This window comes from Phycodurus eques, chromosome 4 (genome assembly GCF_024500275.1).
Source record: "Phycodurus eques isolate BA_2022a chromosome 4, UOR_Pequ_1.1, whole genome shotgun sequence".
Lineage (NCBI taxonomy): Eukaryota > Metazoa > Chordata > Actinopteri > Syngnathiformes > Syngnathidae > Phycodurus > Phycodurus eques.
In genome coordinates, this window is record NC_084528.1 from 23,852,538 (window position 1) to 24,139,136 (window position 286,599).

Genomic DNA, 286,599 nt, shown 5'->3' on the forward strand with positions numbered 1-286,599 from the left:
AATAATAATAATGACTCACTGACTATGAAGTATATCAATTAGCAACGCAAAAAACAATCATTCCTTCATTCATTCTACTGTATGCTGATGATATGGTCTGTCATCAATTTGGATAAAAGATATACAAACATTTTAGAGTTAACTAGACAAAATGTGAGAAAATGAATAGAAATTCGGTGATATTAATTGCATTGTTACAACGGAAAATGTGAAACTTGAAGCTGGAAGGCTTTGATGGGTTAAGAAATGTGAAATGAGTCGGTAATTATGAAAAATGTGTCTTCGTTTGGGAATTTTACTGCGAAATGTAAGAATTTTGGGAATGGGATTAGTTCCTAAAAGAAATGAGTTTAAAGTTGGAATGGTTTTGATTACTCAAGAAATATGGAAGGAAGTAATGCAAAATACCTTTTCATTTTTGAATTTGACAGGGAAAAGGTGGGCATTTTTGGAATGGCAATAGTATTTAAGATGTCCCTGAATAAACTGAACTGTTTGAAGTGGAATTGTAATAAATGCATCTTTGAAGAAGAAAAAAAAAATCACTTTATAAGCTGCTGCAACCAATTGTTAACCACAGTCTTCCCATTTTGTATTGGAAAGTCTTTTTGCTATGTGACAACTTCGCTATAAATGTATTTGTTTAAGTAAAGAGTTATTTGTAAATGGCCAAGGGGAGCCACATTGCGTTCCATTTATGAAGGCCTTACTGACATTTTCGTGGTTATATGCTCACATTAAAACATCTGATAGCGCTAAAACATTTTTTAATAACACTCCCCCTTGCCAAATTGTGAGATGTCCTGTCAAAGTTCTCATTCTTGTTTTATTTGATCATTACCATGTCAAAATATACCAAACTAATTTACGTGTTGAGATTGGTTTGTTATTTATCAGTCGTAATGTGCAGCCCTTTTCTGTTCCCTTTATGATGGCTTTACTGACATTTTTATGGCCACATGTTGACATTGAAAATATTTGGTTGCGCTTTATAATGAAGCTAGTTATCCTGAGTGGTTATAAATGGATAGATCTGCGCTGGTCTACGAAATTACCGACACCGGTCTAACCTGCCTCAGGCGCACAGTTGTGGCGCCTGCTGCTCCGGATTTACGCCATTCACGAAAAATTGGCCCCCGCATGTTGACGTTAAAATATCTGGTAGTTCTTTACGACGAAACTAAAGTTATTGAGGGTTTAAAAAGGGTTTGTGTCATTTACTCATGAGTTACTACAGACTCCTCTTTAACAAGCTGCTGCAATCCATTCGTTAACGACATTACACTTGCCAAATAGTGAGCTGTGCTGCTAAACAGTCTTCACAGGTTCCAATTTCACCTTATTTGATTTTTTTTGCACATGTGGAAGAGTACCAAACTACAATTCATGTATTTAGAGCAGGTAGTTATTTATAAATGTTAAAGGGAAAGCATTTTGTTGAATTATTAAAGGCTTTGCTGCTTTTTATGATGGGCAAAAAAGGAGTCGATCCAAATTTCTCTCAGGCCTTCCTCTTCCAAGATGTAAGTGCATGTGTGTGTGTGTGCGTGTGTCACCCATACTGTATGTGTGCGTGTGTGTGTGTGTGTGCATGTGTTTGTAGCATGGGCACTAATGAACTTGGGTGGTGGTGCTGGTCCGTCTCGGGTTCCCATGCAGCATGAAGAGGGAGGACGAGAGAGCGATGGTTGTGGGATAATGGGGGGGTGAGGATGGGGGTGGGGGCTACTGGATGTACCCCCATTGTACCCCCCCTGCCCCCGCCCCCTCCACCCCCTCTATCCCATTAAGCACCTCGGAGCGGTGGTCCTTCCCAAGAGGCGCTCGGGGCCTGCCGCCTGCCTAACCCGCCGGACGCGGTAACCTGGCATCGGCGAGGGCGCGCACACACACAGAGGCGCCATTTAGAGGCCGCGCCGCTTTCAGGAAAGCATTTGAGGAAAAGAGAAGGGGACAGACAGAGAGAGACCCCCGACAACAAAGTCGTGTGTGTGTGTGTGGGGGGGTGGCGGGGCTGACAAAGTTGTCTCTTTGGCAGTCGAGCCTCCTATTGAAGCGGTAATTTATTCAAAGGAGATTTTTATCCCCGCCATGTGATTCTTATGATAATGGGGTGGTGCATGCCTCCTTTTTGGACCCTTGTCTGCGGCTCCGGGCTCGGCGGTGACACTAAAAGCTGATTTGCACGCTCCCCTCGTCCGTCACCCCCCCCCCAAAAAAAATCCCACCACCTCCTTATCCTCCGCCACATTCCTGGACTCCCGTGTGCATCCCACGCTCACACCGAGCGCCACGCACGTGCAAGCTCCAGCCGGGAGACTCTGGGCCTGTATGGTGTCAAATAGAGATGAGCTTCTTCACCGCTAAACCGTGCTAAGATTTCTGCATGAGGAGTCGTTGTCATTTTCAGTTTCTCCCATCCAACAGCAATCAAAGAGGGAAGAATACGCTAACCGAAAAGACAGATTACAGTATGAAGATGACCACAACAAAGAAGGCAATAGTGACGACAATTAAGAAAAAGACAATGGGCCTCATTCACAAACAGTGCGTACGCACAAACTTGTGCTTAAATCCTGCGTACGGGCATTTTACGCCAAAATCTGTGATTCATCAATATGTTCTTACAAATTTACAAACTCAGGTCATGCTTACCCACAAATAACGAAGGATCAGCTTTCGAAAAAATGCTAAACATCTTTTTACCAAGGATGCGTAACGCATTAAAACCACATGAATTTATAAAAAGCGTAATAATAGTAACAGAAACCGGGAATAGGGCACTTCTCCGCCGTTCATACACTTGCAATCTTGAATCTTCAATTTAACACTTCATGTACAATACAAAATCGGAGCGTGCAAGTGAAATAAAACACTTGTCTTCGCTCATTGCAAGATATTAAGAATTCCAAATAGGAACAATCCATTTGAATTAATCGAATGAGTTCTAATTCAACATACTCAAGGTGGTGAGAGGAAAATCGGCTCTCCTTTTGCATATACACCGAAGTTTTGCGGGGAGTAAGAACATTGCTACGCATTTATGAGTCAATGAGGTCTAATGTTACGGTGTGAATACACCAAATATATACAGCAAACACCAAAACGACAACAAAAGTGTTATGAAAGGTAAATAACCGATAGAAACAAAAGAAAGTAGATGGATGAAGATACAACAGAAGATGGGACTCGTGCACCGAAAGGAAGAGAATCTTTACTGCACCAGTTAAGAAAACAAAATAACGAGGAAACAGCAAAGAAACAGAATCCAAACTAATCAAGTTTAGAAGGAAATAGAAAGTAAGATAAACGGCAAAATACTTACATATGCAAGCAAGCGCAAAATGAGGAACAAAAGAAGTGGGAACACAAACGAGACTAGATCCAAAACGATCAAAAACTGGACTCGAGCGAATAGCAGCAAGTAAGCAAAAGTCTTCTCGTGCGCTTAAGAACCTGGCTGATTGTTTATGGAGGTCAGGTGTGCGCAGGAGGTTTCCGCCTTTCCACGCTACCCAGGCGACTGAAAAACAAAACAAAACAAAAAAACAACACAACGAACAGACATACGGAATCATGACAGACAACAAAGAAAAGGAAGTAGACAACAACGACGGAGACTGAACAAGACAACGGAAAAGAAGACAACCAGGAAGAGTACGAAGAAGAAAACAAAGAAGGCGTAGGAAACAATGAGCACAATGTGAAAATCAAGAAGACACCAAGAAGACAAAGAAATAGACAGAAGATAATGAAGAACCGAGATGACGGCAAAGACAGAGAAGAAGAAAAATAATGAACAGAGAGCAGAAAACAAGAGTACGAAGAAGAAAACAAAGACGACGTAGAAGAACGAAGACAATGAAGACATCATAGAAGACGAGGTCGAAGTAGAAGAAAAGACAACATAGAAAACAATGAAATAGAGGAAGCCAATGAAAAAGAAGACGACACCAATGAACAAGACCACACGGTCGACAACTAAGGAGACAGTGAATAAAACAACGATAACAAAACAGATAACAAACACAACAAAGACAAAAGGACGACAACAAAGACGGCAATGAAGAAGACAACCAAAAGAAAGACATGAAAGAAGACAATGAAGAAGTGGATGAACAAGACAATGAAAAAGAAAGACTGACGAAGAGAATGAAGACAACAAAGACTCGGAAGACACTGAAGAAGACAACGAAGAAGAGTATGAAGAAAGCGACATGGACACAACAAACCGGACAACAACGAAAAAGGATGAAGAGAACAAAAACATTGAAGAAGACAACCAAGAAGACGTCAGACGCTGATGTCACGGTGCAGCAAAGCATGGAGGAAAGCGAAAATGGGACTGACAAAGTACACAACCAAGGAGACTCAACTCAATTTTCAACTCGACTCAATTCCATTTATAAAGCAAAAACGTCCCGCAGCTGAAGCAAAGCGATGTACATTGCAAAGCCAACATCAAGCACACGACAATAAAACATGACATCATTTGAAAACAATCAAGGTACAAAAAATACATTTAAAAAAAAAAATGCGAACCGAAAAAATGCAAACCGCGAACAATCGTCACCAAAATAGCTAGTCTCATGGTGTGTTGAGGGCCTGTCTCCCTGGCCTGGAGTCTCCAGGCGACTTGAGTTTCCGCTGGTCCTGGAGACTAGCCAGCGACTAGCTATTTTGGTGACGATTGTTCGCGGTTGAGTGACATTAAGCTACATTAAGGTTTTTCTCTATTGTGATGATTTAGAAGAGTCTAAGACCAAAAGGTCTAATGTTCGATTTCGCCGCGACTGCCTGGCGACCCAGCTAGTCTCCAGGAGACTCCAGGAGACATCTCCGCAACCAGCGGAGACTCGAATTGCCATCGGGTCACCATCTAGTCTCCAAGCCAGTGAAATAAGCCCTTAATACCCCCGTCTCACGGTTCCGCAGACTAGTTGACGACCTGATGGGGACTCGAGTCTCCGCTGGTTGCCGAGATGTCATTTTTCATGTCCCCTAAAGGTTTCGGGGCCGTCACAGAGACTAATTCTGTTCGCAACTGGGGAGGCGTCTCCGGGAGGTCTAAAAATGGGTTTTAAGGATGGACAGTGAGATCCAATGTGAACCATGAGTTCATCGCATGGTATCAGTGACAGAAAAAGACCGATCCCGTCTGAGCTTCCGCTTTGACTTCGGTACCTCCGCGAGATCAGCGAGTCAGCTGACTTGGGGCATCGGACAGGAGTGTTGGGATGGAGCAACTCCGAGATGTAAGGCGGGGTGAGACCATCTCGAGATTTGAAACTTAGCCACAGCTGCACTGGAGCAGTCTAACGGAAGCGTGGCTGCCGTTCTGCGCCTACGGCTCCTCCCGCCACCGCCAAACATCCAACCACGTGTAACCTGCCTTCCGCATGGCCCAAATTCTCTGCACCACGCACCTACAAAAAAATTTAACTACGCCGAAAAACATGGCAGACAAGCAAGAGTTCCTACCGGCAGCCGAAACAACAGAATTTCTACTTCTATTATGGTAACGTGTTGTTCGTATGCCGTAGACGCTCTACACTGCCCCCTATAGTCTGGGAGAATATCAGCTAGCAGCAGAGGCAAAGTATAAACGCTGCAATAGTTGAGTCGGTCTGATTCCGCACGGAACGTCCACACATCAAGCAAGCTTAATGAGGACGAACGCGCTAGAAAATGGATGGATTGAGGTTTTATTCTGCTTCACATTCTGCTGAGCATCCAAGAGCTGCGTCACGTTGGGAGGGAAGGCCTACCCGGAAGTGACCTGCGTGACGTCACGCACCGGGCGTGTCCTTGCTCGAGCATATATATGTATATGTGTTCTTGGAGCAGCCATGTCCAAGTTCACAGTGCGTGTGATGCGCGCGATGGATGGAGAGCGCGTGGGAGCCGCCAGGGGGAGTCGGAGGGGGGGGTGGGGGGCAGGAGGAGGACGAAGGTGGGGTGTTGATGGTTTCTTTTGGGGGTGGGGGGCAGAGCCAACTTGGCAGGAAATAACGGGTCTGCTGCTGCCATTGGAGGACGAGGCAGCGGCGGGCGTCTGAGTGGAGGGACGCGTCACGCACGCACACGCACGCACGTACGTCACGGCCTGGCGCGGCCGTCAAGAGCGCGCGCGTCAGCCTCCGCCGGCTCACTCGCCGCTCACTCGCCGTCGGGACGCACGCACGGCCTCGCGCGCTCGGATGATTCCGGTTCCGTTCCCAGATACGGCGTGAGTATCAAACACCACCACTATAATCATTAGTCTTAGCTTTATTATTAATAATAATATTTGTGTGCTTTAATTTTTTGGAGGAAAACGCTTGCATGTCTTCATGATTGTGCGCCATTCCATCCACTAAAGAAGCCAAACATGAATAAATAACATGAAATATGATTTATTGCAATAATATTATGCACTTATGACAGTGCTAGACGACGTGGTGCTGCTGCTGCTCCGTGATACTAAACAACGCGCACGTGCGCGTGATTTGACGTGATTTCCAGCATCATCGTTAACGACGTTATTTTCCCGACATGCACGCGCGCGCATGAAAGCGGCAGGCAGACCCCCGTCCAACACTGACTGAAACGAAGCCACACTGTTTTTATTTTTTTTAATTATTATTATTATTTATTTTGTCTTGCACGTTGAAGCCGTGCGCGGCCACGTGAGTCACATCGAGAGGATGATGATGAGGATTATGCCGGCAGCAGTCGCGGTGCACGCGCATTAATAATAAGACAAAAAAGTGCACTCCGGAGGCGTTACACAAGGAAGGAAGGAAGGAAAAATGGCGTGCATATCGTATGTACAATACAATATATGCATACACACACACTTGCACACGCAATTGCACACACAAACACACGCACGCACACACACAGACGTGCGCGCGCGTTTGGATCAGAACATTTGGGGAAAAAACAGGGATTATGCAAGCGTCTACATGATGGCCGTGAGAATATTATCGCGTGCGCGCGGATTGGGAGAAAACACACACACGCGCACCCACGCACGCATACTATGGCCTAAAAGTTTCTGATTGAACTTATAGCAAATGCAATTGAATGAATTGATTGTTGTATTTTGTTATAGTTGGTGTTCAATTTCAAAATAGAAACGCATGACATGACGTCGAGTGCGTGCGTGTAAACAGTGCACAAACTGTGTGTTGTACTTGTGTGAAATTATATCCTACGAGTGTGATATTATGAACAATAATTCATTGAACACCTGTATTCATATTTTCAAAAACACGTGCGCATATACGTGTTTAGTCTTTGTTTCATTTCCGGAATTCAAATATTTTTCTCTTTTCTGTCTTTGCAGGCGTCCACTAACGCATGCACACGCACACACAAGCAAAGGCCTGACGATACGTGCACGCGCTTTGTAGGTAAACCCCCCCCCCCCCTCACACACACACACGCAACTGATTTGTAAAATACGATTTTATATATTTTTTGACGCTGATAATAATAATTCGCTAGTAAAATATGTAACTATCAGTTCAATGCGAAAATGTCACGAGTTTAAAACGTGTTTAACACAGGTAAAGTCCCTCCCATTTGGACGCCAGTATTTCTTTGCAATACAAATATATAAAAGTAGATAATAAGTATGAAATAATAAACGCTGATCCCCCTTCTTCCATCTTCCTTCTTCCATCTCACTGAAAACGTCTTTTGCATCAATTATTTTCCAGTGAGAAGCTCCGTCTGTGCTGACGTCACACGACGCCAATCAAGAGGCAGAAAATGAATAGGAGAGACCAAATAAGCGTTTAAAAATAAGATATATTTTAAATAAATGGTACCTTCACGTTTTGAATGCAAAAAAAGAATGTCGTGAATCAATAGTACAACATTTACGACTAATTTAGTCGTAAATGTACATTTACGAAATGTACATTTACGACTAATTTAGTCGTAAATGTAACAATGCATGTTGATCATTAAGGAAAACACGAAGAAAAGCATAGACAGAAGCGAATGACTATTAGTGATGTTAAATTTTAAAGATGATTAATATTCTCACCTTTGGAAACCAAAAAATGCGATCTGAATGTGTGTGTGTGTGTGGGGGGGGGGGCAGAAGGACAGAATTTAATGTGCAAGTATGACAATTTATACATAAAAAATATATTAATTATGAAATAAAAAATAAAAAAATCTATTCATTATGAAATTAAAAAGAAAGAGTACTGCTTTTTATGGGACGTTTGGGTAATGTAACAATATGGGAAAAAAAAATGTTGGAATATTTGAAAAATGCTTCATTAATTAGTTCAACTCTAACATATACATCAAATGCTATGAATAATAAATGAAATGTAAATGTAATGTTTGTGTGGGTGTGCGTGTGTTTTGCATTGCGTGTACGTGTGTTGCATTTTGAATGTGTGTGTTTGTGTGCACATTTATATAACATGCTTTTCACCCCCCCCCCCCCCCCCCCCCCCCCCCCACCTTGTGAGTGTGTCTTTGTCACACGTGCTGGTTGTTTTCATCTCCACGCATTAGCATGTAGCACCTGTGCTAACACCTCGTAGCATCTGTGCTAACGGCGCGTCGTCGTCGTTGGCTGAAAAAAAAAAAATAAATATTCCGCAGCGTGCAAATATATCGCTTCATCTCCCTTTCCAGGAGGGGGAGTGAGGGTGTGAAGGGGGGCATGGGCACGCAGAGCGGCTTTAATTAGATGCACCCCTGTGCCATGTGCCCTGCTGTGTGTGTTACATTGTCTACATCTGCTTGTGTATTTTTTGTGTGTGTGTAAAAAGGAAATGTGTTTATTCGTTCATTTTCCCATTTATGCCCCCTCCACCACACCCTCCCCTCCCCACGCCTCCCGTGGCTTTTGGCGCCAACCTGAGCGTTGGCATCAGATAATGTAAATGAAGACGAGTGCCTTTCTTTTGTAGTCCAGCAGCCTGGATCCTGGTTTTATTTAAAAAGGCATTTGGGTGCAGGCAGGGGTCGGCGTTAGAAGACGTCACCCACCCGCAGAGCTCGCCCGGTGGGTGACGTGGGCGCGCCACGGGGGGGCAGGCACCAGGCACCAGGCCAGTTTTGGCCAGCTACCACGCCACCCACCCCTGCTTTTCTTAAGGCCTCTTTTACACAAAAATGGTTGCGATCAGCGCATTTATTTGTCTGGTAGTTTCACCCAGAACACAGCAAAGCAGGACTTTCATACAGAGATATTCCAGAGAGACATTACTCAACTGCGTGTCAGGTGTTAAGCATTGCATCTCTGTCCAGACTTTACGTTATCTGTTTTCACACATACTTCTGATGCTACCTTCAAAATTGCGTGTACACTCCCAAAACGTTTTGACTGTCAGTGTGAAAGGGGCTACGGGAACTAGTTCCGAACAGATACATTTGCGTATTGACTTCGATCCCTATTCTGCATCTCTACCTTTTGCACGAAACAATAGCAGAGGAAACCCTGAAATTGGCTACAGAACCTATTTTTGAAATGGAAAATTTGCGGGTGGACAACCCCCCCCCCCCCCCAATTCCATGTTGGTACCTTTCACACAGAACAATGATATGGGAGAAAGCCAGGTTTGACCTGCAGTGTGAAAAGGGCTACAAACGCTACTTCCAAACTGGGAAATTTGCAAGTTGACTTTGACACCCCATTCTTCACACCAAATATAAATTGCAAAAGGTGGAAAATTGCAGCTTTAATAGGCAGTTTGAAAGCAGCTTTAGCAGCAATACTTTGGCGAATCAAACCTTTTAATGCTTTCCGATTGGCCGAGGCCGTTGTTGACATCATCATCATTGGCTGTTTGGATGTTTTGGGGTTACTGTTGTTCGAGTGAGCGTTCAAAACTAGCTGAGATACCATCTAAGGTGGCCTTCACAAAAGATGTTAGATGTTTTTACGGATGCTTCATCGGCCGCAGACGTGTGTACTGAACGGGCTTGTGTCTACTCGCAGGACGGCGACCACTCGGTCCATGCTAGTCGCCGCGGGAGGATGGGTGGAGCCTTCGGGGTTGATTGTTATCTTTGGTTATCTAGCTGTATGAGTGATGTACATTCTTCATAAAGCTAGATAACCGAAAGTAACAAGAATCCCATTACACTCCTGGAAAGGCACCAAGACCCCTGAATGGACCTCACCACACGAGAACAAAAAACAACAACAACAAAAAGACTGTCGGAAAGACTCGGGAGAAAGCAGCAAGAGGTAGAGTACCGGGTTTTTATTTTGTCTTAAAGACTGGGAAAACCGTGCGGCCTCAAATGATCCTAATAATGGACCAGAACAAGGCTGTACTGGAGTTTCTTGGCGCCAAATTTGAATCCAAAACGACATTTAGGGGTTGACGATGGCCTCAAAATTATATCGCTGTAGTTTGATCAAGCTTGGCAATTTTGCGTCGCCCGGCTACCTGCTTCTGATTGAGGTCCTTTTGGGCAAACTCCCAAGTAGGAGTTCCGAAAAAAGTACGAGCCCTAAAATGTACCTGTAATGGTTGCTTTAAACTAAAATGGCTGACTTCCTGTTCAATGTCATGCATGGTTGCTTCAGAGTTTTTCGTGCGCCCTGTTGTGTCGTGTATACGTGTCGACCAAATTTCATGTGGTTATGATTGGGGCTCTTTTGTAGGAGTTCATGAGTACGAGCCGTGGAATTGGGCAGAAATGGCTGGTTCCAACCCAAATGACTGACTTCCTGTTCAATTTCTGGCATTGGTACTTGAGACGTTTTCATGTGTCCTGTTACGGTTGACATGTCCGCCGAGTTTCATGTTGATTGGTGAAACTGCTGCCGGGTGCTATTTTTTTTCTAATTTTAAAGGGGCTTGCCTGAAGTAAGTTTTTCTTTTTTTTGGGTGGGGGTGGGGGGTTCGGGACCCTTAAAATACATAAGTTCCCCCGAAAAATGTTATTCCTTGAGACATTTTCATGTTTCGTGCTCTGATTTCTAATGTGTGCCCATCCAATTTCTTGTCGATTGGCGAAATGGAACATTGTTTTTTGTTTTTTTTTAGAAACTTTCCAAGTGGCACAACTGAGTGAGTTTTCACCCCAAATTTGGAGTCTTTGAGACTTTTTTTGTGTGTCCTGTTATGACGGACAAATTCACCAATTTCCGAGTTGAACAGCTGACACTGGTGTTGGGAGCTTATTTTTTTATCTAGCTTTCCAGGGGGCTGGCAGTTTTTGGGGGGTGTTTTGTGTTTGGAAACCCTAAAAGTTTCACCCAAAACTTGGGATCCTTGACATTTTTTTGTGCGTCGTATTATACATGTCCGCCCAATTTCGTGTTAGGCTGCACCCTGCATGGGGCTCGACAAAGTGAGTTTCCGGGGGTCATGTAGCTTATGTCAGGGGGGCCCTTTCCCCCTTTGTTTTGTGCAGTCTGTTATGATTGACACCCAATTTCATGTGAATGGGTGTGTATTTTTTTTCTAGCTTTCAGGGTGTGTAGCTAAGTGAGGTTTGGGGGGTTCTATTGAGAACCCCTGAAATGCATGGATTTCACCCCAAAATGGGGGTCTTTCAGTTATTTTTGTGCATCCTATTAGACATGTCCACCCAGTTGATGAAACTGGTGTCGGGGCCCTTGTCAGATTGCACCACTCAGTGAGTTGTCTTCGGGTATTTTCACCCAAAACTGGACCCCCATTTTGAGACATTCGTGCATCCTGTGAGACATCGCCACCTAATTTTGTGTCAGGGGCCCACTTTGGCACGTCAAAGTGAGTTTGGGGGTTCGTGTTCTGTTCGTGCTCCGAATACTGCTAAAAACGATCCATTCTGTTCATTTCTGGGCTTCTGAGCATAGCATTGAGAAAGGGGATCACCTGTAATCTATTAAGCCGCGCCCCATGATAGCTTGTGCGCGGGGCGGCGTGCTGGAGCTTAGCCTGGGGCCCGTCACATGGGCGGCGTTTCAAAAACAAAAAAAAACAAAAAAACAATTCACCCCCCGAATCCCGTTAAGACTTTTACAAGTTGGTTAGCACGTCGCTAATGTCTCATCAGGTTGCTATCTGCCCCGGCCCTTCACCATTCATGGGACTCTGGGTCCATAAGAGCAATGCATGATGGGAAGAAGGCTGCTCTTTGTATTGCATACTATGAATTATACATAGCTTGTTCCAGTTAAGAATTCTCCCCGCGGTTAATCTGACGCCCTGCCAACATCTGAGCCCCGATATGCGAGTTTTGTTAAGTTTGTCATCTTCATCCCTCCTTGCTTCCCCCATTTCCTACCGTTGTACCTTATCTGCATAAAAAGATGCGTTATTTGGTGGTTGCCGAGCTGTTGTTTGATTTGAGATAACCGTTGCCTAATAGCAACATGGGAAAAACCATGAAAAATATGTTTTTTGGGGGTCGACACCAAAAAGGATGTCGACCCCCTTCAAATAGGGCAGCAACATGCGTAAAAATGGGAAAAAGCTAGTAGTTATGGTGACAAAGAAACCTTTTTCACACTGCCTATGATTTCCCCCAGTTTGAGTTGAGTTCTGTGGTGCGTGAAAGGTACTGAAATGGAATGGAGTGTCAAAGTCGACTTACACATTTTCCAGCTTCTGTGGTTCTCAAGGATATGACATTAAGACTTTCCGCTAATACCTTTCACACAGCCCCTGTCGTGACTCTGTTGGAAGCTGGCAAATTTTTATTTGACGTGTCGGTCGCCGTACCGGTGAAACGCTTACCTTGCATGAGGGAAATGCCTGATGGGATCTCGTTGAATGACTAAAAGGGGGGGGGGGGGGGGTGAGTAAGGTAGTGGGGGTCCGACGGGTAATCAAGGAGACAGTACCCCCAGTGAACAATCTGAGCCTTTAGCTTCTGTGGCCAGTGGTAATGGTTCAATCAAATCTTTAAGGCGAATGCCCACGATGCCTGATTGAAGGTGTGATTTCTTTTCTGTCTCTGCAAGATGAAGGATGCCCGACCGAACCCCCCGCACCCCCCCCCCCCCATCCCCCTCCACCTCCCACCCCGCTGGTGGCAGCAAAGGGTCCGAGCCTGCCGCTTGTTCCGCGGTTCCAATGGCCTGCGGACATGTTTGCTGTCCCATCAAGCAGCAGCAATTCGTCCCGCTCAAATCACATTTGGGGAGTGTGTGCAGAACTAAAATTTTCAAGTGCTCCCGAGAGCCCCTTTCATACAAAGATACAGAAAAATTGGCACATCAAGAGACATAGAAGGCCATTACAGCAACAATGTGTACTTTTACACAGTGGCAATTTGAAGCATGGCAGGAGAATTGAGTGTCTGGTGCTAAACCTGATACCCCTGTCCCGGCTTTCCGCTACCCCCTTTCACACTGGTGCGGTCACGCCTCTGATATTACCTCTGAAGATGGAAAATTCACAGGTTGACTTTAAAATCTCATTTTGTGCTCGTCAACTCCCCCACAAGCCATCTTTGACGGGTAATGTGGAAGAGGCTACCGACACTACTTCCCAACCAAAACGTTTGGTACATTGTGTGGTGATATCTTCCAAACAGAACACTGACCACCGTGAAGAAGCTGACGTGGACAGGTACTTAACTGAGAAATTTACGAGTTGACTTTGGCCTATCATTTAATTTCTGTACATTTCACACAGAACAGAGAGATGGGGAAAATTGGGATTTTGAAGGGTAGCATGAAAGCGGCTACAAATACTTCTTCCTAACCGAGAAATTCCCGTGTTGACTGACCATTTTACATTCTGTCGGTGCTGTTCACATGGACATGGAAAAAAGTGGGAACTTCTGTTTTAATATTCAGTGGCATGGGAGGAAAGTCATGAAAAACATTTGATGGACTACTGTGAAAGGGACTGCAAATATGGCATCAACCCATTAAGTCATTCTACAACGACCTGGGAAGAAATCAGAACAGTGACCCAGCAAAAAGTTATCCAACTTTAATAGGCTGTGTGAAAGGGGTTACTATGTCAATTTGTCGAACATTTTTTACATTTAACACCCCGTTCCGTTTCGGTAGCTTTCACACAGGACAGCAACAAAGGTAAATGTGTGGTGAAAGCTGGGTGCTAGTTTATTTTAGCTCTACTGCGCATTTATCTTGCAAGTGTCAAGTAGAAAACCAGCCATTGTGGCACCCCGACGCAAATCCCCCACCCCCTCCCCCCCAACACCCCACCCACCCCCAGCGGTAGACTTTACAGTCAATAGAGCAAGTCCACTTGTCACCCCGGGACAAAGCGGCCCTTTGCCTCCTTTTCAGTACCGCCGGGTCCGTGCATCCACACAGTTTTCTCAATAAGACCTTCTGATTCTCAAACAGCCCCCCCCTTTTTTTTTCTTCTTCTTCAGACACCAACAGGGTTTAGAAAATGGCTTCAGTGTTGTCCAAAGGAACAGCAGCCCTTCTTGTCACACAGCCCTGAATGTATGACCACTGTGCAAGTCTCTAGGCCTCCACACACAAAGAGATTAGTAAAAGGTGTACTTTTCGTAACTGCGTGGCTCCAAATATGTTAACTGTATTTGTTTTACGCCAAAGACCCCCACACCGCTGTGTACCCCCTCTTGTCACACGGGGCCTGAATGTATGACCACAGCGCAAGTTGCTGGGCACACCTGCTGCCCTGGTGTGTGGAAAGCGATTGTCACTGTCAGACAACTACATTGACGCTGTGAGATTAATTTGTTCCGTGACTTTGGTTGTAACTATACGGGGGTAAGTTAGTGGGGGTAGTCATACTCAAATCATCTTTCCCCGTTGAAATGAATCGAAGTGCTATTAATCCGGCCTCCCCCCCAAAAACATTTTTATTGTATTTTTTAAAAAGGAAAACACCAGTCTATAATATTTTATTGGAGTAAAAAAACAGAGTAATATCACAACTAAATGGAATGTAAAGAATTCATCATTTTTTGCATCATGATTTAATGCTTCAATTCAATTTATTGTGCTGCTCGTTTTGGTGTGCCCGCCTTGGCCACCGGTGTGCAGTATAATACAGTCATACAGACACAAACAAAGACGCGTCAACACAATTCTCAGTGACTCAGTAAGGTGCAATGATATTGGTCGTTTTTCCTCAGAGGATAAAGAATATATACCTGTGAGTACTGTTATATTGTCTGTCTACATGTTATATCCAAATATATTTTACTTAAAGTGTTTTAACACTGCGACTATCGATGCTAATCATAATGGCATGTTCCATTACGTGTTAGCAATAAGCTTGCTGGCGCATTCCTGAGGCAAAGCTGGTTTGGAGAAATTTATGAATCAGAGCCATAGGATTTAGTCACCTTTCCCCTTTCACGCAGAACTTAGCGAGGCGTAATATTACTGCGTCTGCGCACTTTCACACCGCCAAAACGGAATCCCGCAAAGAACATTGCATCCATTTACCAGCTTTCTCTGTAATTCTCCTTCACACAGTTGCTCTTCTGTCTCAGACACTACCTCCCAAACCAGTAAATTTTACAAAATTCACAAAAAGTGGAGGTGTCTCCTTTTGCGTTTGAATTCTTTAACTTAACACCCTGTCCCATATGTTTCCGCTAATACCTTTCATGGAGACGTCATCTCTGAAAATGCCTCCCAAGCCAGGCTACCTGCCCTTGTTCCACCCTCACTCACTTCACTCATTCCCTGTCTATACCTTTCACCCGGAACAAGCTCCCAAGAAAAAGCCAAGAAGGACTCTCCCAATCACAACAAAACAAGTCTTGAAGTTTTAAATGTAGGTGGGAAAAAAATTCCAGTGAAAAGATTATTCAGAACGACCGACGTTCACACCTCCGGCCCGGGGGTGCGCCTACCTACCATTGTGACGCTCAACACTATACCGACATATTTGCATAAGGCACTTTTCTGCGTAAGTATTGCGGCAAAGCGCTTGGAAAGGGGCTCCACTCCGGGAAAAAAATGTCAAGTGCCAATTAGGAGAGGTTTGCCGCCCATTCATGTTGTGACCACTCCTCCCTAACACCCCATCCCCCGTCCCCCCCCCCCCCCCCGCCTGTCGCCCACCATGCTTTACACCCCAACTCTCTCACACTCCCAAGTCACCCCTTTTTTCTCCGCCTTTCTACCAAATCTTCCCCCGGGTGACACGGCAGACAAAAGAGGCAGACGAGAGCGCCCCCTTGGCTCTTCAGACACGTCTCTTTGTTAGCGTGTGTTAGCATCGTGGCTAAAACCTCACACGTTAGCCTTAAAAGTTGTGAGAAGAAACCTTCTTTTGTGACATGCTAAATTGTGCTACTTTAGCCACCTTATGGAAAGTTGTTTGAGGAATTCATTGGCCAAATAGCATAATTGCCCAATTCATTTTTAACTTATTGTGACCAAATCAATGAAAAGTACTAGTGTACCGGTACTTGCCAAAAAAAAAAAAAATAATTCTTGTTTGATGAAAACGTTCAAGTATGGCTTTGGCAAGTACACTATTAGGCTAACGATTTATTCAAAAAACAGCCATTGATATCCATCTTAAGGCCCATGTAACAGTCTTTGTCCTCCCTAGTAAGACTATCCAGCCCACTAATAAAATGACTGTATCTTAGTTGAAAATATTGGGGGGGGATTTTTTTTTTCCGACTGTCTTCCACTATTGTATGAGATTTATGTACGCTAATACGTCAACTTTGCTATACGAGAAAGGACAGCTAGTATGCGAAAGATGTCCGACAAGTAGGGATAAGTATACAGTATACAGAACAGAGACAAGTATACAGTAGTCAAAGGCAGTAGTGGAAAATGTTTTTCTAGTAAGACAGTTAGTTGTTCTACTAGTGCGCTGAAATTGTATCCAAGTTAAATTGGGTTTGGGCTAATTGTGCTTATTTAAAAAAAATCTTGGATGGCTAAATCACGATCATTTAGCCACGTTAGCTTACCTTTGGGCTATTGGTGTGTATTCATGATTTATCCATGTTTGCTATTAAAAGTGCCTATTCTTTTATGAATGCACAAATCATCCGTTTATTGATTAAGCTAAGTCTGTTTAACTTTGGGCAAACAGTACTTATTTGTGGATGCATGAATCACATTTTCTGATTAATCCAAGTCAGTTTAGCTGTGAGATAAGTGTGTTCCTGGTTTACCCAAGTTAGCTGTTAAAAGTGCTTACTGCATACATTTGTGGATGCACAAATCACTTCACTGACTTAGCCATGACCCTAGTGAGGATAAGCGGTACGAAAAATGGATGGATGGATAAAAATATAATATCTCACACAACAGCAAACTAGACAAAACTGAGAGACAACTTCTTCTTCTTGACAAAAACAACAAAAAGCAGCCGCATGATGTACCAAGTTAGCGTAACTTAGCGTAGCTTTGAGTGCACGCGTGAATTACATTTGCAGATTTAGCCGTTAGCTAGCTTTGGGCTAACGACTGACAATTTGTGCTCGTTTCTTGACAAGCACAACAAAAAGTAGCCACATGATGCACCTTGATTTATCCACGTTAGCTTAGCTTCGCGCTAGTAAGTAGTCATTTGTGGATACTTGAATCACATTTACTGAATTAGGTGTTAGCTTAGCTTTAGGCGAAACAACCAAAACTGTACTCAAGTAATTACTGAAAGTTTTTGACAAAAACACATTTTAAAAAGTCACTTTTAAGCGGCGTGTGAGCAAATTCCGCCATATCCCGCCACTCTGACTTGTCCTCTTGTCCCGTCTTCTCCCACGTTTTATGCTTCTTTTTTTCCCAACTCTTTCATTCATTCATTCATCCAGTCAGTCAGTCGGCGGCATGGCTCCCGCCCTCTCTCCTCTGCTCTCTCTTCGGCTCTCACACGCTTGGATGTGATTTGCATGCATTTGCATAATGAAAGTCATTTGCATGCCGGGGGGCATACTGTACCATGAGAACACACGTGAAAAGATGTGTGCGTGTGTGTGTGTGTGTGTGTGTGTGTGTGTGTTGATGGGAAAATGGCCTCTGAGCTTTGCTTCTTCTGTGCAGGCTAACGTCGACCAAGCTGAAAATGATGAAGAAGGAGGAGGAAGAATCTCATCCTCCTCCTCGGCTCCCCTTTCCTCCTCCTCCTCTTCCTCTTCCTTCCTCCATCCTCCTTCGCTCCACCCTGGCCACGCTGCCCCTCTTCTTCCAGCTCGCCACCATCTTGACGACCCGCCGCCAAGTGCAGGTATCAAAGCAGCCGCCATTTTTAATCACTGCTTTGTTGTTGTTTTTAATTGCCACGATGACGGCTGAGGGTGGGCGTGGAGGAGGGCGGGGGGCCTTTTTGTGCCTTGGTATTAAATCACGGGGCGCTTCAATGCTTGTCTCTCGCGAGGCTTTCAGCGGGCCTCTGTGTTCCACGGCACCATCTTTGTTTCTTTGGGTGCCATCCTTGGAGGAGGCAACGCACATGTGGCACACACACGTGCGCACTGTGCACACGTATACACACACGCACACACATACAGACACACGCGCACGATAATAACAGGCAACATTGTGGAGCATCAGTTGACACTCAGTGTGAGCCTTTTATAAAGCACAGAACTTTATTTGGTCACCTTTACATTTTTAGAACAAGTCCAAATTGTTTTTGTTTTTTTATGTTACGACTGTACTTTAAAAAAGAAAAAAAATGGATATTTAATATACATTTAAAATTAAAATTGTTCAGTTATTCAAATTATAATAAATAAGATGTGTTTAATATTTAATTTTATGTATGTAGTTTAATATACAGGTGGAACGGTGGACAACTGGTTAGAGCGTCTGCCTCACAGTTCTGAGGACTGGGGTTCAATCCCGGCCCCGCCTGTGTGGAGTTTGCATGTTCTCCCTGTGCCTGCGTGGGTTTTCTCCGAGCACTCCGGTTCCCTCCCACATCCCAAAAATATGCATGGTAGGTTAATTGACAACTCTAAATTGCCCGTAGGTGTGAATGTGAGTGTGAATGGTTGTTTGTTTGTATGTGTCCTGCAATTGGATGGCAACCAGTTCAGGGTGTACCCCTCCTCCTGCCCGATTATAGCTGGGATAGGCTCCAGCACGCCCGCGACCCTATTGAGGAGAAGCAGCTAAGAAAATGGATGGATGGATAGTTTAATATACATATAAAAAAATTTCATTAGAAAGTGATTGGTTTTTTTTGTTGGATTGAGAGTTTATATTATTTTTTTTATTCTAGTAGAGTTCAAAACATTTTTTTTAAGTCAGGGAGAATTTTCAAAAGTTAAAGAGTTAAAATATACTATTTTAAATAAATAAATGAAATTATGTTTTTAATTCAAATAATTAAATAGTTTTATTTTTCAAATAGAATACAATATTTGTTTTAATCTTTCAATTAAAGGAGAGTTAAATTAAATATATTTATATTTAATTTAATTAAAGCAAAATTCTGTTTCCTTTTTTTAAAGAAGAGTTAGCATATGATTTTAGGGAAATTCAATGACATTTAAATAATTTTTTTTAGAGTTAATAAAATGTAATATAGAAAGTTAAGTCATATATATTTTTTATTTATTTTAGTATTATATATATACATATATACAAGGAGAGTTCAATTACAGTAAATACTATTTTTATTCAAGGAGGGTTTCATGTCCTTTCTGTTTTAATAGAATTTTGACTTTGCAGTAAATGTTAAAAATTCTTAATTTTTCTGTTTATATGGTGTAAATTATAATTTTAGAAAAAAATCAAGTAAGATTAAATTTTTTTTTATAAACAATAGCTATTTAACTTTTTTTTCTTTCTGTAAAAATAACCAAACAAAAATAATCAAGTGAATGTAACAAGAGTAGTTTTAAGTTAGTGATTCTTTTTTTTAATTTATAGCCGTCCTTCTAATGTGCAAGGTGATACAAGTCCAGCATTGTTCCTCCCTGTGTGTGTACATGCTGTAACTTTTTAAACCTGCTTAAATCCCACTAATTAGCAGACGCTGAAACAATACGCCATATTGTCCTTGTCACACCACCGACGCCATTTTGCTACCACACGGGGTATTTTGATTCACGGTGAAAAATATTTGACGTTTTCGTCCTCCATGTTAGTGGCTCGCGATTGGTGAAAATCTGCAATATAGAGAGACTTTGTTTTACCCCTCCCATATGTTTTAAACACATTTAAATTATTAACACACACTGCTACCATCTAGCTGTGGGGGTCTGAAGTGCAGTCTTATGTCAAATTTTCACTCGTATCGCAAGACAACAAGCGATGGCTTGATTCTAGAAAAACTCATAAGTCAAGGCACTCCGATCTCAAGGTACCACTTTAGCACCTGGCACAATGTGGTACTACACTGAAGATGCACAACTCTAAATTTGGACTAGCCTGTATACTTTAAAAACCCATAAAAACGATTGCTTAAAGATTTGCAATATAGCTGGGGTTCACAGTATAGCTGACTTAGCGGCGTGCTAACCACGCTTCCTTTTAACAGGTGGTATATTGAGCTGAGGGGTCTTGTGTGTGTGTGTGGGGGGGGGGGGGGGGGGGGGGTTTGCAGGGAGTTCTCAGCCCTCGTTAATTTATTGTGAAAATTATGCAGAGCTGAAAACAAAGCATCCATAGCAGACAGTAGGGTGGCGGCGTGGGCTAATGAGATGATGAGGAGCCTGGGAGCTGGTTGAGGGTTTTTTGGGGTGCGGGGGGCACGTCCAGCAGCTTGCGTCTGGATTTTTGTGTGTAACAAGGGGGGTCTGGAGGATGACTGGCAAAGAGGGGCACACACCGTCCCTCCTCACCAGACTGCAGCTGCCTTGGGAACCACTATGGCAGGGGTCTCCCCCAAGATCCCGCCCCCCCTCTTCAGCGCTGGCACGTAGGGGCCCCCCAAAAGTCTGGCTGCGGGCCTGGGGGGCCTGGGAAGCACTTGAAGTTCACGGCCAGACCTCCTATTGAGCTGACAGTCTGACTGTTTGCTCAATCGGGGCCGCCTATTCAGGGCAGTAGGGGGGTCACGAGGAGGTGGTGGGGGTTCGGGTGGGGGTCTTGTGGATGTGGGGGGGGGGGGGGGTGCCCACGATGAGACACGGTAACGATCCACGGAGGAAGAGTGACGGCATAAATACGACCGGAGTGAATCCAGCCTGGAACTTTGTATTGAGACGTTGGTTTACATTGTTAATTAACACCGTGCCTTCCTCACACACACACAGACGCACGCACGCGCACACGCACACACAACCACACATGAATGACATCATCACCCTCAACTCGGCCACATGCTGCAGCAGTAAATTGTCCATTAAGCAGCGAAGTCGCTGTTGGTCCTTTAACAAACTAACTATTGGGATGCCATTTTGCAGCCACGCCCCCTCCTCGCCAGAATCAATAAGCATCCACCATTCGTCCGCTAATGTCATGCAACCACACTGGCTCAATTTATCCTTTTGGTTGACTTTTGAGAAAAGGCAAGAATGATGCAAAAAAAAGAGAAAAGAAATGGGTTTGAGGGAAGGAATGAAGGGGGTCTGAAGGAAGCAAGGTAGGAGGAAATGAAAAAAGTCAGGAAGGAATAAGAATAAAGAAGTTCTGAGGTGGAAGGAACAAGGGAGGCAGAAAAGTAGTTTTAAGTGCAGGAAGGATGCAAAATAAAAAGCAGGTCTGAGGAAAGGGGGAGGAAGGCAGAAAAGTAATTTTGAAGGAAGGAAGGAAAAGAAAGTCAGGTGGAAAGGAGGAGGGCAAAACGGAAGCTGCGAAGGTAGTTTGAAGCAAAAAAAAAGAAGGATGCAAAGAAAAGAAGCAGGTTTGAGGGAAGGGCCTTCCTTCCTTCATTCCCCTATCTTTCAGGGGAATGAAGGAAGGAAGACAGAAAAGAAGGTACGAGGGAAGGAAGGAGGCCAGGAAGGAAAGGAGAAACGATGGTCTGAGATGCAGGTAAGCAAGGCAGAAAAAGTAGGTTTGGGTGACGTTAGCAAGAACAGTATGTAAGGATGCATGAATAAAAAGCTGTTGAGAGGGAAGGAAGACAGGAAGGAAAGAAGGATTGAAGAATACAAAGAGGAAATGAAGGAAGAAGGGAGGTCAGGAAAAAAAGATGAGTGCACACTGCAAAGCAGTAGAGTGCTACGTTAGCTTTGTTTGTCACTTGGCATACTGTATGCCTGCCGGTGTACCTAATGTAGTGTCCGTAGCGGAGGGTGTTAGCGAGATGAAAGTGGTCGTTAGGGCGACTGGTACGCGGCAAGGCTCTAATGCTAAGCGCAAGCATGTGACGCCGCCTTTAGCGACGGCTCAGACCAAAACGAGCCAAGTCTTAATAGTAAGAGCGCGGGTCAATGAGTGCACAGCCGCGGCCCGATGGCATGCTAGGACTTAGCCGTGGCTAGTGTGTACATGGGCGCTACTTTCAAGTTTTCAGTCCCTGAAAGTTGGCGGCCATGTAGACTGCTACGTTAGCTTCTGGTGCTAGCCAGTAGCTAGGTAACTGCGGAAGAGTGGTTGATGGAGATGATATGATGCTTCTGTTAAGTTACCCCTTTTATTTATGAGCTCACTAACTCCTGACTAGTGCGACAAGCTAAAGTACCAGTCTGAGGGTGCGTTCGGAAATGCACTCCAAGCATGCTCTGCTATGTTTTTGACCGTTCAGTGCGTTGTTAGAATGTGCTGTTCGGTTATTCAGAGCGCCACACTTTGGGAGTGCACTCTGGCCACTCTGACTGGAGAGACAGAGCGTCAGCAGAGGCAGAGCCATACATTTTTCAGTAGGGTGGCCATAGCTTCTTGCACTAGCGGCTAGCTACTTGGATAGCTAGCTGTCAGCTGGAAGTGTGGTTGGGCTATACGGGATAGCCAAATCATTAGGAACATCTCTCAGTGCAGCTCCTTCTATGCAATTTGCAGTGACGCATATGCACTGAGAGCTCTTCCTAATATTTAGGTTTTTTTGCGTTTAGGCCATCTGCACTTGCAGTTGGCAAGCAATTAGCTAGATAGCGGCTAACACGCGAAACTGACGTAGCAATCTACATTTTTACTCTGTTTTCGTTATTCCGTTTGCATGTTTTAACCGATTCATGTCATCTTTATGTTGTCAGGTCCACGAATCCTTGAGCGGAGAGGATTCTGGTCACACGGACACCGTTCGACCAATCAAAGCAAGGCAGGAAGTTCATTGCGGAACGATCGATGATAATAATAATAATAATGAATTAATCTAATCATTAACGAGTGTCGGTGTAGTTGTTGCTTGGACCGGGTGAATGTGAGACCCATGGCAGCAGTGAATCGTACTGCACTGTGATTGGACAGCTCGTGTGTCAGCCGACGCACCGGCCAATGAGAGCTGTCGCCTTTAAACTCTATGCAAACGCCCCTTTTTTTCTTCCGTCTTCTCATGTCTTTCGTTGACAATTTCCTCTCATCCTGCGGAACAAACACACCTTCATTTCCTGTTCTTGACACACACACACACACACACACACATATACACACACACATATACACACACACATATACACACACACACACACGTACAGTCATATTAAGCACTATCACTGTCTAATTGGCTCTATATTAATTTTCAACAAGTGGCAATCCCCCCCCCTCCCCCCCCCCCCCCCCCCCCCCACACACACACACATTATTAGGATTGATAATCTATGCAAATCTTTTAAAATGTGAATTTAAATGGTCTTAATTCAAGGGGGGAGGGGCTATTGGGGACAATCTTGTGATCCCCAACCATCATGTCGAATGCACAGATTTTTTTTAATTTTCAGATTTTTAAAAAGAAATTCTTATAATATACTTTGCTGAAAGTTTTTTGTGTGATGCAACAATGGCTGTGTGTGTTAACCAATGTGCCTTGTATGAAGACTGTGTTGCAATAGTATTAAATGTTTACACTGAAAACAATGCAAATGTGAGGTTTTTTTCTGTGCATTTTGTGTGGGCTTTTTCATGTGGTGATTAATAACATATGTCAAAATATATTTTACTAATATGCATGTTCGTCCGCCACCAACATAATAATTTTTTGTATACCGGTAATTGGGAAAAAAAAGGCCTTTATTCTTTTTTTAACTAAACTGCAAACGTGTAAAACGGGTAAAAAATTTAATATTATTGTAGTGCATCACAAGAGATTTTTTCAGATTTTAACTTTGTTATATTCAAGTTTAAGTTTTTGTACTTTGTTTTATATATATATATATATATATATATATATATATATATATATATATACATACATATATATATATATATATATATATATACATATATATATATATATATATACATACATATATATATATATATATATATATATATATATATATATATATATATATATATACATACATATATATATATATATATACATACATATATATACATACATATATATATATATATATACATATATATATATATATATACACATGAGTCAATTTGGCGGCACGGTGGCCGACTGGTTAGAGCGTCAGCCTCACAGTTCTGAGGACTCGGGTTCAATCCCTGGCCCTGCCTGTGTGTTTTCTCCGGGCACTCCAGTTTCCTCCCACATCCCAAAGACATGCATTAATTGGAGACTCTAAATTGCCCATAGGCATGACTGTGAGTGCGAATGGTTGTTTGTTTCTATGTGCCCTGCGATTGGCTGGCAACCAGTTCAGGGTGTACCCCGCCTCCTGCCCCATGATAGTTGGGATAGGCTCCAGCACGCCTGCGACCCTAGTGAGGAGAAGCGGCTCAGAAAATAGTTGGATGGGATGAATCAATTTGACCCGCTGCAGATTCAGTTGTTTAATTTGAGAGTAGGGCAAGCCTGTTTTGATTTTTTTAAATGTCTAAAAAAAAAAAAAAAAAAAATTCTAACTTATTTCTTAAAAATTAGTAAATCTAACCCTTAATATAACAGAAGCAGGTTACATCGACCAGTGAAACAAACGTAGCACGTTATATAGATGCTGCAGGGCCACTCAAAACAGATTCCGGCTCAGATCCATAGAAGCAACATTTCAAAGAATTTCCATTTTTATTTCATTTTATTTAGCATTTTGTCCTTTTAATGCTGCAACTGTGTTTAATGCTAAGATAACATATACATATGCAAACACACACACACGCAGAGCCCAGCAGCATGTGCTTATGGACATGTGAATTCATTACCATTGTCATGCAAAGGAGGGCATGGCGCAGTATAACACAAATGAAATGTGCGTCTTTGCAGTACAGCTGCGCCGCTCCTTGTCTTTTATGAAGTGTGGCCTAATTCAGTGAGGAACCTTCTTAACGTGCACCCCCCACACCCCCATCCCTCCTTGGGGGGTGCGCTTTACGAGCCGCCCCTGCTCGTGTTTACAGCGCCTCCGCTTGTTGAACATAAACATCAGCCTGCCGCAAATATTCCAGTGGCTTTATAAAATCGAGGCCAGGCCACAATGACATCACAGTACGTCCTGTTAAGGCATAACGGAAATAAGCACCTGCTTACAGCCACTAGGGGAGGGGGGGACAATTAACAAAAAAAATATGTATTTATTTATAAGCGTAATTTAATAAAGAACTGACAAGGGATTAGGATTAAAAACAAAATTGTCAACCTGATTTTCTGCAGTGACGTTTGCAAATTGTTAGCCGAATAGCATAATTGCCTTAACACTTTATTTATTTATTGTTACAATATCAAGAAAACAATGCCAATATGCTTGCTAAAAAATATTTATTTATCTCTGTGTAGATTCTCAGTCATCCAGTGTATGGTAATCAGTTGAATCTAGGCAACTTTGTTGTTTTCTGAAAACATGACTTAGGCAAATATGCTATTAGGCTAACGAAATTTTGCTCAGGGTCCCATGGAGGCTCTGCCTCCTATCGACATCCAGTGGTGAGGGAAGCCAAGATGGAGACAGCGTGGACCATGAGTGGGACAAAATGGTGGCCCTCCTTGATTTTGATGGGTCACGGTGGGTATTGGGTCTGATCCAAATGTGAGGTTTTGGTTGGCGTCCAAGCATCTCGTTGGCTCTTTTGAATCAGATCCTCACAATGGCCATTGCTATGCAGGAATGTCTTCATGGGGTCTTTTCTCTGTTTTTGGAGGGAAACCAATGAAGGGATGTGAGAGTGCTCAGTGCCAGATGGACATCCAGACAACGTGTCCTTGCTTCCTCGCCGCCTTGCTGCCTCAGCACCTTGCCTCCTTGCCACCAGACTCCTCACCTTCTAACATCCTTGTCTCCTTACTGACTTATTCCTTCAAGACCTCAATAATGTATCTCTCTGCCACCTCGCCAACAAATTTCCGTGCCATCTCACGATGTTGCCTCCTTGCCTCCTCACTACCATGCCAGTTTTCCACCTTTGCCACCTCACCTCCTTACGTCCTTGCCAACTCATCTCCTCACCTCCTTGCCACCTTGCCTCTCCATCTCCTCTTTGCCAACTCATCTGTTGTTCAAATGTGATGTGAGCAGATTCTATACAGTGCCTTGAATGTATCCCACAATGCAGCTTGTTACAGAAAAAGCAACACATCACAACATAGATGGACATGAAGTCTTTTTTTTTGTTTTTATTTTTTACTTTCTAAAATACGTACACTAATAACATCATTATATCAAGTGTAAAGCATTAAACAGTTTTTGCCTCTTGATTATTCAGTGGCCATTGTGCTGCTCCTTCTGGTGTGTGTGTCTTGGCCACAAGGGGGTGGTATATTACATGCTACAAAACACATATGACTTTGAGTTGATGATGATACACAGAAAACCATTGCAACTAAGCTGCAATAGTATTAGTTGCTTTTTTTGCGGAGGATAAAGAATATATGCCTGTGATCACTGACGCATGCTCTATCTGCATGTGTTGCTCTCGCTTGTGTTCAAATACAAGTTGTTTGAAGGTTCATAGTTACCGCAAAATCCATGCCAGTTTTGTTTGCCTGTCTATGGCATTTCTCATTGTGCATTAGCATTCAGCTAGCAGACTTTTGAAGACAAAGTTAATGTGTTTTTGTTAAATACAAGTGTCGTTCTTTTTGTTTTATATTTAAATTTATATTTGTACAGTAAGGCATACAGTCACCATCTGTCACGTTATAGTACCATGAGTCTGAGCAGCGGTGAAGGAGATGTTTGTAGGTAGCGAACACTGCTTAGTGATTGCTGAGCAGCTCAAGTGTGTGACCTTCATGTGACCTTCATGTTTCAGGCTGCTGGCACTGAGCTTGAGCAGGGAGCAAAAGTTCAAATGGCTTCAATTAACTCAAACACATGCACGCATACACGCACACACAGACAGTGATTTAGTTTCCATTGAAGCTGAACACGTTTTTGCTTTCCCCCCTGTGACCTTCAGGCCAGAGTTCATCCTGCCCAATAAAACAGCTCTTAACCTCTCAACATGGACGCCGCCCTCGTTGATCAACTCAAAGGCTAAAGGGTAGGAAGCGTGTCCGGACGACAGGGCCGCAAGATGATCTTTCACCCCTCGGCCTGCTGCTGTCACACAAACCACGAGAGGTCACGTGCGGACTCCTCCAGTTGGAATTTGTTTTTGATTTTCTTGCAGGTGACTTGTAAATTGTCAATTTCCTGCCGCCTCGAAACGACGGATTTTAGGACCAGGAGGTCACCAGATAATTGTCTTGCCTTGGCAGGGCCTGCGTTGCTTTGTTAATTGTCACTAGCAACTCTTCATGTGAGGATTTCTCTTTCTCACCTCCACACTTCCTCACCTCATCTCCTTCTCTTCTCCTCACCTGCACATCTCCCCTACTTCTCACCTCCTCTCCTTGCCTCCCTGTCTACTCACCTTCTCACCACTTCACCTTTCACCTCCTTACCTCCTCACCTCTTCGTCTCCTTCCCCACTCATCTCCTCAACATTTCCGCTCCTCGCTTCCTCACCTCCTCTTGTCCTCCTCTCCTAACTTCCGCCTCCTGCTATACTCATCACCTCACCTCTTGGCCTCTTCAACTCCTCCCCTCCTTTCCACCTCACCTCCTCGCCACATTGTATCATGACCTCATTATCTCCCGACCACCTCACCACATCGCCTCCTTCAACTCCTTCTCACCTCCTCTATGTGTCACCTTCCCACCTCACCACTTCACCTTCCCACCTCCTTGCCACCTCACCTCCTTGCCTCCTACATTCCTCTCCTCCTCACCGCCTCAGCTCCTCAGTTCATCATCTCCTTGCCACCTCCTCATCTCCTCGCCACCCTCCAACCTTACTTACTCAGCTCTTCACTTCCTCCCCTTGCCACCTTGTCCTCTGACCTTCTCATCACCTCACCACATCACCTGCTTGTCTCCTCACCACCTCAAGTCCTCATTTCCTCACCTCCTCAACACCTCTGCACACAGCTCCCTGGTTCCCGTGGTAACAAGATATCTGCATCTATGTGTGTGTATCTCCATTAGCAACTCATTTCATTATTAGACACACACACACACAGAGAGAAATTATGTTGTACCAAAAGGGAAAACTGATGGTTGCTGTAGCAATGCAGTGGTGGGCGGGGCGGAGAGGGGAGGGCGCTTTAAAATTGGGGCCGTCTTAATGTTGGGAGCCATCTGCGCTCGTGTGTGCTTGCATGTATGCGATCCCCTCAGGTTAGTTGTAGTCTAATCCACATGACCCCACCTCCTCCATTCAGCAGCTCTGATTGGATTACAACACAGAACTGTGTGTGTCTGTGTGTGTGTGTGTGTGTGTGTGTGTATCAGCTGTTTCTATTTTGACACATTCAGTAAGTTTATTCACCCACAAGTTCCTTCCCTTAAGTCACCTTGCTAATGTCAGCGTCTTGATCCTACCACTGTTATCGTTATTATTGACAGGTGAGAGAGAGCAAAAATACTGCTGATTACTGCCACCTGCTGGTCAGGAGAGTCATGTACTTTCACTTGTGCACAGGAGGTTCATGTTGGCAGGGCGTCGCTGGATTGTTTTCATTCTTCTCTTCTCCACCTCTGCCACCTAAACCTTCAGCCTGATCACCTCCTCATTGACTCATATTCTCTCACCCTCACCTTCTCACTTTCTCGCCACCTCGCATCCTTGTCACCTCACCTCTTTACCTCCTCACCACCTTGTTGACCTTCTCACCACTGCTAACATTTTGAACTGAGTAACAAACAGGTGCAATTCTAGGACCTGACTTTTGGCGGGCCTGAGCCCACAGGAAGCCACATGGGTGGTGATCAAAATGTTTTGTAAGGAAGTAGTTACCTGTATAAACCTTCAAAGTAATACATAAGGCAAACAAGCCTAGCGGCCCAATTTCTAAGGTAAATACAGCAAATGTAGTCCTACACTACAACCTGTCCATGTGCATAGGGACAAAGCAGTTTTTAAAGATTGAGTAGATACATATTGGCGAAGTTGAGACGAATGTTGTGTAAGACCCAAGTGCAGAACATAGTTAGTTGGAACTGACTTTAATAATGCATTTAAGACCAACTGTGACAGGTCAATTCAGAGCCAGGATACACAGCAGTTCACTTTACAGTCAAGAGGGTTAGGCATCAAAGATTGGGAATTTGTCTTGGCCAAAGTCATGTAACACTCAGTAATCCACAGATAGCAGGTCAGGAATGCTCAAATTTAATTGCTGTCTTAATCCATAATTCACTGCGAGTAGAACGGGGAAATTTACACTTGACTCTGTAGCAGAATCCCCATCAGCCACGGAGACAGGAACAGACAAACGTGATGAGCCAGAACTCTCACGGGGTCGTGTTGTAGCGTCATGTGAAGCTAGTGGTTTTCGGGCTGGCACAAGACGTAACACATTCGCCAGAAATTCCTGTAGCCGACGACCTCAAACAATTTCTCAAATAAGGCAGTGAATTGGAAATACTGTACCTTGTGTCTCCAAATCATAGTTAATGCTCCCTGGTTCACGTTTGTACATGTCACTGCTGGCCCTGTTACTTTCCACCTTATAAGTCTTCAAGCGCTTCTTCAGTCGAGATCTCTACCATACTTTATCGCTTTCTAAGTATTTACGTTTTTTTTTTCAACGTTGTGTCCTTCATAGGGGAAGTTTGAAAAACGTTACAAGCCTATTTTGACAAAGTAAGGGGTAGAAAGTATAGATATCCATCCATCGATTCTCTGAACTGCTCTGTTTTTAAATGAAGGGGTACATTTTTAAAACTAGTCAGAAGAATAAATAATCAAGTAATGTACAGATACCTGAAAAATATTGTGATGAAGTATTTGTAATGCGTTACTTCCAATCATTAGAGCGTCTGCCTCACAGTTCTAAGGACCGGGGTTCCGGCCCCGCCTGTGTGGAGTTTGCATGTTCACCCCGTGCCTGTGTGGGTTTTCTCCGGGCACTCCGGTTTCCTCCCATATCCCAATAACATGCACGGTAGGTTAATTGACAACTCTAAATTGCCCGTAGGTGTGAATGTGAGTCCGAATGGTTGTTTGTTTGTATGTGCCTAGCGATTGGCTGGCAACCAGTTCAGGGTGTACCCGGCCTCCTGCCCGATGATAGCTGGGATAGGCTCCGGCATGCCCGCGACCCTGGTGAGGAGAAGCGGCTCAGAAAATGGATGGATGGATGGATACTCCCAATCACTGACTCCTTTCCTTCAAATAATTAATACAGAATAGGTGAAGTAACATTTAAACGCAGTAGCCATGACAACCATGTTAGCGCCTGATCCGCACCCCCCACCCACCCCCAAGACCACCACCTCGGGTCAAGGTTGAAGTCTCCGAATGGAATGTCACTTGACCTCCACACGGATCTTGATGGCCTCCTGCAGTTTGTCACAATGAGCAATCACCAACAACAAGACTTGATGATTACTCTCTCAGACCCCAAGAACCACACCGAGCCTCTCGGACGTCATCCACCATCCGTTGTCCTCATCGGGAGCATACCCGGACATTGTCAGAAGAGCTTACATTATTAAGTGACTGATTTATGACCTCATTAACAAGTGATATTTACACTTCCCGGTTGCAGCTGAATGGACGGTGGCTCCGTGATGTCAAAAATGCTTCAACATATTGGCTTGCTGGACACAGCTTTTAAAGTAAAATGCATTCCTGAAATGCTAGGGCCTTAAATCAAGAATCAGAGTGATTGATTAATGACCCTACTAACAGTATCAATTACACTTCCTGGTTGCACCTGATTGGACAGAGGCTCTCTGATGTCAAACGTAAAATGTTCGGCTTGCTGGATGCATTATTTTTTTCATTTAAAGTCTTCCTAAAAACAATTTTGCAAAGACAAATCAGGAATATCTGATTTAAGACCTCATTAATGTGTACACAATTCATTGGTGTTATTCTCACTTCCTAGTTGTACCTGATTGGATGGTGGCTCCTTGATGTCAAACAGCCCTCCAAAATGGCATTTTATTGGAAAACCTTCAAAGTAAAATGTCTTCGGGAAATGCTGGAGACTTAAAATGAGTGGTTGTTTATGACCTCATGTTTACTTTAAAACCGAAACATGAAACAAAAGAAAATTAAACATTGTATATTCAATGTTCAAGCAAAGAATGTAAATTCATCTAACGGAAGTCTGCTAGCTTAATGCTAACATACAGCGGCGGCTCATCAATAGAGGGGCCACCACACAGCCGACTCACCTTGAAGAAGATATTTTGAAATACGTGTCCTGTATATCTATTCTTAATGATATGTAAAGTTGTTTCGTTCTTCTCTTTTGTCTGATTTCATGACATACTTCCGTTTTGGGAGCGCACAAGCCTCTACCCATTGCATTCCAGCGCCCTGAGCTTCATGACTTGTAAATCAGCAACAGTTGGATGTGACGTCAGCTTCATGGTGGGAGGTCGTCGTAGTTAAACAGCTCTGAGTTCCGAATGAATGATCATAATTACGCGGCGTCTCTTCCTTGCCCGTAATGTGGCACAACGTAGTACAAGGCGCGTAACTCTAAACTCAGACTCTAATCTTTACATCATATGTTGCCACTAGTTGCAAACATCAGCCTCGCACATTGTTGTAATCCCGAAAAGAGACATTAGCATACTTGCATACGAGGATACGAAAACATTCCCAGGCTTTGATGTTACAAACAGAGCACGTCATCGATGACGCGTCCGTAACGCGCTGCATATGTTTCCCATCCCGTCGCAACTCTGTGGGATTAAGCCTCCCCGATCCAGACATGCAAGGTCCCCCCCATAATAATGGTCCTTCATGGGTGCCCCTCTCTTCATTAAAACGCACACTAGAGAGGTGTCTAGAGGATTGGGGGGGGGGGGTCCTCCAGCTTGTCTGCTTGGGAGTGTGGGAGCATGTGTGATGTTTTTGGACTGGGGGGTGTATGGGAATTGACTTTGCTATTAAATGACTTGACTGAGGGGAAGGCCGCCACGACAATTTGCTGTCTGGCCGGCACAAAGGGGGAGTTCAGAGTTCAAATAACTGCGTCGGGTCGCTGGTGCTTTCTCATGTTAATGCCGCCGCAAACAGGTCGCCGTCTGCAGCATTATGACGCAGTAAAGTTTGGACGAATTGGAAAAACAGCCGCAATCACTGTACTTAGAATAGTATTTGTGTTGGATGTGTGTTTTTAGGATGTGGCCTAGTGAGTGACAACAGGAGCTGGAGTCGAGTTGGCCGGTAAGGCCTGGTGGACACATACAGAAAATCCAGCTGTTTTTGTCACGATTTTGGCCCTTCCTGACCAAGGACGACAAACGCCAGATGACCTTATGTCTTTTGAGATTATCATTAGATCTGAGGTATGTTAAGAGTGAATATGTCCAGATAATTGGGTCCGAAACGGGTTGGGGCAGAACATATTAAATATTAAAAGTTTTCAATTTTTACGACCAAAAATGTGTGGGGAAAGTCGACTGCTCCCAAGTCATATGACTCCATGAATTGTGATGTGGACGGAATGTAGTCAAGCAGGAAGCGACGTGACTGAGAAACAAATACAAAAGGAAGCGGCCACAGATAAAACAAAAGCTTATCTACCTGATGTTGTATTCTGTAAAAGTGTTTGTATATGTGCGCCATTAATCCGTTCCAGCAGCAGCAAGAAAATAACAAAAATGCTTGAAATGTGTTATTAATAAGAAAAATAGCAATCTATAATATTGTACTTCATATATTTAAAAAAAATCAAATTGAATGTGAAGAAATTTAACAGTTTTTGCCACATTTTTTTGCTCCAATTCAGTGAACATTGTGCTGCTCCTGGTCTGCGCACCTTGGCCACACGCTGGGCAGTATAACACAGACATATGGATATGCTGTACTGTACATGGATATAGTCTCAGTTTCTCAGTGAGCCGCAGTAATAGTAGTCAGTCTGCATATATGCCTATTGTTATATTGTCTGTTTACATGTGTTGCTCCATCGTTTGGGGCACACTGTAGTTCTGGTTTCCCTCAGAGTGTCGTGATAAATGTGGAACATTATTATTGTACAATTGCTTCATTGTATCATTACATATACAGCTGAACCTCGGGTTTTGTATGCCTTTGTTTTCATATGCCCGATTTATGACATTTTTTTCACCAGATTTTTGTCCCAGTTTTCGTACATCCGCCTGGTTTTCCTACAGTTGAAAATGGTCCAAACGCCAAATGCAACCGCCTGCCCGCGTCACTCCTTACTTTCTTGTTTTAAAATGCTCGCCATTTCTCAACGTTATTAAAAGAGAAGACAATTTTGAATTTTGGTCCAGAAGAACATGAAGTAGATGCACATGATTTAATTACACAGGCCACATGTAATGATGATATGGCAGGCTGGATCTGGCCCCTGGGCCTGTAGTTTGACACCTGTGGTATAGACAAACAAGCATTCACAGTTACATTCACCCCCATGGACAATTTAGAATCTTCATTGCAGCTAACATGCATGTTTTTGGAAGGTGGAAGAAAGCTAGTTCCTTAGAAAGAAAGGAAAAAGAAAGAAAGAAATGATACTCTTTGTCATTCAACTTTTCCTCTAGATGTCAGCTTCCATTGGGAGGATGGTGTAGCGGGACAGCAAAGGTGGAGGACCTTAATGAGGAGGAGAAGACGAAAGTGTACGAGGCCTGAAGGAAGAGGCCCTTTTGGAGGAGGCCTCACAGGAAGAGGAGGAGGAGGAGGCCAAGGGGCGTCTGCTCGGGATCTCTTAATGGGAGCAGACAAGCGGCTAACGGAGTGACTATGCTTAATTGGCGGCAGTCGTGGGAACGCGTAAACAAACAGCTGCCACCTCGGACCCTCGCGCTCATGAATAAAATGCAAGCTGGCAGCTGCGGCATCTAAACAGCCGAGAAGAAGAAGAAGTAGAAGAAGAAGAAGAAGAAGAAGAAGAAGAAGAAGAAGAGGAGGAGATTAGCCTCTTTTTAATCCTGCTGCAGTGGCGCAGCACGCACACACACACACACACACACACACACACGTATGTGAACAAAATGTGTGAACATACACGCACTTAATCCTCTCCCTTCTAAACATCTGCCCCCGCACACACTACATTATCAGCACAGAAGATAAAACAGTCACACGTTTCTGCTTTTCTCACACTTCTAATGGAAATTATTCATTCCCATCCCATTCCCATATACATGATCAAAACAATAAATATGTATTTTATTTCACAGACCTTTTCATCTTATCCCACAATAGAACTGGAGCAACACTGAATTCATATTCAGATAAATATTTTGTTTAGCATCCAAAACATGTTTTTCTTGCACAAACATGAATCATCATAGGAATGTAACTGAATTTTTAAAGAAAAAACATTAAATACATTTGTAAAAACAAATGTAGGAAGATAAGAAAAATGCATACAATAGGTTTAACATTAATAAAACGTATATATGACGTACTGTATATGTAGATATTTGTAGATTAAAATAATAAAACATTAAATATAAATAGTTATTCATAAATATACACATGTATTAATATGTAAATATTTCTGACTATTATTATACATAATATAATGTATATAAAATAAGTCTTAATAAAAAGAAAAATAAATACATTAGCACGTTATTTTTAATAATAAATAACAAAATATATAACAAATATGTAATATAAATATTTTTTTCTAAAGAAACACAATGAAACAATATCAAATATTAAACATTATAAGCAACAATCAACACTTATAAATATATGTAGTAATTTTTTATAGATCATATTTTATGTATATTATATGTTTAGTGATACCTTAATAGGCCACTCAAAAAATAGAAATAAATAAGAACCCAAAGCCCATCCAACACTTTCCCTGAAGACTTTCCTTTGATTTCTTTGAGGCGCGGCGTCTAATAATAGACGTGTGCATCAACAGGGTTAATTGCTACGGTGCGAAGGCTTCTGGTCATTAGATCAGTCCCACCTGCTTGACACCCCCTAAAAGGCAGACCCTCCCTCGTCTTTTCACAAGATGGCCAACACGCCTCCTCTATGACACGTATGGGATGTTGTTACGGCTAACGAGCTAGCTAACAAATATGTCTTTGGGCATCACTTTGAATGCTAGTCAGCTAATGTTAATGTTATTTATTCTGGCAAGCTGATGGTGACCAGCCAATGGAACCATTTTATGATATCAAGGTAATGTGTGTATCCACCGCTCATCTTTAATTGGCTTTAAAAGATCTGTCTGATAATGCTGGTCTCGTGTAAAAAGGTAACTCAAATGTAACCAGCTCATGGTAGCATGTTTTACTTGTCATGCTATTGTGCTAATTCTAGCTAGCTAATATAACCAGCCCATGATATCCAGCTAATGTTAGCCCACTCATGCTAATACAAGCCAGCTCATGCTTACAGGATCCACGTTTGTATGTGAGGAGAAAGGGAAAGGGAAGGGGAAGTGTAATGTTTTTGTTCACAATGACCCCCACAAACACGCACGCACGCCTCCCTCTAAATGCACTGGCACATCTCCCGTGATGTCCCTTCTGCCAGCTTCCTGCCTCTGTGTGCCATCACGGGAAGCCCCCCCGACCCCCTTGTCCCCTCGCCTCCCCCCCTGCGGGCGTTAATGGAGGCCATTGAGGGGCAAAGAAAGCCCCCTTTGTGGGCACCCGTTTGCTCACACACAGTTTCAGAAGCCAGTGCCAAGATCGGAGATCCAAAGACGGGCGTGCCAAAGTGGCATGGAGGGGAGTCGAGGAACGGGTACAGGCGAAGACGGCATGAGGGGGCATCATGGGGGCGGGGGGCAGTTGGCACACGGGCCCGCGTAAAAGGCCCAAAAAGAAGAGATGAGACTAAACCAGGGCAGTGTTAAATTGAACATTACAAGATGTAACAGTTTTTATTTTTGAATTGTGTTGTTTTAAATGTAAAAAAAAATGATAAACCCCCCAAAAATTCTCACACAATTTTAAATTCAAAATTGTAAAAATAATTTAATATTGCAAGATATCACAATATTTTTTTTTCTTTTTTTGTTCCAATTTGAATGTTCAAATTTCCAATAGTAAAACAAGTTAATGTGACAAGTTATCACACTCTTATTTTGAAAATATTTCAAGCTGAATGTAAAGCTATCACAGTTGTTTTTAAATGTAAAATGTTGAGTGTTACAAGATATCACACTTTGGATTTTAAATTAAAAAAATTAATATAACAAAATAGTTTAATGAAGATTTTTCACACATTTAAAAAAAATACTTAACGTTACAAGATATCACACTTCATTTTAGATGTATTTTATATGTAAAAAAAAAAGGGTAAATGAAAAATTTTCACATTAAGTTTTTAAATGTGTCATTCATCATATTTAATCGTTTTGAGCATATTATATAAACAAAAGGTGAGGTTGCCCCCGTCCCCCCTCCTTCCATTTTTCAGTATGTGACCCTCAGTGGAAAGTTTGGACATCCCTGGATTAAGCAAAGTAGGCAATCAGCGTGCCGAGCAAGATAGGCGGTGAAGGAAATGGGCGACCAACTGAGAAAAAAGACGTTGACTGGGGAAAAGACAAAGAAGCGGACGTGGCGCACTTTGGGCTGATTTATAACACCCGGCTTGTTTGTCCCTGGGTCCAACAGATGCACTTCGAACACGCAGGCGCTAAATCTGAGCTAACGGTTTTTGTTGTCAGGGTGATGCCAGCCGGGCACTCAATGGCGTTCCGGGTGTTTTGTTGCTTTTGTCATCATTGAAGTTAAAAAAAAAAAAAAAAAAGGTTTCCTGCTGCCATGCTGCCATGCTGCCAATGTACCTCTTGGTTACTTTTGTTTCTGTGGAATTCTGGCGCTCAGGTGCAAACTGAGCGCAGCGGCCGAGTGCGACTGAACTGAACAATCACGCTCAAATTACAATCGACCACTCACTCCACACAGCTGGCAATTGACCCTCGCACACATAGCTATTCGCTGCAGATAGATGTTAATATCGGGGAAAAAACATTTTGCCGCTCCACATATACTGTACTGTATGATTTTTTTTATTTTTTTTTAATAGCGCCACAAGCAACATGACGTGATTGCCAAGGAAGAAGCCAATTTCCCTGGCCAATATAGCCATATTATAATAATACAAAGAGAGAATTCCGATAAGAAATACATGAGAAAATATTGATATTCGAGAGGGTGTGGGCAATGATCAGCCCCTTCATTTTATGGCATTCTTGTATTTCAGTGACAGACTCTGCATGCTTTTTTTAGAGACTAGTACATATTACATTATAAATACAGTGGTGTGTTGAGGTACGAGTTTTGTTCAGCGCTCATAGCTCAAAACACTCAAATCGCAAATCATCCTTCCCTAACTAAATTAATGGAAATGCCATTAAACCGTTCCAGCCTCCCACAAAAACAACAAAACATTTTGTCATGTTTTTAATAAGAAAAATAGCCCTCTATATTATTGTACTTCATTAAAAAATACATAATTAGAATGTAAAGAAATTAAACATTTTTTGCCACATTTTTTGCTTCAATTCAATGTACATTGTGCTGCTCCTTCTGATGTGTGCAACTTGGCTACTGAGGGCAGTATAATACAGACGTTGAGACACACATGAAGAAGGGTTTCACAACTGACTCGGCAAGCAACAGTGTTATTAGTCATTTTGTGTTGCTGATGAAGACTATATGCCTGTGGGAATTGTTATATTGTTACTAGAAACGTGCTGCTCCACTGTTTGTGTTCAAATATCCAATCCTGCAAAGTGTTCTAACACTGGCACGCTATTAGTTAGCATCTCTATGGCGTTTTGCATTACGCGTTAGCATTAACTAAGATGACTTAAAGGCATAGTTATGTGGTTGTTTTAAATACATATTTTTTTGTTTAGTTTTAGGTTTTTTCCCCCCCAATATTTATTCACGATACTAAACTGCAGATTTTTTTTTTTGGGCTGAGTTTAGTTCACTGCAATCATACAGCACTCTTATCTCAAATTTATGCGTGCTAGTCAAAGCAAAAAAAAATTAAAAAATACGACTTGTATCTCGAAAATCTCATAAGTCGGGTCACTCGTATCTCATGGCAATACTGTACTCACCAGATATTATGATTATTACACGTATTAATGTGTGCAAATTGCTACAAATAGGTTTTGTTTTTCAAAGGTGGTTGTAACAAATTTTGCTCGGACTAACCAATCAGTGGGCGGAAAATTTTTGAAAACTCCAGATTTTCACATATTGCAGGTGTGTCTGGAACCCAAACTCATTCATAATTCATATTATTGGTGGATGAGATGAACATGTTAGAAATGTGTCCTCAACAAAGTAAGTTTCAAGAAACACCCTTCCTCCCAGCTCACTTTCATTTACCCACAATTCTCAACAGTGACTCAAGATGGCCCCCTACAGGTGGTCTCGTCTCCATCCTCCATCCCTGCTGGGTGGCACACCGCCTCCCTTCTTTGTCCCCACGCCAGTCTCCCGCAGCTAATGGCCGACCGCCACGGCCCGGAAACACTCGTATCCCTGCGCCACCGTGGGAGAAAGAAAGTAGCGCCGTATTTGTCATCTGCTCGGCACGCCTGATTGGCTTTCACTACGTGGCCTCCTAATTAATATACGGGGGCCCGCCTCCTCCCGCCGCGCTCTAAGACAAAAGCGTTTTTTTTCCCCCTTTTTTTTTGTGCGAGCGCCTCCTCTTTTAATTAAGCGCAAAAGGGAGTCTCGTCATCAGTGTGTGTGTGTACACAAACGTACAGTGTGTGCGTGTGTGTCCGTCGCCCCGTCCCACACACACAAGAAAGCGTGCTCGTTTGTCGCCTCCATGCAAATTGGCGGCCGATGGAGGTTTTCCTGGCGGAGGCCACAATGGAGGGTTTGTACTGGGAATGCAATGGGAGAGGTTAGGAGGGGTTGTGGGGAGACGACCGCGACCAAATTCCCATCGCGACGTCACGTTACTTTCTTCCCTCCTCATCCACCGCTCGTTTATTAATTTAGGCCAGATTAGTCGCCTGTTAATCAACCCCCTCCAACCTTTGGCTTGCTTTTATCAGTAGCGAATGAGGTAAAGTACCCACCAAACACCCCCTCGCCCAAAAAAAAATATTTTCATACTGTACATAGCGAGTGCTTAAAGACTCAATGAGACACTATGAACCGATGAATTAGTTCATAATTTCACGGCATCAACGTCAAGATTCTGTAAAAGAGGACAAACAGAGAGAACAACAAAATGACGAAAAATAACTGCTTGAATCTGGCTAAAAGAGGGAAAGGGAGATTAAAAAATTAGAACAAAGGACAACCAGACCTGTTGAAACCTGGGCATAAACAAGGAGACAGGAGTGTGCAAAAAGAGCAAATGACAGCAACAAAACCTGCTTGGGCTAAACAAGAAGAAAATAAAGCGCAAAAAGCAATCACAAAAAAACAAACAATTCATGTTATAACCAGGTAAACTGGACGGTAGTTAGACAAGGAGAAAAGAACAACAACAAAATATTTGCGTAGGCCCAATGCTAACCAGCTAGCCTCGCAAGTAAGTCAGTTTTATTCCTATAGCACTTTTCACAGAGTGTGCTTAACATAGTTATTGTCATTTACTGTATCATCAAATACGGAAACGAAAAATGTACAATTAATATAAGAAGAAGCCCAAATCAAACAAATCAAATGAACATTAATAATAAAAAGCATCCAATAAATGTTAACAAAAAACAATCATACAAATTATACATACAATGATACATATAATAAAAAATAAATAAATAAAATATGAATCATAAAAGGGCGGCACGGTGGACGACTGGTTAGAGCGTCAGCCTCACAGTTCTGAGGACCGGGGTTCAATCCCCGGCCTGCCTGTGTGGAGTTTGCATGTTCTCCCCGTGCCTGTGTGGGTTTTCTCCGGGCACTCCGGTTTCCTCCCACATCCCAAAAACATGCATGGTAGGTGAATTGACAACTCTAAATTGCCCGTAGGTGCGAATGGTTGTCTGTTTGTATGTGCCCTGCGATTGGCTGGCAACCAGTTCAGGGTGTACCCCGCCTCCTGCCCGATGACAGCTGGGATAGGCTCCAGCATGCCCGTGACCCTAGTGAGGAGAAGCGGCTCGGAAAATGGATGGATGGATGAATCATAAAAGAAGAAATAATAATGAGAAATAATAATAATAAAACAATTTTTAAACCCCTCATTAGCCTCACTAGCCTAGCGTGATTCACTAGCATTTCCGCTCCATCCACGTTGGACCACTTGTCCCCTCATCTCAATTAAGAAGCCATGAAGCCCCTCTGCCGGCCACCTATTCAGACCTCCAGACCCCACCCCTCCCTCCCTCCCTCCCTCCCTCCCTCCCTCCCTCCCTCCACACACACAAACACACACACACACACACACACACAGTAGTCACGCACGCCCACAATGGCAGCCTGTCGCAGGCATGCATGCACTGGAACTCGGGGCTCAATTATGGTGGCTTGTGGAGGTTAGTGGAGTTGAGGGCGTGAATGGATGCTTGATGGTGTTGGGGTTGGGGGCTTCGAGAGGTGGGTCAGTCCTCTTTTGTTGCGGTGGTGTCCAGCATGCCCCTCTTCACCCCTGGGGTCTTTCTTAAGGAGTGTGTAATGGCGGCCTTTGTTGGTTTTTCCTGGTCTAATGGCTCCATTGGGAGTCCTTGTTAGCGTCCGGGTGTGACGCCAGGGGACCTCGCAGGATCTCTGGGATTAGAGGCCGCTCTAAACGCGATCTGACCCCCTCATAGTCATAATGGTCATTCACACGTTGTGTCAACGTCCTTTCCTCAGATCTTATAATTGCCGAAGATTTCGTTTGTTCTTTGTGAAGGTCTCAAATTTGGGGTTTTTGGTGTCATTCACGCCTCCATGATATAATCTCCTCAAAGATATAATGACATAGAGACCAGTCTTTAAATCAAACAAAAGTGTCAATCACAGACAGCTAAATTGGCTCGTTGCAGCTTTATCCAACCTTCCAGGACCTGCTTAGAACTGCTTTTCTGCCTCAATGGGCTGCTGTAGAAACAGATGCTTTGGTGCTACTATTTTGAACTAAAAAAAGACAATGTCCTAAACAAACGACACTCAAAAGCAACTAGCAGTGGGAAAGGATAATACACACCTAACTAGTTTGCCAGTTGCTGTCTAAAAGGTTTGCTGTACAAATAGAAATAAACAGGAAGAGGTTGGTACTACTATTTTGAACTTGAAATCATGTCCCAAACCACTAACAATAAAAGGAAAATGGTAGATGACACAGGTAATTCAGGCCAAACGCGCTCGCTGCCGAAATGGGCTGCTGTAGAAACAGCAAATGAACAGAAATGCTTTGCTATTTTGAGGTGAAAACAAGATCATGACTTGAACAAGCAACGCTTAAAGGCAACTGTTAGTTGACGCAAGTACAGTAATAAAGGCCCATCTAGTTTTCTTCCATAACGGGCTGCTGGAGAAAGAGAAATAAACAGAAAGAGTTAGGTGCTACTATTTTCAACAACAACAAAAAAGATCATGTCCCGAACAAAAAAAACACTTAAAAGAAAAGATCAGAGAGCAAAGGTAATTACTTACTTACTTAATTAGTTTGCTGCCTAAATGGGCTGCTGTAGGAATAGAAATAAAAAAGAAATATTTGGTGCTACCATTTTAAAACAGTAAACATATACAGTGGACTGCCTGAACCGGTAGAAAATAATCAGGAAGCGTACGAGCGAGACAACTTGTACAATTCTAAAATGCAAAGTGCAATTGCATTGTGGGAGGTCCGGTTGTCAGTCAAATACGGCGCCGGTGAACATTTTGGGCCGTGAATGAGGTGTCGCTGCTTTTATTTGCCTTTCACACGACTCGTCATTTTTCCACGCGGTGAAGCACTTTGGAGTGCTCTGGCACACTGGAGGCAATTTGCCTTCAGTCAAGTGGCTTAAAACCTCTCCAGCTGAACAACTTCCTGCGTTTAGTCCAGACACCCCCCACCACCACCCGCCCGGCCCCTCCAAATGGTGTAGCAGGCGTCAATGGCAACCTCCCAGTGGGCTGCCGCTCTGCTGACGAGCTGCCTTTGTTCTGGGAATAATCCGCAAAGGGGCTGGAAAATGCAACGTGGAAAAGAGCAAATGGGTTCGACTGTGAGAAATAAAACGTTTGTGCGGAATTTGTATGTATGTTTTGTACAGTACACATGTATGTATCAGGATCGTTAAGTTATCCTATGTACCCTAACCTAGTGTAACCTACCTTACGTAGCCTAACCTAACATAGCGCAACACAGCCTAACCTAACCTATCATCTTCTAACATCACCTAAAGTAATGCATAATGCAATGTATTTTACTGGACATAATTTAACATAAACTAACCTAGCATAATGTACCCTAACATAATGTAATGTAAAGTAACGTAATGTAACTTATCTTAACCTAATGTAGCACACAACCTACCATAACGTAATGTAACATAAACTAATGTAACATAATCTAATCGAATTTGTCGTAACCTAACATAATGTAACATAATATAATGTAATGTAAACTAACCAAACGTAATGTAACCTGATGAAATATAACCCAATACAATGGAACATCAAGTAATGTAATGTAACTTCACCTCATGAAACATAACCTAACCTAATGTAATTTAGCATAATGTAACGTGACCTAATATTCAGTAACATAAAAATTCTTAACCTTTATTAACCTAGCATACAGTAATAACCTAACGGAATATAATTTAGTGTAACGTGACGACATCTCGTAACGTCAAACATAACGAAATATAAGTTCACACGACATAATTCAGCACAAGAAAGAAGAAGAATGCCGTGACATGTTGGTCCAGGAGTATGATGTTCTCTTTGGGTGTGATAGGTTTCTTGGTTCAAGTCCTTACATATGCAAGGAAATAACTTTTATCTGACCATGGGGATGAAAAATTGAAACGCCGAAGGCTCCTTATACACTCAAAACAAAAAAGGCACAGATTGGATATATCCTCTCAATATGAGCCAGCACCTCCCCCGGGCTCCCTGCAGGATGTCCCGAGGGCTACCATTGAGCCTTTATTATCACCTACAGCCCTGATTCAAAAGACAGTGGCCATCTTGTTTGGGAAAGGCCGCACACAGAGCTGACACCTGACGTCCTATTCAAGGAACGTGGGAAATAATCATACCGTCATCATCATCAGGAGACACAGCTCCTGCTTTGTGTTTACTTGTTGAAATAGACGACCTTGGCCGAAAAACACTTGAAAATATTGTCATTTAAATCTGGTCACTTCAAAGTAGGGTTTTAAAATAGGGTTTCAAGTTAGTGCTGGTTTTTAAAAATAGGGTTGAGGTTTCAAATTAGCGTTTCAATGCTGTGCGGGTTTGTGTGTGTGATGACCTGATGGAGTCCCTAAAAGAAGAGGTGAGCCCCTTCCTTCCTACACTTCCTTTTTTAATTAAAAAAAATGTACAACTACTTTTGGCCTACACTGAATAACCAAAATGATTTATATTATTAACAAAACTATCTGACGAGCGAGCTGATATATACACACGGTAATTTCTCGTGTATAATGCGCAGATTCAAAGTTGACCTCAGAATTCTGGAAAACCCTTCGACCTATGCATGATGCATTTCTCCAATGCATGATTTTGCGTCTACCCATATGATCAAAACCTGAAGTATTATCTGTATTTTGTTAGTTTTTTTCAAGTAATTATTCTGAAGTTAAGCACTTTATTTCAACATGTTATACTTTCTTTTCATTTACTTGCTCTTACTTTGAAATTCACAGCCCTACTTTCATTTAGTAAATGAGAAAACACACAGTTGTGCTCCTATGTTGATGACCCAGGCAGAATTTGTAAGATGGGTACAATTCTTGAAAGAAAACATGAAGGGCGAGGCAAATTAAACTTTTGCAAATTAAACTCAAGCATTGTTCTCAAGCAAAAAACTCAAGCAAATTAAACTCAAGCATTTCAGAAAAGAATTATCCTCAAAAAAAAAACCTAACCATAAAAGAAATAAATGATGGTTGTTCTTCAGTCATCAGTCATATTTAAAAAACAAAATTAAAAAATGAAAGTGTACAGCTTTTTCATAACCTCTAGATGGCGGCATACATTTGTAAAATGGGAAAGTTTTTTTTTCTCATTTCCCCCAATACCTATGTATAATGCGCACCATTGACTTTTGACATTTTGGGGACGGGGGGTGCGTATTACACACGAGAAATTACGGTATATATGTATATATAGCGAATACTGTTTCTACATATTTCATTTCCTGTCGGTGTGCCAAAATATTTACCTTGTGTTACATGTTTGGTGGGGATGAACTTGACATGAACCAATAACATTCCTTTTAATACATAATGTGCAGTCTTGAAAAGTTTGACATCAACATGCAAGTTGACCCCGACGTGATTTGAACACGCAACCTTCTGATCTGGAGTCAGATGCGCTACCGTTGCGCCACGAGGTCCACATTCACCACCGTTTTCACTTTCCAATATGCTTTTACGTACAAATATATATTTAATACGTACATTTAGTGTTGGTATACAGTTCACTTCCTGTCGACGTGCCAAAGATTTATCTTGTGTTTCACTTTCGATGGGGAAGAATTTGACATGAACCAATAATATTACTTTTAATGCAGTCCTGAAAAGGTTGACGTCACAGTGCAAGTTGACCCTGACGTGACTCGAACACGCAACCTTCTGATCTGGAGTCAGATGCGCTACCATTGCGCCACAAGGTCCACAATTGCCAGTTGCACATTTACATTGCAGCGGGAGGCCCAATGGACATTCGAGCCGCTTTTCAGTCAATATCTGACCACCTGCCTGTCCTCTGTGTCCTCCTGTCCTGGGAAAAGAATGTAGAGCCCGTTCACACTCACGCGCCATCGCAGACCCACCCTGCGGGGACCCCTGCGGCCGACAAGGGGCCCTCCTCGTATCAGCGCCACCCCCTGCGAAGGATTTATACATCCTAATTTAAATATCGCTAAGTCACTTGTCATGTGATGTTGGTGTGTTTATTGTAGAAAATGTGGAGTTTGGACAAAAGTATTGGGACAGCTACAGTACATGAAAATGTGGAATTTGGACAAAAATGTGGGGTTGAGACAAAACTACTGAGACACCAACATGACATGAAAAGTGAAGTTTGGACAAAAGTATTAGGACAGTGAAAAATATGTAGACAATATATCTGGACAATAATGAATGAAAAGTGAAAAGAACATTGGAGTTTGGACAAAAGCATTGGGACACATACAAATCTTAAAAATTGGACAAGAAATGAAAATAATTTGTGGCACTTGGACAAAAGTATTGGCATGGCTACAGAAGTTGAAAGGTGAGGTTTGGACAAAACTACTGCGACACTTCCTGGAAGTAGACAGTGAAGAATATGTGGACAAAAGAATTGGGACAGTCAATGAAAAATGAAGAAATTGTGGCATTCGGACAAAAGTATTAGGACAAAGGTTTAGAGACACTATGGGGAAGAAAAACAAGTGAAGTTTGGACAACTGCAGCACGGCAGTTGTGGACAAGAATATTGAGACAGCAACAGAAGGTGGTAAATGTGGACCTCGTGGCGCAATGGTAGCGCATCTGACTCCAGATCAGAAGGTTGCGTGTTCAAATCACGTCGGGGTCAAAACCCACTGCAATGTTAACTTTTCAGGACTGTACATTATGTGTGAGACAGAATGCTATTGGGTCATGTCAAGTTCTTCCCCACCAAACATGCGTAACACAAGAAGAAAGTTTTGGCAGTGAAATGTTTAGCAAATGAGGAGTTTGAACGAAAGGAAGTAAAATAGCGTTAATTTGTACTTTGGACAAAAGTGTTGTCACACTAACAGAAAGTAAAAAGTGAAGAAAACAGTTGTTTTGACAAGGGTTTTGGGAGACCTGCAGGAAGTGAAAAGCCAAGTGTGAGTTTTGGACAAACGTTTTGGGACACCGGTAGGTGGTGAAAAGTGAAGTTGCACCAAATTATTGGGACACCTGCACGTACATGTATTGGAAAACTGTTGGAGAAAATATGGTGTCTGGACAAAAATGTTGGGACGCCTACAGGAAGTCAAACAAACAAACATAAAAGAATGTGGAGTTTGGATAAAAGTGTTGGGACACTGACAGGAACTGAAAAAGTTATGAAAACGTGGACAAAAGTATCCCGACACCCATTTGGAGATCATTTGTTAAAAGTATTGGGATGCCGTCGGGACCAGAAAAGTGAACAAAAAAACAGAGGTCAAAATACATTTTCATGTGTACGATAAATGTTTCGAAGAAATAACACCTAACAGATATTATCCTTAAAAAATATTTTTGGGGGCGGTGTTGATAATTATGATCATGAAACCCCCTTCTCAGCTCCTCCATCCCCTCCCCCCTTGCGGCACTAATCATCCCCTCACACTCGGACCCCGAGGACGGCGTTATATATCTGTAACGAGGACACCCGCTTTCTCGGGCTCGTTTGATCCCCCCCCCCCCCAAAAAATGAAAGTGTGTTAATTAAGCGGCGAGAGACAAAGCCCATCTGGAACATTCGCATTAACCCCTTCCACACTCATTAAGTCTTTAAGACTGAAAGGCTTAATGGCGACCAACACTTGATTGCATTGCCTTCCTCCTTAACTACACTATATCATAATTTACATATACACAACATATACTCGCCAATATATGTTCACAGTGATATCGGATAGGTTTAAGATTTGGAAGCGATTATTTTTATTGATTTTACTGTATACACAGAAGGTCCCCAACTATAAGCTCCATTAATAGTCGTTCCCACATCACAGAGAGAATATATGCCTGTGAGAATTGTTGTATGCTCTGTTTGTATGTGTTGCTGCTCCTTGTGTGTTAAAGGAGCAGTTGTTTGAAACCGTAACATCTTCATATGCTAATGTCTGCTAGCCCGTCTATAGCATTTCGCATTAAGTTAGCAATAAGTTAGCAGACTTTCATTAGACGAAATGCTATGGTTTGGTGGAGCATTTTAGTGTTTAGACATACAATATTTAATTCTCTTATTATTGCTGCTCTGTGTGTGTTAAAATAGCATTTATTTGAAGGTTTATAATTACTGTAACAGCTATACTCATTTCTGTTAGCCCATCTATTGAGTTTTGCTTGATATGTTAGCATTAAGCTAGCAGGTAGAATGATATGATGTGGTTGAACATTTTAATGTTCAGCTATCATTTATCTAATAGCATAATTGCAAGTATTTTTTTTTTTACATTTTTGGAAAACAAGAAAAAAAACTAATTCAAAAAACAAGAAAAGTCTGTTTGCCTTGATTCAACGTTTCCAGATGATCAAAACCTGGATGGCTGTGAATCTAGGCAGATATAAACGGGGAAAAAAAGAACACAAATACAAAGTACATTTTTTATTTATATTATGACAGTTAAGTTAAAAATGACTTGGGCCATTATGCTGTTAAGTGTACAATATACAATGTTTGTTCTTGTGTTTTATGTGTTACTTTTACAATAAACTTCAACTGGGAGTGATAAATGAAACGTATCCCCCCCACAATAAACAGGCCTTCACTGTCTTGGCATAGCAAAATGTGTGCAATTTAATACGACACCACCATTACACATTCAAAAGGTTTATTTGGACAAAAATAATACCTTGCCTTAAAAAACACACACTAGAATACAAATGGGAATATTCAGAGGTTAAGAAAACACTAAGGACCAATAAAAAAAAAAAAAGGTTGTACTAGTTTAGTAGGAAAAATATCAAATAAAACCCCCGACCTTTGGAATAATAAAAATATTTGAGTGAAGGAAATTGGCTGCTCTTTGGTGTGGCGATTCAACAGTGAGCATTGATGTGCTGTGGCCCACTTTGTGGATTGACTGGCACCCGTTATCAAAGCGTCTCACTTCCCAAGCAGGCCTGAAGCATAGCGCCACCTAAAGGTGGAAGCCTGCTGCTTTTGTTCTTCATGTCCTTTTGGAGAGGAAATGTCCCTTTGACAAGTGGAGCACCGCAGGCATTATTATGCACACTAATTTCTGTGTGTGTGTGCGTGTGTCTGTGTGTGGGTGTGGGTGTGTGTGTCTGTGTGTGTGTGTGTGTGTGTGTGTGTGTGTGTGTGTGTGTGTGCGCGCGCGTGTGTGCCTGTGCATGTTTAGCCGTTGAGTTTCTCAGTCTCTGCAGATATGACAGTGGTCAGCTGGTCCTCGTGGCCCTCCTCGGCTCCAGGAACCTGAAAAAAAACGCACACAAATATTAAAAAAATCACAACGTATGAATCACACTTTAAAAAACAAATGTATCTATCTATCTATCTATCTATCTATACTTACATACATCCATAAATACATACATATGTATGAATGTAAACCTTTTTGCCTTTTATTAACAGAACAAGCCTAACAGTAGGAAATAAAAATAGGAATAAATATACAATAAAATGCAAAATAATAATATTAAATAAACAATACAATGCAAAGTAATACATAAAATCATTTAAATATATTGTGATTATATATATATAGTACAACAACATTACATTTAATTAAAAATAGTCATTACAAGTAAATCATTAAACATTTGCATTAATTGTAGTAATATTTTAAAATATACTTAACTAATATAAAGTACATTTAGAAATATTACTACATATACATAAAAAATAATAATTAAAGAAATATTTAAATCACCAAAATGAATTTAACCATAATAATAAATGAGTGCAGCATGGTGGTTGTATAATACACAACGCTCGAGACGTCACACACTGCATTGCTGCGTGACTAACATGACGTCACATCATGTTCCAGGAAGTGACTCGAATCCACCTGCGTGCTCCCAACACGCTGTGGTTCAGCGGCGACACCTGCTGGCCACTTGGTGACATTGCTGACAAGCACCTGTATGACGCATTGCTGCTTCCTTGTGGCCATAAATATTATCTTGCCCTCACTAGTAAGACAATTCGACGCACTAGTAGAACGACTAGATATACTGTGTCTCACTCGCAACGTTGTCTCCACTACTAGTGCCACTTTTGACCTACTAATACGCAAGTAAACCTTAATTGTAAACTACTATGCTGCACTAGTAACACTTCTAGGCCCAAATGTGAGGCATGTGTCACACACTAGTAGCCTCCTGGACCGCACTAGTTGCACCAAAATGCCCACTAGTAGTTCTGTCTCACCAGTAACGTATGCCAAAGTTGTCCAGGAAAGTCATACAGTAGTGGAAGAAACATTACTAGTAGACACAGTCCTACTAGTGCACTTGTCTAACTGGACCAAAAGGAGTACTTAGTGCCCACTCACCTCCCAGTAGATGCTGTCCTCGTAGCAGAGGGTGTCAGGAGGTGCACCAAACACTGGCAACTTCATGATGAAGCCTGGCACGACAAGGTGCTATTATTATTATTATTATTATTATTATTATTATTATTATTATTACACACATACAACAACATAGAGCAATAGAATTGATTGATTCTTATTTTTGGAGTGCGTCATAAGTTTGATTTATTGGGTTGGTCATTTGTCGCTGGGCAGATGTCGTAACTGGCCCAATCATATGCAGTATGTCAGGCCACCTGTATTGTATGTGGATTATGAGACAAGAGGAGTCCTTTGTATTTGTGCATTAGTTGCATATGATTCAAACCTGTTGAACTAACATATAATAATTTTCAAGGAAAAGATGGGAAAAAATGTCAGTTTACCACTTTATAATCATGTGTAACTGATTTTTTTTCCCTGTGCCATTTGAAGCCCTAACATTGTTTTGGCACCCTAATTTTGAACCCTAACTGCATAAAAGTAAAAGTACTGTACTGAATAGTGTAATGTGAACGCACCGACGATGAGCCCCCCCAGCAGGGCCATGCCCAGGGTCACCGCCAAGGAGATGGCCTGCCGGACGCCCTGGAAGGACGCGTCCACGTCGCCACTCGCCACGTCCGGGAACACGTCGGCCATGCTGGCAGAAGCACACGCACGCACACGAACACGCACAGCGTCAAGTGACCGCCTCAGCACGTCAACTTGCCGCTTTCCATCGAGAAAGCGTTGGTCGGTTACCCGTCTCCGTAGGCGTCCGAGGAGGCCACGGCGGCGGTGACGGCGCCCACGATGGCGCCCAGGATGCCGGGCATGCCGTGGAGGTTGTGAACGCCGCACGTGTCCTGGATCTTCAGCTTCTCCTCCAGGATGGGCTGAAAAAAAAACAAAAGCACCTCATTGACATCTACAGTAAGGGTAGTTGACTTAATGACTGACTGGATGCATTAGCATCATCGAGTGGTCAGAAAACACAGTTTGTAATTGAGCGCCAAATAGAAAACTGCATATAGTTTGTTGTGACTTGATTTCTTGATTTATATTAAACCTTAACTTGCGACCCTACTTTGAAATCCTAATTCAAACCAGGCTTGAAATGATGATTTAAAACCCTAACCTGTATTTGAAACCCTAACACTGGCTTGAAACCCTAATTTGAAATTGTAACCTTTTTCTGAAACCCTAACTGTGTCAAAAGACCCTGAAGTGAAACCCTAAAACTTGTTTGAAACCCTGAGCTGGCTTGAAAGCCTGATCTTTAAACCCCAATCTGAAAGCATAACCCTTGCTTAAAACCCTAATCGAGGCCTGAAACCCCAATTTAAAATCCTAACTTGAAAACCTAACCTTGGCTTGAAACTCTAACTGTTCCTTTGAAACCATCATTTGAACCCCTAACCCTGACTAGAAACCCTAATTTGAAACCCTAACTGAACTGATTTTTATTGACGTGTTAAGTCTTAAAATGACTTAACCTCCTGAAACTAAAAACAACAGAGCACTCAGCGGCCACTTCATTAGGTACACAATCTGATGAGATGCAATACAAGAGCTGCATCAAGGATTGCGTCTTCGTAAATGCATTGCATCTTAGTGGCAGCCGTTTTCTAATATATTGAACACTAAATAGCGACACGTGTGAGGCAAAATATTCGGAACAGCTTTCTGGGTGACGCACTACAAAGTACAAGCACAATAACGAACTTTTAGATGTCATTAGACTGCAAGTGTGCCATTATTGTGTCCAGTGAGCGTATAACTATGATTTTTTTTTTTTCTTTCTTTTTTTTTTTTGTATTGATGGAAGTTGACGTGCTTCTTACAGAGAGGAACTTGAATCCCAGCACGGAGATAATTCCGGCCAGGAAGCCGACGATCATGGATCCGAAGGGCGTGAGCATCATTTCGCCCGCGGTGCCCGCAGCCACGCCGCCGGCCAGAGCCGCGTTTTGAATGTGGACCTACGAGACGAGAAAAAAAAACATCAACACCTATATTCATGTGTTCGAAGCTACAACCCTAACCTCAAATCCCTAACCCTGGTTTGAAATCCTAATTTGAAACCCCGACCCTTGTTTGAAACCTTAACTCTGGCATGAAACACAAATCTAGAACCCAAATACTTGGTTGAAACATTAATTTTAAACCAACCTTTTACTTGAAACCCCAACCTGAAACCCTAACTGGAATCCATAACGCTGACTTAAAACCTCACTCGGAAACCCTAACCCTGTCCCAAAATCCCAATTTAAAACTCTAACTCTGGTTTGAGACCATTATTTGAAACCCTAAACCCGTCTTGCAGCTCAAATTAGAAACCCTAAACCAGGTTTGAAAAGCTAATTTGAAACCCTAACTCGAGTCCTTAACCTTAGCTTCAAACCCTAACCAAGGAGACTGCAATACATTTCTGCCTTTCGGGTGAGGAAACAAACACATTGATTGATGTCAAAATCAGATTAGCTCCTCTTACGTATCACCAGTCTCGTATGTCACCTCGTTTATCACAGCAGATCGCTGAACTTTGATTGCTATCAGCGGCGGCGCGGCGCCCCCACGGCTATCGGCTTTCATCTGGACCGGCACGCTGCCAAGCTCCCGTGCAACGTTTGCCGTGTGTTTTCTCACCATGTCCAGCTTTCCGTCGTGCGCGGTGAGGGCAGACATGCCGTAAGTGGACAGCGTGCACGCGGCCAGCGAGTAGTACGTGTTCAAGGCCGTGCGGTGCTGGTCGTCGCCGTGGGCCGTGACGGCTGAGTTGAAGCTGGGCCAGAACATCCACAGGTATATTGTACCTGATGGGACACCGATCACAAAATGTCACAAATTGCGCCACATGCACGTATCTGCTACAATAATTGACAATTGACATTCGGTGTGCTGCCTCCGCAAGGGAAAATACAATCAAATATTTATGGTTGCTCACTGTATAGGATATGACTAAATTAGCCAGTGTTGGTTTCACACAAGCGTCATTCATTTGCAGTCTGGACATGGAGGCGTGAACATCTCAGAATCTCCATAAGGGGCTAAAAACACCAATAAAAGTCACTAGATTTGTTGCTAGTTGCTTTTTGGGTGGAAAAGAGTCGCTATAGGGCTGCTAAATGTCAACCAAAAGTGACTTAAATCTTAAACGCTGAGTAGCCCCCGCTTCGTCGAAGCTCTCTCGCTCCGCCCACAGTCCTGCCCCCAGACGCCCTAGTAACAAAAGGCGTACCGTGCCCTCCGAAACCGAGTGATTTCAAGCAGAGTGTGACAAGGGGATATTAAGTGCACTGTAATTCTTCTGTAAAATAATGCTATGTTGCTAATACACTACTAACGTGTAGCTCAGTAAGGGAGATTAGCCAAATGAGCTAACAAGTCTAGCTCTGTGCTCCACTTGTCTTTTTAATGAATCGAGAGCTAACAGTGATGCTATTCTTTCACGTCATTGTCCTCTGTAGCCATGTATGCTACGTCAGCTTCGCATCTCGATTTGTTTTGAATGACTTTTCCCTGCATCGCTTTGACATGTTGGAGTAGTGAATTATCATCAAGAAGTGTGAGAAAAAAACATTGCTTTAAAGAAGGTCTTCCACATTTTCGAGATTTTACCGATCATGGCGAAGAGGTCCGAGTGGTACACCGAGCTGTTTCGGTGTTTGCTCTTGTCCAGGTTGGGTCGGTACAGGACTCGAGCCACTATCAGTCCAAAGTAGGCCCCGAAGGTGTGGATGGTCATCGAGCCGCCTGCATCCTTGGCCTGGGAAAGCGTGGCCGGTTATACACAGCTTGTACACTTACACGTAGAACGGACCCCCAAAGAACTCACCCCCAGGGCGGAGAGCAGGATGAACTCATTCACCGCAAACAGCGTGACCTCAAACAGCGCCATCACCAGGAGCTGGATGGGACTGGTTTTGCCCAGAACCGCCCCGAAGGAGATCAACACGGAGCCCGTACAGAAGTCGGCATTGATCATGCTGGAAAAGACAGTGGGGAAAACTCCAGGGGTGGGAAGTAACCTTTTACAAATACGTTGTTACTGTACTTAAGTCGATTGTTCATGTATCTGAACTGATTATTTATTTTTTTATGACAAGCAGATGCAGCGTGCTGCATGCGGTCTCTTTGACGACGGCCGCCCCCGGTCTCCAACCCCGGACTGTACGACGGGACTTGTAAGTTACCGCTGTGACACCAAAGGCGATTTACAGTGTTTCGCACATGGTTTTGTCTTAAGCATCTTGTCAAAATCTCAGGCAGAGGGGAATGGATGTTCTGCTCGAACTTTGATAGACAATGTCTTTTAATTAACCAATTGCTAGATCAACGGAACGCAATCGCACCAACGGTCCTTTGGGCCCGTGAGTGAAACAATTGTTTTTTTCGTTGGGCCAAGTTATCAAAAGAGGTACAGTGAAGCAGGGTTTGGTCTTTCACAGCAGTGGAAGAGAAATTGATGCCCACTAAATATGATTTGTAATTGCCTAGAGATGTCAAAGGATGGCGGCAAAGCACTTTTTCTATTAGACAAACCTATGACCTGACTAAATGAAGCGCCAAGCCTCAATTCTACATAGGTACTTGGCACCAAGATGCCGTCAGATGGCGATAAACTATATTTGTATATGACAAACGACCACAAACAACTGAGAATTTGTTCCACGCCCAAAAATCTGGGAATAGTGAGAAACTGTCACTGTATGCTATATATGGCATATATCTGACAGTACACATTTATTATTTGAGAGTCTGTACTTTTTGGTATTTAAGTAAAGGAGTTGAATCAGTATTTCTACATCTGCTTAAGTACAGAGTGTGACTACTTTTTCCACCTATAAAAATCCCATAGTGGCGCTAATGATGGCTGACGTTGTTTCGCCGGACGCTAACCTCTCTACTCCGATGTGTATTTTTCCGGCGTGCATGCCGTGGAAGAATCCCTGCATGAGCGTGGCCCACTGCAGAGCGAAGGCGGCTATCAGGAAGTTGAAGCCCACGCTGCTGAAGCCGTAGCGCTGCAGGAAGGTCATCAGGAAGCCGAAGCCGATGAAGATCATCACGTGAACGTCCTGGAAGCCTGAAGAGATGCATTAAGTCTGAACTGATCCCTGCTGCCATTCCACAGGGCCCACTTCTTTGCCCACTAACGTTTCACTTTCACCTCTATGCAGATTACATTGTTTCTAATGATTAGTGCCTTGTATCTTTAACATCACTTTGAGGATCTAGGTCAACAATGCTGACATAAATCTACACCAAATTGTCTACTAGAACAAATATTGACTGTCGGGATAAAGGTACAGTATGCTGTGGACTTTGGATGTGGACCAACAAGAGGTGAGGGGGAAAAAAACATCGCAAAACTTAATTTTATGTGTTTAAAGTGCAAAGCCTGTTTTAAACCCCAATTTAGTAACCTAATTTAAATGAGCTAAACCTTCTTTGAAACTCTAGCCCTGTCTTGAAACCCTACTTTGAAACTGTTACACTGTCTTGAAACACACATTTTAAACCCTAACTTCCAAATCTAACTTTTGTTTGGATTCCTTCTTTGACACCATAACACTATCTTACAACCCTAATTTTAACCCCTAACCTGAATCCCTAAAACTGGCCTGAGGCCCTACTTTGAGACCCTAACATTTGCTTGAAACCCCAATTTGAAACCTTGACTCTGTCTTGAAACCCTAGTCTGAAACCCTTATCCTTTTTTTAAAACCTTAACTCAAGCCTGAAACCTTCATTCTAACTTAAAACCTTAACTCTTGCTTGAAACCATAACCCTTACTTAAAACCTTAACAATAGCCCAAAATAATACTTTGAAACTTCAATTTAAAACCCGAGTCTTTGCTTGAAACCTTAATTTGAAACCTTGACCCTATCTTTAAACCCTAATCTGAAGCCCTAACCCTTGTTTGAAACCCTAACCCTATTTTATGTTACCTTGGTAACAGTTAATTTGCACAGACATACTGGTTAGTAGCTGGTTGGCCTTGTGGCCCAAATACTTACAATATCCATGACTAGACAACACTTAACACTCAACTAAAACACTCGGAAAAGCCCACAAGAATAACTATCGGCCACACGCTGCTTCACCAAAGCTCAGGCCATTATGTGACTTTTAAGTGACAGTTGACCTGTTAACACATTGACCTGTTCATTTCACAAATACACACACATACACGACAGCAACAAATGCTGAATCATGAAGATGCCTTTCAGTTCGCGTGACGACGAGGGCGTCGTTTTATCTGCCGTGATGCAATCACGGCAGATCATGTGACCCAAGCGGGCGAAATGACTGCTCGTTAAATGTAAAAGAGCAGCAAGGCGCCGCCTCAACTTTATCGTATCTGCTGTGCCAACATTCGATCTTATCTGCTGTGAGAGGTCAGTTGCTTCCAAAAGACATAAATTACACACTACATGTCAAAATAGTATTAAATTCCAACCTGAAAAAGAAGATTAAGTTGACGTAACAAAGCATGACAGCATGAAAGTCTAAAAAAGAAGCAGAGAAAAGTCATATATTTTGACAGCAGTGTATTGTACAAAAGCCTGAAAAGGAAGCACAGAGTAAGTGAAGCAACAAAACGTGATATAAATTTGCTATAGGAAAGCCTGAAAAAGAAACGCATCGCTGAGGAAAGGCACAAAGTGTGACAGTAAGGTGCTATACAAAGCCTTAAAATAAAAGCACATACTGAAACGGTGACAGTAGTGTGGTGCATGAATGCCTGAAAAAAGAAGCACATAGTAGGAGAAGTGACAAAGCAGGACAGCAGCGCACTATGCAAAAAAAAGAAGCACAGGGTAGAAGTGTCAAGCTATGTCTCATCTTTCTATGTGCTATGAAAAAGCCTGAAAAGGAACTGCAGTATGAAAGAAGTGCCAATGCGTTGCAACAGTGTGCACTACAAAAGCCTCAAAAAGCACAGAGAGATGGGACATAGCTTGAGACTATTCTCACTCTGTGCTTCTTTTTCAGGGGTTTGCGTTAACACACTGATGTCACCGTTTGTCACTTTTCTGACTCTGTGTTTCTTTTTCCGACTTTTGCAGCACACACTTGTCACGCATTGGCACTCCCTTCATCCTGTGCTTCTTTTTCAGGCTTTTTCATAGCACACTGCTGACATGCTTTCTCTCTTCTCTCACACATTTCTTTTTGTTTTGTGCGGAACACTCGTGTCACGCTTGGTTGCGTCTCACACAGTGCTTCTTTTTCAGAACTGTTTGAGCAGCTTGAGCAGAATACTACCTTGATAATATTATTGTTTGAGTAAAGCGGTTGAAGTTTGAGTAACTGGAGTTTGCACGCCACAGATGAAGACTGCGATAAGATGAAAGCGTTTGTCTCTCGGCATTCCTGCCCGCAGCAAAGTAAGATAAGTGACTGGCACTCACTCGTCACTTCGAAGGACACGTTTTGAGTGTTTTATGGCAGTGGACACATGGGAGTGGGGGCGGAGCGTGGCATTCACTTCCTGTTTTCACACCACATGACTCCAAAGGCCACGCCCCTTGAGAAGACAACAGGCCGGATCCGTCTGCACTTTTGACCCACCCTTAACACAACAGGACTCAAGATCATTCAATCACATGTCGTCTGCGTGTTTTACATACAGCCTTGTAATATTTTTGAAAACTGATTACTGTATATCTTTGTTTCGGGCAACGCAGTGTGTTAGTGTTTAGCACATCTGCCTCACGGTCAAGAGATCCAGGTTCGAATCTCCATTGGGGTTTGTATGGTACTGCGGTGTCCTCGCGCATTCCAAAACCATGCATGCTAGCTTCACCGAAGACGCTAAATTGTCCGTACGTGTGAATGTGAGTGTGAATGCTTTTTTGTCAATGCAGTTTGTGTCCTGCGATTGTCTGGTGACCAGTCCAGGTTGAACCGCCCTTCTGTGGCCAAAGAGTTAACTGCTCTGCAACTGTATTCTAAATGTGATTTCGACAGGAATGGTTTCAAATGTGGGTCAAGTTCAAGCATTTCAATATATTTTGTGAAACTTAAAACTTGAACAATGCAGAGGATTAAAGGCAACAACGGAGCTTCTTCCTTCCATCCATCCGTCCATTGTCTGAGCCGCTTCTCCTCACAAGGGTCACGGGCGTGCCGGAGCCTATCCCGGCTATCATCGGGCAGGAGGCGGGGGTACACCCTGAACCGGTTGCCACCCAATCGCAGAGCAGTGCGTTGACTCATCAAAGCCTTTTTCTTCAACATTTTTTTTTTCAAATCTTTGCTTACAAGTCCAAGCAAAAATGTAAACAAATAATAACAATCATAATAATCTGCAGAACAACGGCTCGTGACTCAAAAAAGCCATGTCACTCGTATCTCAAGGCATAACTGTGTATTTAATCATCAAAATGTTGAACCAACCAGCTATATAATTTTCCCATAACAGCTCTGCTAGCTTAATGCTAACAGATAATGTGAAACTCCATAGATGGTCTTTGAAGAAAAATGAGCATAGATATTATGGTAATATAAACCTTGTAACAACTTTAAGACAAATAGAGCATAAAACAATACTTAACGGGCATATATTCTCTCTTCTATTATTCATGCTGGATCTCTTCCAGTCGAGTTTAGTGCTGCCCGACATGTTGTGGCACAAATTGGTACTACACCAAAGGCGCGCAACTTTAAATTTGGATTTGCCTGTAAAATGTAAAAATCCCCCCCCCACACACACACACACAAAACAACAAAAAACAATCCCTTAAAAATCCACGCTCTAGGCACTAACGATGAACAGCAATTATAATGGGGGATCATTGGATGACTTTTTTTTAGGGCGCCATCTAAAGGATTTTTGGTGTACACTCATCTTAAAGAAGAAGAAAAGTGGTAGTGACTCACTGGGGTAGCGGTAGTAGAAGTCGTTATCGTAGTCTGAGTGGTTGCCCTTGTGCCATTTCTTGGCGTCCACCTCATCGTCGTACTGGACCAGCACCCCGAAGAGGATGATGAGGATGATCTGCAGGATGAAGCAGACGATGGGCAGCTTCAGTCGCATGTTGGTGGATGCGTCCGTCATTGTTGCTGCTTTGCCCCCTGGATTAAAGGACCCGCTGGAGAAATGTGGACCCGTTAACGCCAAGTGTCTGTGCAGCCAGCACAGACAGACTGAAATGTGTGTGCGCGTGTGTGTGTGTGTGTGTATGTGTGTCTGTGTGTGTGTGTGTCTGGAAGGACATAGATGAGTGATCTTCTCTTTCATGTGAGTTTTTAACGCGACACGCCTCCTCAGGCAAGCGGGCCGGCTCACCTTTAGCCCCGCCTCCAAGAAGCTTCCAGGTAAAGTTGATCACAATGGGAACATACATGGAAGCTCCTTCAGGGGAAGCGATCAATTACTTTCATCACCAACATTACATAACACGTTTAATGTTTATTTTGTGGATTTTATGTGAAATATCTGCGTCAAATTTGATTGAGGTGGTCTTAGAAAGAGCGTTAAAGGGTCTCAAATTTGATATTCAGCTTCTGAAGGTGTTAAAAAAGCTTACGTTTCATTCAAAAGTCTTAAATTTGACGTGTCAGCAAGTATTGGATTTTATGTAAATTATTAGTCTTATTTTTTTGTCGAGGTTGTCTTTAAAAAGAGTCAAATTTGATAGTTATCTTAAAAAAGGTCTTAAGTTTTACATTTTATTTAAATTCTTAAATCTGATATAAATGTCATTAAAAGGCCTTAAACAGTCTCAAATGTAAGCAAAGTGACCTCAAAAAGGTCATAAAAATCTCACATTTGATTTAAAAAAGTAAATAAATAAAAGTAGCCTTAATTGAAAATGCTGTCTTTAAAACGGTTTTAAAAGCTTTAAAATTGATGCAAGTGTCATCAAAAAGGTATTTCAAAAAGTATTTACCCCTTTGAAGCCTTAAGTTTGATGAAGGTGTTGACATTTTCAAATTGATGAAAGTGTCTTCAAAAATGTATTTAAAAGCCTTACATTTTACAAAAAGGTCATGAAAAGTCTTGTATGTTACATATTTTTTTTCTCAAATGTTATTTCTTCCAAAGGTCTTGCTAAAAACATTTAAAGTTGGACAGCAAAATCTTAAAATTTGATTCAAGTTTTTGTCTTACGTTGTACAAAAAGTAAAGAATAAGTATTTTATTCTACTAACTTTCGTCGTCTTCCGTCAACCGCATCAAATAAAAAGGGTAAACTACAACTAACAAGCTAAGACAATTCCTGAGGAATTTGAGTAGATAAGCACACAATGTCGTTAAGCACACAGTACATACATGTTCCTCTTTTTTTTTCTTTTTTTTTTTTTTTTAAACCAAACAGCAGCAATTTGATAAGAGATGTCAGTCACGTTGATATCGGCTTCCTCATCTCCCCCCACAGGTTAAAGGAGGAATGTTGTTGTGATTTGTAGGAATGTCAACTATTACCCAGAGAGAGAAAGCGAGAGAGCAAATCACAGACTCCTGAGGTACACCTAAAGCGTTTCAGCCAATCAATGAAAGAAATGAGTGGAAAAGACAATAGTTCCTAGAGGGAAGGAGTATCAAAATCACCAGATTGGGAGGTTTTTTTTTGTTTGATTTAAAATCCATAAGCTAAGTTTTACGTTTCATCAGAATTATTTGTCTTAAATGTGGTCTCAAAAGAGTGTTCAGTCTTTAGTGTGGCAAAATGTGTTATGGTCCGAAGGTACCAGGATGGAACTGTTTGGCCATGACTCCAAAATGTATGTTTGGCACAAAGACAACACCACTCATCACCAAAATATCATAATATCATCAATAATATATCAAATATCATCACCATATCTACACTGAGGCGTGGTGCTGGCACCATCATGAATGCAAAACATGAAAACAAAAAACAAAAATGTCAGGAAAAGCCAACTAGAACATCTGAACTTTATTTGGAGTTCATCAAAAGCACTTTAAATGGTGGCAGGTGTGTGCTGACTCCCATTTAACATGAATTTAAATATGATTGGTTCATTCCCAACATACATCGCAGTTAGGAGGGCGTGTACACTTGTGCAACAACATCATTTCAGTTGGTATTTTTCCTACTCCTTTTGAAAGTGTTTTTAAAAGATTAAAATGAGTTGAACTGGTGATCGGTCAAAATAATGGTGAAAAAAAAGTTTTGAAATTGTTCTCGGGGTTATTTCAGAAAAACTTGACATTTGAACGGAGGTGTTTAGACTTTTTACACCCAAGTCTTTTCAAAAAAGGTCTTTAAAAGTCTTACATTTGAACAAGTTGGCTTTAAAAATGTCTGCAAAAGGCTTACGTTTAATTGTACTGGCCTCAAAAATGTCTTGAAAATTCTTAAATTTGTCTTTGTAAATCTCTATAAAAGTTCAATTTAATCAAAGTTGCCTTAAAATGTCTTAAGTCTTAAATCTGATTGGCGTGTCCTCTAAAAGGTCTTAAAAAGTCTTACATTTGCAACAAGTGGCTTTGAAAAGGTCTTTAAAAGTCCAAAAACTCATCAAACATTGTTCAATTTTATCCAAGTGTATTTTAAAACGTCTTTAAAACTGCCTCCACCCGTGACCTGTTTCAGCCAATCAGAAACCGGAAGAAAGTCATATGAGGAAGAGATACTCTTCTTTGAATAGTGTACAGTAAAACCAGCTGTGGTTTTTTTTGTTTTTTTTTAAATCAACGACGCTAAGCTACCTGCTGACAAATCTGGTGAATAGTAAATAAACTTGTCGCAAATAGCTGACGCCTTGTGTTGGTCTTGTGATGACACACACACAGACTCGCACACACGCGCAAACACACACACACACGCACACACACACACGCACATACACACAATGCATTCTTCACACATTCTGCCCCACATGACCGATCATACCTGCAGATAACTTCGAGTATTTGCCTTAATAGTCGTCCATACAGTCATTGTTAACAGCTGCTCTACGTTATCTTTCATAGTTTTAAAATGGTTGTAGATAGTAGATCCTTGTTCGTTCTCTGGATAAAGTTGACAAAATAATATTTCATTAAAGTTTCTACTAAAAGTTCTTCATTTGAACAGACGTTAATTCCAGCTTTTAAATCAATTATAAATTAAGAGATGATTGTCATTTGTGTATGTATTATCTGTAACCTGAGGAGAAAAAAAATATACATACAGTGGTGCCATGAAATACTAGTAACCGGAATCACAAATGTTTCGACATACTGGCCGTCGTTAAGATTATTATTTTTTTTTTTTTTGCTTTGACTTGCGGCAAATTTTTTTAGATACGAGCACTGTATGGTGGCAATGAACTTTGCTCAGCTCACTTTACAACCATCTTATTATATATATTATATTATATTATATAAATAATATTGAATATATTGAATGAAAACAAAACAAAGACAATAAAATGAGCAGACGAAAGCAACCGCTTTGCTTTGCCTCATGGCTGCTTAGTTTGAAGCTAGGAAACAATGGAAAACGCCATAGATGGGCTAACAAATAGCATTGGTGCCGCAAGAAGCGCATATTTGAACGCAAAGTGTGGAGCAACACGTAGGAATATCTTCTTTATCGTATGCAAAAAAAAAAAAAAAACGACTAATATTACTGTAGCATATGGAAGAATTGTGACTGGCTCCATGTATATCCGTATGTCTGTATTATACTGCCCCCATGTGGCCAAGGCACACACACCAGAATGAGCCACACCACCACACCGAATTAGTCATGATGCCCAAAGTGGTTCATTCTTTACTGTCTATTTAATTATGTTATTACTATATGTTTTTATAAATTACAATATTATAGCGTGCTATTTTCCTTATTGGAAAACACATGACAAATTTGTTTTGTTTTGTTTTGTTTTGTTTGCTAGGAGCAGCAACGGATTATAGCCTTTCCATTCGTTTCAATGGGCAAATGTGATTTGAGATGCGAGTGTTACTAGCCTGTTCACAGAACGAACTAAACTCCTATCTCAAGGCACCACTGTATATGTTTTCCATACAGACTAACATTCAAGCTCTTATTCCGATGCTATTGGGCATCATGTTATTAACTATTTATTAATTAATGTTTATGTTGAATCCATAGAGAGAGTATGTTTCTATGTTGTATGCAGTGTGTATTTAGTGTGTCGACAATGTAACATCCTCTAGTTGAAGTGTGTCTGCCGCTAGTGTAGTTTAGGTGGTAATCAGCGCATCAGTAGCGGGGGGCCGGCTGCGGGGCCCTCGAACTGATAAGACAATCGGTCCATCTGAGGCAACAATGGCTCCAGATGATGAAAAAAAAATGTTTAAGATAAATGCAAGTCCAAACCTGCCGGTTACGTTCCTGTGAAACAACACAAGGCTTTAATGGAACTTCACACACACACGCACACACACGCACACACACACACACACACACACACACACACACACACACTGGCATAACTGTGTGTGTGCCTTGCATGGATTGTGAGAATGTGTGTAAAAACTTGAGGAGTACAGACCAAAGAAAAATAAAAAAAAAATAAAATAAAAAAAAAAATTTTTTGAGAAAAAAAAAATACATTTAATTATTATTTTACTGTAGTAGTCTGTACTTTTTCCTAAATATTTTTGTTATGGTTTTCATACTTTCTGTTGCTATAATATTTATTACTACGATACTATTATTGTTATTAGGGGTTAATGCTTATTAACCCTATTATATATTAATATATTATGATAAAAAATGTATATATATATTGTTTCCAATTTGAATTTAATTATTCAGATTTAATTATTTCCAAAAGAATACATCTTTGTAATAGTATCAAATTTCATATAGAAATGTTCTTTTGTTATTTATGTAGTTATTTGAATCAACTCTGCTTCTTCTTCTTTCTTTGAAAACTTTTTCAAGTTTAAATTATATTATAGTTATTTAATTTAAAATATATATTTTATGTTATTATTCTTATCAAATGTATTGATGTGTTTCCATTTATTTAAATGATATAAAATGTAAACAAACAAATGCACAGTGAGTATTTATTTTACAAAGTAGCTTGTTCCAAAAGGTTTATTATTTTTGTATATTATTGTAATTATTTACAATTAAATTAATTCAATGATACCCACATTTTTAAAAAAAATGGCATGGGATTTTTGATGAAGTGGTTATTATTATTATTATTATTTTCATTATTGATGTATATTTTGTTTTTAATTTAAAATTTAAATCTATTTTTTAAAACAATGCATTATTTTAATTATTATCAAATAGATTAGGTACTTTACATGTGATTCAACAATATACAAATTTTAAATAATAATAATAATAAGTGCACATTGCATCCCCTTGTCAACACGTTTTTTTAAATGCGTGAAATATCTTCATGTGCTCCACTGATTTTAGTAAAGAGAAATTATAAGGAAGTGAGGGGGGGGGGGGGGGGGGAGCAAATGCTTAGGTTGAATGGTTGAAACGTTGATTGAGGGTCCATTGAGCAAGCCGATCGCATGTGTGCATGCATATATGTCAGGTATGAGAGGTTCTGCATGTTGCTGCAAGAAAGTGGACACAGTGTAAAGCACTCAGACAGGTGAGCGCCTTCAAGCTGTCACCAGCACTTTGTCAGGAAAATCTCCATGAAAAGAATCTTTGACTTGTTGGCCGTCATACTTCCACATATTTCATACTTTAAGCGCCGACGTGACCCCGACGCTCGTCACGCCTTTCAAAGGCCGAGTCACGCACTGCTTGGCCGCGCCATCCGGCTGGACGGGACCGGGCGCTCCCCTATCGGCCCCCCCGAGCGACCGCCTGTCACCAGCGCCACTGTGGCCTCTTGTTGAACTGAAGCACTCGAAGGCACTGTTCTCCAACTTGTTTTGAGCCAAGTTACACACACTACAGCAGTCCGTCGTTAACGCCAAGTCGCGACCGTATTATTTATATATTTTAAAGCTTTATGACCCCCTTCATACTGTTATTAACCTTTCCCATGCTCTTATAAACACTTCCTATTTGGGCTGGGGCTATCAAATATTTTTAGAATCAATTATTCGACCGATCATCCCATTGATCATTCAAGTAATCACATAAAAATGTATTTTGCAAAATACCAATACACAATATGCATATGAGGTGCAGATATTATCTTTGTCCACTTGGGGTTGCCATCCTCACGTTCTACACTGTAGCATCTGTGACTTTTTTTTTAAATCATATTTAAATTTAAAAAGGACTTTGGCAATCATGCTATGAGGCTAACAATATGGAAAAAAATGAGGAGCTCGTCTCAGTTTATTTAGATCGAAATCTTACAAAGCTATTATTCTGTTGTATAAGTGGTAGCAGTAACATGTTTCTGCCATCTAGTGGCACTTCATTCATTGTTCAGCTTGTCACTTTATGTTGCTGGCAAAGATAGATGAGCAACTAGTAAATACATATTTTAATGGATGGATAGATAGATAGATAGATAGATAGATAGATAGATAGATAGATAGATAGATAGATAGATAGATAGATAGATAGATAGATAGATAGATAGATAGAGTGCAGAAGGATGTTTTGGGGTGAATACTAATTGGAGGCCAATAAAGAGGTTCATTGATAAAGAGGACAATGGCGAGGCTACACAAAAAAAAAAGACTCCTATTATTTCCTCTTGTGTCCACCTCAGATATGTGTTTGTGTGTTTGTGTGTGTGTGTGTGTACACGATGAAAGTGTCACAATGCGGTCCTTGTGTCTCCGAGCCAACACAGCTTCCTCTCACCAAGCGCGGCCATAAAAGATGCGTGAATGCCAGCATCAGTGTTGGCTGCCAAAGGCTGGGACACACACGTACACGTACACACCAACACACACATATATACACACACACACACACACACACACACAAGAAGACTTGTTGTCCACACTTGTTATCCACCTGTGTCAATAAACCGCAACCACAGCCTGCTATGGCATGTACTGTTACGTCACCATTGTATGTGGTAGAAAACAAAAGTGACTCCAGCTAGTAATTCAATCATGGTCAAATTTGGATGTATTTCACTTCAAATCTTACCAGATCGATCTCAAGTCACGTCTCAAACAAAAACATGAGTTTCCCATAAAACGTCAACCAAGTCACTTCTGCAATTCTTAAACAAGTCCTGAGTCACTTGGGTCCAGTCTGTAATGAGCAAAGCAGCCCCATGCAGAACATATGAAAGGCTTCTATACATTATGTGTAGTGTTTTTTTGTTTTTGTTTTTGTTTGTTTTTGTACACACGAGTTGACACAGGCAAAATTTCTGGTACGTTTACGTTAGCCACAATGGTCACTGAAATAATTGATGAGACTGGAATTTGTCAGAAGAATACCAATAGTTTTGGAAAAAGATCAACACAACAAAATTTCGCCCAAAAATCATACTGTGAATTTATGAATTATACATAATCACAAAACAATCAAAGCAAGTTTCAAGTTCTTCTACTGGAAATCTTGAGTTGGGTGCTTCAGATCGTGGTTAGATTGGCACGTAAAACACAACGGAAGAGCCACGGAGGTCCCACCCTGGTCGTCATTAACATCTGGAGCGCAGCGGAGGACAACAATGGCGCTCGCCTGACCACATGACCAGCGTGAGGAGAGAGAGTGAGCGAGCAAGACACAGGGCGAGTCACTGGACTGACATGCTGGATGACAGCTGAATGTTCACGAGGGATGACAAGGTGTATGTTGATGTAGGATTGCTTGTAGTCATATATCCCCGCTGTCCCTTGCTCCCAGACAAATTTCTCCTGGAAGACAAAGAGAAACCCCAAACCTTGAGCCGACATGGACGAAACAACAACAACTGTAACGACTGGACCAAGAGTCACCTTCCGACGTCGTCACCATGTAAGGCCTCTTCTTGTAGTTTATCTCTAATTCCAATATTTGTATTTCCTAAAATGTCATTATTGTGCACTAAGGTGATTTGAAGGAGCTCCACGCGGTTTTTCCATCAGCATGAGTGTCTCTCTGCTTCTTCTCGTGGGTTGCCTGGCCTGCTCTACAGTTCTCCTCTCAGGTACCTTTCATAAGATGAATGAGCTTTTTGCAGGAATTTGTCTTATTCGCTGCTACTGTGGATGCCTCAAGCCATCACGTTGAACTTTTGACCCAACTTAAGCTGTCAAGGAAGCCCAGGAATTTGAACTTTTCGGTCTGACATTAGCGTTTACCTCTCAGGGCTTGCCTCATTATACTATTACGTATACACAACAAACTGAAGGATAACTAGTTTTTCAAATCAGAAGTCATGTCAAAGTTTGTTCAACTACTGTTAGAGACACTGTAAAAGGGGGTTTGGTAACAAAAAATGCTCTCAAATATTGTCACATTATTAGTTATTACATTATTATGATAAGTAGCAATTTTGGAACATTTTGAGCAAGAATCACAGAAGTTGACATGATTTGCCTTCGCGGGCCACATAAAATCATATGGCGGGCCAGATCGGGCCCCCGGGCCTTGAGTTTGACACCTGTGTCGTGTATCTCGGGACTGACATCAATGTATACGGTCATATATGGATGCTACAAATGTGTTGAAAATATTTTAGCAAAAATGAGACCCATAGCACGTCTATCCTCCAATACAAAAAAAACCCCCAAGTCAAACAGAAACAGTGAAAAAGAGAATGCGTAATTTTTCGCAGCCTGTCCCATCTTACAACATGATGCTAGGGAACACAAGATGAGTCCGACCAGTTTGTTGAAGAGAAACTTGCGCAGGACGTAAATGCAACAACGACATTAAGCCTAATGGTGAATTGTATTTTCACTACTGAATAAGTCTCTTTTAATTCCCCCTTAATAGCCACCAAGGGTCCGTCTCCTACCACCTCACCCTCCAAGCTGAAGTACCTCCTGGAGCCGCCTGTGTACGCGGAGGTGGTCGGTCGCCGGGGCGAGAATGCCACCTTGCCGTGCATCCTGAAAAGCAAGCCCGACCACTACACGGTCAAGTGGACCAAGCTGGAGCCGGGACGCGTGGGTCCTGAGAACATCGTCATCATTTCCAACGCGCACGCCTTCAAGCGCCACGGGCGGCTCGGCCCGCGGGCGTCCCTGCGGCGGGCCCACAACATGGACGCCTCCCTGCAGCTCGCCGCACTGCAACTGCGAGATGGCGCCACGTACCGATGCGAGCTCATCGACGACATCGAGGACGAGAGTGTGGTGGTCACGCTGAGGATCGAAGGTAACCGATGGGAGTTCTGCTGAGCTTTCTGTAACGGCGGCTTACTGACGCGGGCAGGGGTGGCTTTATGTCTTCAGGTGTAGTTTTCCCGTATCAGAGTCAAAAGGGCCGCTACAGGATGACTTTCCACGAGGCTGAGGCGGCGTGCGAGGAGCAGGACGGCACGCTCGCAACCTACGAACAGCTCTACAGAGGTACAATTTATTACCTATAATACATTTTCATCAACAGTGAACCCCTTTTATACATTCAAGAAAATATGTGAAAATGCGCAATACGGTCCAACACTACTCACAGGCATATATTCGTTATCCGCTGCGAAAAACAACTAATACTGCTGCAGCTTGGTTGTGAAGTATGTCTGTATGAATTATTCTGCCCCCTGGTGGGTTAAGGCCACAATGAGCAGCCCGATTCCCATCGAATTATAATGACGCACAAAGTGTTTAATTTTATATTCTAGTTAATTAGGTTATGACTGTATGTTTTTTTAACAGTACGATACTGTAGAGCGCAATTTTTGTTATTGAAAAACAAGTTACAAAAATTTTTGTTTGTGTTTTTTTTTAGGGGGGGTTGAACAGATTAATGGCATTTTTATTCATTTCAATGGGGAAAGACGATTTGAGATAAGAGTGTTATGAATTACGAGCGTGGTCAAGGAAAAAAATAAACTCCTAAGTCGAGGCACCAAAAAAACACATTTCAACTAATTAAAGCACATTTTTTAAAGTATTCCTTGCGCGTGTTCTCACTCTTTCACTGTCAAGAAAGGAGACTACCATATAGCATCACTTAGAGGAAAGGAAAACAAGACGCTCTTACTCTTACAGTTCTCCAAATAAGAGGAAGCAATTATTCTAAAACGGACACAGAAAAACAAAAGGAGAATTAAACATTATATATTTAAATATCGAAATGTTTAAGCAAACCACGTAATTACAGTATATCTAACCAAAGTTCGCTAACTTAATGCTAACATATAAAAAGACAGGCTAGCAGAAATTAGCATCTATATTTTTCATTTATCATAAACCTTCAAACAACTGCTATTTTAACACACATGGGGCAGCAACACATACAAACGGAGCATATGATAACACCCACAGGCCTGCTATTCCTTTGTGGGTCTGTTGGTACCTTTTGCACTGGAACAGTGATCTGGGAAAAAGACCTCGCTTGGCAGTGTGGAGCGAAAATCTGGTCCAAATGAGCAGCATGTTGTGTCGTGCAGCCTGGACGGAGGGTCTGGATTGGTGCAAAGCGGGCTGGCTGCGGGACGGAAGCGTGCGCTACCCCATCATCAGCCCTCGGCCCGCCTGCGGTGCACAAACGCGTCCCGGCATTCGCAGCTACTCCCCTAAAGACAAGAACAGAGACCGCTTCGACGCCTTCTGCTTCACCTCTTTGACCGCAGGTGAGTTTTCACATCGGTGGCGTTCCAGGCAACGTCTTACGTCCTCTCGTAGTAAATAGAAAGGAGCATCTACATTTTGGTGACAATCTACTGTACGTTTGCTCAGCGTGACACCGGAAAATTGGGTCAAAGGACCCCTGCATTTATTTTTTGCACATTCAGCCCCTTAAAGAAAAGAAAAAAAATCTCAGAAAAATGTTTTCTTTTTCTTTTTTTCATACAAACATCCATCCATCCATCCATTTTCTGAGCCGCTTATCCTCACAAGGGAGTGCTGGAGCCTATCCCAGCTATCATCGGGCAGGAGGCGGGGTACACCTTGAACTGGTTGCCAGCCAATCGCAGGGCACACATAAACAAACAACCATACGCACTGACATTCACACCTAGGGGCAATGTAGAGTCTTCAATTAACCTATTAACCATACACGTTTTTGGGATGTGGGAGGAAACCGCAGTGCCCGGAGAAAAACCACGCAGGCATGGGGAGAACATGCAAACTCCACACAGGTGAGGCCTGGGATTGAACCCTGGTCCTCAGAACTGTAAGGCTAAAAGTTTAGGCGCAGTGTTTAAATTATTTTGCCATGGTGTAGATGCGAAGGAGAAATGGAGTCGGAGTTATTTTAAAGGAAGAGTTGGCTCAGAATGGTGAAGAGAGTATTAGATCGAGTGATGAGGCTGAAACTTGAAATTGAGGGTGTTACGTATAATGTGATTAGTGGCTATGCCCCGCAGGTAGGATGTGACCTAGAGGTGAAAGAGAAATTCTGGAAGGAGCTTGACGAAGTCGCTCTGAGCATCCCAGACCGAGAGAGAGTCGTGATTGGTGCAGATTGTAATGGACATGTTGGTGAAGGAAATAGGGGTGATGAAGAAGTGATGGGTAAGAACGGCATCCAGGAAAGGAACTTGGAGGGACAGATGGTGGTAGAGACTTTGCAAAAAGGATGCAAATGGCTGTAGTGACCACTTTTTTCCAGAAGAGGCAGGAACATAGGGTGACCTACAAGAGCGGAGGTAGAAGCACGCAGGTGGATTACATCTTGTGCAGACGATGTCATCTGTTAGGTAGTGGTAGGGGAGAGTGTGGCTAGACAGCATAGGATGGTGGTGCGTAAGATGACTCTGGTGGCGAGGAGACAAAGATTAGAAAGACAAAGGCAGAGCAGAGAACCATGTGGTGGAAGCTGAGACAGGACGGGTGTTGTGCAGCTTTTCGGGAAGAGGTGAGACAGGCTCTCGGTGGACAGGAGAAGTTTCCAGAAGACTGGACCACTGCAGCCAAGGTGATCAGAGAGGCAGGCAGGAGAGAAGGAGACTTGGTGGTGGAACCTCACAGTACAGGAAATCATACAAGGGAAAAGGTTAGCTAAGAAGAAGTGGGACACTGAGAGCACCGAGGAGAGGCGAAAGGAATACATTGAGATGCGACATAGGGCAAAGGTAGAGGTGGTGATGACATGTATGCCAGGTTGGACACTAAAGAAGGAGAAAAATATCTATACAGGTTGACCAGACAGAGGGATAGAGATGGGAAGGATGTGCAACAGGTTAGGCTGATTAAGGATAGAGATAGAAATATGTTGACAGGTGCCAGTAGTCTGCTAGATAGATGGAAAGAATACTTGTTCAATAGAATTCTAGCACATTCTCTGAAAATCTCCGACAAAAAAATCTTGCTTTTTTTTTTAATATGCAACTTTCTCCTCGAAAGAAATACAGATTTTTTTTTCTCGGCAAAAAAAGGACTTTTACCCCATTAAATAATCCCAATTCCCTCGTGTCCTGTCCCAGGTTCCGTTTTCTACATCCCAGGCGCGTTCTCCCTGGAGGAGGCCGGGCGGACATGCGGACGTCGGGCCGCCGAGCTGGCGCTGGTGGGCCATCTGTACGCCGCTTGGCGTTTCCGAGGCTACGACCGATGCGACGGCGGATGGCTGAGGGACGGCAGCGTGCGCTTCCCCATCGGCACCCCCAGGGCGCGCTGTGGCGGGATCCCCGAACCGGGGGTGCGCTCCTTCGGGTTTGCCAATAAGACGTCGCATCTCTACGGAGCTTATTGCTATAGGTAGTCACCAAAAAATATATAATAAAAAATAATCACATAGGGACCAATCCATTCTTTCTTCCGACCCACCCGGCATTTACTACAAGATCAAAAATCATGTAATATTTGTTGCATTCATTTAGATGTTTTTGTGTGCTTAATATAGGTTCATGCAAATGTATGTATTAATTTCTCTCATTAAAAAATGGTTAATTGATTTGTTTTAAATAATAAAGCCACCAAGAATTTTCATTATCAAGAGTCCTGAAATAGGTTTCCCACCCCCTGAATTGTTTCATTAACATATATCTATTTATTTCATTTATTTTATTCATTTATCACATTAGATACTCAGTTCACTGATTGTTAATAACAACATAATACATTGAATTTTTTAATTAAAATGTATTTTGTAAATTGGTTAATAAGTTAAAAAGTATGAAAATAACGTTGATTTATTCCAATATTTGTATAAATTACATATGTATTTCAACTTTTATTTAACCTCATACCCTGTAAAATCCTTTGGATTTATTTAGCTATTTTCTCTAAAATTGTTTCATTAAAATGTACCAATAAACTCATTTATATCCATTTATCCCATTCAATAATTGGTTCATTTCATATATACAAATATAAATGCGTACAATTACACACACACATATATATATATATATATATATATATATATATATATATATATATATATATATATATATATATATATATATATATATATATATATATACGTGTGTGTGTGTGTGTGTGTAAGTATAAAGTTTGTCCCATTCCTGTCAATGGCTTTGATGCTGTGTATAAAATAAAAACGCACAGAACACTAAGAATATTGAGCTAACAATAAAAAGCAGGCACGGTGAACGACTGGTTAGAGCGTCAGCCTCACAGTTCTGAGGACCCGGGTTCAATCCCCGGCCCCTGACTGTGTGGAGTTTGCATGTTCTCCCCGTGCCTGCGTGGGTTTTCTCCGGGCACTCCGGTTTCCTCCCACATCCCAAAAAACATGCAGAAATTGGAGACTCTAAATTGCCCGTAGGTGTGCATGTGAGTGCGAATGGTTGTCTGTCTGTTTGTATGTGCCCTGCGATTGGCTGGCAACCAGTGCAGGGTGTACCCCGCCTCCTGCCCGATGACAGCTGGGATAGGCTCCAGCATGCCCGCGACCCTAGTGAGGAGAAGCGGCTCAGAAAATGGATGGATGGACAATAAAAAGCAAAGCACAAGTGCCCCACCATGTTTGCTTTAATAAAATAGAACCCTTTTTGTGACAAAAAAAAACAAAACAAAAACAAACATCATTCATATGTGACAGCGATGCTAAAATTGCTTGTTGACATGACTTAGGTGCTTTTGAATGACAGCGTTTTTTTATTTGGAAAAACTAAGGTTAGTTTCAGTGTGGAAAATGGTGGATGGATAGTCAACTTGGACTCAATGTGCAGGGAGCGAAGAGCTGCTTTGTGTGTGAACCACCGTGACCGCTTCCGCCTCCTCGTCGTGATGTAAGTCAGCGGTTGAACTGAGCTGCTCAGCCTCATAAGAACCAGCTGAACAGGACACCAAATACAACATAAAAAAAACAATTATTTGAAGTGGTTTTACATAGTAACAAACTCATTACATTTTGCAGGTGTGTTCATCATGGTTGAAATAAGAAATTAGGTAGAGGTGAAAGCTATGACACCCAAAAATTGGCTCTGAAACATTTTAAAGAGAAAATAAAAAATATTTATTTCAAAAAAGACCCCAAAATGCTTGAACTTGAAAAACTTTAAAAAAAAAAAAATAATGTAAAAAGGCTTTTTTTCCCCTTCGGGTAAAAATCTCTCTCGCGAAGATTACGATTTTTTTTTTCTTCAAATAATAAATTTTTCTCTGAAAAACATGACTTCTGAAACAAATGTGATTTTTTTTTTTTTCCTCCAGAATAATTATCTCAAAAAATATGTTTCGGGGGTGCGAATCCCAAAACACTTTAGTTAAAACAAGATAACTTTTGGGGCGGAAATGCAGAAAATACGGATTGTTTTGAAATAAAATCTCAAGTATAATTTAAGTTTTTCCTAAAAAAAAAAAAAAAATACAACAGCAAAAGAAATAGATTATTTTTTTCTCAGATTTCTTTCTGAAAAATATGACCTTTTCTTCCTGATTTTTTTTCTTTGAATGGATTTCTTTCACAAAATGCAATTTACAAAACAAGTAACTTGGCAATTTGGCCCAAGAAAATTCGTCTTGATCTCAAAAGTTAAAATTTTCTTCCTTCGAAATAATACAGTTTGAAAAAAATAAGGCTTTTTCCTAAAAATAAATAAATAAATACTTTCTTGCAAATATACTATATCTAAAAAAAATTGTTGAAACTTTTTACTTTTTAGTGGGAAAGAAATATACTTTTCTTGCTCATAAAATACAACTTAAAAAAATATAACCTTTTTTTCTTGAAAAAAATCAGAAATATGATATTTCTGAGAAAAAAAATTCCTCGAAAAAAAAAGAATGTCCAAAAAAAAACACCCAAAATATCTTTTCCTCCAAAAAAAAAAAATACTCGTCATAAAACTGGAAACTCTAACAGTGTAAGTCTCGTGTATGATTTGTTGAAGCACCAGAGAATTAGCATTAGCACAGTTTAACTGTTTACCTGGCAGGCACATGATGACGGGCTCCTCCCAGCGGCCGCCCGGCAGGCAGCTGACGATCGGGTTCAGTTTCTGCACGAAGCCCGCGTCGCAACGGTAGCGCACCTTGGCGAGGGTCCCGTAGTGTGCCCGCGTTTTACCGAACGGCTTGGCGTTGGGAACCGCCGGAGGCTTCCCGCAGGACGCTAGTGGATGGCAACATATTCGGGCAGTTAATATATACACAGTGTTGGGGAGTAACTAATTACATGTGACGGGATTACGTAATTTAATTTAAAAAAAATAGAAGTAATTGTAATCCATTACATTTTTTGGGAGAAAATGTGCACTTTAACACAGTTGCTTTTGAAAATTTCCATGATATCAATTTTAGTCACATTTGAAAAAACTTGCTGCAAAAGCTATTAGTTGTAAATAAAATATTTAAAAAACTTGGTAAAATAAAAAAATACATACACATTTAAAAAAATATATTTTGTATTCATTTATGTAAATAAATTATTGATTATAAATATTTTCTGTTTTTTAATGGACTTTCTCTCATTAAATTATTGGTTCATAGACTTATGGTAAATATTTTTTTATTTGAACTATTAGTAAAAGTACAAAAAATATATACATTCAGTATGTATTTCCGATTCATTGTTTAATTAATTTATTTTAAATTAGAAAAATAAACCAAATATCTGTAAAATAAACAATTTTACATTACATTACATTCATACATTGAATATTAATTTATTTTTCATTCATTTATCTCATTGAATAATTGCTACATTTATTCAGTGTGAAAAAATATATTAGTAAAATAAACTACTTTTTATATACTGTACATTTACCTTAACGTATGAATGAATTATAAATACATTCATTATTTAAAAAATACTATGAACAAATGAAAATTAATCATTATTTTATGGTTAATTAATTCAATTTTTTTGCATACACATTTCACCTATTTGGTCCATCTCTTTGCGTTAAAATAATCAAATGCTGTCCCTCAGAGCACAAAATATAGAAACAATACAATGTATAACGTATAAAAATAACAGAACAAAATATAGATACACTAGATACAAGTCAAGAGCACTATAACAAGTCAGCACACTCACAGAGGCCCTTCTTGCAGGTGAAGGACAGATGGTAGTTGCAGGGCACATCGCTCCAGCGCCCGCCGTCGTGCCAAACCATTGCAGCGCAATCCTCGCCGGACAGGAAGTAGCTGTCGGGTTGCCCTCGGTGCCAGTTCTCGTAGATCTGAGGCAGAAAAGATCAGCATTGCAGGAAGATCTTACTGTAGATTTTCATAGGAAACGTCAAAGAAAATGTCACCACCAGAAGGTTTCCGTCGGACCAGCGGAAGTCTCCCTCGATGGTTTTGTCGTTCAGTCCAATCCACTGATATTCTCGGTATTTTTCTAATATCAACAGAGGAAATAATGCATGGTGGAGAATTAGTTTGTTTCAAAGAATATAAACATGGTGGTTGTACTTTGCAAGTTTTTTTTTTTCTGGACATATGCACCATCTGGAATGTTAAAAACCTGCTAATTCTCAAGCCTCAATGGGCAGGTGCTGAAGCCAACACAGATAGGTGTAATGCTAACATGCTGACAGTTAGTATGCTAACATAAAGCACGACACAGCAACCTGAGTACAGAAAGCATTTCAATGAAAAATTTTATCGATCTGGATATAAGTGTATACTGTATGTATACAGTAATCCCTCATTTATCGCGACGGTTAAATTCCACACTGGCCAAAATCCGCAAAGTAGCGACCAAGTATTCTATTCTATTCTATTCTATTCTATTATATTATATTATATTATATTATATTATATTATATTATATTATATTATATTATATTATATTATATTATATTATATTATATTATATTATATTATATTATATTGCACAAAAACATCGAGCAATGATTTGACATCATGCTATGTAAGACTGGATCAAATACTAACATATGACCAGTTTCCATGCTTAAATGTTCTTAAAAAGGTGAATTTCCTGACTAATCACTAAGAACTCGATGGCGGCGGCCCACAGTTGACCAGCAGAAGAACGTCAGATACCATCTGAGCTTCCTGGGGTGCAGACCAAACACCGACTGCATTCTCATTACATTAAAGGCTGATGTTGTGTCTCTTCAACAACGCTTCCAAAACAAAGTCGTCACTTTGGAAGACGCGAAGCGTGACAGAGAAATGTGTAAGCAGAAGATGTGTCACATTGATATCCAGATGGACCTTTTCTCTTCAGAAAGACAAATTTAGCCTTCTAGTGTCCATTAACACATTCACTGCCATTGACGGCTTTAGAAGTCAAATCTCCATGTTAACTGGGAAGGCTGGCAGTGAATGGGTTAAACACTGGAGCAGATCTACTAGCTCAAAATCTATGGTCTGGGCCCAGGATGTGGGGGGCATGTTTCATGTTTCAGTGTCAATTACATTACAGAGATTTTTTTTAAATTCAGCACCTGAAGCCAGTTTCATGTAGCAGCATGATTCATTCATTCCCAGGATCCTTGATAGAGGAACTTGTTGGCTAAGTAACGCCCACTGGATTATTTGATTTTATTTTATTATTCAGCCCCCAAAGCCAGTTGCTCTGCAATATGAAATTTGGCAGACATGTCTATCACGAGTAGACCCACAATAAGGTCTCAAGACGCCTGAAAACACACAAGATTTTGGTTTGAATTGGCCATTTTAAACGACTTCCTAACTAAATGGTTCATCCTCTACCGTTGATGTGGTCTTGCTCCTCAGGGGTCATGATGGACATGAGATGTCCGCCGATCGTCCGGCAGTGTTGTTCTGCTCCCTCCCAACTCTGCCGCGTGGTCACCTGATGGTAACAGAAGCTTTGGAACTTCTCCCAGCCAGCTTCGCACACCTCAACATCTGCAGGGAAAAAGGCAACGTGGTCGAGGCCTTCACACCGAGGCGCTGAAGTCCTTCCTTACCTGACTGGCAGAAGGCGCCGCCGTACCCGGGGAGGCAGAGACACTTGGGCATCTCACCATCCACGCATGTGCCGCCATTCAAACACGGTTCAACCCCGCACAGGTCTGCAGAGAAAAGTGCAAATACATCATTGGTTAGTATGACCTAGTTATGTGGTGTGATTTCTGTTAATACAAGAAGGCCCATAGCTCGACTATTAACCATATTGTTTTAATTAACTGCAAAAATTCTGATGGGTAATGGTGGTAACTATTCAGATCAGACTCATGATGGAGATGTCATTTCACCGGATTTTAACACACAAAGCATTTTTTTTCTTATTGTCTTAGGTAAATTTAAAAAAGGTCAACAACAAAATTTATGAGCGTCTCAGATTCAAACGAAATGGACAATAGGAACTTTTACCACCAGACAGCATTGTTACTTCATAAATAGGATGGTCCGCATCAACTTTAAATGGGCTACAAAGTTCAGTACAGTACCAATTGAAAATGTTTTGCTAGCTTAATATAGTATAATTTTACTTTATTGTGTTGTATTTTAAGTTTAGATTTATTTTATTAAAATTGTTATTTTCATTTTTGTATTATTTTTTTTGCAATATATTTTTAATGTTCATTTCATTTTTGTTTTATATTTTAATTTAATTTTGTTAAGTTACCTAGGATGACTTCCTGTCTAGCAGCCATGGCTGTGGGTTCTTCCAGTTCCACAGTTGGGTGGGTTACGCTCTTCATGGTTTGGTCTTCAAAGTGACACCTGGAACATCTTTGAACTGAGACCACATCAGTGTTGGTCTCGTTGTGTCCTCCTTCTGGTCCACTTGTGGTGCTGGTGGCTTCATCCCACTCAACAGGAAGTGGAGTGCTGGACTCCATGTGGAATCCAGCCACCTGCTGTGTGGAGGAAGTAGTCCCCGATGGAGGAGGTGTTCCAGAATTGGTATGGTGGTCCAGTGAGTCGGTCTGGTTTGATACCGTTTCTGGATTTACTTCTAGACTTTCTCCAGACATTTTGGCAGTATTGGCAGTATTGGCGGTATTGGGTACTGCTTCCAGATGTCCCGCCATTTCCATTCTTTCTGGGATTAGGGTAATCACCTCTGGGGAGGAACTGGACGGGATCCCAGAAGGCGTCCCAGGGAAGGACGTTCGGTCTACGTCAACCGTCAGGATCTCGGGTGTCGCCGGCGTGATGGACACCACACCAGAGGGCTCCTCACCTGTCCAGGTAACCACGTTAAACTGCAGTTGCTTTCCGATGAATCACTCAACTAATACTTAGTTGTATAACTACTGTTTCGAAGAACAGCTTCGCATCGGTGCTGCATGGAGTCCACCAAGTTATTGCACCTGTGAACAGCTATTCCATCCCAGGACAACTGGATATGGTGTTAGACAAACTGACAAACACAGTTTCTAATAACTGCTTCACATCTGTGTTGCATGGAGTGACCTGAACTGATATGCCAGTAAATTACCCTTGGACTGTATGGTATATGCTTATTATAGCCTTAAAATAACTGAAATGATATTTAGTTGTATATGCACTCTTTCTAACAACTTCACCTCTGTGTTCGATGGAGTCACCTGTCACCTGCTATTCCAGCCCTGGACCGTTGGACTGTATATGGTCATTATAGCAATCAAATCAGAGAACAAATATTTCGTAGTATGAGCTGCTTCAGATGTGAACTGCTTCACATCTGTGTTTCATGGAGTCCGCAGACTTCTGACCCCAGTCAACTTCTACTCCAAGCCCAAGACCATTGGACTTTAAATGGTCATTGTTCCAAACAAAACAGCAAGAGTCCAATTACAGTATACCAATTGTTGATCACTGAACTAATATTTAGTTGGAGCTACGGCAAAAGCTCTATTTCAGAGAAGTGCTTGACATATGTATTGCATGCAGTCCACCCACTTGAAATGATAATACAACTCAGGACTATTAGACTGCTGAGGAAAAACAGAAATGCAGGAATTGTTAAATGTGTTCAAATTGTCCTGGGCTGGAATAGCATTACACAGGTTTACACATGCAACACAAATGTGAAACACTTCTCAAAAACAGTGTTCATGCTGTACAACAAAATATTGCTTCAGTAATTCACAGGAATGTAAAAGGGAACTGAGGAATGTAGTGCAATCAATGGTCCTGGGCAGGAATAGCAATTCCTGGGTTCCAGAAGATGGAGGACTCCATGCAACATGGGTGTGAAGCACTTCTAACAACTTACTTGAATCCAGAGATGGTTCTGATGAGGTGATTGCATTGGTTTCTGTAGTAACCAAGGAGTCAGTTGTTACGATCTCCTCTCCAGACTCTGGATGGTCTTCAAGTGTGTTGTTGCTGTTCAAAGCGGGCGACACGGTGGTGGAGGAACCTGCTTCTTCCGTGGGAGATGACATCAAATCCACATTTCCAGTACCAGCATCAGTTCCAGAAGTGTTCCAGTGTTCCTCATAGGGGCTGGTGAGCTCCACTGGTCTAGATGTTGTCTCTGTGGAGATCTCCAGGCTGACAGGAGATGCTGGATGACTCTCAGACTCAGGATGAGGCTCATATGAAGTCCGGGACTCAGTCTTCAGAGGGTTTTGTGTGACAGGATGGACTGTCTGAACCACCTCACTACTAGTGGCTGTTTCCTCCTTGGAGAGAAGATGGCTGAGGTGCTCCGACTCCGTGGTGAGACGAAATGGCGGCGTGGGGGTGGAGAATTCACCTGGGGAGAATACAATAAAGGAAATAGCTCCATTCTAAACCAGCCTTGAACACAATTATGGAGGGGGTGTGCTTATTTATATTGTGTAAGGCGGCAGTCATCGTGAATAAGCGTCATATGACGTGAACATTGCACATTTCTACTCTGTGGATTATTTACAGTGGTCGTGTTTATTTCTATTGTGCATAGTGGTGGTCATCATAAATAACGAGCAAAGAACAATTGCGTTACAGTGATTGAAAAGTGAATAAAAGCGTCTCTCTTTTACCTCTAAAGCAGAAGACGTCATGGCGGCTACTAGCCTCGGGGAAGTCCGTCTGGTTGCCTCGCACCTCCCCGCAGCGCCCCTGGGGGAAGGCCATGGGGCGGCGCACGCTGCCGTCCTTCAGCCACCCTGACCCGCAATGGTGGTTCTGGAGTGCGTACAGCTGGCCGGGGCTGGCTAGCTCCGCACCCTCACTCAGGCAGTACGCCTTGGCCTCCTCGAGGGTAAAACCCTGGGGGGCCGAATCCGAGCCATGGAACACCTCACCTGGTAGATTTGCGTTTGTGGAAATGTTTGTAACAGAAACATATTTTTAGAATGTGAAAGTAGAAAATCTAAGAAACACCTGCAATGTGGCCCACATAGCAGTAGACATCAACGAAGTACTGAGGCTCCAGTGTTCCAAAGTTCCTGACTCCTGGATGTCCTTCCATGAGGCCCAAGCAGTCCTCTCTCGGCTTCTGAACTACATATCTGAAGAAAGGGATTGGTTTCAAATGGGTTTCAAATGGGTTTCTAATTGATTTCTAATTGGTTTACATGGAATTCCAACTGGTTTTAAAGTGATTTCAAACTGACTTCAAATGCTTCACACAGAATAAAAAATGATTTCAAACCAATTTCCAATTGTTTTTTACAATGACTTAAAGTTGATTTTTAACTGGTTTCAAAATGGTTTTACACGTATTTCAAATTCGTTTCAAATTGATTTTACGTGTATTCAAATTTGATCTGAAATGGGTTTTAAATGGATTTCAAATGTTTTAGCTGGATTTCACACTGATTTCAAATTAGTGTGGAATAGATTTCAAACTATTTTTACAGAGATTTCAAATTGATTTTAAATTGCTTTTGCACAGATACAAAATGATTTCATATTGCTTTTACACAGATATTAAATTGATTTCAAATAGTTTTTACGGGGGTTTAAAGCTGTTCTCCAAATGTTTTTTACACAGATTTCGAACTAGATTTACATTGCTTTTAAAAGTGATTTCAAATTTGGTTTTACATGGACTTCAAATTCATTTTAATTTGTTTCTCACACATTTCAAGCAGCGAGCAAATACTTTTACACTGATTTAAAATTGGTGTTACATGGACTTTGTGCTGCTTTCAAAGTGATTTCACACAGATTTGAAATTGGTTTCGCACTAATTTCAAACTGGTTTCAAACTGGTTCCTGCTGGATTTGTCGCGTCCTCACCTGACCGAGCGGTCCGAGAGCCAGCCTGCATGGCAGTGCTCGTACCCACTGTGATAGGCCGCCACCAGCTGCTCCGGCGTGGCCATTTGGGCCCCGTTCTTGATACAGGCCTCGTAGGCCCGCTCAAAGGTGAAGTCGTGGGGACTTCTCGACGATTCACCGAGATGGAAGACCAAACCTGCGCATACATTGACTGTGAATAATTCCTTTTCACTCTGTTTATTTCTATTGTGTGGCTATTTTAGCCTGTATTTTACCATTGACTTGGACTTGAATGACATCATAGTCGTAGTCAGGTCCTTGCTGCACGTGGCACCGGTACTTGCCGGCGTCACTGTAACTCAGCCCCTCCAGTCGGAGAGTCAGGTCTGCGGGGGAAACGGCATAATGCGGCAGCGAGGCTCGGCCCCGGTAGGCCTCGCTCACCTGCACGGTGTCGCCGCGGGCCACCAGGATCTGCGTTTCCTCCTTGTCTATCAGGCTCCACCTGATGCGGGGAAGAGAGAGGGCGGCATGCCGGCTGTTGGTGGTGGGGGATGGCAGCGGACGGGCCAGGGACACCAGGCATTGCAACGTCAGCGAATCGCCCAGCTCGCCTGAAGTGCTCAGACCGGACGTGATGGTCACATGTAGGAGGTTTGCATCATCTGGAAGGAAAAATATGTTAGTTTTTTCACTCGGTGGATTATTTCAAGTCAATCGGTTTATTTCTATTGTGCGGGGTGGTGGCTATCATGAATAACTTGAGTTTAACAAGATCACTTAACATTTTAACAATATCTTAACAACTTAACACATATAATTTCTCTTGTGCAGTAATTTACCAAAGTGTGACTGAACGTGCCATGGGCTTCTTTGACCGAGGATTCTTCCCACCCCAGTCATTCTGTTTATTTTTATTGTGTGTGCCGTGGACTTCTTTTTTTTTTTTTTCTATGTGGATTATTTGTAGTCATGTTTATTTCTAGTGTGCGTAGTGGCAGTGTTTAGGAACAGCAACCGAGCGTGCTGTGGAGTTTTTTGACTATGTGGAATAATTCCTTCCGGTTTATGTCATTCTACTGTACCTGGCTGGTGCTGGGCGGTCAAGGATGACGGGGGAACGAGCAACGCAATGGTGACCAACATGGCGGGGAGAAGCACTTCCTGCCTGAAAACAGCACAACAATAACAAGATTACAAACATTTGGAATGTATTTTTTGTTATTATTCATCACATAGGTTTGCATATTTCTTACATTGTTTTCCATGTTAAACACATAAGCAGTATAGAAAATGGATGGATGGCTACACTAGCTATCCATTAGAACAAAGCTTTCTTAAAAAGGTTGTGTGTATCTGTAAACTTGTAGCATAGTGCAACAGCTTGAGTGTGTGCGATGAATTCTAATTGGTTATAAAAATTCCCAGGAGGTGTGAACCGAAGGGTTGACTGACTGACTAAACTAGATTTATCGTCCTTTAGCTCATTTGTTTTAGGATTATCCCGGAAAACTTCCTGTTGTCTGTTAAGGAACGTTTTCCCAGAAGTGTCCCCATGTGGTCTTAGTTTATTCTCCTGTCCTGAAAGAAGCTCAACTTGTTTCTTTGTGCTTTTGTGCGCAGTAGCACATTCATTAGTGCTTTTAAAAAAAAACTTCACCAATGCATTGACTTACTGTCTTAGAATCCTGTTCCCAGCTGTGTAATCCTCTTTATACTAACTTGCTGAATTATCTTTTGCTGATTAACATAATTTGAACTCTTTCTACTAAATTTTCCAATTGCACTAATTCAGCTACTGAGGAACAAAAACGGTGAAGGAACACATGTAGAAAGAAAATACAACAATACTCACAGGCATCTATTGCTTATCATCTGCAAAAAAAAAATACTATTATTATAGCAGATTAGTGAGTCAGTTGTGAAACCTTTTGTCTCTGGCTGTTTGTGTCTGTTTTCATTATACTGCCCCCTGGTGGCCATGGTTCACACCAGAAGGAGGACAAAGGCCGGAACAGATTAATGGCATTTCCATTAATTTTAATGGAAAAGACGATTTGAGATACAATTGCTTTGATGTAGGAGCGTGGTCACAGAACGGATTAAACCCCTAAGTCAAGGCACCATTGTGCTTGAGTAATGATTCAATTAAAATGTATTGCACGTAAAGGTTAAATTGAAATTTTACCAAAATAAATGTTTAAAAAGAAACAGTTCGTGAAGATTAAATGCAAATTTATTGAACTTAAAAGTTAAATTAAACTGAACTTTACTTGGGCAGTGATTCTTCCACATACCATTAGAGGGAGCCAGTGTACCAAACTGAATCACTTGCCTACACCATCGAATCAGAGCAAGTCGTCAAATTTTAAATTATTATTTTGAGCATTCACCATGAAAAAGGGGTTGCGAAGGCGTGTGCATGAAAAAAAAAAATGCCCCTGACACCCGTTTCAACACTTGACGTGAAATTTGAAGGACATGTCTATCGTAATAGGATACACGAAAAAGTCTCAAGGACCCATGATGTCATACAAACAGGAAGTCGTCCATTTTGGTTTGAAGTCGCCATTTTCGGCTAAATAATAAGTAACAATCGTTTTTGTTCGTAACGTGGTAATGCAAGGCATTACTATAAAGAAATCACCAGTGTTAAAGTTAAATGTCATACTTTACACATCCGTAGTTGTGTTCATTTAAAAAAAAAAAAAAAAAAAAGGAATTTATAATACATTGCTTTTGGAAGTAACGCTATAGTAAATACCTACATGCTTCTATTGAAGCATCCAGGTGTGCTTTGTAGCAACTCCAGACCACATGGTGACAGTAGTTCATTTATCTTATAGTTGGGATACGGCCAATTAAAAGACAAATTTACATTCATTCATCCATTGATTCATCTTCCGTTCCACTTATCCTCACAAGGGTCGCGAGCGTGCTGGAGCCTATCCCTGCTATATTCGGGCGAGAGGCGGGCTCCACCCTGAACTGGTCGCCAGCCAATCGGAGGGCACATATAAACAAACAACCATTCACACTGACATTCACACCTACGAGCAATTTAGAGTCTTCAATTAACCTACCCTGCATATTTTTGGGATGTTAATATAGCTAAATATCATATTTGTATACATAACTTTAAAAAACATAAAATGTCTGTTTTCCTTTTTGAAGCAACAAAGGGTGCAAAATAAGGCAGAGTGGTGACAGCGGTCGCATCCAGGCAACATGGAGGTACACACAAACATCACAACAGGCTCAAAAGCCTTTTTTTTGTCTTTTTTTTGCTGAGAGAAAGGGGAAACAAGAGAGCAATCACACTTTGCCAGGAAATGTCATGTGAGGACAGAAGGGGCAGAAAAAAGAAGCAGATATACGACTTAAATTGTTCAGTTAAGAATTACTACCTTTGTGTCGTAATAGGATTGTGTGACAGTTCTGTCGCTGACTTGTAGCCAACTAGCTATAATGATTAGCATGTGGGAAAGTCACCCTGGCTCTTTGAATTTTTATTGACCAGCCAACAATTTGTTGATATGGTGCTAAAAACCAACAACAATAACAACACTAATAAATAAGCGGGCTAATAAACTTTACCATTTAGTTTTCTCATAATTTGTTGCCCTCTGACAGCCTGGAGTGAGAAATGTGAAGCAACCAATAAAAAGGCACTCCTAAATATTTTCATCTTTGATCATCTTCTCGATATAGACTCCATATACAGTATGAATCATATGTAAATGTATATTATATACATCCATCCATCCATTTTCTGAGCCGCTTCTTTTATATGTATACTACATAGGATGGAGTAGTGCATATTTTACTGTAAACCAAAATGCCCAAAAACAAAAATCTGTAAGATAATTGTTTTCTAACATACCGTATAGAAAATATATTATGAATACTTTCAGCATTCACATAGTGTTATTGGAATTGTAAATGTGTACTTTTTCGGACATTAAGACTCATTTGATTGGAACTTGGTATCTCCAGAGAGAATATATTTAAATTTGTGCAATAGCTTTAAAAGGGGCACATTAAATAGTGTAAAATCTTCTTTTTAACTTAGTTTTGATGAATACATTTAATGGACATTTTTTCTCATGAGAGCGATTCATATTAGGAAAATGCGTTGTCAGTTTATCACACTTGAAAGCATCACATTGAACTCTGCTGTTTTGTTGCGGGTCAGATTGACCTGCTGTTATGTTTAGAATCAATTAGAATATTTTAAAAAATAAATATATAGGAAAATATCCCCTCACCTGATTTCCCACCAATTAAACAACTTGTGTTTTATCTTGAATAAGTATTTCAATGCATGTTATTATGTTGACTATATTTCTGGGATTATCCAATATTCATAATGACCGACAAACGCTTTTCACCATCAATTTTGGTGGCTAACATACTGCATACAATACATACATACAGTAATTAGTTTTCACGTATCTCCTACATGCTATACAGACATAATTGTTTTTCTGGTACACCAACAATGTTTACGTGTCAACTTGACAATTAACTTTTTTTAAGTACTATATTTCATATGACTTTTTATCCATTTGTTTAACTTACATACTAATTTGGATATGAAACATTGTTTGTGTGTGTTAGGCTTTGAAACGATAAGGTAAAAGTATGTGTGTGAAATGAAACATAATGGGAAAGTGTATATATTCACGAAAAACAAATTCCATTAATATACATTACATTTCAGCCAATTTTGTCACAGCCAACATATTTTTATTTTATTTTTGGGACATTTAATATATATATATATGATAAACTTGATCTTCAATGACATCATTACGGAAGGACATCATTACGGAAGGACTTAGTGATGACGCTCATCTACTATTCTAATACAACTTCTAAATCTATTACTATATATATATATATATATATATATATAAAGAACTAAAATAATAATATATTCACATAAACAAGTACTCACTTCATCGTGGTCAGGTGCAGCACCAATGGGGGGAGGCTTGTTGTGTCCGCCCAGAAGACCCAGGCGAGAGGCAATAAAGGAGAGGGCGGGGGGGCAGGGGGCCGCCCACCCCACCTCCAACTTTACATTATCCCTGTCTGCCTGCCTGGAAAAGGAATTACACAGCAGCCTTATGGGAACACACAGGGTGCGCTACTAAGTTTGCAGTGTTTCAAGATATAAAAAGGTATTGGGACAAGTGAAGAAAATGTGGAGCTTGGACAAAAGTAATTGGATAGATACAGGAAGTGAAAAGTGGAGAAAATGTAGACTCTGGACAAAAGGAATGAGACACCTACAGGAAGTTAAATGTGAAATTTGGACAAAAAAGTAATGGGACGCCTAAATGACAGTTAAAAAAATTAAGAAAATATGCAGTTTAGACAGAACACGTACAGAAAGTTCAAATGTGGTGTATGGACAAAGGTATTGGGACACATGCAGCCAATAAAACTGGAGAAAACATGGCATTTTGGGACACCCACGCAGTGAAATTAAACTCTGGCTTTTGGGACACCTACATAAAGTGAAAAGAAGCCATGTACTGTGAACTAACGTATTGGGACGTATGCGGGAAGTGAAAAGTTTGGACAGACGAACAAAATAAAAAGAATAAACTCGTGAGTCCAGACAAAAGAACTTGGACAGCCACACAAAGTGAAAATGAGAAAATGTTCATTTTGGATAAACATATTGAGAGTGAGACACCTTTTCAGGAAGTGAAAAGTGACTTTTAATCAGTCTGCGTTGGGTTTCAACAACCAAATCAAAGGCCCGCAATGTGAAAAACTTTGAAATGATTCCATTAATGGCACTTTGAAGGAGATAAAAACAAGTGAGCCAGCATTATGACGACGCATTTTGTCCCAAAGGCTCCCTGCTGTGAACAAGCTAACAATGTGCAACATGAGCAAATTCCTGTGCGAGGCAAATAAAAAGTGAATTAGCTGCTAATGCTTGGCTACGCACTGCATGTGGGAATTATAATTTCTCTCAATAAGTTGACCCAGCAGGAATCCATATTGTATTGCATTTGCATGGCACCCATTTAAATCAAGTATTCCAGTGAACACAGCAGGCAAATGCTTAATCTGCTGTACTTTCAAACGTGGTGGAAATCATTCAAGACAGAACAATTTGTAAAAAGGTTCAACAAAGTCACAAAAAGAGGAAAACAGTGTTACAATTTGCTCTTCAGACATTTTCGTAAAATATATTGTTGTCCATGTGTACAGTCAAGTCCAGTGAGAACGTTTTAGTTTAACTCAAGTGAATTATCACCTTTTTGAGCATAACATCACATGTGCGGCAACAATAGAAAGAGTTCAAGGGTTGGAATGTCCCGGCCACAGCGCAGACCTAAACGCAACTGAAAAGATTTGTAACATGTTCAAGCGATGCCCTTGCAATATGACAAATTTGTATATACTGTATGTCGCTTGTGTAAGGAGGACTCCTCAAATGTTGCCAAGCTGTGCCATGTTCAGACTCCCATACTAAAAGAATGAGTAATTTTACTTTTATTTAGTCTTATCATACAGTGGTTCACTTCATTTACATGAATTCCTATGGAGGAAAATGGGTTCCGCTGTATTAGTTTTTGGCTTAAATGTACATTTTTGTTTTTAAAACAAATGTATTTTTCTATATATAGTTTTATTTTGTTGTATTTTACAGTGGTTAGCTTCTCTTTTTACTTGTACAAGTAAGAATTTTAAAATGACTAAAAAGCACCCTGTGCAAATAGTAAAAAAAAATCACTTTGCATGACTTTCAATAGGAAAATTTTGTTCTGCTGTATTAGTTTTAGTCTTAAATGTCAATTTTTTGTTTTTCCCCCCCCCCCTATCATATCAGTTTATTTTTATATTTAATTATATTCAGGATAATTCACATTATTTTGAAATGACTTATCAGTTTTTTTTTTTACAGGACAAAAACCTGGTACTTTAAACAGTTTTCCGTTCTATATCAAATGTACATTAATGAGAGAATCGAGAACCATTAAAACATAAGTTAAAAGAACATAAAAACATGGATACAAACAGATTTTAGGGGGATATAAAAATAAAATAGAGGTCATAAGCAGTCTGAAAAATGCATCTGTAGGTGCTCAGTCACACATTTGTTCTCATTAATTAAAAAATAAAATAAGGATTTTTTTTTTTTTTTCCTGCGTGTTTGTTTGTTTTTCCAAAAATGCTGCCGGAAGCAAGGCACCAGTGCCCTCCTAGTGAATTCACACAAAGATACACTTATTGATCACGTTCGGTCGAACTGGCGGCAGTGGTTAATGCAGGAAGTGAGTGGGTGGAGCCTGTGGAATGAGCCAATACGCTGCTACTACTACTGCCGACTGGCTTTCCTGACGCCAACTTCTTCTCCCACTCATCCTCCACCAGCTTGTAGAGCTCCATGGTAGCACGGGCATCTTCCACCGACGAGTGGCCGCCGCGCCCCGTCTGAGGGCACACGGACCAATCGTTGCGATCAGTCAATCAGTTTTTTTTAAATTGCTTGATCGATTAATTGAGATTCTGACCTGGATGTCCTGATTGAAGATTGCCTTTGTGAGCCTCTTGAGCGAGGCGCATCCCTTCTCCTCAAAGCCGGCCCGCCGGTTGAGCAGCGGGATGCGCGACGTGTCCCGGGTCAGGGCGGCCGGGTGGGAGTACTGCAGCACCTGGAAGTCGTTGTGGACGGCGTGACCGATCACCACCTTACCGGCCAGGAGCTTCAGGATCTGTCAGGTGGATCGTGAACATTCAAAATATGGCAATAATAGTCCATACTGTTATTTTTTTTTCTTTGAGTCAATTCTATCGTACGGTGGTTTGCTTCTTTTTACACTTGAAAAAAATAAATGTTTGGGCGAGGGTATTGGGACAGCTACACAAAGTGAAAAGAGGAAAATGTGGAGTTTGGACATAAATATTCATTCGGACAGATACAGGAAGTTAATAGCAAATGAAATGTGGAGTTTGGACAAAGGTATTGAGACACACGCAGGAAGTAAAAATAAGAAATTATAGAGTTTGGACTCAAGTATAAAGACATACGGGAAGTTTAATAGTGAAGAAAATTTTGAATTGGGACAAAAGTATTGGGACAGGAAGTAAAAAGTGAAGAAAATGTGGAGTTTTGGACAGCAAGCAGTATTGCAACACCGACAAAAAGTATTGGGACACGCACAGGAAGGTAAATGAGATGAAACATTGAAAATGTATTTGGACACCCACACAAAGTGAAAACATGGATTTTGAACAAAAGTATTGGGGCATTTAAAATAAGTTAAAAAGTGAAGAAAATGTGTAGTTTTTTGTCAAAAAAATGTGTAATCTGCCCATTGAGGATTTAATGTTTCCTTTACCTCCTTCCTGGCCTGGCAGTAGGGCGTGGCCTTCCTGAGGTCGCAGGCGCGGATGCCGCTCCAACGCGTGCGGTAGTTGGTAACGGGGACTGAGGGGTGAATGAACTTGTCGTACACCACGTCGCCCTCGTACGACACAATGCTGCAGCGACCCAGCTGGCTGACGCTTCCCTTGGGGCCCGTGCCCACCATCTCACAATCCATGGCGAGGTACTTGCTGGGGACGCCCAACGACTGGCACCTGGCGATCGGGATTGGTTTAGAGTTTTGTTTTGATGCTTTGGTGTCGGCATGCGATGCGGTCAAAGAAGGCTGCTGGTGTGAGGAAGATGAAGGCGTCTTGGCGCTCCCTGCGTGAGGTAAGACTTGGTTTGCTGTGGAAACGTGAAAAGATGGGTGCTGCGTGGACGTGACGCTTTGCTCTGACGTCTGCGTGAACTTCTTCCTTTTGCGTTTGCGTTTTTTGAATTGATGCGCCACATTATGTTGTTGCGTATTGTTCAGAAGCATCCTGTTTGGCGTCTTTGCTCCCAATGAGGAAGAGTCTCCAGACAGACACACATTGACATCTGACATCTTGACAGCTACTTGGTCAGATCACTTCCACTCAAGCTGAAAACAGTTTCGAGGAAACAAGTTGTGACAAAAACAAGTGTCCAAAAATGCATTAAACATTAAATTTCTCTCATAGAAATACAGTGAACACCCATGTAGTTACGATTCCGAATTTGAGAATTACCTGTCTCCACAAATTTGGGGGAAACCCTGTCTTCCATTATTCACTCTTTTGGAGCTTTTGAGCTTAGGGCAAAGCCATAAAAGTATTACTTTGTCATCTTGGTGCCAAGGAACTATGTTGAAGAGGAGTGAGGAGCTTAATTTTGACAAAAGTACTTCTTTGCTACTGTCTTGTGGCATCTTGATGCCAAAGAACTATGTTGAAATGAGTTGTGGAGCGTCATTTAAACCTAAATATTTTGCCACCATCTTGTAGGACCTTTTGCACCAAGGAACCATGTTGAAGTGAGTTGAGGAGTTCCATTTAGACAAACGTAGTATTTTGCACTATCTCGCTGCATCCTGGTGCCAAGGAACTATTTTGAAGTGAATTGTGGAGCTTAATTTGAAATAAAGTATTGCTTTGTGACCATCTTGTGCCATCTTGGTGCCAAGGAACTATGTTGAAATGAGTTTTCATGAGTTGAGCAGCTGCATTTAGACAAAAGTATTGCTCTGCTGCAATCTTGTGGCATTTATAGGCCAAGTTAATTGTTTTTATAGGGGCAGCAATTACAAGAGAGCTAATCACTGGCCCAACAGTATCTCCGGCAGGATGAGGGCTGGCTTACTGTATGCCCATAAAACAAGCCAATTGCACCATGGCAAAAAATATGCTGTAAAACTATTTCTGTAGTTCTTGCTAATTGTTGAAAAAATGGACAATATGTGTGAGGATCATACTTGCTGAAGTCTCGTCTCATACTCTTACTTTTTTATCTTTAACTTTGGAAAATCCCCATATGATCTTCCTTTAAAAGTATTGATAAGAAGGCCTGCCTGCATTTGACAACAGCTTGATGTTTTGACGTCAACTAGCAGCATGGCAATGCTTGCTAATGCTAACGGACGTACTACTACGCTCATTTACGGGATATCACTTGTTGCATACGACACAAGCACAATATCGGACAACATCTTAACATTTTTGGGACATAAATAGAGGGTCAACATCGACTGCGTTTCTATTATTTACTTTTACGAAAAGGAGACAAAACAGACCTTTAGCATACTATGTAGCCCGGTCTTTCCGACATAAACATACACTTCCGGGTTGTGCTGCCTTCAAGGTAAAACAATATGGGTATAGCTGTAATAATTTAGTTATGACTACTATGAGGCACATACCAACTATTTCATTTCAATATATTGCACGAAACAATAAGTAATGGTCATTTATTTTCTTTTTATGCTCTGTCCCCAGTTTTATGTGACGTGAATTACGATACATTTATCAGATTTACGGGAAGAACAGGAACGCACCAGTGATCATTTGGAAAATTTGCATGCGCGCTAAAGACACACCAACCTAGCTTTATTATCGTTGCTGTAACCGATTAAACTATGCTAGGGTGTTTCCGAGATGTACCCGAATAGTATACGAGATGCGTGGGTTAACGTATTAAACATTTTAACCCACTTTTAGCTCAAAGCGCGGCTCCTTTGTAGTTAGCTTTTAGCTAGCTTAGGACATCTCGCATGCTGAAGCAACAACAACAAGACCAAATGTGGGACAGTTCGCACTTAAGTCTTTCTACGGAGGAACAGAAAGAGCTGGCCAAAAGAATCACTGAGTTTCTATCACAGTACAGATACTTGTCGGAGTCGTACATTATTGTGAGTAATATTTGACTGACTGATTAAAAACTCTTCAAAATTCACTTTTTTTGTCCTTTATTAAACAGGAGTTCTTCACTGAGGATTTATGGCACGAGTTGCCTGTCAGCTGGCAGTCTGTTCTGCAGCATCTGTCCTACCCGCAAATAGCAGACCTTCTGCTGGATGCTGATCATGGACACAGGAGGTACACACACACGGTATATGTCATACAAAAAGTAACATCCAAACCTGTTAAAACTCATTTACTGCCAGCCTTCCCAGTTAACATGGATATTTGACTTCTAAAGATGTCAATGGCAGTGAATGTGTTTTAAAGGGACATCATTTTGATAAAATTATTTAAAAAATTACATTTTAAAAAAATGATGGAAGGGGACATTTAAGATTAAGTACACAGTAGACCTGGACTGTGAAACTGCGAATGGCTCATTAAACCAAAGGTTACTTTGATTGCCCCATCGTTTAGTTTTTTTGGCCTATCTTATTTATTTATTTACAGTGTTATATATTTTGGGTATTTTATATAGAGTTAGTACGAAACACTTTTGCAGATTGAAGGCAACAGCATCTGTTTACACAAACTAGCTAAATCCATCCATCCATCCATTTTCTGAGCCGCTTCTCCTCACTAGGGTCCGGACGTGCTGGAGCCTATCCCAGCTGTCATCGGGCAGGAGGCGGGGTACACCCTGAACTGGTTGCCAGCCAATCGCAGGGCACATAGAAACAAACAACCATTCGCACTCACAATCATGCCTACGGGCAATTTAGAGTCTCCAATTAATGCATGTTTTTGGGATGTGGGAGGAAACCGGAGTGCCCGGAGAAAACCCACGCAGGCACGGGGAGAACATGCAAACTCCACACAGGCGGGGCCAGTGATTGAACCCGGGTCCTCAGAACTGTGAGGCTAGACGCTCTAACCAGTCGGCCGCACTAGCTAAATCGACTAACAAATTTAAACTTTGACTTTATTTTTCTTGTCATCTGGTTTGACACAATTGAACAACAAAGTACCATTTTTAAGACAGTTAAGCAGAGAATTAAATGATTTAGTGTCATTTTTAGGGATTGTTATGACCGTGGGAGTGGCTCTGCAAACAAACAAGACCAAGCCGATTCCAGCATAAAAACCTAAATAAATGTTTGGAAAAAAAAAATAAAGTTCTAAACAATTGCAGACATATTGTACCTAAACGTTAAATACAACTGAAATATTCTGAACAAATGTACAATACAAGATCCAAACAGATTGAAGCCACTGCCATTTATGCAAAGTTTGTAAAATTAATACAGTTATTCTTTCGCGTACCACACGAGGGAGCCCACGTACTACACTTTGAGGGTCACTGAACTAATAAATACAACTTCTACAGGTATCCATGCGTTTGGCCGCTGTCCCTCTTGGCTTTCCGGACCACTGCTCACTCCCTCGCCTTTCCCAGAAGTTCCCGGCGATCACGGGCCAAGGTCCGTGGTCAGGCCAAGCCCAAAGAGTTCCAGGAGAACCGGAATCAGAGCTCACTGCTCTCACACGCCTTCCGCAAGCACGTCAAGCCCAAGAAGCAGCACGAGATCCGCGAGCTGAGCACGGTACTGAAGAACTGTTGTTGATGGTTCGCAGGATTTTCAATGTGTTAAGAAGAAGGATTTTATTGTTATTGTTTTACTACATCTCAGCTGGTGAAGCAACTTTGTGAGTGGACTGGGTGCAACCGAGTCGTGGATGTTGGCTCTGGACAGGTAGTGTAACTGTCACTTGAAACAAAAAATTATTATTAAAAAAAATAAATAAATAGAACTATCAATCCGGCAACTAAATCAACATTCTCCCTCTCACTGCGCCAATAGGGACACCTGACTCGTTTCCTGTCGTTCGGGCTCGGCTTGTCGGTGACGGCAATTGAGGCCGACCCTGCCCTGGTTGCCATGGCGACCAAGTTTGATGGACAGCTGCTGTGCGCCTTGGAGAAGGAGAGGCAGAAAAAACAGGTAATTTATTTGTAAATAAAAATGAAACAAATACTGATCATACTGAATAATGCAAATTTTAACTGAAGTTAAATTTAAATATATAATCATGTCATTAAAAAGTGCTATGTCATGCGCTGCTAGACGTGTTTTTATACTTTTTAATAAAGTTTTAATAGAAAATGTAATTTAAAAATGTAACAATATTGATCATATTATACAGTAATAACTTTAAATTAGATCCAAAACAAAATAAATAAAAAATATATATACTCACAATATTGTACACTACTAATTTGAATTACATTTTTAAAATATTATATTTAAAATAATGTATAGTGCTAGTTTTAATTTCATTTAAATGTCACATTTTAATGAAACACAAATCATACTATGCACTATTAATTCAATAGAAAATTGTATTGAAGAAGAAATTGTAAAATAAATACGAACAATAGATATACACTACTATTTGAATTAATTTAATTTGAATGAATCCTGAACATACAGTATTATGCCTTGCTAATTTAACTTAAATACAAAACTAAATTAAATTTTTAAAAAAATCCTACAAGTTTTGATTCAATTGAAAATAAATATAAAATTATGACTTCACTTAAAAAATATATATACTGACTATAGTATGTACTTCTAATTTCAATAAAATAAAACAAATACCATATTATATACAACTAGTATTAATTTAATTTAAATAGAAAATTTAATAAAAAATGTAATATATAATGATCATATACAGTAGTATTTTGAGTTTGAATAGAAGATTTCTTTAAAAATAAATTATAAAATAATAAATACTGACGATATTATACACGACTGATTTAAATTACATTAGAATTTTTGTAAATACTGAACATATTATGCCCTACTAATTTAAATAGAATCAGGAATTTAATAATAAAGTGCAATATTATACACTTCTAATTTTAATTTAAGTAGAAAATATATCAAAATTTAAGTCGATAAAAATAACATATACACTTTTAGTTTTAATTTAATTTAGATAATTTATTTAAATAAATAAATACTGATGAAATTAAACACTAATTTAAATAGAATTAAAATTGTGTAAAATTAAATAAATACTGAACATACTATTCACTTCTAATTTAAATTAAATAAATAAAAATACCATATTATACACCAATTGCTTTAATTTAAATAGAAAATGTGATTTACAAAATAAATAATAAATACTGACAATATCATACACTACATATTAAATCAAATGTAAAATGAAACTATAATATGTACTGTAGCGCTACGAAGTACAATTCAGACTTTTCATCAATTAACCTGAAATCTTAAATGCCATCTCCACCTTTATTCTAATCAGAAGTGTTCCTCTGAGCCACCATCATCAGAGACATGTCCTCGCCATGTGACGGCTTGGGTGGACCCCAAGGCATCGTGGGAGGTCTTCATCCAGCAGCTGGGCGCAAACCACGGTGATGGCGAAGGAACATTTACGTCTTGCAAAAAGAGACTCCGGTGTCCTGAGAAAACCTCCAAGGAGGCAGGGCCCTTCGAGGCAGGCATCTGGCAAGATTTGGTCCTGACTGGTCTACACGCCTGCGGGGACCTCAGCCCCACCCTCCTCCGCCATTTTGTCAAATGTCCTCACATACGCGCCATCACCTCCGTGGCGTGCTGCTACATGAAGCTCACCACCAAAGAGCAGCCCGCTCCTCCAGGCGTGCTCGGACCTCACGATCCGCCGCGATCAGACCCCGAATCCCTCGTCTGGGAGTTTGGCTACCCGATGAGCGCGTACGTGCGGGGGCTGCCGGGACACCAGCTGTCCTACAAAGCGCGGGAGGCGGCGTGTCACGCCATGGAGGACTACGTGGAGAGGCTGCGTGAGGAGAGCGCGCTGCTGAGGACGCACTGCTGCCGCGCCGCACTAGAGGTCTTCATCACGGGCAGCAGGCCGGATCTGCGCAGGGCAGGAATACAGACGGTGAAGAAAGCCCACTTGTTGACCTTCACCGAGTGAGTCGACCAAACAATCACATACATTCGGTACACTTGCGACATACAGTGGATATAAAAGTCTACACGGCTCTGTTCAAATGCTAGTTTTTTGTGATACAAAACAAATGAGACCAAGATAAATCATTTAAAAACTGAAGGCGAAATCCATCCATCCATTCATTTTCTGAGCCGCTTCTCCTCAGTAGGGTCGCGAGCGTGCTGGAGCCTATCCCAGCTATCATCGGGCAGGAGGCGGGGTACACCCTGAACTGGTTGTCAGCCAATCGCAGGGCACATACAAACAAACAACCATTCGCACTCACATTCACAGTTAGGGGAAATTTAGAGTCGTCAATCAACCTACCACGCATGTTTTTGGGATGTGGGAGGAAACCGGACTGCTCGGAGAAAACCCACGCAGGCACGGGGAGAACATCCAAACTCCACACAGGCGGGGCCGGGGATTGAACCCCGGTCCCCGGAACTGTGAGGCAAATGCTCTAACCAGTCGTCCACTGTGCCGCCAAGGTGAAATCTAAATAAAAAAATATTCCAGCATGGCAAGATTTATACAAAAGTGTTACAGTCCTGATGTTTTGCTCCATGTTGCGTCTTAGGTACGCCCGCTTGGGTCTGGCTCGGGTGGGCCTGCCGCCATCCCTGCATCTGGACACGGGGCGCCTGGAGGCCATGTTGGCGCAGCGGGGCCAGGTGGTGGTCTTCTTCAGCCTGGCGCTGCTGTTGGCCCCCGTGGTAGAGACTCTGGTGCTTCTGGACCGCATCATCTACCTGCAGGAGAACGGTGAGGCGCGGCTGCCTAAATCGGTCTGTATACACTCCAAGTTCCGACTCATTGTGATGTTTTCGCAGGGGTGCACAGTCATCTGATTCCTCTTTTCGACCCAAACTTTTCTCCGAGGAATTTTGTGCTGGTGGCTCGGAAGACTCCAGGATAAAAGTCTTCAAAGGATTTTACAGTATGTAGACTTCAAGCTAAGGGAATTTCACCCTCACTTTTTAGAGGTTTTATGAAAACAAAATACTGCATGATGTGTGTGTGTGTGTGTGTGTGTTTTTTAAAACTTGCAATATGATAAATCATGCAATAAATCACATACACCATAAACTTGTCTATGTGATTTATTATAAAACAACCTTACTGGCCTAAAACAATGTAGATAAACAGATTTGTTTTGCATGATTAAGCTGTAACTCGTAAGTCAGGTCATCCGTATCTAAAGGCAGCACTGTACCACGAATTGTTTGTACAAACAAATGCCTTCCGCCAATAGAAGTTGCAGTTGAGTAGTCACCGAGCATGATTTGTGGAAATACGGTCATTTGGGAATATTATGATTGTGTATCTTGCATGTGACAATGTGTTGTTTTGCTTTTATTGGAGACCACCAGACCTCGACCCCTTTAGGCCGTCCAATACAAACACGCACACACACGATGCCAAACAGATGTCGCAAGCAGGTTGAAGTCCACCAACCGAGCAGCTATGTTCTGGTGTTAAACAACATTTGAGTAGACTATATTCCCAAGCAGGCCTTCAGAGACGATCATGTTGCGTTTGTTCCTGTCAGCGTTGGTTTTTCTGCCGTCCCCCCACGGGACGCTCGGCACCAGAGACGAGCGCCCCAGCTGCCGGCCGCTGACCGCCTCCTTCTGCCGGAACGTGGGCTACGGCACCAGCCGGCACCCGGCCGGAGTCCCGGGCTTCAACGTGCAGCAGCTGAGTCAGATCGTGGCGACGTCCTGCTCTCCGAGCGCCGCCGCGCTCTTGTGCCGTGTGGCCTTCCCAGAATGCTCGGAGGACGACGCCCGCGTGAAGCCGTGCAGGGCCATGTGCCGCAAGGTGAAGAGCGAGTGCGACGCCGCCATCAAAGCCAAGGGCCTACCCTGGCCCAGCAAGCTGCAGTGTGACACCTTGCCTGAATCCAACTGTGTGCAGGTCAGTCGCCAACATCGTCAACTACTTTATTCACAGTTGTCACACTTGTCTACCAAGTTCATGTCAAGCAGTGAAACTGGTCATGGGGGGGCTATTTTTTTTTTTTACTTTCCAGGAGGTATAACGCAATGCAAAAAGGCCACTTCAAACCAAAATGGCCAGCTTCCTGTTCAATTTAGGGCATAGGTTCTTGAGACTTACGTATGTCCTGTTATGTTAAACATTTACACCCAAGTTCACATCGATTGGTGAAACTGGTGACGGGGGATAATTTTTTTTTACTTTCCAAAATGGAGCGACTGAATGCAGAATGACTACTTCAAACCAAAATGGCCAACTTCCTGTTCAACTTGGGGCATAGTTCCTTGAGAAATTTTTGTGCGTCCTGTTGAGCTAGAAATGCCCACCCCCCATTTCACATCAATCGGTGAAACTAGTGCCAGGAGCTAATTGTTTTCTAACCCTTTCCCTAGGAACGCTACTGACTTGAGTTTTGGGTGGTCAGGTATCTAACTGATGTTTGTGTTCTTACAGACTCAACAACAGCAACCACCCTCACTCTCCTCTCCTGCTGCTGATCAAGTATGTCAGACTATTACGGTTCCTCTATGCAAAGACCTCCCGTACAGCCAGACCATCATGCCCAACACTTTAGGCCACGTCTCGCAGGACGAGGCGGGCCTCGAAGTGCACCAGTTCTACCCGCTGGTCAAGGTCCAGTGTTCGACTCAGCTCAAGCCATTCCTGTGCTCCGTCTACGTACCTAATTGCAGGGCGGGAACGATTGGGCGTCCGTGCAGAACTCAGTGCGAGCAGGCCCGCGCCGGATGCGAGTCTCTGATGATCAAGTTTGGCTTCAACTGGCCGGAAAGTCTAAATTGTGAAAAATTTTCGACATATTCATGTGAGCAGGTAAGGAGAAGTATACTTGTCACAAGACCCTTTCATGCAGAGATGCCACATACTGGTTGGGTAACAGAAGAACAGGGAAGTCCAAATTTAGAGTTGCATAAGTGTGTAAACGTTGCTAATGTAACAGCATTCTAGACATAATTTATAAGTTTACTCATTTGACCATTGCTTTTATTAATACGATTGTTATCATTTATCAGATGTGTGGGTTCACTTATCAATCTTCATATGGTTATTCTTTCACTCTTAGAAAATAACACACAAGCCCCGATATATATTTCCTTTTTCATTGTGGTTCTTTGTGTTTATATTTTTGTTTAAAAAATTAACCTTATCCCCTACTTGATACATTTATTTTAGATTCGTGACAGGGGTCGGGTTTTGGTTTATTCAACTAAACATTTTAATTTATGTCAAAATTGAAATGACGTTTTGTTTTAGTTTGTATTGTTGTTTTAAATGAACTAGACATTTTGTTTAGAATATTAAGAGTATTGTCACACGTGGCCTGACAGACCCCGATAAATGTACGTTTGACTAATTGAAAAATGTATTTGCGGCCCTTTAGGATTTGTATTTGAGTATCCCTGGAATACAGTGAATCCCCGTTTGTCCTTGGGAATGTGTTTCAGACTCACCCGTATTCATACGATAATTTGTTAAAATATATTTTTACCCCTTCCACACGCTCTAAACACATTTAAACTTATTAAAACACACTTTTTAAAGTACTCCATGGTGCCTGTTTTCGCATTTTAGCTGTCAAGAATTGGGCGAATATACTGGGGGGGCATTGCCCATGGCTTGGCTCCCCCCCATATTGACCCCCCCCCCCCCCCCCCCCTCCCCATTGACAAAATGAAATTTATTTAAAATATCTCCATGCAGGATACTGACAGCAATTCTGACACAACGGCATCAGGAACTTGTGAAAGTATTACAGAGCCTCTCTGCAAAGATCTCCCGTACACCCAGACCGTCATGCCCAACGTCCTGGGACACAAGACGCAGGAGGAGGTCGGCATGCAAGTCAACACTTACTACACGCTGGTCAACATGGCGTGCTCGCCCCACCTCAAGACCTTCCTGTGCTCCGTCCTCACCCCCGAATGCAAGGCGGGAAAAGCCAGTCGGCCTTGCAGGAGCTTGTGCGAGCTGGTCCGCTCCAGTTGCGAGCCGCTGCTCAGAGACTTTGGTTTCGCTTGGCCCGAGTCGCTCAAGTGCGACGCTTTCACCACCGCTTCGTGCCAGCACGTACGTACAGAAATCCAGTCCCTTGAATGTTGGGCTACACTTTTTCTTTTAATAAAAAAATGAACACCATAAAAACCAGTATGTTGCTGATCAACTGAAAACATGAAAAAATATACATAAAGCTGTAACTAATGATTATTTTAATAATCGATTTAATGTTGTTTTTCGATAAATCGATTACGCTGATTTTAAAAAAATCAAGCCTTTTATTAAAAACAGAACGTTATTTAAAGTTAAAAGTGCAAAAACATGCACAAATTGATTATGATTCAGGTACTGGTTTGGTCCGTAACGTGTCAGAAAATCTACAAAAATGTTGATTATTGTTTTCCAGAGGAAAATATGTTTGCAAATGTCTTATTTTGATGAAACAAAGATAATCAGTAGAGAATATTTAGTGTCGAGAGGCTGAAATTCCGAGGATTTGGACAATATGAACAATGGCTCAAAACGTTTATTCGATCATCAAAAATCATTATTGATTGTGATAATTGATTAGTTGTCGATTAAAAACATGAAATACAAATAAATATGACCTATTTATGTAGTATATATTTTTCAACATAAAAATGTTTATTAGTTATTTTATATATTTGAATAAATATTAGTGTTTCACCCAAATACAAATTTTAAAATGTTTTGACTATGCAGTACAGTATATGTTTATATGCTGCATGTATATCCATACACAGTATATATGTATATACGGTATATATACACAGTATGTCTGTGTGTAAATATGCATGTACAGTATGTGTATTACTGCATGTATACACAGTATATTTAGCCACATATACATTATATATGTATATATAGTATTTTAATATATACTATATAAAGATACTGTATAAAATGTAAAATAAAAATATATTGTATTATCTGTCTATATTCAAATTATTTTTTGTTCTAAAAAATTTACATCTACATAATGAAAAATCAAACCAATAAAATCATATTCTTCAAGCAGTTATGAAATATTTTGAACATTGGTAAATATTTGCATATGTATAGTTGTACGATTTTAAAAAATTATGTAAATTTGGAAAAAGTGTAGAATCCATTGTATATTTAGTAAATTAATGGTACCTACAGGCCATGAATTTTGTACGTGCTTTGCAGTTTGGCATGGGTGAAGGCGGCGGCATATGTGAGACCCTCACCATCCCCATGTGCCAAGGCCTGTCCTATAACCAGACCCTGATGCCCAACCTAATGGGCCACGCCAGCCAGCGCGACGCCGCCGTCAAGATGTCTTTCTTCCACTCCATCGCGCAGACCGCCTGCTCTGCCGACATCCGGCCCTTCCTGTGCGCCGCCTATGCCCCGCAGTGCTCATACGGCCAGGTGCGCCGCCCCTGCCGGAGCTTTTGCCAGAAGGCCCGCAGCAGCTGCGAGGCGCTCTTGGGGCGCTACGGTGTTTCCTGGCCCCAAGAACTCCACTGCGACGCGTTCCCGCACAACGCCTGTGTCACCGTACGTACAGTATATTCCTACGGTGGTACGTTGACTTACAAGTGCTACAACTTATGAGTTTTTCGAGTTATGAGTCATCGCTTGGTCGATTTTATTTTTAAATTTTTTTTTGCTTTGTCTTGCGAGCAAAAATTTGACATATGAGTGATCTTCCTGCACTCCACTGCTAGGTGGTGACAGGGAACTGCCCAACAAAGTGTGAAAGTACAGGTAACTGCTGTGTTTTGTGCTCATATTTTCTTTTTTTTGTGCAGGTATCAGGTAGCGAACAGTTCTTCAAAAAAAAAAAAACACCAAGCGTGGTTTCTTCAAGCGGATTTTTGCCATAACATATACAGTAAAAATAATAAACATAAAGGCAATTGTCTAGTCAACCAAACCACATAACCTTGTTTTGCTAAAAGTCCGCTATCTTAATGCTAACACATAACGTCATAGGCAGGCTAACGAAGCTAGCCTCGATAATGCGATAGTTATAAACCTTCATACAATAGATATTCGAACATAAATGGCGCAGCAACACAAACAGACTATAGGTTGACATATTTTGGAGATTCCCACCAAGTCCCGTGGGATTCCCGTGGGATTCCCGTGGGATCGGAGTGAATTTCACTTTTAATCTCTGGATTGGGCAGGAGCGGGAGCAAACTTTCAAGGTATTAACAAAAAAGGAGCAACCTGCCCGGGGTCCGAAGCAACATTTTAGTTCTTTGTTTCTGCCAATTATATTGATTATCAAGCACTCATTGTTAAATATCCCCTTAAGGGATTTTGACTTCTGTATAATAAATTTTGAAAAATTACACTATAAGTAGCAGACTGGGGTTCACTTATACAACATTCCAAGAGATGCAGCAAGAGAAGTTCATGATGTGATTCTTAATCATAAGCATCTTCTTCTCTTTCGCAGGATGACAACAGATCAGAGGTAAACACCAACACGTCAAAATACACTCACAGGCCAAAACATTAGGTACACACACACATAAAAATACTTACATAAAATAAATGGGATACATACAGGAAGTGACTCTATGGTGTTTGGACACAAGTACGGTCTTTGGACACTTACGAAAAGTTAAGAATTCCCGATATACGTTTCATCATACATTGTGTTAGAAACATCTCACATTTAGTGTAACCTTTTCAATTGTATGGCCACTGTGGTTACACTACCATGATAGAGGTTGATCACGGTCCTCATCAATGCTTGTGTGTGTGATCACAATAGATGATGAATGCTGAAGACGTGGCAGCCAGGCTGCAGGCCGGAGGCCACTCGGTTGGCGGAAAACGTCAGTCAGTTTACACTTTGGACTTGAAGCTTTTGTATTTTTGCACTCACAATGGTGTTTATCTCCCCAAACATAGCGCTGACTGTCAGGACTGCACGCTTGTTGCTGACACTTGCAGATGTATCCTTTACTGTGTGTTTGCTTGTTATAGTGTATGCGTCTTTAAATGTGAACGTGTATTAGTGTCTATTGCATGTATGTGATAGTGTGCATGTTTGTGGTAGGGTGTGTTAATGCGTGTATTAGTGTCTATTCTAAAGTACAGGCAAGCGTGTGTTTGTGCTAGTGTGCGTTAAGTGAGTTAGTGTGTGTGCTTAGTGTATTAATATGTATATATTGTATATATGTGTTTGCTAGCGTGTGTGTTGAGTTTCCTGAGGCGATCCTAGGCAGACAAATCTGGAGAGCTGGACATGGTGGAGTTCTTCAGACTGGACCACTACGTGGCGGCCGCCAGGCGAGAATATGTGGACAGCTACGAGAGGAAGCATCCGCCTTCTTTCACTCAAGCACACATGGAGGAGGCCCTGACTGTGCGGGGTAATGCTTTTTCTTTAGATGTGCAGAAACCAAGAACTACAATAAACTTTCACTTTCATCACTGTGCAGCATTTTTGAAAACAAAAATTAAAAACATTGTTAGAAATACATCTAAATTTGAAATGTTTGCACTGAAATTTAAATATTCTACTTTTAATTTACATTAATTTGGAAATGAATTTCTTGGAAATGTTTAATTTTAAATCGAAGAAATAAAATTTACATTTGTATTTCATAAATTCTGTTTTTAATAAATCAAGTCATATGCAGATATTCATTTTGAAAGAAATCTGAATTATAACAAGTTTTTTTAAATACAAAATGATTTGTCATATTAAAGTGTATAGTTCCAAAATACATTTACCAATATATAAATGATTGTTAAATTCTAAATTAAAAAAAGCTATTTATATGTATTTTAATTTAGACATGCATTCAAATAAAATGTTTGCTTTGAAAGATACCAATTTAATAAAATGAATTTGAATGACCAATACTACTATACATTTTTTGCTTTGAAAGTACCAGCATTTTGTGCCTGTTAGTTTGAAAGAACAGAGGCTCAAGTAGTAACCCATGCGGGACACCAAGTTAAATGATTCAGTATGTGGTGTGTCTTTCTCACAGGTTTTGAGCTGGATAAGGACAGCTTAAAGACGCTGTGGTTGGAGTACAGCAGGCAAGGGAAGCTCGAGTACGATGACTTCATCGCTCTGTTGACCCGAATGCAGATCCTTAAAGGTAACAAAATTACCTTACATACACATCGACGACATAATTCAACATTGAGTGACTCAAGTTCGATTTTTAACATTTTATTTGTATTTTTATTTTATTGCAGCAAGATGCATACATACGAAATATCTATTTCGCAATTGATTATGTTTAATTGTGGTTTGCTTAGCTTTACAACTCTTTATAACAGTTATAAAGGTTATTTATTTATGTGTTTAATATTCCAAAAGATCGATTCCAAGCTCACCTCCTCAGTTTGCCATGTGACTGCCAAGTGGCCACCTTCTCTTTCAAGCAGGTATGTTTAGTGTTGCAAGACACTTTATTAGGTACACAAGTCAATGTGATCCAATACTGTTTTTACTCCAATATTTACTTCCCACATTAGATTCCAAAGTTAGCCTCCATTATTGGGTTCAAGGTCACCTTTATTATTAGCTTCTAATGTTAGATTCTGAAGTTAGCATCAATGCCATGTTCCCATGTTGCCTCCAATTATTTTCCAATGTCAGCTTTACCATTACCTTTAACAATTGCTTCAAATATTAGCTTCAATGTTAGTTTCCAGCATTAGCTTTCAACATTGCCTCCATTGTTAGCTTCTGACATTAGATCGCTTTAATGCTTCCGTGACTACTTTCGTTACCTCTAACTAAAGTGACCAACGTTAGCTTCCAATCCTACCTCAAATGTTAACGCTAAGACGACCAACTTTAGCACCAACGTTAACTTACCAGTACCACCCTACTTTCTGTAGTCTTTACAATTACCACCCTTAAAAACATTTATTGTTGGTTTATCCCTGCTCATTCAAGAGTTTTTGGGGTTTTTTTTTTTTCCCCCAATGCAACAATAATTGGCGAGTTTCGCTTTTCGCGTTCCGCTGCGAATAACGGGGGTCCAATGTATTCCTGAAACAATAGGCCGAGCTTTATGTTGCAGGGATTGAGTCCAATTTTAATACAGCACACAACATGGATTACAGATTGTGTACCTGCTCTATTTTAGCCTAACTTAAACTAGCTATTATGTGTCAATCAAAGCAAAACGACAAATCCCCTTTTCATGCACCACTTACTTCTAATGTTCCTTACCGTTTTTGTATTTTTATATATCGCTACATCTTTTCTCCTTCCAGTTCATGAGGTCTGCTGTCGTCTGAGAACCAACTTTGACCAACAAGTTTAGTAGCACCTTTTCTTCTATTTGGACATCTTATTTTAAAAGGTAACAGAGTGTATACATAGATAATAGACATCATGTGTAAATACATTGATAGCGCACAGCATATCCAGGCGTTGATGTTAATGGAGAGTGAAAAATAGTGGTAACTTACACATATATTCATTGCACAGCAGAACCTCTAAAGACAAATCTGTTTCGTTCCGTGTCAAAACTTGAACTGTACAGCCAAAGTTTTAAGTCTCATATAAATTTTTAAAAAAAGTTTTTTTAGGGAGCACGGTGAATGACGAGTTAGCACATTTGCCTCACAGTTCTGAGGACCCGGGTACAAATCTGGCCCCGCCAGCATGCAGAGACCCTAGTGAGGATAAGTGGTATGGGAAATGAATGAATGAATGATGTACTAACACAAGGAGGGAGTCTGTGGTAAACGTTAAGACTGGTTTAAAAAAAGTGTATTGTTTGCTTATAGCAACTCCTGCTGATGTTTATAGTTCTTGCTTGGAATGTAATGAAGTCGTCACTATACAGGGGAGTAAACGAATGGCGGTAGACCGCGTGTGTTTTTTTTGGGCGAGAAGTTTCTGCAATATGTTCGCAATAGTGTTAGCATCTGCTTGGTAAAATTAATTTGTCTCCACATGCATCGATAGTGAACTGTAGAGCAGCCTGGACGAGGACTTTTGACAAGTGATATTTTTGTTGTTGGTGGAATTCGAAAGCATTGTTGGACTTTGAAGGTTCTGTTGCATAAACAAAATACATTTGAATAAAGATGAGTCTACGCATAAAAAAATAAAAAGGTGTCCCTCCCTCGCATCCTTCCTCACATGCTCATGGTCACCTGGATGAACTGGATGGAGAGAAAGGTTGTTGTCATTGTTGAACAAATGTCTTATTGGCTGGATTTGAACTGCGAGTCCGAGGGCCCAATTTCGATTCGATTTTTTTTCAGTATAACATTCAATGTTGTATAGACAACTAATGTAGCATATTACCTCATAATTCATGTTCTATACCCCATTGAACCATATTTACATTATAATGAATGTTTTATACACCTAATGTAACTTATTGTTCTAACCACCTCTGATGGACTATATTTACATCATATTTAATGATGACTTTGTTTTGGGTGTGGTTTAGATTTGCAGCAGGTGTTTTTTATGCAACGCTTGAAGCACGCAGTATAAATCCAGGCCAAGTTTAAACTGAAAAATGGCGCACTTACATCATCATACTGGAAGGCGGCGGTGCCATTTTGAGATGTGTCACGGCGTCGGAAATGATCTGAAAACACACACATGGGCAGCGTTAATAAGGCCTATTCTGTATCCATATGGGCCACACGAAAGAATCTAACTTCAATCCGAGATTTTATGCATCCTCACCAGTCAAGCCGCGCAGTCGAACGCAACAGCTCACAAATTCGTCAAAGGGGATTCTTCCATTGACACTGTAGCGCTTCATTATCATGTTCATTGCGTTAGGGCTCAGATTGAAACCTGTAAACGCACACATTGTCAATAGTAACAGCAAGGGACCACAGTGAATGATGTTACATAGAAGCTTGAGACTATTTGAGTCCTGGGATGCACATGTCATGGAAACAACGAATCCCAGTCCTGCAGCAATGAGTCCCTCCAATTTATCACAAAATATAGATACAGTAATCCTCCGGTACGTTGCGGTTCTTGCTTCTCGGTTCCGCTTTATTGGAGATTTTTATTACCGTTGTTACTCTGTAATCTTTAATCTTTTATAAAGTTTGTACAATATTTGTGTGTTATCCATTGCTCTTGCTCTCTCTCAATATATTCTGTTTAGGCCTGCCACGATAGCAAATGTTTTTAGAACAATTAATTTCACAGAAACTTTCAAGATAAACGATAGTATTAATGTTTTTTTTTGGTTTTTTTTGTCACTAGTATAATGATATTAGAGCATACATTACAAATTCTGCCATGGTAATCAAACACGAGCACAACTGTTTAATGGGCTCTCATTTACTCAATTAAAGTAGGGCTGCATTTCACAATAAGAGCAAGTAAATAAAAAGAGAAAGTTATGTGTGTTCAAATAAAGTGCTGAACTTAAGAAAAATAAAGTTTGAGTTTCCCCTTTTCTGTTTGGCATCTTGACACAGCAGTGAAGTCTCAAACAATCTCACAATTTGAATTTAACAAATCTTAACTGAACCGTTTTAGAGGTTATGTTTGTTCAAAACCTTTTTATTTTTTTTTGGTTCATAATGATGTTTCACATATTAATTGCACTTTTAATAAGAGCTTCCAGTGGGAACTTCCCATTTAACAGCCTTTGTGCATCTGTATTTAAACAGCTAGCATTTTGGCATTTTGTGACATATTAATAGATTAGTTTCCTGGCTGTGCATTTAAGATCTTAGACCGGCTGACTTGGAATAAGACAATTATTCTTTGTACTACTACAAGTTTTGGAAGTCTTCAATTTTGTTCAAACTAAAATGAAGAAACCTAGAGAGAAAAATATTTCCTTCATCTCCCTTCACCTCTCTGAGTACATGATGATGAGCCATTTTACTCTTATTCCTCTCTGGCCACATTTGCCACGTTTTTCACCTGCTTGACTCAAGGTTTTGCAACTTACAGATCATCAGATTGGCCATACTGTGACCATACTGTGACTACACTTGAGCAAAAAGCACACTGTATATACAGAAATACAGTCCTTGTGTTTTCTGACGCCCAAAATGCAAGCTTTGACACATAAACTGCGATGCGAGACCGCTTAATTTGAGCCTTGCACACATACTGTACGCAGGTAAACAATGTTGTGCATCAGAGGACGCACATTCACAAAGCTTTTGGCGTCCCTCATCATTTTTGTGCGTCTAGGACGTGGAACGCACATCAAACGAGATCTCTGTATTATATACTGTACAACACTATGACCGTTTAGTAAATCTAGTGAGATCATTTACAGTATCACAAAGGAGTAGTTTTACTTTTGTTTTATTTTATTGCATTTTTACACCTTTTGCTTACCCTATTTAGCTACATGAGAAGGTTAGAAAAGCTCTCGGTATGTTGCAGTATACAGTTAGCATTCCTCCCATTCCACATTTTATGTTACAGCCATATTAGAAAATGAATTAAGTTGTATTTTCCCCTAAAATTCTATGCAAAATGTGCTGTAATGACAAAGTGGAATACAATTTTTGTAAATTTGTGAATATACACACACATACACACATGCGTATTTGTCGGTTTTGTTGTTTTTAAATTTTACCCAAAAAAATAAAAATCCACAAACATTTAAAATATGTCATTATGGGGCATTTTGTACAGAATTTTAAGGTAGGTGGAAAATGTATTTGTTAATTTTGGAATACAGGGAAATGTGGCCTTTAGACAAAACTACTAGGACACTAACAGCCTACAGGAATTGAAAGTTAAGAAAATGCAGGAATTTAAAATTATTGGGACACCTACCGGTGGTAATAAGATAAATGGTCAGCATACAAAAGTATTGGGACACTAACAGGAAGTAAAAGGAGAAGAAAATGATAAGTTTGGACAAAAGTATCAGTACACTGTCAAAATGAAAAGAAAATGGGGAGTTTGGATTCAAAATATTGGGACACCTGCAGAAAGTGGGGGAAAAAAATAAAGTATTTGTAATGACAAAATATAGTCTATATTCTTTTATTATATTATCCCATAGTTTCTGTGTGATTGATTATTATTCCTCCAATAGCTCTTTGTTGCGGCACGGTGGACGACTGGTTAGAGCATCAGCCTCACAGTTCTGAGGACCCGGGTTCAATCCCCGGCCCCGCCTGTGTGGAGTTTGCATGTTCTCCCCGTGCCTGCGTGGGTTTCCTCCCACATCCCAAAAACATGCATTAATTGGAGACTCTAAATTGCCCGTAGGTGTGACTGTGAGTGCAAATGGCTGTTTGTTCGTATGTGCCCTACGATTGGCTGGCAACCAGTTCAGGGTGTACCCCGCCTCCTACCCGATGACAGCTGGGATAGGCTCCAGCACGCCCGCGACCATAGTGAGGAGAAGCGGCTCAGAAAATGGATGGATGGATAGTTCTTTGTTCTTGTGTGACTTTCAAATGTACAGTACCTAGTAGCGTAATTGTTTTTTTCCTCCCTTCTCAGTGGCTCTACCAGCCTACCTTTTCTCTCAATGACGAGATAACTGTGTGAAAATCCCTTTCTTCCTTGACTCCCTCCAAAGATTACTTTAAAATGACAAAAACTGTTTCCTGATTTAATTCCAAAACATATTTCTGACAAAAGTATTGTGACACCTACTGTACAGGATGTGTCAAGGGAACTACATGAAATTTCAACAAAGGTTTTGGGACACAGACAAAAAGTGACACAAAAATATAGACCACTCAAAAATATCGGGACACCTACATGATTTTGAAAGGGAATTAAATTTGGCGTTTGGACAGAAAGTGAAAAGTGAATAAAATTAGAAGTTTGAACCTAAGCATTCAGACACCTACATTTTATCAATTTTTTTTTAAGTAGCGTTTTGGGTATTTCCACCCAGCTCGTGTTGTCTTTTCTCATTTGTTTGCAATACGCTGTGGGGCCAGCCACTTCCAATCTATAGCATTGTAATGTTATCAATGTACCGCGTACCAAGGGATCTGAGGGCCTGTTGCATCTCCTGAGCTTCCACCGTGCCACTGCGGTCGCGGTCAAAGGACATGAAAATGTTCTTCCAGGCGTTGAGAGCCTGCCACAGGTCTTTGAACTCGGTGAAGCCCATGGTGCCCGACATGTCTCGCTAACATCCGCCTGTTAAGGACTCCGCCGTTACTCTTGGTAGCTCATGACAATTTCTTTATCCTCAAAAAGGATACATCCAGCATGTTGATCATCAGTCTGCAGGTGTCCATGTTGAAGGCTGGTTTAAAAAAACAACAACAACATCAGTTAAAAAAACAAAAAGAAAAAAATTATACAGCCATCCGTTTTCTGTAGGGCTGTCCTCATTAGGGTTGCAGTCGGGTGATCCCGAGCCGAACGTGCAAACTCCACATAGGAAGGCCGGAGCCCAGATTCAAACTCCAGAACTGGGAAGCAGAAGTGCTAATCACGAGTCCACTGTACCTGACAAAAAAAATGCACATTCATACAATTTCTTACGTTGATAAGTGCCGGAGATGCCGGACTGAGTGAGGCATCGTTGCAGCTCATCTGCGGAGATCTGTCCATCCTGTCAAACCACAAGAAAAAATAAGAGTTAGGACCTATTTGATTGATATCATCTCGTGTTTAATTTCAATTTACACTCACTTGCCCTGCGACCGCTGCAAAGTATCCATAGAGAGGATCCTGCTGCTGCTGAATTGCAAAACATTTTGGGAAAATCATTTAATGGTTGTTAATTACAAAAAATTTAAAACTAAGTGTGAAAAAAACACATTTTAAAGGGTTCTTTTTTTTTTTTTTTACTTAAAGGGAGTGTAAAAAAACGACAATGTTCGTTAAACTGAAAAATAAAATAGAAGTGGGAAAAAATTTATTAAAAAACAAACAAAACAAAAACCTGCAAATCACATTCATAAGTAGTAAGTACACACCTTTACCTAATGTGACCTTGTCCAAAGGGTGTGTCGAACAAAACCAAAGCTCAAATGTCATTGATTAAACTGACGCGTCGCTGCAAGTAAATCTATAATCAAAACCAGGCCACTGATTATATTCGATTCCTGTAGCACATTTATATGCGTATCCTACATCGTACAACTTGTGATACAAAGCTGCTGATAAAATCGTATTAGGTATTGCCTGGCCACTTATGGATTGGAATGTATACATTTGGTGAATACATTTCAGATATGGGTTCATTGAATCGTTCAATAACGTCACGGTTTGTGCCAGTATTTTTGTTTGTTTGTTTGTTATCGAATCTCGCTCCACTTCCACTTCCCCCCTCGCACAGGCCGGAGACCGAGCACTTTTCTCGGCGACACTTTTCGAATCGTCACTCTTCTTACCATTCCTCCCGGAGCTGCACCGTATCCCGCGTAGGCCATTATCAACCTCGTCGAAAACGATTTCAAATGTGAACGATGATCCGAAGTGGAGCGGCGGCGTACAAGCGGTTATATTCGCTACTCCTCCCACAAAGTTATTGCATGATTGCTTCTCTTTACTATTTTCCGGGTTTGTTAGCGCACAAAAAAGCACCCGCCAATCACAAAATAGCTTAATTTAATGTTCTTCGAGGGCGTGTCAGCAGACGAACAAAAACGTCGGTGAAACAATTAAACATCGCGATTAAAAAAAAAAACATCAAAATAGTTAAACTGGTAAAAATGAAACTCAGTAGGAAAGAAGTCGCCTTGAAGTGCAGAAAAAAAATAACTTCATTTGTTAGCAGCAGACAGCTACAATTGAGCCCATACACCATCTGGCATTCTGATTGGCCGGAACTGACCACCTGACCTGTAGTCGAGCAATTTTCCTGTCGATGGCGTGCTGAATATACAAGTATGTTAATAAAATACTCGAAGAAGACACACTCTGACGTAATCGCGAAGTTGTATGAGGAATCCCACGTAGTTTCTAGGCTGAACACGCCCTGCTCCAATATTACTGGCTCCAGGACACGGGCTACTGCACTGTGATTGGCTGTTGTATCCCTGTAAAACACGCCCTACTGTTTCCAGACGTGAAAATGATGACTAACCCTAAAACACCATAATTCTAACCTTAGCCCATCATAAACCGTAGCCCCAACCCCAGCCCTAAATCTAATCATAACTAACGTTTTTGTTTTTATTTCGAATAAATGTGACACGTTTGGGATGGGCATCTCGTGACGTCTCCATGCCTGCAATGGGGCGTGTCCTGCCTAGAAACTAAGTGGGAATTCTAGTGTAACGCCGACGCGAAACATGGCGACATTTGAGTTAACAAAACTCAAACAGCGGTGATTTAAATTGAGTTTCTCTCTCTGCTTGGACCGATACCCACTAAAATGTCGGACTCTCTGGAAAACACAAACCTCCGGGAGCGAATGGAGCGCCTGCAGAAATTGGTGGAGTTTAGCGAACACTGTCAGAAGCAGATACAAGACATGTACGACGCACTGGGATGGTCGCCGGACTACGACCCGGATAAGGTAATTATAACAGCAACAGCCAGCTGCGAAAGCAACGAAAATATTCATAAACAGGCTTGAAAATCAAAGCAAGTTTTTTTATACAGGCCTTAATAACAAGAGTCTCCAAGGGCTTCACAAGCCCACAGTTCACAAAATTCAATGACATCCATTGGTCCAAACTCCTCATCTGGGCAAGGAAAAACTCTAGAAAGAAATAATCATTGTGACGGGATCACAGATGGAGAGATGTCAGTTACAGGATGACCAGGCTGCAATGGATGCCGAGTGAGAACATGAATCACATGATGAGATGCTATACAATGTTAGTATAAAGAGCATCCGAGTCATTTGAATGAAACTAGGTGCCGTAGGTAGACACCGCCAGGGAGGTGGTTCCTCCTTAGCTCACTTGTTGTGGAATCCTCCACATGCACATCCTCACTTAGCTCATCGCCACCTAGCCTTCTGGAAGCGGGAGGTGGGGAGGAGAAAAGAGAAGCGGCAGGAAAACAGGCCAAAATCCAGATGTTGGGATGATTATATCATGCTAAATACAGTTGCTGTGAAACATATTGGATTAATTAAATATGGAACATGTGGTTTCAAATGTGAACAAAGTGGTAAATCTCCAGGTTTTCCCCCTAAAACCAAACAACCTGCTATTGTAAATGTGCTTATTATTCCTTGTCTTTGAAACATTTATTTTGTCAGGTTGTAATAGTATTGGAGGACTAGCCAGAGAGCAACTTATTTTATTTCCATCTTAATGAGATGCTCTTTTGTCATGTCATGTGATGTGATTCATTGTTTTTTAATCCAGGAACCAATGGAGCTGTGCCCCTACGATCCCAGCCATCGTGTCCCTGTGCGGAGCATGGAGAAGCACAAAGCTTCGTGTTACCTCAGAAAGACGGGCTACTCTTCTGAGGAGCAGGTGGCACATTTTACTTTCTTGTCTTCCACTCGTGGGTTCGTGTGGGGAAAAATAAAATTGGCTGTCTTGCAGGCTGAGATGTGTGACCCTTCTGCGTCTTACATCAACACCAGCGTCCGCAGCTTTACGATGGGTGCGTGAAGATGTCCCCGAACAGAACATGTTAATGGTGTTTGTAATGTAATGTGACGCAATGAGCTGCTGTTTTCCTTCCCGCAGACAAAAACCTTCAGAACCAGGTAATTCTACAGGCAAGATCTGCTGCTCCGCTCATGAAGATGGAAGGTGTCTTCTGGCAAGGTACTCTTCTAAACGACATCTTTTGGTTAGTCAAAGCACAATTCAGCGCTCATTCCAACAAGCAGAGCAGATGGATTCAGTTGGAAGGCTAGATGGGAACATACTAAGTATGCTGTAGCTGCCTCCACACTCTGCAAACAAACACAGTGTGCCTCAGCCTCTGGCTAGTGGTCGTCGTGGCGATCGATATGCTTTTGGCATTATGTCAGACTTGTTAATCCATCCATCCATTTTCTGAGCCGCTTATCCTCAGTAGGGTCGCGGGCGCGCTGGAGCCTATCCCAGCTGTCATCGGGCAGGAGGCGGGGTACACCCTGAACTGGTTGCCAGCCAATCGCAGGGCACATACAAACAGACAACCACTCGCACTCACAGTCACGCCTACGGGCAATTTTAGAGTCTCCAATTAATGCATGTTTTTGGGATGTGGGAGGAAACCGGAGTGCCCGGAGAAAACCCACGCAGACACAGGGAGAACATGCAAACTCCACACAGTCGGGGCCGGGGATTGAACCCGGGTCCTCAGAACTGTGAGGCTGACGCTCTGACCAGTCGGCCACCGTGCCGCCAGACTTGTTAATGCATTTGAAAAAGAACGCATCACGCAGACGTGAATATAAGTAACTGTTCAAACTGTTACTTTTCCAGCCATCTGGATCCTTTATTACCTAAAAAAAGACAAACTTCTGATGTTGCACTTTCGCAAAAGAAAATACTGTATGTAAGCTGTTATAGTATATACATTGTCAAGCCCATTGGTGTTTTTGTAGCATAATAATTCACACTGTTCAAACTGTTACTGTTGGACTGGTGTGCCTCCTTAATTTCCTAAAAAGAAGACAAACGATGTTGCAGTTTCCTAAAAATAGGAAATTTTATATTATATTAAATATTTAGTCTTATTTTATTATACAGGGTGCCGTCACATTCTCACGATTAACTATTCACAAATGTACATATTTGCATATTTTCATGTTTTTTTTTTTTTACCTAGCCTCCATTATTTGCTGTTTTGTACTCAGGCCAAAGCCCTGTCTAATAAACGTATTGCTTTGGTGCCAAGGAACTATGTTGAAGTGAAGGGAGGAGCTTCATATAGTCAGACCATAGCCCTGTCTAGAATAAAAGTAGAGATTTGCCACGATCTTGTGGCATGTATAGGCAATAATTAATTGTGGATTGTGGTGGTTTTTGCTTGTCATGTAATAGCGAAATAGTTGGGAAAACACTGTTTACATGATTTTGTTTATTTGAGAATTTACAACTAGGAGTTGGAAGGTTTTGCATATCTCATTGTAAAACTTCATTAAATGTGTTACTGTTCACACCAAAGAAAAGAAACATTTATGCGCCCAATTTGAACCGAACAGTCACCTAGATAGATACCTACACACCTACCTACATACCAAACTTTGACTTTTGCTCTACTTTACCGTTAAATCCCTAAAAATGACCTTCAGAGAACTGTGTCGGTGTCCACAATTGACCAGTCGAGGGCAGCATAGCACTTGCCTACTCAAATCTACCTGTATTTTCTTGTACTACATGTTGAGTATCATACAAATAAAAAGTTATACTTAAATACACTTTACAGGCTTTTTTATGTCTGTGCGTCATCCGCCTTATGTTCTGCTTGCGTTTCGAAAAAGTTCTGCCACTTGTGTGTGAAAGATCTTTTTTGCATCATATCCTCTCTGACCACAGATGAGCATGTACACTTTTCATGTTGTTTTCATTAGTGGACCCAATTTATGACTTAAAGGAGACATATGAAAAATATGTCTCCTCACGGATCTTGGGCCAGTCTAACCTCCAAGTCATGACCGAAGAACTTGTGTTGGGGGTGGTATTATGTAAATTAGCCAAATTGTGACAAAATTTAGAACCAGTCTGTTCACAGACACACTTTTTTTTTGTAGTTTCACACTTGATGGTAGACAGACATTCCAGACACACGATTTTTATCAAAGCTATTAAAATGTCAATTGTACATGTTTTCTTTTCAAACTGATTTAAACTGTGAGGCCTTATTGTAACTCTATCTCTTTGTCGGACTGATCTCTGGGTGGTCCGTTAGGTCAGTATTCCTACCATCCCGTTGACGTGCCACAGAACCACAAGCGAGCCGTGTGCGACCTCACCGTGGCCGACCGGTTGGCGCTGTACGACCACGTGATCGCTGTCCTCAACCAGGAGAAGGCCAACGCTGCTACATCGGGCAACGACGAACTATACATAGACCTGGTGTCCCAGCTGAAGAAGGGTAAGACTGGACATAAGCAGAAGTGCAAATACTTTGTTACTGTACTTAAGTAGATGATTTAGGTATCTGAACATGACTTGATTGTTGATATTTCTAATGACTTTTATGCGCTACATTTATAAACAGATATCTGCACTTTCTACTCCTCACTTTGTTAAAATAGGGTCGTTACTTTTTATAACCTCTACTGATGACAAAAAAAAGATGTAAATTCAACCTCAGTTGAGATATTTTGGTCATAAAAGACAAACTGGAAATGAGTTTGGGATCTTCATTTATACAAAATTAGTGCTTTGCCGCCATCTTGTGGCATCTTGGTGCCAAGGAACAAAGCTGAGGGGCTTCATTTAAGCAGCTCTTTGCTTGCATATTGGGGCAAATGAACTATATTGAAGTGAGTGGAGGAGCTTTGGTTAGGCAAAAGTAGTGATTTGCTGTCATGTTTTGGCATCTTGGTGCCAAGAATCGTTGTTGAAGTGGGTTGAGGAGCTTCAGTTAGATGAAAGTAGTACTTTGTCGCCATCTTGTGTTATCTTGGTACCAGGGAACCTTTTTTTTTTCTTTGTGCCAAATTACCAAAACGTGTACTGTCTATAATTGACAGTAAAAACAAAATTACTTTTGTTCTTGAGTACATTTTAGATTTGGTACATTTGAAGTTTTACCAAAATAAAAATTTTGAATGAGTGTTTCTAATTTTACCAGAGTTATTTTTTTGACACAAATATCTGTACATTTTAGTCTCAGTAGTTTTGTCACCTCTGGACATAAGTCATTCCATATTTTTAGTTGAATTTTTGGCAAAATGTTGGGCTTTTGTGTCAGCTGAACAACAGAATGAGCCAAAGACCCATTTGGAGCTGATGGCGGAGATGCGGGACTACAAGAGGCGGCGACAGTCGTACCGCGCTAAGAACGTCCACATCACCAAGAAGTCCTACACGGAGGTACGAACCCTGCGGTGTAAAGTCAGAAGCCATTTTTGTGAGACAGTAACAATTGCATTGCCTAACAGGTTATCAGAGAAGTCATCCAGGTCCACTCGGAAGAGCTCGGCAGACAGTGGAAGGAGGAGCACGAAGAGGACATCAATGAGGAGGAGGCCAGAGAAGGAACATCCCAAAGGTTCTTTGAGCTTCTTTTTACCGGAAAAGTGAAAGTCCACATGTTCATTTCTTGACGATTTGTGTCCAGAAGTCGCAAGGTCGAATGAGCGTCGGTCCTTATCCTCGGAGTCCCGCCGATTGCGTAGCAGACGCCGCCGCAGCCGCGAGAAGAGCCGCGACAAAGAAAGCAAGAAGAACAAAAGGAAGAGGTGAAGTAGTGTTTTCCATTGATGAATGCTATGCTATAATTCTGCATGCTCTTGTCTTAATCTCACGTCTGACTTCGCAGAGATTCCCGCTCCCCGGAGGGAAGACACCGAGACAGCAAGAAGAAAAAGAAAAGGAAAGTGGAGCGAGGGAGGAGTGACAGTTCCTGAAAGAGAAATCTTGGCAATAAAGTTTTACAAAAGCAAAATGGCCCCTTTTCAACTGGAATTTTAAAATTGTTTCTTTTTTTTTTTTATGTTGGACATTTGAAATGTTTAAGGACATGTATAAATGTCAAATAAATGTGTGTAAATCATTTCTTTAATCTACAGTTGATGAATAATATAAACATCTTTTTTTATAATGCCCATTAAATAAGTAAACGTCCGTGCCATTTTTTATGTCGTCCAATCAGAAAAGAGACTTTTTGTCAGGTAGACCTTAACTTGGTATGCAAATAAACGAATGATTATCTCCCTGATTTAAACCCAAAATGGAGGTGCAACTTGTTGAGCCGAGTGCTTATTTAGTGTGTCCTCCAAGACTTTTACCAAGGTATAAACGACAAAGGAGAAAATTGGCAAGAAACTGGCATCGTAATAGAGTTAGCAGATAAAGTAATAGCTAGCTTAGCTTGTTGACTTTTGCAGGTCAGGTTACATTAATATCAGTAAATGTTTTATTTATTCTGGAGCTGATATAAGGATGTTATTATATTGTAATCGCTATAGAAATGAGCATTAGATACGACAACGTGCCATAGCCGCCCGGCTAACCATCGTGCCTCCGTGGCGGCCATGTTGGGGAGGTCGATGTTCCCTTAGAAGGCAATGCATGGACACTGACATTAAATCGTAAATAGCTCATTTCTCACCCGATTATCATTATGTTTACTGTTTTGTCAACGCCAAAGCGTATTCTATCAATACACGGGTTTGCCATATATACCAATACATATCTGTGGTATCGCCCTTCACAAAAAACTATACTTCCGCGTCGTTGTGGATGTCGTCCCAATTATCTGGTGCAAGGCGGAGCTTAGCAAAATTGACAAGCTAAAACCTGGAAATGGAGGCACAACTAAATAATTGTAAAAAGTGTCTTTTTTTTTAGCACAATCGAAACAACAAAGCGAAGGATTGACAATAAACTGCCACTGCAATGGTGTGACCAGGTACGCTAAGAGCTGGGCCTAGCTTCCATCCATTTTCAACACCGCTTATCCTGGTTAGGGTTGTGGGACGCTGGAGCCTATCCCAGCTGACTTCGGGCGAAAGGCGGACTACACCCTGAACTGGTCGCCAGTCAGTCACAGGGCACATATAGACACAGACAACCATTCACACTCACATTCACACCGTCACTGAGTGGGAACTGAACCCACGCTGCCCGCACCAAAGTCAGGCGAGTGTACCACTACACCATCAGTGACTTGGGCCTAGCTTGTTTTTTATTCTTCTACGCCACTCCATTGCCTTCTCTCCTTCTTTCCATTTTTCGCCATCCTAAATGCCCTGTGGTGCTTTGCTGCCTCTCAGATAGGTGTCAGGTTTGTTTAATTACTTTATATGTGTATACCGGGCTTATAAGAGAGGGGGAAATGAAAACTATACCTGATTCTTTGACTGTTATACTGTGTGAACACGTTCTACCCTCCTCGCCTCCTGATTGGCTGTCAGTTTTTCGGCTAAAGCCACGGAATGTTGGACAAGAGTGTCACACCAAGCGAAGTTCAAAGGTCGCCCTGCTCTTTTATTTCACTAACTTGAGTCGTTTAATTATGTTCACGTATAAAGCAAACTATATTCTGCATCTTGTAGCGAAAATAAATACAATTATTTGGTGCAGTCTGTAGTATAAATGCAGTGCAAGTATATGAGACCCAGCATGTTATTGAATTTAGCTCTTTTTTTGGGTCATTTTCAGTAGTATTTGGTTGAAAATGTGCAATTTCTCAGTGCAATTCCAAGGAAATTAAATTATTAAACATTCCCAATGATGTATGTACTCGCTATGCTGCAAAAATCTGCCTGACCTCTGCAGGCTCTCCGTCTCGTGTGTCTTCTCCTTCTACTCAGCCTCAGGTATTTCTCACCCTGTTGAGAAGAAGACGTATTGGACGAGAGATGCCAGGAAGGGTCCCACCAGCCTCCTGGGAACCTGAGGGCTCCTGCAGAGAGCCAGAAACACCAGCCTCCAGGAGGGCAACCGTCCCTGGGAAATCATGCAGTGAGGACCAGCTGAGCCACCATCGTAACTGCATTGTTTTGGTATTTTGTTCCTGAACGCAGCGCCGAGTGTTTTGTGAGGACTTTGGCCTTGCAGCACCATGGGAGCCTCCAGTGACAAGGTGAGCGTGACAGTCTGGCCTGGGGGCAGCCCAGCAGACCGGATTGAGTAGATAAGAACATGGCAAGTGTCAATTGAGGTTATAAAGAAAACAAACAAACAAACAAACAAACAAAACAAAGAATAGTTTGTGTTGTGTTTAAAACAAATATGATGCCTCTTGAGGTTTTGTTGCATGTAAAAGTCATCAATAGAATAAAATATGCCTCTATTATTCCCATAATAAGGAGACATTGCAGTTTTACAGAACGTGGACATTTCATCATCACCCACTTTTATTTATAACAAACCAGAAAAATTAAGAGACCCCTGCAAAATGATCAGTTTCTTTGATTTCGCTATTTATAGGTATATACTGAGGATAAGCGGTTCAGAAAATGGATGTATACTTGAGTAAAATTAACTTAAATGTGTTTTATTCTGTAAACTACTGACAGCATAACTGCTAAATAAAGTAGTTAAGAGCATTTTCCTTTTCTTTTTTTTTCATTGCAGAAAATTTAAAATGGTCAAAAGACCAAAATAGGTCCAGTGGTTGTTTTTATTTATTTTTTTTTTAATTTTTTTTCCCAGCATTGTGTATATTTAAAAAAATAGTCTTTAGTGAAACACATTCATATCAGCCTACACACACCATTTCAGAGCATATTATTGTAGAAGTGAGATGGAACATGACCATGTGAAAGTTGGTACATCCAAGTCAAATTCAGAATGAAAATTCCACAAAATCATATAGTTCGCTTATTTCTCAGCCCGTCAAAATCTAGATATTTGTACATTAAATATTATATTTAACTGTCCACAGTCCAATTTTGGGTCCTGACCCACCGGTTGAGAATCGTAGTTATAGTATAAGATGTGGTCACAAGAACATTTGCATGTTTCCAAATTTAAACCCCAAGTACAATGCACACATTTCATTGCAATAATAATACCTTTATAATTCTAGTTTTAAAATTAAGTATGGACAAAATAAGGGAAGAATGCTTGACGCTGCCACCTCTCTAGCCTTGAGGTCCAGTGGGGTCGTCCTGTGTCGGTTCCATGTCACACGTCTAAAAAGGTTTATGTGCCTCCATTTCAGATGTTTTTTAATTCATGAAAATAGACTGTAAAGGAATATTCTTTTTGATTACACTTAAGCTTCCCCATTATCAGTAATTCAATATTCAAGTAAGATTGAACATAAAACAGTATTAAACAGAATTTTGAAAAATCCCCTGGAGGGCTCATAATATAATGTTTAAAATTTTTTATTTTTTTTTTAAATCAAGCATTCATATTTTCAACAGATAAAAGAATTGACAATACAACAACACCAAGAAAGATGCACCTGGAAACTAGTGCAGTCATTGTATTGCAGCAATATGTTTTTCCATTACTCTTGTAATCTGTTTTAATATGTCTTGTGTTTTATTTAATCAATAACAACTTGTTGCAGTACACAGCACCCCCACCCGCATTAAAAAGTCACTTTTACTCTGAATCTATTGGAATTGTTACATTTTTACTAACTCATCAAATTAATTGCTATTAATATATGTTATACATTAGTCATCTTTTCACATCTGCTTTTTGGCTAATTGTTCTGTGCTATTTTGGAGTCATAGACAAACTAGCCGTGCCCCATGTGTGATCTGATTGGTTAAAAGTTGAACAGCCAGCCCTTCAATCATGCAGTTTGTAGGATAGCCTATAAAAAAAGTGTAAAATGAGCTCCTAATCCAATGTGCATCAAGTAACTAAAACTCAGCAGTGACTTTATATTAATATTATTACGATTTTTCATATAATTTAAAGATAGGCTCACATTTACAACAGAGAATCTCAATACAGCGATTCTGCGATAATCAATATGTTATACTGCAGGACTAAAATGTTGAGATTATGAATGAGTTGTTTTCCATGAGCTTCTGCAATTCCAGTTTCGCTTTATTTCACCTGAGAAGTGCCACCTTATGGATTTGAAGTAAAAATGGAATCATTAAAAAAAAAAAAAAATCACATATTTCATAAAAAATATCAATTTGAATTGAAAATGTATCACAATAAATAGTGAAACTATACTGTAAGTGCTGTCTGGATGTTTATCCCCACCCCGTCACTGGACAATGTGGCCTTAAAATAAGTTCTTTTGTTTTGTTTTTTTTGCTACAAAAATCCTATTTACAATTTTAATCGATTTTTTTCCTCTCTATCCTTAAAGAAAACACAAATGACAATGCAATTATTTAAAACAAGTTTTGCCTTTTTTCCCTTCTGGGATTTGCTCCAGATACCAAACGAACTTTGAAACTGTTTTTTTTAAGCACTATTTTTTTTATTAGCATCAACTTCCACAAAAATATTTGAAATATAAAACACATTCTTTCCCGATAATGTGAAAATAACTGCTTTCTCTTGGGGGAAAAATATCTCTTTTTTTTTCAAAACAGAAATGTAAACAGTACACGAGCCTGCAGTTCTCATTTAAAGTTGTACAGGTGAGGCCAGGCGACCACGGCAAAATACTTGCGGCATGGTCGCACATAGCTGGGGTCGAACATTTCCTGGAAAAATTTCCTGCTGCTTTTGCAACATATAAATGGGCATGGGTTTTGCAATGTTTAGTGAAATTGACTCAATGTTTGCCTGGGCTCCTTTCTTGTCATTGCCAAACAATGTAATTGATTCCACTTGTGTTGTCCGTTTCTTAGTGGGAATTAAAGTTGCATGTTACTTTTTTGAAAAATGGTCGCGAATGCGTCTGTGTGCTTTAGTAAACTAGCTCCTCTCTGTTTGCAGCCAGGTTTTTAGTCGAAGCAGTGCATGCCGGCAGAGACACGTTTTGAACTACCGAAGCCACACACAGAAATTTGAAATGGGAAAAAAATGGTCTGGAAAAATAAACTCGACATTATCAATTTTAATGATGAATTAAACTTGGAAGTAAATGTACTGCATTCCTCGCATGCTTTGTAAAATGTCTCCTCTGTCTTGCAATGAATTAACTGGAAAGGCAACTCTTGGTGTTTCCCAGTGTTTCTCACATTAGTAAACCACATATTTTCCACAACATTAATTGTAAGGGGTAACAATATGAGATAAATAGACATTTTAACAAATTTCCTGCATTTGTTTCCAGGTATCTTCTCCTTGGACACTGCTCGTCCTGCTGCTTTGCGTCGTCTGCGCTCTCTGCCAGGAAGAATATTCCGGAAACCACTCGGGTCCGAGCCGATACACTCAACGGATATCTTGTTCGGATGCATTGGATTAATTTATTCCTCAACAATGTGTGGCTTAAATGTGCAGGTGAGGATCAAACCTTTGAGGGCTCGATCCTGGACCGCTATGACCACTTGAGGCCCTACCAGCCAGGTCGGTCACATGACTTTTAATGTGTACAAAAGTAATTCATGCTTTGGAGATGAAGAATGTGAATTTATACGAAAAAAATGATAAAAATGAGTTTTTTCCTAGCCGCCTAACTAAAAACGTTTGTACACTCATATTGTCTAATGTGCTTTAAATAACAACTTTCTCTTCCAAAAGCAGTGTTATAGTGTAATAATATAGGAACTAAATTATGAAAATGTATTAATCTAATTTCTCTTATCCATCTGAAAGTATATTAACAGAATTCCTCTCATTGTTTTTCCTTCTTACGCCTGTTGCTAGGCGAAATTCAAAGACCTCACCAGTTACTGATCCATTGGCGAAAAATAAAATGGCATAGTGACAGAAAGTCAGAGAGATGCTGAACAAATTACTCTAAAACCACACATTAATTTTTAAACTGAACCACTCCTCTGTTTTAATTACAAAATATTACAACAACAACAAACACTTCCATCGAACCCCTTTCTCACTGCCTGAAAAAGCCAGAATTGAAGTAAAACTTTTATGTCAGCCATCGTATTTTGTCTGATGGATTTTCCTGATTGGTTCTTCTCACCACTTGTTGCTAGGCAGAATCCAGAGCCCTCCATTCTAACTGCCCCATTGGCCAATGAAAAAAATGGCAAAAGTCATACAGGCACACACGCACGAAACACATTACTCCAAAAATGGACCTAAATTTGTCATTTGAATGAATGCTCTGTATTCATTATAAAGTACAGTGGTGCCTTGAGATACAACTTTTAATTTTTTCCGTGACCATGCTATTATCTCAAAATACTCTTATCTCAAAACAACTTTCTCTATTGAAATGAATGGAAATGCAATTAATCTGTTCCAGCCCCCCCAAAAACACCAACATTTATATTTTGTTTTTTTTTAATGAGGAAAAAAATGGCACTTAGCGGTGTTGTACTGAATACAAAACACAGGAATAACATAAAATAGAATGTAAACAATGTAACATCTTTAAATGAAAAGACTTAAACAGGTCTTCTCATGACAAAATTGCACTCAACAGTATTGTACTGTAAAGAAAAACACAGCAATAACATAGAATGTAAACAATATAACATCTTAAATGTAAAGATTTAGTTTTTCACTTAGAACCATTGCCATCAACAGTAGTTAGTATACTGTATGAAAAACAGCAATAACATAATAAAATAGAATGTAAACAATAAAACATCTTTAAATGTAAATAGTTCATTTTTCACTTAGAAATATTTTCTTAGGGCACATGGTTTGAAAAAAGTTATTTTGCCCAAAAAACATGGGAAATGTGAGTACACAAGACCACTGTATGAAATCAATGTGAATCGGTGGTTGCCGGACATTGCGTGGTCTGCTGTCGCCACCTGTCGGTGGGAGGTTGGAAGCCCACTCATTACTTGAAATCTAGGTTGTAACGTAAAACAAAAAATGTACCAACTACCTGCTCTTACTTAAAAAAAAACTCGTAGGTCGGTTCACTCGTATCTCAAGGCACCACTGTATTAGAAAAAAGTCCACACAGCGCCATCAATTGGGAAAATGCAGTGGAGTTTCTGTGTGAAATGCAACAGCAGATAAATGTAGGAGCTTACGTTACAGCTCTGATGCGGAAATTTTGAGGGATACCTTTAGCCCCTTTTACGCTGACATTCAAAGCTGGATTTTTCCATGTTGGATCAGCAAATCTGTGCTGTAACAAAGTCCAGCATCTTTTACCGTAGGCAACTAGTGAAGGTGAAGCCCATTCCACAAAAACACTTAGAAACAGTAATCCATGTCTTTATTTAATCTCTGATGGATTCCTCTAATGCACTTTATTTTGGAGCCAACCAATCCTCCCTTAAACGTATCCAGTTGTCTTAAAATACTGCTCCTCGCCTCTTAACTGGAGCACGTAATAGGGAGCACATGACTCCGATTATGGGCTCCCACCACTGCCTGCCTGAGAATTCATTATGGAATAGAATTCATTTTAAATATATTTTATTTGTTTTTAAATATGTAAATGGTCTCGTCCCGCCTTACCTATCTGATCTGCTCCATCGCTACGATCTTGCCCAGTGCCTCAGGTCAGCTGACTAGCTGCTTCTGGAGGTACCAAAGTCTAGGCAGAAGCTCAGAGTGGGTAGAGCTTTTTCTGTTGCTGGTAACACGCTGTGGAATGACCTCCTTTACATTAGCGAACCCACCTCCTTGTCCGTTTTTAAAATCTGTCTTAAACCCCTTTTTTATTCTTTGGCTTTCAACTCTGCATAAGACTTTGTCCCTGGTTTAGTGTTTCATTGTTTTTAACTTGTTTTAGTGTTCTATGTTTGAATCGTTTTATAGCTTACGTTTGATTTTTATCTGTGTACAGTACGTTGTTCCAGCTGTGGTTGTTCATAAAAGTGCTTTATAAGTAAAGTTCAGTTGCTGTTCTGTGTGAAAGGTGTGGTGGTAGCATCCAAGTTGGAAAAGTGGGATGCAGATGTGAGACTTGCACATTTGTGTTCAAAGTAATTGTTGCTATTTTAGACATCAAATTATCTGATTCCAGGATGCCGTGTTGCTGTGTGAACATTTGCTGGGTATTTTATGTGTGTACTATGTAAAAGGAAAAGGTCACTGTCGTGTGTGAAAGGTACCGAATTTTCATCCGTAACAGAGGCAGTATTACTGAACAGATGGAACACAAGACTGACGTTTGATACTGGACATTCATTTGTCCCGCCCCTTTGTTTTGAAAGTAACTGTCGCTGTCTTACCACTATTTTACATCTGTGACGTTTGAAAGTGCCCATGGTTGCAATGTTTCGCCGGGTCTTATATAAAAGGCAAAGGCGGATGCCGGGTCTTCTGGTACGGCTATTTTGGAGGACCTCTGTGTGAAAGGAGTTCCAGGGTGGCCACTGGTGAGTGAACCTCAAAGTAACAGACATCGTCATCTCCACCAGAGTCTTCTCACGGCTACGATGAGGACCAGAATCCTGAGGAGGACGACTACGACCCCTACGGGCCCGCCCCCACCCAGGTCACTATGATCACAGAGGATGCGTTCCCCTACGTCACCACCACCGAGTCACACTACGCTAAGGAGGACAAACTGGGTCGGAGGAAGGTGGGTGCTAAACGAGGCAGTGGTGTAGCTTGTGAACGGTAAAGGGGGCGGTTGACCCGGATGCAGAATTTGGGGGTGCACCTACCCATTTAAGAGTCATTTGCAGCGAGGGATGAGAGATACCACATATTTGCCTACCGATGCGACACCAACTAAACCAGAGGTCGGTATAGCTGATACCGGTATGCTCACAGATATATATTTTTTAAAATGTTGAGTCGTAAAATAGATACCGATATTTCAGTAAAAAGCAAAAACCTGTTGAGTCGTAAAGTAGAGGCTAGTCTCGTCAATAGCGATATCAATATATATTTTTTAAAACTGTTGGTACAGAAAATGGATGGATGAATGGATGGTTGCGCAGTTTAAAAACAAACAAACAGAAAGACAGGTAGTAAAGTAAAGGCTATAGATATAGATATCAGTACAAACAATAATAAAAAAAAAGAAAAGTAAATTGGACGGTAGTATGGTGATACCAATATTGATACGGATTTTTTTTCAAGTTGAGAGTAAAAATAGAGGCTGGTGTAGTTGATGTCGATATTTAAAAAAATAAACATTGAAAAGTAAAATAGACCATGGTATTACCCATAATGATGAGATCTAAAAAAGATCTTAAAACGTAAACTAGAGGGTGATCCCAATATCAATTTAAATACTTAAGAAGAAACATGTTGGGTTGTAAAATAGAGGCTAGTACCACTGATATCGATACCGATATTAAAAAAAAAAAAAGAAATGTTGTAAAATATAGCACATTTACATACATAATAGACAGTAGAGAGAGTGAGTGGACATGGTCAGTAACATAGTCAGTAGTACACATGGTAAGTAGGTTCATAGACATGGTCAGTAGCCATAGTCAATAGACAAGAGCAAGAGTTGGTAGATCTAGTCTTTGGTAATCGTGTTGTATAACTTCAGACACAAACAAGCACTTGTGGGGAAAATAATGTCACCGTTTCAGGTCCCGTTCAAGCACCAGGGACCCGACACTGGGTCCTCGGAGGAGTCGGGTGGTGACGCAGCCCTCGGTGAGGAGGGTCCCACCGAGTGCGACTGTGAACCCGGAGAGCCGGGATTCGCCGGCTTTGCTGGGCCCAAGGTACCCACGAGTCAAAACGCTCCTGATGGAGGCTTCTAGAAACGCTTATCAGAAGAGATTTAATCTGGTGTCCTCACTTCCTGTCAGGGCTTGCGAGGCCTGCAGGGTAAAACAGGAGCACCGGGACTTCAAGGCAGAGAGGTGACGCTCCAACATCATCAACATACCGTCGCTGTCCAATGAAAAACTTCAAATAACGATGATAAGGCAGCAAAAGGAATTGAAATAAACTACTGAGTTGTGTTTTTAGGGTTATAAAGGAACCAAAGGAGTGGAGGGACGAAGAGGAGATGCCGGCCCAGTGGTGAGTCACTCAAAATGACTGATGGAGACAGTGACACAAGATTGTGTTGCTATGGCAACCACCCCCACAAAGTCATAGTAGACACTGAGGCATACAGAAAATGGTGTCATGATACTTATAGTAAATGGATGGGAAAGTGGTGTCATCACTGAAATTACTGTACATTGTAAATATGAACTCAATCCAAAACAAAACATTTTTTTTGTGGTTTTTGAATACTTAAACATAAACTCGCCTTCCACTGAATGAATAATAATGTTATAGAAAGTGAATAACTTGAGACAAATATGTCGTTTTTTTTGTGTGTATCTGCGGTTGTCCTTTGATCTCAGGGTGATCCCGGACCCGAAGGTGAAGACGGAGGTTCGGGTTTCTTCGGTGCCATGGTGAGTAAAGAGCCCCCCAAAAATCTTTAAAAAAAAAAAAGATGACCAAATCAATCACCAAAACATTTTTTTTTATATTGACAAATTATATATTTTTTTCACTAGGGAGAACCAGGACTTATAGGAGACCGGGGTGTGGTTGGAGGGCTGGGCCTGAAGGTAAAATACTCCGCGTCAAGTTACCCAAAATGCCCACAGAACAATTCAGCCTGCAGGACAAATACGGCAAATCTACTGGCACAAATTTATTGTGAAATTCTATTAGTAATGGCTTACAGATGATGATGTATGCTAGCATGTACATTGTAAAAACACCAATTACTACTTTTATATTTGCCATTTTATGACATTTTCAATACATAGATACTCATTTTGTTAAATACATACTGTATATCTCAAATGACTCTTTTTACAAACCTGGTTTCTTCAGCATCAATCCAACAATGAGCCTCGTCTACCTACCCGACCTCTGCTGGAATGTTCTGTCATGTTGTTGTTCGCTGTCTAGCCCTTGGCCAACGCTAGCTACTCCTCCGCTAACATGGTGCCTTAGAAGTAGCAGGGTGTTTTAGCGGCAACTTAGGGCATTACAAAAATAGCACAAAAATATGCAAACGGGTGCAAATAGGTTAGTGGAAAAAAATACATGAAAAGGTGAAATAATTAATGGTGAATGGCAAATGGGCGTGTTCGCTGTATAAATATTTTGTGAGATGGTGGCCGATGCACGCATTTGCATAATGACTTGTAGGCAGATTTGGTTCCATCTGCGTTTTGGGTAACCACATCATAAACAGGCTTCCTGATGATAGCCAATCAGAAGAAAGTACAGTGAATCCCGCTATTTGCATCAGATAGGGAGCGAGCTTTTCCGCAAGTGACAAAAATCTGCAAATAAGTTAGGGCCGCTCCCGAACAGGGATTTTAATTGCATATAAATGCTATAAGATGGCAACAAAGCACTTAAATCAATGCAAACAAACCACCTTCACATGAGGATCATCAGTTGTATTAGCTAGCAGACTAGTCAAAATAACATGCGAGCACAAACTGACGTGACATCATACATGGGCTAACAAATATGCGCACACACTAATAAATGTTAGAGAAAGCAGGCAAATTGTAACGGCAAAGTAGACTACTCGGGCTATTAATAGTTTCACTACGAGACAAGCAGAAACATAAACTCTTGACAATGCATAGGGCCAACAAAACAGGACATCTCCACTGCAAATTTGCAGGGGTTCACTGTACACCTTTTTGGTGGGGTCCTCTCTTCAAGAGACAGAGACTAAAATGACCTGAGGGGTTTCTTAAAGGGCCTGAACGCAATAACTAAAGGACAGCGTCACTGTTTTGACCGGATCACATGGTCACATGGTTACATGACACTTCCTGTTTGCAGGGTGACAAAGGCATAGAGGGACCGCGAGGAGGGGTCGGAGGGTCTGGTAACACTGTAAGAAAACCCAATCAATCCATCAGTCAGTTTGACATTGAGACAAAAGTCGCAAGTTAAAAGTTGTTGTTGTTGTTGTTGTTGTTGTTGTTTTAGGGTTCTCGCGGCGATGCTGGCACCCCTGGATCGAGAGGAGGTAAAGGTCCAAAGGTAAATTCAAGACAGATATATTTTCAGTCAACACTGATATATTTTGTTGTGGTTCATGTTTTATTTTTTTTATTGCATTTTGTTTTACATATACTTATGTTAGATATCCTGTCTGTTTTTTCTATCCAGGGGTCTGTGGGCAAAGAGGGCAAAGAGGGAGTTCAAGGACCAGATGGACGCAAGGTAATTAAAAAGAAAAAGGAAGATTTATAGCTTATGTCCGAAGTTGCTTATTTGATTTAAATGCTGTTGGCCAGTAGATGTTGCCATTGAGATCTCACTGTCTTGTCTTGTTCTGCAGGGTCAGACTGGAGCGCCCGGATTCCCAGGAGACATCGGCGACAGAGGCTACACTGTAGGACACTTTGCACATCCTCTGTTTTTACCTGGAATGTGTCACATGTTTTATACAACTTCATTTGAACCACGTGTGTGGAAGCGGAGCCAAAATTATGAACATCTTTATATACTAATTTTTTGTAATAAAAAAAAAAAAGTTACCTTACTTTTTATGTATTTCCCCTCTGCTCATTAGCAATCATTTGAACAAATAGTTCATTTATTTTAAAATAGATGAGACTAAAGACAACAGTATGAAAGCACAGCAGCACACAAGAATTAGTTGTAAAAACATACAAAATACTACATTTTTCTGAATATCTTGTTTGATCATTATTAATCATTTGAACAAATCCTTTATTTTTGAATAAACTAGACATTCAGGTCCCCTTACATCAGACTACATTTTTTTCTACTGTTTTATGCATAACATAGGTCAGTGATAGGCAACTGGAGGCCCGCGGGTAACATGCCCTCTACCGTAACAAGTTGTAATAACACCATTCACCACAAGAGAGCAGACATAACTTACTTGCGCCGCCATGATGACAAGCAGCAGAAAGAGAGCACAATCATACATATGAACAGTAGCTACGCCAGTGCTAACCGTGTCTACATGGCGGCCATGTTGAGGAGGTCGATGTTCCCATAGAAGGCAATCCATGGACACTGAAATTAAGTCGTAATTTACTAATTTCTTAACTAATTTTCATGAATTGTACTGTTTTGTCAATGCACAAAATTATGTTTTCAATACACAACATTTGAATAAAAGCAACAAACATTGTTTCTTTTTTTTTTTTTTTTTTTTTTTTTTTTTACATTCGAAAGGGATTCCCAGTTCCCTTTTTGTAATTGTATGCCGTTTTATGCAACCGTATGCAGTACAATGTACCGGCATCCTTGGTCTTTTGACTTTATTGCCATCCACACCCATAGAATCTACTAATAGCAGAAAAAGGTTAGCTGCAACTGTATTGTACTCTAAATTAAACACAACTGATTTTCATTCAACAAATATCTGTACAGGATTTTAAGGAAGTTTAAGCGACTGTTATTATGCACAGTATTCAGTGCTTCGCGTACTACTAGAGGGAGCGTGCGTATCACTAGTGGTACACGTACAACACTTTGAGAATCACTAATTTAATACATGGAAATGTATTGTATTCATTAGATGTATGCCTTTTTATTTACATTTCTGTCTGAATATTTCCCTCTTGCCCTCAGGGTTATCCTGGCCAGACCGGAGGCCACGGGGCGGTTGGACCGAAGGTAAACGCTAAGCTAATTCCCGACCCTTTTCATTTATTGTACACTATATTGCCCAAAGTATGAGCTCACCTGCCTTGACTCACATATGAATTTATGTGACATCCCATTCCTAATCCCTAAGGGTTCAGTGTGATGTCGGTTCACCCTTTGCAGCTATAGCAGCTTCAACTCTGAAGGCTGGCCACAAGATTTAGGAGTGTGTTTATGGGAATTGTTGACCATTCTTCCAGAAGCACATTTGTGAGGTCACACACTGACGTTGAACAAGACGGCCTGACTCTCAGTCTCTGCTCTAATTCATTCCAAAATGTGTTCTATTGGACTGAGGTTAGGACTTTGTGCAGGCTAGTCAAGTTCATCCACACCAAACTCTCTCATCCATGTCTTTATGGACCTTGCTTTGTGCAATGATGCACAGTCATGTTAGAAATGGAAGAACTGTTCCCTTCCTGATTCAACATGACTGTGCACCCAAACGATATTGATTAAGAAGGGGATGTCACTTCAGGTCATCAAGGCAGTCGAGGCATCTTCAAATGAGTCCATTGTTCACTTGTTAGCCCATCATAGGTTTCGAACTGTGTGAGTTAAACGAAATGGTTTCAGCGGGGATTTCACTCTCCTTATGAGTTTGGTAGAAGTGAAGAGTTTCACTCGCCTTATGAGAATGCTCGAAAACACGACAGGTACAAGCATACTAAAATTGTGAGGATGTGTTTGTGTCAACTAAATAAATAAATAAATGACTTAATAAATACATTTAAACTGACATAAGTTAGTTGACACTTTTAATAGCTTAGTACAAACCCAAAACAAGTATTGTGCGTGTGTATTTTTAGCTGCTGTCAGTCACAGGGAAGTGACACCACGCAGTGGGAAGATAAAATGTATGGCAGGTTTTGCATACACAAATGAGTTTCGGGTGCTGGTTTCAGTTCAGATTAAGAAAAAGACCTAATCATACTGGAGCTTTTTTTGTAAATTAGTTTCTACGTCTGTTTATGGGAAATGACAGCAAACATTTGTATTTCTATGATATCGATTATATTATTACTCTCGTACATTTTATTGACTTTTTAATGTAACGACAATATAAGACCAAAAGTGTACATTGCACACACCTTAAATGTGTAGCTCTTACTGTCACTGAGATGATGACCTTCAAATGTTCTTGACATTTACATTTATCTTTTTGGTGTTGGAAAAAGCTTAAACACACAGAATCCCATAATTAGCTCTATGGGAACATGACTGTAGATTGTGCATTGAGGGACTCCTACTGTACCGGTATTACATTTTAAAACAAACACATGGTTCATTATCTCTCTGTCAGGGCACCAAAGGTCACGATGGCATTGCAGGCAGCGATGGCGACCGTGGAGAAGATGTGAGTTCTTTATGCCTGGGGTGGGCAAAGTAATGCCCGCTCTGTTCTATAATCTGGCCCAAATGAGCATTTACATTACCAAGAGTCCTGTAATATATTTGCTGCATTTATTTAGAAGCTTATTAAAGCATTCATTAATTTATTTTTGTATTAGTTTGTCGAATTGAATAACTGGTTAGTTGATTACATGTATAAGATGAAACACAACAATGTATTGGTAAAATAAACACTTTCACATACTACGGTACATACTATTACATTTCCACAATCAACTTCCTCCGATTTGCGGTTTGTCTCTTCAGGGTCCGATAGGTGTCCCGGGATTGATGGGAGATCCAGGCTACTTCGGTGCTCAGGTGAAAGACCCGCTTTATGCACTCATATGAATAAATTTAAGCCACTTGAGTTGAGCGTGGAGCCGATGAGGTTGTACTGACTGTTGCAGGGCAGCAAAGGCGACCGTGGCGTGAGAGGACCTCGAGGCAGAGTGGGCTCTGTGGTGAGTCTTTAAACTTTGTGTGTGCGTCCAAATAGTTGTTTTTTTCCCCAAATTCTATGTTTTGTTTTCACCTTGTGCAGGTTTCCCAATGTTTTTGTCTAAACTACACATTTTGTTTTCGCCCTCTATTGGTGTCCCATTTGTTTTGTTCAAATTCCACATTTTCTACTTTACACAACCTCTAGATGTCCCAATACGTTTGTCAAAACTTAACGTTTTTCTGCTGTTCACATCCTGTAGGCATCCCAATACTTTTATACAAATATTCTACTTCTCGCATCCAATATCTCATCTGCTACATGCAGAACATCACTCGACCAACACGGATTACGTGACTTCCTGTGTATGCTTTGCTAACGAACATAACTAGGATTGATGACATGGTTTTTTTTAAACCCGAGCTTGCTAAAATTTACGTTTTCTTTATAGCTCTTGTCTTCAGACAAAGTTAAATACATGTATATCATTTATCTATACAAATATGATATCATGCATGTAAACATGAACAAAGCCCAAGCACAGTGTATTGTCGTGTTGTATTTTGGTGACCCTGTGGTGACATCTTGTGTTTAAAAAAATAAATTGTAGACATTTAAAGTGCCTACTGGGCATTATTAGTAACTTGCCCTTCCCCCGACGCAGGAGCCAATCATGGTGCAGCGGGGTGCGTCCTGCCTGGAAACTATGTGGCAATCCTAATAACGCCCCTACAGGTGGCTTGAAACGGTCACCTTCCTCATTCTCCCCAACGAGGCGGAAGTGCTTTGACCTGATTTGCCGAATGCGGAAGTCGTTTGCGCATATACGGGACACTTTTGTCCAAATGCCATTGTTTTGTTCAACTTCCTATCGGTGTCCCAATACTTTTTCAAAATTGCACATTTTCTACTTTGCACATCCTGTAGGTGTCCAAACACTGCATTTTCTTCTTTTCACTTGGGTGTCACAATATTTATGTCCAAACACCCATCATTTCTTTGAACTTCATGTCGGGGTCCCCATACATTTGTCCAAACTCCATATTTTCTTCTCATTGCGTCCTTTAGGTGTCCCAATACTTTTGTCTTCACATTTCCTTCTTTTCACTTTGTGTGGGTTTACTGCGTACTACTTTTGTCCAACTTCATAGTCTTTGTTCATATCCATATTCTAATTTTGTACACGTGTCCCATTATTTACATGTTAATTTTTTTAAAATCCGTGTCCTTCTATCAGGGTCCTAGTGGAGAGCAAGGAGACGCTGGGATACCGGGAAAACCGGGACCAAACGGCCTACAGGGACCCATTGTGAGTACTTGCTTCACAACACAACACTGACAATTACACAATCTCAACCCAACTTATCATGATATGAGTGTGCGTTGTGCTCTGCAGGGGCCCAAAGGCGAGACCGGACCCGATGGCGACACGGTGAGACCAGTCCAATCATGTGTTATTTGCCTTTATTGACTGACTTCCACCCAGAAGCGTTTCTAGCCCATTTTGAGGGGCTAAATTGAATTCCAGCGCCCCTAAAATTTGAGGGCTGATAAATTTGTTTCATTTTTTTTAAGTCTCCCTTTTTTAACAAGCTAGCTAGTGCATAACAATACAGTATTTGGTTAAAATACAATATTTTAACAACAAATAAACATTTCTTTCTTTACTTCTACCACTCAGTACCAAAACACTATCATCTTTACCATTCCTCATTTTTGCTGCATTTAATCGTAGCTTACTGTTTATATTTTTAGGTAGGAATTAGCTGAAGTTTTCTTCGAGCTAGGAAATGTTTAAGGTGGCCAGCGAGAGCACCAGTGTCCTCTGTTTGAATTACATTGAGAGAAGCTAGCTGTTGTCTCATGTGCATGTGCTAATATTAAAGCCAAGGTGCGACTGACAAGCTAACTGAATGGATGCCATGCAACATTATACGTAGCTCCTATTAGGACACAGAAAGATTCAAAATATTCAGTAAGTCTATTTCAGTTTGTGTGTTTTACATGTTTTGATTTGCATTTCGGCGGCACGGTGGTTGACCGGTTAGAGCGTCTGCCTCACAGTTCTGAGGACTGGGGTTCACTCCCCGGCCCCGCCTGTGTGGACTTTGCGTGTTCTCCCCGTGCTTGTGTGGGTTTTCTCCAGGCACTCCGGTTTCCTCCCACATCCCAAAAACATGCATGGTAGGTTAATTGACAACTCTAAATTGCCCGTAGGTGTGACTGTGAGTGCGAATGGTTGTTTGTTTGTATGTGCCCTGCGATTGGCTGGCAACCAGTTCAGGGTGTACCCCGCCTCCTGCCCGATGACAGCTGGGATAGGCTCCAGTACTCCCGCGACCCTTGTGAGGAGAAGCGGCTCAGAAAATGGATGGATGGGTTTATGTACGTGCTATAAAAATCCATCTATCCGTCCAGTTTCTGTACCGCTTATCATCAATAGGGTCGCGGGCGTGCTGGTCTACCTTATAATTATCATTATCAGTATAAATGTCAACTTCCTCCTGAGAGGTCTGCTTGGTTCATTCCCTCTTAATGACTTCCTCAATTACTGTATTTTCTTTTACTTTCAAATGCAGGGTGCAAAGGGAAGGAATGGTGTAAAGGGTCAAAAAGGACAGAAGGTACAGTGTTTTTCATTTCCCGGGACACATTTACACATCACATTTTCTCCAGTAATTGGTTTCTGCTTTCAGGGGGTGATTGGCGATCGTGGAGACAAAGGACAGGTTTGTTTCCTTTCCTCACCCTGACGTCATGGAAACCCAAATGCTCACTAGTAACATGTAGTTGTTCTACAAGTATGCCAACGTTTTCCTACTAGTGTGCGTATATGTCATACATTGGTAGAAAGAAACGTTATTTTTAAGACAGTTGGTCTCCTAGTGTGGTGAATTGCCTTACTAAGGAGGACAAAGAACGTACTAGTAAATGGATCTTAAGCTGGATGTCAGGGACATCATATGAATGTTCAAATGTCTTTCCATGCATACTTCCATACGATTTCTCCTCTTCCTGCAAGAATAAAAGGACAGTTGTTTGTCAACACACAATATTTTTTTTCCCTCCTTTGTCTTCCCAGCGTGGCCCAAAAGGCACGGTCGGCCGGCCAGGCGATTCCGGCCCCGAGGGTCCTCCCGGCGTTCCGGGGACCCGAGGAGCTCGCGGCGCCCTCGGAGACCCCGGCGTCAAAGGCCAAGCTGGACTAAGAGGAGTGCAAGGGTCCATCGTGAGTCCCGTTGGAAATTAACCATTTCAGAATGTTTGTAAACAATAGACACCAGGATACTTAAGGGTGGAAGAAAAGTGATTGACTACCACTGACATCAACTGAAACAATGACAAAAGTGTGCTGTCTTAGGGGTCGCATTGCCAGATATACCCCAAAAGGTTTATGAATTAAATTGTTTTATTTTTTTTTATTACCTTAAAAAAAATCGAAATTATTTCAGCGGAACCTGGGGGTGAGGAGGATAAATAGCGAGCATGTCGTAAATAATGGTAGCGAGAAGATCTCAAGAAGTATCCACTTAAGGGACAGACTGGAAACCAAACCTCCATCATCAGGTTTGTGGAAGACATTTTCTCGCCAGTACAATGGTTTTAATTCATTCTGTAACCGTGCTCGTAACTCAAATCAAATGCCATTAATCCGTTCCAGCCACACACCCCCCAAAAAATGTTATTTCTTATATTTTTTAACAATAAAAATAGCACTCTATAAGTTGTACTTCATAAAAACAGACACTCATGACATAATTGAACAGATTTATATACACTCTTAGCTTCAATTCAATAGATATTGTGTTACTCCTTCTGGCGTGTGTGCCGTGGCCACCTGGGGAAAGTATTATACAGACATGACTGATATTCAGTACCTGTCGATGTCACAACTAAGCTTAGTAAGCCACAGTAATATCAGTAGTTCTTTGGAGAGGATAAAGAATGCAGTGGTACCTTGAGATATGAGCGACCTGACTTAGAAGTTTTTAGAGATACGAGCCGTTATGTTATTCAGCCGATTTTTGTTGCTTTGACTTGCAAGCTTAAACTTGAGATACGTGCGCTGTATGGTGGCAGCGAATGCAATTTACTTAACAATAGAAGCACTTGGGCAAATAGTGAACAATTTACTGCCGAACTAAACATAAGACATAGAGAATTACACCTTGTGTATTTAAAACAACCATAACTTCACCTTTCAGTTTGCTAGCTTAATGCTAACAGTAATTAGCATATACGTTTTGGTGCTATAACCCTTTAAGCAATGGATTAAAAACAAACGGTGTAGCAACAACACGTACACTGACAATATACCAGTACTCACCTTCCCATATTATTTAGCCTTCACGTAGAGCACCGAAAGCACCGTACTGATGAGCTGAGGGAGAAGTTCAGGCATTCTTATGAATCCCACTTGAATTCTAGGCAGGACATGCCCCACCGCAATGTAATTGGGTGCTTCATCTAAGCAGGACTGCATGCAGCAGCCAATCATATGCAGCAGGACGTCTCCTGCCTACAATTGTGATTCAGAATAAGGCTCACTTAACACTTTTAGATGTAGAGAAGAAGGCTAGACTCATCATTCAAGCCATTTCGGCCATTTTCTCAATGGCTCTGCCTTGGTCAAATGACACAGAAGGCATTGTTTGCTAGGGGTGCCACCGTACATCGGCTTTTGCCACCTGGAAGTACGTGTGATATCATGGTCTATAATGTTCACGTGAGCCAATGTTGGCTTCAGGGTCCCGGCCTGTCGGATGAGCAGGTGCTGCAGTTGTGCCGCAGTGTGGTCACGGCTCAGATCTCGCAGTACGCCGCCTCCATCCAGTCCAAGTGCTCGCAGGGCTGCCCCATCAACAACCGCACGCTCATCGGACCCCCCGGAGCCAAAGGACCCCCTGGACCAGCTGGCAAAACCGTAAGACTCTAGCTTTGTGTTGATAACTACAGGGTTATGAATGAATGGATGCATTTAGCATGAGGTTTTATCTCAAATTTTATATTATGAGCACCAAAATTTGCTTAACAGCTTTTCCAGCAGAAACTCTTCAGAGATAAGTTGACAGAACTTTGTATTCGCCCTTCAATTCCTTCCAAAGTCTTTGGTTTGGTACACTAGACTTAATTCTTTAACCAACACCAAAGAAAGTGAAGTTGGCATTCAGCTGTTCATGAACAACAATAGCAAAATGTTGAGTGGCCCCATCTTGCATGGAAATCAACTCTTCACCATTCTCCCAAGCCCTGATAACTGGCCAGATTTCATCTTCCTTTCATGTTATCACAAAGACAAAACCGTCTGAAGTAAAACAATCGAAAATCGCAATAAACAAATAATAAGTACTATTTAAAAATGGGGAGTTAAACAATCCAACCATCCATACATTCTCTGAGCGGCTTATCCTCACAAGGGTCGCGGGAGTGCTGGAGCCCATCCCAGCTATCATCGGGCAGGAAGCTTACCAGCCAATCGCAGGGCACATAGAAACAAACAACCATTCGCACTCACATCCACACCTACGGGCCCTTTAGAGTCTTCAATTAACCTACCATGCATGGTTTTGGGATGTGGGAGGAAACCGGAGTGCCCGGAGAAAACCCACCCAGGCACAGGGAGAACATGCAAACTCCACACAAGCGGGGCCGGGATTTAGATCCCAGTCCTCAGAACTGTGAGGCAGATGTGTTAACCAGTCGACCGCCACGTAGACAAACAAATGTTCGTAAAATAACACTGTTAGAAAAAATAAAATGATGTAATGCTTGTTTTATAGGGCAAAGCAGCCAAAGCTGGATCCAAGGGAGCCCGTGGAGTTCAGGGAGACCGAGGTCTGGAAGGAGAGAAAGGAGCGCAGGGTGAACAAGGTTCGTTTTCAGGATTTTCTTTTTTTTTTTTTTTTCATTTTAAAAATATTTTTTTATTTATGTGTGGAAGCTGATCAGTGCCTTTTTGAGCAGGCAGAAAGGGTCCTAAAGGAGTTGCAGGCGATCCAGGAAAAGGCTTCCCGGGACTTGATGGACCACAAGGGGGTCCCGGTGAGACCATTTCTTGATTGATTGATTGAAATTTAAATCGGCGGTAAAGGACTGCTTGCGGGCAGCGCCGTGTAAAGGGAGGGGGCAAAGGGGGCAGTAGGCATCCAAACAGGCTTTGGTGTTCATCAATTGAATGAATGTGAGCCTCTGTAAGGCCCTTCGGGCACGTGATGGTGTACTGTAGATTAAGTGCTATATAAATGCACTCCATTTACCATTTATAGACCACTCAAGTTACGTGTTTAGTTTTGTTTTCTTCTCTGCTCTCCAATTAATTACTTTTAAGTGTAAAACAAACAGTTAATGTATTTTAATATTTTTTTTAAACAAATTAATTATGGAACAGTGGACCAGCTCTACACCCTCGGCAGGGTCCTCGAGGGTGCATGGGAGTTCGCCCAACCAGTCTACATGTGTTTTGTGGACTTGGAGAAGGCGTTCGACCGTTTCCCTCGGGAGGTTCTGTAGTGGGTGCTTCGGGAGTATAAGCGGTAGAAAATGGATGGATGAATGAAATTAATTATTGAAAACTATGTATGAAAAATGAGATCATCCTTAGATGCTTCCTGGCTGATTCACCAGTCGCTGAAATTGGGGATGTGACGTCAACAACGGGAGATGCTCATAACATGCTGTTACTTTAATTAGGCCGTGTTCAATTTTACTACCCTTTCAGCAAAACATTTTTAAACCAACATCAGTTCTTGTCACTGGCATCAAATATTCATTCATGGTTATCATTGTCATTCATTTGCTCCGGTAGACTGCAGTAAGCCATTAATCGTCTCTTTCGGAAGCTAAGAATGTTACATACTATTGCTCCCTTTTGCAAAAGTTGATAAATGATGTAATCTGATAGAAAACATAATGAATAATACCTTTTTACACAAATTGTACGATTCACTCAAGTGAAAATAATGGGAGCAAGGGGCACACATATGGCCAGCATATAGCCCAGATGGTCGATAAGACTACTTTTTAGGAGAAGCTGAAGACTACTTTTTATTGTTTTCCCAGGTTTTCCAGGCGAGCCGGGTGTCGCCAAAAACGGCATGGAGGGTCCACGCGGCCCCCGCGGCTTCCCAGGTCCCATGGGCATCACCGGAATGCTGGGAATATCCGGTGTTCCGGGTTTCTGTGAGGCTCGGGACTGCAGTATCCATGCGCCGGTGATGCGCAAAGAGCAGGGTCTGGTTAAGGGACCCCGCAGCTCCTAAACTTGAAAATTAACAGAGTGGAAGAGTCACTTCGTCATCATCATATTGCATTATTTAAACTTCAAGCTGATGAAAAGTCAGTGGTCCTACTACAGTCCCGAGGGGGCACTCCGCTCCAGGAACAATCTGCTTTGCATCCGTTTTGTTGGTTGGGTAAAAAGTATTTTTATCTTTCATTCGGTCCCATTTTGTTATTTCTGATGTGTAAAAAACAAGTGAGCATAAAGTGTATCTGGTAAGTATTCACAGAGCTTCACCTTTTCCACATTGTTGTCGTAGAATTCTGATGAAACAAATTAATTTTGTTTCATCAGAATTCTACGCACATCATCACATACAACATTAATACTCAATACTTATTGATGCACCTTTGGTAGCAATTACAGTCTAAAGTTCTTTTTTGGATGTCACAAACTTGACACACCAATCTTTGGCTAATTTGGTCTCTCAAGCTCCATCAGGTTGGGGCTTTACATAATAAAATGTAAAAAATAAATAAATAAATGGAAGCGTTGTGAATACTTTCCTGATACATGGTGAGTAAATAAAGGATGGCGTGTAAATATGATGTAAAGTATCTCAAATACATGTACTGTGCTCTGAAGTGTTTCAGATAAACTGCCTGGTGTTGTTTTGTTTTGTATCCGTGTCCTCCTCGGTTCGTTGCCACACAATCTTACGACATTTGCCGACATCTCATATGATGATACTTTGAAGTTAGACATTTTGGAGGTATCTTTGCAGTTTACTCAAAATTGGACCACTTTTGGGCGATTGGAGGTTCCAGTGTAACCATTTTTGCGACGACAGAAGAAATTGGCAGCATATTTTTTTCAACAGAAACTAAATGTCCATGCTGATTTTGTGTTTTTTAAAGGGAGTTCCTGACGAGTCTCCATACAGTGTAATGTAAAAGCAGAAGTTGAAAACATTGTGATATTAAAAGTATAAATCCCCCTTGTACTTTTTCCACACTTTCATGTTTTATGTCGCTGGTTAAAATAAATGTAGTGGGAGTCATTTTGCCTTATAAATAGAATTATGTGAAATTTAAGGATAATTTTGCAAAGATAGAGAGGAATCATCCTATCATCCATTAATTTTCCTTAAATCTTTTCCCGACTTGGGTCACAGGTTTACACCCTGAACGGGTCACCAGCCAATCGCAGGGCACATAGAAACAATCAACCATTCACACTCACATTCACTCATACGGGCGATTTAGAGTCTTCCATCCACTTACCATGGATGGTTTTTGGGATGTGGGAGGAAACCGGATTGGAACCCCGGTCCTCGGAGCTCTGAGGCAGATGTGCTAACCAGTCGCCCACCGTGTCGCTAAAGTTTCTATATTTAAACAAAAATAGTCAAGGAATGACAAAAAAAAAAACTGCTCGTAACAACAACATTTGCTTGGAATGATGTCAGTAAATTTGTCGTCATGCTGCTTTCCAAAGACTTTTTTCAAATAGGAAAATGTTGTTTTTCTAAAACACGTTTAAAAGGATATATTTTTCATGATTAATTTGTCAATAATAAAGGCAAACTTATATTCACAAATGCAAATATGCCAAGTAGTAGTAGAAATAAAGGAAAATAGTCAAAATTGCCAAATTCTATATCGTTTCTTAATGTAAACAGGTAGTAGAACACGAGGAAAATTATTATGCGGATATACAGATATTTAGTTCATCCATCCATCCATCCATCTTCTACCGCTTATCCAAGGTTGGGTCGCGGGGGCAGTAGCTTTAGCAGGGACGCCCAGACTGCCCTTTCCCCAGCCACTTCATCCAGCTCTTCCACGGGGATCCCGAGGCGTTCCCAGGCCAGCCGAAGGATGTAGTCTCTCCAGCGTGTCCTGGGCTCGTCCCCGGGGTCTCATCACCAGGGAGGCGTCCGGGAGGCATCAGAATCAGATGCCCCAGCCACCTCATCTGGCTCCTCTCGATGTGGAGGAGCAGCGACTCTACTCTGAGATCCTCCCCGATGACCGAGCTTCTCACCCTATCTCTAAGGTAGAGCCCGGACACCCTGCGGAGGAAACTCATTTCGGCCGCTTGTATCCGGGATCTTGTTCTTGTTCGACCCACAGCTCGTGACCAGAGGTGAGGGTAGGAACGTAGATCGACCGGTAAATCCAGAGCTTCGCCTTTCGGCTTAGCTCCTTCTTTACCACAACGGATCGATACAAAGTCCGCATCACTGCAGATGCTGCACCGATCCGCCTGTCGATCTCCCGTTCCAATCTTCCCTCACTCGTGAACAAGAGCCCAAGATACTTGAACTCCTCCACTTGGGGCAGGATCTCATCCCCGACCTGGCGAGGGCACGCCACCCTTTTCCGACTGAGGACCACGGTCTCAGATTTGGAGGTGCTGATTCTCATCCCAGCCGCTTCACACTCGGCTGCGAACTGCTCCAATGAGAGTTGGAGGTCACGGCTTGATGAAGCCAACAGAACCACATCATCTGCAAAAAGCAGAGATGCAATACTGAGGCCACCAAACCGGACCCCCTCTACGCCTCGGCTGCGCCTAGAAATTCTGTCCATAAAAGTTATGAACAGAATCGGTGACAAAGGGCAGCCCTGGCGGAGTCCAACCCTCACCGGAAACGAGTCCGACTGACTGCCGGATATGCGGATCAAACTCTGACTCCGGTCGTACGGGAACCGAACAGCCCGTATCAGGGGGTTCGGTACCCCATACTCCCGAAGCACCTCCCACAGGACCACCCGAGGGACACGGTCGAACGCCTTCTCCAAGTCCACAAAACACATGTAGACTGGTTGGGCGAACTCCCATGCACCCTCGAGGACCCTGCCAAGGGTGTAGAGCTGGTCCGCTGTTCCACGGCCAGGACGAAAACCACACTGGTCCTCCTGAATCTGGGATTCAACTTCCCGACGGACCCTCCTCTCCAGCACCCCTGAATAGACCTTACCAGGGAGGCTGAGGAGTGTGATCCCCCTGTAGTTGGAACACACCCTCCGGTCCCCCTTCTTAAAAAGGGGGACCATCACCCCCGATGTCCACGCGATGTTGCAGAAGCGTGTCAACCAGGACAGCCCTACAACATCCAGAGGTCGGACTCGATGTCCCCCGCCTCCCCCGGAACATGAGCAAAGTTCTGTCGGAGGTGGGAGTTGAAACTCCTTCTGACAGGGGATTCCGCCAGTCGTTCCCAGCAGACCCTCACAATACGTTTGGGCCTGCCACGTCGGACCGGCATCTTCCCCCACCATCGGAGTGTCCAAGACATGCGGACGCAAGTCCGATGACACGACCACAAAGTCGATCATCGAACTGCGACCTCGGGTGTCCTGATACCAAGTGCACGTGTGGACACCCTTAAGCTTGAACACGGTGGTCGTTATGGACAATCCGTGACAAGCACAGAAGTCCAATAACAGAACACCGCTCGGGTTCTGATCGGGGGGGCCGTTCCTCCCCATCACGTCCTTCCAGGTCTCACTGTCATTGCCCACGTGAGCATTGAAGTCCCCCAGCAGAACGATGGAGTCCCCAGCGGGAGATATTTAGTTGTTTTTTTTTTAATTCTTTGTGTGTGTGTGTGTGAGTGTGTGGTGTCTGTGTAATTTATCAATTTATTTTGGAGAAATAGGTTAGAATTCATAACTGATGTACACTCCATGTCAGTAGGTGGAGGTAATGCGCCTATACATTTCTTTGCCAAACGCCATAAAATAGTGAAGAGAAGAAGAAGATAGAGAACTCTTCCTTTATTGTTTTGTTTTTGTGACTTTGAAAGAAACGAAAGTACTTTTCAGTGCCGTTGAGTCTGCAACTTGTCATTTCCTGCCTCACCATGTACACGATTCATGTGCTCTTCGTCCTTCTGTCAGTCTGTGAGTATTTTCAACGACAGTATGGATTAATGTCACATTATACTGAACTTCTGTAACATTTGTGCGCACATATATATATATATATATTTTTTTTTTTAATAATTCCTGCAAGGTGGCGTCCGGGCAAAAAGTAACCGAGTGTATGTCATTCAAGCCGTTTTGGGTGCAGATCTTTCATTGCCGTGCAGAGCCCAAGCCAAAGCAGGAGTACAGTACATGTATGTGAGCTGGTCCAAGGTAAAGTAGTATTATTGTGTTATTTAGCATTTAGCATTTTTTTTTACACATTCACTTTCGCTTTCCCTTTCGAATAACGTTAGGTGACTTGCAGTAATATTAAATATACTTTTTCATTTTTGGTGAAAGCTTGGGCCTTTTACACTTCAGCACTTTAATGTTGGTCATAATGTTGGTACTTGGAGAGCTAAGTATTTTTTTTGGGTGGTACTGTACTTGGTCATTCATAGTATTTTATTACATTTTTTCCCCATAGCATCCATAAAGTTAGAGCTTCCTTTTTAAAAATTAATAAATCAAAATTAATTTAAAAATGTTACATCATGTAAAAGAAAACAGCAGATCACATAAATGTTCAATTTTCTACTAATATTTCTATTTGATTTATGCTGTATTAATTAACCAATTACTTAACTAAATATTTTACAAAATGTTGCATTTACCTGTAAAATATAGACTTGACGAACGTTTTGTTAATTTACAATAAATTAATTGACACATTTTTAAAAAATGTCTGTAAAAATTGTTTATTTTAGTAATATCTTTGATTTCCAACTAATGAAATACTTTGCAAGGAAATTGGAAAATATTACAGTACTCTTGATGATGTACATTTTCTGTGAGCTGAACTTTGCCTACACTGAGTGTAGCCTTTGTGTATATATAAAGCTAAAGGAAAAAAGCCAACCGCTCCTGCTTCTTTCGCCGCTCACTGAACCGCGTCGATATTACAGATGCAGCTGCACGGTGATCCGCCGACACCGCGGCGCCGAGGTCTGGTGTTACGCGACCTGCCCGAAGGGGTGGCGGAGCACTATGTGGGCCTGACGCGGGAGGTGGTGCTGGACAACGACACTAGCGACATCCTGCTGCCCAACGTGACGTGCGGCGACGCCGGCGAGTACGTCTGCTCGTTGCAGGCGCCCGTCGGAGAGTGGATCCAAAGGGGGATGGTGGTCCTCGAGCTGTCTGGTACGAATTGCCGGAAACGATCCTCATACAGTTGTACCTTGAGTCCCCCAACTTAGGAGCTTTTAACTTTTTAACCAACATTGTGGTTACGAGTGAATCTCAGATACACTACCGTGCGAGTGAAGTGGAAAAAAAAATAGAGCAATTAAGGTACTGTAATTTATCAGCATTATTACTGGTTCAATAAATGGTAGGTATACGTGAATATTACTTGAAGCACTTTGTTGCTTTGTTATTGTCTTGATCTTAATTCTTTGCACTTTATTGCATGAATTGGATGCCGGTTGTACGACCAAATATTTTGAATGGTACTTACTTGGTCCCTGTGTTTTATTTTATTTATTTGTGATTGGGTTTTCTATATAAAATATGTTTTAGTAAATATGAATATGGCACCCATCTCATGTAAAAAAAAAAAAAAAAGGAAAAATACTGTATCGGGATATGTATTGTTATTGGGATATTCAATTACCTAATCATATATCCTGGTGATTTTCTCCATATTGCACAGCACAAGTTTGGCCTTCACAATTTCGCTGATTTCAGGCCAAAATAAAAAAAGTTGTGAGGGATAGTGTTTTTTTCTTCCAGTTTTGAGATGTCTTGTTTTGTTGATGGGCCTTGAATGTACAAAGTGAAAGTGCAAGTACAACCCCAATTCCAATGAATTAACTTTGAATTTTATGGCTGCAACACGTTCCAAAAAAGATGGGCCAGGGTCATGTTTACCACTGTGCTCCATCACCTTTTCTTTTAAAAACATTCAATAAACATTTGGGAACTGAGGAATCTAATTGTTGAAGCTTTGGAGGTGGAATTCTTTCCCATTCTTGCCTGATGTACAGCTTCAGCTGTTCAACAATCCGGGGTCTCCGTTGTTGTATTTTAAGCTTCATAATGTGCCACACATTTTCAATGGGAGACCGGTCTAGACTGCAGGCAGGCCAATCTAGTACCCGCACTCTCTTACTACGAAGCCACGCGCGCTGTTGTAACATGGGCAGAATATGGTTTGGCATTGTCTTGCTGAAATAAGCAGGGGCGTCCATGAAAAAGATGTTGCTTGGATGGCAGCATATGTTTCCCCAAAACCTGTATGTACATTTCAGCATTAATGGTGCCTTCACAGATGTGTAGGTTACCCATGCCATTGGCACTAACCTAGATGATGAATTCCCTAAATTCTTTGCAATTGTACGTTGAGGAACATTGTCCTTAAACTGTTCGACTATTTTCTCACACACTTGTTCACAAAGAGGTGAACCTCGCCCCATCTTTGCTTCTGAATGACTGCGCAATTCAGGGAAGCTCCTTTTGTACCCAATCATGGGACCCACCTGTTCCCAATTAGCCTGTTCACCTGTGGGATCTTCCAAACAGGTGTTTGATGAGCATTCCTCAACTTTTTTTGCCACGTCTCAACTTCATTGGAATTGGGGTTGTAAAAGTTATGTTTCTGCTTCTCTCCCGACGCGGTTTCAAATAGCTGGTGCAGTCTGCCTGTATTCGTTTACATTCACTGTTGTATTTAAATGACAAAAGGTGAGTTTAGTGACTTAAGGGCTTGTGCATATATTTGTTTGCCCATGTGTGATGTCACGTCAGTTTGTGCTGATTTGTTATTTAGGTTAGAAAGCTAGTTAAAAGGGCTATTATTGATGAGCCTCATGTGAAGTTGGTTTGCTTGTGTGGTATAATTACTGACTACAGTTATTAATATAACATGGGTTCATGATTGTGTACAGTACGTCTAGATGTATGGTGTTGATCCTTTACGATATTCTCAGGTTTAAGTCCTTTGCTGCCATCTCGTGGCACCAATATGCAGTTACAAACCCCTTTTCGGGGTGTGTCAATTCGAAATAGGATTTTTCCCTATTTTGCAATATGATATGGTGATTTCTGTATCTCCATTTTTTCCCCCCTCCTTATCAAAACACAATAATTTCGCTTTAACAAAACCGTTGTAATATTGAACATCTACTTATCTTTTATGACCAATTCCAGATTGCAACTGACACTCCCGTCGGAAACGTAGACAATCCGGTTGGAAACGTTGACATTCCCGTTGGAAACCTAAGAATGAATGTTGAAATTAACATTTTGATTTCCGCCGGGCTGACGCTTGTGCTGGTCTTCCTGGTGGTTTCTGTAAGTAACACACACACACACACACACACACACACACAGAATGTAAATTAGATTGATAGACTGTGGTGCGGTCGGTTTCACGGAAACGAGACGATACTTAGATGAAAATGCATTTCCGAGCACAAAGCCGATGACAAAATGTACTGGCATTTTTGTCAACGAATAAAAACGCAAAGGAAATGTTTGCCAGAAAACAGATCCAAACAGAATTAATATTGTTTGAAGAGGTGGGAGGAGTTGGCAAGGGAACCAATCACAAAAAGGTGGTAAGAAAATAGCGTAGCCAGTCTGAGATTGAATTCAGGAGCGGGTAATGCCTGGGAATGCGTGTTCAGGAACACAGCTAATTGGAGGAGACATTTACGGTCCAGTCAGTCCTGAAATCCATGCACAGATGAGCAAGTTAAGTAATTAAAAATACATCTTTAAATGATCATTTAATATATAGAAATCTGAGTCCGCTGAATTGGCTGCTGTTTTGCTAAACGTCCTTCCCTGTTTGCATTTGTTTTCAACGAAGGCTCTGTAAAATCACTTTGTGTATCGGTTGATTATGAAACACTGATCTAGGTGAACATAATTAACTATCAGAAAGTGGTGGTAAAGTTTACAAATGACACTTTATACACATTTTTACTTTTGTCTACTGAATCTACAACAACTTTGTAGCCTATAACCTCATGGAATTTTGTCAAGTAAAACTAGACTAAAACTAAGCCAGTATTGGTCAACAACAGATATGCAAATAGTGCAGCGTCGCGAGACTACTACAGTCAGTGCACGAGTAATGTATAATTGGCCCGACAGAAATGTGACAAAAAACTCAAGACAAAAAATTGGCAGTATGTTGCAATGGAATTGAAAGTCAGCTGTTTAAGAAGTTGATGGCATGAGAGAAGAAGCTGTTGGAATGTCTGCTAGTTTTAGTTTGCATTGTTCGGTAGCGCCTACCTGAGGGAAGGAGCTGGAAGAGCTGGTGACCAGGATGTGGAGGGTCCAAGAGGATTTTGCACGCTCTTGTCTTAGTTCTGGCAGCGTGCAAGTGTCGGGGTTCGCGACACCTAAAACATCATCGAGGCAGAGGTAGTTCAGTTTTCAGACTTGCAAGGAGAAAACGGCCAAGAGTGTACTTAGTTACAGTCTCCAAACCTTTTTCTGAGTTCACTCTGCCGGATTCTCTCTCTTTTATTACTTTAGGGCAGTTCCCTTGTTACATATGAGTGACAACGTCAAAAAGGTGGGGGCATACGTGCTTGTTGATCAGCACATAACACTCTTTGTTGTGGTTGAGACAGTAGAAGAATTATATACTTCTTATCAAGACACAGAAAGACTCCTCTCAAATTTGTCCTTGCACCTGCGAGCACATGACTCATCCTGTGGGAGAAATCTTTGCACGCAGTGATAAAACATTTCTCTAACTAGAAGTAAGCAGAAAAGCACAACACATGATAACTTATTTACATTTTTCCATCAGCAAGTCCTCAAGGGTGGGTAGGGTGGTACCAACAAGCTTTTCAGCAGTTTCGATTGTCCGTTGCAGTCGGAGTTTGTCCTTTTTTGTAGCAGCACCAAACCAGACTGTGATGGAAGAACACAGGACTGATTCGATGACCGCTGTGTAGAACTGTCCTCAACAGCTCCTGTGGCAGGCCGTGCTTCCTCAGAAGCCGCAGGAAGTACATCCTCTGCTGGGCCTTTTTGAGGCCGGAGTTGATGTTGATCGCCCACTTCAGGTCCTGAGAGACTGTAATTCCCAGGAACTTGAAGGTCTCGACGGTTGACACAAGGCAGTTGGAGAGCGTGAGGGGCAGCTGTGGCGAAGCAGGCCTCCTGAAGTCCACAATCATCTCTACAGTCTTGAGCATGTTCAGCTCCAGGTTGTGTCGGCCGCACCACAGCTCCCGAATGGTAATTCAGACCCGAGTAATCATTCAGACCCGAGATTGCAGGTTTCTTGGGGACTGGGATGATGGATGGATGTCACACTACAAGTGTTTTGTCGTTCCCAACAAAATATGTCCGGTGATATCTGGAAAGTCATTTGCAATCGAGCCAATAACGGGGCTAAAATCTTGTAGTCTGATCCAGGCAGTAGTTTAGTTCGAAAGTATCCGCCGCCACACTGTATTTGATGTATCATAGCTTCTCATTGTTTTTCAAATCTGATTTAAGCTCTTTAGTGTATCACATTTAATACAGTGATTTTATGTGTATTACTAAACATAACAAAAAATCTTCCCCTGCAGTGTTGTTTGAGAAAGCTCCAGCATGACCAAAAGAAAGCGTGGCAAGCAGACGTCGCATCACTTCATGCTACGCTCAAGTCTCAGGATGTGATTCCATTTTCGGGGTCCTAGTTCTCCGAAGACAACCACCATAAAGCAAGCACACGGGTGTTCAAAGTCACACCGCTCCTATTTGAAATTGCTAACCACTATATGAAAATACAATAGGAAAGTCGCTCGTAAAATATAATGCAAGGAGGATGCTGGGTAAAACCATACAGCTCCATTTGAATATATTTCAATACGGTGGTGTAGTATAATTCTTTTTTTTTTTTTTTTTAAAGGGAGTTCCTGATGAGTCACCATACGGTATGACATAAAAGCAGAAGTTGAAAACATTGTGTCACCTGTCCTGTACCATCTGTCTATTTTCTTAAATGCTTATCTTCAACTAGGGTCATAATTATAATTATATTATAAATATAATTATAATTATATTTAAGTATTCAAGATGTCACCTGCCCTGTATTTTCCGATACTATGATGTACTTGTGTCAGTGCTGAAGTCATGTGTTGTCGTGGCCGAGTGGTTAAGGCGATGGACTAGAAATCCATTGGGGTCTCCCCGCGCAGGTTCGAATCCTGCCGACAACGATTACATGAATTTTTTTTCGAGATATTACATTTTAACGCTTTCTTAACTGACGTATTCGCATTCCATACTTATTTTTATTTTAATTTTAGTTGTCCCGATGAAAATCTAAATGATAGTGGCGTTATTTGGATTGAAGGAACGTCTGCACATTTCCGCCTCACGCTCACATGGTGGGCAGCGTCAAGCCTTCTTAACTGCAATCGTACTTTCCTTTTTACTTTGAAAATAAATTCCAACGTAAATTTACTGTCTCAATGAATTCATAGCTGCTGCTTCTTTACGTTATTTTTGATTGTTTGTTTTGAATTGTCCGAGATAAACCAATTAAATAGAGACATAATTTACTTCGAAGGCTTGGCTATGTAGTTCCGCCTCATGCTGCCGTTCCTTAGCAACGTCAAATGTGTCGTAATAGCGACCTAGCCAGCTAGCTTCTGAAACTAGCCGGCAGACCGCCCCAATGGACGATGACTTGGACGAGCTGTTGGACGAAGTGGAAAAGAAGTTCTGCCACAACATTTCCGTCGCGTCTGACAGCCCGTCGAGCTCTAAAAAGGAGAGAGAGTGCGGGAAAGACGAGCTTCTGAATGTCGGGTAAACCGAGCTAAATTGGCTAAGCTAATGGAAAAGACGACGTTCTGCCGACGTTTGTACGATAAAAGGCAACGTCAATGTCAAATTGCGTGTGTAGTCCACCTAGTACCGCTCAATACCACCACACCATTATCATTATCATTTACCATTTCCTTTTTACTGCATTTAATCGTAGCTAGGATTTTATGTTGTGAGGGAGGAGTTAGTTTTTGTGTTTGTTTGTTTTAAAGCTAGAAAACGTTTCAGGTGGTCAGAGCACCCCTGTCTAGCTGTTGCGTCATTTGCATGAATATGCTTCTGACAAACTAACTGACTGACTGCTCATTAAAAATTGAACTCCATTAGGACACAAAGAAAGGGAGAAGCAAAGAGAGGATTTGAAAGTATTTGTGCTGCATTACATTGCATTGCATGTAGAAGTTCCAAAAATATGTCCATGGTTATTTTTGGGGTATTTTTAGTACTCACGCTAGGGGGCTAGGGTAGAAATAATGCATACTGATATGTTTATGTAGCGATGCTACCGAATGAAAATGAGTTGTCTTCCCCCAGAAGTTAGTAGGCTAAGAAATTACAATATGTTCGTTTTATAATCCATCCATCCATTCTTTGTACCGCTTATCCTCACAAGGGTCTCGGATGTGCTGTAGCGTATCCCAGCTGACTTTGGGTGTGAGGCAGGAACTGGTCATCAGCAAGTCGCAGGGCTCATATAGACAAACAAACATTCCAACTCAAATTTACACCTGCGGACAATCAGGAGTCTTCAATTAAACTACCATACATGGTTTTGGAATGCGGGACGAGAGCGGAATACCCGAAGAAATCCCACGTCGGCAAGGGGAGAATGCAAAATCCACACAGGAAGGCCAGACCCTGGATTTGGGCCCACGACCTCTCACCTTTGAGGCGGGTGTGCCAACCATTCTTCCACCGTGGCGCCTTCGTTTTTATTAATCCAATCAATTTCTCGTTTGCTGTGGCTCAACATTTAAATAACCTTTTATCAGATTTGATTTTTTTGGCACGGACTTTCCCGAAAAGTGTTATGCTTTTCTTTCAGAAATGTCAGAATGAAATTGCGTTAAAATGTTCAAAGTAGTGACATTTATCTTGCCTGGCCGGGAGCTCAGCGCCCCCTCAACCGCTGATCCTCGAATCGCGCCTGTGACTTTCTTTCCAATGTAGCTAAATTTATTTATTTAAAATAATTGCCAGGCTTTTGTAGGTGTTTATGAGTATCTCTTATCCAACCAGACGTGGACAGAAGATAAGCAGCAGCATCACTGAGGACATTGACACTCTATTGAAGGAATTCCAGGAGGAAGACCACAGTGATGCACTTCAGACTAAGGTGAAGGCTTTTGCGTTTGTTTATGCCCGTTTGTTTATGCAATCAAAATCTAAACTTTGTTTTAATACTCTTTTTCTTTTTTTTTTTTTTTTTTTTTTGTCTCATAGAATTGCAACTTTAATTCCAGAACTATTACAAAATTATTAATCTAAAGTTAAGACTATTTTAATCAATGTGCAAACTTATTCTCATAATATTACATTTGTATTCTCCTACAATTATAGCTATTCTCATTGCAACTTGATTATTTTAAAATTACAACTTTGGTCTCGTAAAGTTACGTTTGTTTCATAAAATGTCTACTTTTTTTCCCCAGAAATATTGCTACTTTAGTCTCCTAAATTAAGACTGTTCAAGACATTGTGCACGTTTATTCTTGTAATAATAAGTTTTTTTTTTCTCTCCTAAGATCATGACTTTATTCTCATAAAAATTGTGGCTTTTTTAATACTACAACTTTTGTCTCATAAAATTTCCACATTTTTTTTTGCTTTGACTAACAAGCAGAAATTTGAGATACAAGTGCTAGATGGTGACAGCAAACTCACATCACAGCAAGCAGCAGTTTTGCGGATCATAAACAATTCTTCGAAAATAAACTTCAAGCTGTTTATTGCCACTCCCAGTTTAATGTCAAACTAAACTTAAAACAAAGAGAATGACACGCCCTGTATTTAAAACAGTCACGTCACTTTGAATATCTGCTAGCTTAATGCTAACTCAGAATGCAAAATGCCATGTACGGGCTATTGATTAGCATCTAGGTGGTGGTGTTATAATGCTCCAATGGTGGAACATGTAGACAGATAATATAACAAAACAGGCATATATTCTTTATCCTCTGCGAAAAAAAATTATGACTAGTACTGCAGCTTACTGAGTCACTTAGTTGTGAAACTCTTCTTTTATGTATAACTATTATACTGCCCTTCGGTGGCTAAAGCGTGCACAAGAACTGGAATGGCATTTCCGTTTATTTCAATGGAGAAAGATCATTTGAGAAGTTTTTTTGAGTTACGTGTGTGGTCACGGAACAATTAAGTCATAAGTCAAGGCCCCACTGTACACTGTAAAATATGTCAATAATTGTTGATCCCAGGGTTATTTTGACAAAATCATGCCACAGATTGCTTATTAAGACACCCGGGAACTGTTTTAAGTTGTGAATTTTTAAAAAAATATCTCATTTAGGATTCTTAATGTTCATTTGCATGGTTTTAATCGATTTGTGCGTGTTTCATTTCAGACTGCACCGCTTTCCAAAGGACACCGGGACGACCAGATTCATTGTCAATCTGGAGGGAGAAAGTGAGCTAAATGAGCCAGCCCAACTATTAGAAACTGCTCTCGCTTTAAATTTTTGCATCCATCCATCCAGATGCTGTCCCGTTTACCTTGGAGGGAGTGCCGTAGCTAAAGGAGTGGGAACGGCCACTTCCAAAAGGTGCCCGAACGCAATTTATCCTCCACTATCTTATGCAGTTAAAATGCATTCTTCTCACCCACAATGACCAATCGGCTTGTGCGGGCAGATCATGCGACCAGCTGAGATGCACTTCCTGCGACTTCCGGGTGCTGACGTTTGACGACTGCGAGTGGGACTCGTCATGCGATTACCTCTTCCTCAGGTGAGCCTATACCACACTTTTCAAGCGCAGTGGAACCTTGACTTTAGAGTTAATGTTCCATGACCATGATCATAACTCAAAACACTCGCATTTCAAATGATCTCTTTCCAATGAAATGGATGGAAATGCCATTAATACGTTCCAGCACCACCCCCCGCCCCCCCAAAAAAAGAAAAACTATTTTGCAATGTGTTTTTTAATAAGAAATATAGCACTTCACATTGTTGTACTTTGTGGTATAGTTGGTGCAGCATTATACTTCAATGGGCATTGTGCTGCACCTTCTGGTGTGTGTGCCTTACTGCCTTGGCCACCAGAGGTCAATATAATACAGATACAATAAATACATGAAGACGGTCACAACAGTGTTGTAAACTGCAGTAACGTTAGTCATTTTTCGCTGAGGATAGATAGAGATTATATGCCTCTTGAGTATTTTTATATTGTTTGTCTACGTGTTGCTGCACTGTTTGTGGTCTATCTGTTGCTTAAAGCTACCGCATTGTTGATGCTAGTTTTTTCTAGCGCTTACAGTGTTTGAATTTATGAGAATCCTCTTCAGTCTTCACCATGAATCTGTGTGGTAGTGTCACCAAAAAAAGCCCAAAGTAAGAGCAAAATGCACTTGTGGATTAAATCCTCGAGAAGTTGACAGAAAGGGTTTAAGTCCCAAGCCAAAGTCCCAAGTTTTGGTGACCTTTTTGGTTGGACTCCATTTTCGTAGTAAGTAATATACCTGTGTTCAATTGTCTGAGCCAGCGATGTATATTGACAGACAAAACAATTAATACCCTTCCACTCGGGCGGTGATTTCAAAGTGTGGTACGCAGGTTCCCTCTAGTGACACACAAAAGAATCACTGCCTAAGTATTTAAAACTATAATCGACGACTTGTGTCGCCCCCTACGCTGGAATTCAGTATTACAACGAAGGTGTCCATCGCTTCAATATGACGTAGGCTGTGACTGCGTCCCCGTCTCCCAAGCCCTTGTGGGTGAATATATACCAACGTGTAAAACTGCTGTTAAAAACCGTGAGGTAAACAAACGGGTGGCAAGAAACTGTCAATAGTTCAGTATCCAGGGTACATATACGTTCTCTAATCACTGGAGCGTTACAGTACCGTTTGTTAACACATAGATTTTTGGGTTTAAAGCGAGTGTAACACAGAAAGGCCCTTTCTGTGCATGTTTTTGGAATGTGGGAGGAAACCGGAGTGCCCGGAGAAAACCCACGCAGGCACGGGGAGAACATGCAAACTCCACACAGGCGGGGCCAGGGATTGGACCCAGTTCCTCAGAACTGTGAGGCAGACACTCTAACCAGTCGTACACCGTGCCGCCCTGTATTGTGTTTTACAACATTATTTAGAATGTCCCTGAGGATTTAAAAAAAAAACGAAGCTTGTGTCCAAAATGCACATGGTTATACATGTACCTCACTGGCCTTTGAAATAAGCGAGCGTCTTTTAAAATATTGTATTACACTTCCATGTCCTGTTTCTGGAGCAACCCACTTTTATTGTTTAATAAGTGTGATAAAGTACAATATACTGTATATGTGCAGCATGAAACGCTTATATATGCTTGCTATTCACAACGTCCATATATCCAATCGCTTAATGTGTGTGGGGGGTGGATGATCCCGAGGTGCAGCTGTCATTTTGACACTTGACGGCAGCATAGTGGAGGAGGCTCACGATGGTTGTCCAGCCTGTTTCAGGATCCGACGCAGCCCCCTCGTCTACTTCCTCTTTTCTGATCTCGATTTCTGCTTTTCGTGTCACGTCTCCGGAGCTCAGCTGGAATGTCGCCGGTGATCGATGTCCCTCGGTAGATAAGGAAGTCACAGCTGAGAGAATTCTTCCCAGTCTGCGTTCCTCCACGTCATGACAGGTGATAAGTGGCAGCAGTGTTACAACGCTCAGTTATAATCAAGTGGATAAAAGTTCTTGCAAATGAAATCGCTCGGTCACGAACAAGTACACGTCCACACGTTAAAACAAATGATCAATAAAAGCTGTTAGAGGAGCTGATAGGCTTAATCAGCAATGACTTTTTTTGGCGGGTTTAACTTTTTTTTAATTGTCCAGTATATTGAAGCACAGTGTTAATGTTCAAACTGTGCATAATGTTAGCGTTTCTTACAATAATATTAATTAATTATACTTTTTATGCGTGTGTGTGTGTGTGCGTGTGCAGGAACAACATGCCCAACCAAGGGAAGCTGGGAGCCAAGCTGCGGAAGAGGAGAGGCGTCCGGGCGTACGCTTGCCAGTGCAGCTGGTTCACCGCGTCGGACGCCACGGACGTGTCGCTGCACCAGCAGCTCAGATGGGCATGTGCGAGACACCCGGACTAAACCATCATCATACAGTTCCCTCAGAGAACGTTACAGTGTATCGTCATGGCAACACAGCCTGTACACAACAGTGGACTGGACTTTTATGTGATGCTCTTTAACAAATATTATATTATGACATATAATATGAATTATTTTTAAACACTTGGACCAGTCTACCAAGTAGACATACCCAATTATGCTGCTTTTCCAAACTAACCATGTCAATCGAAGCGGAGATTGTGACTGCTGCATTTCATGAAATAATTCAATATCTCCAGCTTTTTGACTCTGGACATTTTTATTGATTTCACAAGAATCTTGCTGAAGGATTTACTTGTTCGGATGATTCAAATAATGTTTACATATTTTTTTCTTTTTAGTCATTTAATCTCAGTTTAGCGTTTTATAATAAGTAAAAAACGTGTCAAATTAAAATTTTATTTTCCACTGTTTCTCAACATTTATTGCGGCGAGGCAGATATTTTACATTAGAAAATCGTGGCACATCACCAAACAAAATTGCCATTAAAAGCATATATACTGAAATGATAACATAAACACATGTTAATTGTACCTTCTGCCATCTGGTGGAATCTGCCAGTCACTTTTCGTCATTGGCATAAATCGATGAAAAAATATACATTCGTAGTAAATAATTTTAGAACCGGTTAGTGAGATTGGATCAGCAATAAAATTGAAATGTATGAATTTGTTCTAATGGCCATTAATGGTCAGTGATGCTTCAGTTTAGATTCCCCAGTCATCGGAGGTTAATGCACTTGTACGTCCGCCAGTCCACGTGGTGTCGCTGCAACCGATGCGGCTAACCGGAAAGAAAAGCCACAACAAAGGAACACGAGAGACCATGATGGACGAGTCCGAATATGACGACATTTTAGACGACTGGTTTATTGAATCGTTGAAAACGTAAGTCACAGAGTAAATTTGAGATTTGTTTCAGGGAAACGTTTATTTTTTTTTTAGGTTGAGAAGCGACCCCCTGCGAGCACATACGAACGAATTGGCGTGCTAAGTAAGGATAGCGTGGGCGTCTCACGTCTGCGGCTTTGCAGTTTGAGTTCCGCACATAATCGTTGAAGTTGATCATGTCGGTTTCTTTTATCACACCACTTTCAAAATGCGTTTCGCGTTTTAACTACACTTAACACCTATCTCGGCCGAATACTGCCCGTGATTTCTCGGCTTGGTTGAGTTATTTGTACTCCTGCGGCTTTGCAGTCAAAACTCCCCTGGGAATGATGCCGCTTTTGGGAAGCATCTCTTTACCACGGCGGTTTCAATTATTACACAACTTTGAAAGGCATCCCATGCACTCACTCCACCCAATTCTTATTTCGGCTTCCTTCTGTCGTTGATATTTGGCGTCATTTAGTTAGTTATGCAAATTTTAACCTGGGCGACGTCTGCGGATTTGTAGCTTGAGCTCTGATCATTTCAAGTTCTGCAAAGTATCTCCTTATCACGACGAGTTATTGGATTCAACACATTTTAAAAGCAACCCACGTTGTAACTACACCATTGTCTTATTTCGGCTCAATTTTTCTGTTCATATTTAGACTTAATTTAGTTTATTTGCGCCGGTGTTGGAATTATATCATCTTTTTGTAATTTTATATTTGCATTACGTTTAAATTCATTATACTTTTCAACTGCAAGTGTTTGGGGTTTTTTCCGCCTTGCTTCTGCTGTTCATATTGAAGGTCGGCGGCTTTGCAGCTTGAACCCCTTTCGGAATTACTCTAAATGCGTGAAACCTCTATTTATCGTGATTGTTTCCTAAATTACATCACTTATAAACCCATCCCATGCTTTACGCCGAATTCATATTTCGACTTGTTTCTGCCTTTGGAATTGAGCTTCAAGAGGCAATTTGCTTTATTTTATGGCTTCAGTGTCCCCTCAAAGCTAACGTCGTTGAATAAGAATGAGTTTTTTTGTGTACTGCAATTTGGAAATAGTTGACTTTTTGAGATAGTACTTCTTGTGGAAGGACAAAAGTCAAGATTCATGATCCTGTATTGTCTATGGTGTGTAGTTACAGAGACCTTCATGTGTATCAGCTGGAGTTTCCCACCCGAGTCATTGAATGGACGTCAGGGAAAAGTGAGTAAATCCATTTGCTAAACACTTTGCTCCTTGTTAAAAAAAAAAATGGACTGGACATACGGCTCTGGTGCGCCCGGTAATCACCCAAATCCCGGCAACTACGCCACCGGTGGAAGCATGCTGAGCAGCTACGGGTACGAAATATCCCCCAATTATCCTCCTCCTGGATTCCCCTGTGCTTCCACACCACCACAACCTCCTCCTATGGGCTACTTCCCCAACATACCGCCTCCGACTTACCCACAAATGGTCCAGAATTTGAACTGGGACCCACCAAAAACTGATTTGCGGGGACCCAGTGAGTTTCTTTCTGAATCTCCTGTGGATGAAAATGCTCTCCAGAGGAAGCAGGATGAACAATGGATAAGTTGTTTCTTACAGAGAAGATCCAGGGAGACCAAAGAAGATTCTCGGACACCACAGTTGAAATCTCCCCCTGATTTTGGAGGCGTCTTACGTGACACCGCTTATCTTGTGTCTCGACTGTCAGAGTCCTGTCGAAACCTTACGGGGAACCTAGGCGACGACAGCGTTGCCTGGGCTGCCGCTTACGGGAACGCCTTACGCCTAAAACAAAACCTCCAGAATAAACTGTCAAGTCTGGCGGCTGCTTTTGAAGCTAAAAAGCACCACGTTGCGAAGGTGCGAGAGCGGTGGCTGAAAAGCAGGCGAAAAGCCGAGCTGTTCCGAGCCGAGCGGGAGGCGCGTCGAGCCGAGAAGGAGAGCGCTGTCGATAAATGGCGGCTGCAACAAATCCACCGGGTGGAGGAGGAGAAGAAGGAGCGTGAGCTGAAGCTGGCGGCCGACTCTGTTCTGTGTGAGGTGCGCAAGAAGCAGAGCGACATCAAGCGCATGCAGGACGTCCTGCGCTCGCTGGAGAAGCTGCGGCGCCTCCGCAAGGACGCCGCCGCCCGTCGGGGCATCGGCACCGGGGAGGGCGAGGACGCGGTGTTCCAGCGCCAGCTGGAAGGGCTGCGGCGCGTCACCAAGGCTAGGACGCTCATCTACACGGCGGAGGAGAAAGCACTGACGGTGATGCTGGACAGCGTGCAGGAGGAAGAGCGCCGCGCCCTCAGGAAGGACAGGGAGAGGCGGCACAAGCACAAAATGGACGCCATGCTGTTCGGCGAGGAGGCGCCCGCCAACGCCGCCCTGAAGCCGTTCACTGAGTACTACGCCCAAGCGGAATCCTCGCTGCACGCTTTGCTTCACGTACGACGCCAGTGGGACGTCTTCCTGGTGCCGGATGAGCATTGTAACGGGACGACAATCCCGCCTGGATGGATCGTGCCCGAGCCGCCGTCGCACCCGGCGTGGGCAGCCGCTCTGGTGGAATGATAGTGAACCAAAATATGTTTTTTGTTGTTGTTGTTTGTAGTTGTTTTGTTTTAATCATAGAAAGTTACCACTAACGATGAAGTAAGAAATGTGTGAACCACAGAAATATGAAATGGAACATTCTGCGACATCGGAACGGCAACGACACTGGCAGTATTTGTTCTTTCCCTCTGACCTTCATTGATGGGAGTGTGAAAACCATAAAAAAGGATAATCACCTCATCATATGTGTGATAATTGACCCTGAAATTTGATGATTATATAAAGTGGTGCATTTATGAGCGGCCAGTGTTGTTTTTAAAAAAAAAAAAAAAATTTTTATTTTTTTTTTAATTTTTTTTAAAGGAGCTGTCGTTCTACAGATTTTAAAAAATAAATACATGAAGATTTGTTTGCTATGACTTGCGAGCAAAGATTGGATACGAGTGCTATACAGTGGCCTTTACCTCACCTCACTGTACAAAAAGTGGCAGATTGGCAGATAGTTCTTCAAATTCTTCAAAAAAGAAGTTTTCTGGCTGTTGATTGCCACTTCCAATAGACGTTTACTGTCAAACTAAACATAAAGCAAAGAGAATAAGATGTGTATTTAAAACTACTACATATCATTGCCCAGGCAAAGTCTACTTAGCTTCATGCTAACAAATAAAACAATGCAAAAAGCCATAGGCGGTCCAGCATCGATGTTGTATGAGATCCTTTCAAGCAATGGACATTTGAACACAAATGGAGCATCACATGTAGGCAGACAATATAAACAATACTACGAGGAATAGTTTCTGTGTCCCCTGTGAAAAGCAACTCATAGGACTGCACCTTACTGAGACGTTGTGGCCATCTTCATGTATATCGCTCTGTGTCTGTAATCTACTGCCCCGTGGTGCCATTGGCCCACGCACCAGAATGAACACACATCAATCCACTGGTCATGATTCAAACAAACTGTTAAATTATTTACATTCTCTGTGTGTATATATAAATTGTGATAATCTAGGGTTCTAATTTCATGATTAGAAAAGTGTTTATTTTTAATTTTTTTGGGGGCGCTGGAACAGATTCATTGCATTTCCATTAATTTCAGTGGGGAAAGATGTTTTGAGTAGTTATGCCCGTGTGACAGCAATATGTGAAATTTGACTTCAAATATTATCTGTGCAGTTATTAAAAAGGTTTTCATGACTGTGGAATAGATTACTTCCATTTTCATGATTCAATAATAATTGTGGGATGATTGGAGAAAACGGCTGGCTTACCTTTTAAAATCCGAATTTGAAAACAGACAAAGCACTATTTTTTATTTTGTAGGTATTTAAAAAAAAAATGCAAGTTGACACAATCCATTTGTGATATTTTATTATTCCGTTTTTTTAAAATAATTACACATTCTAGAAGATTTTCTAAATTGTGTTTTTTGACTACTTTCTGTAAGAGTCTTCAAATTTCTGTGTTTTTTATTTTTTATTAAACCAAATATTTTTGGGGACGGTTCCATATCACGCACCACCCTAATGAGGAAATCTTTATGAATTGTTATAAATTTGTTACATTTATTACATAGTTTTTATAAACTTTACATTAATTTCATTACATTTATATATTTTTTTATAAACTATAAATCTATCAGGAAATCCAGCACAATATAAAATGGATAGACTTACTGTAAATGTGTTATCAGTTGGACAGCAACGTGTTCTTGTGGCCACGCGGGGGTGCTGTGCGCCTTCAGACAAGTGCTTTTGTTTCGCTCTAGGGGTATCACGTGGTAGATTTAGCCAAACTCCACCCAACAATGTGCTTATTTTTACTTTTTTTTTTTTTTTTTTTACTTTCCCTACAGCCATCTGTGTGGCAAGTTACAACAAGTCCACCAAAAATGAAATTTTGGAGCTCAGTTTGCCTCGAAAACTCTTTGCTGAAGAAAAGAAGGTGAATAAGATAATAGTAATAATAATACGGCATGTGTGGTGTGATTGTAGTTTTTAATGAAAAAAATGTGTGTGTGTGTGTTTAGTATGTTTGTTTTGTATGTTCATGTGTTGTGTTCGTTTGTGAGAGTGGTTGCGTGTGCATGTGCTTTGGTCACACGTGTTTATTCGTGTTTGTGGGTATGTGTGCGTTTGTTGATTTGCATGTTATCCTTCGTGTTTGTGCATTTGTGTGTGTGTGTGTTTGAATTTGTTGGTTTCTGTCCATTTGTGTGTGTGTGTGTCTGATGCATGTGTGTGCATGTACAGGTGCTGGTCATATAATTAGAATATCATGAAAAAGTTTCTTTATTTCAGTAATTCCATTCAAAAAGTGAAGCTTGTATATTATATTCATTCATTGCACACAGACTGGTATATTTCAAAATGTTTATTTCTTTTAATTTTGATGATTATAATTGTCAACTAATGACAATCCCAAATTCAGTATTTCAGAAAATTAGAATATTACTTAAGACTGTTGCAAAAAAATAAATAAATAAAATCTCTAGGAATGTTGGCCAGCTGAAAAGTATGACCATGTACATCACTCGATACTTAGTTGGGGCTCCTTTTGTCTGAATGACTGCAGCAATGCGGCGTGGCATGGACTCGATGTTATGAGAGCCCAGGTTGCTCTGATAGTGGCCTTCAGCTATTCTGCATTGTTGTCTCTGGTGTATTGCATAGATTTTCTATGGGGTCGAGGTCAGGTGAATTTGCTGGCCAATCAAGAGCAGGGATAGCACGGTCCTTAAAGCAGGTACTGGTAGCTTAGGCACTCTGTGCAGGTGCCAAATCCTGTTGTAAAATGAAATCTGCATCTCCATAAAGTTGGCCAGAAGCAGGAAGCACGAACTGCTCTAAAATTTGCTGGTAGACTGCTGCGTTGACCTTGGACCGAAGGAAGCACAGTGGAGCGACACCAGCACGTCATGGCACCCCAAACCATCACTGACTGTGGAAACTTTACACTCGACTTCAAGCAATGTGGATTCTGTGCCTCTCCTCTCTTCCTCCAGACTCTGGGACCTCGATCTCCAAAGTACATGCAACATTTGCTTTCATCAGAGAACCTAACTCTGGAGCACTCAGTAGCAGTCCAGTCCGTTTTGTCTTCGGCCCGGGCGAGACGCTTCTGACGCTGTCTCTTGTTGAAGAGTGGCTCGACCCAAGGAATGCGACGGGTGAAGCCCATGTCTAGCATCCGTCTGTGCGTGCCGTTTCTTGAAGCACTGACTCCAGCTGCAGTCCACTCTTTGTGAATCTCCCCCACATTTTCAAATGGGTTTTGTTTCACAATCCTCTCCAGGGTGCAGTTGTCCCTATTGTACGTGTTTTTTCTACCACATCTTTTCCTTCCCTTCACCTCTAACGTGCTTAGTTTGGACACAGCTCTGTGAACAGCCAGCTTCTGGCGCAATGACCTTTTGTGTCTCGCCCTCCTTGTGCCAATGGTCGTCTTTTTGGACAACTGTGAGGTCAGCGGTCGTCCCCATGATTGTGTGGCCTACAGAACTGGACTGATAGACCATTTAAAGGCCTTTGCAGATATTTTGAGTTAAGTCGCTGATTGGAGTGTGGCAGCTGGTGTCGTCAATATTGCACCTCTCCACAATATTCAAATTTTCTGAGATACTCAACTTGGGATTTTCATTGGCTGTCAGTTATAATCGTCAACATTAAAAGAAATAAACACTTGAAATATGTCAGTCTGCGTGAAATGAATGTATACATTATACACGTTTCTCTTTTTGAATGGAATTACTGAAATAAATCAACTTTGTGTCGTTGTATTCTAATTATATGACCAGCACCTGTATGTGATGCATTCAGGGTCTCTGTGCCGAGCGGGATTTCAAAGTGCTCCACGGTGGATTTTCCTCAGGTCCCGTTAGTGTCCTCAAACACGTCCCGGGAACAAGGTAAGCTTGTTGTCACACGAGGAACGAAGTGCCAGCGTCAACATTTCCTGTCTTCGGTTTAAAAGTCTGTGACTTTTAGTTTGTTTTATTTTGAAAAGGCTGATCGTAACCAATGACGGGCTGACCTCAGACCTGCAGGTGTGGAACCTCGGTGGCGGCGAAAGCGGTAAGTACCTTATGATGTCACACAAAGTCTTCAAAGTTGGCGCGAGTTAGCCGTGAGCTGACGTGCGTGCGCGCGTGTGGCGGCTGTCAGACGTCATCGCTAAGGTGGCGAGCGTCCAGGGCGGCGAGGGAACCCCGGGTGGCGTCAAGATGGCGGCGCGACTCTCGCCGCAGCCGGAGGTTCTGCACGGCTGTCGGGGCGGCGACGTCAGGCTGACGCGGCTCAGCACGGGCCAGACGCTCTACCAGCTCGGTAAACATTTGGAACGCTGCGACTTTCCCGTACGCTGCAAGTTTTAGTTTTGGGCTGTGGGGTTCCTGGAACTAAAAGGTTTTGATCAGAATTTTGTTTTTATTTACCCCGAGATTCTTAAAATTTAGGATTTAAAAAAAAAAAAAAGTTCTTGAAAATTCTTTAAAAACATTTTTTTTTTTTTTAAATCAGCCAATATTGAAATGAATATCGAAGATTTGCTTATTACTATTTTTGCTTGTTTTTACATCCTGAAAATGTTGTTCTTGAAGATTATTTTAATATTAGATTTTTATTATTATTATTATTATTTTTAGTCCCAGGAAATTCTGCCCTGAAAGATTATTTCTCTCTTTTCTTACCCCCTTAATAACTGTTCTGGAAGTTTAAGATTTTTTTTTTTTAATGTATTTATTTTAATTGTACTTTAGTTATATATTTGAACTTTAAAGTTAAGAGGTTCTAAAAGCTTGACATTTCAGTTTTTTTTACTCAAAGATTAATTTCTTCAAATTTGATTTTTTGTTGTTGTTGTTCTTTTCTAGATGTCCTGGAAGAGTTTTAATTCCATTTACATTTTAACAAAATATTTAGAATTGTTTTTATTGTATTAGTTATTTTCTTTTTTACTTTAAACTGGATATTTTTGGGAGGGAAGTTTTGGAAGATTTATTCAAATTTCATTTTATATTCTTTAGCCAACGATCTTTTAGAAAGATTCGTGAAATTATTAGTCTTAATTTTTTTTTCACCTTTGGATTGTTAATGTCGATTTTTTATTTTATTTTATTTTTTTAAATGTGTATTTTATTATGATTATTTTTTTTTGATATACCAGATACTCCAGTAGACTTTTAAGTGTTTTAGTCCAAAGAGTTTGTCAAATTTCCCCACTGCCACCACCTCCTTCCACCCCATCAAGTTTTTTTAATGATAAATGCACAAAATTTGGAGGGAAAAATAGATTCCGTTTTTACTATAAAGAAAAAAACATGGCTTTCTATGCTTTTGGTTAAAGCATAGCTTTATTAGTATTTTATTTTCTATTTCTCCCTTTTGGATTAGAAGTGAAAGCGTTTGTAGTCTTTCCTTAGAGATAACAGGAAGTGATCCGTTCCTGATGCGTTTATTTGCTTCTGTCTCAACAGCGTCGGCCTGCGAGGAGCGTCTGACTCGTCTCCACTTGTTGAGCGACGCCGTCTTCCTGGCCGCCTGCGCCAACGGCGACGTTCTCACCGTGGACACGCGGACGTCGTCTCCTCCTCAGCTGGCCCCCGCTCCCGATTCTGACGTGTGGTGGACGGACGCGTCCGGCTCCGGGCTGGTCCGCGTGTCGGCGTCCGGGCAGGCGGCGCTGTCTGACCCGAGGAATCCGGCGGGCGTCGTGAGCCGGGCTCGGGTGGCTGCGGGCACGCCGTGTCGCCACCCGGATGACGTCACTGTGTCGTGGGCGCCGGCGCTGGACGACGCAATCTCTCTGTCAGGTTAGCGCAAGGAGACGCTCTGGGGGGTTTGATTGGGTTCCTCAATATTTGTTTATGTAATTTAAAAAAAACAAAAACATTTTTGATGTTTTCTGTAAAATACTTATTTGTACAGCTATTCTATTCTTATGTCAAGCACTTTGTAAATCCTCGCTGCAAAGGACGGAGAAATCAAATGTTCGTACTACGGTGACAAGTTCCTCATGACCTCAGCCAAGGCAAGCAGGATTGTTTTGACAAAATATTTGATTTCCATTCAGTTTTGCTTAAAATCAAATGGTCATAAACGATGGCGAAAATAAATTGGCAGGTAGGAAAGAAAGTCAGGCCTTGAAATTCTTGTGTAATGTGAAATTGAAACTTTTATCTCACAAAAAATGTATCGCTAAATTCATATTAGCCTTTTTTCATTTGAAATTACTTTTTTCAAAATAAAAAAAATAACAAATGCAATGTATAAATAAACATATGTGGGTTTTTTTCCCTTTGTAACCAAGACAAATATTTTAAGTAAATTATGAGACTTCCTTTGTAATAAAATATTTTGGTCACTTATGTAGCTTACCTTTTTTTTTTTTTTTTTTTTTTTTTTTCCTCCAGTTTCTTTAATTCCTACTTCAACACAGTACATATTTCTGGAAAATACAAAAACATTTGTTTTCAATTTTCAGATTAAATAAATCTAAATTTGGAGGTATGTAAATTAAATGCATTAGAAATTATAGTACAAGATTTTAAATGTAATTAGTTTATAATTCAAATATAAAATCAATACAAATAATAAAAGATGAATTAAACTTTTTTTTTCCACAAGACAAAAAATACATAGGACTTGTTTTTAACAAACCCAAGAAATATATATACTTTGGTAAATAAAAAAATATATTACAGGATACCATCAATATTTCTAATTACTTTAAATATTGTGGAAATCAATAAAAACAAGCATTAAAAAAAAATACTAAAAATACATTCTGCCAAATTGTCTATATTTTCGTATAATTTTTATATCATGAAAAAGTGGACAAATTTGGGAGTTTTTCAATTTTATTTGTATTTTTGATTCGTATGTCCATTCATCACAATTTAGTTCCTGCCTCGAGTCGTAACATATTGATACTTGTGCGCACTTAATATACACTCATGTATAAATTTGTATCAATTTTTTTCAGGTTTCAGCAGCACGGTCCAGATCTACGACACGTCCTCGTGGGGGTCGGAACCCCGTGACGCCAATCCACTGTTTGAGCACCGCGGCCACGGCGTGTGCTCGCCGCCGTCGTCCGCCGAGGCTGAAGGCGGCGCCGTTGCCCTCACTGGCCACGTTTGGCATCCCAAAGAGTCCAGGACGCTTGTGTCTGCCGCCACGGACGCGTCGCTGCACGTGTGGGACTGGATTGACCAATCGGATGGCAGGTGACACGGGAGCTGAACCGCTAAATTGTCATTTGGCCGCAAATGTGCAGTGACACACTTGAACCTGGTGCGGTTTTAATATTTGCAGTGCACGTGTGTACCCGTGCACTCCTTGACTCTATGCGTTGTAGTTAATGTGGTCATCACAGCAGACATGGCATCTGTAAAGCTGACAGTTTTGGAGCTACCAATGGGACTGAAGATAAATGGGACGTGGTGGGGGCAGGGGGAAACAAGATTGTTTATTAAAGACTGATATTTAAGAGTACATTATAAGTTGTCAACAAACATTTGCTCCGTTTTGGGTTTCTTACTTGTGCTTTATTCACTCGCTGGTCCATAGAGTAAACCTACTTCCTGTTTACGTTTTTGTGACCAATGAGATTAGAGTGAAGTCAGGTGGTTTGTTGTGACATTTTGGTTGCGGCTGTGTAAAAAGTTCAGATTTTATATATTTTGGGTTATTCAAAATAAAACTAATTTGGCTTTTGTTGTATGCGTCTGTCATTTTGTTATTTAAGTTTCCTTTAGCAGCAACGTGACTGCACATAAACACCAAATGGAATTTTCTTACCCTTTGAAATTGTGCAATATGCTTTTGAATATCATGTCAACGGATTCAAATTGTCAATTGTTACTGGATTGAATCATATAATTTTGGTGGTATGGGTTTTATTCTACTCAACGACAATTTTTGGACAAATTTCATAGTTTCCGAAACAGGTGTTTCACGGGTTACTGCACTGCAATGTAGCAAGTGAATGACGTCACAATAGAAAAGATACCGTCTGTTGACCATGGAGGAGAATTATATTTTAATTCAAGTTGAAACTATAAGATACAGATGATGAAAAATAAGGTGGTACTAACACGTCGTTTTTGAGGTTATTTTACAGCATGTGCATTGCGCAAACAAACGGATGGATTAAAAAAAAAATTATGGATTTTTATTAATTATGAATTATGGCAATGCCAAGAACTGATGTAAATTTAAATCTTTATGCAGTAAAAGAAGCACACAAAAAAATGTGGTCACGGACAAGGTGTAAGGTAGTAAAAGCCAACATGGCCTGAGGGTTAAAGTGTTTAAAGTACATTCAAAGTAGTGCAATCAAAACTGAAATAAAAAGTCAAACAGGCAGTTTAGTTTTGAGTTTTTCTTTTAAAAAACCAAGTGGAGAGGATGAGAACACTTGCTCACTCGTACAAGAATTAATAAACTAGTGATCATCATTCATTAATCTGATTTTACATTCTGATTGAAGCCCTTTTTTTAGACACCTTTAAACGACATGAAAAAGACGAAAACATAATTCCAAGGAAAATCAGCCATGTTATGAATCTCCAAAGCTTTTGTGGCTTGGGAGGCGAAGCAAGGTGACATTTCATTGGTGCAGCATTCAGGAAGCACAACAGCAAGTTAGTGTATCAACTTTTGCAATACTATCAATATTAAAAAATATCATAAAAGCACTCATTTACAAACGGATTACAGCTGGTATCATCACAGCCCTTTTTTTCGGACGGACAACAGACAAAAATAACGTTTCTAGAAAATCAACACAGGAGTAATTAAAAAGCATGTAGCGGCCGTGACATCAAAAGATCACCAAGGTCTACCTCATCATTGAATTTGTTTAAAACAAAAACAAAAAAATCCCTTCAGCTGCTTTCAAACTTCACTCATTTTATATGAGTGCCACAAACGGACAACTATTAGAATCACATCAGGGAGAAAAAAAACAGACAAATTCTGCTACAATAAGTCTTATTAAATAACTTTTTAAAACATCTTACATCATTTTTCAACAATTTCAGACTTTTTCCCCCGAAAGAAATTATTTTAAGAAAATAAAGCTCCTTTTTTTTCCCCTCCAAGATCTGTCTCATGTGAAAAAGGTCGTACTTTCGAGAGAGAGAGAAAAAAAAAAGTTATTTTAAGAGACGGAAGTTGAGTCTTTTTAAGAGTAAAAAAGCCATCATCTGAAAATGTGTCATCACAGTTATTGTTTAAAAAGTCCTAATTTAATGAGTGGTCTTTTTTATTTAAAGAAGTAGTGATTTCCTGAGAAGTTACATTTTTTTTGAAAATAATTGTAACCTTAAAAATCTGAATTTTATGAGAATAAGGTATTTTTTCAAGTCGTAAATTTATGAGTAACTTTTTTTTTTTTTTGTATTTAGTATAAAATTTGAATTTTTTTAAACAAAAAAAACTTCAAAAACAAAATAGTAATCTTACAAGAATAAAGTTTCAATCTTATGAGAATATGCTTTGTTTTTTTAAAATTGTAATTATAAGAAAATAGTATTTTGTTATTATCATGAGAATAGTCCCACTTTGTTTCGGAAAAGATGTAACCAGAAACTAAAATTTTTTTATTTTTCTTCCAAGGAAAAAGCCTTTTATTTTATAATTTTTTTTTTACTGTGTGTCACATCACAAAAACAGTAATGCTGTAATTTCATGCAAATAAAGTTATTTTTGTGGGGGAAAAAAATGTCATCTGAGGAGTCTTTTTTTAATAAAAAATTCATAATATTCAAAGGCGAATTGTACTCTTTTTTTTTTTAAGTCGTAATCCTATAAAACTAAAGGCTTCCCCCCCCCCCCCCCCCCCCCCCCAAGATATTAGTTGTAATTTTACAAAATTAAAGTTGTCTCGTATCAATCTTCTGAGTCGGATTTATAAAGAAAAAAAAAAACTTCTGAGACTACAGTTGAATTTTAACAAGAAAAAAAGTCATAATTTAATATGTATGTGAATTTAAAATTTACCTCTAAAAAGACATCCTCAAATACTCACAACATCGACAGGTGAGTGAAAAAAATTCATATTTGAACACAAATTATGTACATTAGTTTTGATTAGTCATTCAATTAGATGCCTTCAATAGACAAAAAGCTTTTGCGTTCGCCATCTTAAACAAAAAATAATTGCAGTTACCATGGCAACTGTTGCCAAGATGACGTTTAACAAGCACCAAATTTTGTTATTTTTTTTACCAGAGTGGGGGGAGGCGTTTAGTGTGCTGTACAAGGCACTAAGGTGACAAAGTGGAGGCACACGCGTGTGCGTTTGCCACTTGAGTTGTCGGAAGCAGCCACACCATGATCACATCATCGTCGTCATCTTACAGAGAAAATATAGAAAATACTACAAAATCCAAAAATATCTTTACTACAAGAAAAAGGTATCGATTCGAGAAATAGATCAAGACTTTCAGATTTTTCACAATAGTACTTTTTCGATTAAAAAATGACTTGAAAAGAAACTCAAACATATTTCTTTCCCCTGAAAAACAAACTTTCTCAAAACGATTCAATGAAATTGTCTTGGGAAAAAAATTACTGAGTTAAAAGACTTCCCAAAAAGTAGTCTTTCATAAAGAAATAAAATTGACCGTTTTTTTCCTCAACTTTAAATCCTAAAAACAAGTTAGCTATATCACATTTTTTACTTTTACTTACTTTTTTCAATGTTTTTTTCTTGTGAAAAAGAAATCCCCAAAAATATACGACTTTCTTGAAAATAATATTTTAAGACTTTTCTTCTAGGAAAACAATTGTCTTAAATTTATGGGAACAAAAAAAAATTTACTTTTGAAAATACTTTTTCTTGAAACAATCTGATTCTTGAACAAAATCTAACTTTTCATGTGTGAATTAAAAATAATAATTGGTTTTATTTTCAAAAACATTTGAGTATTTATTTCCAAAAATACTTAACTAGAAATACCAAATTTTCCTTGAAAAACAATTCTCAATTAAGCAACTTTCTTGATATAAAATAAAGAAAAATTGAAAAGACATCCGATTTCAAAAATATTTTTCAAAAGTCATTTTCTCAGACAAAGGAGAACAAGTTGAAATCTGCTTTATTTTACTTGAAACTACAACTTGTCTTGAAAATATATGACTTTCTTGAAATTAATTGAAGACTTGAAAAAAATCTGAATTCATGGAATTGTTTTTCTTGGAATGTATTTGGGGGTAATATTCAACTTTTCCCAAAATATTTTCTTGAATCTTTTTTTTTTTTTTTTTTTTTTTTTTTACTTTTAGAATAATTAATTAATAGAAATGTTGCTCAAACCCACCCCCAAACAACCAAAAAACTAAAAAAAAAAAAAAACCACTAAAATAATTATTTTTTTTTAAACTCTTTGCAGAGGAAAAAAGTAATTGCACTTTTTGTCCTTGAAAAACCTCTCCCTAAAACATGACTTCCTTGAAAGATTTTATTTTATTTTTTAAATGACTATAAATCCTACTTTTCTTGGAAAAAAAAGATCTAAAAAAAAAAAAAAACATCTGATTTTCCCATAAAATCCTGAAAAAAATTGATGAGCCTTTCTTGAAAACAAAACAAAAATGACTACTTTTTCTCGAAGTTATAGGCCTTTATTCTTGTAGTATTTGAGTTCATTTTTACCTTAGTAAGTGGATCTCAGTGTCGTGTGGCGGTAACGCGTGTTTGTGAAGAGAAGCAGCTCAGTTCAATGGCCATCGCGGGAACGCTCGGGCACGTCCCCCCTCAGTCGCTGCTGTCGTCGTCCTCGTCGTCGTCGTCCGACGCGTCCCGGAAGTCCCCGGGGCGCCCGACCGAGTCGGAGCGGACGCCGGCCACCAGCTGGCCGTAGCAGAACTGGCAGACGCGCACGGGCTTGGAGGACTGGCTGGGCAGCAGGTACTTCTTCTCGGAGCAGGGCCCGCACACCACGAAGCCGCACTTGCGGCAGTGGTGGCGGCGGCTGACGGGCGTGAACTTGACCTTCTGGCAGCGCATGCACACGGCGGCCTCCGAGTCGGGCACCCAGACGGCGGCGTGCTCGCCGGCCGGCGCCTTGCCGCTCTTCTGGAGCAGCTCCTGGACGCACTTGCCGATGTGGTTCATCCACTCGGACTTCTCGGTGGCAGTGGCGGCGTAGACGGCGAAGGACTTCGTGGGCGTCTTGATGAGCCAGCCGTTGCGCAGCTCGCCCTCGTCGGGCACCGTGTCGATGGTGACGCTCTCCAGCGGGATGATGTGCTGCTTGTTGTACTTCTTCTTCTGCAGCACGATGTTGCCGTACACCAGGATGTCGTTGAACAGGAAGAACTGGCGCGCCTTGGGCTTCTTGCGGCACAGCTTGGTCAGGACGCCTTCACCGATCAGCACGCGGCCCGGGATGGCCAGGGGCTGGCCCGCCGCCCCGAAGCAACCCTCCACCACCGTGATGCGCTTGGAGTTGGCCTCGCTGTTGGCCAGGCGGTCCACCATCTTGGCCCGGCCTGCGCCCACACAACACAGAGCGCGTTACGCAAAAGCTGACATGTTCAAGCGCTGTCAAAAGGAGGAGGAGCGACGCTGAAGTGAGCTGAGGAACTTCATTTAGACAAAAGTAGTACTTTGGTTCTATCTTGTGACATATTGGTGCCAGGGAACCAAGTTAAACAGAGCTGAGGAGCTTTATTTAGACAAAGGTAGTGCTTTGGCACAATCGTGTGCCGCCTTGGTGTCAAGGAGCTATGTTGATGTGAGTTGAGGAGCTTCATTTAGGCCAAACTAGTGCTTTGCTACTGAGGAGCTTCCTTTAGACAGAAGTCGTGCTTTGGCTCCATCTAGTGGAATATTGGTGCCAAGGAACTATGTTGAAGTGAGTTGAGCAGCTTAATTTAGCCAAAACTAGTGCTTTGCTGCCATCTTGCGGCCTCTTGATGCCAAGGAGCTATGTTAAAGTGAGTTGAGGAGTGTCATTTAGACATAAGTAGCACATCTCGTGGCATCTATAGGCAATTCTAAACCTTTTTATGGGGGATTCAATACAGAGATTTTTGCTATTTACAGCAGGGCTTTGTCTCTAAGCCCCAAAGTGACCTTTACTTTACAAGAATAAAGTTACATTTTCTTAGAAGAAAACGTTTTTTTATTTTTGTTTTTCAAGATAGATTTAAAATATTTTAATGGATAATGTAACATGACAAGATTTTTTTTTCAAAGTCTAAAAAAACGTTTTCTTTTTTGATAACTAATGTAATAAAACAAATATAGTCACACTTTTTTTAAAGAAAAACTTATTTAGAAATGTGTACTTTTCTTTAATGTCACATTACAAGAACACATTTGCATTTTATTCATGAAAAAAAGTTGTTAGTCAGCTTTCAATGAATAAAGTAATATGAAAAGAATAAAGTGGATTTTTATAATAGGTTATCTAAAGTCATATTTATGCTGTAATACTGAATAATGTGATATTAAGAATGTAGTTACATTTTTTTCAGAAAAAAAGGTTTTTAAAAAGTCAGTTTTTATGAATAAAGTTGGAATATTACATTAATAATTGCGTTTTTAAAGAAAATTTATTGAAAAGTTATATTTTTAATAATTAAATGTGTATAAAGTCAAAGTCAAGAATAAAGTCAAGATTTTCCAGAAAAAAAAAATATTTTTTGAAATGAATAATGTCATAATATTGCAAGTATTCTTTTTTTCTACAAAAAAAGGTTATTTAAAAAGTAGTATTTCCATGATTAATGTTGGTATATACCAAGAATAAAGACACTTAAGTAATACATTATTGCGTATGTTTGCAGTTTAAATGTGTTTAAAGCGTGTTGGAAGGGTGAAACTATACATATTTTCTTAAATGATATGGCCTCGCCCGTGATGAATTGGTGTTCGTTCACTGTGTCGCTTTTGAGTGCAGTGGTACAGCGGAGGACGACGAGGTCATTGGCATTCCACGCAAGCCCAGTTCACAACAACGTTATGCTAACGAGCGTGGGCCGTGTGCAGCCTCCCCAGTTTAACACAGCCATAAACACATTAATAAACCGGAGCACTCGCCTCACAGGGCACACACAGTCGGCTCCTCGGCGAGACCCCAGAGGACGTAAGCTCAGCATGTAGCACACGCTAGCGATCCATACTTGTGATCAACGCTACTGTACCACACTAGCACTACGCGTTTCGCGTTATGTTAGCATTAAGCTAGTTGAATGGTATGGTGTTTAAATATGTATTGTTTTATGTGTCAGTTTTACAGTAAACTTCAACTGGGAATGACAAACAGCTTGAGGCAAGTACGCTTTGCCTCTCATTTGAACAACTCTGTGAGAGAGTCTTCTTTTCGTTCCCTCAAAGTGATGTTGTATCGTAGTCTCCCATTTCTAGGCAGAGAGAGTACAGCAGAGAACAGGCTCTAAAGGAGTGATTCTCAAAGTGTGGTACGCGGGCTCTCTCAAGTGGTACGTGCAATGACCACTGCCCAAGTACAGTTCAGTTGTGTTTAACTATACAATATTTATATTTAATATTTAACAATAACTTTGCATTAGTTATTGTTGTTGAATGCAAATGCAATAACTTTTGCATTTGCATTCAATCTTGAAAGACTTTGTTTTTAAGCTTTTATTTAGGTAAAATTTGTAACTTTTATGTGCAGTTTAATATACATTGTATGTACTGTTTAATTGAATCAATAATATTTTTTTTTTTAGATTCCTATATTTAAGTGCAGTATTACTGTTCAAACTACAAAAGATGTTACAATGCCTTACAATCATATAAAATGTACTTTTAGGCGTAAAGCCTCTGCTTTGTTTTTAATGGAAACAAAGGCCTACTAGAGTACTATATTTTAAAGGTTGGTCATGGTGATGGTACTTGGAGAGCTAAGAATTGTTTTAGGTGGTACTGGATGTCCAAAGTTTGAGAACCACTGCGCTAAGGAATGAATACTTGAAAGTGTATGGTCCCTCTATATTACCGATTTTCACTTCTTGCAGGTGGGTGTGGAACGCATCCCCCACGCCGAATGGAGGTTCACTGGATACTGTGTAAGTCATGCTAGTGAGCTGAGCTAGTAAACGATGCTAATTAGCTATACTAGCCTTTCCCCAAACTTGGACCCGGCACACAAAATATGCTCCGATTGGCCCGCTGATCATTAAAATGTTGGCTATCCGAGACAAAAACAAGCCTGTTGGTTGACATGAGGGAGCGCCGTGTGCATGCTGACTAGGCGCTAGCGCGGAAATGTGAGGTGTGAAGAAAGCCACAGACGCGCCTGCCGTAGGATAAGAATAATTAGCAGCTCTAAACAGAGCACGCGAGCGGCCTTAAAAAGGCTTGTGGAGTCGCTCTGCAACTTTGGCCACTTCGCACGGAGACGTGTGGTTGGTAGATAACGCGGGAAGCAATTACTGACGAGCATCACGCAGCAACTGCTTTCAATTCTTACGGCGAATATTGTTTAACATCAATGCGAACAAAGGGAGAGAGATGATTTTTTTATTTTTTTTTACTCTTGCAGCTCTAGTGTTGTAATTAAAGTATTTGAAGTTAATGTTTGCGGGTCTATAGACAACGTGTCATTACTGAGTCAGAGTCACTTTTAGCCTTCTAAGCAGCCTGCCTACATGTCGGAATTTAGTTTTTAATGGCTTGTTACTGCAGCATCAACTCGCATCGATGGCGGAGGCGCAGCTGGGAGAGCACCATGCTGTGAAGCGTGATAATATGGATTAAAAACAACAACAAATCTCGAGACTGACGTTTAGCTCTCGACTTGTCAGGATTGTGAGCAGGCGGTCCAAGTTGAACTAGGATTGTGAAACGTGTCTTTTCGCTGACCGGTCATATCTAGCATGAATTAGTCAGCTAAAAACTTCACTTAAATTGCTGGTTGGTAGACTGGTAAATGGTAGACTTCCCATGTCTTTTCGGGCATAGCTTCTTGAGACTTTTTTGCAGGTCTCCATGATAGACATGCCTACCAAATTTTATGTTGTTCAGAGAAACTGGCTTTGGGGTCTGATTTTTCAAGAGGTTGAGTTATTGAAGATTTGTGTTTTTTGCCGTTATGTTTTATAATCAAACTTAGATGCTCTTGTCTGTCCACATGCAAGGACAAAAACTCAAGATTTCCCACAATTTAGTGTTGAGCACCTGTCTGCTATACGCGCTATAAATTTGGAAGCAATCGGACGAAATCTCTATGACAACTTGATATACACTTCTGAAAGAACAAATTTGCTCAAATTACCTTTATGTAATTATCAATAACTTATGGTAGGAATCTATGCGAATATTCTGATCATGTTAATGATTTCTCACAGTAATTATCAACAATGATCTAACAAGATAGGAAACAAATTAAGATCAATGTGCAACACTTTGCTTCTATACAATATACATCTCTATAAGTGTTTGCATTTTCAAATGATCACATCTATTAAAGAAACTAAAATTTAAAAAAAATATAACAACATACCTAGGAATTCATAATGGCCCACATGCTACGCAAATGGCAGACTTCCTTTGTCTTTTCAGGCATGGCTTCTTGAGACCTTTTTTGTGGGTCTGGTTATGAGAGACATGTCTACCAAATTTCATGTTATAAAATTTCATAAACATGCCTGTAGACCCACAGAAAGGTCTCAAGAAGCCATGACCAAAAAGGCACAGGAAGTCTGTCATTTTGACTTGAACCAGACATTTTAGAGTCACATGAATTTGAACCACATAAACTAGACTAGACAGATGGACAACGCCATTTTGCAAAGAACTTGTAAAAACGTGTTTTCGTCGTCGTGTGTAGGCGGAGGATGGCAGTGAAATTTAAGGCTCGTCGTAAGCTCTTTTATAAGTCAGCTCCACAAGGTTCAAGCTTGAACAAATTTCTTAAACAGCCTGAAGGAATAGTTCAAGTATTACATAACTTTCATGCGTTCTAGTGATAACTGTTGAGGCGGAAGGTGTGTTTCAGCAGAACCATTTAGTCTTTTCTTTCATGGCAGCCAGCATTTTTTTTTTTTAACCCACATCAAGTTGTAACAATCAAGCCGTTCGATCGGCCGATGCATGTCCAAACATGTCGCTGGATAATCTTGTATTCATTACAGGATCTTGTTGAAATCCATCCTGGGTTTTCTGTGCCTCAATATAAGAACTCACAGAACACTTCATTAGCTACTGTACACTAGCCATGCTATGCTGGATAAAATATGTTCATGTTTGATTGACACTTTCATAAGTTTTTTTTGTTACTGGTGGTTATGAGTCATAGTCATTAATACAACCAGTAAATGAATGTTGAATGAATAGCTCTATCGCAACGTGCAAATTATCACCTCCAGCAAGTGGCAATCATCAGCCGAGGCAAGAGCGAATCTTTAGTTATTACTTCCTTTCCTTTTTTCAGTTACATATTTTAAAAAAGACATTGTGTATGTGCTTGCTTAGCTGCGTGCTGTGCTTATTTTTTAGTGTTTAAACTAGTAATAGAGGCAATCATAATCGCTTTTAGGGGAGTGTCAATTATTTGCAGAAATTCCCTCTCTGTTACTCTTCCTGTCTCTATCTCCGTTGCACTAACCACTGCGCTTATAGGGTCATCAGCAGGTTGCAACAGAGTTACACAGAGACTGGAAAAATCACATATATCGGTCCAACTGAACACCAAAATTTACAACAGGTGTTTGATGCATGAAACATTCCAAGGACAACCACTTCTACATCTTTCTGTGACTCTTCCACTACAGCAGAGGACACTTGCATTCAAAGGTTAAGGGAGGTCAAATTCAGCTCAGCTGTTATAGTGCATTTTTGCTTCATTCTGAAATTCCTAACCATTTGTCTGTGTATATACAAACACTACTACTAGCACTACTATGACAGTAGTGTTTCTTTTATACAGTGATTAACTTCTTTTTCCACTGTGCAGTTGAGAATATGACAAAGTGTTGCCTGTAAACTAAGTCAAGGTGTTACCATGGCAACAGTAAATTCCAGTTACCGTACTGTGGTCGACATGCGACGGGCACCTTGTAATCTGCAGCCATTTATACACAAGGACATATTGGATTATGATTACACAAGGCGGTGTGCTGGGAAGGGAAAAGGGAGTGGAAGCGGGGGAGGAAAGTCGGGAAAGGAGGGTAGATGATCAGGTAGATCACTGAAGAGCGCCGCGCCCTCCACACCTGCGGCACAAACACTTTCACGACACGTATAGCGGAGTTTCCCTACAACAATGCCATTATTTTATAGTATATTCATTAATAGTTTAAGGTGTAGAATGCCCACATTAATCTTCCGCACAACCGCAGAGCAGGAAACAATGATTTGAAATAGTAATCTAAAGTGAAATTGGGCTTTTCGTCATCTGACACTAAGTAAGTAGAAAGTCAGTAAAGTGGGAAAAACGAAAATTTAAATAAACTGGTCCCCCATCATAAGATTATTAAAATGTTTATTATTAAAAGTAATTTTATAATTCATCAATATATCAATGTCAATATCTGTCTATCACTATCAAACTTTCCACTTTGTACTAATCGAAAACACTGCATAATTAGACTATATTTATTACTTACCATATTACAGCAACATGCATCATATTAATCTTATTTTGTTTTTTCTTTTTTTTTTTTAGATTAGACTTAAATTTATTTGAATCCCTCCCCAATGCTTATCTTTCCTCTTTGGTAGTTACACTATATTAAGAATTTACAGCGCTTCACTTTTTTTCCACATTTTCAGTATATATATCAGTATATAATGCGTAGCCAGGACAGAGGCGCTTGTTCAGCTTTTCTCCCTGTCTTACAGTCGCTGGGTCATCATCACATTTTTTTCCCGCGTCTGACCTAGTGGCTGTGACATTGCACACAAAAAGTCAAAGAAAAAGCAAAAATCTAGCGAGGTGATAACTCATTTGTGCTTCTATTAGAGGTGATTGGAGAGGATGTGTTGAGCATAAAGCTCTTTGGAGGGACACATATTTGTGGGTGCTAAGTAGCTTAGCAGACCCTGCCTGCCTGGGGGAGGTACAAGATTTTTTGGTCTTTTTTTTTTGCAACTCGCTGAGATGCAACTTCCCTTTTGAAACAGGAAGGCGACTCATCAAGAGTCTGGATCACACTTTCGCTACACCTCAAGAGCATATTCCATATTATAAATACTTAGAACATTCTGTAGAGTAGTTTGACGTTGATGAATGAAGGTGGACTGGTCCCAGAACAATCGAGGGGCACAACGAGACAAACAACGCCTCGTAACTCACATTCACACCAATTTTGGCGTCATCAATTAAGCGCCGTCAATGGCAGGTCACACATAAACAATAGACTGGCCACCAAATCAATGTCAGCGCGCATATAGACAAACAATGGACTGATAGCCAATTCATAAGAGGAAAACCTCACACAAGTAAAGGGAGAACGCCTCATGCCCACACAGGAATCCGAGATTCGAACCCCGAACCTCAAAACTGTGAGGCAGACGTGCAAATAAGTTATCATGCTACACTCAAATGAACTTAAAAGTTCCACTGTTTCCAAATAAGAACTTTTGAACAAGCACTAGCACAACTTTAACTATTTAAGATGACACATTTGTCGACGGGTCGAAATGGCCAACTTTCAACTGGACGTCCGATTTGGAACAACTGTCGCGAGCGTTAGCCTAGCCTAGCCTAGCTTGGAAAGTTAGCTTCTTCGCCTCAATCGCGACTTGTGTCGACTTTTTCCCCAACTTCAAACTTAAACAACACAAAACTGGTGAGCTATTGATCCATTTGGTCCCGGGAGAATTATCGAGCGTGCAAAGTTCACCAGGTGGATAAACCCAGTCGAGCTCCGGTGAGGAAAAGTCAAGGCTAATCAGTTAAGCTAGTAAACACTATGTATGTCACATACAACACTTAAGACGAGTAACTCCCCCCGGCCCCCAAACTCAAAGTACGTACCAGACTATTTTCTCTTGTTTCTCTCTCTCTCCCTCTCCTTGTTATCCGGTGACTATGAACGCGTATTATATGTGGGCGATGGAGCGAGTAGAGCGAGGAGTTCCATTTAGAAACTGTCCGTCACAGAGGAGCCGAGCAGCCACAAACGCACCACCGCCCGCTGCTTGCATGAAAAAACAACAACAACAACATGGCAGCCGAGCAACGCGATGCCTTCATGGGAAACTCGACGGTCGGAACTCAGAGACACTGGTCAGACCAGGCGCGTTTAAGCAATACTTGAAGTTCGGAAATCAGAGTGGGATGGGGGGATGACTCAGACGCTCACAACATAAAATGTCAATTGTGTGGATTTTGAGGGACTAAATCATTAATATGGTCTCAAATATATCCTCCAATGTTATTGGGTGACTCCTTCCCATCCATCTTGGGAACTATTTCCATTCCCCCCAGTCCTACTTTCCCAACAAGTCGTTGCTGGTGGACTGCCTACCATTTGTGCCCTTCAACTGGACTGGTGGCTGTGGGGGAGGGTCGGCGAAGTGGCCCAGAGGAGTTGAAGCGTGATGGGACTGGAGAATTGACACATTCCTTCTGCATGTGTATGTGTGTTACTCTACAACGGACTGTACAGTTGCTTGTTTATTTTCAACTTGGCTGTGGCGAACGGTAGTGACGTCATGCACGCTGTGAACGCAACATCTCTGATCAAGTGGTGAAGGGAGACTCCAGACCTTTTCTTTCGGCTTGAACCACTTGACACGACAACACAGTAACACCGCATTTATGAATGGATGTTTTGTATGTGTGTTTTTTTTTAAGTGATTCCGGCCCTCTGTATGTTCCACATATATTGAGGATTGACAATAAAATGCTACCATACCACCAAATGATGTTGTCCTTCCACTGCAAGGAAGACAATGTGAATTGATGGGGGATAGACCTTATGAAGTGTACTGGCGCCATCTAGCAGTGGGGTTCAGAAGCGCACTTGCATCTTACATTTTACCGTCATTTCTCATGTATAATGCGTATTTCCCCCCCACCCCAAAACAAAATGTCAAAAGTAAATAGTGGACATTATACATAGGTATAGGGAGAAATGGGGAAAAAAACTTCACATTTTAAAAAAGTCATCTAGAGGATATAAAAAAGCTGTACACTTTCATTCCAATATGCCAGCGCCATCTAGAGGTTATGAAAAAGGTGTGCGCTTTCATTCTGGTATGCCACCACCACCTACGTTATGAAAAATGTGTAGCCTACACGTTCATTCCAATATGACAGGGGTACATATGACTGGATATATGTACAGTTGTGGTCATAAGTTTGCATACCCTAGCAGAATTTGTCAAATATAGTCTAATTTTAAATACATCTGATGACTGAACTACATCCATCATGGTTATGTTTTGTTCAATGATAATGCTTTTCTGAAATGCTTGACAGTTTAATTTGAATCCCATCAAAAATAAAATTTAATGTGTTTCGACTGGCCTTTCATATATTTTTTTAATTGTTCACATCTTACAAATTCTGCCTGGGTAATCAAACATATGAGCACAACTGTGTGTTTTCTCATTTACTAAATAAAAGTAGGGCTCTGAATTTCAAAATAAGAGCAAGTAAATAATATGAAATGTTCAAATGTGAAGAATTCTTTGAAAAAACTAACAAAATACAGATAATACTTTGTTTTGATCATATGGGTAGAAGCAAAATCATGCATTGTAAAAATACATTGTACACGCCCCAAAAATCTGGCAAACCAATCTGGCTAATACGATGCCTAGTGACGCACTTCTGCTCGGGCATGAGTCCCCCGTTCCCACTACATAAGAACTTGAGTGCTTTTGTTTGTATCAGCGATTATCCTATGCCTACACACAGAAAATGCATCTTTCCCTCAGATGGTCCAGTGGCTTGCAGGCTTTGACTGGGTGCATGTGACGGAGAGGTGTAAGAGGGAGGAGAAAAAAAGTCAGACTTGACAGCCAGCGTGTGGACAGGGACTTGGCGCTGGCCTTGCCGCTTTAGAGTGGAGCGCCTCATTGTTGCGGCGTGGAAAAGGCCCGCTATGACCTTTTGGGCTGTATTCCAGCCACGGGAGGCTTTAAGAAGGTATATTTTCGCAACTCTAACATACAGAGATGGGGGGGATTCGAGTCAAATGACTTGACTCGAGTCGACTCAAGTTGGCAGTTTTATGACTTGCGACTTGCTTGCCAAATACTTCAGAAAGACTCGACTTGACATTAGACTTGGTAGCCAAGAGACTTGACTTGACTTTGACTTGAACTTCATGACTTGACAAGTCGTCTCGTTTAGAGTTGGAAATCTGCAATTTAATTCAGACAGTTTGCGTTTTTTTTGTTTTTTTTTAAGAAACGTTTTGGGGGGTCATTTCCGTCAACCTGGCAACACAATCTCCGTTGTTGCGTCAGTGTGACGTAGCCTCCTGCATGAACAACGACGGAAGGAGCTCCAAAGATAATACAATTTGGATTCAAGGATTACGTTGTCGATGAAGTCTGCAAAAAGAGGATGGCGACCTGCATGGCTTGCAACTCACGCGTTAAAAACACAACAACAACGATGTCGAACTTCATCCGTCGCAACAAAACTCACAAAGACAAGTAAGCTAATTTAACAGTTTAGTTAGCTGGTCAAACATGAAGTTCCATTGACTTGTTTGGGACGATTAAAAGCAACAATGATGTGACTCTTCTCTGTGGTGTGTCAAGACACTGTCATTTGACATAATATAAAAAAAATAAAAATAAAAAATGGGGGAAAAAAAAAAAAAACATGTTCAGCTGATGCAGCATCTCCCACAATCCTCCTCTCTCCTCCTCCCCCTCTGCTTGCTTGCATGCTTGCTTGCTTGGACACGCAAGTCCAAACAAAGATGACATCACTGCACACTCAAACGTGACTCAGAGGCCAGTCAGTGGAGCGTAAAGCTAACACACACACACACACACACACACACACACACACACACACACACATACCCATCTGTCCAGCCCTCCAGCCTGGCCGCCCCCACCTCCCCTCGCCCATCCCCCATCCCTCGGCCCCCCCAGGGACTCACCCAGCTGGGGTGATGATGAGGAGGGAGGCCCGCAGACAGCAAGTAAAGCATGTCACAGTCAGAGCGAATTAACGCCACGCTCTTTGGTGGCGTGCGGGGATCGAACGCCGGCTCGTGCCACGCAAGCCACTCGTGTCATCATCGCCCCCTGCTCCTCCTCTTCGTCATCGCCGAGCAGGGCTGCAATGGACACCGTCAGCACGCCATGGCCAGGCTTAGCATCATCATCATCATCATCATGTGCACGTTACACTTGACCTTTCCCCCCCAGTCATTTGTGCATGTAGATGAGGTGAAAGAGAACATGTGTGTGTAAAATATAAATACATTTAATGTTTGTTTACAATCAATTGTTTAACTATTGATACACTTTTATATTTTTGAAATATATTTTTATTTAATGTTACCTGTTGAAATAAAACATATTTTGATCAACAAAATAATTATTAATAATAATATTTTTTAATTACATTTTTAATTTAATTGAATGATTACACGTAACCCTGCAAGGGAAAATTCAACTCACACTGCTGTATATTTGTTTTGACAATTATTTTGACAATTATTAATGTTAAATGTACAGTATATGTAAAATCAATTAATAAACTATATCTATATGATCATTTGTATATATTTTATGTATATATTTCATTTACATAATTGTGTGCTTTGTGAGATGCCTAACTGATTTTCATTGTTCCTGTGACAGTGACAATAACGTTGTATTCTATTCTATATATTCATTTGTATGTTTTTAAGTTTATATATTAACATTATTTATTATGAATCAGATGAATAATTAATAAAACAATAATCTATTAAGATAATACATGTTCAGTGGAGATGCAAAATTGTTTAGTTACTATTTTTTTATCTCGAAAAATACCACCATTTTTATTTCACGTACAAAAAACAAATAAAAAATGGCTAAATTAATGCATCAAATATTACAGAATTCTCGATATTCTAAAGGCTTGGCGGCTAAATTAAAGAATGGAGTATATTTGATTTATTTTATCATTCTAAATAATAAAACAACATTTAAAAAATACTTATAAATTTAACTTGTCTTTTTTATTTAATTTAATGATTGGTGTATTAATTATAATTTTATATTTCATGAATATTAATTTAAAAACAAAAATGAATCATTATTTTATTATTAAAATGAAATCCATATTGAAAAGAAAATATGAACGCCGTGGCTCATTCATCCCTTTTAAAAATCAAATGTGGCCCTTGAGCAAAAATGTTTGCCCACCCTTAAGATAGCTCTATTTGTCAAAAGCAATGAAGTTAATTCAAGTATTATGAATTATGTTCAAAATTAATTCAGTTCAAAGGTTGGATTGAAATTATCCTCAGGGGGAAATAAAAACCATTCTTTACACTCGCAGAGTAAAGTGTTGATCAAAAAGTCATATTTTTCTTCAAGAAAAAGAATGAAAATAAAGTCATGTTAACTGAGAAAAAACGTCCGTTGAGAATAATACATTTTATGAGGACAAAAACAGTTGTATTTTTCAAGAAAAAATATGCAGTCACACATGAAGTACGTTGAATGTCACACATGAAGTATGTATAAAAACACACTTACAAAGTACTGTACATAAACATATTTGGATTACACCCACAAAAATATACAGTAAAATAGATCAAATGACACACATCCAGTAAAGTACCTGAAGTGAATCACATGAAGTAGATTGAACAACTCACATAAAAAGTACATTGAATGACACAAATTACACCGAATGACACACATGAAGTACATTGAATGACACTCACAAAAACAGTCACTGTCACACATGTAAAGTACACACAAAATACATTAAATGACACACCTGAAGTACACTCAAGTGTTTTGAACAAGTATTTAGTTTCATTCCTGCTCTTCAAAGCGTTACGGTTTATCCGCTGATTTGGAACTGGTTGCACACACACACAGACACACACAGGCCTAATCCCGTGTTTCCCTGTGTGCGCTGAACGGGCGGGTAATCCTTAATCCGGGAGTCACGGTGGCAGCCTGACCAGTGAGCTGATGCAGATTGAAGTGTTGTGTCAGCATCTGAAGCAAAAGATTCACTTTCACTCCCAAGATCCTCACACACACACTTGCGTCGATGACATCATCCACGACAGCGCTTCGCAAACGTTTGACACCGAGTACCACCTGTGCTTGAATTTATGAAAATACAAAAAAACTCTAGGCTACCTAAATATTTCAATCAAAATGCATTGCAAATGAAAGCCAAGTAAAAATGGTCCCTTTATACAAGTTTAAAAACAAACACTTACCTTATAGCAGTTTTTTTATTTTTTTATTTTTACAATACACAGTGGTACCTTGCCTTACGGTGTCCTAATTTACCAGTTTTTCGTGCAAGCCATCGCTCAGTCAAATTTGGTGCTTTGTGGTGCGCTCAACAATTTGACTTACGAGTGCGCTTTGGTCATTCTTCTGTGTTTTATGTGTCCCTTTAACAGTAAACTTCAACTGGGAGTGACAAATAAACAGCTTGAAGCAAGCACACTTTGCTTCTTTTATGGAGAACTGCAGTCACGCTACTATAGTACTGTACCGTACAGCAGCACTTAGCATTTAGCATCACAGTAGAGCCGCAGTGACGCACGGGTCTCACTATTTAGCACAAGAATCAAAGCGGTGGTGACGTTTGAATGTTCAGGGGCGTCAAACCCATACAGATGGAAACTTTTTTTTTAACATATTTTTTTTTTTACATATATATACATATATATATATATATATATATATATATATATATACACATATTTACTCCGATAAAATTATTACTTTTTTTTGTAAACAAGATGACTTTATTCTTGTAATATTTGAAAAATATATATTCAAACAATAGGACTTCAGTCCCGTAAGACTTGACTGTTTGATTTAATGCTTTAAAAAAAAATCTCTTAAATAATAAATTTTTTGCATTATTTTATTTTATTTTATATGGATTTAGTCCCATAAAATGAAAACATGACTTGCTGTAATATATGAAAAAATATATACTGAAAAAATATTACTTCATTTTCTGTACAATTACAACTTCCTATCTTGAAAAAAATAAACGTTTATTCATGGTAATAAAAGTTTGTTATTGAAAACAAATATTAATTGTCACGAATAACTACAAATTAATTCCCATAAAACTACAATTTTCTTTTTTAACAAATTATCTTTTTACCTCCCAAAATAGCGACTTTTTGTCTAAAAAAAATACAAATGTGTTCCCGTAAGATTAACCTCTTTTCCCTTGAAATAATGACTTTATTCCTGTATTGAATATATATATATATATATATATATATATATTTTTTTTTTTTTATTTATTATTATTTTTTTTTAAATCATACATCATAACCGTAAAATGATGACTTTGTCTTGAAAGAAAATTCTAATTTATTCCTGTAAGGATATGACATTAAATAAAACTATTATTGTCATATATTTTTTAAAACATCTATAATAATATTACTTAATTAATGTAAGATTATGACTTTTTATCTTATTACTATAATCTTGCAATATTCAGACTTTTTGTCTTGGGAAACAAAATACCCATTTATTCCCATAAGATTGTGACTTTTCTTCTTGAAAGAAAATATCATTTGATTCCCTGTAATATAAAAAGTGTTGGAAAAAATACTTCTGTCGCTGTCGTCATCCTCATGGTCAACCAATAGAGGGAGCAGGAGAAGACCTTTATAAAGCTGAGCCTACCACCACCGTGCATCATCATCATCATCATCATCATCCTCATCATCATCATCATCATCATCATCATCCTCATCATCATCCTCATGCTCCTCGAAGCCGGATCAGGGACGGTCGGCCGCGATGGACGTGAGCTGATGAGTTGTCTTTTTTTGGTTTTTGTTTTTAAGGGGAGGAAAGTGAGCAGAATCCGCCACATGCAAGGGTGGAGGCAAGATGAAGAGGCTTCCTGTGGCATCCTCAAAGTGACACTTCAAGTAAGTCCAGCATCATTTACGAGGTCTTCTCAGGGGGTATGAAGAATCACACTTTTGTGCACTTTTAAGGAACGTAAATCCTCAACTCATGTTACATTCGATTGAATGCACATTTGGACCAAATCCACAAGCTATGTTTATTATTATTAACATGCTTTTATTTGTTTATTTCTATAATTAATATATGTATAAAAAATGGAAAAATATACAAAATAGTTATTTTTAGAAGTCACATTTAAAACATTTTAATGTAAAACACTTTCATACATGAAGAAAAATACAGTAGAATGCACTTAAAATGCTGCATTCAAACTGTAAAAATCTCAATGTACCGTATGTGTGAACATAAAGTTAATTACTTTAAAATAAAAAAATACAGAAAAGGTAATACAAATAATTATGGTATTTATTATTAAAATGACAGGAATATACAAGTAGAACAATGAGTTCAAAAAGAAAAATATAATTAAATTAATATAATTACCTTATAATTAAAACAAGTGAAATATAAAGTAGATTCCTTTAAAATAAATAAAGAAATACATTGTAAAACAATAAAATGACTATACAATGTTACAATTAAAACAGAAAATAATGATGACATCAAATAAATTGAATTATTGAATTAAAAAATACAGAAAGACATTAATTTAAATATTTTATTGCTGATTATAACATTTAGAAACAAAGACAATCATGCTCAGTTCTAATGTTGGCTATATTAAAAATGTTTTCAAGTCTCTATTTCCTCCAAAAAAAATAGACATAATTCACTAAACATGCAGAAAATGCAATAAAATATTGAAATGTAACATTTCAGAAGAATTAAATGTAAATCTGTCTTTACAAAGATAATAAACACAGTTTTGATAGGAAACACAACAATAGATTTATTTATTTGTTGTGGCCGACTGGTTAGAGCGTCAGCCTCACAGTTCTGAGGTGTGGGGTTCAATCCCCGTCCCCGCCTGTGTGGAGTTTGCATGTTCCCCCCGTGCCTGTGTGGGTTTTCTCCGGGCACTCCGGTTTCCTCCCGCATCCCAAAAACATGCATTCATTGGAGACTCTAAATTGCCCGTAGGTGTGACTGTGAGTGCAAATGGCTGTTTGTTTGTATGTGCCCTGCGATTGGCTGGCAACCAGTTCAGGGTGTACCCCGCCTCCTGCCCGATGACAGCTGGGATAGGCTCCGGCACGCCCGCGACCCTAGTGAGGAGAAGCGGCTCAGAAAATGGATGGATGGATAGTGGTTGTAGTTTGACATCTGATAAATATTCTGTTTTTCTCCAGCTGGAACTGGGGCATTCGACAAGCCGCAAGGCAAAATGAACAATTCGAAATTGTCACTGTCAGCACAAAATATTCAGGCTTTGGCCAAAAAGCAAAAAAAAAAATAATAATAATTAAATAAAGTGAAAAGCTTACGAGAACACTGATTGTACTTAAGGTTAATCAGAGGCGCTTTAAACGGTGGCAGGTGCGTGCGGACTCCCATTTAACATGAGTTTGAATCTATCTGTCCATTTTCTGTACCGCTTATCCGTACTAGGGTTGCGGGTGTGCCAGAGCCTACACCAGCGGGAGGCGGGATACACCCAATTGTCCACCAGCCGATCACAGGGCACATATAAACAAACAAACATTCACACCTGTGGACTATGCAGAGTCTTCAATTAACCCACTATGCATGTTTTTGAAGGTGAACTTGGTGTCATTTAGCTCACAATAAACTGGCTTTTGAACAGGGGTATGCAGACTTTTTTATATCTACTGTAAGTATAATTGAAGTAGATCCATGCATGTAAATATAGTGCGACTATTGTCGTGCATTTATTTGCACTGGCACTCCGGGGAAGATGATTAGCTGGATATGAGCGAGCCTTCTGCATGAGCAGCGACATGGACGCAGGGAGAGAGTGTGTATGTGCGTGCGTGCCTGTGTACTTGGCTGCTGGAGGAAATGAATGCGAAACTGAGAGATAAGCAATGACAGGGTGGGTAGAGGGGAGTTGGGGGGGGTGGGGGTCTGGTATAGTCGAACAGTTTGGAGCATCTACTGTATACAAGAAAGGGCTCCTTAAGGTCGCTATTATAAAGTGAACCCTCCCCCCTGCCGCCCCAACCTCCAGCTATATCGTAGCTTATTGTTGGTACATCAAGCTACATCGCGGATTTTCAAGCAATTTATTTTTATGGGTTTGTACAGGTATATGGTCTGTTTGTACACAGGTATGTTGCTGCTCGGTGTGGAGTAAGCTAGCAGTTGTTTGAAGCTTTAGAATTACTTTAACATCTTTGCTCATTTCCGGTAGCTCGTCTGTGGTGTTTCGCATTCGCGTCGTCCCTCATTTATCAATCCAAAAAGTAGCGACCATACATTTATTTTATTATTTAGATGGTAAAGCTTTATGCATATTACCAATACTAAATATGCATGTGAGGTACAGGTATTATTTTGGGTTACCTAGGGTCGTCATCCACGCGTTCTACAATGTAGTATCTGTGACTTTTAATGTCTATGGCTTTAAATGGCAGGCCCTGGCCTGCGATTGGGAGTGTAGAGTTGGCTGTTGTAAAACAAATAGATATGAGCGATTTTAAAAATCCACGATACAGTGAGACCGCAAAGAGTGAACTGCGATATGGCGAGAGACAAGTAGTATTGTGCTAGTACTGTGTTAGTATTAAGCTCGCTAGCATACTTTCGTCACATAACATTATGTGGTTTGGTCAAGCATTTTGGTGTTACATATGTACAATGTTTAATTTGCTTTTGTTTGATGTGTCAGTTTGACAGTAAACTTAAACTGAGAGTGACAAATGACAGCTTGAAGCATGCACAATTTGCCTCTTATAAGGAGAACTGCAGGCACGCTATTATAGTACTGTACAGTACAGCAACACTATTTAGCATCACAGTAGAGTAGCAGTGACGCACAGGGATCACTATTAAGCTCAAGCAGTAAAAGTGGTGGTGACGTTTAAGTCTTCAGAGGCGTCAAACACACACAAATGGAGGTGCTACATTGCTTTTTTTACTGAGTAAAACTTTACACACAACATTTGGTACACTTGCACACTCAAGGAGAACTTAAGCACAGATGCTCCATTCTCATTGACAGCTACAAACATTTAAAGGCAACATATTTAGGCATACAAATTATTTAAACACCTGACAAAATAATAACAAAACAATTAGCCAACAATTAGTAATAAAAATACATACATGTATATCATTGCTCTTTTATTTTATTTTTTTTTTTTAATTTTTTTTTTTAAAGATGCATTCGTACACTTTTGTAACATCGCAAAATTGTTTAGCTTATGCTGTAGATGAATGCATTTTGGATAATAAAAACTTTCTTGGCACGGTGCTCGACTGGTTAGAGCGTCTGCCTCACAGTTCTGAGGACCGGGGTTCAATCCCCAGCCCCGCCTATGTGGAGTTTGCATGTTCTCCCCGGGCACTCCGGTTTCCTCCCACATCCCAAAAACATGCATGGTAGGTTGATCGAGGACTCTAAATTGAGCCGTAGGTGTGAATGTGAGTACGCATGGTGGTTTGTTTGTATGTGCCCTGCGATTGGCTAGCAACCAGTTCAGGGTGTATCCCGCCTCCTGCCCGATGATAGCTGGGATAGGCTCCGGCACTCCCGCGACCCTTGTGAGGATTAGCGGCTCAGATAATGGATGGAAATTTTCTTTTCTTTAAAAAAAAATATATATTTTTGTTTTGAATTACATAAAAAATATTCAAAGAAAATACATAAATACAAAATAAAAAACAATATACTTTTGCTTTAAAAAATTGTGCAGAATGACTCTAAAAATATTTGTTTTTACCCTTCAAAAATATTTTAAAATACACACACATATATATATATATATATAAAATGGGGACAATAAAAATTACACTTAGAAGAGAGCTACTACAGCATTTTTATTCATTTTTTCACCGAGGTAACCACGACACAGCATTAGAGTTCAAGTCGGTGAACCAAATACTGTATCTCTGTGACAGCATGTCAATAGATCACACACGTGTACCGAATGTTATTCCTGGCCAGCGGTGTCAAATGTGCTGCAGCTTCATGTTACAGCGCCTCTTTTCTTTGTGTCTGTGCGGATTAAAAAAAACGGCGCGGCCAGCTGGTTTGTGTTTACTACTACAGCTGTCAATTTAGATTATGATGTCACCATCCATCCATCCCTCCACCCATCCATCCATCCTGCTCGCTGCGGCCTCATGTGAGCCAACAGAGCCGGCTTATTTACTCACATAAAGACACATGACATCACAACACGATTACAAATCAAGCCACAAACTACCAGTAAGTATTAATATTTGTTCCATGAATTTGTATGAATTTAGTCCCATGTCGTTTCCTTTCATTTCATAGCGTTTCTCTTGGCTGTACAGCTTCCAGTTCATGTATGTGGTTACTATTCATCCTCACAGGGCCAGAGCATTGGCTCTCGATGACATCAGCGAATTTTACGTCCTCTGATTGGTCGTTCGCACAAAGCAAGACAAGTTTGACTATCAAAACACGTCTGTAGTCATCTGTACATGAGAATACATTTAATAATCAGCATCTCTGGTGAGTAGGAAGATGATATGAATTACTTTCCCAAATTATATTGAATTTTTATAGATATATATATATTTTTTTTTGCTCCAAAATTTTTTCGACATGCATAAAAGGCCTATTTCTTTCAAATATTCACAAATTTCTCAAAATCTGTGTTGGTGAGCACTTCTCCTTTGCTGAAATAATCCGGTGATCTCACAGGTCTTGCATATCAAGATGCTGATTAGACAGCAGCAGTACGCTGCCCACAATACAGTAGAAGGCCACTTTGTGCAGTTTTACTGTACTGGGCAGATCCGAGGGCTCAGAAAACCAGTTAGTATCTGCTCTGACCATTGTTTGCCTCACGCAGTGCGTACATTTTTGAAATACGAAAAACTAATTCTCGAAAAATACAACTTTAAGGGGAAAGAAATTACTATTTTTTTTCTCAAAAATACAACCTAAAAACAAACTTTATTCTAGAACCCCCCAAAAAGAACTGCCATGTTTTTCACCAAAAATACCATATTTTGTAGGAAATATCAGATGTTTCCTCATAAAAATACATTCTCATATAAAAATATGGGTGGTTTTAAGGAATACCAAGCCCAAGATTGGGCAGGAAGTCAGACATTTTGGTTTAAAGTGGCCATTTTGGCTAATGCAATTTTGGCAATACTACATCTCATACTTTGACAAATTCCCGCTAGACTAGAGAATAGTCAAATGAACACCGATAAGATGCAGGTATCGCTAAATTGCAAAGTTTTTTTTTTTGCCTACAGCGTCAAATGTGAGCAAAGCATCGAATCAAGTTTGATGATCATTTCAAAAATTTGGGGAAAACTAAAAAAGAGAGAATTTGTCCAAATGAGCCCCAATCGCAAGCAGGTTTCCAAGACAGAATTTTTGCCTACGCTGTCCAATGAGGACAGAGCAAGCAGCGGCAAAGTTCAGTCATCATTTCGAAGATATTTGGAAAGTTAAATAAAATTCCTTTTGAGGATTGGTCATGAAGAAGCGAGTGCGAGGTCCCATTCATCATTGCTTGCATATATATATATATATATATATATATATATATATATATATATATATATATTCAGTTTTTCTCAGCGTGAAGGACAAGGCCCTGGTGATGCAAAGGCCGAGTTCATTGCAATAAATGAAGCACTTCATGTTTTTTTTTTGCTCATCCTTGTCTACTTTGCCGGTGATACAACGACCTTGTAGAGTTGTGCTCAGAGAAAGCGAAAGACCGTGTTTACCTCTGAGAAATACATGTATAAATAAAGGTCAGTTTAAATAGTGATAGTGTTTTTGCTTGCTTTTGTTGGCATTGAACCTTTCCAGGGTTCAATGCCAACCTTGAACCTTTCCAGGGTTCAATGCCAACAAAAGCAAGTCTACAAAGGGCTGTTCCTCAACTTCATACTCATGGATGAATAGTTGGAAGAGACAGCCTGTTGTGGTTGTCTTCAAGGTTCCCTCCTGTTAAATGCGGTTTTGTTGCTACGTGTCGCTAACTTGGAAATCTGTTGAGATCTGGCGCTATGCCACTGAAATGGCTGTTTGCTTTAAAGCTAATGTGACTGTAACTTAACCACCTGACCCTATTCCTTCTAACCCGTCAGTATTCTAACCTAATACACTTACCCCACCCTTCCTTCCTAAACAACCCTAAACTGAAACACAAAAACCCTTCCTTCCTAACCCCTGAAGTCTAACATGAATATTTTTTGTCTTACTTTCTTTATTATACTGATTATAATCCTTCAAGGGAAAACTAAACGTACACTCTGCTTTATATAAATCACACTAAATCACACACATGCAGGCATGCAAGGAGAGATGTCAGAGTGAAAGGGGCACGCAAACAGTTCTGCACCTCTTGAGCTCGGTCAGTGAGGATCCCGCCTTGCTCAAAGGAGCCTTGACAGTTCCCAGGAGAAAAGACTGGCATCTCTCTAACAACTAGTAGCCATATTTATATTTCACCTGTAGCGGAACTTGAAGCGTAACCCTTCAACTCCAAAGCCTAAGTCCTTCCAGATGAGCGACTGCCGCCCCAATCTTCCTGCTTCCTCACCCTGACCAGTAACCATAACCTCTAACCCTAACCCCCAGTCTTAACCCAAGCCACTAACCTCATCCTCCTTAGCCCTAACTAGTCACCCAACTCCTAATTCCCTTATTGTGGTTTCCTTTCAGGTGCTCACGTGAGAGTCTGGGCCGGGTTAGTCCAATGATCGACACCGGCCCGTCGAGCACGCTGGACGGCGCGGCGGAGGCGCCGTGCACCGTGTGCTGCTGCACACTGGGCAACAAGATCCTCACGGTGGTCTTCATGGTGCTGCTGATCTTGGCCATCCTCTTCGGCAACCTGCTGACCCTGGCGGTCGTCTTGGGCACTAAGCACTTCCGCACACCGCAGGGCTACCTAAAAGCCTCGCTGGCTGCGGCCGACCTGGCGGTGGGTGCCTTCGTTGTGCCGCTGTCTGTCTACGCTGAGCTCTACCTCATGGCCGGCGATTCTGCGCCCGAGTGGACGGCATACAACTCTCAGTCGGTGAGCTTCCACCCTTGCACCGTTATCGGACCCATCTTCGCCGGTTGCACACTGGTGTCCATCACCACCATCTTCCTGATGACGATCGAGCGTAGCATTGCTGTGCTGAAGCCGCTGCACAAAGACTCGGTGATCACGCGCAAGCGGACCACAATCCTCATCGTGCTCTCCTGGCTGGGGAGCTTCTTCCTGGCCGTGTCGCCCCTGGTGTTCAGCCGCGAGATTGTCCTGGAGTACAACACCTGCAGCCGCATGTGCAACTACGCCCTAGGGACCATCGGCGAGTTCCCCTCGCAGGCCTGGAACATCCTGCTCCTCTTCCCCGCCTTTGACTTCACCCTGCTGAGCGGCACGGTGGCCATCAACATCATCTCGCTGTCCAGCATCAGGCAACACTCCAAGCGCAGGAAACACCTGGCAGAGGCCGAATGCCAAAAAGCCAGCAAGCCCACTTTCTCTGACATCAAGGCAGCCAAGACCATCGGGACACTGACGGTGGCCTTCACTGCCTCCTTTACACCCATCGCAGTCTTTGTGGTGGGCAATGTTCTTGGCAACGAGTGGTGCAATTTCTCCTTCTTCGCCTTCTGGATTTTGGCCACCAACAGCTGCTGCAATGTGATTATTTACAGCGTGCGTGACCAGAAGTTCAGGCTGTGTGTGCACAAGTTGCTGCTGAGAGACGCCAATAAGAGCTGCAGACAGACTTGAGCTTTTATTTTTTTGTCGAGTCTGCATGTCTGTCTAAAAGTGACATCTCGGAAACGCACAGAACACTTAAGCGGGGTTCCAGTTAGGACCTGAGCTTTTTGGATGGATTTTCACAGGGTGGGATTGAGTGATTGTTGTTGTTGGTGGAAGGTATTGGATTTTCGGCAAAGATGTTGATGGGTGCGTGCAATCAGTTGGCCAGCAAATTTGTCAATATATGGGTTGACTGTTTTGATGGCGGCATAACCTAACCCTAACCGTAACCTTCTTCCTTCCGAGCCTTAATTCTACCCTAACCAGTAACACTAAACTCTAACTAACCGTAACTCCTAATTCTTTTCCTTAACCCTGAAACCCATCCTTTACCCTAACTGCTAACATTCTTCCTTCCCGACCTTAACCTAATAAGCAACTCTACCCTCTTCCTTCTTTTCCATGAACCCTCGCCCTCAACCTGAACCCAAACTCCAAGTTCTCTTCCTTCCTAACTTTAACCTAACCAACATTCTGCCTAGAGGTGTTCTTTTAGATCGTAAAATAGTTTTACCATCCTCTTAAACTTGTGCTCATTGTTGGGTACTACACCTTTACCTAACCTAACCCCTGATCCCCAACCTTTACCCTAACCCTAAGCTAACTTTAAACCTCACTACCTTTTCATAACAACAGTATTAATACCTCCTCCACCCTCACCATGTTTGTTATCAAAGCCACTTGGTTTTTATTCGCTGAACATTTATTCCGTTTTCATATGTAGGGGATCACCAGGAGCCTTTAGAGCGGCGGAGGGGAGTTGTCTTGTTTTCTGTGAAGCTGTGCTAAAAGTCTGTCGAATGGTTCTTCATCTGAGCTCAATAAAATGTATGACACAGACCAACGTTTCACACCAATTCCTCATGTGAAGTGTTCACCAGATAGCAAATGCACAACAATTACACTACTCACAAAAAGTTCAGGATATTGGGCTTTCGGGTAAAATTTCAGGAAGAACTGTAATTTCATCTAAACTTATGAATATCCAACTTCTTAAAGTTTCAATACTTTTTGTACAACTCGCTGTTTTCTCAAACAAGGAGCTGAACGGCAAAATTTGCAACTTTTGATCCATGAACATTTCCAAAGACCATCACTTCTCTGCCTTTTTGTTACTCTTCCAGTGTCCCTATCTATGTTGCGACCATCTGGTGACACCTTGTAACACTCCAAGCTGAGTGGCTTGCATTTAGCAAGTTTTCAAACAGGACGTTCTCAGAAGGAACCACTAAGCTCATGGTGTCATCAGTCGTTTGCAGTCACAGAAAGGCATACGTACAAATTGCAAGCAATAGCAAGTTGTGCAAAACGTTCTGAAATATTGAACAGTTGGACATGTGCATTCAAAGGTTTGGAGAAAGTCAAATTAAGATCATCTGGAAAGGTTATAGTGCATTTTAGGTTCATCTCAAAATTTCACCCAATAAAGCCCAATATCCCTAACCTTTACAAGCTGTAGTTGCAAGAGTGTGATGGCTACCGGGAAAGTGCAATATTTTTGCTCATAGTTATCATACGGTTAAATTGTGACACCAGCCCATGCCTCGTCGTGTCGATAGAAAAACTTCCTGTTCCTGCGGCTGCTCCCTATCCTTTTTGTAAAATGATGTGATTTGCGAGGTGAACCCAAGGGTGGGCCGAAGGGGGATTTCCCCTCAGGTGAACTGTTGAACTGCTCTCAAGGGCAGCGAGTCAGCATAAAAACTTCGCAGCATCAAAAGATAACTCGAGACTTTCTCAGCCATTACACCGACACCGCCGCCCCGACCCCTAAAGTCCACTCACAGTTGATCAGGTGAGAGTGGGTGAAGGCCCAATTAAAAGCCTTTGATAGCTGCGACTTGGCACAGGGGGGGGGGGGGGGGAATTAAAAAGAGAAAACAGCGTGTTATCAACATCTTCAAATTAGGGTTAAAGACTGGACCCTTTCATATTTGACTAAGACTGAAATTTGCGTGTGTGTTCACAACAATAAAAGGTGATTCTTCTTTACATCATTTCGTCATTCGCAGAGGTAGAAAAAAGTAACATGCCTATTATGGTACAAGGAGTACAAAGTATATCTGTTTTAAAATGTAGGGAGTCAAAACAAAAAGTCAACAGAAAAATAAATACTCAAGTGAAGTACAGATACCTCAAAATCTACTCAAGTACGGATCAGTGGCGTCGCTATGCCTATTTTAAGGGGGTGTAGCCCCCCTAAAAAGTGTTCAACCTCCCCCCCCCCCCAAAATGTATGTCTTTATGGCCTCCTCTTAGCCTCCCTAAAATATAATTTGTGTTTTGTTTTTTTCGGCCACTGGAGAGGGCATCTGTCAATACGCAAAGCCAAGGCCAGCAGAGCGCAACACACAGCTAGTGTGAGTGCCTGCGTAAACAGCAAAGCTGTCAATTACACATAGTGCTGAAGGCAAAAAGATTCGTTTAGGACTAACAAGCTCTCGTTTTAGCTCTCATCTGTGAGCCAAAAACAATCACGGGAGCCTTCGCCATCTTCCTGGGCCCCTTCGTGCGCGCTGTAAAAAAAACACCACCACCACCACCTTCAGTCCCCCTCAGACGTTCGGCTTTTCTACATATTCCTGAAATCATGAAAGATTAACGTCATTGAAAGATGCACGGCAACACGTGTCGCCTTCAGATGACACCGGGGTGCATTACGTAAGCAAGCCACCAGTGTGACAGTCGATACAAACACCTTTTATAGTTGAGGTCTACAAATAAAATGTTAGTTATCTATACATTCATTGTCTTTACAACCCTTCTACACAGGAATGAATGGACGCAAGCAATTTAGTGTTATATACCTAGTGCGAGAGCATCTCCTACCACCTTGTACTATAGAAATAAACTTGACAGCTAGAAAACACCCACAGCTATAAAAAAAAAACAACAACAAAAAACTATTTCTGTCACACGATTAATTCGATATTGCCTCTCTCGAGTTATTCCTGATAAAACTTCACTATGCACAACAGAAATACAGATGTGCCTTGAGATGAGTTTAACTTAAATCTCAAATAGTCTTTCCCCATTGAAATTAATGCAAATGCAATTCAATCCGTGCCAGCCTCCCCCAAAACAATTTTTTTGTATTTTTTAATTACCATGAGATCCATGTATTAAAACAAAGTATTATCTTGGAGTGAGGCGGCACGGTGCAGAATGGTTAGACCGTCAGCCTCACAGTTCTGAGAACCGGGGTTCAATCCCCATCCCCGCCTGTGTGGAGTTTGCATGTTCTCCCCGTGCCTGCGTGGGTTTTCTCCGGGCACTCCGGTTTCCTCCCACATCCCAAAAACATGCATTAATTGGAGACTCTAAATTGCCCATTGGTGTGAATGTGAGTGCGACTGGTTGTTTGTTTGTATGTGCCCTGCGATTGGCTGGCAACCAGTTCCGGTGTACCCCGCCTCTTGCCCGATGACAGCTGGGATAGGCTCCAGCACGCCCGCGACCCGAGTGAGGAGAAGCGGCTCAGAAAATGGATGGATCTTGGAGTGATACTAACTTTTCATCAAAGACATGTTTTGTCTTATATATTTTATTTTTTTTTATTTAAATGAACAAACATCTAAAACTCCGAATTCGGAAGACCACATGATGAAGCTCCAAACCATAGTAACCAAGCAGAAATACTTTTACATTACCTACAGAGGATAAAAGTCTATACACCACGGCTCAAATGACAGGTTTTTGTGATGTGTGTAAAAAAAAAAAAAAAAAAAAAAAGAACAATATAAATCCTTTCAAAACTTTTTCCACCATTAATGGACCTTTGACTTCTACAACGGAATTCATTATTTTAATAAATCTTTTTGAGAGGGGGGAAAAATAATGTTTGCACCCTCTCATAACTTGGATGTGGCTGTGTTCTGAAGCCAGTATATGCGCAAACTAGTTCCGCATTCGGCAGAACAGGTCGATGCACTTGGTTAAATGGTGGAACCCCATAGCAGGAGACCGCGATTAGGGCCAGTCCCTATTGCGCGCAAATAGCGGGGCTCCACTGTACATCTATTTACCTTATGCCCGAACACACCAGCCATTAAGAAAACAACATTTTACTAAGTTTGGCATCAAACCACCATGTAATCAAACTGTAGTTATACTCTTTTCATTAAGATATAGCGTGTTTTCCGGGTTTGGTCACGTGACACTCCGCATATAGCGGATTAACCAATCACATTCAAACTCAAGTTAAAAGGGAGTCAGCACATACCTGTCACTATTTCTAGTTCCTCTGATTAATCTCAAATAAAGATCAGATGTTCTAGTAGGCTTTTCCTGGCTTTTGGCTTCCAGCAGAAGCCTGAAGGTTTTGTACTAACAATGGCAGCTATTTATTTCCCAGTTCCAGCTAAAACCAGCCCCAAAGTGTGACGCTGCCACCACCATGCTCCACTCTAGGTCCTGCATGGTCTTCTTGTGGTGATGAGCAGTGTTGTGTTTGCACCAATTATACATTTTGGAATTATGGCCAAAACGTTCTAACTTGGTTTCATTGGACCATGAAAAACTCTCCCAAACACGTGTGTAAGCTTTTTATATCCACTCTAAATGGTCTGCTTCATGTCATGTCTGTGATCCTCCTGCAGAAGTCTCTGAAGACCTCGGAAGGGCCTTCAGTAAGTCTTCTTCCAGGACCGCAGGTAGAGCTGGATGGCGAGCAGAGGGTTTCTTTTCTGCAGGCTCGGGTGGAAAATGTCAAAGTCCGCCTTTCGCACCCTCTGCAGGAAGTCTTCCAGCACCACCTGCATTGCGCACACACCACAGAAGAAGAGTTTCACTTCACGTCTCCGTGTTTGTTTGCGCCTCTTTATTTTTTTCTTTTTTAGGACTTTATCTCATAAGTCACTGATTTTTTGTAAGTATAAAAACAAACAAACAATATTGCTCAAATAAAATATACAATGTTAAATATCAAATGATGCCTTTCGATACAAGTGGCCCGATTTACAACTTTTTCAAAATACAAGATGTTTGGACAATTTTTTGCTTTGACTTGCAAGCAAAAATTTGACGTATGAGCGCGAAATACTCAACTCACTTCACAACAAGCAGCACTTTGGTAGATAGTGAACAATTCTGCAGGAAAGAGACTTCAAGCTGTTTACTGACGCCCCAGTTGTAATTTACAGTCAAACTAAACATAGAGCTAAAAATTACACATCGTGTATTTAGAACCACGTAGCTTTGCCTTATGACAGCCTGTTTAGCTTAATGTTAACGAACACAAAAGACGGACTAACAAACCTTTTAAGCAACGGGTGTTTGAACACTAACAGTGGACCAACACATGCAACCAGATAATTATTACCATATTTATTACCCTGTCTGAAAACTACCAATATGCCAGTTTACTGATGACCGTGAGGACCGAGCACCTCCATGTATATCCGTAGGTCTGTATTATACTGCCCCCAGGTGGTCACAATGCACAGAGCGGAAGAAGCAGCACAATTTCCATTGCACTGAAGCAAAAAATGTGGGAAAAAAATATTTCATTATGTCATCACTGTACGCTTTTATAAAAGTTAAATATTATAGAGTGCTATTTTTATTATCAAAACATATTACAACAATCAAAACCCCAAAATACACAAACAAACAAACAAACAAAACAAAACAAAAACACGTACTGCTGGAACAGACTATTGGCTTTTTCATTCATTTAAATTGGGCCAGATGGTTTGCAATAGGAGTGTTTTGAGTTACGCACATGGTCATGGAATGAATTAAACTTTTATATCAAGGCACCACTATACAGTACATTTTTTATTTTAATAAGTGGTTAATTACAATTAATTTAATTATATATAACATAGGCATGTAATCTTTTATCAAAATAGATTTATCTGTGACTTATTTCTTTCCGTAAAACTGGTGTTAAAATGTATTCATTAATTTGTATTTATTTTCTATTCATATATCTCATTACATAATTCATTGATTTATTGTAAATAGTAAAACAAAAAATACTGTATTAGTAAGATAAAAAATACATTTACATTTAACATTTCTTATATTAAATAATTGGTTAATTATAATTAAATGAATTTTAAATACAATTACTAAACAAGCATTAATTTTCATTTTATTATCTAAATAAACTAAGTAAAACATGTGTTGATTAAATTTAGCACTTATTTTGCTAACCATTATGATAAAATATACAATTGTTGTTTACGATTCAACAAATTAGAATGGTATTGTGCTGTAGTATTTTGTAGTAAATACAGAGTAGTGAGGTGCTCGTGGGCGTGACTGACATTTACTGACCCATCCAGTTATGATTGAGCCCTACCAATTTTGCTTAGCAACAAGTGATGAGGAGGGAAAACTGTCTGACCAATTGTCGTTGTTGTTTTTTTACAGTATGCAGGCAAGTCAGTGTAGTACCATGTTGTGCCACAAAATGTCGGCCAGCACTGAGCTCCAGTAGAAGGCAGGCAGTGTAATTAACAGCAAGGGGGGGAGAGAGAGAGAGAGACCCCCATTTTCATATCATTTGATCAATATTAAATACACTTGTAAATACATGAATACAAATAATTACAATTTAGCAATTTTTTTATGTCGCCTTGGTTTTACAGTCGTATAGCCATGACTATAAAAAGAGACATGCTGCGTCTTTTTTTCTTGACTGACATAAAATAAGAATCAACTTTTCCTGTTTTTGGTCAATTAGGAGTACCAAAATTATTTCTATTTGCTAAATGCCAGAATAGTGACAGGATGTTTTTGATAAATCTATAAAGACAATACAGTCCTGCCCATATACCCATATATAGCACGACTGTATATGGGTAGATGTCGCCCATGCTGAAACAGCCGTGCTTAAAGTCCAATTTTCAAAAAGTTATTCATTTAAAATTTTAGGCATTCATGGTAAACGCAATCCTTATTGAAAGAGTAAACTGTAGTGGCCGTTTGGAATAGACTTGTTTTCATAACGGTAAAGACAATAGCGCCATAATTGAATTGCACAATTTACGTGTTGCCGTTCAAATTTTTGCCAATTTTGCCTTAATACAATATTAATCACCGTAAAGACATGCAATAGTTCTGACACTTTTACAAAGTCATACATATTCATTCATATATCAGAAACAACACCATTTATTTTGCTGTCTACTATTGTGTGAATGCAAAATGGCTGCCTCATCCTATCAGTTCAGCTCACACATCCCTCTGTTGTATTGCAACAACTTAGAGGTTTTCTCCAGCGGCATTAACGGTAAAGACAGCTTGAGTGATAAAGAAGGACAGTTTGTAAAAGAACCCCAAAAAAGTAACTCTAAAGATACTAAGATGCATTTGTGTTAGTTTTCATGCAAAATGCATATTAAGCAATAAGAGAAAAATCCTATGTATCCAAAAATGTAATTTGCATTTTCATAAAACATGTTGCAAATCATGAGACTTTATTTTTGAACAGACCGTTTGGTTGAAAATCCACCTCTGGAAAATAAACTAATAAATATAATGCCTTAACCTTGGTCATGGTAGATGCAGATTAAAGGATAGCATACTAGCATAATTCATTAATAAGACCTTGAGTGATTCTATTGGTGACTGAAGCCGTTTGACTTTCAATCTGTTGCGCTATGGTTAGATGGTCTATTTCGCTGTTATCTAACTAAGAAGCCTCTGACCACTTGATCATTACTTTTCCGTCTACAAATTTGGATTTTTAGCTGTGTGTTTTGCATCATTTTCCAATTGGTGGACCTGTGACTGTCTGAGACCAAGCTTTCTGATACTGGGCAGCACCTGCTGCTGATACCCAGTATCATTGCACCTTGCAAAGATCCAAGAAACCCTGTGCCGGATGAAGCAAAGCAACCACAAGCACATAATCGAACCAGGGGGTCTCATTTGTCTATTAGTTGCCGTGTGACGACTTACCGTGTGGAGGAAGGCCGGCATCGCAGCTGCCGGGACGCTGGGGCCAAACGAACGTGCCTGCAGGGGGCAAAAAGAGACAAAAGCAAAAATAAACACAAGCTGCTGTTGACTTTATCACTGTGTGCGGCTGTGTGTTTGCGGAAGCAGAAACAGTACGCAGCCGTTGGATTAACCTTCACACTGACGCTCCGCTGCTAATTACCGAAGAATGTTCACGCCTCTAAACAGAGCTGCGAACATCAGCAAACAAGCTTGCTTTAAAGGAATAACTCATGAAACAGACATATAGTGAACCCCCGGCCAATTCGTGTTTCGTTACTCATAAATTTACCTCCACATTTTTTGTATGAAACCTATCCTTGGCTAGTCACAGAAAAACTAATCGATTCACATGGAATTTCCTCAGATGCTGCAAGACGGTACCAAAGCCCTGGCTAAATAAGGAAAGTAATAATTGGTGTCAAGGAAGTATGTAGAAGTGATACAACTTAGAAACATGCTTTGTATGTCAGGGAGGAGTCAAGTTTAGCCTGGGTTGTGACTGGAAGTTGCCAAGTGCACATTTATATACACGCACGTCCGTATCAAAACTAAAGAACACAAGTGTGTCATTTGATTTGCGTTGTACTGACGTTTTGAAGATGAACGTGAGCCTGACTGGCTACGTCGTACACCACGTCCCGGACGTCCTGCTCCCGGCTGCGGCGGATGAAGTCCTCCTGTGAAACTCCGTGCTACAAGAACCCAAACAAACCCATAAACAAAACACACAAAAACATGCATGCACAAAACACACATACACAAAAACCACAGATGCACACAGACAAATAAAACAAAAACACACAGAACCATACACACAGACACAAAAGCACACAGTCACACACAAACAGAGAAAAAATGAATACAGGTAAAAAACACGGACAAAAACATGCACACAAAACACACGAGACACTCACAAACAAAATCACATACAAAAACACACACACACAAAAACACAAAAGCAAACAAAAAAAAAACACAGACACACAAACAAAACCACGCGCATACACAAACCCACGTACACAAAAACATTTTGTCAATGACATGCTGCATCAATTCATGGTTTAAAGGACAGGTACGGTCTATAATTGACGGTAAAAAAGAATTTTTACTTTGGTATTTAAGTACATTTTAGAGTCTGTACTTTCCCTTAAGTACAGGAGTTGAATCAGTACTACTTTAACTGGTCTTTTTTTTTTTTTTAACCAGTATCTCACCAGCATGCAGATGTCCAAGGGCAGGTAGACTCTGCGCCGGCCGCTGTGATGAGGGGTCGCCCTCAGACACGTCACGATGCCGTGCGCCTTGCCGACGTGACTCGCCGCGTGATCTGCATGGACGTCCTTCACACCTGGCGCAACAAGCGCATACGCAAGTGATTAAAACGTTTTTATTTTGTTCTTGTAAGACCTTCTTACCTAAAGACTCGAGCAGCAGGTACAAGAGTGGAGACTGCGCGTTCTCGGCGTATGACTCCAGCTCCTGCAGATTCCGGTAACCTCTGTCATCCAGATCCTTTTCCTGACATGAAACCAATCCATCCATCCATTTTCTACACATTGCTGCCCCCGCTGTTTCATGGTTCATTGTTCACACCCCTGCTATATCGCAGATTTTTAAGTGATATTTTGTTTAATTATTTTTTTACATTATATAGGCAAGTCTGAATTGAGAGCTGTGTGCCTATGGAGGCTTACTCTTTCTGCTATGATTCTGGTCAGCCATCTCTTGGTCAGGTTATGCTTCTTCACCGCCTGCGAAACAAAATCTGCACTGGGTCAATCAACTTCCCAAAAGTACAAAAATATCAACAAACATCATGCAAAAATAAAAATGTGACTATCTTATTAAAATGGACAGATGGGACGGGACATTTGTAGATGAGGTTTTTATTTAAAAAAAAAAAAAAAGAAGAAGAAAAGTTCTAATGTGTAGTACTCGTTTATTTATAGTGCAGTGAAAAGTATTCGCCCCCTTCTCAAATTCTGATATTTTTTGCATAGTTTTACCACTTTAATGTTTAGGATCATCAAACAAATGTGAATATCAGACAAACATAACCCTAGTGAACTTAATATGCTGTTTTTAAATGGGCATTTCATTTCATAAGGAAAAGGATAAAAAAATATTCAAAGTTACCTGGCCCTCTGTGAAAAAGTAATGTCCCCCTAAACCTAAAAACTGGTTGGGCCATCCTCAGCAGCAACAACTGAAATCAATTGTATTCCAATTATTTAGTTAGAATGAATCAACCATTTAATAAAACACAAAAAATAATGTATATACAAAATTATACCATTTAACTGACATTTTATTGTTAACAATAAATCCATAGATTCCAAATTATCGACAAAATGAATTTAAAAAATTAACAAAATACATTTTAACTAACCAATTTAAGGGGAAAAAACAGCTGTTGCAAATCAATCAAATAAATGAGCATTTATTCAATATCCTTGATACCCATTAAGGTCTATGCAATAGTATGCCCTTTGTCTTCGCCAGTAGGACACCTTTGGCATACTCGTAAGACAACTACACGTTACATGCTACAACTACTACATGTTACGAGTGAGGCAAAACTGTGTACTAGTTGACAACAGCATAGTAGTACTACTAGGGACAAAATTTTACTAGTTAAAATCTAGCGCTTCACTATTCGTACTAGTGGCACACAACTGGTGCACAGCAAGTGTCTTACTAATAACGTCAACTTCTGTGTGACTTTTCTCCACACTATTAGGACAACTACATATTACTAGTGAGGCAAAACTAAGTTAAAGAGTTCATTGTCTATTTTGCTAGTTACCCTCCACAGCTCGCCGCTGACTGGCTGGTTGGGTGGTTTGTCTCTGTAGATGTCTTCTATGGCCGTCTTCCAGAACTGCATTCGCATCAGACCGAGAGACTTCTGAGAAACAGAGTCCTTCACCTTGTGCAGAGAAAAGGAACACACGCGTGAAATATACGCATCAGGCATCAGGAGCATTATAGAAAGTTAGATGATTAATTTGAGTTCATTGCTCAGGACATTTTTTTGCGACTTCTGTAGTTTAAAAGTGATAGTTTTTCAACCAAAAAAAGTTACAAGCAACTTTAATTCCTGCTAAGAAATGGACAAAATGAGCAGAATAATTGAACTGAACTTTTTTAGCGGTTTCCGTTGTTCAAAGCACATCCTCACTGATGTGCACTGTTTACCCTAACAACATGGCCGCGAACAGACAAGGAGGAGCTACTTTACAAAAGCAGTCAGTGTTGCCAACTTTAGTCTAAATGACTCACTTCAACATAGTACTTTGGCACCTAGATCACCTAGATGTTTACTTGGCACCAAAATGCCAAAAGATGGCAGCAAAGCTCCACTTTTGTCTCAATAAATCTCAACTCACTCCAACGTAGCTCCTTGGCACCAAGATGGCAGCAAAGCACTACTATTGTCTCAATGAAACTCCTCAACTCACTTTGACATAGTTTACTTGGCAACAAGCTGTCACAAGATGGCAATAAGCACTACTTTTTTTTCCAGATGAATCTCCTGCACTCACTTAAATATCAGTCTTTTGCACAATGATACCACAAGATGGCAGCAAAGCAATATTTCATTGCTTATGCCTAAGCACAAAAACTGAGAAAAGGAGACATTGTCAGTGAATAAGGAAGGGTAGCCCCTCACCACAAAAAAATAAATAAATAAAAAACAAAAATTGGGAATATGTGAATTTGTGAATGCCCAACCCAATAAATCATTTTAATCATCATGCCCAATAAATCATTTTTTAAAAAAGGCTTCAACATTTCAAGTGGTAATTAGGTAACATGTTTACATATAAGGTGTGACTAAAGGGATACTTTTTTTTCTAAGAGGAGGCACTTATTTTAACAATTATCTGAAAAAAATAAGTTTGTGAACGTTGATGCAAGTTAAAGCTATGGAAGAAAATGCTGGGGGAAAACTGTTTAAAAGCTTGTTTGGTATCAGGAGAAATAAAACAAATCCCAAAAGGAAGAAAAATAAATAAAATTTAATTTAAAAAATCGAAATTTAATTTGAATGAAGTCATCATCATTTGCTTCTTCTATAAGCCAAGAAGTGGGTGGAAAAAAAACAATTAAAATCGGATCACTGTTATAAAAAAATTAATAAATAAACAAAGAAGGAACAGAGATTTGATTGAAAGGCCATATTGCAGCCATAACATGCCGTATTGCTGATGGACTACCTGCCTGCGCTAGCTCCACATTGAAGGCTCTCAAAGCCAGGGCAGAGCGTCGTGCCGCCTCCGGCAGCAGGAGGGAGCACACGAAGCCCTCGTAGTCCCTGGACCTGAGAGGGAAGAAAAAGGAAGACCTGTTAAAATGCAACATAACCTACTTCATTGCGAAAGATACAAAACATTTTCAGAATGTTGGTAAACAATAGGCACCACATGGTAATTCCGAGTGGGAGAAATAAATTGACAACTGCTGACTTGAACTGAAAACAGAAACAAAAATGTGCTTGTGTTTGGGGCTAAATGTCGTTTTAGCAACACTTCGGACTTCAGAAATAAAATCAGGAAGAAGAAATCTACAAAAACAAAACCAATATGAGGGCTAAACACGCTGTCAGCCCAGTTGATATTGATTTAAAAAGCACCTTGACTTGGATCTCTTCTGACTGATGTGCGCTTTGACAAGGCCGCACATCAGACGACAATGTTGACTACAATGTTATCATCTCCTGCTAGCTGTGGCTTTGTGATGGGAATCCGACTGGCTCGGCCAGAGTGGTGCGGATGACGAGGCTCGAAACGCTGTACTTACCGGATAGCTTGCAGGGTGGCCGCCCGACCGCAGCATAAATACGCAGTCGTCTTTAAGTGTTGTCACTTGTGTTCACCTTAAAGTATGTCCACAAGGCTGACATGGCTCCCATCCGGAAGGTGTATGTCAGTTTGGTGAAGTTGTATCGGTGTGTAGTATCGGTCCTTTTTTACGAGTACCAGATGTATAGTGTAAGTGCATCCTTTTATTTAAATAGCTTTTCAAGGTTTGCAACTAACAAAAAAAACACCCCGATGAATAAAGATAATTCAGTTACAGCAAAAAAATAGCGGGAATTGTGATTGTTGGCTCTACTTTCTTAAGTACTGAATCACTGTCACGTGTCTGTTTATTTAAAATGAATATTAAACATAATATATTTACCTTCACATGGTGGATTGTTTGTTAGCGTGTTGAATTATATTAAAGGGGAATAATGTCAAAGTGTCGCTTGTATCCAACTCTTCCACACTAACTCTGCTAGTGAGGCAAGCGGAGCTCGGACCCACCTGACCAGCTCCAAGCAGAACCTCTCGTTGTGCTGTACGTCCGCAGTGGCGCTGGCAGCGGCTCTCACACTCCGAATTTCCGCCGGCCGCCGAGCACATGCACCGGCCGGGGACGTCTGCCGCTGGACGGTGAAGAACAGCGAGTGTTTAACGCACGACTTTGCGTGCTTTATACAACTGATGCTCGCTGCCATGTTTTTACTCTTCTACTGTTGGGCTTCTACTGCCGTTTTTTTTTTCTTCCCTCGTTGTTTTTGGCTGGTGACCACCTACTGTAAGCACATTACCGCCCCCTAAGGCGAAACTGTGTAACCTCATGTTTTATTGGGCGCTCACGCAAACATTGAAAGTGTGACAAATCAATTATAGATACATCTCAATAAATTAGAGTATTTAGAGTATTTATTTCGGTATGTCATCTTAACACATTAAAATAAATATATTCCAATTTATTGAAACCTGTATATGATATGATATTATCATATCCATCCATTCATCTTCTACACTGCATATCCTCATTGGTATTATTTTATATGAAATTACAGTACATTATATTAGGAATTTAAGGCTGTAAAATGGATTATATTTTTTGCATCGTATTGGAAAAGGATAACGTGCCTCGGAAACCCATAATGGAACAAGTTGAAAGAAAAATAACAATGTATACCATATTTACATAATAGCTATACTCCTGTAATGTACCATGTGTATGTCATACTTAATGTATGCACCTCTAATGTACCATGTTTATGTCATAGGTAACATATACCTCTAACGTGGCATCATATTTAATGCATACATACCACAAGTGTAACACATTTACATAATATTTAAAGTCTATACACTTCTAATGTATTATATTTATATCATATTTAATGTTCTGTATACCTCGAATGTACCATTACATCATATTTAACGTAAACACTTCTAATGTGTCACTTTTATATCATATTGTACCATGTCTCTGAATTCTTACAACTAGTTATAGCATTATTTTTATGATTATAATTTTTGCATTACGATACAGTCAGGACCTGCGCGTTTATTTTGTAACAATGTGACTTTTATTTTGTAAAGCATGACCGGAAACTTTGGGGAGTTTACTTTGTTTGTTTGCGTTTGTGTGAGACAAAAAAGAAAGTAGCGATGCAGCGTGACAAGAGGGCGAAAAGTGGCCTGACATTATAGTCGAGGAGAGGAGCTCCTTTCATGGCAACCACACGGATAGACGTGAGGCTCTCGTGGCTGATTTTGTGTCTCTGTGGTCGGCTGTGGACGAGCCGGACTCCCGCTGCCGGGTGAGTCCGCCAAGCTAATGGTTTGACTGGGATGCTAGTTAGTTAGCTGCCCATGCTGGAAAAACTTTTTTTTTTTTTCATTTATTTTTATTTATTTATTTATTTTTTGTCTATGCCCAAAATACCAACAATTATATTCAACGTTTAGATATTCTGTCCTCTAGTAGTCTTTTTTTCCATGTTTTTTTTCTCGACGGTAGGTCACCTACTTCCAAATTTCACAATTTAACGTGGTCGACATTTTTGGCTCCATCGTAGATAATCTTTTGTATTTTGGATATATTCAATACTTTTACCATGCTTACATAATTTTTTTACCATATGTATATTTTATTTAATGTATGTATCCTTAATGTAGCCCAATTATATCATATTTAGTGTTATACGCCTCTAATGTAGCATATTTACAGTCATATTTACTGACTGTACTTTATACCTCGAATATACCATATATAATATTTACTAACTAATCACCTCTAATGTACAAGATTTACATCATGTTTAATGAATGCAGCCCAAATTTACCATATTTACTTAATATTTAGTACTTGTACCGCTAATGGAACATATGTACATCATATTTAGTGTTTAGTATTCAATGGCTCGAGAGGTTTTTTTTCGGTCACATGATTGGTCTTTGTTTTCCGCCATGTTGGAGGTCCAGATCGGGATGATAAACTCTGTTTGAAACGGAAATAGTAGACCGATTCGTGTTTATTTGTGTGTGTTTTTTGTTTTGTTTTTTTGCTGTACTGGTACCCTAATCAGTTAATATAAGCTATGTTATAAATTTCCCAATCTCCCTAGTTGTGCTAAAAGTTGACAAGAGTATAGAGAAAGTTTGGATCCCGTGATGACAAAGTAAAAAAGTAAATAACAGTGACGTCACGCACAGGCACTGTTTTGTTTTGGTGCTTATATCTCAACTGCCAACATGGCAGACAAACAAATACTGATCACGTGGTTGAAAACGATATAGTCAAACATCTCTCACCACTAATTGTGTGTGGAAATAAAACAAGATAAAATTAATCTGTTGCACATAAAAGAGCAACAACACCAAACATTGCAATGTGTTTTTTATGAGAAAAGTAGCATGCTATAATATTAGATGTTATAAAACCACACAGTAATGACAAAAATAGAATTAAAAAGAATTTAAGAGTTTTTGTCACACTTTCTCAATTCAATGCACATTGTGCTGCTTATTCCTGTGTGCGCGCCTTGGCCACTTGGGGGCAGTATAAATGCCAATTAGTTTTTTTGTCAATGTCTTTATGTCTCAAAAGTGTTCTCTGTCAATTGACTGTCTGTTGTCGTACTAGAGCGGCGGCAAATAAAGATGATTCTGATTCTGAATTCATATATACCTTTCTTTCCTGACGGGGTGCAGCAGCCAATCATATTTCTGCTGGGCGTGTTCTTACAGCTACAAATAGCGTGAGTTGTGAGTCTCTTCATAGACTGAAAATAATATGTAACCAGAGGTAATATTTATTTAACAATATTTAACAATTGTTCAAAAACTGAATTGTTCGCAAACCGAGTCCTGCGTAAACCAAGGTTAGAATAGAATAGCGCTTTAATGTCAGTCTCACAGGAACAATGAAAATTAGTTAGGCATATTTACATATTTAAATCAAATGATGCATATTTACACCATGATTAATGACGATAACGCTATTGTACCATGTTTACATTATATTTTATGTACCATATTTAATGTTCTCTACATCCAAATCTAATGTACCATATTTGCATCATATTTAATGACTAGACACCTCAAATGTACGATATTTACAACATATTTAATGACCATACCTCCAATGTAGCATATATACATCATATTTTATGAATACTAGCCTAGTGTAATGCACCATATTTATATCATGATCTGTACGCAATTAATATAAGGCTCTAATGTACCATATTCACAGGATATTTATTATTCAATGTTCTATACTCCTAATACCTGTGTACTTATACTTTTACACATCTTTGAAAAAATGAATATATTTAATATTTAGAAAAATAATGGAAATGTATGAAAAACATATTGTATGGAACTACAGATGAAAACTAGCCTTCTGGCTAATTCTGGCTTTTTTAACCATGTGTATTTCATGTGTTTTATGAAATTGCATTGTCCCCTTTCAAATAAACTGATTAATGGATGGAAGAACTCAAAACCTTTCTTTCCTCATTTCTGTCAAATACTTGACGTTCCCCGTCAAGAGTGTCGGCGATGGACGACGTCCCACTGCCCTACATGGACGTCCTGCTGCCCTACACGGATGGCCACGGCCCTCGCCACTCGCACCGCCACGTCCGGGACTGTCAACCCCACGTGCACGGCAATCACACGCACGAGAGCTTTCCCGCTAGCAATCAAAGCAGTCTGCCGGTGGCCGAGGTGAGGCTGGCGATATACAAGTTGCCCGGACGTGTCGTGACAGGTAAGTATTCGCTCACAGGGTTGGCAGTGGGTCATGAAACCTCTAAGCCAATGTGGCTAAACAGTCTAAAAATCCCTGAGCAACACTTGTGTGTAGTTAGCCACAACATCACGTGTGTTGATGTGGCTAAACCTTTAGCCACACTTAACCAGTCCTTACTAGGATGCCGATAAGCTTTAACGATGTGGGCTCAGATTAAAGCTACATAAAGTGACATTTTCTGTCTTTTTTTTCTTGCGTTTTTTTCTTCTCTATTCGTCGTCGCCATCTTCCCGCTCCAGCAACCAAATAGGTCCACTTCCGCCTCTTACAAACTGACGTAAGCGCGTTGTGCCACATTAACGCCTGTGCGTCCCTTGAGCTTCACAATAAAATAAACATTTCCCAGAGGCTGAAAAAAATCTTTACAATTTTTTTTTTCTTTACTCAAAGTACTTGAAATACCTGAGTACTCGCTCATTGCAGCCCTAAATCTATTCCTAACGCTATTCAAGGGGGGTAGGGACCGAGCCCTGCAGAGAATAGCAAAATCTGCAAATAATTGACGCCCTTCCTGAAGGGGGTTTATAATTGCCTATAGATGCCAAAATATGGCGAGAAGACACGTTTCGGTTTGTTGTCTTGTCTGGCGTTAATTCCCCCTGATTGGCTTCAGGTCACTTCACGGTGGTCCACGACCCGCTGAGGACCCTGTCAGTGCTGGAGCCCAGCCGCCCAGGAGGCTGCAGTAGTTACCGCTTGGCCACAGTGGAGGAGACATCCCAGGCTGCCGGCTGTCTGTATGCCCAGAATGCTGGCTTCTTCAACACCCATACTGGCCAGTGTCTGGGCAACGTGGTGAGCGACGGCAGAATGGTGCAGGACAGTGGTGGCATTCAGAATGCCCAGTTTGGCATCAGGAGAGATGGGACCTTGGTATTCGGGTAAGAATCGTTTGCATTGAAACACCACAAGCCAGTTAAAATTTAAATTAGGATAATTTATGCACTTGTAGGCACAGAGTTTGAAGAGCAATACGTAAATTGTGCAACTTGCATGATTTTTATGAAGCTGTTAGTCTTTCTTTCTTTCTTTCTTTTCCTTTCGGAAACGCTTATTTTTAGTAAAGTGAGCATTCTGTTTTCACAGGTATCTGTCTCAGGAGGAAGTTTTGGACCAGTCCAACCCCTTTGTTCAGTTGGTCAGCGGAGTGGTGTGGCTGCTAAGAAATGGCGAGGTGTACATCAAGTCCAGTATGACAGCGGAGTGCGACAAGATGCAGGAGACCGGTATGAATGTTCTCTTGGGTCCTCTGGCCCTTCCTTGTGGTTACACACAGTATGTCGTAACCTGAGGTGTGCTGTGTGCTTTCGCAGGGTCATTCCACCATTTTGCTGAGGTCATGTCGGCCAGGACGGCGTTGGGTCACGATGCCAACGGGAGGGTGATCTTGCTCCAGGTGGACGGACAGACGGGAGAAAGGGGGTAAGAAGAGCCAAAAGGGATTTTTACTTGATCTATAAAAACTCTACAATCACTCAAGTAAAATGCTAAGGGCTCAAGATTTAAGTGAAAAATATGCCATTAAATAATAATGACGCTAATTTTTATTGTATTTTTTTTGTGTCTGATGTGATATTACTCTGTTTTTACAAAGTTTTATGGCTGCAACACGTTCCAAAAAAGCTGGGACAGGTGGCAAAAAAGACTGAGAAAGTTGAGGAATGCTCATCAAACACCTGTTTGGAACATCCCACAGGTGAACAGGCTAATTGGGAACAGGTGGGTGCCATGATTGGGTATAAAAGGAGCTTCCCCGAATTGCTCAGTAATTCACAAGCAAAGATGGGGAGAGATTCACCTCTTTGTGAACAAGTGTGTGAGAAAATAGTCGAACTGAGGACAATGTTCCTCAACGTACAATTGCAAGGAATTTAGGGATTGCATCATCTACGGTCCATAATATCATCAAAAGGTTCAGAGAATCTGGAGAAATCACTGCATGTAAGCGGAAAGGCCGTAAACCAACATTGAATGCCCGTGACCTTCGATCCCTCAGGCGGCACTGCATAAAAAAACGACATCAATGTGTAAAGGATATTACCACATGGGCTCAGGAACACTTCAGAAAACCAATGTCAGTAAATACAGTTCAGCGTTACATCCTTAAGTGCAACTTGAAACTTTACTATGCAAAGCAAAAGTTATTCATCAACAACGCCCAGAAACGCCGCCGGCTTCTCTGGGCCCGAGCTCATCTAAGATGAACTGATGCAAAGTGGAAAAGTGTTGTGTGGTCCGACGATTCCACATTTCAAATTGTTTTTGGAAATTGTGGACGTTGTGTCCTCCGGGCCAGAGGAAAAGAATCATCCGGACTGCTATGGACGCAAAGTTCAAAAGCCAGCATCTGTGATGGTATGGGGCTGTGTTTGTGCTAATGGCATGGGTAACTTACACATCTGTGAAGTCACCATTAAGGCTGAAAGGTACATACAGGTTTTGGAGAAACATATGCTGCCATCCAAGCAACGTCTTTTTCATGGACGCCCCTGCTTATTTCAGCAAGACAATGCCAAACCACATTCTGCACGTGTTACATCAGCGTGGCTTCGTAGTAAAAGAGTGCGGGTACTAGACTGGCCTGCCTGCAGTCCAGACCTGTCTCCCATTTGAAAATGTGTGGCGCATTATGATGCATAAAATACGACAACAGAGACCCCGGACTTTTGAACAGCTAAAGCTGTACATCAATTCAATGGTAAAGAACTCCACCTACAAAGCTTCAACAATTAGTGTCGTCAGTTCCCAAACATTTATTGAATGTTGTTAAAAGAAAAGGTGATGTAACACAGTGGTAAACATGACCCTGTCCCAGCTTTTTTGGAACGTGTTGCAGCCATAAAATTCTAAGTTAATGATTATTTGCTAAAAACAATAAAGTTTATCCGTTTGAACATTAAATATATTGTCTTTGTAGTGTATACAATTAAATATAGGTTGAACATGATTTGCAAATCATTGTATTCTTTTTTTATGTATGTTTAACACAACGTCCTAACTTAATTTTAATTGGGGTTGTAGTTCAAATCGAGTAAAGTCTCATGAATACAAAATTAAAGTTAAGTCGAATCTTGCTTAGGTTTATCTCAAGTCAAGTCATGTAATTCGAGTCCCCTACCTCTGCTGAACGCTTCGCTCAAGATTTTGCATATCTTAACAGAATGAACCTTTTTGAGATGGCCATCTTCCTGAAGAAAAATGGAGTCATCAACGCCATCAATCTGGACGGTGGTGGGTCTTCCACCTTTGTGTCCAGTGGCTCCTTGGCCAACTACCCTTCTGACGAATGGTAGCTTGCGCCTCATAAATAATAAGTACCTCTGTCGCCTCTATTTTCATGCCCTCTAAATCTCACCACAGCAAAGCAGACAAAAGGTGGCACTGCGCTCGGGCAGTCTCCACCATCCTGTGCGTCCATCCGCAGCGTTGCCATCCGTCGGACTGCGGCGCCCACGGAGTCTGTGCCGCCAGTTAGTGTCCACTCCCCCAAACCAACACCAGCCAGCTGTAAGTCAATTTTCTACCTTAGGTGTTTCATTTGTCTGTTATGTTGCAGGTGGTTGTTTCTGTGATGCCGGATGGAGAGACAAGAACTGTAGTCAAGGTATTCATAAACAAACTCGGACTCCATAGTGCACAAAACCTGTAGCTAATGCGCAAAAGTGCACCAAATGAACTTAAACATGTATTCCTTGTTCTAATAAGAGGAGCTCACCTCTTGCTTCATACCAAGACACAAGCTTATATATAACAAACTATATATTGTGTTCCCGGTCTCAGAGTGCCTGCCGGGTTTCTATGGCGAAGGTTGCCATCAGACGTGCTCCTGCATGAACAGCGACTCATGCCATCACGTCCACGGAGGCTGCAGCTGCAGTCTGGGGTTCACTGGAAAATCCTGTGAAGGTACAAGCCATTTGCCATCATTGCAGAAAGCCAAGAGTTGTGTTTGTAGTTTAGCTGGTTTGTTTTTTTCATCAAGATTCGGTTGAGAGACTTAAACGTATTAATTACTAATCGTGCGAGCGAGAGAAGCTAAGAAAGGGAGCTGACACAAGCTAATGTAGACATCGCTCAAAAGAGGATTCATGTTTAGTGTTGTTGATAAGGGACATCACAAGAACTTTGGACAAACTAGATGCTCCGCTTCAAGTGTTTTAGCACGAGTGCTAATTCTCAACACCTGTCCACACGAGGACAAAAACATATATTACAAAGTAGATAAAATGCAGTATTATACATACAGAGAAGTTAATTAATCCATATTTATAATCATTGTTGTACCAAGTACTTCCAATGTTAAGCAAATATAGGTTCATGTGAGGAGCGCTGCCCAGACTTAAGAAAAAATTTTTTTAGGTCCCTGACAAAAGTCTCCGGAATTTGCGCCCCAGCAAATTCCGGAGACTGACCCCTTTAAAGGACAAACTGGACTGTTCAAATTAGGTCTTAAACATTAGGAGGATACAGTGCCCCCTGACAGAGACTTGAGTGGTTGGTGTGTCAGAAGTTTGACATCTGGTGAGCAGCGCTGAAAACAATGATAGCACAGAATTATTCAGACATTTAAAAACCAGTTTCAGTATACTAAAATTGACAAGCTTTTCAAAGGTAAAGAGTTTATGCTTTTGTATTACTTCGCAGTGATACCACCGTATTGGCTTTTTGTGTCTTACCTTAATTGTCTGTTTATAAGGTGAGATGACAGGTTTCATTGTGGTAGTTGACATTTGTGACCAGGAGATGATGTGGAAGCAGTTCAGGTTTGTTTGACCGTTTTGGATTTATTGTATTATAACGTGACTTTGAAATTTTTACCGTCACGTCCACGGAGGCTGCACCAGCACACCTGGGTTCATTGGAAAAACCTGTGACGGTACAAAACATTTGCTAACATTGCAAGAGCCAACTGTGGTATTTTTAGTTTAACTGGTTTGGGTTTTAAATTACGTGATGCAGTGGACTGACATAGATGTGTGTTCATCATGTTAACGAGAGGAGCTAAGAGAAGGAGCTGCCACAAGCTTACTGCATGTAGATGTCCCTTAAAAGATGATTCATGTGTAAAATTGTATGTTGTGTTCTTGGTCTCAGAATGTCTGCCTGGTTACTATGGCGACGGATGCAATCAGACGTGCTCCTGCATGAACGGTGGCTTGTGCCATCACATCCACAATAACTGTAGCTGCACTCCGGGTTACACTGGAAAAACCTGTGAAGAAGGTATTTGTTATGACCCATATTTCCATGATGAAACTAAATTAGACAGATGTCATTAAGTGTGACGTGGTCACCTTCCTCAGAGCCACAAACAAACCAATTTCCAGATAAATGTCATCATATTTTTTAGTCTCGCTGCATCTTGTTTTTTATCACATGATGCATTTGTTGGACATAAACGTGTACTCATTGTGCTAGCAAGAGGAGCTAAGGAGGAGCTGACACAAGCTTATGTAGACATCCCTTAAAAGAGGATTGATGTGTAAAACTATATTTTGTTTCCGCTCTCAGAGTGCCTGCCTGGTTTCTACGGCGACAGCTGCAATCAAACGTGCTCCTGCATGAACGGTGGCTCGTGCCATCACATCCACGGAGGCTGCATGTGCTCTCCGGGGTTTATTGGAAAAACCTGCGAAGAAGGTATTTGTTATTTGTTCCAAGATGGTGATTACTTGTATACCAAAAGTGCCCAGGCCAGCTCTGTCTTTAGTCGGCGGGGATCATCATTGTGGGAACAAGAAGGGCTCAGTCTCTTTACATAGCTGAGTTTTTACAGCGCCATCGTCTCCACAAGATTACTCTATGTATGTGGGACCTGGACTGCATACCAGAGGCACCCAAAAAAACTCAACCGCTTCCTTCTCAAATTTCTCTGCAAATGACAGGATCAAGTCCTTGACACAGATACTTGAGCAGACCAGCATGCCCAGTGTCTTCACCATGTTTCGTCAGGCTCAACTCCGCTAGGAGGGGCATGTCACAAGGATGTCATCTGAGTTACCAAGTGTGTCCTGTATGTTGAACTGCTGGCTGGTGCAAACTCCCACAGTGGCCAGAAGAGGCGTTTCAAGGACACCTTGAAATCTTGTCTGAAGGACTTTGGCATTTGACCACAACTCATAGGAGACCCTGGCCCAGGAGTGCCCAATATGGCAAGGGTCCATCAGGAAAGGAACAGCAATGCATGAGCCACAGTGCATCACACTACCAACACAACTCCCATGTCATCGGAAATCCGACTTCACAAGCTGACACTGGATTGCCTTCCTGCCATAGAATCTTCACGGCACCGATTGGCCTTATCATTCATCTCCGCATTTACCCCACCCCACAGATGGATGACGGATGAAGGTGGTCTTCTTCCCTTTGACCGATGTCGATGATGTGTGAGGTGGTCATCTTCCTCAGAACCACAGACAGACCGAACTCCAGTCCAACAGTCGTCATATTGTTAAGTTTAGCTGCTTGGGTTTTGCATCACATAATGCAGTTGACAATTTTATATAGCATTCCCTAAAAAGAGGATTAATGTATATCACTGCAAATTGTGTTTCTGATGTCAGAGTGTGTGCCGGGTTTCTATTGCCATGGCTGCAATCAGGTGTGCTCCTGCATGAACGGCGGCTCGTGCCGTCACGTTCATGGAGGCTGCAGATGTACTCTGGGGTTCATTGGAAAAACCTGTGAAGAAGGTACAAGAACTTTGTCAACATTGAAGAAAGAAAGAGCCAACTCTTGTGGTTTTGGTTTAACTGGTTACGGTTTTCCATTACATGATGCAATTGACAGACTTGAACATGTATTCATTGTGCTAGTGAGAGCTAAGAGGAGGATCTGACATAATTTCATATAGACATCACAAAAACAGGAGTAATGTCTAATATTGGACATTGTGTTTCTGATCTCAGAGTGCCTGCCAGGTTTCCATGGCGATGGCTGCAATCAGAAGTGCTCCTGCAAAAACGGCGGCCCGTGCCATCACGTTTCTGGAAGCTGCAGCTGCTCTCCGGGGTTTACTGGAAAAACTTGTGAAGAAGGTATAATTTGTTAGAACTAATATTTCCATAGCTAAAATTAATTCTATGTCACTGTATGAAGTGGTCACCTTCCTCAGAGGGACCAAACTCCAGATAAATGTTTATAAATGTTAATCAGTTTATTTGAAAGGGGACAATGCAATTTCATAAAACACATGAAGTACACAAGGTTAAAAAAGCCAGAATTAGCCAAAAGGCTAGTTTTCATCTGTAATCCCCTGGTGATGTAAAAAAGCAGTCAAATACATCTACAAGACAATATAATACAGGATACATAATCAAAGACTTACTATACTATTAAGAGAGAATAAAACCACAAACCATATAAAATATTTTTATAAATATTTTCCATCTTATCTGCTTTGGGATTCACATCACATAACTCTTTTGGTGGACTTAAAAGTGTATTCATTGTGCTAGCAAGCGGAGCTAAAGTAGAGCTGAAACAGTTTTATATAGAAGTCCCTAAAAAGAGGATTAATGTGTAAAACTGTGTTGTGTTCCTGGTCTCAGAATGTCTGACGGGTTTCTATGGCGATGGCTGCAATCAGACGTGCTCTTGCATGAACGGCGGCTCATGCCATCACATCCACGGAAGCTGCAGTTGCTCTCCCGGTTTCACTGGGGAAACCTGTGAAGAAGGTACAAGAAATTTGACAACATTGAAGAAAGAACGCGCCAACTCTTGTGGTTTTGGTTTAGCTGGTTACGGTTTTACATTACATGATGCAATTGACAGACCTGAACATGTATTATTCATTGTGCTAGTGAGCAGAGCTAAGAGGAGGAGCTGACACAATTTGATATAGACATCACAAAAAAGAGGATTAATGTACAAAATTGTATATTGTGTTTCTGATCTCAGAGTGCCGGCCAGGTTTCTATGGTGATGGCTGCAGTCAGAAGTGTCCCTGCATGAACGGCGCCTCGTGCCATCACGTCTCAGGAAGCTGCAGCTGCTCTCCGGGGTTCACTGGAAAAACCTGTGAAGAAGGTGTTTGTTATGACCCATATTTCTATGATTATAATATATGGCTTATTATTATCTTGAAACAAAATACAAGTGATGGATTGAACAAGAATGTAAAGTTTGCCAACGTTGCAAAAAAATGATGGTGTTTCAGTTGTGTGTAGTCAAATTATTGGCAAAAAAAAATATTTGCATTGGACTTCATGATATTCTTATAACATAATGCTGCTGATGGAGTTAAACATGTATTCATTGTGATAGCGAGAGGAGCTAAGGAGGATCTGTAGGCCAATACACAAACTTACAAACCCTAATTCCAATGAAGTTGGGGCGTTGTGTAAAACGTAAATGCAAACAGAATACTGAATTGAACATTCTTTTCAACCTATATTCAATTAAATGAACTACAAAGACAAGATATTTAATGTTCAAACTGATGACACAAAAGCTCTTCGACCCCCACCAACACCCAACATTAGCTCAGCAGCGCATTGTCTATAGATAACGCTCGTCCTTTATGTGTCAGAGTTATGTATTCGCTCGTCATCATCACTGCTCCACAGTCTTTTGTCTTCTCCAGTCACAGACGAACGCTCACAGGCCAAAGAGCAGGAGCAGAAAACGTATCACCTGACAGAGTAAGTATGGAAATATATCTTATTTATTGTAAAAATGTGACTTTATTCTTATAGTATTACAACTTTGAAATTTGATTTATACATTTTTTTGTGCAACAATACGACTTATTTTGACTTGTCATGGTAAAAAAATATATATATTTTCATACCATTCCACCTTTTTCTAAATTGTTTCCTGTTCTTCTTTTTTCATCCCTCCCATAATCTAATTTTCACCCCTTTTACTTTATTCCCCTTTGTTTATTTTTCTTTATCCCCATTTGCTTATTTTTCTTTGTATTCATTTTTATCGTTTTTCATTTTTGTGTTTCCTTTTATATCTCATTTTCCCTTTACTAATTGTCTGGTGTTTTTCTTTTTTGTTATTTTCAATTTGTTTTGGCCTTTATTCATGTTTTCATTCTTGACTGACTTTCTTTATATTATTTTTCTTGTTTTTCAATTGTTTTTTCCTTTTCTTTTTCTCTTCTTTTTGCCCTCTCCCCCATTTTCTTGATTTTTTAAAAACAAATTTCCTCATTTTTCCTTTTCTTTTTATATGTTCCTTCTTTGGCTTATTCAAATTTCTTTTTCTGATTCCTGTCGAAGTCCCAATTTGTTAGTCTTTTTTCCCCCCATTACATATTCTTTCCCCTTTTAATGTTTTTTTGTTCTTCATTCATTTTCTCCTTTTATTTTTCCCCTTTTGTAATGTTTTTAATTCCTTTCTCCTTTTCATTTGTCTTTTTTCCTCACATTTTCCTTTTTGTTCATTTTCAATTTTAAAATTGTTTGTTCCTTTTTTTTTACTCCTTTTACTTTTGACATTTTTGCTTGAAAATGTACAGCTTTTTATTAAAAACATTTACATAATAACAGTATAACAGTCACAACTCGTATTACGACGTTTTATCTTGGAGAAATTTACTATTTTCTTGTAATGTTTCCACTTTTTCCTGAAACATAAAGGACTTTTTACTGAGAAAAAGTACGACTTTATTCTCATTACGTTTTGCCCTAAAATGTTATCTTATTCCATCCACAGAGCAACATGGCTGACACTCACCATCATCCTGAGCATTCTGCTGCTACTCAGCCTACTGGCTCTGGTTGTGCAGCTGTGCGGATATTCGCTGGCGACTCGCATGCGTGCCAACTTCACCTACCTGCCGCTGACCACCTTCGACGGCGGGGACTCCAACGGCGGGGGGCCTGGGAAATGGGATCGGGATTGCTCCAACTCCATGGAATTAATATAATCCACGAAGAAAAGCCACTAAGATGTTCCAGTGAATTTCATCCATCCATCCATTTTCTGAGCCGCTTCTCCTCACTAGGGTCGCGGGCGTGCTGGAGCCTATCCCAGCTGTCATCAGGGCAGGAAGCGGGGCACACCCTGAACTGGTTGACAGCCAATCAGCAGGGCACATAGAAACAAACAACCATTCACACTCACAGTCATGCCTACGGGCAATTTAGAGTCTCCAATTAATGCATGTTTTTGGGATGTGGGAGGAAACCGGAGTGCCCGGAGAAAACCCACGCAGGCACGGGGAGAACATGCAAACTCCACACAGGCGGGGACGGGGATTGAACCCGGGTCCTCAGAACTGTGAGGGTGACGCTCTAAGCCAGTCCTCCAACGTGCCGCCCAGTGAATTTCAAACACTGGAAAAGTCAGTGGTGTAAGGTCTGTAGCTTTTTCCTCGATTACCCATGATAAAGTCCATTGCACATTTCATCAACAAAGTCGCAAAATTCACTTGTCAATGAATGTAGCGGTGTGGTGCATGACATCACCACCGACTAATTTAACCATATTCCCCTCGACACAGGATAACTTAAAGTGAGTGCCCATAGAGATTCAATTGCATTGTCACTGGAAGCATTGCATCACCAAGTGCAGAAGCGCTCGCTTCTGCAATAGTCAGGAGACTAAAGATTGACTTGGTTGTTTTAATTTCACATAGTTTCATTCCTGGGACGCCATTATTTGGATAACTATATATTTTTTAAAATGAAAACTCAATGTGAATGTAATATTTTTTATTTTTTTTGTAGCTTGAGGTAGTTCTCAGGAATACTTGCTGCTACCTGCCAGCTGAAATTACAGTACAAATGTTGTGCAAACTTATTTTTGAGAGAATGTAAAATTATTCATGCAGAATTTATGGAAATATTGCAATATTTATAGTAGAATGTTAAACAAATGAAGAAATAAAAATATTTATTTTTCTGACTGTTGTCAATTTGTGATGGCTTGTGGGGGACGGGGGGGGGGGGTCAGGATGTAATAGCTGCCTCAAGGCGCTTGAGGGAGCCAAAGCTTCGCGATAATTAAGCTGAGGGCAGTGCTGCAGCCTTTTAGTTCGACAGTTCAATTTGTTTATTCCTTCCCTTTTGTTTTTGTTTTCCCTTTATTTTTTACTTTACTGATACGGGGAAGTCGAAAATGAAAATATTGATTGGCTGACGTGAGATTTGGACTTGACTAACAAATTGCTGTAATGTTTGTTGATGATATCATCACAAAAAAATATCTTAAAGCCCGTCCGACAATTTTCACCAAAGTCTCACTGGAACTGCTTTCATTACAGAGGAGAGTAACTAACTATGAACAGCAAATTAATAAGTGTGTATGTCTACAAAAAAAAATAGAATGCACAGCCACAAACGGGACAGTCCAAAAACTGAAAATGAATTGATAAGGTATCACATATGTCAGGCCAGAGGAGGGCCTCTAATATTAAATGGCGAATAAAATATTTATAATACCAGCAATGTTATGTTTTTTTATTTATTGCAGTTTTGTCAGTTTTTGAGTGGTATTTGTATAATATATCGTCCATTTATTTACACATGCTCCAATACAAATAATACATCCATAATGAAGTTACATTACTGGGGCATATACATAAGTGCGTGTATTCACCTTAATAAGCACCCACATGATCACGTGTAAACGCGTACATATGTATTTAAACTCATATACATACACACACGTTAAACCCACATAATCACAACCGCCATGTATATGAATGCATATTTTATAGCCTTATGCATTGTGGGTGCTGAGTTTTGATTTTGACTTTTGATATCTGCACAATAAATGTTCTTAGAATTACATTATATCTTATTTTACCAATCCCCCTAATTTAGCTTTGCTAATGAACCATACAACCTGATATTTCTTGTAATGGGTCATTCCGTAAATAAAACTGTCACTCCATTAATGTATATTAAACAATCTAGTGCCAAGACACCAGATTGAATAAATCAAAACTGAAGTAAAAAATGTTCAAAAGCTGTCAATATTTTGTCATTTGAAACTGTTCATAGAAAGGAAATAAACAATAAAGAACATATTAGTGTTGTTCTGAGTTATTATTGTAGCGTGTGTGTGTTTTGGCTGAGACACAAGTGTTCCTGACAAAATCAAAATGTTTCTGAAAAAATATCCAGAATGTTCCTGAGAGGTGATGATAAGGGTTGACATCTCTGTTTTTGTGATTTTTGCACTATTGTTTTTTTTTTTTAATAAAAGATTTTTGTTCCTTTCCCCTTTTTTTCAGTTTTTGTTTTCGTTTTTTATGCTTAATCCTCCTTCACCCTTTTTTCATTGTTTCTTGTTTCCATTTTCTTCTTTGTTGGGAAGAGGTGTAAGCTGACTAAAAAAATAATAATACAAATAAATAAAAAAACAGATAATTGAAAATGCAAATATTGAACTACAAAATATGAACAAATAAATGCAATTAAAATACAAAATTGAAAAATGTACAGTGTTAAATTAGAAAAGTATTCTCATTTCTTTTATTTTATTTCTTTAGAATTATTTTAAGTACAGTGAGTATTTTGATCAATTGAAATGTGTAAAATGTACGTGTACAATTTGCAGTTTATTTTCCATGTATTAATTTATTAATAAATGATTTTAAATATATTTGTATTATAAATAACCTTGTCATTCATTCTAATTTTGTATTAATATAATTAATTGGATCACGTGACCATCTAGTTAATGACGTATAAAAAATGTATACAAAATGAATTTAATTGAAACTAATTTTAGGGAAAAAAACCTGCTGAACTAATGCAACAAATAACAGTAACAGGTATGATGGTGATGTGGAAAAATGTATTTAGAAAGATTGTAAAATCTAAATAAAATGAATACAAATATGGAAAATCCGAAGAAAACAAAAACAATGCAAGATTTTTTTAAATGCCCAAAAAAATACAAATAAAAAGTTTTGTTTTTTTTAAATGAAATGTGCTTTCATTTCAATTGAAGTGCTAAATTTAAAAAAGTAACATTTCCAGATGATAATTGAGTTGCTGTTGTTATTGTCATGTTAAAGCAAGCACACTTTGACTTGGAGGACTTTGCCATCGATATGAAGTCAATCATTCTGATGCAACACCACAGACGAAGTGTGTTTATGTGTGTGTTTTGTGTCATTTGCTCACCTGGGTGTGTTCACATATTTGTGGCCCAACACTCCACCCTAAGTATGAAACTGCAAATAAATATGTCATGACAATTAGATGGAATTGTGTAATTAAATGAAGAAGAAAGTCAAAGCAAAAAGCGACAGTGTGATAGGGTCAGATCGGAGGTCACTGTGACTTGTAGACTCCGCCCACATTCCACTCGGCGTGTTGACATCCTGTAGTGCGGGAAGGTTGTGACCCTTTGCACCCTCCCGTCACATGCGTGGTCACCACGGCAATAAAATGCACTAAGTAAAATAAGAGCTTATTTTTAACAGTGCAAAAATGTCTTTACATAAAAATACTAAGTAAAACACTAAGACATTTAAAAATGCAACAAAGGTTGGAGAAAATCCAAACAAATAAAATCATCAACAATTGACATGTTCCCCTTTCATTTTTTTTTTTCCCTTTATTCCCACCCGCCCCTTTTTTTCACCTTCCCCTCAGCGGTAAGGTCATGACCCTGTGGCCCTTCCGTCACCCACGTGGTCACCAAGGTAGCGGTCACAAGACGGAGAGACGCTGATGCGATATTTTTGTATTTATTTATTTTCATCATGGAAGTAGATGTCGATCGTGGGACATTTGTTATTCAATCAAAACTTCATCAAGGATGCAGTACAAAAACGTAGCCAAAAATGATTTAAAAAGAACATTTATTAATGCAGATAAAGTCATCAAAAATAAAAATGCAAACAAAATCAGTCATAAAAGTAATAAAATTAAAAAAATAAACTAATTAAACATTTTGTGTATATATTGTAGACAATGTTCTAAACAAAATGCAACATTTGGAAATAAATGCACAAATATAAAATCATAAGAGTAAAAATGGGAAAGATAGAAATATCAGAAATACAAAATCTAATGATAATAATATATTTATTAGATCCAAATGCAACATGAATAAGAAATTCCACAAAAATAAAATTACAAAAATAAAATGCAATAATAAAATTAAAAAGGGTATCAAATCCAAATGAAAATAAAAATCTGAAATACATAAATGAATATAAATTATACCATATATTTGTATTGTCTGCATATGCATAATGTAAACCATATAAAATATGTATATATAGTAATACTTAGAATAATTAATAAAAAGACAAATATTGACAATTCAGAAATCTAGCTTTTTGAACATTAAAAAATAAAACGATCCACAAATATAAAATATAGGATATAGGATTTTTATGAATCTGAATAAAACTAAATAAAAATATTTGTTTAATACTCAAACCCCATTAATAAGAAGAAATAGAAAACACAAAAATAAAAGAAAAATAATGAACAAAATGTGTGTTTCAAACCAACAGAAATGCTTCGAATGTAACTCTTTCCAGATGCTTTGGTGCCTCTATTTTTACATTAGATTAGATTCTTGTGCTGTGTTACAACTACAGAGAAAGACCACACACACCAGAAAAAGATTAAATCAACATGTGAGATCCTTGCTAACACAACAATAATATCACACAATGCACAATGCCACCATTTTACAGTTGCTTTTCCTTATTCTACACTGTACATCTGGTCCCATTTCCCAATAGAGTCCGGACAAAAACAGCCGGTCGTTGATCTGTGCGTGGGCCTACACGCAATAAAGTTGTGTAACACCCTCGAAAACACGATTATGTAAAGACAATCCCACCCTCAATCTCCACATATGGAGGAGGCTCTTTATTATTGTTTTGCTGGAACACTGACACACTAATCCCAACAGAGTGGACACTTTGTCCACAAGTATTCCTGAACATCTTGTACGCTTCATAAATGATTCACTTGAGAAGAAGAAGAAAAGTGTTGCATACTTCCTGTGTCCAATTGTCTACAGTGGCTATAAAAAGTCTACACACCCCTGTTAAAATGCCATGATTTTGTGATACCAAAAAAATGAGCTCAAGATAAATCATTTTGAAAATAATTCCCACCATGATGGGGGGAATTATGAATAGTTCCAAATAGCAGTCAGTGTTAGCACAAAACATTCAGGGTTCTGCTACAAAGCAAAAATAAATAAAATGTCAGGAAAAGCCTAGTAGAACACCTGAACTTTATTAGAATTTTCTCAGAGGCACTTTTGCAAACACGCTATCTCAGTTATTTTACTTTCCCTCTCGAAAACTTGTACAGGTTGTAGGTCACATTAATGGTAGAAAAATGTTTGAAATGACTTATCTTCGTCTCTTTTTATCACAAAAAGGTAACTTGAAGTATTTGAACAGGGGTGTGTAAACTTTCTATATCCACTGTACAGTGGGGCAAAAAAGTATTTCCTCAACCACCAATTGTGCAAGTTATCCCACTTCAAAAGATGAGAACGACGTCTGTAATTTTGATCATAAGTATACCTCACCTATGAGAAACAAAATGAGAAAAGAAAACAAATCCAGAAAATCACATTTGTCTGATATATAAAGAATTTATTTGCAAATTATTGTGGAAAAGAAGTATTTGGTCAATAACAAAAGTTTGTTATATACCCTTTGTTGGCAATGACAGAGGTCAAACGTTTTCTCTAAGTCTTCACAAGGTTTTCACACACTGTTGCTGGTATTTTGGCCCATTCATCCATGCAGATCTCCTCTAGAGCAGTGATGTTTTGGGGCTGTTGCTTGGCAACACAGACTTTTCAACTCCCTCCAAAGATTTTCCATGGGGTTGAGATCTGGAGACTGACTAGGCCACTCCAGGACCTTGAAATGCTTCTTACGAAGCCACTCCTTCGTTACATTTATATACATAATGGCAAATAAATGAATAAATTATACAGTAATAAATGTAATTTTTTTATGTGACACTAATGAAATTAAATACTATTTAATCATCCATCCATCCATCCATTTTCTGAGCCGCTTCTCCTCACTAGGGTCGCGGGCGTGCTGGAGCCTATCCCAGCTGTCATCGGGCAGGAGGCGGGGTACACCCTGAACTGGTTGCCAGCCAATCGCAGGGCACATACAAACAAACAACCATTCGCACTCACAATCACGCCTACGGACAATTTAGAGTCTCCAATTTATGCATGTTTTTGGGATGTGGGAGGAAACCGGAGTGCCCGGAGAAAACCCACGCAGGCACGGGGAGAACATGCAAACTCCACACAGGCGGGGCCGGGGATTGAACCCGGGTCCTCGGAACTGTGAGGGTGACGCTCTAACCAGTCGTCCACCGTGCCACAATAAATCCAATGAACAATTATTTAATGACCATACAATATAAATTAAATTAATTAATTAAATAAAATTTAGGGTGACAACATTTTGTGCAACAAATTACAATTACAGGACTCTTGAAAGTGTAAATAATTGGATTAGGGAGTGAAGAAATGCACTTCGCGCAAAGTTTTGGAAGGTTCTAGTAGCGCTGCAGCCGATGTAACGCAGAGGCCATCAAGGACCTTCTTATCATTGTGGTGATGTCATTTGTTGTCCAGGTGTGACATGCTTGCATGCAAATGGAAAAACGGCAGGTCAGGCAAACAGGTCTTATCTCGCATGTGTGTTTTTCCAATCCTGATTTATGGTTTTGTTTTGGTCTGGCTGATTCGAGTCAAGACATACGGAAATCCAGGACAGCGAGTCAACTAGGTTGGGCTAACTCCATCCATCTATTTTCTTCTCCGCTTATCCTCACGAGGGTCGCGGGCTGCTGGAGCCTATCCCAGCTATCTTCGGGCGAGAGGCGGGGTACACCCTGAACCGGTCGCCAGCCAATCGCAGGGCACATAGAGACAAACAACCATTCGCACTCACATTCACACCTATGGGCAGTTTAGAGTTTTCAATCAACCTACCACGCAGGTTTTTGGGATGTGGGAGGAAACCGGAGTGCCCGGAGAAAACCCACCCAGGCACGGGGAGAACATGAAAACTCCACACAGGCGGGGTGATTTGAATCCCGGTCCCCAGAACTGTGAGGCAGATTTGCTAACCAGTTGGTCACCGTGCCGGCTGAGCTAACTCCATTTTCGTTACTTTCAAGATAAGTGCAGAAATGAAAAAAGAAAAGGGGATATCTTTCAGATGAATACTGGTCAAAATGAAGGTTTTGTTTTAATTTCGATCTACAGTATAGGGGGTCGTACGTTATTGCACTCATCACTTTTCTTGACTCGTCACTGCAGCACTGGGCCATCATCACAAGTGAGGTCCAGTACTTTAGCTTGGGTGCCAGTGCATTAGGATGTAAGTATAAGTGAATGTTAAGTATCATTGATGGATGTTTGGACTAAGACCACTATTGCACTTAACGTTTTTTTTCCTTTTCTTTCCGGCAACCTTGATGATATAGACTGTAATCCAACCTATGCAACTGGACGGCAGTAGCTCATCAAAATCACAATAATTATATTTGGCAAAGCGCCAAAATAACTTTAAAGCGCTCTCCTGAAGAAATACAAAACAAACAACAACAATTGAATTAGCCCAGGCTCCATTTATTGTTTTGTTTTAGTCTATCTGAAATCCGGAAAGCGGGGACACTGAATCATGAGAAAGAAAAAAAGAAAAAAACGAGTATGATAATTGAGCCACTGAAAACTAGAGTGGGCTAACTACATTTTTGTCATTTTTAAGTTACAAAATAAATAGAGAACAGGCATATCTTTCAGATGAATACTGAGCTTAAGCAGGCATTCCAGTGCATCTGCATGTAAGTATAAGTGAATGTTACTTATCATCTTTCTGTAAATATTGATATTTGCCGGAATGTAAGCCACTATTGCGCTAAACCTTTTTTTCTGATCCCAGTTGGCTTCTTTTCTTTCACGCAACCTAGTTGATATAGTGAGCGCGATCCAACCTATGTAACAGACGATGATGATGATGATGTACCTAATTGTGGATAAAAGTGGCATTATGGCTCATCAAAACCATTCAATTTGGCAAAATCATATTTGAGGAAAAGAAACATTTATGTTTAAAAAAAAAACAAGTATCCAGAAGAAGTAATCACTGCCATGTAGATCACTAACATTTTATCGCAGCCATGAAACTTTAAATCACTTTCCTAGTTCTCAGTGGCTCAATTTATTGTTGATTTGAGTCAAGACACACATAAAACGAGGACACTGAGTTATGTGACTGAAAGCCACCAATTAGGTACAATAATTAACCGCTAAAGTTGAGTACCCCTAAGGTCTTACAATTAAGAATCTGACCAAATTTCTGAAAATTCGCCTCTGATATCACATAAAATATCTGTCTTTAAAGGATTAAGAGTGGTTCACTTTGTACAATGTACATTTTAAAAGTTTAGTTCTTCTGATGTTATAAAATTTGCAATATGAGCAAAATTATTAGCAATATATCACAATAAATTGCATAAAATGTCCTGACGAAGAGTGGTTAACTTCTGTTTTTTAACACCTGTTTGACAATTTTAAAGGATTTTTTAATATATATATCTATGATTTTGCCCTCATTCTGGTAATATTCCAACTTTTTTATCAATAATATACAATTAAAATTTTGTGAGATAATTACTATTCTGGAAAGTTTTTTCTAAAAGAAATCTGGATTTATTTCAAGAAAAAATACAACTTTATTGTCATACTATTATTTTTTAAATTTAAGAAAAAAAAAAACTATCTCAGAAAAAAAGTCACTTTAACTTTAAAAAAATAAATTGGTTTGCTCATTTTAATTAATTTTTTTAAATGTGTGGTGTTCATTCATCCGTAAAAACATTAAAGTTACCATTATTAAACATCATAAAATAAAGAGAAAACTAATATTTTTCCATGATTACCTATGTGGAAAAAAAAAAACTAAACCTGAACAAATAGCCAAGTTGCCTAGATAACGTCAAGAAAAGTAAATTACTTAATTGTTGCTCTTTGGAAGAACTCATTTACTGTTTGCTTAAAAAAAGAAAATGCGCTGTTGGGTTAAATGTAAAATAAATGAAAGTTCCTGCTATTAAACATCATAAACAAAAAAACAATAATAACAAATATTTTTAGTTTTTTTAAATTTATTTTCTTATTATTTAAAAATGCCAAAATGTTACAAAACACAACCAGAGCCGGATAAGAGCTCGTCGGTGCGTTGTCTAGTCATGTCCTTCAGCGAGCGCGGTCACGTGTGATAGTGACAGTCAGTACCGCGCCCCGCGATTGGTCGAGACGCTGTTGTGTCCCCGCCTCTCTATTGACGTCAAGCCGATCAGCTGTTGGGGAGGCCTCGACGCACAACAATAACAAAAGGAGCAGTCGGGGAGAAAGAAGAAACAACAGCCGATGTTAATGTCCTAACGTTACCCTTTTTGTACTTTATTTCTTCTGCGAAGAAAACGTCGAGTTTTTCATTTTTTGAAAAAGACATACATCTACCTCGCGTTCGAGGTATTTTTTGTTTTTGTTTGTTTTTTTACGTCGTCGGCTGAGCTGCAGGTGGGTTCTTTGTTGTCTTCAAACACACTCCCGACTTAGATTATTGTGTGCACTTTCGCCATATTTTTATTTTATTCTCTACACTTAATAATGTGTAGTTATCGGACGTTTATTACGGGTTTCCGGTCGATTTGACGCCGCTGTGGTCACGTCGTTGTACATTTTTTTCGGTGCTTTCGATTGTGTTGATGCATGATGATAACATTGTTTTCAGACAGACGTTGGTTGGTCCTGCCCCAGCCGTGTCGAATAACACCCCCCCCCCCCTTTCCTTTCTCCTCCTCGTCTTCCCCGCCTTGCTGCGAACGAGCTAAACCGTCTTACACAAACAGGCTTCGCGACCCCCCACTTTTAAGAATAATCACTGAAACCTCAAAACAAGCAAGCCGATAAATTGACCAAGCGACCTGTGTGAGGACTTGACAAGAACATCCTTAAAATCGGTTGGCTACAAAAGTAACACGGTAGTTTGCCAATTTTAACCACATTTTCCAATGGAATCCGGCGGTGTTCTACATACCAATCAACTGTTTTGTCAACTCAAGTAATGCAAGTTGGTTTAAATCAGATGCTCTCGAATTGACATCTGAAACTATCTACGAGGCCACCAAGCGAGCAGCCTGATTGTGTCGTGTTTGTTGGGGACTTGTTTGCTCGCCCTGTGATGTTGACTGTGGAGGAGGTGCAGCAGATTATCAGCACTCGTGTTGTTGTTCATGGTGAGGGTGTCTCAATTAGTCCTTCGTTCTCCCCCCATCGTCCAAACATGTTCACATAGATACAAAGTTAATTCGACTGCGCCAGAAAAAGGACTTTTATGTCGACAGTGAAATATACGAGTCAGACGAGGAGGTCCTAAACGCAGCACAACCGCAGTGAACCCGTTGTGCGTTCATGTGCTGGCGAACAAATCAAATATTTGATAAGTATGGATTCCGTTCCAGGAAATCAAAGCAGGTTCTGGTCCAAAATGTGGCAAGGAACTGTGAGGGAGGAGGGGCGCTCTTCTACCTTTATGAACAAAGGCCTTCTGACGATTAACAATCACATCGATGCGCTCTTTTCGATTCGGGCAAACAAAGAACGTATGTACCGTGAACGTCACGCGAGTTCTGTAACGACAGACGATTTGAACCTTCGCGGAAGTACACGAAAAGTTGCACATACAAACTCAAGTCACGATGTGTTATTCACACGAAGGTGGGCTACAATATGGCAACTTAGGAGCAGAAAAACACCTTTCCCCGGAACAGTGGCTAGCTACCAAGCTTAAATAAGCTTCGGGAGTGTTAGGAGCCCAACTCGATGCACTTTTGTGTTGGCGTATTCGTACAAAACTGAGGGCGACGCCGACACGTCTTTTGGCAGCGAGGGGACTGTTTAGTTTTTGATAACCATTGAAACGGTCAACAATGCCGATAAATATGTCTTTTTTTTTTTTGCTATTTTGAAAGTTGAGGACTATCATGGCTTTGCTTTGGTCGAGTGGTCCTAAACTCATCACAGCTCATATTAACCAATTCGGCAAGTCGCGGGTAGTTTAGGTACTGCTAAATAAATCAGACATTTGATTTGACAAGTCCAAAGTGTTGTTATGGCTTAAAATAAACCAAATAACTTGAAGAGTTCCTGCGGCGCTTTGTCCTCCAGTGTGACGACCTACTGTGAAGAGAGGTCAGCTCTTCTCTGCTGCTGTGTGTGTGTTTTCTATCTACTGCTGGTGAATGAAACGGCGTCTTTTTTGTCCGCTTAGCAACTGAAAGCATTGCAGCTGCGGACAGGAGGTTAATCCTTAATGTTTACAACACCAGTGTGCGAGAATTTGAGGTTAGAATAAACCCGGGTTTGTTGCGGGGATAAGATCCTGACCCACTGTAGGTGCAAATCTGCAGTAGATACTATTTAAAAGCACCTTTTAGAGAGAGTTTTACCCATCCTCTGACACCCTTTAAACCTATTAAAACACACCTTTTAAAGTACAGTATTTCTGAGAGCCTGTTGTCACTCTCGCTGTGACAAAATGGGAGACTATTGTATAATATCAGCGAGGAAACGAAAAGACCCTCACATGTCCGGTTTTCAAAATAAGAGGCGAGGCGTGCTTGCTTCAAGTGTTTTCTCATCACTCCCAGGTGAATTTTACTATAAAACACACACACAAACGAGAATTGAGCATTGTATATACAACCAATGTTATTCAGTCTAACGAAAGGTTGGTAGCTTAATGCTAATACAATACCAACTGGATAGAGACATGTTAACGGGAACTAGCGTTGATGTTATGTAATTCTAGACTTTTAAACAATGGCTACTTTACACACACAGAACAGGGCCAAATACAAACACAGCGTGCAACAGTACTTAGAAACACATCATCTTTCTTTTCTGTGTTGTTTATTTCGTGGCACTACACTGAAGGCATGCAACTCTAAATTCGGACTTGCCTACATTCTATAAAAAGTGGGATTGTTTAAAAAGGCACAATATGAAGTGCGATATAGTGAAGGAACACTGTTATTGACATTTTCTGTCTATCTTTCAGGTCTCCTGGTCGTTCTCTCTCCCCGAATTCGCGCCGCAGTCTAACCATGTGCAGCCCCCTGACTCTCCGATGAGCCGCGACCACACGCCCTTGATGCACTTTAGCGCCCCGCCAGAACGCCTGCCCGCCCGCAGCTGATGACCGAAGTGCCTCGCCACCCCTCCACGAGTCACGCCCGTGCCCCAGCAGGATGTTCCAGAGGTTCAGCCAACGCCCTGTTCGGTGACGACGCCTCCGCGACACCGGAGCCGAGCCGACGCCACCGCCACGACGGGGAGGAAGATGAGGAAGACTGGATCCTAGTCAATTTCTTGGGTGGGTCTCGCCATTGATAATGCTCAAACCTGTCCGACTAGCAACCGACTTTCGTTTGTTCTTTAATGTGGCATTTTCTTAAAATTTGTTAATTAAAATGTATTTGTTTTTTATATTACTGAAAGAAACAATTTTTATATACATTTTATTTTTTCAATGTATTTGAAAGATGGTGAAATAATTATAAGTGAATTGTACCTTAAAAGTTTTAAACTTTTTTTTTTTTAACCAAATGTATTAAATGATTTGGCCCATCTGTCCATTGTAAAGTTTAACACACACATTTTCCCAATTATTAATAAATAATAGAATTTATTAAATAGCAATAACAAATGTGAATGAATTATTTTAGTAACATATTTAATTGTAGAAAAAGTAATTTTATGTATTTTACATACTTTACATAAATGCATACATGACATGCATAATGCAATTTACTGTAAAACGCCATCTTGCATGAATTCCCAAACTTCGCTTCATTCAAATTGGTATCATACCAAATATTGCTATCAGATACCGTTGCACACTATCAACAACACAACACCGCCCCAAAATCATGTCATCTCTAATTTTATATGCAAAAAAAAAATTGCAAATTTATTATGCTGTCCTTGCGCCAGCCGTGCAAATCAAAGTGTTGCGCGCACGCCAACCCCCCGACCATAAATTAAAGCCTTTAATACTTTACAAAAGCAAATGCCTGTTTCGTCATTTTACCCAAACGTCTTAGAGCCAGGAGTGATGCAATAAATAAAACAATCACATGATTAACGCCGTTTAAGCGGATATTAATCTGCACAGATTTACCTCCATGGCTCATGAGCATCTTTCTGCAACGTTGCATTACATCATTTCAGTTGAGCAAAACAAGCTGAGCAAAACAAGCCTACTCAAATGTATCTAATCTTACTTTTTTGTCAGTCATTCTCTTACAAAAACATCCAGACTTTCAATATAGGCGATACAAAAATGCCGAAAAATAACAAACTGGGGACAAATCAATAGTATCAATTAAAAAAAAAAAAAAAAAAACATGAAATTGACCACCTTTGGACATACGGGTTTTGACCCGTCAGACGATATATTATAACAAGTGAGGTGAGAGTGGCGGTCACACAAGGCAACAAGTCGCGCAAACTTTCTGGGACCGTCTGAGGTCCCAAAATAGGACCCAGTCAAAACAGACAAATATCCCTGACCCGTTGTGGCACGAGTCGAGCCGGTTCAGATTCCACAAGCGTGTGAATATTTTTTGGGAGGAGGGGGTGGCGCGGGGCAGTGAGTCATTAGGTGAAAGTGCGGACCACCTCGCTTGACTTTTTGTTTTCAGAAAAGAGCGCTTCAGAAGGGAAAAATATGCCCCCATCTATGTTTTTTCTAATGGTGTCAAAAGCTAAGTATGGTGTAAATACAGATATTTTTGGATTAGATGTTATTCACCGGCGTATCTAATGAAAAACAGGTGGGTGTGGGAACACGCTTTGTCGGAGGTCAGAATTTGGAATTTAAGAGGTGTGGTTAGAATTGAAATTGGGTTCAGGTTAGGGTTTTAGTGGTTCATGTTTGGGATTAAGGGTTGAAGTTAGGATCAGGGATTTTGAGTGTAGGGTTATGTGTTGGGCATTAGGGTTAGGGATTTAAAGGTAGGGGGAAGGTTTGGGAATTAAGCAACCGCGATTGGGTTACTATTGGAGATGGTCATGTAATTTGCTGGTGTACCTGATGAAACGTCTTGTGGGCAAAGACGTGGGTGTGGCACATGCCGCCAAACAGGAAGTAAACAAACAGTCAGCAGTGTTTCCAAGGTAGTTGCATCATCACTCTGGTCACCTGACTGACGGGCTGTTTGTTATTAGGCGGAAAAAGAAAATTCTGGAAGGTGAAGTCGATAAACTGAAATATTTGATATGTGGTTCGTTAAGAAGAAAAAGTCTGAATAGTTATTTTGAGCGTCCAGCCAGCTGAGCTCTAAACTTCCTGTCTGGGTGAGTCACTGGAGGCAGACGCTGTGTGTGTGTGTGTGTGTGTGTGTGTGTGCGTGTGTGTGCGCGCGCGCATGTTCGTGCGCTCGCGCTTTTCAGAGTGCAAAAATAATGACAGTGGTGGGATGTGTTTGTAAAGCTGCTATTAGTGAGCCTGTGGTCAGGTTTGGTCACGTGAGGTTTTGGCTGGTCATAATTAGGGGTAGTGGCGGGGGGGACATGAACACAGCGCCACCTGTTGCTACATACAAGTCACTGCACTTTTAGGCGTATTGAATTCACTTGGATAAAAAAATACTCCTGTTTTTCTGAGTAATTATTTTGAAGGCTTTGTTTTTGTGAATATTTTTTTCTGACGATTTTTTCCCCACATGCTTTTCTGACGATTTTTTCCCACCTGTATTTCTGACTATATTTTTCTGTTTTTCTGACAAATTTTTTTTCCACCTGTTTTTCTGACAAATTTTTTTCGAAGTTATCGGGACACATCGAACTCACGCGAGAACCTGCGAACTGCAAGTGACTCTTTGCGGATTACTAATGGTGGATTACTGCCTTTTCGGGCCGGGATTGTGGTACATACGCCGGCGAAGCCGATTCCCGCGCCTCAGTTGCACACCATGCGGGTCCAGTATTTTCATCAGTCTCCTGATCGTCTCTTGAGTCACCACGTGCCCAGCCTGAATGCATTTTAAATGCATCATATTGTATCCATGGAGCATACCATATCTGTCCAACTGATTCTGGACAAACATTGCTGTATCTAGCAGATCTGAATGGGCTTTCCTCCTGAACAAACGCAAAGTCCGCAGGTGCCTGCGTAATGTCGACAAACTAATAACAATACCATCTATGTGACTCAAAGGCAGGAGTATCTCCCAGTGTCTTAAACCCACATAAAATTACATTTTATCAAACTAAATAAGCCAGTCATGTTGCTTACTACAGAGTCCGCAAAGAGTCACTTGCAGTTTTCAGGTTCTCGCGTGAGTTCAATGTGTCCCGATAACTCAGAAAAAATTTGTCAGAAAAACGGAAAAGATTAGTCCGAAAAACAGGTGGGAAAAAAATTGTCAGTAAAACAGAAAAAAATACTCAGAAAAACAGGAAAACAAATATTTTAAAAAAATAAAGCCCTCCTTTTAATCCAAGTGAATGCAATATGCTTCCGTATTCTTCAGGTAATTGTAAGAAGTGTACTTGAAAATCAAATGGGATTATTGCAAGACATACGGAAGCATCATGAGTTACTTAATGACAATTAGCCCTTAGGTTGGATGTCAGTTAAATAATTAGACATTTAGTAAATTTTAAATGCCATAAGGGAAATTCCAATTTTATCAAATAATCTGACATGTCGATGATTAAATGCAAATTTCTTTCAATAAATACAAAATAATTAGATGAATGATGATAGTTTAAAATTGTATCAAATAAAGGGAAGGCTATCAAATCTAAATAGATGCAATGTCATTCAATAAATGGAAATGTCATAAGATAAACATTACAGTAAAATTATTTTAAATTCCAATAAATGCACAGTTTCGCAGCCTTGAATTTGACATTTGTGGGTTGAAATGTATCAAACTAAGCGGAGGGGTCGTTCTTGTGTCGTCAGCTGACAGCTGCTCCGGTCAGCGCGTCGACGGCCTCTCCGGCTCCGTCGTCGGCCGGGGGGCCGACGAGGACGAGGAAGACGATGAGGACCTGGTGATGATCCCGTCCCCCATGGCCAGCCCCCCAGTCCGCTACGCTTCCTGCACTTCCCTCAACTCCACGGCCGACACAGACCCGGATGGGTGCGCCGAAGACGACGAGGGGGAGGAAGAGGAGGCGGGCGACTTCCTGCATCTGGACGCCTCATCTCTGGAGGAGAGCTGGTTCGTCACCCCACCGCCGTGTTTCACCGGCCGCGGGGTCCAATCCGTCCTGGTGGAGACCAGTCCTCTGGAGAACCTGCTGATAGAACATCCCAGCATGTCGGTCTACGCCCACCACAGCCCCCCCAGGCTCAACCCTAACCCCTTGCAGCGCTCCCTGGACCTGGAACTGGCCGCTGCCCCCAAGGAGAAAGGCAGGCGCTCTCTAGACGGCGTACGTCACAGGTAAAGATCTCAACTCAGTTTATGGGTTGGGGGTTCGGTGTTCAGGTCGGGAATTCAGATATTGGAGTTTGGATTAGGGATGTAGGGGGTGTGGTTAGATTACAATTAGAGATTTAGGCGGTATGGATCGAGGGTTAGAGATCAGGGATTTTGGCCGCAGTGTTAGGGTTTAGACTTAGGGTGTGGGTTAGTGTTTAAATGTTCAGGGGTTATAGTTGCTGTAGGTGTTCAGGGTTTCAGTTAGCGATTTAGCGGTTCGGGTTAAGGTTTAGGGGTTAGGGAGGTGTTTATTTGAGTAAATCCGCTTGATATTTTTGCAAAGAAGAATTTTCCACAATGTGAGCGGTATCGTCCTCATACGTTGTCGCCGTCTCCCTCCCAGGCCAGACGTGTCGTCAGTGCAGCGCCGCGCGGGCCTTCACCAGTCGGCGTGCTACGCGGCGGCGCTGTCTGCCCGCGCCGGCCTCCTGCCTCAGCGCCCGGGCCTCGCCGGCCAGCCGCTGTTATCGCGCAACGCGCTGCGCCGCCTCAACCTGCTGCACCCGCCCAAGTCGGGCGCTACACACCTGCACCAGCCCAGCCAGCGCCACCTTAACTTCTGAGGGCCCCGCCATCGCCTTGGCGTCACACAGCAAGAACCAGCAGCACGCCCCCGGCCGCCATTTCAACACCCAAAACGTCTGATTGGGTAAATAAGCAACGTAGGAGGCCATTTTGTGTGTCCTCTCCTTCATTGACTCTTCTTCCTAACATGTCGACTCAGCGCTGTAGGTCACTTTACTCAGAGACAGGCTCACTTTGCCCCGGCGCGCCGTGAGGACATCATCACTCGGCAACCAATTAGATGACTTGAAAACCCCTCGTCACATTTGAGCAACCGGGAGGCGGTGTTCGAGTTACTGTATGTTTGGGGGGGGTCTTTTAATCACTGTCAATATAGCATTTTGACTTTTTCCATTTAATTCTCTCATGTAAAATGTACTACTGTTCCCCATGCCATTCGCAAATTCACCTTATTTTCAGTTTTCATGCTCAAGCCAAAGCCCTGTCTAATATAAAAGTATTGCTTGGGCACCATCTTGTGGCATCTTGGTGCCAATGAACTGTGTTACAGCAAGTTAAGTTTCATGCTGTGCTTTAGCACCATCTTGTGGCATTTTAGGGCCAGGGAACTATGTTGAGTGAGTTTCGGAGCTTCATGTAATGCGCTGTATTCCCAGTATTGAAACTTCCAAAGTTGTTAACCTGCTGCGATTAGCAAAATTCTGCAATAGACGCCCCCACCTAAAAATTGCTAATTGCTTATAGAGGCTATAAGATGGTGGCAGAGCATTACTTTTCTATTAGACATTGCTTTGGCCTAAACACAAAAATTCAATAGGTGTAAATTGGGTCACCTGAAAAACATAGTTGCCGGAACACTGCATTTCTGCTAATGAAAGTTGTTAGGATGTAGCTAAAAAAAAAAAAAAAGAAGCATTTTTTTTTCAAATTTGTGATTTGGGCTAATGAGACTCTTTAAGAAGTTAGTGCGGCTAAAAAGAAAACTGGACAGAGCCACTGCCATCCTGAAAAATGGCAAACTTGTCCACCTGTCCCTCTCAGACAGCCACTGCGGCTTTACGCATTCCGATGATTAGATATGTGGCGACGTCAGCGTGACAGAAACCGTTGCTTTCCACACAAATGGGGCATGGCCAGCGAGTCTCTCACACAGGTTAAAAAAAAAAGATGGCCAGCGCACTTTGCTGTACTTCATCTGCCGTAAGATTACAGTTGTAACCTTTTAAATGCTTTCGTGTTATGTGGGGTCTTTTAGTTTTATTTTTTTATGTTTTGCGTACAAGGCTTTAATTCTAACTCGAACCCTGCTTGAAGGTGTTACGTATCCTCACAACCTTAACTCAAATCAGTGTCAATAAATAACTGATTGTTCTTATTGTAAAGGAATATTCACTCCAGCGGATCGAGAGGGGATCATTTGAGGTGTAAAAAATGTGGTCCTGCCTCTGATATTTTGTCATTTTCACATTTTCTTCAACATAAAAAGTGGAGGTAAAAAAAAATAAATGGGTTAGATGTCACTAAACATGCCTTGTTTAACAGTAGCTTTACGATGAATAGAAATGTAAGAGAAAAAAAATGTATTTAAAAAAAAAAAAAGTCCAAAATATTTTTTTGAAAAGTGAAAAACAGATTACATATCAGTATGATGACATTAGTGCGTGTGTTTGCATCAGTCGTGGTGGTAGATTTGTTAGTCGGGCAGCGGGGAGAATTAAAAAGAAAAAGAAAAGAAAATGGAAAGAAACATTTTATTTTTCTGATGTTTTTTTGTTCTGAAATGAATCTGCAGTCCCACTTCTCAGGGTCACAACCAATCACTTTTTACACGGAAAATGCAGATTTACTTTATGGCTGATGAATTCTTTTTTAATTATTATTATTTTTTTGTGATACATTTTGTGTTGGTCCCTGGACTGTTGATTAAGACTAGTTTTCTTATCGTTATATTATCATAGTTAGGCTCTTGGTATAACTAAACCAAAAAAAAAGGTAGCGGTGGTCTTTAATCTTTTAGTATGATATTAAGCTGATGTTTGTAAAAGTTTTGTTGTTGGGCTTGGCGCTCTTAACAAGATGATGAAAAATCGACATTTTGAGTAATGGTCAAAATTGCCCGGTTTGTTCATGGAGTAAACTGTGTGTCAATTATTTTATTTTATTATGATTTTTTTTTTAAACTTGTAATTTTAGACGATATCATGGATTTGGGCAGAAATTGACTTCCTTACCATATGGAGTGTATACTAACTATATCCTGCCTGTATGTACTCATGTTGTATTTATGATTATTTCCCTAAAATTAACAGTTAAGGGCACATTGGTTGACAAAGAAATAACAAATCAGGACTTCTGTGTCATTTTAAAGCGCCGACAAAGGAATCCCGATGAACTTTCTCTGGTGCATTTGGAAGTTTTTCATCATTTCTTGAATGTCTTGCTAATGCTCAGCAATCTTTTTTGTTTGTTTGTTTTGTCATTTCTGTGACAGAAGGGATTGCAGGTTATTGTTTCGATCATTCTGTCGTCATGTAAACTAACAGGGATTTGTTGTATTTCTTCTTTTTTTTTTTTTTTTTTAAATGTTCAATGCCTTGAAAAATTGTGCATCATCACGTGCCTTCCGGGTTGAGATGTTCTTAGGACAATGCATCGATGAAGAACTTGGACTTTTTTTTCCTGTCTTTGTTTTGGAACATTCTACAAGAAAACAAATGACCCGAACGGATGTCAACTATGCACCACACTCTTTTTCGCCCTTTTTCTAAAGACTCAAAAGCAAGCAGACAGAATCATGTAGCAAAACCTCCAGTTGTTTGTTTTATTCATAAGTGTGAAAAATAATATGTGGCATTTTTACTTGTATTTTTTTTTTTCCACCGAGTGTTACACGTTTTTGTTTTCTTGTGTAGTTTACTGGAATAATACCGCACTTTGCCAAAAGAAAAAAAAACATGAAACATAAAAATGGTGTAAGATTTGTAGGGTTAAGTTTTTTTTTTTTTTAATCTACATATCTCTTATGTATTTTGTATATGTACGACTGTTCAATTCACTTTGCTTGGAAATCTGTTGTGTGGGGGGGGTCGTTCGTCTTTTTTCAAACTGTAGTAGTTCATACGTGTGATCTCTTACTAGTCGCAAAATAAATGTTTTCATACACACGTTGCTCATTGAAGTTCAGGGTGTACCCCGCCTCCTGCTCGATGATAGCTGGGTTAGGCTCCAGCACTCCCGCAACCCGAGTGAGGAGAAGCGGCTCAGAAAATGGATGGATGTTTGTAAGCGGTTCGGAAGATGAATGGATGAATGTCACACTTTAAATGTTTGCCATCATCAAACAAATTTAAATATTACAACACAAGTAAACACAAAATGCAGTTTTAATTTTTTTTTTTTTTATTAACGGAGAAACAAAATTTCAAATCCAAACCTACACGGCCCTGTGTGAAAACTTGATTACCCCCCGCCCCTGCCCCCTTCCCTGTTAAAACATAACTGGTTTATCATACCTGAGTTCCATTTTCTGGGCCACACCCAGGCCTGATACTGCCACACGTGTTATCAAACAAGAAATCACTTAAATAGGACCTGCCTGACAAATTGAAGTAGACCAAAAGATCCTCAAAAGCTAGACATCAAGCCGAGATCTAAAGAAATTCAGGAACAAATGAGAAAGAAAGTAATTGAGATCTTTCATTCTGAATAAGGTCATGAAGCCATTTCTAAAGCTTTGGGACTCCAGCAAACCACAGTGAGAGCCAATATCCACAAATGGCGAAAACAGAACAGTGCTGAACCTTCCCAGGAGTGGCCGCTCAACCAAAATTAGCCCAAGAGCGCAGCGACAACTCATCCAAGAGGTAATAAAAGACCCCACAACAAAATCCAAAGAACTACAAAGCTCACTTACCTCTGTTAAGGTCAGTGTTCATGACTCCACCATAAGAGACTGGGCAAAAATTGCCTGCATGGCAGAGTTCTAAGACAAAAACCACTGCTGAGCAAAAAGAACATTCATTTTGCTAGAAGACATCTTGATTATCCCCAACTGAACTTTTGGAAAGTGTGTGTCCCATTACATCTGGTGTAAAAGTAACACCGCATTTCAGAAAATGAACATTATAACAACAGTAAAATATGTGTCTGGGGCTGTTTTGCCTCTTCAGGACTTGGAAGACTTGCTGTGATAAATGGAACCATGAATTCAGCTGTCTACCAAAAAAATCCTGTAGGAGAATGTCCGGCCATCTGACTGTGACAACAAACTGAAACCAACTTGGGTTCTGCAACAGGACAATGATCCAAAACACACCAGCAAGTCCACCTCTGCGTCCAGTCTCCCTACTGTGTGTATGTTTTACAGCTAAATGTGCTTTTTATAGTATTCAGCTAAGCAGTGATGCTAAACTGTCATTTTCATTACATAAAACTAGTAATTCGCATATTTAACATTTAATTACCCCTATGTTGTTATTATTACAGATGCTACTATTACGACTACTAATATACAATATACATTCCTTCAACTCTGTACTGTCAACATTTGACCTTATTCTGGACCTTCAGACCACACTGGAATGACATCCATCCATCCATCTAATCTATCTATCTATCTATCTATCTATCGTTCTACCGTTCTATCTATCTATCTATCATTATGGGAGTAATGCTACATACTACCGTTTTCATCAATACGTTGTCAACAAAATACACCCAAGAGGCTCAAACGGGTAAAAAGCTGTTGAACTTGGTGTTTCAGTCCTAAAGTTATATTATAACTGTGTTCTAGTTGTAAAAAGTAGATTTTATGCTGAACAGTCCACATTTTCACTTTGTTGACAACTTTGACAGCTGATCCACGTGCTCGTCTGTTTACATTCATACTGGGGAGTCACGTGAGCACCCCAGCTCGCGCTCCCATTGGCCGAGCGTCGCAGCGACCCCGCCCCCAAACGCGGAAGTTCCTCCTGCATTGGGTGAAAAATGGTGCAAAAATGCCCCCTTTCGTCCACTTCTTCGTCCCTTTTGTATCCGGGATGACTTCGGGGGGCCCGCCGCCTCGTTTAAACCCAACCGGAACAAACGAAAAGTCGTATTTCCGTGGGAAAAACACCATCAAGTACGAGCGCCGATTGGATCGAATGCAATCTGCCGGTGGTAAACGACCAAAAAAGATCGCCGAATTGGCTAATGTTCATTCCGAAGAAGCGTTTCCATTCCGGCGGCTGTGGTTTCGCGCGGACGCGTCGTTTAGAGAATATTTCCGCTCGTTTTCGAACTTGTGAGCGGGTTTCCGTGCGAAGCGGGAGTGCGCATGCGCAGGCGGATATGCGGATTGGCGCCGGCGCCGCAGCTGATCCGCTCTCGCTCATTCATTCTTCCCCCTCGCAGGTAAGACCACCGCTCCGTCCGACGAGCTCTTTTATTGACTTTTATGCGAATTTCAAACATTGTCTCCACACCTGGAGTTGTTCATTTGTGTCGTGAGGCCTTTACGTTCCTCGCTTTGTTGTTTAAACACGGGCAGGCCATGGTTTGCGCCACAATAGCGCGCTTTAACTTGAAAATGCGCCTCTTTTTTTTAATCACTTACAATACAAAATTAGCCCATAACGCCGTCCGCTCTGTATCGTATTATCGTCGCGCTTGTTGCCATTGTACACTTTTTTTACGACAGTTGTACACAAATGACAGTCTCGTTTTTTACCCCTCGTCTCCAAAACTACTTTTGCTGTTGTTGTTCTTGTAGCGAGCCGCACATAGGACGGAATAAAGGTTTTGCTGTTGTCGGTTGAAAGTGTGACTTGTGTATAGTTAGCAGTGTTGACCCAGTTAGCAGCTCGGCTAGCAGCAGCTAATTACAGTAGCTTCCCTCCCAAACTTGAGCTCGCTTTGAAACATGTTTACCCGCACTTAAATGGCTACAAGTGTGGTTACTATGGGCGATAAGCGTTTGATTTAATTTTTGAGAAGGGTGAAAAGTTGATAAGCGTGCATGTTGGGGGGCTTTTGGGCTACTTCGTGGCCGCAGAGCAACTGGAGCTTTTTTCGGGGTGGGGGGGGGGGGCTCAATCCTCCCGCTTTAACGCTGGCCAAATTGGCGCCTCTTTGCGTTTGTATTCTCGCTTAAAGTTGACGTTTTGGACATTCGCCGTCGCTCAAAGTACACCGAGGGCATTTGGAAACGTAGATTCTCGCACTGGAGGGGAAAAGTGTGCGTTAAGTGGGGTCATTTTGGAAGTTTTTTTTTGTTTGGAAATGAGGGAAGAACAACCCCCCCTCGTCTTCCTCAGTGGCGTTAGCCTGCGTCTTATATTCTTTTTTTTTTTTTTTTTTTTTTTTTTAAAACATAAAATCCACCATTTTGTTTAGTGTCGAGCAGTTGCAATTGGTTTTGTAGCTTTTCTTTTTGTCATTACTGCTGTATTACAACCTGGCAGTATATTTATGTCCCAGTAATGTGGAATTAGAAGCTTATGTAATCTTGTTATAACGCCATTTGAGTTGAGTATGACACTATGATTTACTGTATAATTATGAATATAACAGTCACTGTAATATACTGAATATTTATATCACTGATGTAAAATAATGACTAGAAGTGTCAGACTGCTTATGTTCATTATTTTACATTCAATCTAACGTTTTCTTTATTATAAAGAAATTGCTTGTATTTGCCTTTTTTTTTGTAGCTTTCTGTCATTACTGGGGTATTACAACGTATGCGTAACTTCCAGTAATGTGTAATATAAGTGGAATAAGCCTTTATAAGCTTTTGTATTCGTTTTTAGAACTTGTATGTTCCATTTGAGTCAAGTATGACACATTGATTTGACGTAAAATAATGAATATATGTACAATTTATGAATATATGAGTCGGACTCTTACGTTATTCCACATTACTAAAACGTACACATTATGTCATAATATAGCAGTAAAGACAAAAAAAAAACATTGTGGATCTGTGTAATAATGAAGTCTGAAGCTTCTATTCATTATTTCCAGTTAAAGCCACCATTTTGTAGCACTTTGTCATTGCTAGTGTATTGCAACGTGTATGTACTATTAGGCTTTATCAACTTTCAAATGACCATTTCTAGACCCGTGTTGACTTGTATTTGCCACTTGTGAGTCAAATAGGACACGATGGGTCTTTAGCACATAGGTGACGTTCAGCCGCAGCGGCCCCAGATTGCGACTTTGTCTCGGGGCCTCCATTTTGCTGGTGTGCACTGACATTTGGTGTCTCTTTGTTTTTGCAGCAGACGCACAAATCCCGTCACCACAACCATGTCCAGGCGCAGGTGAGCACCTGGTGCTGCGGTTTGCGTCGGGGGGTTGGGGCTCTCGGGTGGGGTTGCCCTCCCACCCGCCGTCTTCTGTGTGGAGGGATTAGGGCGGGCCGGGTGGGGCGAAACCATTATCACGTAATTTAAACGTGTCCCCGCGTCTTCTGTAAGGCTGATGACCATACATACATTTTTCATTCACGATATTAAGTTGTCGTAACAGTAACACAGTGAACGGCCTATTTATTCTGGGGCTTACGTTCCAAGACCCACCAAAGAAAATTTACAATATAGTGAGACGTATTCAAAAACCTTTCTTAGTAGTTTGACCCCTCCCTAACACTTTCAACACAACCTCTACGATGTAATATTTGTGTCTCAAAGAAGGGGAAAACACCTTAATCACACAAAAGCAGACTTTTCACACCTAATTGTAGTTTGGGATGGGCTCCATCTAATTCACAAGGACAGGCACCATAGAAAATGGATGACGGTTCTGATAATATTCATGTTTCTCCTTAGTGATTGCATCACCCTTCAAGCCAGAGACTCAAACACGCCCGAACCCGCCATCAGACCGCCGCTGAGGAAAAGAAAGTCCGAGGTTGGTTGTCTTATTCTCGAAGCACACACGTATAGTTTAAAAAAGAACATTAAATGATCCTCGGTTGCCAACACAACTTCATGGCTTGATGAAATTAGCCCGTTTTGAGGGGGAGGCCCTATCACATGCAAGTGAGCGACCCCGTCCCATATACCGCTGGGCAAATGACTGCTATAATAATAACATATATTTATATTAAAATAATTATGATTTTATTTGCCAGGGAACCAAGAATGCTTATAAATCTATCAAAATTAATCTAGAGCGCTGCAATTAGGCGAGCGACTTCTACTTGTGGCAGCAGAGCCCAGAGTGTAGAGAATATAAAGCAAGTGCCTGTTTAAAAAAACATTAAATAAATTAACATTTTCCCACATGGAGGCAGCACTTGTCAATTTGTGGACACATATCACCAAACACTTTAGTGTAGTTTGTCGTGGCTTGAAAGTAATTCTGGATCTTCACCCGGCCTCTCTGACAATTTATGGATGAAGAAACACTACTTTTGGATCAGAATTATGTAAATTAGACTCATTTTGACAACACAATACACATTTGCAGAAATATTCAAATAACAAAAACATTTTTTTTGTTTCCTTTAACTTTTGCGCCTCTCTTGCGACTACATAAAAAAAAAAAAAAAAGCAACTAACAACAAATTTAGTCACTTTTCATGATGTTATCAGATGGTCGGAGGTTCCCTCCGCGTCCAGAATGCAAACGAATGACGCTTGCGCTTAGCAAACTTTGACTAATTTAATCATTACCTTCTTCATAAAGCAAGCACCCATCAAGATTTGATTGTATTTTCACCGGTGGAGGGTTAACTGACGCTAATCTGCGCTAACACTGCAGCTCCGCTTACCTTTTTGGCTGTGACATCGCGGCGCTTCAGCGTAGTCACTTGGAGATGGCGACTTTTCTGCCAGGTCGCGGCAAGAGAAAAATGTTGTGGGGTTACGTCAGTTAGACACTTTTACATCACAATCTGGCAAAATGAAGAATGGGCTCGCTCACAGACACATTTTCACACCCGTCTAAACTATTTGTATAGAAGCTATTCGAAAGTCACTTTTTATATAATACGTTCCTATTAAAACAGAGAGAGTTAATGTGTTTTTGTGTCAGTTTGTGTAACTGCTGTCATGTTTGTCTGCCTGGCAGCCCTCCAAGAAGAAGAGTCAACCCGCTGCCAAGAAACAAAGCTGCTATGAAATTCAGGTTTGTGGGTTTTACGTCATCAGCACGCTGATTGTGTGCTTAGAGCTGACGGCTCTCCCGGTGCTTCTCATCTCCTTTTATTACGCATCGATACACCTAATCAATAGCCTAATAGCATGATTGCCGAAGTCATTTTAAATTTATGTCAATTAAAAACAAAATTGTAGATTCTCAGTCATCTAGGTCTTGGTAGTCCGCAAAGGTTGAATGAAGGCAATTGGACTCTTCTTGTTTGTTGAATCTGTCGCTTTTTCTTGTTTTCCATTAAAAATGACTTGGGCAATTATGTCTGTTAGCTAGCGTAATGGTTCGATGACAGGCTCCAGTATTTGACAGCAGTGAAATTGAAGTGACTCCCTCTCACCACAAGGTGTCGCTAGTAATCGCCTCTACGCATATTTGTTTGTCTTTTCCTTGTGCGTAGAATGAACCAAACTGAGTGTTTGGGCAACAATTCTAAAAGAGAACGTTTAACTTGTACATTCAAAAACCTCTCTTGGGTCAAAATAAAAACAACACTGTATTGTTGTTGTTGGCCGATGTGGTTGGTGAAACGACCGTTCTGCATACCAATCGGTTGTTCACTCGTGAGGAGAAGCGGTGCAGAAAATGGATGGACGGATTAATTTTTTAAAACGTTTTTCAGCGAGGAGCAGAGGAAAATCAGCAAAATGGTGAATTTGTTCATACCGAATCCCAAATAACATAATTGCACAAATTAAAATAAATGTAAAAGTCTCCAGGTAAAATGTAAAGAAGTTAAATTAAAATCAGTAAAAACATTTAGATATAATATTGAGCACTGACACCTTCAAAGTCATATTTAGTGATGGGAAGGATTAATTTGAATTAATTTGATTAAAGATAGCTTAAAGCCTCATAAGTCATGTTTTAGATATCAATGGTCTTTACATGGCGGTCATGTTGTGTACTGTATGTAATTTTTGCATCTATTTCTATTTTGTTTTGGGGGGGGGGGGTGTAGAAGTGTTGGTCAGAGGACGGAGCGAGCCCGTGCATCCTCATCGAGACGCCGCACAAAGAACTGGAGCCTGCCGACCCGTCCAGCTTCAAGCAGTACCGCTTCAAGAACCTCTTCATCAAGGCTTCGCCCCTACCTCGCCTCAGGTAACGCCTTTGAGCGCCACCCTAAGATGGCCGCCCTCCATTACAGTGTGCTCAATACTGACTGTACGGCCGATGGCAGTTGGGCCAGCTCGGACGACGTGTGGATCAAGATGCTCAACAAGGATCTCAAGTACGTTCACGACAAGAGTTACATGCAGAGACACCCCAAACTGCAACCCAGCATGAGGGCCATCCTCCTCGACTGGATACTGGAGGTCAGAACTGCACACGCACACGCACGGCACTCATTAACATACACGTTCACACAAACTGCTTTTAGACACAGTAGGATTGAAACGGGAATGTTGCATTTTGAGTGTATTAGTAAGGAACTGTGCAGTGAAGTAAAATTCTGTATCTCTCATTAAATTAAAAAAATATAAAATGCATAAAATTGAGTCATTTTATTGATTGAAAAAAAAAAAAAGCTTTACACAGCATCTTTTTAAAACAATCACATGTAAAAGGTATATTCAGAGCAAGTAAAATAAAATATCACAAATGTAAATTAAACAACAATGTAACATAAATCCTAAAAACAAATCTATGAATTCAAGTAAATTAAATGGCAAAATGAATACAATTTACACAAATTAGTTTTGCATTTTGAACACAAATAGAGTAGTGAAAGTAACAGGACATGAGCACGTATGAATAAAAATATGTAAAAAGATATAGAATATAAAGAATTTAATCACCCGATTTCTACTTTTTATCCCACATGTACAAAATCCATATATTTTTTAAAGTCTGTTGTTGTAACTACACACTATTTTTGGCGTTCCTGGACATCAGCACAAACTCGTAGCAGGGACGTACGACGGACGCGTGCTTGCCTTTCAAAAGTGATGAAAATGATTTTCAAAATAAAAAAAATGGTTTTTTTTTTGCTTAGGTGAGCGAGGTATACTGCCTCCACCGGCAGACGGCGTACTTGGCGCAGGACTTCTTCGACCGCTTCATGCTGACTCAGGAGGACGTCAACAAGGACTACCTGCAGCTAATAGGCATCACCGCGCTCTTCATCGCCTCCAAGATTGAGGTCAGAGGTCACCCTCCTCTGGTCATACCCAGTGTCATTCAACTCAACTTTATTTATAGAGCACTATGAAAAACAACAGCAAGTCCATATACTTGTGTAAAAAAAATACTGAAATGTAGAAGTACTGATTCAACTCCTGTACTTCAGTAAAATAAAAATGCATTCGGAAATGGACTTGTCAATTTTATACAATTAGAAAGGTAAGAGGCATTTTCTGTTGCGTGTATACGTGTGTGTGTATGTATATATATATATATATATATATATATATACACACACACGCGTTTAATTAAATTAAATTGTACTTCTTATTAATATTTAGATTATTTTCATTTAATTAAAACATGTTTGGATTGTTTTGTAATTTAACAATTTTTTTTTAATTGCTGTGGTATGGTTATCCCCCAAAATGTTTTATTAATAACATAATTAACTTAAAAAGATAAAAAAAGATACTATTTTATATATATAGAAGAAATAAGTTAATTTAAATGCGTAGTGCACCTTGTTTGACTACCACTCTTCTAAGACCATAATTTACATCTTCGTCTTATATGAAGCGTGTGTGTGTGTACACACACACACACACACACACACACACACATATGTATGTATAAATACACACACACACACAAAAGTACACATTTTCTTGGACTAGCCGTTTCAGTGTCCATCTTGAAAATGTCTCTCATGAATATGTTTTCCTGCAGGAGATCTACCCACCCAAAATCTGCGAGTTTGCTTACGTGACGGATGGCGCGTGCGACACGTGGGACATCCAGTGCACCGAGCTTCAGATCCTCAAGGTGGCGCCCGCATTCTGAGCCGCATTCAACGGACCCGTCGAAGCTTTCTTTTTATTTTTATCAATGTTATTCCCCCCCCCCCCCAATTCTTGTAGGCGTTGGACTGGAATCTTTGTCCTGAGACTCCCATCTCCTGGCTGAAGCTCTATGCTCAGGTGGAGGCCCAGAAGGACAGCGAAAACTTCCTGGTGCCGCAGTTCTCGCAGGAAACGTACATCCAGATCACGCAGGTAAGGACGTCCTGATTGATAACATGCCTTTTCTGTTGCTAACATGCTACCAGCTGATGACCTCCTTTTTGCTAGCAGTTGCTAACGTGCTAATACTTGAGGCCTTCCTATTTGCTAACACGCTAACAGTGGAGAACTTCCTGTTTGTAAGGGCGCTAACAACTGAGGCCTTCCCGGTTGCTAACATGTGGAGGAATTTCCAGTTTCTAACATGCTGACGTGCTACTTTGCTACCAGTTACTAGTCGCTAATATGCTAACAATTGAGGTCTGTTTGCTAACATGCTACCTGTTTAGGACTTCCTGTTTGCTAACACACTGACAGTTGAGGCGTTCCTGTTTGCTAACAGTTTCTAACATGTTACCAACATCCTTTCTGTTTGCAAAGATGCTAACAGTTAAGGACTTCCTGTACCTAAGCCTTTCTTACTTTTCTCTCCATGTGGTTTTGTCCTCTCAGCTGTTGGACTTGTGCGTGATGGACATCGGCTCGCTAGACTTCAGCTACAGCGTTCTCGCTGCCGCTGCATTCTGCCACTTCTCCACCTTCGACATCGTCAACAAAGTGTCTGGTAGGTTCCACAGATTTTACACCACAGTTGGTATGCTAACATATAGCAAGATTTGAATATCTTCCCCTGTATTCCAATGCGTCTTGTCTTCTCATTAGAATTGATCAAATGCTACCATGTTATCAGTTGCTATGCTAGCATATAGCAATTTAGCATCCTAAGTAAAAAAAAGTATATATATATATATATATATATATATGCAGTTGTACATCTTGCTGCTGTGCATTGTGTATTAATGGCCATATGTGATTTAAAAAAGTCCAAATAAGATTTATTAAAAAAAGTTGGGAGGATAAGCATTGACCATAATAACGCTATAGTATCATTTCAAATGACAGTTGATCAAATGCTAACATGTTAGCATCCAGCAAGATAGCATCCTTGGTTTAAAAAGTGCCAAATCGGATTGATGATCATTTTACATCTTAACCCTGTAGTCTCGAGTACCATTCAAATGACTGTTGATCACGTTAATGTGCTAGCAATTGAGGCCTCCCTGTGTGCTAACGATGTTCTAAAATAATAGCAGTGGGTATGCTAATATATACCAAGAAAAGTAAAGTTAGATTGATGAGCATTTTACATCATAACCCTGAAGTCTGACACAATTTCAAATGCTAACATGCTATCAGTTGAGGCTTCCCGTGTGCTAACATGCTAATGCGCTAACGTGGTGTGTTTTGGGTATCAGGCCTGACGTGGGAGAGCGTGTCTGCATGCGTGCGGTGGATGAACTCCTTTGTGGATGTGTTGCGCTCGGAGGCCAAACCTCAGCTCAAGACCTTCACCAAAGTGAACGCCGAAGACCGACACAACATCCAGACGCACATCACCTACTTGGACTTCCTGGTGAGCCGACATTTATTTTTGTCCTTCATTTTCTCCATTAAAGAAATCTGCTTGTTCTATTTGTCTGCTTATAATAACCAAAAGTGGCCACGAACAACCTGTAAAAACCAACAATACATGAGGGTTTAAGTTAGATTATGTATTATTCATAAGGTTTATGTGTATATTTATTAACTTTTATTTGGTCATAAATGAAATCAAATACACCGTTGTTGTTTTTTAATTCCTCCTCGCAGAGAAAAGCTCAAGAGCGCCAGACTAAGGACGCCGACGATTGCCCGCTGTCACCAATGGTTGCCATGGCACCCGTCTTGACTCCGCCCAGTAGCACGGAGAAACCGCCCAACCACTGAACAGGGGGGGGACCTCGGCGGCCATTTTAGCAGCCCAAAAAAAAAAAAAAAAAAAGAACAAGTTTAACTTAAATACACAAAATGAGATTTTTGTGAAAGACTTCCTGGTGCTCCTTCACTACAGCCTTCCATCCCATTGCCCGCGTGGGAACATGCAGCTTTGTGGTGACCACTCGTTTTGTGTTTTTCCTGACTGTTTCATTCCTGGAAACTTGACCCGAGCCGCTTGCACGTGCCGCTATGAGCTCGTATTTATTGAGTTAGAAACAAAGAGAAAAAAAATCAATTCGAATCTCGAGTGCTATTTATGACATCCTCATTTGTGCCTTGAGATGCTCAAACAATTGTCTTTGTTTGTGTATAGTTCCACTTTTTGGATGAAATGATACTTTTATGTTGTAATCTTTTAAATAAAAATATTTAAAAATCAATGCTGGTCATTACTGTTCATTGAAATCAGACTTAAAACCAGACATTTAGGTGGAAATGGAAACATTTATTTCCAGGAAGTATGACTACCAAGCAATAGCATATTTCTTGGAACTTTATGTGTAAATGCATCATACAGAATGTACAATATATGAATTTTTAGTTTCAAGAAATATATAGAATACCTAGAATGTTACAGTAACTAAAAGTACCAATAAGCAAAATGTTAATGGAACATGAGTTCCAGCTAGTAGGGTGGTACTTTCAAGTAGTGTAAAAAAAAAAAAAAAAAGTTCCTGAAACACTAAATAACATTTTTTTAATACCAAGAAATAAAAAGTTACTAGAACTTATGGTGAAATTGGACCTAGGTATAGTACCTAGGTCCAATTTCACCATAGGTTTTTTGTTTGTTTCAGGAATTACAATTACAGGGCACTTCACGACAGTTTTTAGTTCCAGGGACTACAAGAACTCAAGGTCCCTGCAACTTCAAGTGCAAATATGGCAAAGGTGATAATACTTTTGAGTGATTCATTAACTTTTGTGGTGGTGTCTGACCGGAAGCTTTTAGTTCTATAGAGAGAACTGACACACAACATAAATATTTTTGTTTGTTTCAATAAATATAAACTTTCAAAAGGTCCTGCAACCTTTGTAACTGAATCTGCATTCATTACTGTTTTTTAATACCAGGAACTAAAAGTACCAAGAACGAAAACGTTATTGGCACTTTTGGTGAAAATACCACAAGGAGGGTAGTACTTTGGAGGGGTCCGCGAACTTTAGGAAACAAGAGTCTGCAGGGCTCAACGTACAGTATGTTACGGAAGGCTTTCCTATAGAAGACTATACTGTAGAAGACATTCTTGTGTGTGTGTGTGCGCGTGTGTGCAGTATCTACGTATGCATGTGTGTGTCGAGATTTTGTCACACAGGGTCCCCCCCCACAAGTAGGCCCCCCCAAACCGCCAACAGTTCATTTAGTGAGGAGGTTATTGTCTTACCCGAGGAATGCGTGGCGTCTACACACAAACAGCCCAAAGTCGTTACTGGTCAAGTTGATGTCCACTCTGGGTCGGTGATGGGGTTCAGAGGTCATGTTCCCACAACTTTAGGACAAAGAACATGAATGTCACAGTATGCAGTCACTTTATTTCCAATATACTATGAATGATTCGTTGAATTATTCTGTGTGCATTGTACTTGCGTACATCATTTTACTAAAAAAATCTAGTAAAATTTAAACTATATAACCAAATGGAATTTATACAGTAAATATCAGCTACCATATGCTCACAAGACACATTTTTTAAAACAACTATATAATAAAAGACATATGAAACATAGGTATTAAACATAGATATTTCTAATGTTAAACTGAGTCATTCTGATGATTGTTATCACATGAATATTTTTATATCAAGCATCTACTGATCATCTTAATGGATAAATGATGCAAAACCTGATTTGATTGACAGCTGGAGGGGTCTTGCAGCTCGAGGGCGGGCCTTATTTTTCATGATTTCAGAAAACAACAACGATATTATCGTTTACCAAGATATCGTGACAGGCCGAGTAAAAAAACATGGCAAAGGTGGTCAGAGAGGAATACGAGTAAAATGGATCATGTACCCAAACGGAGGATCGCATTTGTAAAGTCAGATGAAGGCAATATTTTTTCTCTCCCGTTTCTTCATTTTAGTTTGAATAAGTTGAACACTTCCAAAAACTTGCCATGAGCCCAATATATTAATATGTCACAAAATGCTAGCTGTTTAAGCATGGCTTTGTCGGTGGCTTCGGCTGTGTTTGGCAGAGCCAAAGATCGATTTCCACGTGTGGCGTCTTCTGCTCGTAGGGGTCGTTTGCTCCTGGCAATTCGATCACCAGTGACGTTTTCTACTCGACGTGGTCGATGGCTGCGGGAATCGACGGATCGGTAGCGGCGTTCCCTTGTTCGACCCGATCCAACAGTTGCTCATTGGTGCCACGATGGAGTCGTCGTGCTGTAGAGCTTGTATGGCTCCGCTTCAGCCGGATGATGGCCTGCCCTCCATGTTAACACGGATATTTGAATTCAACAGCCGTCAGTGGCAGTGAATGAGTTTCGAGGAAGGTCTGACTGAAGATGCTCGCACGAATTGGGATCAGTATGCCTTCCTCATGACGTGCTGCCCGCTTGGCCGAGCTGGAGGAGCCCGGTCTCGGTTGCCATCTTGCCAGTCTGCCCTTGAAGATGAATGCGTTACTTTTGCGTTCTCTCTCTTGACTCCTTCTCTGCCAAGGTTTACACCCAAGACGCTGTTAGCGGGAGGTGGCTTCTTTCGGTGAGGATGCCGCCGTTTGCGTGACAGCTTCTGACAGGTTTTCATGACACTGACCAGCGCTGCGAAGACGCGACGGCGGTGCGCTCAGTGTCTTCGGATTATGGCTCCAATAGCGCCACCTGCTCTCGGGGGTAAGCGTGACACCGTAACCGCTTCTTTACAGGTGGCTCTTGCTCGTTTGGAGTTTCCTGTACCCGTGGCGCAGTCCACAGGCTATAGTGCCTTTTTTTAGGGGACAGAGTCCCCCGTACTTCCTTTTTGGTCTCTCCCTCCAAGGAATATATTGCAGAATTACAGGCATGCTAGGCAGGCACAATGGCATTCTCCAGACTGACGTCTGATGGTTGACTTCTCGCATCTATGTCGTTTATTATCATGTCATGTTTAATTTCAACATTTCAATTACATCTTATTCTTCCGCTCTACTTTGAACAAAAGGTGAGTTTTAGGGGAAAAGCCATTTTTATTTATTAAAATTCATGTACAAAAAGGAAATATTCCGTGTCAGGTAGTTTTACAATGTCCATATTTACATCGTATCGTACAATTCAAAGAAACAACAAACACTCAAGTTTTCTAATTGAACGAAAAAGAAGCAGCAGCACTCACACTTCAGGTGCATAGTTTATAGGGGAAAGGATTTTAGCTTTAAACTCAATTGGCAACTGAAAATGTTTCCAGCCAAAATCATCTCCACGGAAAATGGACGATTCTTCTTCCGTCGCATTCTTCTTCAGTCATTCAGATGACAATAATTTCATTTTTGAAAGTGGCGCCAGTGAGTGACACTCCATCAAGTCAGGATGATTGAGTGTTCTCGCTTTGCTTTTGCAAAAAGTTCCAAGATAAACGTACATTCCTAAGTCAGCTGACGACTAACTCAACACTTTTATTCTTGATTTGGAAAAAACTAAAATCACATGTCACCAGTGAAGGACAAGCATTACCGCAGAAACACTTGGACCTGAGGAAGCACAATATTGTCAAATTTAGCTCCAGGAGAATTTATCAGGGCCAAAGAAATAGGACCTTGCTCACAGGGTGGTAAGTATTTTATTAGTTACAGAAACTTTACGTACCTAGAACTGAAAATTTAACTCAAAAGGAACCTTTAGGGTGAGGTCTGTAGCCCTTGAACATACCACTAATTAAAATATTCCTGGAACGTTGTGTGAAAACGTGGCAAGGCAGGTTGTACTTTGGTGAGATCTGAAGCACTGAACATAAAATTGACCAAAAACAAGAAATTCCCAGGAACTTTAGGTGGATTTCAGAAGGGGGGTGGGGGCACTTTTGAGAGGACCAGATGACAGTGTTTGGAATGTTAAGACTTTTAGTTCCAACAACTACACCTAGCAAGAACTAAAAAGTTCGAAAACTTTAGGTGGAAATTCAACGAGAGGATGTAGTACTTTTGAGAGGCCCAGGAACCTTTGGAGTAGAGTCTGCAGTGCAGGTCTTTCGTTCGAGGAACTACAAGTTCCAGGAACTTTTAAGTGTAAAGCAGAGAGTGTGAAGGACCACAAGTGACGCTGGAGAAGCATCTAAAACGTGAAATGATTGTTGCCGCCATGTTGAAAAACTTCACTCTGCCCTCTTCAAAGATGGCGGATGGCATCCATTTTGTAATCCAACCTCTCAATTTTCCTTTTGTGGAAAAGTAACGGAATGTCGAGAATATGAGGTGGCCCCCTAGTGGCTCGGAGGCCGTTTTAAGTCATTGACATATGAGAGCGCCACCTGCGGGCGGTCGTACATGTCGCTCAGCATCTGAAATTTTGGTCCCCAGCGCGAGAGTCGATCATACGCCGTCTCCTCTTCGTCGTCCTCTTCCTCGCCGTTGTATCCCAGCGAGCTGAGACTTCCCGCTGGGGTTCCGGATCCTTCTTCTCGCCACACGTGGAAGACGTCCCGCGGCATCGCATCGGCGTCGTGGTCCGCTTCCCAAACGATGCGAGACACGTAGCTCTTGAAGTCCACGTGGGAGTGCGACGATGACGATGATGATGACAGCGGGGGAGGGTGGTGCGGGTGGAGGTGCGGCTGCGGGATGCTGAGGTAGGTGGCGCAGGAGGGGCCGGGCGGGCAAGGGGGGCGCACCTCCTCCTGCGAGCCCGGGGACGATTTGATGAGTGGAGCCGTGGTGCATGAAGACGACTGAGACAAGCTGGAACACAGAGGACGCTTCAGCTCCGTCATGTCGTAGCCCTTCTGCAATCAAATGACAACAAATTCACCAATTATTAGTTGAAAGGTAAAAAAACAAAACAAAACTAAAAATGTACATTCATTCATTTTTTTAGTTCATTCTTTTTACATTTAAATAAAATGTACAATAAAAAAAACACTTTTTTTAAAATGTCCCAATTATTCAGTAAAATGGAAAAAAACCCATTTAAAACAATTGATTCAACTGTTTATACTTTATGCTTAGTAATTTAATTACATTAAACAATAATTTATAGAAATGTATTTTTAAATGTCTGTCTGATCATAAAATAGTTCCTCTCATTTAAAAATTGTATTATCTATAGTTGATTTAATTATTAATAATTAACAAATAATTTGTTAAAACTGTCCATGTACAAGTGTTTATTTTAATGATAAAATAATATTTTTTATTTTTGAATTGTATTTATAATTACCATTAACTAATTGTCTAATAAAGTAGATTTTACATTTTTTATTTTGATAATAAAATATGGTCAATCTTAGTTTCAAATGTTTATATCTATGATTAAATCAACAATAATAATGCAATTGGCTGGCAACCAGTTCAGGTTGTACCCCCCAGTCAGCTGGGATAGGCTCCAGCTCGCCCGCGACCCAAGTGAGGAGAATAATAAGAAATTGATCAATTATTGAACATATTTGAGAATGTCAATTTAAAGGTTTATTTTAATCATACAATTCATAATTAACACATTTTTACATTAATTACAATTAATTGAATCATAATCAACCAATTATTTAATCAAATGAATAATACATATTAAATGTATGTAAAAAAAAAAAAATTGTTACAGGAAGCTGAACATACCAGATGTTTTTGTTTAAGAAACTACAAGTACCAAGAAGTTGAAATCCTTAGAAGTTTCCGATGGAAATGAAGCTAGGAAGGTAGCACTTTGGAGAGGTCTGGGAGTCATCGGGTGATGTCTCCACTCAACTGTATTTCTGTAGCCCTTTAAGTGGTGCTTAGGACTCGGGTACCTGATCCTGTTCTCCACCGCCCTCTTCGTTGTAGTTGAGGATGTTTTCGCGGATGTCCTCCCAGCTCTCGTGCTCGGCCGGGATGTGGTAGACGCCACGCTTGCGAAACTTGTTGCGGCTTCCTTTCTGGTTCCACACTGTCACCGCCACCAGCACGGCTAAGGGGGGGAATAAAAAGTTGAAGATCATTTATAAAATATATATAATAAATAAATACAAATGAAATGTAAATATGTATATTTTATTCATACTTTCTTAAAACACATTCACTGCCATTGACGGCTTTAAATATAGAATTTGTATAAGAATTTCATATAATTTAAGTATACTTTAGTAACCATTTATATAACAGTAAAAATACTATTTATTTTATTTAATATATGAAAATAATATTGTTTTAATAAACAACATACTAATGCATTCAAGTTTTTTCACATTTAGTTATTGGAAAATAATTAGAATTTCTCTTTATTTGATGACATAATAATAACAATTATTGCACAAGCGAATTCAACTGACCGAAGAAAACGAGCAAACACATGCTGATGGCCAGGATGGAGCTGGGGCTGAGGGCGGCCAGCCGGTGCCCTCTGTACTGCCCCAGCTCGCAGCGTTGCCCGCGGAAACCCTTGTGGCAACGGCACCGGAAACTGTTGGCCGACAGCGGCTGGCACACGCCGGCGTTACGGCACGAGGAGGGACTGCACGGCGACGGCACGCAGCGGTCTGAGCCCAACTCATCGGTCAGTGTCACCTGACCGCCGGGGCACCTGGGAGACCGTGAGAGAGAAGGCTGGGAGATTCAGCCATTTTTACAATGAAACCCCATTTACGTGAAAATCTATGATTTAGAGAGCCCATTAAAAAAACAAACAAACAAAAAAAAAAAAAACGTGAGATACAAGTGACCCGGCTTAAGGGTGCTTTTTTCAAGATATGAGCTGTCATTTGGGGGATCTTTTGCTTTGACTTGCAAGTGCAAACTTGACATACTCTGCAGGCACGTGCACAGACATTTTCGGGGGCACGTGCTCAAGCCCCAAAAAAATGGCACCCATTGCCAAAATTATTCATACAATTAAGAAAACCAGTAGTTAACTTAAAGAATTTCAAGTTGTGTATCTCAAACAACTAAACAACTTTGCCTTAGAAATGCCCTGGCTAGCTTAATACTAAAACATAACGACAAATTTGCTAACGATTAGCATTGTTGTGATAGTGTAATTACATAACATAAAATAATCTAAAATAATTATATAAAATCTGCCAAGAGGTGAACACATATTCAAACACAAATGGTGAAGGAACACATGTAGCCAGACAATAACACAACTCACAGGTATATAAATACTCTTCATCCTCATTTTATTGCAGTTTGTCTGTATGATTGTATTGTACTGCCCCCTGGTGGCCAGGTCAGGCACACCGAAAGGACCAGCACAATGAATTAAAGCATTCAATTATTATGCACACGTAGTTCTTTACATTCTGTTTCAGTGTTATTCCGATATGTTTGTGTAAACTATGTTTGTGTGTGTACCTGCACTGGTGTTTCCTCCACAGGTCGACGCAGCGCAGCGGATCGGGGCAGGGTTGTGCCCGGCAGGCGTCGCTGAAGCAGCCCAATGTGACGCCGCGCCTCTCCAGCACGCTCACCAGCTCACCGCTACTCCACCCGTCCAGAGGGAGCATCCGGCCGTTGAAACGAACGTCCCGCATGCAACCTAAACGGAGAGACATACGTACGGTAGATACTTGATTCAATTGTCACTTCAGCAATATTCATACATAGTATAAGCAACATAAAACAATGAGAAGCATTTAGGAGGGATTAGAACAAATTTCAATCTACACATGAAAAAAACTGGATGGATGGATGTTCAACTGAGCCAAATGAAAGTTGTAGTATGTTAGCTTAATGCTAACACACCATAATGTGGAACACAATAAGCAGGCTAATAAAAATCAGCATAGGTCTTACAAAACTAATTAACTCATTCACTGCCAGGCCTCCACGTTTACATGGAAATTTGAATTCAACAGCCGTCAATGGCAATGAATTAAAGAGTTTAACCAAAACATGGACATTTCATGCTAGCTTAATGCTAAAAAGCCATGGACGGGCAAACGGAAATTAGTAACAGTAGTTACTAATTATAAACCTTCAAACAACTGCTATTTTAACACACACGGAGTAGCAACATTTATAAACAGAGCATAGATTTCGAATTAAACATTGTATATTTTACCAACATGTTCAACCAAACCACATAATTTTGTCAAAGGACAATCGACTTGCTTAATTCTAACATTAGGACATTAGAATAGATGTTACAGTCATTAGAATGTTCAATCAAACCATATCATTTCATTTCGTCTCATGAAAGTCCACTAGCTTTATGCTAACAAAGAATGCAAAACGCCATAGGCTAACAGAAATTAGCAGAGATGTTACAGTAACATCTTTACACACAACAGCAACACATACAAACAGAGCATACAACAACATCGCTTAAAAATCTGATATAGTGGAGGCGCCGAAGATTTAGCGCAATCCTTCCACCCGTAACACATTCCCGTGCACTGTCTCACCCTGAAAGTCGCCGTCTTCTCCCCCGTGGGGTCCCCTCCCCACCGTGATGCTCCTGGGGTCCACCACCAGCTCCCGTCGGTTACCCAGCCGAGCCCGGACCTCCCGCGAGCCGCCGCCCTGCTCCAGTCGAAGGGCGAACAGGTTGTTGTGGCGACTGAGGCCCACCAGCACCCACTGGCCCATGTCCACACGCTGACCTGGAAGCCGTAGGGCGTGGGCCCCGTCGCCCAGGTTGGCCCGGACTGAGAGGTGGCCCTCCGCGATCTGGGCAACGGGATGACAACATCACATTTTTACCTCGACCTCAATTTGACCCACGAAAAAAAACTATGTTCTGTTTATTTTTTTGTTTTTTAAATTTTAAACACTCTTTCGTACCTCCAGCACAATGTACTCGTCGGCTTCCCGAGACGTCACGGAGAGCAAGGTGCCTGCGATGGCGCGGGTCCGCAGGAGCAGCTGGATGTTGGTGCGCCGGTTGGTGCTGCCTCCGCCTCGAAGATGGAACCTCAGCACGCTGTTGGAATCCAAAGAGAACTCTGGAACCACTGAGGAGAGAAAGCATGGTTTATAATTGGTGATGGCGGATAAGCGCTACTTTCCTATTCGACAGTGCAATGGCATGTCTAAATGAAGTTTTTCCCCCTAACTTCAACATAGTTGCGTGGCATCAGGATGCCACTATAGGGCGCCAAAGAAAAACTCTTATATGAGACAGGCCTTTGGCTTCAGTGCAAAAACGGTGAATAGGTGAGTTTACAGCAAATAAGAGAGGATAGGTTATTCAAAAAAAAATCTGCCAAAAGGTGAATTTGCAAATTGCAAATATGCGGTGGAACACTTTCCACACCAGCAAAAAAACAACTCAACACACACACACACACAATAGCGGTAGACCCCCACCAGTGTCACACTTGTGTCCGCTGTGCCCGGGGTGACACTCGCAGCTGAAGGATCCCCAATCGGCGAGGCAGGAGGCGCGGGCCCCGCAGGAGGGCCCGCTCGCCGTCACGCACACGCCGTCCGTCGCCTTGCACCCCGGGGTGCTGTCCTCGCTCTCGCCCGGCTGCGCCAGGTCGTACACCTGAGTGACAAACGCATAAACGCAGTGGGCCTTTTTCAACTTTGTGCATTATTTCTAGTCTTTATATTTATTTCTACTGTCCAAGGAAGCAGTTCTCAAAAATAACATTCATCGCATTAATGTAATTGTATGACATATTTGTATGACCAATCGTGCGGGTCTTCCGAGCGAATCAGAGGGGGCGAACGAGGCTTCGGCGTACCTGTGTGTCCACCGCCAGGTTGCGGATGCAGCCGTTAAAACTTGGGTAACGCGGCTGAGGAGACGTGTGCTTGACGCCACCCAGCTGGAGAGGCTGATGCACATTCAGATACCTGAGCAAGACAAAGACGAGGAGGAAGAACGGATCAGCGACAGCATCGTGTTCCCTGCAAGTATTTCTGCGCCTGGCATCGACCGGTGACCCCACTTCTGTCACGGTTGATGGGCGTCGTCTTGCTCTCACCTCTCGTTTCCTGGCGTTTGTCCAGCTACCCTGCAGCCAGACTCGTCCGTCTCCCGGGGGTCTCCGTCACCGACCCCCTGCGGCTCGTTGACCGTCGCCCCTGAGCACTGATCCAAGACCAGCTGCACAGCCTAAATGACACACATTGATAACTCATTTTCAGTGGTAGGAAGTAACTATGTACACATTGTTTTACTGTACTAGATTTTATATTATTGGAGTATTTATTTTGCTGACAACATTTTACTTTCGCACTCTACATTTGAAAACAGATATCTGTTTTCAAATGTAGAGTGCGAAATGTAAATCTACATTTCGGAGTGCACTTTAAAAAAAAAAAACTAAGTCAATTTCAGAGTCTGTACTTTTTAAAATTGTATAATTATTTTAAAATAACTTTTGCACTGTAAGTACATTTCAGAGTGGAATTTTTATTTTGTACTGAAGTACATTTCAGAGTCTGTCCCTTTTTACTTTTACTTAATTGCAGGAGTTGAATTAAAACTTCTACTTTTACTTGAAGCACTTTTGCCACATCTGCTCATGATTGTCTATGTAGAAGTTGAGGTAGTAAACAGCAAGTTACTAGTTCCAACCTTGCCGTCGCTGATGACGTCGAGTCGATGCCAGCGGCGGTCTGCCACGTTGGATTTGGGCGGCAGCTGCAGGGTCAAGGTTCCGGAGCCGTGGTTGACATTCACGACCGGAACGCCATTCTTCAACTCTGCGTGGGAACATAACATTTCATTATTCCATATTGTGATTACGTCAATGCACACTAGGGGGCAGCCATCGACTGCGGTGAGGAAATCCATTCAGAAGACTTGGGAACAAGTGAACATGGAAAAGTGGGTTTGTTTCAATTTTTGTTGCCGCTTCCGCACTTCTGGGAAGAATTTCTGTCGTGTTGGGGTGGGCAATATCAGGCCCCCTCCGGTCTTTAATCCATTATCAAGAGTCCTGTAATATTTGCTGCTGCATTCATTTTTCATCTTGTCCTCAAATTGGTTAAAGTTTATGTATTCATCTTTGTTTATGTGTATTCAATAATCTCACTAAATATTTGGTGGATTAATTTATTGCAAATAATAACATTTAAAATTATTCCCCCTCCATAAAATTCTACTCACAACAGCCCGTAACGACGTTGAAAAAGGTTTTGTGAGAATTTTGCATATATATTTAGAGTTGGTTGTTTTTTAAATTTTAAATACATTTCCCCAAATCAGAAGAAAACTTAAATCAATTTCACCACCCCCAAACTACAATATACGAAACCCATAACAACAATCTGAAAAATAATTTACACATTTTTTATAATGTATTAAAAATAAAAAGTGTTATAATTTTGAATAAACAATTTAGTCTAATTGTTTACATTCAGAAAGCAGTTTTCACTTTATAAATAAATGTTAAAGCCCTACAAAAACCGATTAAACACATTTTTCCAAACAAACATTTGTCAATTAGTAGAAAAAAAATCTAAAAATCATAAAGCATGTTGTCATTAATGGGCGTTGCACATAAAAGTTTGAGGAAAAAAAATTATTTCATCCAGTCGGAAAATATTCATGGGCTGTCACTTTTTTCAACATTTTATGTCACAAATTCTTTTCTGAAATGGAATACAGTAGGGCGGCACTTTGGAGGACTGGTTAGCACATCTGCCTAACAGTTCTGAGGACCAGGGTTCAAATTCCGGCCCCACCTGTGGGGAGTCTGTATCTTCTCTCCCTGCCTGTGTGGGTTTTCTCTGGGTACACACACATATACACAGACTTAAACGTATACAAACACATACACATTTGTACTTAAACACACACACTCATATGTCATAAGAAAAGCCATAAGAACAACAATGGTTGATGACATCAATCAAACACACTCCACATTTGAGTGGATTTGGATTTGAGGTGGCTCACATAGTCCACACTGTGAGACACACATTTCAGGCCAACCCCCAAAAGTCACTCAGTGGCGCCTCCTGGAAAGTTGGCAAAAATTAGCCGCTACTACCAGTTTGACCGATCGACTTGAAGTCGGTCGGATATGTCTCTCAAAACACGACGCCAGAAAAATTCTCAAGGACCCATGCCCTAAATGAAACAGAAAATCGGCCATCTTGGTTTCAAGCTGCTTATTTGGTCAAATTCCAGGACTGGTACTTTGACGAACTCCAATAAGAGGATTTGCCAAAATGAGCCCTGATTCGAAGCAGGTCTACTCGATAAATGGGCAAAGCTAAATTGCCAAGCTTTCTTGTCTATACTGTCTACCGGGGGCAGAACATGGTGTCAAAATTTGATGATCATTTTGAGGATTTGAAAAGTTGGAAAAAAAACTAGCTACAATCACCAGTTTTGTCAATCAACACCAAATTGGCTGGATGTCTATCATGGGCGGCACGGTGAACGACTGGTTAGCACCTCTGCCTCACAGTTCTGAGGAACGGGGTCCAAATCCCGGTCCCGCCTGTGTGGAGATTGCATGTTCTCCCCATGCCTGTGCGGGTTTTCTCTGGGTACTGCTGTTTCCTTCCACATCCCCAAAACATGCCTGATAGGTTAATTGAAGACTCTAAATTGCCCGTAGGTGTGAATGTGAGTGCGAATGGTTGTTTGTTTCAACGTGCCCTGCGATTGGCTGGCGACCATTTTAAGGGTGTACCCCGCCTCTCGCCAGAAGATAGCTTGGATAGGCTTCAGCATGCCCGCGACCCTAGTGAGGATAAGCGGTACAGAAAATGGATGGATGGATGCAATAAAGTAATTTTTTTCCCGCTTCACTTTTCCCACAATGGAATAAATTAGATTTTTTTCAGATAAACAGTTAGTTTGTCATTTCCCCCAAAATCCCCAAACTTAAAGTTATTATTATGTGGTGCTGTGTGGGGAATTTTGAGGATCCCCCCTCCCCCCATGTTACAATAAGGCTATAACAAAGTGAAGCGCTATGAATACTTTGGGGCTGCAAAGTAAAGTGATAGGCTTGTGTGTTTAACTGCTGTGCTAGCTGATGAATCCCATTAAAAAAAACAGCACGGAAGCGGCGGGTCAATTCTTCCGTGCCGCTTTCAACAGCCTCATGTCCGCCGTGCGTGTCGGCCCCGCGTTGGCGTGCGCCGTTGCTATCGACGCCTTTAATGACAAAAGCTCTCTAGTGATCAATGAGGCAGCCATATTTGATTCCCCCCCCTGACCGGGAAACGACAACAAGCCGGCAGGCGGGATAATTACGTAAATTTAATGGCAGCAGATTATGCAAGACGTGTCTGGGAAAAGACTGGGGGCGGCGGCGAGGCTGGTTAATCCTATAACGCCACATCAGGACCACCGGGAGCTGACATTAACGTCCCGTGATGCTCTTTGTCTGCTGACATGCCGCATTGATCCGATTCCATTGTTGCGGAGAACAAGAGGATCAGCATGTTTGGTAATTACAAATCCAAGTTTTTCAGAACTTCAGGCAGGTAGGCCTTTTACATAAGTGCTACCTTGACATAGTACACAATAAAAGAGAATGCATAGAAATAAAGTTGGGGCAACCCGAAAGTCGCAACAACAACTGTCGTGTTATATGTGTGTCTTTAAGGGGCGTGGCCTAGTGCGTGATGTCAGGAACTTGGCCGGTTAGTCTGCGTGTGATCGTCTGGGCGTGAGTTGTGGCCTACAGCAGCTCCTTGTGAGTGTTTTCAGTCACATCCTGTTTTGCTTGTTCTATATAGCTCTATACAGTGATTAGGGAGCAGGGGAAAAAAATACAATGATTCCAAACACAGTCACGGACTCACCGATGGAAATGAAATCTTGGGGCTCTCCCGGCTGGGCGGCAGGTCCGAGCGGTCCGTTGTAGAGCAGCAGCCCGTCAGCCTCCTCCGTCAGGAACTCTACAGAGATGTGGCTCTGGAAGCACGGCGCTAAGGGGGGAAACCACGCGTAGCCCCCACCGCCGAAGCTGTGCTTTGTCTGCTGGCACTCTGGCCCGTCGAACATGGGCGGACACTTGCACCTGACGCAGGGAAACCTTTTTTACATCCATCGTTATTATTATTATTATTATTAGGACTGCTAGTTGATGGAGTGAAGGTGTAGACTGCTACATTGATGATTTTAATTATGAAAGTCTCAAATTAAGCGACTGTCAAACTGACTCACTAGCGGACCAACTAGCTGAATAACTAACAATAAATAACATCGACTGGCTACCTCATTAAAAAGATCTACTGACTACTGTAAGCAACTAACAACTGATGTAACTAACTGACCAGCAACTTTAATAGACAGGCTTACTAATTAACTAGTTAACTATCTATCTAACTCACGCAGGCATCCTCGCACGCACGCACTCACTGAGTAACTGACTCACAGACTGACTGACTAATTAGCTAGCTGACTAACTAACAAACGCACTGACTAACGAAATAAGACCTTGACTAACTGACTGACTAGCCACCTAACCAACTAACTCACCAACAGACTAACTGCTGTAAGCAACTAACAACTGCCAATTGAACCAACTAACTAACCAACTAACTAACCAAAATGAACGTCAACCAGCCTCACGAAACAGATTGTGGTAACATTTGATGTTTGACAAGACGTAACACTGTGTACATATGCAGACTGCTACATTAGCTTCTGTTGCTAGTTGTGCACCCACCTGTATCCCAGCGGGCCGTCCTCGCAGGTGCCCCCGTTGAGGCAGGGGTTTCCGGGGTAGGCCGAGCAAGGCGGGTGCGTAGCCTCGCGCCCGCGGCAGCCGCACTGTGCCGTGGTCTTGGCTGGCAGGGAAACCAAAGACACGTCGCCCGCGCTGAGGGCCGCCGGGGTCTGACCGAACGACACTTGGGTGGAGCAGCCTCCGGAGTGAGCGCAGTCTGTGTGGGGACAGTCGTCCACGCCAACCTGGGAGATGGACATGCCCAGCACCGATTCCAGCTGAAACAAACACCACCCAAAAATGTGTACTTTATTTAAATAATAGACATACTGGCAATCCAAACATGAAAATAGACAGCACTTTCACCACAACCAAAGCGAAATGAAGTTAGCCTAAGTTTAATGCTTAGCTAATGCTGAGGAAGTTTCAGTCTTATTTGCAATTTTTGCTGCCTCCTACTGGTTTGGAGTTTGAAATATGGCCAGCTCGAGTAGGGTTGGTTTAGGGGCTTATCATTCGTTATGGTTCTGGTTGATTGGGTTTAGGTTTATGGGGTTAGGGTTAAATTTGAGGTGTTAGAGGCTAGGGAATGGGTTGGGGATCTTGGGATTTAGGATTAGGGGCTCTATTTCTGTAACTAGTGAAAATCCAGCGCTCTTCAAGGAAACGGGCTAGACCCAGTTTTGGTAATTTTGTGGATCCATGTACTCACAGTTCATTTAAAAGTGGGACGTCTGCGCTGGTGTCGGCATCATCACAGCCAACTTCAATTCTGTTAAATCGAAACATCTTTTCTCATTCCCTTTAAAAGCGGAGCAACAGTCTCATATGGAGATGTCGCTATATGCAGAAGAGGACACGGCAATCCGTGCATAAATGGAGCATTGAACGTTAGCGGGTACCCTTACTAAATACAGAGTGATCTGCTGTAACTCTCTGACAACTTAAATATGTCTGCGGACCTCAAGATTATTAGTCTTGTGTTAGGATTAGACTATAACATTAAGATTGGGGTTAGGAGTTAGAGTTGGGTTTAAAAATTGGATTTAACGGGTTAGATGTTAGGTGTTCAGATTGTGGGTTAGGATTTAAGTTTAGTTAGAGTTACAATTGGGGTTTTGGAATAGATTTAGATGGTTAGATTTAGGGGCGGCACGGTGGACGACTGGTTAGAGCGTCAGCCTCACAGTTCTGAGGACCCGGGTTCAATCCCCGACCCCGACTGTGTGGAGTTTGCATGTTCTTCCCGTGCCTGCGTGGGTTTTCTCCGGGCACTCCGGTTTCCTCCCACATCCCAAAAACATGCATAAATTGGAGACTCTAAATTGCCCGTAGGTGTGCATGTGAGTGCGAATGGTTGTCTGTTTGTATGTGCCCTGCGATTGGCTGGCAACCAGTTCAGGGTGTACCCCGCCTCCTGCCCGATGACAGCTGGGATAGGCTCCAGCACGCCCGCGACCCTAGTGAGGAGAAGCGGCTCAGTAAATGGATGGATGGATGGATGGTTAGATTTAGGTGCTAGGGTTAGCTCTATAATTTATACTTCAGTTTTCTCTTAGTCAATGAGTGCATTACTCGTAATGACAAAATTCTGAAACATGCGGGAGGTGTGTATCTATGAAGTGTAGAATTTGCCCTTAATCTAAACTATTTGACCTTGGTGGAGGTCTGTGATCTGCTGAGTGACATATTAGTGTGTATGTGTGTGTGTGTGTGTGTGTGTGTGTGTGTACATATATATGGATGACTGACTCTTAGCACATGCAGTTGGGGTCAAAAAAGCAGCTGCTGTCAGGCTTTTAAAGCATCTTAAGTATTCATGTACACGCGTGTACATGGGTGTGCAAGTGTTATATGTGTGTGTGTCACATGAAGATCCACTTAGTGACACACTTGAATGTGAAAGTGGTGTAAAGTATTGACACACTGATGCTTGAATTTAAATAAGTAAATAAGTAAATGCTTGAATTTACGTGTTAAATGAACGAATGCAAAGGAATATTTAACTCCCTCTGTGTCCTATAACTAACCGACCGACTGTCTGACTAACTCGCTGAGTGACTAACTAAAGTAATTGACGGAGCAAGGGATGATTCAACTACTGAGATTAAGCAGCTGATCAACTCACTAACTACTGTAACCAACTGAATGAGTGGCTAACTAACTAACTAGCGGACTGACAAACAGACTGACTACTGAAACAAACTGACAAAGTCTTCGTAACTGACTAATTACCTTACTAGAAAACTGACTGACTGACTTACTAACCGAGCGACTGGCTACCTGACCAAGTGACTAACTACTGTAACAGACTGGGTGATGGACCAACTGACCGATTAACTGTTGTAACCAGCTGACCAAATGACTGACTGACTAAGCAGCTGACACACTAACCAAATAACTGAACAACTGAGTGAGTGACTATAACCAACCAACAGAGCAACTGACTAGCTAACTGACAAACTGATCAAGGAAATAACCAATTAGTGTAACTAAGTAACTGACGGAATGATTGAATAACGACCTAAATATCTAACTTTTGGGGTTGAAATTATTATTTTTTTTTTCCACATGTAGACATAAAACAAGTCATGTTTTAGTGAACTAAAATTAAATGTAGTGTAAAACGTGTGGAAAACTCCACGTGATTAAAAGTAGTGGCGTTGATGTGGACTTGGTCGAGATCACCTTTGCTTTACTGGCCGCCACGTAGCCATGCAGCTTCTCGGCCTTGTAGTAGGCCGAACCGTGGGCGGCGAACCACACGCTCAGCTCCCTCTCTGGACCGGCGTCTCCCACCGAGAAGACGTGGACCTTTTTTGGCACAGTCTGCAGGAGTTCGGCCAGCGTCCGACCCAAACGGGAGAAGCGGCTTTCCTCGCCGCCTCTGGATGAGAACAACTCGTCTACTGTCACGTCTGTGAGGACAAAGAAGAGTCCACTCTGCAGCTTTTGAGTACTAAGGACTATGACTTGAACCCTGTGCAACTGGTATGGTGCATTTGGTTTTATCCCTTAACTATCTAATTGACAGACTGACTGATTGACTGACTGATCAGCTAATTGACCAACAGAGTAACTAAAAACTGTAACACAGTGACTGACGGAAGAACTAACTAGCCGGCTACATAACTGACCCACGACTAACTAGCCAAATACATTAGTAATTACCTTAATAAGTGGCTGACTAACTGACTGACCGATGAACTATATCTAAATATAACTAACTAAATAACTGGCTGACTGATCAATTGAATGACTGACTAACTAACTAACTACATTAGAACTACCTAAGTAACTCACCAACTAACTGACCACTTGACTGACATATGTAACTAACTGACTGAATGAATTACTAACTAGCTGACATTAGTAACTACCGTAATAACTGACTGATGACCAACCAACTGACTGACTAAGTAACTACATTAGTAACTACCTTACGTAATGCCCAACTAACTGGCTGACTGAATAATTATGTGACTAACGAGCATACCAACTAACAACTGACTGACTAGCTAACCAAATGACTGACCAATTACTGACTGAATGACAGTCACATGACACAGATATAACAAACAAACTAACTAGTTGAATAAATGGCAGACTAACAACTGATGAACTAACCGGCCAACAGACCAACTGACTGACTAACTACGGTAATTAACTGACCAACTGACTAACTACCTGACTGAATGAATAACTAACTAGCTGATTGACTGACTGACAAACTAACCGATTGACTGATCAAGGGACTAACAAACCACGGTACTGAATACCTTCCCCACAAGCAAGCTTTCCTGCCCTCACTTACTGCGTATTCGGAGGGAGGCGGCATTCCGCAGCGCTTCCTGCGCCAGTTCCACCACTTCCACCTGCGCCGTGGACGTGACGTCCGGCCAGGTGGGATCGGACACGCGCACCTGTAGCTGGTATGAGCCGGGTGGGACACCCTCCCTGATGCTCAGCTGGCCCGAACTATGGTTCACGCTGAACAACCTGCACAGAAACGGTGATTCACATGTTCAAATAAAAATGAGGATTAGGACGAGACTGCGACATTTTGAACTGGAAAAACATAAATGATATGCCAGGAAAGCTACAAAGTGTGGTGTCTTTCTTTCTGTCCTTTTTGGTAATATTTTTCCTTTTATATAAATGTCTTAACGCATAAACGTATAATGTTTGTATTTTGAAAAAAAAAAAAAAAAAAACATTGTGGGAATTACAATTGAACTAATTTAACCTTAGCTGAATCTAAAAAAGTATGTTAAATTACAGGAAGTGTGATACATTTCAAGCCAAACACAGACAAAGAAAGTCACAGACAACAAAGAAAGACTACACAGGTCGCCAGTAAAACCAAGTCACCCACACTTGGCCAGACAATTAGCCATTGTTATGACACCATTAAAGAAGCAAGCCTAGATTCGAATGAACCCATCCAGGATTGACCTGTCAAAGAAAAGGGCTTGACCCAAACGACATAAATCTGTGTTTATAAGTCCAAATTAAAGAGAAAACAGGTGTTTAGAGTACATTTGCTTTATAGATCAAGCTTCCCGAAACATTTGAAACTCTTTCACATATCCACAGAGTGGGCGCACCCCCTCTCCCACATGCACACCCTTAGAAAAAAACAAACATCCAAACAAACCCTTTACAGCCAATAAAGGCACCATTTAGTTTAATCATCAAAACTTGAGAATTCAACACTATATTTTCCCTATATTGTGTTTTCAGCCACCTTTGCATAATTTAAATGTTCCTTTTTGGTTACAATTTTTAACACATAAAAAATTGAATTAATATATCAGGCCACCATCATACTTTTAATCTCCACAGTTTGGGAATCCTTGGTCAACTGGATCAGGTCCAAAGCTAAAAAAGACCACAAATTAAGTGACTTTTATTTTTTTGTGATAAAGAAAAAAAAAAAGTATTTATTTGCGCCTCGGTTGCCCGCAAGGACAGTTATGTCATGGCACCTTGCCCAGACATCATGTGACGGTATAAAATATTACATCTCTGCAATAAAGTGAGTTTTTTCCCTCTATACTATGTCACTAATGTTTCACTTCTGACTGTTTCACTGACTGACTGCTGTACGACGTCTAGCAATATACTGTACAGGGCCGGCCAAAAGGACATATACACTTTTTAAATTAACTTATTTTAAGGAGGGAAGGACTAAGGAGGGGAGGGAAGGAGGATTGATGGGATGAAAGGTAGGAAAGAAGGACAGTGTGGAAGAAAGGGAGGGAGGAAGGCTGAGACGTAGAAAGGAAGACTGGACTGACGTATGGATGGAAGGAAGGAAGAAAAGGAGGATGAACCGAATGAAAGGAAGGAAAGAAGAAAGGGAAGAATGTTGAAGGTATGATGAAAGAAAGGAGGGGAAAAGGAGGGGGGTGAAAGAAGGGATCAAGGAAGAATGGAAGGTAGGGAACCAAGAATGGATGGAACAATTGATGGGAAGGAAGGAAACAAGGATGTATGAAAGGAAGGAAGGACGGATGAAAGGAATACAGGAAACAAGCACGTATGGAAGGAAAAGGTAGAGGGGAAACAAGGAAAGAAGGAAGCATGGAAGGAATTACAGAAAAAAAGGAGGATAGTAGGAAGGAAGGGAGGGAGAAAGGATGGAAGAAATTAAAGAACAAAAAGACTGAAGGGAGAGAACAAGGATGGAATGTCGGAAGGAGGGATGTATGAAAGGTTAGAAGTATGAAGAAGGAAGGAAGGACAGATGGACATAGGGAGACAAGGATAATGAGAGGAATGAAGGACAGACAGCAGGAAGGGACGAAGGAAGGATGAAGGAAAGGAATGAAGGAAGGAGGGAGGGAGGGAAGAAGGAAGGATGTAGGTAGGAAGGAAAGAAGCAAAGAGGAAGGACGGAAGGAAGGAAGGAAGGAAGAAGGGACTCGCCGCCACTTTTTAGGCTCTCCTACCATGCAGGTCACACAGACAAACTCACACGATGCAAACCTAACACGGGCCTTGAAACCCTTGTTTGAAACCTTAAACCTGGCTCAAAACCTACTTTGAAACCCTACGTTGAATTTATACAGTGTAAGTGTAAATATAATAACATTATTTCTTTAAGTGCATACTGAACTTACTCTTGGCCCACCTCGTATTTATATCCATATAATTAAAGGCCTTGTTTAAGATGGAGATGAGAGCAGATGTGCTCTGTGGTCCAAGACGCGCGCACGGATCATCTTGATGTGGAAACCCTCGCGCTCGGCCGCACTGGAGACGTCAACGCGGCACGGCTACCAACTTGGACGCGCGCCGTCAGGCTGGTGTAGTGTTAAACACGTGCTCGCCGCCTCCACCGCGGCCACCGCCGCGCCCGTCAGACTACGCACCAGATGGGCTCATTAGTGGCGACTGAAAACGGGCCAAAACGTGTCCGACGTGTCGACGGCACCGCCGTTGCTTGGATTTAAACCTTAAAGACGTCACGTTCCACGGCAAAGCACGTCACCCACCGCATTGCCGTGGGGATTCATAGCGTGATGTGAACACCATGTAAACAGACGTGTTTCCACCAAGCGGTTCAGTTTGGAAGGCAGTTTGAGCATTTATTCTCATACACATCATAAACTCAAGTCGTTGTATATAACAGTTGCTTAACTATTTTTTTATTCATTGTTATTTATCTTTAAACAGTAATACCTGTGTAATGCCTGCATTTCGCCCTCTGCCGATCATTAAAGGATCATTTTATCTTAGTCGATATACATCCAGTTTAAGATCCACATACAGTGTTCCCCCACTATTCTTGATTCTAGCTGTGACTAGTGATAATCCTCCCCAAAAGGTGTTAGAAATACCTATAGACCTATACCTTCAACATACCTCCTTGGTACCGAGATACCATAAGTTGACAGTAAAGCACAACATTTGTCTAAATGAAGCTCCTCAATTCACTTCAACATTGTCCCTTGGCACCGAGATGCCATATGATGGCAGTAAAGCACAACGTTTGTCTAAATGAAGCTGCTCAACTGACTTCAACGTAATTCCTTGGCACCAAAATGCCACAAGATGGAGTCAAAGAAGTACTTTTATCTGAATTAAGCACCTCAATTAACTTCAAAATATCTCCTTGCCACCAAGATGGCAGCAAAGCCCTACTTTTGTCGAAATGAAGCTTCTCAACTCACTTCAACATAGTTCCTTGGCACCAAGATGACACATGATAATAAAAATAATAATACTGCATAACACTTATATAGCGCTTTCACACATTATCCAGTCACTCCTCAGTCACACCCTGGTGGTGATAAGCTACTTGTGTACTTGTGCCCTGGGGCAGTGTGACGGAAGCATGGCTGCCATTCTGTGCCTAGGGCCCCTTCCGACCACCACCAAACATCCAATCACATTCATTCGTAGGCCATGTGGGTTAAGCGTCATGCCCAGGGACACAACGACGACATGCGTTCAGGCGGGCTGATGATGGTGGCAACTCACTTCAACAAAGTTCCTTGGCACCAAGATGCCACAATTAGACGCCAAAGCAAACGGCTATATGGCATACCTGTCATGTACTGCCCTGCAGTACCGTTTTGGAGCCTGGATGGCGGCTTTGCGCCCTCTCTCCCCTCCCCTCTCTTGTTTCAGCTTCTCCTCAAGCCACGCACCTGTCTCCAATCAACCCTCATCACCACCTACATTTAAGCCTGCCTGTTCCTGGAAATTCTCGCCAAAGTATTGCAGCCTCTCCTAGCGGTACCACGGCCCACCATACTCATGTAAGCCACTCAACTCTTTGTACCCTTGTTAACTCTTGTCTCTCCACGTTCCCAGTGTTCCTGACCCACGTCATTCCTGCCAGCCCCCTATCCTGTCCACTGCCTGCCACCTGTCTACGCCGCCGCCTGTCAACACATCCAGGACCACTTCCATAACCTTTGCTCAATAAACTGTTCATCATTTTACATCAGCCTCCGCCTGCTCTTGGGTTAAGCTAGTTCCCACAACTGACAATACCGTTTGATGAATTTATTGGATCGATCCGATTTGACCAGTTGAGAAAAATAAACACCTCCCTTAAATAGATGCCTGTCCAATAATATCCCGCAAAAGCCTCCCCCATCTCCCGTTGAGTAAATAAAGGCCTCTACCAGTGAAAATATGGGCAAGTTCCGAGGATCAGGTTGAGTACCATCTTTGCTAATATTATTTGTTGCCTGTGGTCCCTCCTTGGAGGTGTCAAGTCAGAGGTGATGGTGACACAGTGGAGCGCTCCTTTCTATACACTCACTTGAGGCATCAAACAAAACGAGTGTGCCCTCGCTGAGCTTTGCGGGGATATTTTAATGCGTATTAAGTAAAAATAGCTCATATCCTCCATACTTTTACCCACTCTTTGTCTCCCGCATGTCTCCATGTCGCCGTCTCTTTTTCACGGTACACCTTTGTACTGTCTGTCTTACTCTGGTTTAAATCTGTCACTTTCTCTTTTAGTCCCCCTTCTTCTTCTTCTTGTTTGTCTCCAAATGTCATAAATCAAACCTTTTTTTGGATCCCCAAAACAACATTGACTTCCTTTGATCAAGATCTGACCCTGCGGCACTCAGTTAACAGTTTGCTGTTTAGTATATACATAGATCAAAATTTTCAGCAGTCAGGCAAAGTCTCGAAGACGGGTTCACCTTTGACCCTGGCCTTCAGACATTTTGGTGGGTTTATTCATGATACATAAAGTATATCCACCAAATTTCATGTTGCTTAGTGAAACTGGATTTGGGGGCTGAATTTTCCCCGAATTCATCATCTGCGCATCTCGGTGAGTGAGTGGCTGGTGATTGGTGGAGAACCAGGAAGTGCCACATTATAGCTTGATAGCAACTGTTGAGCTGTATCACTTAATTGTCTCAGCTCTCACAGTGAAGTGCCATTTCACAGAACAAAAACCTTTTCCACTCAAATCATTGACGTCTTTTGGTACCTGGATGGTTTGCCTTCAAATCGATACGACTTCTCGCTCCAGTCGTCGAGGTCTGGGGACGGTATTTGACCCAGCACTGTCGTTGGCAGGATACCTGGTTTCCAAGATAAAAAAAGTCCAAAGCAACAAATTAGCTTTGAAAAAGAATCAAATACAAATGTATGTTTGTGTGGAAAAGCCCTAAAGAGAGACCGTTAAAAAAATACAAGCTTAGGCCCATGCAGAAAGTTACAGTGGCTGACAGCTGGTTTGAACCACTAAATAAGTGATGTGTTCTGCAGCGAGACATCGGAAGCACTCGACTGTGACAAAGACGTCTTATGAGCTCAGTGGTAGTTATATTTGGTTACTGTGGAGGACACACTGGGGAATGTGAAGGTTAGGACAACCAGCCACAAAAAGTTCATCAAATCCTGGTCGTAATCAGATGAAGACAAACGTAAAATAACCTGCAAGGTTAAAAAAACAAACAAAAAAAAAAAACATCCAACAACAAAAAAACTCATAAAAGTTTTGAAATTGAACTAGTCTGATCTGGTTTCAGGACACCTGTTTATATTTTTATCGTTGTGATCTTGGTAGCATACTAACTACCAGAGCAGTGATTCCTGCATAATGGGGGCAATAGTAAAATTTTCCAATTATGGCATGACATAAAAGGGTACGCTCTTTGGGACCAGAGTCAGTAGTTTATTTGCATCTAAAAAAGAAGGGACATTCCAGTTTGAGGACAACAATGTGGAAATTCTGCACAGAGAGGAGTGCCGGTCTGAGAGGGGTGTGAAAAAAGCCATCTATGTCAAATTAAGAGGCCTCTCCAACCAGAGAAGGAGTTTTATGGCATCACTTGTAGTCACTTTACAACAACGTCCGAAAATTTTTCAAGCAAAATTTTGTCTCACACCTTTGGTAAAGTGGTCACCAACAATCTGGTTGCCAACAGGCTGGTCGTTCTGCAAGACTTTCACCAGCCACACCTTTTTATATCACAGAATTTCAGCAATTATGGGTTGGTCTGGAATGTATTGCCTGTGGTAAGCAGGGGTTCTCTGTAAAGGTGAAACATTTTCAACAACCAACAGGAGTCCAGTTGCCTCCAATCAACTTGTGTGGACTACCATAAGCTGGAAGACCCAGAATCTACACACACAAACTTGGATGGTACGTACCTTCGTAAGTGTACACAATAAAGCTGGTGCGTCCTGGCGCATGGGGGTGGTCGTTCCGGTCTCCGATGACCACCGTCAGCGTGCTAGTGGAGCTCATGGCGGGCGAGCCGCTGTCAATCATGAGGATGGGGAGTTGGTACTCCTTCTGGCGCTCGCGGTCAAATGTTCGCAGGGCAGTGATAGCTGCGCTGCCATTGCGGAAGTCGGTCAGGTTGAAATCGGCGGCGTTCGCGGTAAGAGTGAGAAGCTGTATGGAAAAGGGTCCGCCATTAGAGGAGAGGTCACAGTCGGTAGCATGCAGCAGCAGTGAGCTGGCATTCATCCACACTGCCTGCGGGGCTGCCGTGTTCTCCCACACCACCGGCCTGTAGTGTGCCTCGAACTCTGGTCCGTTGTCGTTGACGTCCAGCACGGTAACCATGATGATGGCTGTGCCAGTCAAGCTTGGGTTGCCAGCGTCCGAGGCGAGGACCATGACCCGGTGCTGAGAGATTTTCTCCCGGTCTAAAGAGTTAGCCACCACCACCCAACCGGACTGGTCCACCAGGAACTGATTGTAGGGGTCAGACTCTTTGGCAATACTGTATGAAAAGCGTCCGTTTTGTCCAGAGTCTAGATCGGTAGCCATCACCTGGGCAACAATGGTGCCCACGGGAACATCCTCGGACATGGCCGGCGACTCGTAGAACTGCGGTAAGAAGACTGGAGCATGGTCATTGGCGTCCTGCACTTCCACCAGACAGTATGCCAGGCTGAAGAAATCTGCATCCTCTGCCTTCAGAGTCAGGTTGAAAGTCCTCTCCTGGGGCTTCTCAAAGTCCACCTTCTTCTTGAGCTTGATTACACCGCGTCGGTTCACCTTGTCGGTCTCCACCAAAAACTTCCTGTCCTCATCCCCACCCACAATGCTGAAGGTCACCACTGCGTTCTCATCCTGGTCTCCGTCGGTGGCGGACACCACAAGAACCTCGCTGTTCACCTCCAGGTCCTCAGTTACCTGAAGAAGATGGCAAGTATTATAAGCACCATAATCCCGATTTTTACTGCATATAAAAATGTGTCTCCTCCTAATTTTGGTCTACCTCATGCTGTAAAACCATTGACATCATGGAAACTATTACTTGAGCAGCGTTGCACAAAGTTGGGTGTCATTATAACTGTAATTGCGGTATTACGCCGACATGTTGCTGTCTCAGAAACAGTTGGAAGTCGCTTATATGATCTGTACAATGTGCTATACAAGAAAAAGGTAGAGAGACATGGACTCACCTGGGCAGTATAGACCCTCTGGGTGAAGATGGGCGGGTGGTCATTGACGTCCAAAACTAGGATGGTTGCGGTCCCAGTCCCGGCCAAGCCACCTCCATCCCGAGCCTCCACCACCACCAGATAGCGCTCCTCCGCCTCCCGATCCAGGGAGCGCAGCACGGTGTAGATAGTCCCCGTGGTGGCGTTGATGGAGAAGAGGTTGAGGTTGATCTCATTGCGGACGTTCTTGACGATGCTGTAGCTCAGCGCTGCATTCTTGCCCTCGTTGGCATCGTCCAGGTCCATGGCTTGCATTTCCATGACGGATGTGTCAGCGGGGGAGTTCTCCGCCACCTGGCCCACGAAACAGCCATCTACTTCCAGCGCCGGGCATGGGAAGAAGGGTGCGTTGTCATTGACGTCGCGGACCTCCAACAGAACGTCGGCGAATCCTGTGAGTCCTGACCCTCCCTCGTCCGTGGCCAAGACCAAGAACCTCCAGGCCGGACGTTCCTCCCGGTCGAGACGCCGTTGGGCGTAGATTCTCCCGGTGCGCTCATTGATGGTGAACTCGCCGCCCGCACCCTGTCCATGGAGGGAGTAGCGTAGTGCGGTCTGGTCAGCATCTTGGTCTGGATCAGTGGCGGAAACCTGGAGAAATAAGAACAACGTCATCATTGCAGTCCTCCATGATTTCCACTGACTCAGTTTATTTCAGAACAATTTCTACCTTCAGTTTGTGTACCATTTCATGGAATACTTGTTGGATATATTGTAGAAGTTATCATTTATTTGCTTAGCTTGCATTAGTATTATGGACAATTTTTAGAAAGAAAGATATCTCGCCTTCAAGAAGATGACTCAGCAGGAATCATCTGAGAGAAGGACGTGGCCGTGACGTGGCAGGTGTTGCATGCCATGTTTTCACCTTGAAACCCTACCCTTAGTGTGTTGTGTCTTGTAGCTTAGTACGTTATGTCTTGTAAACTTAGAAACCTCCCTATTTTCAAATAAATGCAGGAGCGACGGGAGAGATTGTTTAGAGCGTGTTGAGAGGCTGTAATCTGAACAATCTCCCATGCGCCCTCCTCATGAGAAAAAGAAACCAGCGTCTTCATTCCTTTTGTGTCTATTTTTTATAATGTTGGGCAAGATAAATCCAACAATACTCTACAACAGTACTCAAACTCAGCGACAGTGGTGCCTTGGCTTACGAGTTTAACTCATTCCGTGACCATATTCATAACTCAAATTACTCATATCTCAAATCAAATTTCCCCCATTGAAATAAACGGAAATGTCATCAATCCATTCCCGCCCCCCCAAAACACCTCCCAAAATTTGTGTTTTGCAATAAGAAAAACAGCAATCAATAGTATTGTAATTTACAACATTCCGTAATAAAATAATTAAATAGAATGAAAGAATTAAACAGCTTTTACATCATGATTTAATGCTTCAATTGAATGGACATTGTGCTGCTTCTGCTGGTGTGCATGCCTTGGCTAACAGGGTACAGTATAATCCACAAACACATATAATAGACACAGATTTGAAGATGAAACAAAGAAAACAATTGCAACTACGGATGGTTATAACAATTGGTGGTAACTGGTTCTAAATTTGGCTGTTAATTAGCTGAATTTTATTATGGTTGCCTTATTGTTTCAATTTTAATTGATGACATTGATGTGCGTTATACAGTGTTCGCATTGCATGGCTCAAGTGACACTTTCAAATCCTCTGGCCACAAGTAGCATTAATATGCTACATTACATTAACTATTGTAAGGGTCCCAGATTGCAACAAAGAGCAGCTGTAAACACACAACTAAAAACGACACCAATTTAACTATAAAACCGTGTCTTTACAAAATAACAAAGATGCATTTTAACGCATTCAAAACGTGACACAGTAATCCTAACTATAGCAATGTATTCTGGGAAAGAGCACATGCAAATTTTCCGGGTGTTACGCTAAAATACACCTTGCCAGAAACTGTGACCGGAAGTTTCCTTTGGCCTCTTCGGGGAAGTATGGTGCCATGCATTCATGGAGATACACGTAAGCTTCTGTAAGCTTAAAAAAAACAAAACAAAAAACAGAAGAACGTCACGAGAGAACTTGATTAAATTAGTTTTTCACAGATTAGGAAGAATATATGCCCGTGAGTATGGTTACATTACTTGTCTATATATGTTACTACTCCATTTGTGTGTGAATATTCCTTATTTGAAGGTACAGCCCACCCATGAATTCTAATTTTAGCTAGCCCGTCAATAGGGTTTTCCATTGAGTGTTAGCATTAAGCTAGCGACCTCGAAAAAGATGTCTCTTGCGATTCAATATACAATGTGTGTAATTATTTTTGTGCATTTAATTTTACAGTTAATTCCAAATGGGGTTCCATTAAAGAGCTTAAAGCATGCTCAGGGAGGGGGGAAGAACATACGTTACATGCTTGCTACAAGATAGGATGGGTTCAGGGTGAGTTTACAACGCAGTAACTTGCATAAACAGTATAACCCGCGCTGCGGCAAAAGAGTCGTTTTTCTTCGATTATAAAGTTTATATATTACAACTAAAAGCCTGGATATAATATACAGCGGGCGTATTTATTGTTATTTTATTCATTTAATTATTTTTAATAATCTCTTCATCTATTTAAACTCACCTGGATGTTTTTTTCTCCCCAAACTACAAATTTGAGAATCGACAAGGAATAGAATCGTTAAGCAGTATCGGAAATGGAATCAGAAAAGTCATAAATTCCTATCGCTAATTGCAACTGAGCTGCAAATTAGTCGTTTCTTTTAATAGACCAGGATATATGCCTATGAGTATTGTTAAATGCTGTGTTGCTGTGCTGTTTGTATTCAAATATCAGTTGATTTAAGGCTTATAACTAATGCAATATCGTTGCAAGTTTCATTAGCCTGTCTTAAGTGTTTTGCATTATGAGTTAGCATTAAGCTACCAGACTTTCGTAAAACAAATTTATGTGATTTGGTTAAATATACTAATGTGTAATTCTCTTTGTTTTATGTTTAGGTTTACAGCAAGCTTCAACAGGCTTTGACAAACAGCTTGGCGCTAGCTTGTAGGACAAACAAGCAGTCATACTCACATTCACACCGATAGGGCAAGTTAGAGTCACCGTTGAGCCTATGCAGCTTTAATTATGATCTTTTTTTCCTTTTCCTCAAATCATACTCCATTGATACTATGACCAAGCAATCCAATAACCACTGTAGTCTTGCTCTCGTCTTATCACAATGTTTTTCATTAAGCAGCCACATGAAAATAAACATTCCCTTCGGCTTCGTCACCCGTTTGCATCCTTTTATCTCCCCTGACAGCACCACCCGGCTGTCAGGCGTGCAATTAAAACTTAACGGCAAAGTCGGCGCATAAGAGAAAGCAAAATGACAAATGAGTGTTCCGTCTCCTTCTTGTTTACAGAAAGCTTTGATGTGATCCCGTCGCTGCCTCCACCTCCCTTATGTGTGTTGTCACGGCGATGAGCTAAACCCTTGATTCCAAACCACTGTGCTTTGAGAGATCATCAGGTATGCTGGAATTATCCAATTTATTTATTTATTGAATTAGTCTGAATATTACCATTTATTTACAACAAATGTATTTTTCATCTTTATGCCTGCTAGAAGCGCCTCGGAAAATGGATGGATGGATGGATATATAGTGACTAGCAGAACAATGAAATGCTCTTCCACTAGATGGCAGTACGATTAACCTGCGTATCATCTTTTGCCATTTTTACAACAGAATAAGTCACGACACACGTCATCCGTGTGTCTTTTATTCAATTCAAGAGTTTAACAGCTTTACGGTCAACTAAACGGGCCCAGATTTCACACTAGGTACATTTTTTGGTAAATTGATACGAGAGTATCATTATTTCAGGAGATGACACACCTCTAAAAAATTTTATAATAACACCTCTTCAGTCCCCGCTGCCGGAGTGGAGAGAGTGAACTAGAGGAGAGATATATTGCGCTACCTAGGCCACATCATTTTAAGGCACAGCACACCAATGTACTCCATAGTGTGTGTGTGTGTGTGTGTGTCAGCTTCTGCCTTGAATACACTTAATCAAACCAGTTCATTTACATTCTATTGTATTATGTTTTTCTTCATATTTTACAATACAATACTGATTTTCTCTGTTAAAAAAAAACGTAACAAAAACATATATTTTTTTGGGAAGTATCTGGAACAGATTAATGGCATTTCCATTTATTTCATTGGGAAAAGTTGATTTGAAATACAAGTGATTTGAGTTCCAAGCACAGTCACAGAATGAATTAAACTCAGAAGTCAAGGCACCACTGTATAAGCCTGTGAGTATTGTTGTATACTCTGTTTTTATGGGTTGCTGCTCCCTGTGTGTTAAAGTACCATTTGTTTGAAGGTTCATAATTACTGTAACATTGATGCTAATTTGTGTTAGACCGTCTTTGACGTTTCACATTATATGTTAGCATTAAGCTAGAGGACTTTCATTAAAAAATAAAAATAAAATAATAATAATAATTTTAATTATTGGTTGGATATTTTGTTGTTTTATAAAATGTGTATTTCTTTATTGATATATGAGTCAGTTTTATAGTAAACTTGATCTGGGAGTGACAAAAGATAACTTTTTTAATAAACTGAACGTGCAACAGAGTCCTCCTCTTTTTGATTCCTTCAATGTGATGTTATATGATAGTCTCCCATTTCTTGACAGTGTAGTGAGTGTGAACAGGCGCTAAGGAATAGTTATATATTAGATTTTTCTAATGTAAAAAGGCAGGTTGGGAAACACAATACACAGAGGAGGAGGAGAACGGAGCAGAGGTGACGTGAAAACCATTCATTTCAAATTGGATTTTCCCCATCGGTTGGATTGTGTGAACACACAGGGATGAAAAAGAGGGCAGGTGATGGCATGCCAAAGTGAGCGGGCGGGCGCACATCAAATCAATTCCAGGGGAAGCGGGGCCAGGCGGTGGACCGGGTGACACGGCGGATTACTTCCCTGCCCTCTGCGGCGCGCCTCCATTTTGCTAATCTGATTGAGTGCGTTATGGCAGGAAGGTGTGACCAATGGCGGATGAAAGCCACAGGACGATGGGGAAAAGAAAGAGGAGGAAGAAACTTTTCAGAGGATGTCTGACTCTTGACCGGAACACCGGAACACACGTGTGATGTGTTACAAGAGTATTGGGACACCCATCATGAAGTAAAAATATGGAGTTTGGCCAAAAGTATCGAGACACCCAAATAAAGTGAAATGTGAAATTGAGACACTACAGAACGTGAAAAGAAGAAAACGCTGAGTTTTAACAAACGTATTGGGACACCGATAGAAAAAAGAAAAGAAGACAGACAGAGATTGGACAAAAGAATTGGGACACCTACATAGAGTGATATAGAAGAAAATGTTCAGACTGGACAAACGTTTAGGGACAATAACAGAGGGTGGAACAAAGACATGGAAATTGGACATACGTTTTGGGATACGTACACAAAGAAGAAAATGTGTAGTTTGAACAAAAGTATTGGGACAGCCAACTAAGCAAAAATAAGGAAATATGACATTTGTACAAACGTATTGGGACACAAGCAATTCAGAAAATATGGACTTTGGAGAAAAGTATTGAGACAGTAAAATAAAAGCAAAGAAAATGTGAACAAAAGTATTGGGGCACCTACAGAACGTGAAAAGAAGAAAACCTGGAACAAAAGTATGAAAGTGAAGAAAAAATAGTTTGGGCAAAAGTACTGGGACACATATAGGAAATGAAAAGAAAATATAGAGTTTGGACAAAAGTATTGGGAAGTGAAAAGTGAAGAAATGTGGACAAGATATTGGGACACACCCACACAAAGTGAAAAGACAATGTTGGGTTGGGACAAAGGTATTAGGACACAGAAGAACTGAAAAGAATAAATTGAGGTGTTTAAAGAAAGTAAACGTGATGAGAGTATGGACAAAATTATTGGGACACTAAAGTCAGTGAAAACTGAAGAAACTCTGGACTATTATCCCAATTCTTTTATTTGTACTGAAAATAAATCCCCCCAAATTTCCAAACATTACTGACGCACCTCCATGATGAACACGGGGAGCTCGGTGAGCTCCTCCTGGACGACGGCGTGGTACTCGCTGAGGCTGAAGACGGGCGCCTCGTCATTGCGGTTGACCACCTGCACCACTACCAGTGTCTCGTTCTCCCACTTGCCGTCCGAGGCCACCAGTCGCAGCTCAAACCGCTGCTCCATCTCGTAGTCCAGCGGCTGTGCCACAAATATGGTGCCCACCTCTGGCTCCACGTCAAAGGTGCCCATGGTGTTGCCTGCCGCGATCTGGTAGCGCAGCTTGGCGTTGGCACCTGTGGTGGTGAGGGGAGGGGGGATAGATCATTTTAAGTGGGTTTAGTACGAGACACACTGCGAAGAAGAGTTCAAATACGTCGAGTTGAAATGACAGTGAATGAATAACTGCAGCTCTTCAGTCCCTGGACACTTCATTAGGTACACATGTACAACGTTTCTTGTGATCTGTGACACTTGTGTGGCATGTTGCACCGTGTACATTGATAATAGCACATTTGCATACCTCGCATGTGTTTGTATGTTTGCTTGTCTTTATTTCTCACCTGCCAAGGGACTACGTATGCAAACAAGAAGCCTCTGGTATATTTACATTTGTATTGTATATGCTTCTTCATGAATATTCCTTAAACAGGGTGCATGCACACACGAGTAATAGTGTAGTGATGTACTGGCACAGTATATGCAGCTATTCATCTTTCACGTAACAGGAAAACAAAATAAGATGTGTTGAACATCACTGGTCGTATAGTATTTATTGTTTGCGTTGGTTCTATATGTTGTTTCGATGTTGGTTCTGTAGTGGTATATGTTGTGTTATGTGTTGAGTGTAGGTTGGATTTGTGTTGATTTTTCATTGATGCCATGTTAAGCCTGTGTTTTTTGTGTGTGTTGTTTCAGTGTTGGTTGTGTGATAGTCGTATGTTAGTTGTTTATGTTGTGGGTGTATGCTGGTTCCACGATGGCTCTTTGTTGTTCTGTGTCGATTTGGTGTTGTTGTAATGCAATGCTTTGCTATGTTGGTTCACTGTTGGCTATGTGTTGTTTCTGTGTTGGGTTTATGTTGTCCAGTGTTGGAACTATGTTGGTCGTGGGATGGTTCTATTTCGGTTCTATATAATTTAAGTTGGTTGTTTTGTTGGATCTGTGATGCTGCTTTGTTGGTTCTGTGTTGTTTCAATGTTTTTCATGTGATGGTTTTGTGCTGTTATGCATTGCTTCCATGTTGGTTTTATGTTGGTTCTGTTGTGTCCTGCGTTGGTTCTATTTTGTTGAAGCGATCCTTCCATTTTTGACTCTGTGATGGTTCTGTGATCCTTGCGTGTGGATCTTTGATGTCTGTGGGTCTGTGTTGTTATGTATTGGTTATATGTTGGTTCAGTGTTAGTTCTATGTTAATTCTGTGGTGGTTCTATGTTGGTTCTGTGTTGTTTAAGCGTTGCCTCTATTTTGGCCTCTGTGATGGTTCTGCATTGGTTCTTTGTTGTATCATAGTTGGTTCAGTGTCATTTATGATTTGGTATGTTCTGTGTTGTTGATACTGTATGTCGTGTATATGTTGGTACTGTGTTGGTTCTATGTTGATAATATGTGGGTTCTTAGTTGGTTCTATGGGGCATCTACCTACT

At 40.9% G+C, this 286,599-nt stretch overlaps 18 protein-coding genes and 4 non-coding genes across 35 annotated transcripts in view; 13 read left to right on the top strand and 9 right to left on the bottom strand.

Annotated features, from left to right (window-relative positions):
* Positions 1 to 44,713: 44,713 nt before the first annotated feature.
* trnaw-cca (transfer RNA tryptophan (anticodon CCA)) lies at positions 44,714 to 44,785 on the bottom strand. Its single transcript has one exon. It is a non-coding gene; the product is annotated as a tRNA-Trp (tRNA).
* A 207-nt stretch (positions 44,786 to 44,992) lies between these two features.
* Positions 44,993 to 45,064, bottom strand: trnaw-cca (transfer RNA tryptophan (anticodon CCA)). The gene has a single exon. It is a non-coding gene; the product is annotated as a tRNA-Trp (tRNA).
* Positions 45,065 to 45,900: 836 nt separating this feature from the next.
* Positions 45,901 to 45,972, top strand: trnaw-cca (transfer RNA tryptophan (anticodon CCA)). The gene has a single exon. It is a non-coding gene; the product is annotated as a tRNA-Trp (tRNA).
* Positions 45,973 to 47,714: 1,742 nt separating this feature from the next.
* Positions 47,715 to 58,882, bottom strand: rhbg (Rh family B glycoprotein). The gene is made up of 10 exons (XM_061674735.1): positions 58,534 to 58,882; positions 54,542 to 54,728; positions 53,478 to 53,628; positions 53,261 to 53,408; positions 52,289 to 52,455; positions 51,484 to 51,621; positions 50,402 to 50,535; positions 50,179 to 50,300; positions 49,640 to 49,713; positions 47,715 to 48,558 (listed from the first exon to the last, which is right to left on the bottom strand). The coding sequence occupies exons 1-10, from the start codon at positions 58,709 to 58,711 to the stop codon at positions 48,481 to 48,483; spliced, it is 1,377 nt and encodes a 458-aa protein (XP_061530719.1). The 5' UTR covers positions 58,712 to 58,882; the 3' UTR covers positions 47,715 to 48,480.
* A 7,726-nt stretch (positions 58,883 to 66,608) lies between these two features.
* hapln2 (hyaluronan and proteoglycan link protein 2) lies at positions 66,609 to 71,397 on the top strand. Its single transcript, XM_061675724.1, has 5 exons — positions 66,609 to 66,669; positions 67,461 to 67,844; positions 67,922 to 68,038; positions 69,079 to 69,261; positions 71,059 to 71,397. The coding sequence occupies exons 1-5, from the start codon at positions 66,609 to 66,611 to the stop codon at positions 71,334 to 71,336; spliced, it is 1,023 nt and encodes a 340-aa protein (XP_061531708.1). The 3' UTR covers positions 71,337 to 71,397.
* Positions 71,398 to 72,760: 1,363 nt separating this feature from the next.
* Positions 72,761 to 86,098, bottom strand: bcan (brevican). Its single transcript, XM_061675475.1, has 14 exons — positions 86,094 to 86,098; positions 82,219 to 82,301; positions 81,409 to 81,798; positions 81,152 to 81,329; positions 80,291 to 80,418; positions 79,950 to 80,211; positions 79,194 to 79,606; positions 77,616 to 78,176; positions 76,954 to 77,058; positions 76,733 to 76,891; positions 75,307 to 75,389; positions 75,084 to 75,228; positions 73,974 to 74,156; positions 72,761 to 72,876 (listed from the first exon to the last, which is right to left on the bottom strand). Exons 1-14 carry the CDS (start codon positions 86,096 to 86,098, stop codon positions 72,761 to 72,763), a joined length of 2,811 nt encoding a protein of 936 aa, XP_061531459.1.
* A 753-nt stretch (positions 86,099 to 86,851) lies between these two features.
* Positions 86,852 to 91,460, bottom strand: isg20l2 (interferon stimulated exonuclease gene 20-like 2). 2 transcript variants are annotated; one of them, XM_061674736.1, is made up of 4 exons: positions 91,282 to 91,460; positions 89,503 to 90,114; positions 88,675 to 88,875; positions 86,852 to 88,594 (listed from the first exon to the last, which is right to left on the bottom strand). In XM_061674736.1, exons 2-4 carry the CDS (start codon positions 90,076 to 90,078, stop codon positions 88,388 to 88,390), a joined length of 984 nt encoding a protein of 327 aa, XP_061530720.1. In that variant the 5' UTR covers positions 90,079 to 90,114; positions 91,282 to 91,460; the 3' UTR covers positions 86,852 to 88,387. The 2 variants fall into 2 exon arrangements, with proteins under 2 accessions (XP_061530720.1, XP_061530721.1); XM_061674737.1 differs by lacking the exon at positions 91,282 to 91,460 and adding an exon at positions 90,242 to 91,149.
* Positions 91,365 to 104,671, top strand: mettl25b (methyltransferase like 25B). The gene is given in 18 exon segments (XM_061674739.1): positions 91,365 to 91,896; positions 91,965 to 92,083; positions 93,276 to 93,492; positions 93,580 to 93,642; positions 93,751 to 93,891; positions 95,225 to 95,880; positions 96,480 to 96,579; positions 96,582 to 96,664; positions 96,733 to 96,839; positions 97,452 to 97,819; positions 98,354 to 98,731; positions 99,620 to 99,985; positions 101,105 to 101,458; positions 102,369 to 102,386; positions 102,690 to 102,873; positions 103,147 to 103,293; positions 103,921 to 104,034; positions 104,259 to 104,671. Coding segments are annotated over 18 exon segments (3,711 nt in total). The 5' UTR covers positions 91,365 to 91,758; the 3' UTR covers positions 104,417 to 104,671.
* Positions 103,757 to 111,517, bottom strand: LOC133401571 (sorcin-like). Its single transcript, XM_061674738.1, has 8 exons — positions 111,224 to 111,517; positions 110,520 to 110,567; positions 110,370 to 110,439; positions 110,084 to 110,127; positions 109,860 to 110,007; positions 106,605 to 106,718; positions 106,445 to 106,503; positions 103,757 to 106,066 (listed from the first exon to the last, which is right to left on the bottom strand). Exons 1-8 carry the CDS (start codon positions 111,260 to 111,262, stop codon positions 106,040 to 106,042), a joined length of 549 nt encoding a protein of 182 aa, XP_061530722.1. The 5' UTR covers positions 111,263 to 111,517; the 3' UTR covers positions 103,757 to 106,039.
* Positions 111,518 to 111,741: 224 nt separating this feature from the next.
* Positions 111,742 to 117,629, top strand: snrnp48 (small nuclear ribonucleoprotein 48 (U11/U12)). The gene is made up of 9 exons (XM_061675725.1): positions 111,742 to 112,353; positions 113,156 to 113,269; positions 113,342 to 113,402; positions 113,489 to 113,569; positions 115,647 to 115,832; positions 116,658 to 116,779; positions 116,848 to 116,957; positions 117,037 to 117,147; positions 117,228 to 117,629. The coding sequence occupies exons 1-9, from the start codon at positions 112,210 to 112,212 to the stop codon at positions 117,313 to 117,315; spliced, it is 1,017 nt and encodes a 338-aa protein (XP_061531709.1). The 5' UTR covers positions 111,742 to 112,209; the 3' UTR covers positions 117,316 to 117,629.
* Positions 117,630 to 119,264: 1,635 nt separating this feature from the next.
* On the top strand, positions 119,265 to 141,061 carry zgc:113232 (uncharacterized protein LOC541546 homolog). The gene is made up of 26 exons (XM_061674740.1): positions 119,265 to 119,495; positions 122,619 to 122,703; positions 122,789 to 122,854; positions 125,803 to 125,966; positions 126,937 to 127,074; positions 127,162 to 127,215; positions 127,325 to 127,378; positions 127,711 to 127,764; positions 127,870 to 127,923; positions 129,170 to 129,223; positions 129,320 to 129,373; positions 129,503 to 129,556; positions 129,675 to 129,728; positions 130,943 to 130,987; positions 132,321 to 132,374; positions 132,677 to 132,730; positions 132,820 to 132,873; positions 134,089 to 134,160; positions 134,248 to 134,283; positions 135,431 to 135,475; positions 135,548 to 135,580; positions 135,934 to 136,080; positions 137,599 to 137,775; positions 138,632 to 138,722; positions 138,816 to 138,893; positions 139,911 to 141,061. Exons 1-26 carry the CDS (start codon positions 119,475 to 119,477, stop codon positions 140,108 to 140,110), a joined length of 1,992 nt encoding a protein of 663 aa, XP_061530724.1. The 5' UTR covers positions 119,265 to 119,474; the 3' UTR covers positions 140,111 to 141,061.
* Positions 141,062 to 143,840: 2,779 nt separating this feature from the next.
* On the top strand, positions 143,841 to 150,160 carry LOC133401574 (uncharacterized). 2 transcript variants are annotated; one of them, XM_061674741.1, is made up of 5 exons: positions 143,841 to 143,981; positions 144,094 to 144,218; positions 144,953 to 145,190; positions 147,229 to 147,341; positions 149,591 to 150,160. In XM_061674741.1, exons 1-5 carry the CDS (start codon positions 143,942 to 143,944, stop codon positions 149,699 to 149,701), a joined length of 627 nt encoding a protein of 208 aa, XP_061530725.1. In that variant the 5' UTR covers positions 143,841 to 143,941; the 3' UTR covers positions 149,702 to 150,160. The 2 variants fall into 2 exon arrangements, 1 of the variants encoding a protein (XP_061530725.1); XR_009768430.1 differs by having other exon boundaries at positions 144,151 to 144,218; positions 144,953 to 147,341.
* Positions 150,142 to 150,223, top strand: trnas-aga (transfer RNA serine (anticodon AGA)). Its single transcript has one exon. It is a non-coding gene; the product is annotated as a tRNA-Ser (tRNA).
* On the top strand, positions 150,200 to 156,600 carry cfap418 (cilia and flagella associated protein 418). 4 transcript variants are annotated; one of them, XM_061674745.1, is made up of 7 exons: positions 150,200 to 150,818; positions 152,076 to 152,172; positions 153,419 to 153,480; positions 153,551 to 153,616; positions 153,705 to 153,800; positions 155,602 to 155,695; positions 156,002 to 156,089. In XM_061674745.1, exons 1-6 carry the CDS (start codon positions 150,685 to 150,687, stop codon positions 155,690 to 155,692), a joined length of 546 nt encoding a protein of 181 aa, XP_061530729.1. In that variant the 5' UTR covers positions 150,200 to 150,684; the 3' UTR covers positions 155,693 to 155,695; positions 156,002 to 156,089. The 4 variants fall into 4 exon arrangements, with proteins under 4 accessions (XP_061530729.1, XP_061530726.1, XP_061530727.1 ...); XM_061674743.1 differs by lacking the exon at positions 155,602 to 155,695 and adding an exon at positions 151,450 to 151,727 and having other exon boundaries at positions 150,734 to 150,818; positions 156,002 to 156,600; XM_061674742.1 differs by lacking the exon at positions 155,602 to 155,695 and having other exon boundaries at positions 156,002 to 156,590.
* Positions 156,601 to 156,976: 376 nt separating this feature from the next.
* wdr73 (WD repeat domain 73) lies at positions 156,977 to 167,270 on the top strand. Of its 3 annotated transcripts, XM_061674748.1 has the most exons (8): positions 156,977 to 157,070; positions 158,200 to 158,267; positions 161,446 to 161,534; positions 163,409 to 163,497; positions 163,596 to 163,663; positions 163,754 to 163,915; positions 165,064 to 165,399; positions 166,572 to 167,270. In XM_061674748.1, the coding sequence occupies exons 1-8, from the start codon at positions 157,009 to 157,011 to the stop codon at positions 166,817 to 166,819; spliced, it is 1,122 nt and encodes a 373-aa protein (XP_061530732.1). In that variant the 5' UTR covers positions 156,977 to 157,008; the 3' UTR covers positions 166,820 to 167,270. The 3 variants fall into 3 exon arrangements, with proteins under 3 accessions (XP_061530732.1, XP_061530733.1, XP_061530731.1); XM_061674749.1 differs by lacking the exon at positions 161,446 to 161,534 and having other exon boundaries at positions 156,979 to 157,070; XM_061674747.1 differs by lacking the exons at positions 161,446 to 161,534; positions 163,409 to 163,497; positions 163,596 to 163,663; ... (1 more) ...; positions 165,064 to 165,399; positions 166,572 to 167,270 and having other exon boundaries at positions 157,041 to 157,070; positions 158,200 to 159,886.
* Positions 167,271 to 167,957: 687 nt separating this feature from the next.
* plekhf2 (pleckstrin homology domain containing, family F (with FYVE domain) member 2) lies at positions 167,958 to 179,775 on the bottom strand. Its single transcript, XM_061674750.1, has 2 exons — positions 179,551 to 179,775; positions 167,958 to 172,090 (listed from the first exon to the last, which is right to left on the bottom strand). Exon 2 carries the CDS (start codon positions 172,077 to 172,079, stop codon positions 171,354 to 171,356), a length of 726 nt encoding a protein of 241 aa, XP_061530734.1. The 5' UTR covers positions 172,080 to 172,090; positions 179,551 to 179,775; the 3' UTR covers positions 167,958 to 171,353.
* Positions 179,776 to 186,498: 6,723 nt separating this feature from the next.
* Positions 186,499 to 195,357, top strand: LOC133402129 (beta-2 adrenergic receptor). Its single transcript, XM_061675726.1, has 2 exons — positions 186,499 to 186,643; positions 193,429 to 195,357. Exon 2 carries the CDS (start codon positions 193,463 to 193,465, stop codon positions 194,495 to 194,497), a length of 1,035 nt encoding a protein of 344 aa, XP_061531710.1. The 5' UTR covers positions 186,499 to 186,643; positions 193,429 to 193,462; the 3' UTR covers positions 194,498 to 195,357.
* A 2,754-nt stretch (positions 195,358 to 198,111) lies between these two features.
* ndufaf6 (NADH:ubiquinone oxidoreductase complex assembly factor 6) lies at positions 198,112 to 208,007 on the bottom strand. 5 transcript variants are annotated; one of them, XM_061675729.1, is made up of 9 exons: positions 207,796 to 208,007; positions 206,708 to 206,807; positions 205,290 to 205,412; positions 204,178 to 204,234; positions 203,899 to 204,001; positions 203,698 to 203,831; positions 203,074 to 203,175; positions 202,442 to 202,498; positions 198,112 to 199,284 (listed from the first exon to the last, which is right to left on the bottom strand). In XM_061675729.1, the coding sequence occupies exons 1-9, from the start codon at positions 207,987 to 207,989 to the stop codon at positions 199,156 to 199,158; spliced, it is 999 nt and encodes a 332-aa protein (XP_061531713.1). In that variant the 5' UTR covers positions 207,990 to 208,007; the 3' UTR covers positions 198,112 to 199,155. The 5 variants fall into 5 exon arrangements, with proteins under 5 accessions (XP_061531713.1, XP_061531712.1, XP_061531714.1 ...); XM_061675728.1 differs by having other exon boundaries at positions 204,178 to 204,248; positions 206,704 to 206,807; XM_061675730.1 differs by having other exon boundaries at positions 204,178 to 204,248; positions 207,796 to 207,991.
* Positions 208,008 to 208,918: 911 nt separating this feature from the next.
* On the top strand, positions 208,919 to 222,434 carry nagpa (N-acetylglucosamine-1-phosphodiester alpha-N-acetylglucosaminidase). Of its 3 annotated transcripts, none has more exons than XM_061674751.1 (16): positions 208,919 to 209,093; positions 211,329 to 211,549; positions 212,205 to 212,472; positions 212,678 to 212,817; positions 212,905 to 213,013; positions 214,752 to 214,880; positions 214,952 to 215,061; positions 215,148 to 215,195; positions 215,372 to 215,497; positions 216,686 to 216,814; positions 217,103 to 217,231; positions 218,500 to 218,628; positions 219,142 to 219,270; positions 219,494 to 219,622; positions 220,179 to 220,236; positions 221,261 to 222,434. In XM_061674751.1, the coding sequence occupies exons 1-16, from the start codon at positions 209,005 to 209,007 to the stop codon at positions 221,472 to 221,474; spliced, it is 2,157 nt and encodes a 718-aa protein (XP_061530735.1). In that variant the 5' UTR covers positions 208,919 to 209,004; the 3' UTR covers positions 221,475 to 222,434. The 3 variants fall into 3 exon arrangements, with proteins under 3 accessions (XP_061530735.1, XP_061530737.1, XP_061530736.1); XM_061674753.1 differs by having other exon boundaries at positions 220,162 to 220,236; positions 221,261 to 221,352; XM_061674752.1 differs by having other exon boundaries at positions 209,039 to 209,093; positions 210,487 to 211,549.
* Positions 222,435 to 230,895: 8,461 nt separating this feature from the next.
* tp53inp1 (tumor protein p53 inducible nuclear protein 1) lies at positions 230,896 to 241,774 on the top strand. Its single transcript, XM_061674754.1, is given in 5 exon segments — positions 230,896 to 231,109; positions 233,652 to 233,856; positions 233,858 to 233,966; positions 237,567 to 238,053; positions 238,436 to 241,774. Coding segments are annotated over 4 exon segments (831 nt in total). The 5' UTR covers positions 230,896 to 231,109; positions 233,652 to 233,841; the 3' UTR covers positions 238,656 to 241,774.
* Positions 241,775 to 243,979: 2,205 nt separating this feature from the next.
* ccne2 (cyclin E2) lies at positions 243,980 to 253,063 on the top strand. The gene is made up of 12 exons (XM_061675733.1): positions 243,980 to 244,011; positions 245,883 to 245,924; positions 246,432 to 246,513; positions 247,678 to 247,734; positions 248,720 to 248,862; positions 248,942 to 249,077; positions 249,758 to 249,904; positions 250,615 to 250,710; positions 250,806 to 250,940; positions 251,400 to 251,511; positions 252,203 to 252,360; positions 252,597 to 253,063. The coding sequence occupies exons 2-12, from the start codon at positions 245,911 to 245,913 to the stop codon at positions 252,711 to 252,713; spliced, it is 1,197 nt and encodes a 398-aa protein (XP_061531717.1). The 5' UTR covers positions 243,980 to 244,011; positions 245,883 to 245,910; the 3' UTR covers positions 252,714 to 253,063.
* A 2,916-nt stretch (positions 253,064 to 255,979) lies between these two features.
* The window catches only part of si:dkey-22o22.2 (neural-cadherin), a 110,976-nt gene continuing 80,356 nt past the window's right edge, over positions 255,980 to 286,599 (bottom strand). Inside the window, exons 17-34 of the mRNA XM_061674756.1 lie at positions 284,966 to 285,249; positions 278,873 to 279,502; positions 277,604 to 278,600; positions 276,435 to 276,528; positions 271,281 to 271,465; positions 270,155 to 270,384; positions 267,467 to 267,744; positions 266,598 to 266,815; positions 263,404 to 263,531; positions 262,808 to 262,938; positions 262,565 to 262,676; positions 262,182 to 262,362; positions 261,657 to 261,826; positions 261,278 to 261,542; positions 260,226 to 260,409; positions 259,205 to 259,455; positions 258,686 to 258,843; positions 255,980 to 257,683 (exon numbers count right to left, since the gene is read on the bottom strand). Of these exons, the coding sequence (XP_061530740.1) occupies positions 257,165 to 257,683; positions 258,686 to 258,843; positions 259,205 to 259,455; positions 260,226 to 260,409; positions 261,278 to 261,542; positions 261,657 to 261,826; positions 262,182 to 262,362; positions 262,565 to 262,676; positions 262,808 to 262,938; positions 263,404 to 263,531; positions 266,598 to 266,815; positions 267,467 to 267,744; positions 270,155 to 270,384; positions 271,281 to 271,465; positions 276,435 to 276,528; positions 277,604 to 278,600; positions 278,873 to 279,502; positions 284,966 to 285,249 (5,015 nt within the window). The 3' untranslated portion in view covers positions 255,980 to 257,164. The remainder of the gene's footprint in view (positions 257,684 to 258,685; positions 258,844 to 259,204; positions 259,456 to 260,225; positions 260,410 to 261,277; positions 261,543 to 261,656; positions 261,827 to 262,181; positions 262,363 to 262,564; positions 262,677 to 262,807; positions 262,939 to 263,403; positions 263,532 to 266,597; positions 266,816 to 267,466; positions 267,745 to 270,154; positions 270,385 to 271,280; positions 271,466 to 276,434; positions 276,529 to 277,603; positions 278,601 to 278,872; positions 279,503 to 284,965; positions 285,250 to 286,599) is intronic.

Coding starts and splice junctions, on each gene's coding strand:
- LOC133401574 (XM_061674741.1), top strand. CDS start 143,942: ATGTACACGATTCATGTGCTCTTCGTCCTTCTGTCAGTCT. Junction 143,982..144,093: donor CTTCGTCCTTCTGTCAGTCT/GTGAGTATTTTC, acceptor AATTCCTGCAAG/GTGGCGTCCGGGCAAAAAGT. Junction 147,342..149,590: donor TGGTCTTCCTGGTGGTTTCT/GTAAGTAACACA, acceptor CTTCCCCTGCAG/TGTTGTTTGAGAAAGCTCCA.
- LOC133401571 (XM_061674738.1), bottom strand. CDS start 111,262: ATGGCCTACGCGGGATACGGTGCAGCTCCGGGAGGAATG. Junction 110,128..110,369: donor CATCTCCGGCACTTATCAAC/GTAAGAAATTGT, acceptor TTTTTAAACCAG/CCTTCAACATGGACACCTGC. Junction 110,008..110,083: donor TGATGATCAACATGCTGGAT/GTATCCTTTTTG, acceptor GGCGGATGTTAG/CGAGACATGTCGGGCACCAT.
- plekhf2 (XM_061674750.1), bottom strand. CDS start 172,079: ATGGTGGACCGCCTGGCCAACAGCGAGGCCAACTCCAAGCGCATCACG.
- ccne2 (XM_061675733.1), top strand. Junction 249,905..250,614: donor TCATCGCCTCCAAGATTGAG/GTCAGAGGTCAC, acceptor GTTTTCCTGCAG/GAGATCTACCCACCCAAAAT. Junction 252,361..252,596: donor TCACCTACTTGGACTTCCTG/GTGAGCCGACAT, acceptor TCCTCCTCGCAG/AGAAAAGCTCAAGAGCGCCA.
- LOC133402129 (XM_061675726.1), top strand. CDS start 193,463: ATGATCGACACCGGCCCGTCGAGCACGCTGGACGGCGCGGCGGAGGCG.
- nagpa (XM_061674751.1), top strand. CDS start 209,005: ATGGCAACCACACGGATAGACGTGAGGCTCTCGTGGCTGATTTTGTGT. Junction 219,271..219,493: donor TGGGGAAACCTGTGAAGAAG/GTACAAGAAATT, acceptor TTCTGATCTCAG/AGTGCCGGCCAGGTTTCTAT. Junction 220,237..221,260: donor AAAACGTATCACCTGACAGA/GTAAGTATGGAA, acceptor TTCCATCCACAG/AGCAACATGGCTGACACTCA.
- cfap418 (XM_061674742.1), top strand. CDS start 150,685: ATGGACGATGACTTGGACGAGCTGTTGGACGAAGTGGAAAAGAAGTTC. Junction 152,173..153,418: donor GTGATGCACTTCAGACTAAG/GTGAAGGCTTTT, acceptor GTTTCATTTCAG/ACTGCACCGCTTTCCAAAGG. Junction 153,617..153,704: donor GGAACGGCCACTTCCAAAAG/GTGCCCGAACGC, acceptor TTGTGCGGGCAG/ATCATGCGACCAGCTGAGAT.
- zgc:113232 (XM_061674740.1), top strand. CDS start 119,475: ATGGGAGCCTCCAGTGACAAG. Junction 134,284..135,430: donor CCGGACCCGATGGCGACACG/GTGAGACCAGTC, acceptor TTTCAAATGCAG/GGTGCAAAGGGAAGGAATGG. Junction 137,776..138,631: donor CTGGACCAGCTGGCAAAACC/GTAAGACTCTAG, acceptor CTTGTTTTATAG/GGCAAAGCAGCCAAAGCTGG.
- isg20l2 (XM_061674736.1), bottom strand. CDS start 90,078: ATGTCAGATGTCAATGTGTGTCTGTCTGGAGACTCTTCCTCATTGGGA. Junction 88,876..89,502: donor ACTGCCAGGCCAGGAAGGAG/GTAAAGGAAACA, acceptor TCCACCTGACAG/ATCCTGAAGCTCCTGGCCGG. Junction 88,595..88,674: donor TCTTCAATCAGGACATCCAG/GTCAGAATCTCA, acceptor GTGTGCCCTCAG/ACGGGGCGCGGCGGCCACTC.
- ndufaf6 (XM_061675728.1), bottom strand. CDS start 207,989: ATGGCAGCGAGCATCAGTTGTATAAAGCACGCAAAGTCGTGCGTTAAA. Junction 203,832..203,898: donor CCTGCTGCTCGAGTCTTTAG/GTAAGAAGGTCT, acceptor TTGTTGCGCCAG/GTGTGAAGGACGTCCATGCA. Junction 203,176..203,697: donor CCTTGGACATCTGCATGCTG/GTGAGATACTGG, acceptor GGGTTCTTGTAG/CACGGAGTTTCACAGGAGGA.
- wdr73 (XM_061674747.1), top strand. CDS start 158,316: ATGGACTGGACATACGGCTCTGGTGCGCCCGGTAATCACCCAAATCCC.
- bcan (XM_061675475.1), bottom strand. Junction 80,419..81,151: donor CTCTCGGACCGCTCGGTCAG/GTGAGGACGCGA, acceptor CCCTTTCTTCAG/ATATGTAGTTCAGAAGCCGA. Junction 72,877..73,973: donor CGTCATCATGTGCCTGCCAG/GTAAACAGTTAA, acceptor TGTCCTGTTCAG/CTGGTTCTTATGAGGCTGAG.
- rhbg (XM_061674735.1), bottom strand. CDS start 58,711: ATGACGGACGCATCCACCAACATGCGACTGAAGCTGCCCATCGTCTGC. Junction 51,622..52,288: donor ACGACGGAAAGCTGGACATG/GTGAGAAAACAC, acceptor CTCGTCTCGTAG/GTCCACATTCAAAACGCGGC. Junction 49,714..50,178: donor GCTGGGGGGGCTCATCGTCG/GTGCGTTCACAT, acceptor TTGTCGTGCCAG/GCTTCATCATGAAGTTGCCA.
- snrnp48 (XM_061675725.1), top strand. CDS start 112,210: ATGTCGGACTCTCTGGAAAACACAAACCTCCGGGAGCGAATGGAGCGC. Junction 116,780..116,847: donor CCAAGAAGTCCTACACGGAG/GTACGAACCCTG, acceptor ATTGCCTAACAG/GTTATCAGAGAAGTCATCCA. Junction 116,958..117,036: donor AGAGAAGGAACATCCCAAAG/GTTCTTTGAGCT, acceptor AGAAGTCGCAAG/GTCGAATGAGCGTCGGTCCT.
- hapln2 (XM_061675724.1), top strand. CDS start 66,609: ATGAGTGTCTCTCTGCTTCTTCTCGTGGGTTGCCTGGCCTGCTCTACA. Junction 67,845..67,921: donor GGTCACGCTGAGGATCGAAG/GTAACCGATGGG, acceptor TTATGTCTTCAG/GTGTAGTTTTCCCGTATCAG. Junction 68,039..69,078: donor CTACGAACAGCTCTACAGAG/GTACAATTTATT, acceptor TGTGTCGTGCAG/CCTGGACGGAGGGTCTGGAT.